Source organism: Epinephelus fuscoguttatus, linkage group LG14 (assembly GCF_011397635.1).
Source record: "Epinephelus fuscoguttatus linkage group LG14, E.fuscoguttatus.final_Chr_v1".
Classification (NCBI taxonomy): domain Eukaryota; kingdom Metazoa; phylum Chordata; class Actinopteri; order Perciformes; family Serranidae; genus Epinephelus; species Epinephelus fuscoguttatus.
The window spans coordinates 12,362,387-12,626,555 of NC_064765.1; the positions used below are offsets into that span (position 1 = coordinate 12,362,387).

The window sequence follows — 264,169 nt, forward strand, 5'->3', positions numbered from 1 at the left end:
GTGAAACCAAAAGTCAATCGAGTAGTTTTAATAATAACGTAGTGTGCTAGTATGTGTAGCATACTATGCTAGTGACATATGTGATGTATGTCACGTGACGTCACTTATGTTAACAACAATTGTAGTAATTTTAAGTCAAACCATTATGGTTTTTTTTAAACCTAACCACATGCTTTTGTTGCCTAAATCTAAGGAAGTAAACCCCGAAAACAGAGTTGTTTTATTCTATTTTTGCTCTAAGTTTAGTTTGAAAAAGCCTCTATGCATTTAACAAGCAGAAAACAGAACATTTCCTGTTAAAATTGAAGTTTATTTTGAAAAGAAACGATGCATGTAACAAGGGTAAATTGACACACCATCCCTGAACATCCAAAACTGATGCAGGAGGGTTACCTAGCGCATCATATTTTGACAGGCCACTGATAAAGTGTAGATATTAAACAAAATTGTACTACACCTGCCAATCATATCACGGAGAAGAAAATGTTCATCTACTCATGGATGAGAGGCTCATGTTTGGGACAGTTTATACCAGCTCACCCCTTTTCCCTTCAGGAGTGGTGGCCTTGTGGGTAACCTGTGAGTGTGTGACGTGTGTTTCATTGTGTATGTGGAGGGAAGCAGCTCTCGGGGTGTCATGGTGAAGATGGAAGGTGGCAAGGAGTGATGACAGTCAGCAGAATTAAGTATCTAGATAAGCACAGGGTGACTTTTAAACCTCATGAGAAGGTCATGTTTGTTGTTTCGAGGTGGAGACTGCAATGAAGCCATTGTTGGTGAACAGCACCCGAACGCCTCATCATCCTTCCTTCTGCTGAGTGGTCCGGACTGTTAGAAGCTAGTTACCAGCTAATAACAAGCCAAGCTAGATTTAAAGTTAATAAGCCAGCGTGTTCCCAACTACGGTTTGGAGTCAGTAAGCTGTCACTGAGAGGTAACATGGTGCAAGATTAATGGTGTCCGCCTCAGCTGAGCTGTAAAGTTAGCTACCTCAGTGGTGCTAGAAGAGCTAGCAGTAGATGCACACTTCCTTCTGTATGGTCATACGATTTGCGGGTGTAGTTGTGTAGAAAGAAAATAGTTCTTAAATTAAAATGGTCACCATAAGGTCCTTGGATGATCCTGAGTAACCGGGTCATGATTTCATGATAGAGACATTGCTGTTTCAAATGTATTTTTTGGTGCTTTGAGCACCACAAGCTGAGTGCCTTCTAGTTCCATTATACTGCAGAGAAGGCAGACATCTTTACGGCTGATATCTCCAACACTCGGCACCTCACACCAAAACAATCTAGACTGATAAATAGCACTACAGGTTAAAGATAAAATATTACATTTTGTTTTTAAGATGGACTGTCCCTTTAATATTAGCATGTTAGCACTGTCAATGTGAGCATGTTGTTTTATGTAAAGCACTTTGAATTGCCTTGTTGCTTAAATGTGCTATAAACCTGGCCTTGCCTTTGTATGTTAGCATCCTGATGTTAGCATTTAGCTCAAAGCAGGCCTCATGGCTGCAGCCTCTTGGTCTGTGTTTTTAATACTTGCTGCCCTGAGTTCAGGTGAGAAAATAAAAATGGTCCATGTCAAGAATATCTGAAAAAAAATCAGTGTGGTCAAAAAGCCAGCTCCTGTAAAGCCGCAGTGGCCTCATGAGGTGAGGCCAACCCTATAAAAATGTCTGGCTCTCAATTGGGCTGAAACAGTGTAACATGTAGTCTGGTAGGACATTTATCACCCTCCATAGCCTGCAGGTTAAAGAGCAAGCAGGCTAGCATATATCTTCAACTCCAAGATGCATCCATGGAGGGAAATAACTCTGTTTGTAGATGTTGTGTTACGTACGCTACTCTGGCAGGTACATCATGATTTTATTGTTGTCTTTTATTTGGTCACATAAAAAAACAGATGAAGTGTAGATTTAAAAAAAAAAAAAAAGAAAAGAAAAGGTCTGTGTCTTGGACCCGTAGGTGGAAACAAGGGAATACAACAACTGATTCAGTGAAGCCAGGCTCCTAGAAATGTCAGTCTTAGCCCCCAGCTGTGGCAGGCGACGTCTGACTGGCACATTAAAGCTGGTTATCATTCGGGATCCGAGAGAGCTTGCTACAAGGTCTGTGTCTGGTGGGTCGGCAAATGACAGGGCTTCTAACGTGGTTTAATAAGCCCTTGTGAGACTAAGTGTAATTTACTGTGGGTCCCAGGCTGAGGATTTTAACAACCGTTACACCATAGGAATATGAAACCACTACTTTCATTTCCTTGTCGTAATTGGTGAGGCCCTTCAAGAGGGCTGTTAAACAGACCTTCCTCAACCATTTCACCAATGAAGCCTGATGAGGAATAACTCTTTAAGGGCTGGTGTGCCGTGTCAATATAATCAATCCTTGTGAATCCAACCAGAAAGGGAATATTTTAGATATGACAATAGACTCATCTGAGATGAGCCAGGCCTGCATGGATTCAATCACCAGCAACTGCCACACAATGCATGCCAGTTAATTTAGGATGCGACTTCATCTTGACTTCGCCTAGAAATGTAACTACACGTCGCTGGGATGCAGACCTCCTGTTTAATTTTGTGCGCTGAAACTATATTCCTCAATGGAAAGAAAGCTTTTATTTACTTTAATTTCACAGATAAGAAACAATAAATTGTGAAGACAATAAAGCCTCCGAAAAAATAGTATTTTAAGTCTTGTGTGTGATTTATCCTGGCTTCATATGGGCAGAAGAAATCCCTGCTTGTCGCTAAGCTACTTTATACAATGCAAAATGCCATAGGCTCATGTTAATAACATTAGCATGTTGTATTTTTTTGGAAAACGTGTTTAGTATAAGACAGTTGTTTTGTCGGTGAATCTTGTTGTAATGGAGCCACATTATGTACTGTTAGCTTTGTTAAATGTTGCTGTTTCCTTGGCTTCATATGAGAAGAGGAAAAGTCTGCTAGTTACTTGGCTAATCTATACAATGTAAAATGCCATAGGCTTGTGCTAAAAACATTAGCATGTTGTATTTGTGGGGAAAATGTGTCCAGATAAAGAAAAATGCTTTGTCTGTGAATCCTGCAAGTTATAACTAGGCCGATTTGTGTACTTGTATTTGAAATGGTCTCTTTTTAGCGGCTCGTGCTAATAACGTTAGCATGTTGTATTTGTTGAAAATGTGTTTAGTATAAGACAATTGTTTTATCGGTGAACCTTGTGAGTTGTAATGGAGCCAAATTTTGTAACGCTACCTTTGTTAAATGTTGCTGTTTCCTTGGCTTAATATGAGTAGAGGAAAAGTTCGCTAGTCGCTAGGCTAATTTATACAATGTAAACTGCCATAGGCTTGTGCTATTAACGTTAGCATGTTGTATTTGCGTCCAGCAAAAGACAAGTGTTTGTCTGTGATGCTGCAAGTTATAATGAAGCTGATTTGTGTACTTGTGTTTGAAATTGTCGCTATTACGCCATGTTTAATGTGTGTTTAATCTGTGTTTTGAATCAATTAAACTTTACAGCACTTCACGGAAACCACGCCGCCCACTAGTGTTTTGAAGGTGTAACTGCAGAGTGAAACAGACACCACCGCACAAGTATAAATACAACAGCATAGGCCATGTGTGTAGGCTACGGCGCAGGGTCTGCCGCACAAGTATAAATCCTGCTATATGATGCAGTGCTACATGGGAATTTGTGCGAAATGGAGGACCATGAACATAAATTGCAGATCGCCTGTAACGCATTTTAATATCAGTCTATCATAATTAAAAAAAATTGGAGATTGAGAACAAACTGATATATGAGTCTGTTAATATTTATCAACATCAGATCTGACAGGATGTGAGTGTTTCTGTGACTTCCTGTAAGGACTGAAGGCTGCTGGAAAATGTCGGGAAACTGACTTGACTGCAGCTTTTTCTCGTCCACTTTCCAGGCGTATGAGCCTAATCTTTCCATGCAAAAAAAAAAAGGATCAATATTTGATTTTTAATGTCCTGTATTGATCGGGCTGGAAGTAAAATGATCCCTGCGACCCTTCAGAATCCTAATCCCTTATTCAAGAAACTGAGAGCTGGAGGAGAATCAGGATATAAGCTCCAAAGCTCCGAAACCCCTTCTTCTTCCTCCGTGTGTAAAGGTCCACTAGGAGCCGGGTGAGATGGCAGTAGGTAGAACGATAGTGACAAAGTGAGTAAGATAAAAGTGGAGCTGCGGACAAAGGGCTTTTGTGCTGTTCTGCAGTGGTAAATCAGTCCTGAAAAGACTGTCAGCAGCTTCCCCTGGACAGCCGCTCTCACTGTCACACACACAGGCAAAGATGTAAGCATCTACACACAGTGGCAAAAATAGACACATGCGCAAAGACAGCTCAGGCCGCATTTTCTGTGGCCTCCTGCAGTCGCACACAAATACACACTTGTTGTGTTGTGCTTTCTGGGCCACCAAGGGGAGAGAGAAAGGGAGTAAGAGAGGGAGAGCTACTGGCTTGCTGAGTGTGAGTCATGGACAGGCTGACTGTCCTCAGGCCTCAGTACACCATCTGCACCCCGCTGCCTGTACGGCCTCATCACACAGCTCAATGCTCCGAAGCACCGCACACACACACATATATGCATACATGGCCAAACAAACACTCAAACATGCATGCAGACAGAAAAATGCCCAAAACTGACACATATCTGAATGGACACATAACCTCACAACATCTGGACCACGTGCACACACACACAGCCCAACTCATCTCTGCATAATCATCCACGATAATCATGCTGTATCAGAATAAACCAAGGGGCACATTTACCAAAATAAACAGCCTTTGCATGCACGTTAACACACAAAATCCAATGCAAGTATACATTTTTTCACAGTTTTTTACACACACACACACACACACACACACACACACACACACACACACACACACAGAGGCCTCAGCCAATGCTTGCTGCATCCCTGCGGGTCATCTGGGACTGACCAACATTCTCACAGAATTCATTACAGAAACCTGACACTAGCCCACAGGAAAGGAGCAAATGTTGCAACTGTGCCGGATCCGTCTGGCTGTGTGTATCCATGCGAGTGTGTGTGTGAATGTGTGAGTGTACAGTATGAATGAGCATGAAAGTACTCATAACCCAAGAATCAATGGAGAAGATCCTTTTCATTAGAGTTGCGGTAAAAGCCGCTCCAGCAATGACCCTCTGTCTATTTTGAGGCACTAAAGTAACACAAGACGAAACCTCAGTTAAGAAGTCTTGGCTTTTTTATTCAATCGGGTTATTAATGTTACACATCACCACAGATAGAAAACATCAGCCCATAAAAGAGGACTGAAATAATAATAGTATTAATAATATTAGGTAATATCAAGTATTTTTTACAGTCAAAATGTCAAAATGGGGGGTGGGGGGGGGCGGGGGAGCAGTACGATAATCACCAGCACTGAAAAATGCAGCACGTCTGTCCGTCAAAGGTGACGGCGCAGACCTGAAGCACAGAAGTCTTTAAAAAAAACAAAAAACAAAAAAAACACGCTCGTACACACACACATGCAGCACAAACCGACGAGCAACATTATTCTACCAGCTCCTCATCAGAGGGAGCTCCACTACAAAATACAACTTGTTCCATTTAAACTCGCCCCTTCCTGGCACAACGTTACGAAAATCAGTTCATGTAGCCTTCAGATGCTTGTGGCGCATGGGTGAAAACCAGCTCTTTCATCTGTGTGTTTGTGAGTCTGGATCTCTCGTTAAAATATGATCAAAGTACGACCTAAAATAAAGCACTTGTCATTGGACGGAATATCTTCTGATAGTTAGAAAAAGACTTGTATGAAATGATAGGTACCAGATAACGACTTTATACAACATGGTATAAATACACACAAGAGGCAGGGGAGAGCAGGAAGAACACGCACTTCCTCTTAACTTGATGTCGCTCTGAAGCCTGCAACCACTGTTACTATTATTAGCAGATAATAACTGGATTAATTCTACGGTTAATTGTTTCACCTATTAAGTCAAGAACTAACCTTTAAGTGGACGACTCTTTCTTGACCTACTGTATGAATCAGCAGTTGACAAAACAATCTCAACTAAAGGTGCGCTTATTCACTTGTTCTGGACCTTTTGACCGCTTTTCACGGTCCTCATCAGCCAGTGTATTTTGCCCATATTTCCATGACAACTGTGGAAAAAACATCTGCTGATGAGGACTCTGTGCTGCCGGTCAGCAAACAAGCAAGTTGACCTTTAGCTGAGACTGTTTTGCCAACATCTTTTTAAGCTTGTGCTGGCCTGTTTTTGTATTGGCTGGCTGTTCACACGGTCATCTAACTTATTTCATGCAAACAGAGGAACAAAAAAAATCTTGGTATCACTTTCTAATAAAGCGTACTTAAATAAGGGAAGCCCTGTGGTAGATAGATGTCTCATAACCCTGGATAAATGGGTGTAGATAATGGGTGGCTGGATAGAGGAATAAAGTCTGGAGCTGTAAACATTGTAAACATTACTTGGGTTTCCTGCAGAGCTCTTCCTGAAAAATTAAACAGCTATATAAAAAGATGCATACTGATGAAAAATATTTACAATCTCTATAAACAGATATCTGCATATGTATGCAGAATCTGTATGCAACAGGGCACAATTTATTTTGGTATTGGAGGTGTTCTGGTTTCAGTTTGTAGTCCAGGTAGAATTGACAAAACATGTTTTAGCAGGCTTTGATGTCATGTAGCTAACAGTCCATGCATATGTGTATCCCACAAGTCACTCTAAGGACGTTTATCTTTCATATTGTCGGACTTTTCTTAATCAATACTCATTGAAATACAGAGGACCATCTCTTTGGAACAACCTTGCTCCATCTCTACAATCATCGACATCATCGTTATTCAAAAACATCTGAAAAGGACTCTAATTTGCAAAGACTCTTAAGGCTTCATATATTCATTTGTAATTTGTTGTTGTTGTAAATTGTATCTTAATATTTTTAATACTAACTGGTTAATTTTTAAGAAAAACGCATGGTGCTTCACTGACTCAGTGAGCTTTAGCTTCTGATTTCAAAGCACCAACTGTTATCCATTTAGAGTTGGTGAAATTTTAATAGTTTGTGATGTAAATGTCTTGGGGCTAACATGCGAAACATAGTGTTAGCCTTGGCTGCTCTGCATTGAGCACCACCTGAGTCCGTTGGAAGCTTGCTAGCTGCGCCACTCATTTCGCGGTTACTAGCTATGTTTCCATCCAAAAGTGATTTGAATCATTGGGAAAAGCGCATTAAAAGAAATACGAATCCTGTGTGTTTCCATTAAATGTACGGACTTTGGTGAAAACTATGAACTCACGAGTTTTCCGCAGAACCGGAAACAAAACAAGTCTCGCATTCTTCTTCTTCTACGTTTTCTGGCGTTTGGTAACCAGCTTGTAAATGCATTACCGCCTTCCCGACCTGGAGTGTGGATATCACCATGGAGAGAGGTGCGCTACGTCAGACTTTATTCAAACATAACTGTTTCCATCCCCCGTTTTGCGAATCAACATTTTTTTGAATCAACCAAAACCCGGCTAAAGCGAACGTATTTTAGTTTGTGCGAATCAGGGGATTTTAATTGGAATTTTGCCGTTTCCATCATGATTTTCCAATGCGATACTTCTAGATGCGCATCTAAATAGGCTGATGGAAACAACATGGTGGCCATCCTCTGGTCTCCCGCCCATGTGCGTGCTTTGTTTTGAGCCACAATGCCCTTTAGCATTGTTAGCACTACTAGCCGTGCTGACACTGCCAACAGTGCTAACAGGGATTGCATAGAAAGGAGTTTTACAGCAAAAAATTCAGCCACTTATTCACCGGTGCGACCTGAGAGGAGACCAAGGGGTAGGCACATTTTTACTGCAGCGCTGTTGGGTCAGGACTGGCGGAAAACTCTGAATTATTTTTGCTAGCTAGCTCCCACCGGAGCCGGGTGATGCACATTGCAATAAACTGAAGGGCAGTAAAATGAACTGACATGCGTAACCTTAAAATATTTGGTTAGCGGTTAACCATTTACATTTCATGACATTAACATTTGGAACCCAGTGGCTATTGTCTGGCTTTTTAATTAGCTTTTATTGTTTTAAGTTATCTGCATTAATGTGTAGATATCTGTTTATAAAGATTAGCTGTAACGTCATCTGGACCTGGACCAACTCCATTCTTGCATCTCAAGTAGCTAATCGGACTGTTAACAATGACCGATGTATGGAAGAGTAAAATCTTGGTCTGAATACACGCTAGCTACGCCACAACCCCTGAAATATTGGCCATTGCCCCCAGAGGCTAAATTGTCATCAGTCCGATAGCCAAAAGGTTCCAAGATTTACATCCTGACAACCCAAAAATTGCTCTTAAGAATGTCTTAATACTGATCTATAAAGAAAAATCGATAAATGATCATTGATAAAGTATTGAACAGTTAGAAAGTGATACCAAAACCTCTGAAATGCTAACAGGTACAGACACTGCTAGCAACACAAGCCCGTAAGCTGCATCCCACCAGCACCTGTTTGAGCCAGTGTGCATGTCGGTGGTGATGCTGCACTCCTGGCTGGGCAGCTTTCCATTAACAGTGCCGTCACCATTGTGATTTGCCAGAGGGCCAAATGCAAAGGGCTGCGGAGGGAAGAGTGCGCTAGCATGGTTTGATAAACAAACGTTAATCTCCTTAGTGCTGCTTCAGGCACTGTGGCAGGTTTTGCACACAGCAAAGACAGACTGGCTGCCGAGCTCGCTGCGCCGCGCGGCCCAACCACCCTCTTCACTTAAGGAACAATTCTCTTTCCATTCCACCGCCTCTCATGTTTACAGCAGTAATCCATTTGGTGACGTCTGTATTGGGGTGCCCAACTGTGCGTGATCCTCCTTATGCCCAGCCCTCCTCCTCCTCCTTCTCACACCCCAACCAGAGGCAGCGCTTCCTAAGCCGGCTCTCTCTGGTGGATACTGACAGATTTGCTTGGCGTCAAACATAAAATTCCCCATTTTGGTTTGTGTATTCAGAGGGGCAAAAAGACTCTCATGCTTTTGTGAGTTGTGGCTAATACTCTTGAACCTGTGGTTGAACTTAACATTACTGCATTCTTTTCTTTGCTCAGAGCTTCTGTGCGCTTTAAAGCACAAGTTTTTCAGCTGGTTACGACGGCAAATTCTCTGTGTAATAGCTGGCAACCTCAAACAGCTGCGCTAGTTTAAGGAGAGCAAGTATTGCCTGTAGTTGTTTTGTTTTCTCAGTCTTATCCCTCCTCTCAAGGGAAACTTGATTTAGCAAATCCCAGACCGTTCATTGTGATATCTCTCTTTCAGCTGCAGCCTCTCCCACTCCTTCGCTGAATGTGCTTTAAAGGAACACGGAGGATGTGCGTGCTGAATCTCGGGTTTTTTAATTCTGCACCCTGCTCTCTCTTTGACTCCCCTTTCTTCTCTTGTCTGTTCTTTTCCCAGTCAGTGTCGCTGAGCCGGCGCTGTGGGCAGTACGTGTGAGCAGGAGAAAACGAGATTCCCCGCTGAGTGCGTGTGAGCTGCCAGACCTCCCCTTGCTCCTCCACCCCTGCTGCTGCCTCTTCCTTTGCAGCGTTCTGACCGAAGCGTCTGCTCTGGTATCAGAGTCTCGAAACCTTTTTGTCATTTTTCTAAAGTCATAAATCTCTATTCACCTGCCACAATCTATTTTGTTTTGCTGTCTCTTTCAGCTGAGTCCTCTGAAGCACAATCACTGACATGACAATGATGTCTTTACTATAACATCCTCTCGTTCTGCATAGCCTTGTAGTAGTGCTCCTGCTCGGCGTGGCTGCGGGCGGAGACAGAGGGCCGACGAGGCAGGGTGGAGGAGCGGGACAGCGCCTGGCTGTGGCTGTCCATCAGCAAGTCGGGATGGGGAGGAGGGGGGAGCATGCTGGAGCAGGATGGGTGAGGAAGTGGAGGCATGGAGGATGAGGGGTGAGGTGGAGGTGGCATAGGGGAAGAGGAGGAATGTGGAGGTGGGGGCATTTGACAGGAGGACGGGTGAGGAGGCGGGGGCATGTGGGAGTGGGACGGGTGAGGAGGTGGGGGCATTTGAGAGGAAGATGGGTGAGGAGGTGGGGGCATGTGTGAGGACACCGGGAGGGGTGGTGGGGACATCTGAGAGGACAGGTGAGGAGGCGGAGGCATGTGGGAGGAGGCAGGTTGAGGGAGGTTTGGAGGCAATGGAGAGGTGCTTGGGTGTGGAGGGGGAGGCAAGGGAGAGGAAGAAGAGTGAGGAGGCGGTGGGGGTAGAGGGGATGACAACAGCTGGGGAGGTGGAGGCAGGGGGGAGGAGGAGGTGGGGAGAGGCGGGGGAGGCAGCTCCTGTCCTCCTTCGGCGCTGCCGCTGGCTGAGGAGGAGCAGAGCGAGTCCGTTTTCACGGGGAGTGTCCGGTAATCCCGGTAGTGACTGACATTGTCCTGTCGCTGCAGCGCCACGCGGTGTTTATCCCCTGCCGTGTCGGCGGCCATCATGTTACCGCTGATGGTGTTCCTCCACTCCCACGGCTTGCCGTTACTGGCCGACACACGCACCACCGGGTGGTGAGGGGCGTGAGCGTCGATTGTAACAATGCTTCCGCTCCCGGCAATGCTCCCTGGGTTGCTCCCGGTGCAGCTGTCTCGATCAGACGGGATCCGGTAGTAGGGCGACTCGGAGCAGTTGGACCCTCCGCCTGAAGAGGAGCCACCTTCTGATGTCTTAGTGGAGGAAGTGACTCCATGACCCTGCTGCTTGGACATGGCTATCACCTGGAGGACAGAAGGAAAGATGCTCAGAAATGAACAATCAAGCAGCAGCTCCAGATCAGCGAGCACGTGGACCTGTTTCTGATTTATCACCTGCTGTTTCCAAAGTGAACTTTCAATATGAATGAAAGCAGCCACTGCAGAAATGAGCTATTTGTATTTAGGAAACAGGTCTGCACAACGATAAAGTTCAGTTTTATTACAGTAAACACTGTAGAGGGTAACAGCAACAAATTCAATATCCCTCACAGACATTTTATTAAGCTTTAACTCCACCTATAATAAGTGTTTGAACCCTTGGGAGAGTATTTCATATTGGAAAGTAATCAGTGAAATTGCCTCTGACCGTGTTGTTCTGTTATGGTTTTACCACCAAAATAAATCATCAGGTGTGTCGCACACACACAGCGTTTGGCAGCTATTAAATCTCCAGACTAAACTATATTTATCAGGACTGGCTGCGTGCCACTGGAAATCAAAGAATGAAAAATTACAGCTCAAAACAACGTAATTATTTTGATTTGCAGGCGTTCAGTTTGTAATTTCTCCCTCACCTGAGTGACTCTCTGCTGGCTGGGCGGCTGGTTGGGCTGCGTGTTGGGGACACGAGGAGTCGACACCGCGATGGGCCCCGTCCCCGGCTCCTTCACCCCTCCTCCCTCGGTGAGCGACAGCCACTTGGCACGCGTCTTGGCGCTCTTCGGAGAAACAGGAGGCGGCCGAGTGGCCTCCTCTGGGATGTGAACGAGCGGGGGCGCCACCACCATCCTGGCTCCGGTTGGCGTGGCGGTGCCCTTGTTGGCTTGCACTGTGGGATAAAGAGATGAAGGCATCTCCTGATCTCCTTCTCCCGCCGCTGCTCCTCCTTCATCTCCTCCATCCCTCCCGTCCATCCCCTCCTCCTCGTCTCGTGAGCTCTGGCTGCGCAGCTCCAGCGAGCGCTGCCTCCACTCTGACACCAGCTGCCGAGACCTCTGGGGGTCAAAGGGCACGTGGAAGGTCATGTGACGCTGCGTGGTGGGGAGCTCATCCGAGGGGGAGATGGGGCTGTTCCCGTTTGCGACTCGGGGTAAGGTGTTGCTGAAGGTTACCATGGTTTCCTTGCCCATGGGACCTCGGGTTGCAAGGAGCTCCACATCAGCGCTTGCGCGTTTAAGGGAAGCCAAGGATGCCTTCTCCCTCCTCACCTTACTGCGAGCCCCAGACCCCAGCCCAGCCCCCAGCTCCTCTCTGCTCTCAGACACCCTGGGAGTCTTCCTGTACAGGGAGTCATGACCCCGCTGGCTCAGCACCCTCAGGCTGTCCTTCTGCTGAGCTGGGGCCAGCCTCTGCAAAGAGGGAGCATCTTCGTCTGATGCTTTGAAGTTTCCCACTGCATACACAGCCTGACACAGGGATACAAGGAGGTGGGGAGGAGAAACAAATGAGGAGATTGAAGCACCCAGCATGTTAAATAAAGGCTGAAGCGTGAAAACGTATTTTCTTTAATCTTTGGGAGGGAAAAAAAATTGATATTCATGTTAGTGGGGAGCAAGTGCATGAATAGGCATTTCTCCCTCTTCCTCCTGTTTAGTGAGGTCAGCATGAATCACTCTCTTCCCCCTCTTTCAGGATTCATCCTTTAATGACAGAAGCAAGCGCTCACCCCCTCTTAAAATGTGAAAGACGATAGAGAAAGAGAGCGTGAGGAGGAGGGAAGCGTGGAGAATGGCAACGACAAGTTTTCTTAAAATGAAGTGTGAAATTGTTCCAGAGAATTCTTATCCGATTATTCATTCTCTCTCTCTTCCCTTCCGTAATAGAAAAGGCTATATATAGAGGCTGCCAAAAAAACTGCGAGGAGCGAGAAGTATGGAAGCCGCACGGAGAGGAGAGGTGATTAAAAAAAAGAGGCATTTGTTAGCACATGCTGCGATAGCGTTAGAATAATACAACGGGACGATTCAGTCACGGCAAAACAACTAAGCCACTTAATTAAGAAAACGAAATCTATTTATGTGTATTCGGTCATTCCCACCATGCCGCATGCTGACTGTTAACTACTCCCTGGGGACAAAACAAATCCCTAAATGCCTACAAACATATGCTGGCACTCATTTCACAAACTAAATCCTGAAATAGGAAATCAATTTTAAGACTATTCCACTTGTTTAAACGTCAGCGAGTCACATTAGTAGAAAAGGTGCAATTATCTTCAAACCAGCCAAATAAATTAGGACCTTTAATACATTTTGCCCACAGATTTCAGTCTGGTGGGTTTTTGTTTTTGCTTCTTTTTGCGTGACTAACCAGGTAGACTCCGATGCCGGCTCCTATGAGGTATCCCACGTAGACGTCTATTGGGTGACTGCGGTGCTGAGTTATCTGTGTCAGCCCGGCGAGGCCCGCCGCCATGCAGAAAGCAAACACCAGCAGCGGCTTCAGCAGCTTGGTCGTGCTGCTGATGCTGGCGTTAAAGTACATCTGTGGACAGAGAGACACGCATCAGTGTGGCATATGGAGAATGAGGTGCAGGTGTCAATAAAAAGCACGACAACACACTGGAGAAAAGGTTTTACCTGAGAAGTGAGAAAATTCACAGTTTTACTTTGTGACGGAAAAATATTGCAGGCCTCATCTTGTATATTTGAAACTTTAGGAAGAAATAATCTCACATTTTGGGAAATTGCTGAGAGTAAAATGGAAGGATTGATACCACTCTCATATATGTCTGTCAAACGAACAGTTTACCCCTTAATAAAAATACGTATTTTCCCTCTTACCTGTCGTATTTATCAGTCTATATTATTTTGATGTGAGTTGCTGACTGCTGGAGATGCTGGAGACGAATATAATGGAACTAGATGGCCTCGGCTTATGGTGCTCAAAGCGCCTCAAAAATACATTTGAAAAACTCAACAGCAATGTGTCTTTCCAGAAATCATGACCCGGTTACTCAAGACAATCCACAGACCTTGTTGTGAGCAGTTTCATGTAGGGACTATTCTCTTTCTACCAAACTACACCCGCCAATCATATCACTGCGCAGAAGGAAGCGTGCATCTACTGCTGCTAACTCACCTAGCACCAGTGAACTAGATAATGTTGCAACCGCAACTGAGAAGGACACCATTAATGCGAACATCCCGCGCTGTCACAAGCCTGTCTTCCATGAGTAGATGCTTATGTCCTTCTGCAGTAACTATTTTTTTCTACCCAATTACAGCCGCCAATCCTATCACTGCACAGAAGGAAGTATGCATCTACTGCTAGCTCACCTAGCACCACTGAGCTAGCTAAAGTTACAGCTCAACCAAGGAGGAGGACGTTAATGTTTACATCTTGCACAAGCACAAGCCTATTTTCCATGAGTAGATGCACACTTCTTTCTGCAGGAATTACTTTCTTTCTACCAAACTACAGCTGCACAGAAGCAAGCAGGCATCTACTCATGGTGGAGAGGCTTGTGCTTGTGTTAGTGCAAGATGTAAACATTAGCTGAGCTGTAACGTTAGCTAGCTCAGTGGTGCTAAAGGAGCTAGCAGTAGATGCACACTTCCTGCTGCAGGATTCACAAGTGTAGTTCAGTAGAAAGAAAACAGTTCTTGCACAAAACTGCTCACAACAAGGTCTGTGGATTATCTTGAGTAACCAGGTCATGATTTCTGGAAAGAGACATTGCTGTTGAGTTTTTTTTTAATGGTTTCTTTTGGCGTTTTGGGCACCACAAGCTGAGTGCCATCTAGTTTCAATATCTTTAAAAGAAGGCAGACATCTCTACGGCCAATATCTCCAACACTCAGCGACTCACACCAAAATAATGCAGATTGATAAATAGCACTACAGATAAGAAGAAAAATACATATTTTTGATTTGGAGGTGAACTGTCCCTTTAAACATGAAGCTACAGCGAGCACCCAGTTAGCTTAGCTTAGTATAAAGACTAGAAGCAGGGGGAAACAGCTAGCTTGGCTCCATTCAAAGGATAAACCCACCTACTAGCATCTGTAAAGCTCACTAATTATTACATTACATCTCAATATTTAATCAGTTAAAAAAAGCATAAAAAAGACAAATTGTTGTATTACACAGTTGCCCGTCCCAGATTATTTTTTGGCCAGGAGCAATGACTTCCTGTTAAACCACCATTTGTCATTTTTACGCTTCAGCTTTTGTGCAGATTTTAAAAAAAAAGAGCTTTTGAGGTCCAAGGTGTCAGGTTTTTTAAATATTTTACCTTTTGACTGAACTATCAGCCTATTTCCTGTGCTTCCACTCTTCTTGCTAAGCTAAGCTAACTGTGTCCTTGCTGTCCTAGCAAAAGAGCAAATAATTGCATTTGCCAAAATGTCTTATTATTCCTGTAGACACAAAAACGTTTATCCAACTGGGTGACATAATTTCACTTATTTCCAATGCAACTATATTGTTTTATGTTCCATGAAAGTTAAGTAAATGACACTACCTCAGCTGTTGTTAGAGGTGTTTTAAGAGTAAAGTGTACGCTGCATATGAGGTAACTGGGTCATTAAGATGAACAGGCCTATTTTTCTGACAGTAAAACAGAACAGGGATGTAAGCAGGAGGGCCACAGGAGGGGAGAGAGAATATATTTATATATTTACATTGAGATTCTGTGCATGCACTCTATATTTGGGTTACATAAAGTGGAGGACAGCTGAGTGACAGAGGAGCAGGCTTTGCAAAAATATCCATTTTAACAAGCTTGTCCATCTTGTCGCGAGCATAAGAAGCCAACTTTTCGTGAAGCAAGACTCTGACAGAAGGCTGACATTCAGTTATTCCCAATGCAATTCAAATTTCAGTCTCTTTCTGTCGAGCTTTTGCATATTTCTAAAAAAAAAAAAAAAAGGTGTGAGGGGAAGGTATGGAAGCAAGTGGGAGTCTTTACTTTGTTGTGAAGGTTTTCTGAGACTGAATATGAGACATACCTGTTTTAATGTGGCAATCAGTGTAGAGGAATCTGACAACAGAATTAATGGGCTGCATCTCAACTTTGCAGAGACATCACGTTGTAACTCTAGCAACCACAACAGCCGCTTTCTTCCTCCTCCTCCTCCTCCTCCTCCTCCTCCTCCTCCTCCTGCCTTTTCTCTCTCATCAGAAATCGGTCTGGTGAGCTTTAATGAGCACACTCTGAGCCCAGCGAGGCAGCAGTGATATGGCCAGTAGCTCGAGTAGCCATTGGTGGAGGAGAGTGTGTTTGTGTGTAGGAGGGTGTTACCTCATGGAAAAATGACATTGCTACTTTGCTGTACAGTTGACATACTGCTGCTGTCAGCACCGGACCACAAAATGGCAGAAAGCTGCTGCACATATGCACCAGGAAGTAACAGCAAACGGAACCTTAAAAGTCCTGTTACGTTTTAATGTAAGATTTGGACAGCTCTTTGGCCTGGGGATACTGTTGAGTCGAATTTGGAAATCTCTCAGCGAGTAAACACCATAATGCAATTGCGAGTTATGTATGAAGTGACAGTGATTTCATTCCAGCTAAAAAATCCTCTGATATGGAGGAGCTAATCTTGTGCTGCCAGCAGCCACGTTCGTTAAGAGTAAGTAGAGGAACATCTGGATACTTATCATGAACACAGATAATTGAGCAGATAAACTGTCAGCTGCATAAACTCATAAAAATGTATGCAAGGATAAAGAAAATGTGGTGCAGTAATATTAATGCATCTGCAAGGATTTAACCAAAATGTGACACAAACTCAGAAAACCCCACACACATTTGCACACAGTTTATGATGCAAATACATCATACTCAATGTACATCAACACAGACGGCAAGTGAGACACAGAGGTGCTTACGGAGATATAGACAGCAGCGAAGCCAGAGAGCGTTGCATGCTGGGATGGAAATGTTTTCCTGAGGGGAGAAAAGGGGAGAGTTAGGTGTGAAAGAGTGAAGGCAGAGAGACAAAGAGAGATTTGTTTTTTTCACCAAAATAAGCCGAGTGGATTCTGAGTGTGTTTACTGCCTCTCGAATAAACCTGTGTAAAGCTGTTTCTGATGTCGGGATTGTATCTGACATTAAAACCCGTGCGGCTGCCCATCTGTGTGTTTGTCAAACGGAGCGTGCGTCCTTGGATGCAAGCATTAATAAACACAAAGCGAGTACCATGGGGCATCAGTGGGAACATTAGGAGAGAGGGAATGAGCTGAGGTCAGAGCTGCTAATTTATAGTTTAGGGAGACTGAATCATAAATGTCATTTAATTAGCCTCACTAATGCATTGTTTATGTAAGTGTCTTTATCCTTGTGTTTACCTTCTCCCACTTGTTCAGGATTAAACCTGTGTGTATGTGTGGGCAGGCTGGGTGAGTGTTCTGCTGTCGTTGTCAGGACCAATTTAAGTTTGAGAACTTATTTTTATATAAGGACTGCTTTAGGGTGAAGACTTGGATTTAGGCTCATGCTACAGTTACCTATAGGTTCGGCCCCTTTTCAAAATTCATACATGTTATCCCTGTGGTCTGAGACACTCTAAAATTAAACTACACAGGAGAGTGTTCATTACCATAATTATTGGCACAACAGTAACGCAGCCAGGGCCTTATCACAGCACACTATGTCAGAAAACTCCACATTTAAGATATTTCAAAGATGGCGGCATACCGACTCACTGGCACAACTGATCTGATACAAACATCTCCAATAACAGTTAACTCCAGAGCACTGTATAGTTTAAAAGTTACAATTTATTGAAATTAGAATTTCCGTTTTGCGGTTTCGCAAACCTGTCAAGTTGCAGTTACAGTTTGCATCCATGTCTGTGAAAACATGGATGTTTCACACACCTTCCTTCCTGGAAGATCTTTACAATCAGTACAGTTTCAAGGTGAACACCCAAGATTAATGTCACTGATTCAGTATCTGACCAAATGTCTCCCCTTCTATCCCTGATTCATGATGTTGAGGAATGGCCCGAAAGGTGTTACTGCAAACTATCATGATGTCACAGCAAAGGTAACCTTTGAGATATAAAATGTCATCATTTTATCCTTTTAGACATTTGTGAGCAATTCTGTCGCAATTTAAGTAGGAATTCTTGAGTTATGGCCAAAAACATGTTTTGTGAGATCACAGTGACCTTGACATTTGAGTAAATTCCTTTAAAGCCTTCTTGAGATACCATGTTAAAGAGACCAAGATGGGTGCAAGGTCACAGTGATCTTGTCCTTTGACAACTAAATTCTTATGAGCTCATCCTTGATTCAAAATGAACGTTTGTGCCAGAATCTGAAAAGAAAGAAAGAAAATCCTTCAAGGTGTTCTTGAGATATTGTGTTTAAGAGAACAAGACAGATGAGGTCACAGTGACCTTGACCTGCAACCTATGACAACCAAAATCAAATTAGTTCATGATTAAGTCCAAGAGGATATTTGTGCCAAGTTTTAAGAAATTACCTTAAGGTGTTCCTGAGATATAGTGTTCATGATAATGGGACGGATGTACAGACGGATGGACAGCAGAGAAACTCGGGGGAATTGTGCATCGCCACTTTATGTTCACTAAACTTGTTCTGCCACTGACGGGCTCACATTGTTATTGTAAGTGTCTGACAATATAATCGAAGAATCGCGACAGAGATGGATCTTTTTATTAAAGGATGAGGTCCTTTGTGTTTCACCGGGAACAGCCTCAAAATCGTGATTGCAAAAGCCACCAGACTCCATTTAAATAAACAAGAATTTTATTACCATAAAACACACTTCATTCAGAGTCCACAAAAACAAAAATACACTAACAAAAGCCATCTTGGCTCTTCCTTCGACTGTTCCAACAACCACCTACTCTGGTTTGGTTGCATTAAACCTTTTATTCACCCAGGTAGATGTGAAAATATACTGGGTCTACACACGCTAAAATTACTGTTTATTTAAATGGAGTCTGGTGGGTTTGGCAATGGCAATTTTGGGGCTGTTTCGGGTCCAACAAAAAGAATCCTACTCTTTACAACAAAGGTCTATCTCTGTAAGGATAATTTCCATAACGTTGTTAGACACTCAGCCTGTCAGTGCCAAAAACAAGCACTTTTAGTAGACATACACTGAGGTTGCGCAATTGCTCCTACTGATTACATGGCAGCTTGTTTTGCTGCTGCCAGCTGCAGCCCTCTCAGTCAATACTGGACCAGTTTCAAAACCTTTTGTTTCCCTTTAACTTACTAACTGACTAAAGTGGAAGTCATAATTTGGTTAGTGTTCCCCTTTAAGTTTATGCTAATTGTTAGGGTTTGGCATTTAGTTGTGATTGTTAAAGCAATAATTTGATACTTTGGGAAACACACTCATTAAAGCGAAGCCAGCAGCCGGTTAGCTTAGCTTAGCACGAGCTTGGGCAAAGAGAAACAGCTGGCCTGGCTTCTTGTCAAGGTGCAGCAACTTGTGTCTGCTGGTTTCCTAGCAACTGGCCTCTAACAAGAGGGGCACATAACCCCTTGTGGAAGGGTTGATTGTCATTTCTCCATATCAGCTGTACGGATTAAGATGACCAACTGCTGGCTTTAGCCACACCTTTAACCCATATCTGGTATCCAAAACGTAAATGTAATCAGAATAATTCCTTTAAGGTTCGGGTTAGCGAGGGAATGCATTATGCCAATAAGGGTCCTCACAAGCACAGAAGTACAAACGTGTGTGTTTGTACTACAAGGATTATCCCTATATCAGCTTTTTCTCGCTGTAATCTTTTCTGTCTGTACGCACTTATTATGCCTGTCTAATACCCATATGCTGTATCTTGTTTGTCCGACCTCTGTCAGTTTGTTACGCTCCGCGCTGCTAAAGAGTTCCTTCAGAAGCTGAACGTAGCCGCAGCACCTGCAGATGAGACGCTACAGCTGAGCTGAGCACAATGAGAATTAGAGAGGGCGTTGTAAGTTTTGTTGTACAAATAAACACTTAACTTTACTAAGCAGCACATATTAATAAGCAAACACTGTATTATTTCAAACATCCAACTGGAACAGTTTCACTCCTTTGCTATTTTTAATCTCCTGTAATCCTCTTCAGATGCAAATGAGTTTTGATGACTCCTCGCCTTAGTTTGCATACACTCTCCTGCAGATAGTGATGAGTAGGACTTTACAGTACGCTGTGCAACTGCTGTGAATCCTGTGTTCTGTAGCGTTTTATGATAAAGCATATATTCGTATGAGCACCGCCTCGATTGCAGGCATATATACAATATATGGTATTATTGTAAATGGCTTTGTGCATCAACTGGAAAGCAAAGGGAACTAACCTTGCTGAATTCTTATTCAGTGGCATTGGAGCAGCCTTCTACATACACTAATATCCTGTAATAAATGCCCTGTATATATATATATGTGTATATATGTGTCTTCTTCATATGTTTTTTTTATTCTCTTGGATGCAGATTTTGAATCAAGGCAGGAGACTTTCTGTGTGTCCATGGATGCTGTTTTTAAAAGATATAACTGACCTTGAGTTACTACTTTAAAAAAAAATCAGATTGTTACAGATTTTATCAGTCTGCTCTGTTTAGCCCTGATCACACAGAAAGACTTTTAGCAGCTGGAGGCGGCCTTTTGTAATTGTTTTCAATGGGAGTTAAGCTTTTTGCTCACCTTTTTTTTGCGCCACAACACAACTGGTGGCTCTGAACTCCTCGAGAGCAGGAAAACGCCCCACTTCATCTTATTTTTCATCATCTTTTTATACCACTGTCCAATCGGATGATTTGAGAGGTGGGCCTTCTGTGGTGGTCATGACAACAAGCTTACAGTTGGTAAACAACGGAGGAGAAACTGGTGGTAGCAGTCGCTGGATACCCATAGCTATACAGCCCGATGTTAGACAGCAGGTTGTCAAACTCATCCTAAAATATGCCTGGAAACGGCCATCATCGAGGGGAAGCTCCTGGACCAACTGGTAGTACTCCCCATGATCCACCGTCTTTTTTAGTGTCTCATGTACCCACACAGATCTCCGTTTCCCTGTGCCCATCAAGCTATTTACTGACAGCCTCTCACCCTCAACCAGAGCTACAGCAAGTACCCTCTGCCTCAACATTTTAGGAACTAGATACTAATTACTATGAAATAAACAAAAAACGGTAGAGTGATTGAATGGGAAGGTTGCTGTAAGAACGCCATTGGGTAAAAAGGTGCATCAGGCATTTTCATTTACTAGTAATGTACAGAGGTATGCATGAATGGAATTAATTCCCTCAACATATCACACAGGAAAACAATAAAGATAGATTTGAAATTCTATTGAAGCAGTGCCTTTTGACTAAAACTTAAATCATCCATAAAACAGACAAAAGCCTAATTAACAAATACCAAAGTTAAGTTTGACTGTGTGGGTGTGAAGGGTCTGTCTTTGTTTGTGGTGCAGGGATATTTAATTAGTGATGGTTTTATATTTTCATGTTTTCCAACTGAGACGACAAGAAAAGGTGACCTATATATAGGGCTGTGCCATATCATAAGGTTCCAATAATACGGGTATAATTTTTAATATCATATGAGCAATTCATGTCATGATACTTGCAATATTTCGACTTGCTGACATTGACGTCATAATGTCACCCATGGCAACAACAAGCATGGCTGAAAGCGTAACTATTACCGACTCAGCGGTGGTTCCAAAAAGAGGAGCAGCTTCAGTAGTGTGGAATAAACTGTGGCGTCCTGAATGTTTTATGAACAGCCCCGGACTTCTCAGACTCTTTAAGTGAGTTACCGCTCAGAGGGAGCTCAGTCAGCGGCTCCTCTGGCAGCAGCACAGCGTCTCTCCCTCTCCTCTCTCGCCGTGCGCACACGGAGTCCATGTCATCAAGTGATTTTGTCGTAAACCTTTGGTAATGTAAACCTACGTGACGCTTGCGGCTCGACATAAAACTCCATATATCTGAATGTGTGATAGTTGTGGTATCATAACAGCCTGTCACAGGATACAGTGTGATGATTAGAGGAGAAATGGCAGAGCATAAAGGTCTAGGTGGGAAATATACCTATATAATATGACTCAAACACTGAACTTAATGCGTGGTAAAAATGTTGGTTTTCCTGGGAACTATTCCTTTTAATGCACATGTAACTGATGTATGGAAATACTTGATCTAACATTACAATAATGGAGCATCATCAGGTAATCAGAGCAAAATTAAGCCCCAAACTGGCGGTTACTTACCAAATGCAATCATTAAAAAGCATAAATCTTAATTATTGTAACAGTCTAGTGCTGTTATTTCAAGTGCTACATGTGAGATGTTTTGTGCACTGTCACAAGTGTAAAGTTGCTGTGGACCTCAGGAAGAATAGCAGCTGCTGCAGCAGCAGATGAGGATCGTGATAAACGAAACTGAAGCTCTCTATCTCTGTCGGCTATCTTACCTCGCTGACATGATGGCATACTGGTCTTTCCCCATGCAGATGTCCCGTGTGATGTAGGCATTATTGTCACATGACACTCCTGGGGCCGTGTAATTGGGCTGGCAGACGGTGAGGAAGAACGGGGCGTGGTAACCGGTCGCTAACTGGATGACATCTGTCACCAAGGCTGTTGCCAGGAGACCGAACACATGAACACCTGAGGGAGAGAAAGAGGCAGGAGACAGAGATAGAAACGATGAGGCGGCTTTGAGTAGATGAACTAAAAGCCCCTGGTGACTTCTTCAGTATGAGCTGCTTGCTGATGAACACCTGCGGGGTGGGGGGGTGGGGGGGATAAAACGACACTAAATTTGCTCCAACAACCCGAAGTGACACCACAAGCCTTCGGTTTGTTACGTTGTGAGAGCTTTTCCGCAGACAGTGAAATTTAGCAAGGTGAATTAATTACTCTTTTCACTTCAAAGCTCAAAGTCTGCCTCAAGATATTTCCCATGGAGCATTATATCATGCCTATTTCTTTTCAAGTCACCCTTCATTTAATGCATGTAATTAGCTTATTTCCCTACTCTAAAAAGTGGAATCAAGTTGGAGGCTCAGCCGGTAACTGGAGCAATTTGTCTGAGCCGAAACTGATTTCCATCTTAACAACAACAGCATTTTGTTCTTAACTACTCTCAGCAGGCAGTTTTTCACAACCTCGACTCTGCTGATAGCCTAACGACCAAATGTGAAATACACATGGAGACGTGTTTCTCTCCCACTGACCTTACTTTGAAGGATTAGTCCTCTGTATTGATAGCCATGTGCTTACATTACCAATAGGCTGCATCAGGAATCACCATTTCCACCAACAGCCATATATCAAAGTATCCTAGGGCAAAAATGTAACCCTTACACTCACTGGCCACTTTATTAGGTACACCTGTTAAACTGCTCTTTAACACAAATAGTTAATCAGCCAATCACGTGGCAGCGAAGAAAGGTGATTTAAGTGACTTTGAACGTGGCATGGTTGTTGGTGCCAGACGGGCTGGTCTGTCAGAAACTGCTGATCTACTGGGATTTACACACACAACTATCTCTAGGGTTTACAGAGGATGGTCCGAAGAAGAGAAAATATCCAGTGAGCGGCAGTTCTCTGGGTGAAAATGTCTTGTTGATGCCAGAGGTCAGAGGAGAATGGCCAGACTGGTTCAAGATGATAGAAAGGCAACAGTAACTCAAATAACCAGTGGTTACAACCAAGGTCTGCAGAAGACCATCTCTGAACCAACAACACGTCCAACCTTGAAGCAGATGGGCTACAGCAGCAGAAGACCACACCAGGTGCCACTCTGGGATGCTATCATGTCAATATGGACCAAAATCTCTGAGGAATATTTCCAGTGCCTTGAATCTATGCCACCAAGAACTGAGGCAGTACTGAAGGTAAACTAAGGCTGCTTTCACACCTGCCCTGTTTGGTTCGGTTCAGTCTAACTCAAATTTGTTTGCCCCCAAAGTGCGGGTGGTTTGGGCAGGTGTGAACACAGCAATCGCAGTCGGGTGCGCACCAAAACAACCGTGCTGAGACCTTCTTGAAGAGGTGGTCTTTGTCCGGTTACAAACAAACTCTGGTGCAGTTTGTTTGTGGTGAGAACATGTTCCAACGTCAATCCGAACCAACTGCAGTCACATGACACATTGTTTGGGTTAAACGTGAGCATGTTACAGTCCTGGAGGATTATTAATGTGCACCTCCTCCTGTACTGCCTTAATATGCACATTCAGCACATCCAATGCATCAAAACATTGTTTTCTAGTTGGAGCCATGCCTCGTTTTCAAACTGTATGGTTTGACTAAAATGAACAATGACAGCAATATAGTCCACGATGAGCAGCGCTAAAATCAACCTGCGTAGTTGTCCCTCCATTGTGACATTAGAAAGTGTCACATTTATCTTGCAAGTGTACTCTTCTTCAACGTCTTGTTTACTTCCTGGATTTTTCCCACATGGAAATTCTGACCAATCAAGAGCAGCTTTCTTGCACAGACATTTGATCTGGTCCGCTTGTAAATGCTGCCGTGAGAACACGAACCAACTCTAGGCAATTATACAACTTAGTAACAAATTTAGTCAGTGACTCGGACCAAAGCAAGACAACTCTAGGTCTGAAAGCACCCTAGAACTCTAGCAATATCTTACACATTGTACCTTTAACTATCATATTTTCGTTATTTTTACAGTGATAGCTCAAAATGAATCAAAAAGAGAAACGAAACACAATCCAGCGCACGACTCTAAAGGAGAAAGATATATGTCTAGACTGAAAAGTACTTAAAAGAATTAACAAAATAGATAAATCTGAACACATTTGAGCCTGAACACAGCTTCTGCAGTGCTGTCACGCTTACACAGCTACTAATGTACTTAAATACACTTCACAAGGATTCACTTCAGTGAGGTGCTTGTCTTGGATCATTTTATATGCTTCTTCATCACCGACAGAAAAAGCATTTATGAGAAAATAATTCTGTTTGACAAACCATGCAGTTAATGAGACCCTCTGAAAGATGGCCCCTGAGGCAAACTGCACCGCAACTCCGGCTCTGTCCATAGCAACTGCCATTTATCCTCCCAAACTTCCTCCGAAAAAGCCCCAGAAGGATTAGCAGTTGGACGTACCGACGAAGCGCACGGTTCTGCGTAGGAAGGAGTTGAAGCTGCAGCCTCCAGCGTTGATGCTGCTCTCCGACTTGGGACACGTCTTCAGTTTGGACTGCAAACAGTACATGAGGCCCTCCCCCAGCATGATCTACAGACAGAGGGAGAGAGGGAGTTAAATGTGGGAGAAAAACTCATTTCTGTGTATTTATTTATGTTGTTTAGAGCACAGCGTGAGGCACTGAGAGAGGAATATAAAAAGGAGCAAAGAAAGAAAAGGAGAGGAAAAAGGATAAGAGCACTATTAAAGTCAAATATCCATTTGTGTGATTGTGATCTACGGTGAGAGCGAGCTACGGAGGGAGAATGGAGGCGAGGTGCTATTGAATAGTGATCACTTCCAATCAGAGTGATAGATGAGTGTTGGGGAGCTCGGCTCGTTTCCATGCTGCTGATGGATTAGCAGTGTGTGTGTATTGATTGGGGGGGGGGGGGGGTTGTGGCATGTTTGATGGTGTGTGTTGGAATGTCAGGTGTGTATTTATCAACGTGTCCATTGATTCTGCATTTCTGAGGGGAGACTGAATTTGTTCTGTGAGTGTTGGAGAAGCCGTACGTTTGCATATATGTGTGTGATGTAGGCATTGGTAAAGATGTGTTTTGGCATGATGTATGTGTGTGGAGCGTACGAACAAACCCCCCAACCCCACGACAAATTAGACTGCGGATCCTCTGAGACAAGATTTTACCCCTCTGACTCCACTATGGGAAGATTTTATTCTTGTACAGCCTCACTAGACCAGATTTTTACATGAACAGTGGATGAAGTGTTGCTCAATGACAAAGCCGCAGGGAATTATTACTCAACAAGCTTTTTGGCTTTAGGTTGTACAGACTGTAATTCTCCTCCTATCAGGCCAGTTTGCAGAAGTGGCATCAGTTTCCGATGAAACAAAGATCTCATAAACCAACTGTGCTCCACCTGCCCAGCACCAACAGGAATATTAGCAACTAGCTTTAAAGAAAGTGTAGTCTGGCTCACCAGACCTTTCTCAAGAAAAGAAAGGTCTGGCTGGGCCGACTCTCGCTTTAAGATTGGAGAAAAAACACCCCAGCTGCTTGTATTTCTTTCAACCAATCACAATCGTTTTGGGCTGTGCCACAGCAACGGTGCGCTTGCAAAAATATTGCCGGGGGTAAACAGGTTTTGGTGTAACACGCCCACAAAAATATCACCTACAGGACGCGAACCATGACAGAAAAATGGCTACATCCCCGCAAGATCAAACACCGTAAAAGTTAGTAAAGGACGTGTTGAAAACTGCAACCGGAGGTGGTAGGGCGGGACTTCAGCGGGTGGCTCGTTCCGCCCAATGAGAGGCTGATCTATGCAGCGAACTTCAGCCCACTCAGACTAAAGAAAGTGGAACATCTGGCAAGCAAAAGATATTTTTCTCAGGAGCTGGTGGCGACCAAAACAGAGCTACAAGGAAAGACTCTGACCTCACATTCACCAAGTCTAAATGAGCTTTATACGCCAGTCAGAGCGGGACCTGACAGTGTCCCACTGGCTAGCTTACCGCCATCGCCCTGTTCACATACAATGGTTATCTGTTATCAGGATGGTGCTGTCGTGGAAGCGTAGCGCCCATCCTCCAGTTTCCCCACAGGTAACATCGTTAGCTCTGTCAGTACGGTTGCAGCTGTTAGCAATGTTCGTTGAGTTAGCACCGTTAGCTATTGGCTGTAGGCTCAGACACCTTCATCTTAAGAACCGTGTGCAGACTATCCCACCCCAGACTCTGAATTATAGATATGCTCTGAATGTCACATACACCTCCTTTAAATGAAGCTCAGCGTAAGTTCAATCAGGAAGACTTTCTTTGCGCTCCCACTGCTTCCTCTAATCAGCTGACTATGAGTGTTCACTCTTCTGGTTATCCAATCACACTTTGCCATGATCTCTCATCTCTCAGCCAATCAGGATGCTACTGCAAAATTTTAAATCTACTCTCTCCTCTGCTGCTGTCAGCTGTCTTTTTAGGTAGAAATGTCGCGCCCTCCTCCATCCCGTTCACCTCCAGCCATCGTATCCAGAGTCCAGGACGAGCCCAACAAAGGCTCATTCCTCTACACATTCAGATCATCAGCACTTCTCCATCTTCCTTTCATCTCATCTTCACCATCTCTACGACCACCAGCGTCTAGACACCAGGTTAGGTAATCGTCAAAAACATTTCCCATTTTTCATTCTTAAGTGCACAAGTTAATATCCTTTTACTATTAAAATGAGTCTCTCCCGATTGAAATAATTCTGTATGCTGCTAAACACTAGAGCAGTCACTAATACTTTTATTTCAAGTGGAAAAAAATCTGGTAACATTACACAATAGTGAAATTAAAAGGCTAGAGAGTCAGAACCAAGATCAGCGAGCTCAGCCTATCTAAGCTCTCTGTTGGATCAAGAAACAGCTTCTTTTTAATAACAATACACATTATCCAGTGCGGACTCACATTTATCAGCAAAACTATCAATACCATACACACTCCTAGTACTCACTCCCAACTCTTCATATACATACACTTGCTCAGTGGCCCTACACGGTCAGTTTCAGCTCTTTATATTCATATTGTCCTGTCAAAATAAACTTTTGTGTTCACAGGAAATGTACAGTTTCCCTTCATTAAATGCATACAGTCTCTTTACAAAGGAAACTTCCAATGTAGATTTACGTATCCTACTTTTTAGGTTTTCTTTGTTAGGTTTAAAAACAAAAGGCCGGAGCTGTTCATTAATCATTCAGGAACCCCAGGTCTAATGAAGCCGCAGTTTAATCCACACTTTTGGAACCATAGCAGAGTCAGTAATAATTTTGCTTTTAGCCATGATTGTTGGTGCCAAGGGTAACAGCACAATAGGAATTATTATACCGGTATTATCGTGAACAAGATGATATGGCAAATCCCTACTTAACATTGACTTTTGGTTTTGCACAGGTCACAAATTGCTGACTCGTGGGTGAAAGTCCTGTATTTGACCCACCAGTCCACCCTGATCACTTCCCTATGCTGACTTTCTCTTTAGACTATATCGGTTGCTCTGAGTGTCTGATAATGATGCAGCCCAGTGCGTCTCATGCAGACACTAAAAGGTGCTTTGGTGCGTTATAATCAGATGCAGAGGGCCACTGAACAAGTGCCAGTATTTGATATGTTAGGAGTGAGAACAGGTTGATAATACAGGCATTTATTCACTATGGTGTGGCTGTGTTCATTTAAACCGGTGGTTGATTTAATGTAATCCTGTTTTGTTTTTAGGAAAAAATATGAATACATAAATCACCATGTAAAAATCCATTGGATCAGCTATGCATTTTTGAGAAAATTTAAGAGAATATTTATCGGCTTTTGAGAGAATTTGGCACACAGTACCATAGGCATCCATGAATTGAACTAAGCTTGTCTAACATTACCATTCACATGCCTTAAAAACTGTAGGCAACAAGGAAAAAGAGCACAATTGCCCCAAAAATGTCAGTGGTGCTTAAACTTCCCTTCAATTTGCGAGAAACTTCCTTTTATCCCCTCCAACAATGTGTGTGTGTGTTTGTGTGTGTGTGTGATGGACTTACAGATGCTGCAGGACCAGCGAAGGCCAAACTCAGCAGCATCAGCAAAGGGATGAGCTCATCACCCGTCTCCACGTAGGGCATGGAGAGGTCACGGTCATGGCAGCGGAAGCCCACCATTGCCGGGGACAACACATCTGTCAGCTCCAGGAAGTACAGGGACACCAAGGAGGAGAGGACGATGGGGAGCTAGACACAGACATGTACGCCCACACACATACACACACATACACACGCCCACCCAACACACGCACAAGGACAAGGACAAAGCAAAGAGTGACTAGCATCCAATATTTGCTTGGAAAGGTGTGATTCATCCAGTGTTTTATCTCAGCTCCTACCACCACAGCTAACACACACACCTTTAAACACACACAAGGGACAAGAAGAAAGCGATGACACCACAATATTTGCCGGTGAAAAACATCACAGTCTGCTTTCAGTAGAGGTCAGATGCATCCAGATGCAATGAACATAAAAGCTCACTGCTGGTATGACTCCATACAGCAGAGCGACTGATTCAGCCGGTGATCGATTCAGTAAATCTAGTGAGTCATGTTGACCAAGCATTGATGTATAAAAGGAGATGATTCATCAATCTATTTACACTTACCTCTACAAAATAAAAGCATGGCAGCAGCGTGATGCTGTCTTTGGGTGGTTTCTTCTTGGCTTTGTTTTTGGGGGACGTCATCTTGGGGTGGGACCAGTCACAGCCTGTTGGGATAACAGATTGCAGAGAGGTGTCAGGGACGAAGCTTCAGAGTGCTTTCATGAATTTCCACCATCAATATTTCTGAAAGCATCAAAAAGCCACTCCAGCTTCCTTCGGTTTGATGAATGAAACATAGGTTCGATAAGTTTTCAAAGGCTGGCGAGAGGTTTCACAGTGCATGAATTACAATGCATTAGTTTGAAAAATGAGACCTCCCATTAGTAAAATGTATTCAGAGCAATGTTGTTGTGGCGTTGTTGGTAATGAGGTGCATTATTAGTCTTTGCACACAGGCACACAAGGTTATTAAGACGCTCTAGATGCCGAAAAGTCAGGGCGAAATCTACAAACAGAAATATTAAATTCCAAGGGAAGCTTTTAACTTCCAAGTGGTTTCCAGACAACAAATTCATCCGCCTCACAAACACATAGACATACACGCATGCCGACATCTCCTGCCATCAATAACCTGTAGGCGATCAGAAGGCCTCAGAGAGAAGCGAGAGCCAAGGGCCCGAATGGAAAACTAAACAGTGTTAAATATTCACAGCTCTCCCTACAGCTCCCCATTTCTGCCCATCCTTCTATCTCTGCATCTGTCTTCTATCCATTTGCCTCCTTCTCCATCACTCAATCTCACCATCTTTACCACGCTGTGTCCCATTTTCCTTTATCACCTTCTCAATCACCCTCCATATATACTTCCCTTTTCCTTCCAGTCTGCTTCATTTTACTAACACTTCTCTTTTCGCCTCTCTTTTTTTCGTCGTCTGGATTGTCTGGTTTCCTACTCCAACATCCACATCTGTCCTGATATCTCAGTTTGCTTTGTTTGGTCAGTACTGATGTGACCCTTTGGCAGCCACAGTTTTGTCCAGTAGGCTGATATTTAGCATTGAGGTCAAGTGTGTGTGTGTGTGTGTGAAGGTGTTATTTTGTGTTTCTGCTGATTGGCTTAAAATAGGGGTGGGGGATGGGAGTGGCCTCCTGCCAAAAGGCACATAGGTTCCAAATGGATTCACAGATTTTGCCAAGATTTTATGAGAACATTGTTTTGAGCCAAATCAGAGCTGATTAACTGTTCATGCTGATTGGTAAAATGGACCAACGCATGGATGCATATGTGTACATGGTTGCAGCTATTGTAAATTCGCACTTGTTAATATATACTGTGTACCAACCAATATGATGAACATGAGGATCTGGTTTTGCTTAAAAGCCTTAGAGGTGTGTCACTCAGGTGTGCAACAACACATTCTCACTCCCAACTCCTAAATGCTGACCGTTGGTCAGTGGCTCTGCACATCCAACCAAGACACTCTAGCTACCCTCGAGCATCAGCTCTGGACACCCAGGGCTGCCCTCTAATAGTCGACCATACGTTAGTTGACCAGAAAGGTTATCAGTCGGCAAGACTTTATTAGTTGCTTAGTAGCAGGAAAAAAAACAAAACAAAAAACATGAAACTCTGTTAGGAGCTGCACCTTGCCAAAATAAATCAAAACCTATATGATTGGACCATGTGGGAATTTAATTTGAAAGGACAGACATAGGAAGAGGCCACGCTCAGCAGTCAGATAGGAGTCACGTTACGAACCAATCATAATCGACAGATATCTTTCCCTTCTTCTGTAAATATTCAGTCTGATAAATACGGAAAAGTTGAGCATGTTACCCCAGGGCCACACCGGATGCGGAAGCGCTGCGAATAGCCTCGAATCGCCGTGAAGCGAAGCCAGTTTGCAATGGATTCAGAGTTTGCAATGACGCCAATTATGTTCCGCCTCGTTAGTTCACCGCACGGACCGTTTAACCTGGCAACAACTGCAGCCGGCTCAAACGTGACTGGTCAATATGACACGGACTGCAAACAGCCTACAACCGGAAACCAGGGCTCTTCCGCTCTTCTTCCGGAGGCAAGATCTCCAGGGTCTGCCTACAGACTGTACAGTCTGTATATAGAGACTACCAAGCAGTTTAAGATGCAGCATGTGTTCGGCCCCTAATTTCCAGGGCTGGTACCTGCGGTTATTCCACAGACTAGTTAATAACACGTCGGGCAGGAAATCCAAAGTGTGGGATCATTTTGAGAAGGTGAAGGACGAACCCAAGGTGATATGTAAACTCATCTTCATTGGTCGACTACAAACATGACGTATCATCTGAAACATGGAAGTAGCTACATGCCCATTAGCCCACAGCGTCATTAACAGGCGGCTCGCTCAGTGTGTGACGTGCACTTGTAGATAAAATATAGGCCTATATTAATGAAGGTTCATTAGTACGGTTTTGTATTTCTCTGTAATGTAGCACAGTGTTAACAATGTTACTGATACTATTCTTTCTCACACCTTCAACTCAAACCATTGTGTTGCCCCGCCCAAAATATATCATTTCATAATTAAATTAATATCGTAAACATGCGGGCGACTAGTCTGGGGCAGCCCTAGTTGTTACTAACATAAAGTAACATCACATGATGATTGTCACTACACACACTAGCACACTATGTTCAAATAATTCAATTGACTTTTGGTCTCACACAGGACACAAACAGTGGACCCCAGGATAAAAGTTCTGAGCTTGTTTGACCCATCCAGCCTGCCTCCCGCCGTATTCAGACTTCCTCCCCCTTTATGGCAGAGTTATTGCCAGGAGTGTCAAAAACTGCCACTGCCCAGTGCTTCTCATACCGCCGCTAAGGGTACCTCTGTGCATCAGTGTCTGATGTCAAGGGTCACCAGCCAATCATCAGTTTTTGACGAGTTGGTCGTGAAACCAGGTTGAATGAAACCTGCTGCACTTTGTGTCACGGACCTGCTGAGCCAACGAAAAATGAATTACACTATCCAGAATGGCTTTCAGTGGAGAGTTTTGTCCTCCCATTATTGTGTAAATGAGGTTTTCTACTCGCAATTTCCTTTTTCTGGCACACAAAATGACAATCTTTAAGGCAGATTGAATTTGAGCACAAAATCAGCTGATCTGAAGCTTCATTCCAAAAATACTTCCCTTCAAGAAACTCAGATTGGCTGAAAGCTGTCTCGGCATCTCTACCTCTTTCTGCCTCTTTCATCTCCTGTCTCTCCGTTTTATTGTCGTTTGCTGGGTGTTTGCTTAGCTTTGCTTATTTCCCTCTCACTGGCACTTTCTTTCACTTCACTTTTTTTTTTGTCTTTTTGCAGTTTGTGTACAAATCCCCGTCTCTGCTTTTTCGACCCTTCTGCACCCTCCCTTCTCTCGCCATCTGTCCTTCTGTCTTAACACCTCTCTCCCTACCTCTCCCCCCCCTCTTTTAATCTCCATCCTCCTTCCTCACTTTCTGTCTCTCTTTCTCTTCAAGATAAGAGGGCCTGACCCTGAGGCGGTGTGAGGCAGAGAATCAAAGACTTCTACAGTCTAATTTCCATGACCGCTAGAAATGAAGAGGAGAGGAAAGGAAAAGAGAGGAGAGGAAAGGAGAATAGGAAAGAACTGGGGACAAGATAAGCGGAGATCAAAGACGTAAAGAAGAGGAACGATAAAAGCAGAGGAGTGTAGCGCCAGTTTGTGTATATGCGTATGTCTGGTGGTGCTGGTGGGGGGACAGGGGGGTTAGTGGGGGGTTGGGGGGGTATGAGGATCAGAGACAGGGAGGATATTGGGATGGATGGATTCCAGTGTAGCTGAAAGCAGCTTAGGGAAGACGCTGGGTCCTGGGTCTCACTCTCACAGCCGCTTGGTCACAGTGACCTACTCCAGTCAGCACTTAAACCTCACCCCAACACACACACATACACACACACACGCACACACACAGAATGAGCCTCTTTACTGAAGAAAGAAGCCCGTTTATCTGTCACACCAGCATTTGTCCTCCGGGGCTCGACATATGTGTGTGAGACTGCAGAATGTGTATGCTGTGTGCTTGTGCTTGCAACATCAAGGCGGCGTTTGCATGTGTGTGTAGTCTAAGCAATGCATATCACGTCTGTGTGTGTGTGTGCATGTGTGTGTGTGACTGAGGTGGGTTGTATAGCCTGCGGTGGACAGAAACAGTCTGTCAGTCTTGTCAGACAGCGAGGAAGATACAAGACTCAGTGACCACCAACACAGAGACGCAGTGGAAGTGTTAGAGTACAGAGTAGTGTGGTTTGGAACAGTTCAGTGTAGTGCAATGACTTTTTTTTATGTCAGATTATTGTTGAGTTACTTTAAGGTTCACAGTGATATCGTACATGTATATATCTACAGTATGTAAGTACGCTTTATGTACAGACAGGTGACCAATTTAAGGAAACCCCAATATCAATGTCTCAGTAAGAAAAAGCTTCAGCGCTTCTTGGCATAAATTCTCCGAGTGTCTGGGAGACTGTTGGAGGGATTAACATCAGTCTTCCAAAAATTAATCCCTAATTTGATGTTTTCATTCATAGCATTCGTTTCGATGTCTCACTATGAGAATCTCACTCATGCTACTCTAAGAACTGGGGTTACACAAGTAACCTAACGCTTTCACGATGGTGTTGGAGAATGCTGTCGAATACGCCAGCCTAGAATCTCCCATTCATGCTGATCTAGTGACAGCTGTATTATAGGGTTATCAAACCATGCCGTGAGCCCTCATCTACCTTTGTTAAGTTTCTCCTCTCACATGTTCTGTTTTTTCTTAATTTGTCACCCATTTATACATTAGAGCACAGCACAGTGGTTCTCAACCTTTCCATGTCAAGGACCCGTAAATTGATACTCATTAGGGGTCTCACTCATGGCTTTTGTTAATACGTACATTTTAAGTATGGATCCTTCACACTGTTCTATAAATGAGACTCCTGGTTATGGACACCCATTTGATAAGATTCTACTTCAGGGACCTCTATCCGAAAGGTTTTGGTTGTCAGATACGATTACAACCTGAATTCTGCAGCTGCTAATTACAGCTGAGGAAATAACCCAGCTGGGCACCTATTTGGTTGGAGGTTGATATTTGGTTGAATTTAGATTGTGACATAGGGTGGCCTGGAACACCAGGAACACCACAGAGGTCAGATGCATCCAGACCCAGAACACGCTGGAGGGACTGAATATCTCGTCTGGCCTGGGTACGCCTCAGGGTCCCAAAGGAGGAGCTGGAAGCGTTGCTGGGGAGAGGGATGTCTGGGATACTTTGCTCAGCCTGCTGCCCGGCTTCGAATATGTGGTTGAAAACGGATGAATAGATGGACTTAAGGTGCGGACACACCAAACCCGACATCAAAGAACTAGCGGCGACGAAAGTCAACTGTGGCGTCGTCTACGTCGCCTCATGTCGCCTCATGTCGCCCTGTGTCAGTTGCATTTGAACACACTACACGGACTACATCCGACGGCCAAGTGGCACATACGTTCTGTGCCTGCATGAGAGAGAGCGGAGTGAGAGAGTGGTACATCAGCCGAGGGGTTTCCTATCTGTGCAGCCAAGCACCGCAGCACCTCCACGGACTCTTACATACAGACGGTCCCGGTGTTTCTTCCACAGGCTCCACTTCACTCAGCTGCCTCACAAACCTGCTGCTTCTTCCCTCTTTAACCTGAATAACAAACTGGGGCTTGGTGCTCTGGTTGGATCCAAAAGGAAAGCCGGGGCTAGCTGGGAGGCTAGCTAGCTCTGGTTTGTTATTCAGGTTAAAGTGGGAAGAAGCAGCGGGTCTGTTGGGCAGCTGAGTGAAGTGGAGCCTGAGGAGGAAGCACAGGTTAGCCCCGGTTTCACTACAGGTAGATTCACTCGCTACAGGGGCGAGGAAATAAAACCTGAACAGCCAATCAGAGTGATCTCTCTCATCGACAAGCTCCGCCGCTGATTCAACATGCTCAATTGGCCGATAAGCTGGAGTACCCCGAGAAAACCCACGCTGACACAGGGGGTTCGAAACCAGGAACCCTCTTGCTGTGAGGTGACAATGCTAACTACTGCACCATTGTGCAATAGTGTCAACCCAATTTTCATTCCAACCAAAATTTAATGTCCGTCTGACGTAAGAGTCCAACGTCTTTCTGACGCCATATTAACGTCCAGTGCCTGCTGAGAGCTGTGGAGGAAGTAAAACCTGTAAATATATTAACCTTTTTTCCATTTTTTCTGGGGATCTCCCAGGAACTCCCTCTTGGACCCCTGGAGGTCCCTGGACCTCTGGTTGAGAACCACTATTATAGCCTATATGTTCTGTATATTATAACTCATTTAAGTGTAGTACGCACTGCATGGCACAGAGCTGAAACTATCAGACAATTAATCAATTAGCTGATTAGCAAATTAATCTGCAGCTATTTTGGGATTACTGTGGCTCAGTTTTCAAGCAAACACATTGTGAGGATTTACTGCTTTACTTTGATTTACATGATAATAAACTTGATATATTTGGGTTTTAGTCGGCTAAACCAACATCTGAGGATGTCACTGGGCTTTAGCAAACTGATCTGCATTTTTCATTATTTGGTGACATTTTTCAAACAACTGAATATACTGATTAATATAGAAAATCACTGGCAGATGAATCAATATAATTGATAGTTGCAGTCTCAGCACGGTGCAATATAACAGTGTTTGAACCTAAGGGGCTATGACATGACTGAAATGACTGGTAAACATGTCAATGGTGTACATTTATGATTTTTAGTGAACGAGGAAGATCCTTCTTTGGCTTAAATGTGTGATGCTGCCTTAAAAATGTGTTTTTGATGTTGCTTTAGGAAAACCATAGATTTTAGTGATCATGCCCAAGACAAAGTGATATTTGACAAGTTTTCATGTTTTCATAACATCACCAGGATTTTGAATTTTGTCAAATTAGAAGGAAAAAAGCACTTGCCATATGAAAATGTAGGTAGGTATGCTTCTGTATAAGCAAAGATTTCTGTATTGTATTTACAATATTACCATATGGTTTAGTATAGCACTGACATGGATCCCTTCTTCCAACAGACCATTAAGCGAACATTAAAATCAGATTGTCTACAGTAAGTCTGCGTTCTTACGATAACCCATGGCTAACAAACATGATAAACTTCAACATGAATTAATGAGGTGACCGTAAAGTATAACAGTACAGTTGATGCACTCATCCATCAACAAAGTTACAGTGCTACTGTAGCTGCACAGCCATGTCCACTGCAGGGCCCTCAGCAGCCTCAGAGACATAAAGGGCCATATGCTCGACTTAATGTGGAGGAGGGTTTACACAACTCAGATTACCTGCCTTTAAATAGGCAAACAGTTCAAGCATCATATTAGGAGGGTATTAATGATATTAATATGAATGCAAAAGCTGTATTAAAGATGAGTATGATGGTTGCATTTCATTTTAATTACTGTTTCCCCTTCTGGTGGTTACAGTTTGATTTTTTGAAGCTACTACATATAAAAGGGGCCACAATAAAGCAACACAATGCCGTATGGGCTATTGATAACATAGCTGTTAGTCCACCACAGGCACAAATCAGCAGATTGCGTATGAGATCATCAATTATGAACGTGAAAACCATGTGCTGATTTCTCCCTGCTCGCCTCTCAGCTCGTGCCAGGAGGAGCGGTAGGGTTGCTGTTGAGAGGGGGGGTGGGATGCATGCATTCAGGGGAGGGAAGAGAGAGAACCGCGATGCTACCGGACAGCCCGAGCCACTCACCTCTGTCCCGGGGGCTCCGTGAATTCACCGAGTCCCGTCGCCCCCTTCCCCCCCGGCGTGGTCGTGCGTGCTGCTCCAGTTTGGCGTGTCTGCACACCGTCCCTTTAATCCATCCTCTCCAGCGGCTCCCAAGTCACCCCGAAATCCACAAGAAAAAAAAAAGAAACCTCCCCTCTGATATTTAGAGAGCGCTCCTCCGGTGTGAGGCTATTCTGGGATGAGTGAAGGAGACTAAGAGAATGAGGCTGGATGGGAGTAAGTGGGGAGACCTACAGAGGAGGAGCAGGGATGGCGAAAGAGAGGAGAGAGGAGAGAGGAGGGCTGCTGATGGTGGAAAAGCCCAATTTGCGGCACTTGCTGGTAACGCGTTCCTCCTTTCTATTTCCTGGCTTTGGAGAAGTGAGAGATTCACGTGCGTCCACGCTGCTTCCTCCCCTCCTTTCAGTTGCACCTGCAAGTTTTCCCACAGAATCTATCACACGGACACATTTGAAATTCCAAAAACAGAAAGCTTATTCTCTATGCAAGGCATCCGTCACACGGTTTTCGGGTACGCAGTCAGCCTCACAGCGCGCACATACACACACAAAGGCATGGGGCTGTGGAGGAGGAGGAGGTGGAGGTGGAGGAGGTGGTGGTGAGGGGGGTACAGGGGGAGGAGAGAGAGTGGTGTGTGCGCTTATGGTGGGGGGAGGAGACAGTCTGGTCCACGCTTCTCTCCTCCTTTCCCTGCTGAATTCCTGTGTCGGGGCGACCGCCGTGAGGCGACCGAGACAAAGGGGTAGATTTTGGGAATGTGTGCGTGCGCGTGTGGAGTAAACGCGGCCGTGCGCATGTGTGCGTAAAAGCGAGGGGGCGGGTTTTTTTTGGAGATAACCTCTCATCTATAAGCAGGAGCCAGTTTTAATTATAATATTGAGGCTGAGCATCAGATACGCCTCGCGCCTCTTGTGTAAACAGCATCACATCAGCTTGTTTGACCCCCTCCATCTCCTTCATCTTCCCACGGATGATGCCTCTGATGCCTTTGTTTACTCCACAAGGGTGTGGCAGGCGTCTGACCACTGTGGTGCATTTGGATTCCCCCCGGAGGTCGTGGCCACGCGCGCACGCACCGTTTTTCAATAGCCACCCTCACATTCACACTGAGCATCACGTTCACAGACACCTCTGCGATTCCCTGACTCATCATGAATGACATTGCGGCAATTAACATCAAAGAGTGCGCTGTGCGTGCACTTTGGTGCGTGTGTTTGTGTGTCTGCTGGAGATGTTCTCTGCAAGAAATCCATATCTCCCTCTCCCACGGTTATCAATTCTTAATGGGGCTTAAAAACTGAGCCTAAGTATCCGTTTAGCACCATCCCTCCACGTTTCTTCCTCTCATGTCAATCATGGGTGTTGTGACACATTCACGGACACTTGCAGGCTGTGTGTTAATATCTGTGCTGGCTAATTTCAGAGGAAGGCGCCTGCTGACCAACCAGCCTCCAATGGTTTTACACTCATTCATGCATTTGCACACAGGGGCACACACACACACACACACACACACACACACACCCCACCCTCACTCTGCCTCTCAATCTCTGTCATTTGGCTCTGTGTGGCTGCTCAGTGCTAGATGAATGAGGGTGGGGGTGCCCCATTTAGTGTTGATCCTGTCTCTGGTTGCCAGGGAGTTTCTCTGGTTCTCATGGGGTACTCCCTCCCCTGCTCCCCTCCTCGTTCCCTGCCCAGAGCCCCCACCCCGACAACATCTCGCACACACCACCACCCCGCCAATAACACCCAAGGGCTGGTCACAGCTGGCAGGAGCTAATAAACTCATCACTCACAGTGCCTGCCTCCTATTTACCTACGAGACAAAGCACTATAAAAAGGGAGGGAGAGACACATGCGAGGTGGAGGTGGAGGTGGATGAACGCTCCTCTACACTTCCCACAGACTACTCATACTCCTCTCAACATGGTGGATGGCAGTGACGGCGCCTCTGAGATGCAGCAATCACCACAATTTTGTTTTACTTTCAACCAGCATTAGTGCATTATCAGCACTCTTTGCCATTAACCCCAGCTGGATGGTAATTGATTGCCGCAGGGATGTGCATTGGGGATTCTTAAGTTTGATTAAAATTCTTCTTGACTGCTGTTCACACATGTGACCCAATTACTTCGCCTGAGCAAAAAAAAAAAATCTTCATTCAGATATGTGTAAACCACATGCAGACACCCACACATGCAGCACATGTGCGTGTTTGCACAGCAGGGGTAGGCGTCCCCGCATGCACATAGAGTAAACGCACACTTCCAGGCTCATGTGCTGCATGAAAGCGTCTATAGGTGGATCTGTGCATGTCGATACACTCAATCGTCCGTCTACGAAAGCCCACACAATCCTGCCATTGGATTCCCATTGATTTCTCGGCACACCCTCTCACCTGACAAAGAGCCCATTGTTTGTTTTATTACAACAAGGAGAATCCAGCCATGTGCGAGCGCGGGGAACATGTGATTGATTGGCTTTATCACCGCGCGATTATCTTCACTTGATACACTCTGGTCGATGCACCGGCGCTAAATCATCAGCATGCTACACCCTTCTCTCTGTCTCTCTCATCCTCTTCAAACATCCCACACGCTGTTCGCTCTCATCTGTACTGAGGAGTTACATTCTGTGGTGTCAGTTTCCATTCTTCCTTCACACCCGGTGTCACCTTTCATATGAGCACTCAATTTCCAACATTAGCTAGTAAATGGTGTTTTAAAAGAATATTAATGTCACAGTGATTATGTGGTTGAGAAAACATTCCACTGGAATATGAAACACAAAGCTAAAGATCAATAGGGATGAAATGTGTAGCGGTGATTTGTTCTGCCATGTTATCTAGGCCAATGCTACATCGGGGGGACTGAAGTGTGACTGACTGGCAAATATACATGAGGGGAGCAAACACACGCTCAGATCATGAATGACTCTGTATCTTTTGGATGGAATGATTGGAAATGAGCACACGTCTCCGTCATGCTGGCAGTAAAACATCCCTAATGTGATTCTCTGCAGGTATCTCCACTCCACACACTGCACTGGTGTGCCTACAGGGACGGGTTCAAGTGCCTCTGTGTGGCTGAAAGCTGTCATTACACGACGAGTTAAACAATACCATTATACCCTCAGGTGGAGCGGTACTTACACCTCCTCCTCCTCAGTGGTCTCGGGAACAAAAGCATGTCTTTGAGATGTCAACAACATGAAGAAACAACAACTGGGATCCCACACTTTACTGAATTACAATGGATATTTTCTAAGATGGAATTCAATAACAGGGTTCCTGAGGGTCCTTGAAGGTGCAGTGTGTAGAGTTTAGTGGGATATATTGGCAGAAATGGAATTAAATATAATAAGTATGTTTTCTTTAGTGTTTAATCGCCTGTAAATAAGAATCACTGTGTTTTTGTTACCTTAGAACGAGCTGTTTATATCTACATAGGGAGCGGGTCCTCGTCTACGGAGATCGCCATGTTTCACCGCAACACATTCTTCACTCCGACCTTGTCACATATCGACATTTGGTCACGGACTTTCCCCGTCCAGATACGACGTGCAGGGTACCCTGGGTGTGTTGGTTGCTGGCGTTCTGGGACGCCGTATCAAGTTCTGCCTGGTACATGCATTGTCTTCTTTCAAGATACACTTCTGTTTCTACAGGAAATTTAACGTTACCTACAGTCGCTTTCAAAATAAATGTACCGTGAATTGACGTTTCCTTCAACAACTTACGCACGTGGTTGGGTTGAGACAACAAAAGCATGTGGTTAGGGTTAGGAAAAAAGAACAGGGTTTTGCTTTGGAATCTTACAGGACACAAACATTGCTCTCTCGGGTGAAAGTCTGTGTTTGTTGGACCAATCCACCACCGCTCCCACTCACCCCACTCGGACTATCGCCACCTTAACTTTCATCCTTGTCCTGCCACGTTTCCCCCTGACCCCACCAGGCAGCCAGTGGTGTAGTGCAGGGTATACTCAGATATACCGGGTATACCCACTTCTTTTTCTATCCAGTTACAGTATACCCACCTATCACCTAAAAAGCTATTGTAATATATAGGAGAGTATGCCCACTTCCTCATCATTAACCTCCCTATCTACCTAGTAGTACACCCACCTCATCAACTACCACTACACCACTGCAGGCACCGTTAAATTATAACGGCAACCGGCCGTGTATCATACTGACATTTCCTTGGTTTCTGACGCCACAAGTCACGCCCAAGTGCCGATTTCGATGAATTCGGAGTGAGACAGGGCTCTTCACCGCCATGTTCCTACAGTAGCCCAGAATGGACAAACCAAACACTGGCTCTAGATAAGGCTGTTCAATTTTTTGCGTTGGCCACCGTAGTTAGCAGCCCCTCCACATCGAGAGCATAGTAAAAACACAGATTTTTTCAATGTGTTTTTACCAGTTTAAATCACGGGGTCTGTTTGTTCAGGTCAAGACCTCTGCGTATATTTGGCTCCAGGTAAAACCCCCCCCTGAACGTCTGGATCTCAAGATTCCAGACAAAAAGGTGAGCACACATTCGCAGGTGCTATGCTTGTGGGTGGCCTCTGACGTGCCAAGTGAAATTGCTTTATTCAGTGTTTTTATCGGTTTAAATCATAGGGTCAATTTGCTTTGGAGAGGAAGAGATCTCTGCGTATAATTCGGCTTACAGTAAAAACCTCTTGAACGTCGTTCAAGTACACATCAGTAGGTGCTAGGCTAGTCTCTATATACAGACTCTACATTCAGTGAATGTAGAGTCTGTAGGCAAACCCCGGAGATCTTGCCTCCGGAAGAAGAGCGGAAGAGCCCTGGTTTCCGGTTGTAGGCTGTTTGTAGTCCATGTGATATTGACCAATCACGTTTGAGCCGGCTGCAGTTGTTGCCAGGTTAAACTCTCCGTGCGGCGAACATAATTGGCGTCACTGCAAACTCTGAATCCATCACAATGGTTCAGCATATTTACTTACATATAAACGGAAGTCGGAAACGGCAATTCGCCTCCTCTGCCCAAATCAAACCGGAATGCCAAAAAATCGGGGGTCTGCCCCCAGAGGCTGTATCGCTGTCTGCCAGAAGTCAGACACTGAATATAGCCAATGTGTTCCAAGAATGGGGCTAGGCAAGCAGGCCAACTAGGACGAGCCAAGCAGCCTAGGAAAGACACTGATGAGTAACGTGAATCTGCTTTTTTCAGTGTTTCTACTGATTTTAATCACCTGGACCATTACTTTTGAAGAGGAAGAGACCTCTGCAGATAAATCAGCTCCTGGTAAAAACCTTCTGAACAATGAACACTGAAGAAATTCTAACTGTAAGAGATTTCAGCTGGTTGCAATCTTCATACCTATATGCCACTAAATCCCCCTAAAATTTACAAATTTAAAAGGCAATGACTTAATTAATCTAATTAATCTAAAATTAAGGCCTTAACGGTTATGAAAATATCTTAAATCAATCTTTCAGTGGTCTTAAAAATGTTAAGAATGGGAAGCAAGATTTTCTGAATTGTTTTTATTCTGATGTTATGCTGTAAAATCTTAAAATTATTGACAATTTGTCTGTCTGCTGGCTAGCTGTCACTGCACCCTGGATGACACGGGGAAGTGCAAATTCTAGGAAAATTGGCTATTCAATCAAGATTTGGAGCATGGCTGAAACCAGCAAGAGGCTTAGTGTATTTTATGCAAAAAGTATTTCAAACTCACAATGGGAAATCAAGACAGTGGAGTCCCACATGCAAATTGAAAATTACAAAATCAAGAAAACTCGCCACAAACATACGTAGTTCCCTTTTCTGTTCAACTCACGTCTCCGTCACGAGACAAAAAAAAAAAGAAGTAATTTTTTATGTTACAATAAACATTTGGGCCAAATCATCCCGAGCTCTAAGTCATTTATGTCAGCTCATGTTTTTTCCTCCAGTTTCAGTTATTGTAAAATCAGTCTGACATGTCACTCCCACTGGCATTAAATCGTCTTAAACTCTCCTTAAGATGAAGGAACCCTGGATAAGTTTGCTAAAGCAACTGATCAAGGGCTTACAGAGATTCAAGTTTTATCTGTTCTCTGACAAGATAAACACTGTCATCATCCACGAGTCGCACGTAGATCAATTGCTTAAGTGCTGCATGGTAACACTTTGTTATAATGGGGGCAGATTTACTCATCGAGACATATCTTAAAACAGCACCTCTTACATTTCACTGTGCAGCAGTGTTTGATTGAATCGTCCTATTTTGTCAAAATGTTCACATCTTCAAATCTTTATACCTAAAATTACAGGAGGTAGTCACAGGTCTGTAAAGTTTCTTTAGCTTTACGGCTGTTACTTATTATTTTCCTCACTAAAAGTAATGCTTCACCTTAATCATGCAACACTGTGTGTGGAGCAGAGACTTTGGCCATTTCCTTGAGCTTGTAAACAACAAATCGCTCATACACCAGTGATTCAGTGCTTATTTTACTAGTGGAGACCCAACTAGCATGGTGCACCCAGTGTTCTTGGAATACTCTAGTAGACATGCTACTGTACGATTACTGTGCAGCTCTTCCTCCTCTCATCCTCACAAGTGCGAAACAGAGCAGGAGCACATTTTCACATTGTTATACTGGATAAGCAATTAGCGTTAACAAGTGTGGGGAGGCATGTCCAAAGGGAAAAACATCTTAAAGGAACAGTCTGGATTTTTTTAAGTGGAGCTGTATCAGGTACCTGTCTAAAGTCAGTGCATTACCTATAGGTAATACCTACAGGCAGTTAGTGGGCCACCAGATTGAAGAGTACAGCAACATAAACAAAGCAATGTATTGCTGTGGACGGGGACAGCTGCAAAACACAAGTTAGCCACCTAAAGAAAATCAGTATTGATTTGAGTGAATACTATGTTTAGCGTACTGTTGTTTTTACTTTACGGAAGCCATTGTCTCTGCTCTCTTCAAAGCCACCAGACTCCTTTGAGGAAAACAGTAATTTTATCTCCCAGAACACAGGAGCTGCTGGTTTACTCCTGACTCGATGGGTTAGTTTCGTGTGTTATTGTGTGACTTCTACATTTTAGAGGGTTAGTTCACCAAAGTCACACAAAAACACAAGCAAACTACCGATTGAGGAAGCGGTTGACCTGCGACTCTTGTGTTCAGTGAGCTAAAATTAGTTATTCTCATAGAGTCTAGTGGCTCTGACGAGAGCATAGATGTGCAACTAAAGCCAATAACAGCGTTTCCATCTGAACGGGCCGTCTGCGGCAAGGTAAAGCGGTGAAAATATTCTAAATCAGTGTTTCCCAACTGGTGGGTCGTGGCCCAAAAGTGGGTCTTGGGTCCATTCTGTGTGGACAGCAGGTCACACGCGAACGTGTCAAGGTTGTAAAAAACACACTTTATTTTGAAGTGCAGCGAATATCCGGCACAGAGCTTTTACTTTGAAGTGCTGTTTCCTGCTGTAGAGTGAATGAATAACAGACAGCTACTTGACAGAGACGGCAAACTAGCTCGATGACATGGCCAAACACAAGTATGACACTGAATATATTAAACTTTTTGGAACTTGAACTAATGACTGAGGACAAATCTGGACCCTGTGCCTGGACCAGTTGGGAACCACTGTTCTAAAAATAGCATACAGCTATACTGATATGATTTTTATTTAGGTGGCTAAAATATGTTTTTGCTGCAGCCCCTGTCCACATTGCTTAGATTCTATGGTAGTTCTGCTGCCTGCTTCTTCAAACTGGGAGCATGCTCCCCAACATCTGCTGTAGGTAATACACTGACTATGGATAAGTAGGTTACTCATATAATCCCACTATCCCTTTAAAATCTACGCTACATTTATTTTTCCTTTAATTGTTTTTTTGTTTAAAGATAATTTTTAGATGTTTTTTGCCTTTATGTAATAGGACAGTTAGCATGAAGCGGGGAGATAAAGCAGGGATAGCGTACAGCAAGGGGCTGTGGGTTGAAGTCGAGCTCGCGGCTGCTGTGGCAAGGTCATGGCCTTTGTACATGGGGCGCCTGCTCTACCAGGTGAGCTAGTGGGCACCCCAGCTACATGATTTCTATGTAAATATGGACAATATTGCAATATCAGATACTGAATAAAATGATCAGAATGCTTAAAAAAATTACACATGAAGGATATGATCTTTTACTGTCTCGTACAGTTTTCCTTAGGACATGAATGTGGACCAAGAAAAAAAATCACATTTTGTATCTGTAAGCTATTGCATGTCATTGTATTGTTGTTTATTCATCTCAGGTTGCAACATTTCCATGTCTTCTTGCTTTTCAATTATGGCTATTGTTTCCTTTATTTTGGAAAAGGTATCCTGTTCCTCTAAGAACACTTGTGCCTCTTTCACACCTGGTTCATCTTACTAATTAAAGGCAGATGCTCTGTTTTGCACTCTTAATGAACTGAGAGGTTGTAATGGCGCATTGAGGCAAACTGCATTTTAATATGTGCAAACAACACATTCTCTATCAGTGCTTTGGAGTCTGAGTGCCATTTGTGGGAGATGTGTGTGTTTCTGTACTCACGTGAAGTGGCCTTGAAAATTTTGGATGAAAGTCTATCTGCAAAAATCATTAAAACGACATTTGGTTTAATGGTCACACACACAAGCAATGACATTAGAGGATTAATGGGTTTTAAATGGGTTTGATGGAGGCCAAATTAGACAAGGTGTCACTGTGTTCACTTACAGTGTTACTATCACAGGTCAAAGCTGTCGTCCCTATGTGCAGTTCACACTGAAAATACGAGATAACGCAAGTAAATAAGTATATAAATGTTTATTTCAAAACATGAGAATGATCATTATGATAAAATTTAATAATATATGCTGATACAATTTTTATAAGGGGTAAATTTAAAAGTATTTGTTTAAATATCCAGTACCACAAGCTCTTTCTCGTTAAAGACCTAAAATATATATTTTTTTCCTCATAGACACCATGGCATGTGAACACAACCACTTCACACCACAGCAAAGTTTGAAACGTTTAAATGTACATCAGTACCATCGTAAAGGTCTGTCTCAGAAACATCAGCGTCTGTGTCTCAGACCCGCGGGCCGCTGAAACTCCCAACACCTGTTTAAAGTGTTAAGAGACTCGCACAAGATTGATTATCACAATACTGTTAGGTGACATCGCATTGTATAGTGCTGGAGTGATTTCATAAAGGCCTTATTTCCCCAGGTCCTCTGCTGTTGCATGCAGCACAAAATGCAGCTTCAATCTGTCACATTTATTTAAGTGGTTTTGTTGGAATAAAACCACAGCCCATAAACTCTCCACTGTCCATAGCCGCGGGAAGCAGGGATGCAGCTCCCTCTGGTGGTTGAGTGAGTAACTGAACGAGAGTCCCAATAAAATCAGCCCCTGAAGAGCCGTCTCTCTGCATCATAAACATGTGGCATGAATTTCACTTTGTTTTAGTCGAAAAGCAAAACAGATAATGCTTTATCAGAGTGGAAATGGTGTAAAAGTGTACATCTCTTTTAATGATTAATAGATTAAAAAACACAGCATGAGGTCCCACTCATCAGAGCTCAGTCAGATCTGCAGGGAGCAAATTGTAATCAGTGTGAATTCATGCGCAATACAGTCAGTGAGCGCAAAATTGTTGCCAGACTCATGATAGTTTGCTTCAGTAATGAATATGGTGAACAATTTCATTCCAAATTGATGGCACTTGTTTACTGGCAAGAGCTGCAAATCCAAGCAGAGATGCAACTGGTTTGAGCTGAGGAGGGCGGATGATTAAAATGTTCGGTTAAATGACTTTGAGATTGTAATTTCGTTCTGTAGTTTTGCATGGCTTCCTATAAACCAGCCCAGGCGCCAGAAGAAAATGTTGGCATTGAATGTGTCTGCAAACCACAGATATGTTACATTTGGATGTTTCATACAAATCATATCAACATTTCTAAAGTGATGTAGTGCTGATTATATGTATATGAGCTGGCTGTGTCATTGGGAGGTGGAGGGGATGGTGGTTGGTGTGACACCTTGGCAAGATGGCTGCGGAGCTGCAGACTGCTGTTCGAGACCAATAAACAACAAAACCAGACGCTTTTAGTGAGATGTGCCATTTCCAGCAGCGACTGTGGCACAAAAACTGGGTGTTTGTAATGAGATGTGCCATTTCCAGCAGTGATTGTGGCACCGAATTTGCATGCTTTTCAGCAAGACATCATGCCAATTCTAGTGGCAACTGTGGCACCAAAATTGGGTGCTTTTTAGCAAGACATTTCTACATTGCCAGCAGCGCTTGTGGCACCAAAACTTGGTGTTTTTAGCAAGACTTCATGACATTTGCAGCTGTGATTGTGGCACCAAAATTGGGCGTTTTTAGCAAGATGTGCCATTTCCAGCAGTGATTGTGGCATGGAATTTGCATGCTTTTCAGCAAGACATCATGCCATTTCCAGCAGCAACTGTGGCACCAAAATTAGGTGCTTTTTAACAAGACATTTCTACATTGCCAGCAGCGCTTGTGGCACCAAAACTTGGTGTTTTTAGCAAGACTTCATGACATTTGCAGCTGTGATTGTGGCACCAAAATTGGGTACTTTTTAGTGAGACATTGCTGCATTTCCAGCAGTGATTGTGGCACCACATTTGCGTGCTTTTCAGCGAGGCATCATGCCATTTACAGTGGCAATTGGGGCACCAATTGTGGTACTTTTTAGTGAGACGTTGCTGCATTAACAGCAGCGATTGTGGCACTAAAACTGGGTGTTCTTAGCGAGACATTGTTGCATTTCCAGCAGCGAATATGGCATCAAATTTGCATGCTTTTCAGCGAGACATCATGCCATTTCCAGCAGCGATTGTGGCACCAAAACGGAGTGTTTTTAGTGAGACATTGCTGCATTTCCAGCAGCAAATATGGCATCAAATTTACGTGCTTTTCAGCGAGACATCATGCCATTTACAGTGGCAACTGTGGCGGCAAAATTGGATGTTTTTAGTGAGACATTGCTGCATTAACAGCAGCGATTGTGGCACTAAAACTGGGCGTTCTTAGCGAGACATTGTTGCATTTCCAGCAGCGAATATGGCATCAAATTTGCATGCTTTTCAGCGAGACATCATGCCATTTCCAGCAGCGATTGTGGCACCAAAACGGAGTGTTTTTAGTGAGACATTGCTGCATTTCCAGCAGCGAATATGGCACTAAAACTCCGTGCTTTTCAGCGAGACGTCATGCCATTTACAGTGGCAATTGGGGCACCAATTATGGTACTTTTTAGTGAGACATTGATGCATTTGCAGCAGTGACTGTGACACCAAAACTGGGTGCTTTTTAGTGAGACTTTGCAGTATTTCCAACAGGGATTGTGTGGGTGTTTTTTTTTTTTTTTGTGAAACATCCAGCATTCCCATCTGTGACTGTGGCTCCACAACCTGGTAATTCAAGCCAAAACATGATCTTTATTTAACCGTAAGTGTTTTTTGTGCCATGTTAACCACAGCACTGTCCAAATGGAAGGTTTCAACACATCAGCTACATAATTATGTAAAATTGTTACATATCCATGTTTGCAGAGACATACAGTGCCAACATTTATTCTAATGATTGGGTTGTATAGAGATGGTGTTGGACTGCTGAATTATTACTAACAGTCTGAAGCAGATGTAGACCACCACCTTTGAAATTATGCCACCCAGACATTAACTGCAGCACTTTGGAAAATGGAAACAGTTTTGAGCACTGACACCCAAATAGCACCCGCATCTCTGACCCGTATTGCTGCAGCTACTCATAGACCCATTAAATGCTAATGTAGTACTACAAGTAATGAAATGGGTCAGCTGTGTTTCCACCCAAAAACTCATTACACAGGAAAGGGCTGTGATTTCAATTAAAGGGGTACTGCAGTGAATTATTATTGCACTTCATAAAGTTGGGGTAAAGTCCTGACTTTTTGTCTCTAGTATGTGTCACACTCCAAAAATGCTGGATACATTTCCCCATAGCATCTTTTTATTACAACCAAGCTTTGAAAAAGTTGGAACACTGTGTAAAACGAAAATAAAGAGAAGATATTTAACTTTATTGTTTTTTTGTAAATACACACTCATTCTGAATTTGACGCCTGCAGCATGTTCCAAAACACCTGGGACAAGGGCAACAAAAGACTGGGAGAGTTGTGAATTGCTCATAAAACACCAGTTTGGAACACTCCACAGGTAAACTGGTTAACTGTTGACAGGTTGTTATCATGATTGGAAATGAAAGGGGCATTCTCGAAAGGCTGAGTTGTCCACAAACAAGGATTATGATTCTGGGGAAAACTGTGTGGACAAATAGTCCAACAACGTTTCTCAATGCAGAGATGCAACGAATTTAGGGATCCCACCATCTACAATCCACACTATCATCAGAGAATCCTCTCACATAAGGGGCAAGGCTGAAAACCAACAGTAAACACCTGTGACCTTCGACCTCCCAGACGGCACTACATTAAAAATCGGCAATGTATAAACGCTATTAGTGCACAAGCTCAGGGACACTTTGGAAACTAGTGTCGCTAAACACAATTTGACGCTACATCTCCAAATGCAAGTTAAGACTCTACCATGCAAAGTGAAAGCACTGACGCAAAGTGGAAATGTGTGCCGTGGTCTGACAACTGCTACTGGAAATCCTGGATGTTGTGTCCTCCAGGCTACAAAGTAAAAGCACCATCCAGATTGTTACTAGCACAAAGTTCAAAAGCTAGCATCTGTGATGGTATGGGGGTGTGTTAGTGCCCGTGGCATCATGGTAACTTGCACATGTGTGAAGGCACCATGAATGCTGAAAGGTACATACAGGTTTTGGAGCAACATATGCTGAGAATAGAGAGTAGAGGAAAAGTCAGCTAGCCACTACGCTAATTTATACAATGTAAAATGCCATAGGCTTGTGCTAAAAACATTAGCATGTTGTATTTGTGAGGAAAATGTGTCCAGATAAAGACAAATGTTTGTCTGTGAATGCTGTGAGTTATAGTGAAGCTGATTTGTGCACTTGTGTTCAAAATTGTCGGTATTAAGCCACATTCAATATATGTTTTGGGTGAGTTTTCACTCAGCTAAACTTTACAGCATTTCACAGAAATCCCGCTGCCGACTAGTGTTTTGGAGGTGTAACTGCAGAGAGACACAGACACACCACCACACAAGTATAAATGCTCACATTTGTGTCGGCTACATGTGTAGGCTCTGCATAGACCTGACACACGAGTATGACTCCATCCTCAAAGTGGGGGCACTAGACTGGCCTGCCTGCAATTGTGACCGCCCTCCCATTGACAAAGAGTGGCGCAGTATTTCGCCCAAAATATGACAACTGAGACATCGCACTGCTGAGCAACTGAAGTCATTTATCAAGTACGAATGTGAAAGAACTTCACTTTCAAAACGTCAACAACTAGTGTCCTCAGTTCCCAAACACTTATTCAGGGTTGTTAAAAGGAAAGGTGATGTAACACAGTCGTAAACATGCCCCTGACCCAACTTTTTTGGAAAGTGTTGCAGGCATCAAATTCAGAATGAGCGTATATTTTTTTGTGTTTGAATATGTCCAAAAAAAAAAAAAAAAATCACTGCACTGCATAGATTTATTAACTTTTACACAGTGTTCCAACTTTTGCAAAACCAGGGTTGCAGATTCGATGTGGAGCAGGGTTGAGCCAACTGAACAGCACATTTATGTTCAAGAACAAAGTTCATAGAAAGTCGTATAAGTTTTTATGTGTCAGCAGGGGTTACTTTCTCAGACCTGAGGCAAATTTCAGAGCCACAGCAGACATTACACTACTGTTTTCACGAGCTGAGCTATACCACTCGTGACTACTGGAGCTGCCCTTTATGAAAGACTGTTTGTGACTCTGTGTTTTTCCCATAACGACACGAGGTAACAGTGAGAACAAAACAATTTAAATGGCACGGTACTGTGAGTTAACTAAACCTCGCAGCCAAAAAATGGCCTGGAGGTGTGTATTTGGGTCTAAATAGCTCGAATCCATTCCACTACAGACAGCATAACAAACCGTTTTCCATTAATGTGCACTTTCCTGCCTTAATATCCCCTTTTTATGCAGAACCCATCAAATCACAGGGGAAAATTACCATCTCAAAGCGTCTGTTTGGGAAGGGCTCAGTTTGCAAAACACCTTTTTTAGTTTTGACACATTTTACGAGGGTGGGATTTTACTATAAAAATATCCTAAAAATGCGTTTTTGACAGCGGTATTAGTGTTGTAGTGTTGATGGCGGGACAATACACACGAGGATAAAAGGCATCAACACACAAAAGGCTTTTTTCTACTTTATGGGATTTTTAGGTGCATTGATTTGGGGCTTAAACACTCTCTCTTCACAGTTTCCTTCCTTTGTCATTCACATTTTAGGGACATTATTATTTAAAATATATAGGTTTTTGCATCTGTATCTCTATATTCGTTTGCTGTTTTGTCACATTGGGCTAAATTTGATTCTTCTGTGCTCTTGGCGCTGATGTCTCTATGTGCTTGTAGGCCTCTTTCACCAGTGTAATGGGCCTCTTTTTCATTCAGGTGATATTTGTGTTTGTCAGACAGCTGTGGCTGATGGTTCCTCACCTGAACCACTTGTGTCCTCAGTTAGCACAGTGATTTTAGCATTGTCAGATTACCCATGTTGCCATGGCTAATCCCAGTTTTCTGATCTGGTTCTTGGAAGTATACTGAGATCTTGCTGAAGTCGTATTGGCTTTCATTCCCACAAGATTACATTGCTTCTTTTATGATTTCATGGATAATGTAGACATTTTACGAGTCCTTGAATCGCAGTTAAAGTTTTTTAGTTGGAATTTTAAGCGAGTGTGGAAACAATTCTGAGTGTGAAAATTATTAGGTTGCAGTAAGTAATGGTGTGAGTTAACATATACTGTCAGTTTTTCAGCAAGCGTCCCCTAAACTTGACCCACTCCAACAATCTTCCCACGGCTATGCAAGCACCAATTTGCTCCTCTACTCATTCCGCAGTCCTACACACCGCGAAGCTTCATCAAGACAATCAAGTCCCACTGCTGCTTACACTTGATTGGTTGGCTTTTGTCCTCTCCAAAGTGTTCAGAGTGCGTGATAGGTTAGCCATCTGTCTGTCCAGGCTAGAAGTGTTCCGCGACTGGACAGTTATGGTTCCAGCACCTGGTTGGACGACTCGACTTCGCTCCAAACTGGTGGAAGTGCGTGATTGGACAGTCCTTTCTCCCGTCGATGTATTAACAGAGCGTAACTGGTTGGCTCTCCCTCTGTCCAAACTGTTAACAGTGTTTAACTGGCTGCTCCTGCCCCCGTGCTCCAGAGTCCCAGGACCGCCTGATTGGTTAGCCCTCCCTGTCTGCTGATTGTTCAGGGTTTGCAGTTGGCTGGTCCTGTCTCTCTCAGGGAGTTTGGGCTGCGTAGAGCTACTTCTGTCTGTGTTAATAGTTTGTATCCTCTGCCTTTCCCTCTCCAGGCTGGTATCCCTGCGTACAAGTCCGCTCCTCTCTCTCTCCAGGCTGCTCTGGATCTCCGCTCTCCTGGCCAGGGCCTCTCTCAGCTGGGTGCGGAAGGTCTCGATCTTCCCCTGCAGGTCCTGGAGCTCCCCCTCCCACAGGCTGGTCTGAGCCGCCCGGCTCCCCAGGGGGGCCAGCATCAAGCCTGAGGAAGCCAGCGCAGAGACAGGGCCCCCGTTAGCATGGAGGCTAATCTGTGGAGGGGAGGCAAGACTCCCCAGGGTGCCCAGCCCCCACCCTCCTAAGCCGAGGCCGGGACGGCCAACCATACCGGGCCTGCCTCGCACCGAGGCGGTGTGTGTGCGCAGGCGGTAGCTGTGAAGGGTCTCCAGGTCAAAGTGCACACGTTTCTCCTTGGGCTCATGGGACGGTGAGGAGTTACAGGTGTCTCCAGCTGTAGTGGAAGCAGGAAGGGATGTGGGAGGGGAGGGGGGAGGAGGGTGATGCTGCTTCCTGTGTAGGGTGCAGTTCTCTGAGATACAAGAGGAGGGGCTAGTGAAAGAGAGGAAGATCACAGCAAAGGGTATACATCCAGTGAGATATACTGTACAGCAGAATGCATGGAAACATTTTCCTAAAAGCAAACACAACATACACCGATCAGCCAAAACATTAATACCACTGGTGGGTGAAGTGAATAACATTGATCACCTTGTTACAGTGCAATGTTCTGCTGAGAAACCTTGGGTCTTGGCATTCATATGGATGATACCTGATGTGCTCCACCCACTGAACAATAGCACTTGTCGATTGCAGTGGCAAAAACTGCTCAGGCATGACCTGAGAAATGGGACAAAGAGCTCAAGGTGTTGACCTGGCCTCGAAATACCCTAGATCCCAGTCTGATCGAACATTTGAGGGATGTGCTGGTACCCCAGAGCTACCCCCCGATCCACGGTGGGTCCTCCTTGGTACAGACTTGGCTCTGACCTGTGAAGGCATGGACACAGGACCTCTGGGGGTGTCCTATAGTGTCTGGCACCAATGCATTGGGTTCAGATCTTTTGGGTCCTGTGGGTTGTGAGGTGGGGTAACAGCATGTCCCACAGATGTTTGATCAGACTGGGATTTGGGGAATTTGGAGGCCAGGTCATGCCTTGAGGTCTCTGTCATGTTCCACAGGTCATTCCTGAGCAGTTTTAGTGGTGTGGCATGGTGCATTGTCCTGCTGGGGGCCAATGCGACTGGGGAGTAGTGCTGTCATAAGAGGGGGTACCTGGTCTGCACTGGTGTTTAGGTGGGTGGAGCACACACATGGATATCAGAACTCAAGGTTTCCCAACAGAACATTGCATTGTAACAAGATGATCAATGTTGCTCACCTCACCTGTCTGTGGTTTTGTTTTGGCTGATCGATGTATACACTTTTTATATCAAGTGCAGACTATATAGCACTATCAGACTTGATGTTAATACCACTTACTTTGAGTTGATAAGAATATCTGTTCTGTCATGTCTGTTTAAGGTCTATCACGAGGCTGTCACTCCAAAAAATCTGCTTTGCTATCAAGTGATACAAGTGCACAATATCTGCAAGTGTGGCTGTTTCAATCTATCTCTAATACAAATTGGCTTGTTGCAACAAAATACTCTTGACATTTTAGGAAATATGCTTATTGGCCGTCTTGCAGAGAGGTAGATGAGAAAGTCGATAACAGCCTGTACACTAAATATTAAGACGTCAGCAGCTGAGAACGGATTAAACAAGCAAGATATAATGTGTTAATTAGAAAGCTTAAGCAGAGCTGGTAGGCAGATTATATTACCTTTCAACAGAGCTAGCTGTTTCCCCCCAGTCTTTATGGTAAGATAAGTTACCCGGCTGGTGGCTGTATATTTACTGTACAAACATGACAACGCAATCTAACTAACTTTCAACAAGAAAGAAACTATTTCTTTAAGAATTTTGGTATATTAGGAGGTTTTTCTTTGAAAGAAGACAGAATGAGGCAGATTTTGTGACATTTGATTCTAGAAAACTCTTAAACAACTTGTTACCAGATATAAATAGTGTAACTTGTTTAAATGTAAAAATTCTTAACAAAGTATTGACACATTTGAACTAGCTTATTCTTAGAAGCGTGTATGTTTGCTCAAAAAATGGGAAGATATGAGCAGACATACTGGTTTTAATCTGCCCGTAGGAAGAATGAACATGCAAGTTTATCCATCCTTGAATTAAAGGTCTAGTGTGTAGGATTTAGTGGCATCTAATGGTGAGGTTGCAGATTGCAACCAACTGAAACTTCTCTCATGTGCCAAACATGTAGGAAAACCACAGTGTCTGCCACAAAAATGTGAATGGCTCTATCTTGATCCAGTGTTTGGTTTGTCCATTCTGGACAACTGTTGAACAACATGGCGGCTCCGTCCAAGAGGACCCTCTTCATTTGTAGATATAAATGTCTCATTCTGAAACCCAGTGCAGACCAATGATTCATGACAAGACAAAACTGTTTTAGAACGTTGCAGAGAAAAGTTGCAGTGGTGTGAACTGGCCATCTGAGCTCGATTTAAGCCGGCTGATAGTGTCACCTGCAACCCAACTGGTCAAATCACTGGTGGCTGGTTTTAGAACATAAAGTATATCACCTGTTTTAGCAGCCAGTCGGCTTGTAGTGAAGTCTGCTGGTCAAATCAAAATAACATTAGAGGGCATGTTCCCTTGCTGCCTCAGGTGCTCTGTCCCCGCCGAGCCCTCTGTTTCACAGTGTGCAGGTGAGGTCATTGCTGCTGTTCGCTGTGTGTGCTTATGCGCACTCACACACACACACACACACACACACACACACACACACACTCATTCTCATTGATTGATTATTTGGTGCTGGTTATTTATATCATTGTGGCGTATTTATCATGAATACAGTCCATGTGATGCTTATTTTGTTTGTTTATTGCTGTTTCATCACGGTAACAAATTTACCTGTAGCCAGTATCTCACTATCACTATCCTCATTCATACTTTAAGAAGCTACAAATTATATTCAGCCACAAAATAAGCCTGAAAAGCTGCAAATCAGAACAGACGTACAGAGAGTTGTTGCATAGAGATGATACACCATCTCATCTAGTTGCATTGGTGTGAACCGGCAGGTTTTTAGAATGTTGCAGAGCGGTGCGTTGCAAGTAGCTTGCTGGTTCAACTCGTCTTGTCGCTAATATTTGGTCTGAACTGGGCTTAAGGTAACGAAAACATGATTTGTATTTTCAGGTGATTAGAAACTAATGAAAACATCGTTATAAATCTTATGTTCTATCTCTGCCAGTTTATTCCTCTAAATCCTACACACTGGACCTTGCTATTTCCCTGTCTACTTTTCTCTCTTCAGATCATGTCATGTAAAATAGCTTCACTCTGACTTACTCACATGTGCTAATCTCACACGAGTTGCGATGCTCATCAAAATGCTTGGATTTTATTGGCTGAGTAGTATTAAATGAGATGATTTAATGCTACTCATGCAACTGGTCTGTGGGTATCCTGGTCACTAAACCAGTGGTACAAATGCTGCATTGGTTAAAATAGAAACACTGTCAAAATTTAATAATTCTCAATCATTTAGCTGTTATGGGTCTGGGTCGGGATAGGACGGCATCTGGGTCCAGACCCAGACCCATGGACAATCGAGAAGGATGGCAGGTTAACAAGCAGGATGCCTGTCAGTCATTATCCCCCCCTATTCCCCTCTGAAATCGCCCACTGATTATCCTGGATGTTTCAAATGAAAGGTGACACCAAAACGTGTGAATGCAGATGAAGTCAGTTAGTGACTCCATTACTTTTGGTCGAGGTCGGTCAGCTCCTTCCCGACATCCTCATACGTGGTGTGGAGGGCTCTGTGGATTTTCTGAAAGAAGAGAAAAAAGACAAAATATAAGAACTGCTGATTCGTACAGCCCCGTCTCCTAGAAATTACGTTCATATTCAACTAATTTGACACAGCAAATGCTGGAAATGGGGAAAATTTAATGCCAAGCAAATTACGTTCTCTATTAAGGTAATGAGGAAGTGTTGCTAATGAACGTACCTCACAAGTTGCAAAAATGTTGATACTTAATGTGTCAGCAAAATGTTCGCTGATTTGTTCCAAAATCATCTTGCAACACACTGACTACAACATTATTTTTTTATTATCCATCCATCTATCCATTTTCAACCGACTATCCGAAGCTGGATCACGGGGGCAGCAGGCCAAGCAAATCACCCCAGACATCCCTCTCCCCAGCAACACTTTCCAGCTCCTCCTGGGGGACCCCAAGGTGTTCCCAGGCCAGACGAGATATGTAATCCCTCCAGCATGTTCTGGGTCTGCCCTGGGGCCTCCTACCAGTGGGACATGCCTAGAACACATCTAACAGGAGGCACCCAGGAGGCATCCTGATCAGATGCCTGAACCACCTCAACTGACCCCTTTCGACGCGATGGAGCAGTGGCTCTACTCCGAGCTCCCTCCGGATGTCTGAGCTCCTCACCTTATCCATGACCTCATACTTTCGGTCACTACCCCGAGGCTCATGACCATAGGTGAGCGCTGCGATATAGATGGACCAGTAAATCGAAAGCTTTGCCTTCCAGCTCAGCTCCCTCTTCACCATTAGGTCCAGCACAGCGCCCGCATCACTGCAGACGCTCTTTCCCTAACCTTAACCAAAGTGCTTCTGTTGCCTAAACCTGATCCAAGGTAGAAGTCCAGACCTGAACCCATGATTCTGGTGTCACAGTCACTTTGTATGTCCGCCATCCAACCCGAACACCTCCCTGCGAATCCAGCGCGACACATAAATGTAGTGTTTTGTTAACTTGAATAAACATTGTCTCTGAACATAATCCAAGCAGTGATTATGTTGTCACCACAGCGTGATCGCGAATGCAATTTAGTGATGGACAAAAGTAATTTCTGGGAGACAGGGTTGGCTTTGTAATGTGAAATTTGTTGTCACTTCATCAGCTCTGAAATAAATCAAGGGGAATAATGACTTGGAATTTCAAAGAGACATTATTCTACCCAGTTGTGCAGAACATCTGTGACAGCCATTCTTCACAAATCCTGCTGTGGTGCTCCTCTGAATAATTTAATTAAGTGATTGTAAATTCAGTGAGAGACAGCGCTTAAAATTTTAACAGAGGTTAAGGTATCAGTTGCTTGAGCTCATTTTGATTTAGGTACCAAAGTGCTTTAGTTAGACTGGAAGAAAAAATCTCCAAACCAGCCTCTTAAGTTGTAAAGTACGACTCTGCTTTAATTCCTCCTGATTTATAAACGTCTTAAGATATCCAAGGGAAAGGGAGACTTTCACTCTGGGTAGGATTATCTTGAGGGACCAACTCAGATGTCATCCTCTCAGATAACGGTGAGGTTTGTGATGAATGCTAAAGGCTGCCCGGGAGTGGTTGCCCTTTTAGAGAGATGCAGCAAACAAATGCGAGCAGTCTTGATATCCATTATTCACTCAAAAATATCGCCACAGGCACCTCATTTGGTAATGGCTAGACTTCCATAAAAAACAAAATATGACCTTTAAATCTCCAATTTGTGGTTCCTTTGGTGTATGTTGTCATAAACACACCAACTCTCTAACAGTGCTTCAGAAAGAAAAAGCTTCTACCGATCTCTTTTATTCCTTTTCTTTGTATCCTCTTCTTCACAAAATAACAGATATGAATTGCAAGTTCAATAAAATATATTTCAAAATTGTTCTGCACAGGGTAGAAATCAATAGACAGAGCAGACAGAGTTTGAACAATAAGATAAATCAGCTGTCTCAGAGGAGGAAAAAGCGAAACAAACAAAGGCACAGATGCATATTGTGTGCTGGTCATGAACCATTTAATAAAGTGCTGCCTATGGGAACGGTTTAATAACTTTTTACTTAATTAACTAATCAATTTCAAATATTGAGGTAACTTTATAGAGCACAATTAAGTAATTAACTAGCTAATCAACAGTTTTTTAGTAGTTAATTAGCAATACATTTACCCAGTGTTGCACTTTAGCTCAGTATAGGTCACGAAACGACTTTTTGAAGGTCTCTGTTTCGTCTTGGACACGACTGTATATTTTACTTGGTTCTGTCTAAGTCTGAGACAAAGAGGACTTGTATTTCAAGGCAGATCAAAACCGCAGCTGCAGGGATATCACTAAATTGCCTATCAAAGAAGGAGTGTTGATGAAAGACAGTTCATTTGATTTTAGCTCCATAGTTGCTCAAAGAAAACAAAGGAAGATTCATGCATAAAATTCACCTCTGCAATGCTTTTTGATTGTCTCATCAAGACATTTCTCATGGTACACTGTACATACTGTAAATACACATCTACCGTAAAACTTCAATTAGTAGCCCAGGCTATTATTTGCTTAAAACACTGGAATCAACAGGCCTATATTTGGGACAGCCCTTTAATTCCTGTCACACAAAACTGTTGCTCGGCAAAGCTGGGAAATACAACCAAATGATTTATTTAAGCCAGTATGAATATTACTTGTTTAAAAATTAGGCTTCAGATAACACACCAATTATGAATCATTCATTTGATCTAGAGAAAGAGTTACAGCACTGAAGGATTACAGCACCAGGCACACCGACACAACTTTATCCTGTTAAAACAAAACTCACAACTTGGATTCATTTTGTATGAAAAACCCTTTTGATTCTTCTGATCTGAGGAGCATTACAGACTAAAGGAATATGAATAACTTACAGGGTAATCGAGGAATGGACACGTAATTTGAGGTAGCAAACAAACAGCTTTTATGCGTCTGAAAAACGCATTAAAAGAAATGAACTGCTATGCAGCCAGACCAGGCGTCTAATTGAGACAGGCGTTTATTTGTCAAAATGTCAAAAAAGGGATAGGAGCTGGGTGTTTAATTGAAGTTTTACAGTATTTCAACACAGGTGCGTAGGAGAGGGACCAACAGGACACACTTTGCAGACAAACTCCTGTACACTGATTTGCAAAAGATATAAATCTATTGCGACTTTTCTGTGACGAGTTTTGCCTGATGAGGGTCTAGTTACCAAAACCTTGAAGTAAATGTATTTCTTTTGCAAGTTAGACAGTGTACAAGACTTTGTCTGCACACATATATATATAGTCTGGAAATAAAAGAGGCGAATGAAGACCAATCGTCATTTGTTTTCTGTGGGTGTTTTCATGGAACTGTGGATCTTGCAGATCAGTTAGAGGAGTGCCTGTGGTTTGCATGTTTCATATTTTATTGTAACTGTGTCATGTAGTGTGGGACTCGCACTGGTTTGATCTTGGGCTGCGTTCAGACTGCAGGCGAATCTGATTCAAATCTGATTCCTTCTCAAATCCGATTTTTGACTGCTGACTGTCCACACTGTTTTTAGCAAGTGTCCAAATCGGATTTGGCTCTGTTCAGACTGGGCCACATTATTGACCAATCTGACAGGTTGCTGTGGCAACAATGTCGGAGCGGAGGCGTCATCTAGCATGTACTGTGTGAAGTCTTAGAAGGAGCTGTTCAGACTCAGACACATCTGTCCAAATGCGATTTGAAACTACCTCCCAAAGGTTGTTTCAATCTGGTTTGCAAAAATCGGATTTCATGTCACTTATGACTGTTCAGACTTCATAAGAGCCATCTGGTTCCAATCTAGATTGGCTAAAAATCAGATTTTGGCTGGCAGTCTGAACAAGGCCTTGGTCTTGTGTCGGTCTCGATAGATTCTGGTCCTGGTCATGACTTGGTATTGGTTTAGGTTGTAGTCTTGACTATAACATGGCGGCTAGAGATCAGTGGTCCGATCCCCAGCTCCTCCAGCCCCCATGTCGAAGTATCCTGGAGCAAAATACTGAACCCCAAATTGCTCCCGATGGCAGTGCCATCTGTTTGAGTGTAGTGTGCAGGGTACCTTGTACAGTAGCCTTGTTCACCAGTGTGTAAATGTGTGTGTGAATGGGTAAATGTGACTGGTAGTGTAAAAAGCGCTTCGAGTGGTCGGAAGACTAAAGAGCCGCTGTGCAGGTCCATCCATTTACCATTTAACACTGCATTCATCTTCAAGTTGTTTGTACTAGTGCTCCTCTTGACTGTTATTATAAGTGTCCAACAGTAGAGGGCGTAGGGTACCTGCAAGATAAGAGTTAACTCCAGGGTGTAAGGAGGTCTCACTGACAGCAGTGTGCTGGTGTGTGTGAGTCAGTGTGACTGCTCTCATATGTGTGCTCACACACATGTGAGTAATGTGATGATTAGTTTTCTTTTTTTTTGCCTGTGACTGTGTGTGAGAGTGTGTGCGTGTACCCGTGCAGTGGGCTCTTACTCACCTGGCTGGTGTGCAGCCAGTACTGCAGCGTTTGCGTGCGTCGCAGGCGAGGGATAACCAGGTGATAGAAGGTGTGTTCACCTGCCAAGGTCAGCAAGGCTCCACCCACCCCCATGCACAGCAGCACAAACAGGCCTGAAAAATGCTGGATCCCCATCTGTAGAGTCTGAGGGGGCGATGGCGGAAAGTGAAAGGGAGAGACAGGGAGGGAGGGGTTGGGGGAGTGACACAGATTAGTAAAGACTTAAGCCGACACAGAGCAAAATACAGAGATTGATGATTTGTATTTACATAATTACAATTTAGGCCACTTTTTGTGAATAAGCAATTGATATTCTGCTGTTGTGTATCTAGTTTGTCTGCGTAAGCCCGTAAGAATAGAAATAAAGAGGAGAGGGCAACAGCGTAAAAGACATGTTTGGAAAGAATAGGACGCGGTGAAAAGGAAAAGAATAAAGAGCTGAGGGGGAAGCAAAACTGAGAGTAATAGAAAGCAACAGCAGTTAGAAGGGAGACGGTATGAAGACACAACAGTTAATTGAAGAGCAGTTTGTTCCCATTTGGTTCGCCCACATTCCCCCTGACATAACGCCTATCTCTTATGAAGCTTTCATGGGCCCGGAGGAAGTGGAAGAGACAGTGGCGAGCTTTTCGAATACTCTCTAATCACGTCGCCCTCGCCCGGCTCATTCCTGCGTCGCCTCCGATGGCAATTAGCCCCATGCTGACTCGACAAATTCATCAGCGACAACACCGACCTCCTTTTGCTCCCAATCCAGAGGGCGAGATCACACTATCACCCACATTGTTTGAGAGTAGCCCACTCTCTAGGCTTCGGCTGGGATGAATAGTAATAACTTCCTGATGCAGGGTGAAGTTGGGGTTTTCATTTCACTGGAGAAACCTATGACTGTGTAATTGCGTTTGTTGCTATAATATGATTCAACTTTGAAGTGGGATTTAAAAGGGATGGCCAAAGGGAGTTGAATAGCTTCTCTATTCACAAACAAGAGATATAGATACAGACAGTGCGCTCTGTCTAGAGATCCCCAGCTCTTTAAAAAAGAGAGAAAAGAAAAGCGGGAGGGGCGAGAACTGAGAGTTCTCTGCTGTAGCACATATAAGACACAAATAAGTATCGACACTCAGACAGTACGTGCCTGTAACTCTGGTTAAGGTCAGTAAATAGGCCTGAGTTTATGTGATTGTATGTCTTTGTCTCTGTGTATACGTTTGTCTACGTGTGCCCGTCAGCGTATGTGTGCTTAGCTGGCAGGCAATCCTGTCTGCGTCCCAAAGAGAGACTCATTTATAGGAGTACAGCGGAGTACAGAGGCTTTGCTTTACACACTGTACACGTACACAATACATGAACACACTCTCCCGCCACTGACTTACCTCAGTGACTGCAAAGACTCGCTTCCCGCAGGGCACCACCTTATACCATTTGTCATGTAGCATGTCCATGAAGCCGTCAGACTTGTAGCGACTCACGAACTCTGACACATTGCGGGTTAGAGGAGAGCCCTGGGGCAGGCCTATACCGTAGCCTGAAAGAGGACGGACAGAAACACACACACAGGTGTAAATACATATGCTGCTTGTAACAGAATCTGAAAGCCATGCCTGAGGAAAAGACTAGAAACTAGGATCTGACTTGGTGTTGATGCGGAGGAAACCACAGTCAGCCAGTTGTGGTTAGCCAAAGGGCAGATGCCCTCTAGAAAAATTTATTTTATTTAAAACATTATGGGTTTACAGGCTTCAGTTAGAATTAGAATCAACACTGTGTCCACCTGCTACAGTGCATATGCAGTGCAAATACTCTGTCCTGGTATTTTCCTGCTGTAGCCTATTTGTTTAGAGGGAAACAAAGCACAAAACCACTAAAGCTGATGGAGGTTTCCCTGGTGGCACACACTACATAGTGTAGTGGATCAAATCCTGGTATTGAGCTGTCTCTTCCTCCGTTTATCTCTTCCATACTTGCAGCTTGAGAAGCTTCTCAGGACAAAAAAGGAGACGTCTCTAATGCCAGGATGAGACTAGAGGACAAATGTTAGCCTGCCGTCTTTTATGATCTGCGAGACTGATTTGGTATCAGGCCAGTGCGGTCTTTATTAAGTGGATCAGGTATTGGCCAGATGTGACCCATCCATATTAAGTACACTTCCTTTGTCACTGTCATAAAAATTCAGTGTTCCCGCTATCAGCTACATTTATTTAGTCACAACAGGCTGCCACCTTCGCAGCAATCCCTGGCCTCATGTACCCTTCTTAAAAAATGAGTCCATGCAGGGAGGTTTCCAAATCTTTAAAGCTGTTAAATAGAGAGCACTGGTATCTGATCGCTACCTTGAGTTGAGGAATTGGAATTGGTTATCGGGAGAAAAGGATGGATTAGAGCACGCCTCTGCTAGGGGTAGATTCCTGGGATCAGTGTCAACATCTGAGGCATCGGAAGCATCACGGAGCACGTGGTAGACGCTGTCACACTACAAATCTTGTGAGGCATCCTACTCTTAGGGTGCTCTCACACCTGCCCTGTTTGGTTCGGTTCAATCAAACTCAAGTTTCTTTGCCCCCTAAGTTTGGTTCATTTGGGCAGGTGTGAACACAGCAATCACACTCAGGTGTGCACCAAAACAACCGGACCTTCTTGAAGAGGTGATCTCAGTCCGGTTACAAACGAACTCTGGTGCGGTTCGTTTGTGGTGAGAACATGTTCCAACCTCAATCTGAACTAACTGCAGTCACATGACAGTGTTTGGGTTAAACATGAGCATGTTACAGTCCTGGAGGATTATTAATGTGCACCTCCTCCTGTACTGCCTTAATATGCACATTCAGCACATCCAATGCATCAAAACATTGTTTTCTAGTTGGAGCCGCGCCTCGTTTTCAAACTGTATGGTTTGACTAAAATGAACAATGACAGCAATATAGTCCACGATGAGCAGCGCTAAAATCAACCTGCGTAGTTGTCCCTCCATTGTGACATTAGAAAGTGTCACATTTATCTTGCAAGTGTACTCTTCTTCAACGTTTGCTTTACTTCCTGGATTTTTCCCACATGGAAATTCTGACTAATCAAGAGCAGCTTTCTCACACAAGGCATTTGATCTGGTCCGCTTGTAAATGCTGCCGTGAGAACACGAACCAACTCTAGACAATTATACAACTTTATAACAAAATTAGTTCCTGATTTGGACCAAAGCAAGACAACTCTAGGTCTGAAAGCAGCCTTAGGCCCAATCCCATTTCATATTTGTACCCCTACCCCTTGTTTTTGAGTGTCAACATGCTGCTCTGAATGGAGTTACAAGGGGTAGTGGTTGAAAACCTCCCCTACGAAATGGGACAACCCTTCAAGACCCTGATACGTCATCGGTATACTGGCGTGTATGTAAACAGATGTGAGTGTTGCCAATGGAAATATGCTACCCTCTGCACTGATTTCTCTTGCGTGGGCTGCAGACAGCCTTTTGCAGTTGTCAGGACATGATCCATCGCCATCAACTGAACGAACAAGCAATCAATTTAAAAAGAACAGTGCTTCATCACCAGGTCACTCACGGTGTTCTGGAGACTAAAATTAGCAACCATGCTCTTGCAACTTCGCTGCTGGACTTCAGTTAAATTTAAGGCGTCATATGCCATCGAAGGTGGGGAATATGACAGAAATATGTCAGAATGCGGGACTGTAATACACAAATCGGCAATAACAATGCAACAGCAGCTAACGTTAGCTAGCTCCCAAGACAATGGCATACTGGCGATTTCTTTGTGCTGCCTGGGAAAGGACCATAATACATTGAAAAAACATTAAACTAAGATAATACAAGGGTTATCATTATTTTTAAATCTTCATTAATGAAGAAAATACATTTGATTTCACATAACACTGGGTTTGGAGTGTGCCTCTGAAAAGCCCACTTTTTGAGGGCCCTTACACTTCACCCCACCCCTCTATCCCAACAAAAATCAGGACACCCTTCCGCTAGATGTGAAAACACATAACAGAAGGGTAAGGGCGAGCAGCGTACTAGGATTGGGATTTATTGCAGCTATAAGCACTATTTTTCAATCCATTTGAGATAACAGAATGCCTAAACATCTGCCCATCATTTGGGGAAAACATGTTCGTTGCCAAGAAAGAAAAATCATCCTGTAGAGTCTACATCTTATTGTATCTAATTGTTCTCCAACTGTTTTTATCATTCTGAAATAATAACACAACAAAAGTTGAGGATAACTAATTTTCACTCCTGCCACCTAAAAAGATCCAAAACTCTAAGACTAACTCAATTATACTGAATTTCTTTAGGGAATGACATGGATTTGGGGCTTTTAAAGAAATGTTGGGGCAGGGGTGGCACGGTAGTGCAGTGGCTGGCATTGTCGCCTCACAGCAAGAGGCTCTGAATCATAAAATGATTTCTGGCTAAATTGAAAGGGCAAAATCAGTTGCTCATCATTAAGCACATCCATCAGGTTCTCCCAGTCGCCCGTTCTTCCTGGGATGCCTTAATTTTTCTCATTAATCTCCATAAACTCACCCATGTTGCGGTTAAGATGGAGTCAGAGGTACTTCACTGCGTTTACTTTGGTTACTAAGGTTCTTTGTGCAGCAGTTTAACAAACTTTAATCAATTCCTAAAGTATAAGAACAAAATAAGGCAACAAAATTAATCCTTGAGTAAACATTTTAAGGAGAGGACTTGGGGATGTTTTGTGCGACCAAGTTTTTGACAAGGAAACCGTAACTCAGACTGAAAGGAAAATCTTAACTTAAGGTGCTTTGGGCAACCAGCCCCTGATATTTAGGCATTCTTTTACCTCAAATAGATGCGTATAGCTGCCATGAATTGGAAAAAAAATGTTCACTTCTAGGGGTAGGGTGTTCTTCCTGTGTCAGCGTGGCTTTTCTCCAGGTACTCCAGCTTCCTCCCACAGTCCAAAAACATGCAGGTTAACTGGTGACTCTAAATTGTCCGTAGGTGTGAGTGTGAGTGTGAATGGTTGTCTGTCTCTATGTGTCAGCCCTGTGATAGTCTGGTGACCTGTACAGGGTGTACCTAGGACCCTACAATACCAGAGTGATGACACTTCCATTGACTCCTGTGGTATGCTGAAGTTAAGCCTCACGCGCCCTCTAGTGGGGCATGAGGACATTACCTCTGACGCGCACTTGCTTGTAAGTTGATGAAAACGGTGGTGTTGTGGTCATATTAAGTCATGCTTATAATTTGTTTATTTCAAAATGTAGAGAGTAACATTATGGTAGACAACTGTTTTTTTTTTTTTTAACGGATGCTCCTATTATGGAAGATTATGGTAGATTATGCTTTTAGGTTTGCTTGACTTTGGAAACGCACAAGAATTCCTGGTTGGCAGCAATGTAGTCTGAGTGGGTGGAAGTTGCTACATAGATCAGCCTCTCATTGGGCGGAACGAAGTCCCGCGGAAGTCCCGCCCTACCACCTCCGGTTGTGTAGCAGTTTTCAACCGTTTTCAACACGTCCTTTACGAACTTTTGCGGTGTTTGATGCCATGCCGTGTTCGCGTCCTGTAGGCGATATTTTTGTGGGTGTGTTACACCAAAACCTGTTTCCCCCCGGCAATATTTTTGCAAGCGCACCATTGCTGTGGCACCGCCCGGAACGATTGTGATTGGTTGAAAGAAATACAAGCAGCTGGGGCGTTTTTTTCTCCAATCTTAAAGTGAGAGACGGCCCAGCCAGACCTTTCTTTTCTTGAGAAAGGTCTGGCGAGCGAGACTAGCAGCAATGCAGCAATACTGAAGTTCAGTCAGTCCGCCACTAGAGGGCACATGACCAACTTTCCGCTTGACCAATGTGTGTCGCTACTCTGATATTGTAGGGTCCTGGGTGTACCCTGCCTCTCGCCCAGTGTCAGCTGGGATAGGCTCCAGCCCCCCTGCGACCCTTAACAGGATAAGTGGCTACGGAAAAAGAATGAATGAATGGGACAGGAGCCCCAAAAGCCATCGCCCATTCTGCTCCTGGACTAGCGCTGTCCTACAATATGACCCATTTAACAAGATAAAATGACAAACTGTTGTGCCCAATGCTCACTCCCATTCCCAGTATCCCACACCCATTAGACTTTCTGGCTGACATCAAGTCGTCTGATCTGGGGCTTGTAGTGGGATCAAGCCTGTCTCAATGCCCTCCAGACTCTTCTCAGAGAAAAGGGTGCAAAGACGCTCATATTTTCCTTGACTGTACCTCTTATAGGCAGCTATGTTCCCTTGGGTTCTGCTCTCACATGGTTGTGGTCACCCTGAGGTGATTTATTAGTGTGTATAAATCACTTCAGTGTAAATGAAAACATGATGCGGGAGGAGCTGGTTCAGCATCACCATGTGTGTTATGAGAGGTGAGTCAAAATTCGGGCGAAGCAATCTATTTTTTATGTTATGTAACATTGTAATTTCTAGGAGATTGTTTCCTTAAATTTGTCTTTTCACACCTGTACACAATACCCCGCTCCTTTGTCGCCCGCAATTAAAGTTATTAGTCTCCTTTTTTTTTCTTTTGCTGTATGCTTGATTATTTTTTAATTTGTTACTTGACTACATTTTCATTAGTGTTTTCAGACAGGCTCCCCTGAAGCTTGCCTGGAGAATATTAAGAGGTGTATGACATTTCATATCACTTCAGCCATTAGACTATAACACATCTGCTTTCCCAGGCAGTTTTATGACATAACTTTAAAAGAAAATACACACAAATCCCAACATGTAAATAGAGAATACCATCCTCCAACACACGTCCACAATCCGTAAAAATCACCCACGCAGCATGAAAAATAATTGGACCTCTTACCTCTCACCTACCCTGACCTCCTCACCACAACCGTCAGTTGCACAACACTTATCGTAGTCTATGACGCAGAGCATCCGCTTCACGCTCACTTCACATTCATCCCCTCGGGTTACAGATACAAGACTCAGTTTTGCACAAAGGCCAAACAAAGGCCAGTTTCACTCCATTTGCAGGGGAACTTAATAACATGCTGACATTACAGCTCCTTTGTTTTTTTTCGGTTCCTCTCTGAAAGATGTTCCTTTGTAACAACCTTTGAATTGTACAGGAGTTGTAATGTTAATACCCTGACTTCAAAGGGCGAGTCCATTATTATTATGGTCTTTTTTTGAAGTTTTCAGTAGTTTTTCTCATGTATTAGAATCTGAGCTTTCAAATTTTAAGTTTTAGTGTCAAAATGCTATTGTCAAGGTTATGAAAACTACATTTCTATTAATTCACAGACAGGTAAAAATGAACTAAATGTGATGGGGCAGCAGGTGAGAACAAATACACTCACAGGTGCCTGATCTGACAAGTGTATCACGCAGCAGACGTTTGTCAAAACATCATTCCAGAGCTGAGGATGTGGCTGACTGATCGTAACAGGGCAGTTACTTTGGATATGTTGACAGATGGTTACCGCAAAGTCAGTTATCCTTCTGTCTCTTTGCATGACACCAACAAGTAGGAGCGACTGAACGAGCGCTCTGCACATCTGAACGGGACGGTTCATTATGCAAAATGGCGTAATGGCAAAACAGTGTGTTTAATCATGAGACTTATATTAACAGGGCGGGCATGGTGGGATGGGTCCAGATTTAAAATGGAGATAATCACAAGTAACAGGTCAGTTTTCATACTGAGCTTTGCAGGTTTGTAAAACTTTAAGTGTACAGGACTGGTTGCTACATATAGCCTCCAGCCTGCCGAGCGGGCCTCTGTGTGACTGAGGCAAGAATTGACCTTTTGCTAAGCCATGCCCCTTGTGAAGGAGCCCACACTGTAACTAACTGCACTCCCTGAAGAAATATCATCATATTTTTGGAAAAATGAAACAGTGATTCCAGAGAGAAGCAGACAGAGGGGTCTACAGTGTGTGTTTGAAGGATATATCCAGGATGTCAAACTGACTCAGCAGCAACAACAGGTTAAAAAGACAAAGATAGTTAGGAGCTAAAGCCGAACTATAGGCTACAGATCACAGTGTAAAAGTGAACTACCACATCACTGCTGATCACCACACAAGACAATAAATATAAAGGGAAACTTTGCTGATGTTGAACCAGCTGTGTGGCATCGCAGTGTGTGCAGATGAACCGTGTTTGGCTTTGCCCATGTGCTGCTTCCAACACCTGGACCTCGGCTTGTGTGTTATAAATCTTCCTCTAACTCAATAACCAGCACAGAAGCTAAACAATGTACTGCTGTGGACCTCACATTAGTTCGGATCCAAAAGTCACACAACGATGCAAACAAACAAACCAATCAAAGCAGCGGTAGACCAGTGTAAACAAGGGACAGTTTTTGTCAAAGGTATATGTTGGTTGAACAGCTTCAGTTCCCCATGGAAAAGTTCTGTCTGACAGCAAAGTAAAGTGATGAAAGTATTACACAGAGTATGGATCAGTACCTCGGGGCACCCTGTAGCTCACTTGATAGAGCATACGCCCCAGGTATGAAAGGCTGAGTCCTTACTGCAGCGGCCTCCCCCCTTTCTTTTCTATCTTAGACTGTCCTATCAAATAAAAGCAAGACAGCAAAACGATACCTCATACTGGGGTTGAGTGGACGTTTCCTTTTGAGAAAAAAAAAAATGGAGAAGAACGCAGATGTACCCGCCCTTTAATGACACATTGACAGCAGTTAAGTTTAAATCTACACAGATAACAAGCACTGTTATGTACTGTGTGGTGTTGTGAGACCTTCTTCCAACCACTGGCACATGCAAGTGACAGCTGCAGTTATTGATTACTTTGTACAGCGATGTTTACATGCAATAAAATATTATGTGCAATTAGAGTTCAAACCTGCCGCTGTCGCAGATATGGATTTAATAGCAAAGATATTTTAATTATGCAGTCGGTAATGCAAATCATTGTTATAGTACATTAAATATTAATCTGTGCTTGATTTGTCGAAATTGTTTCACCATTGATTGGTATTGCCTTCGACTTCCTTATTTCCCTCCTGTTAAAGGTAAAAACGTAGACTAATGAGAGCAGACACCGCAATGAAATTATATAACTACAATATTTTTAATTAAGTAAAAGATTTAAGCACTTTTTTTTGGTTTAATTTCAAAAGCAGCACATTCATGTATCATTATAACTTGAAAGCTGCAGAGAAATATTTCTCTGCCCTTCCCAGACTCGGAGACGACGGCATCTGTTTTGCATTACAGTCCACATTTCCGCAGGTACAAAATGAGAGAAATCTGTCCCTCAGCTTAGAATCAAAAGACGCTCTCGGAGATTTATTGCTATACAAGACCTCCTGGGGTTGTTTGTTTCATTTCATCTGTACTGCAGTGAAAGACAGTCATGCCAACAGCGTTTTTTTTTTTTTTTTTTTGGAGTGTGTGTGTGATTGTCGCAGATTTGGCAGCTGTTTTCGAGAGAGTTTATGTGTGTGTGCGTGGGCTGTCAAGGTGTGTGCGGACAGAAACGGAGAATATCTAAGGTTCACGTAACTGTCACACTCTGCTTCCTACATAACAAAGACTGTCTAAGCTTCACCCTCCTTTACCATCCCTTCTCCTCATTTTCTCCTTCTCTTCCCCCTTTCCCTGTCCGAGGTCATTTCTCTCCCACCATTGCTGCCAGCCTCTTTCTCCGTTAGTCCCCTCCTTATCTCTGTCATCCCTTCAATTTCGTTCAATTTCTGCTTCACTCCATTCTTCTCTTTATCTTTCAGCTCCTCTCCCGCGTCCCCTGCTTTGTCTCCGTATGTCTCCCTCCTCATTCTTTTTTTTCCTCTCCAGCAGACAGACAGTATTTTTCTGTCATCAGCCTATCTCCATCTGCATTTCTTTCGAGCACTCAGTCAAATAGTGAAATACAAGTGGGCAGCCACTTGTCATTTGTTTTGATTCTTTCCCCCAGACATTCGCACATTCCACCAGTCCCTAAGCTGTCACTCACGTCCCACACACACCTACTCGCTCGCTCGCAGACACGCCCGTGCACACCGACTTTTATTCCAAAACACTTTATATAGCCTTGTAAAAATTTTACAACCCTGTTTTGAAATACAGATCAAAAGTGGAACTGTTTTCGCAAGCACACAACTTATGATCTTTCATAACTTTAAAATTATTATCTTTGTGTTGCTGCTTCCTTTATGGCATCTCTGCTTCAAAGCGTCGCTGTCTTTTGTGTTTTGTGGTGTACTTCTGAGAGATTATTTCATAATCAGACACTGCCAAGTATTATCAAGTCTTTTCCTTGTACTTCTGTTAATTACTTTATTAATGTAGCCTTCCTTTGGTCTTCTGTTATTGCTGCTAGAAATGTAAAACATGGACTTCCTGTGTGCCAAAGGATTTTCCCCTAATTTCTTTAACGTTTAGTTCAAATGTCGAAGATGTTAAAGCTGTAATGATTAAATAAGTGACAGAGCAGTTTGATTTACTATGAGTTAGGGTTGGAGGATATAACCAAAATCTGTATTGTAAATTTATATCATATCAAGATGAATTATCAGATGACTACAGTGTAATAACACCTATTCTTTCTGATGTGTTTGTCCTGTTTATGGACAATATGAACAGTTAAAGCTTAAATACACCCTTCTACTGCAGCTCTCCCCTCTCAATCCTATGCCCCTCCAATGAGATGAGCACAGGTATATGCACATGCTTCATCAGACCACAAATGAGACAACTATTAGCTAACTACGACCTCATAATGCCTCCGCCTTGCTTCCCGCCGCTCTTCGCCTGGAAGAGTCGCGCAAACCCCCCAGTGTTGGGTGACTCCGCAGGCTGCGTTAAGGCAGCAACAGAAAGTTAGCTGATCCGAAAGGGTTTAGACTCTTTAGCCCTGTTCCATCGAGCAGTATGGTACAGTTCAGTTCGGTACACTTTTTTTCTGTTTCCACTGTGAAAAGTTGTGGATGGTACCAATGGACCGTCCCCATTTTTGGTCCCCCGTCTGTTGGGGTACCTAGCACACAGATCTGGCACTAAATGGTGGAGCTGTGAACACTGCAGTCTGTTGATTGGTCGATAGAGGACGGTCACTCTGCTCAGGGCTGAGCTGTGGCTGGTTTTGAGGCTCATGTAACCACTGTTCATACTGTAGAGAGTTTTATTAGTAAACTGTAACTGTAAAATGAAAGGATGTTTTGCTGCCTCTCGCAGCAGCTTGAGTCGGAGAAACAATAACTTAATTCACTGGGTCGACTGCCAGTGACTTTTAAGGTGGAACTTTAACTTGTGTTACTCAATGTATGAGTTGACGACGTGGATCCATCAACACACCTTAAATTTCACTGTGACAACCCTGACCATTACTTACCATTAGTTTTTATATGACAGACAATTTAGTAATGAGTGGATCTTCAAGCGTTTAAAAATATATATTAACTTAGACCGGATTATGTGAACTGCATACGTCCCAATCCTCACACTTGTGGAGCCTTGTTCCTGTGGTCTCCAGCAACACTAAACTCCCGAACTTGCCTGAGAAGGACTAAATGCACAAACCTGCTATTTTTAAATATCCCATGGAGAGAGACTCTTACTGCAGCCTTGTTTTATTTTGTTCTGAAAATGTCAATGTGCAGTCTTGTTCTGTGGACGATAAACGAGGTGCAGACTGATAAAAGAGGAAATACAGTTAGTGCTGGATGGAGCAACGAGTGACAACAACCCCACATGAAAGAGTACTGTTTGCGGTGCAAATGTTAAACGGAACTAGGTACCCTGTCTGAAGGGTTACTTTTGGTTCCAAAGGTACCATACCAAAATTGTTTTGTGGAAACGGAGCTGGGGTTTGCAATGGCTGGAGTGGCGTGGAGTGAAGTGGAGGACAGGCTGTGATTCAAGGCTCTAATGTTAGCTAATATCAGCTACAAAAATGTGAACTTGAAGCCACAGCTGTGAGCCTTCGGCTTTGCAGAGGTCTGGACTATTAGCAACATCTTTTCTCTAGCTCTGAAACGCTTTGCCAATATTGACAAGTGTTACTGCACTTGTGATAAGTCCGTCTTCCTCTTGCTTTGCAGGCAGCTACTACCAGTGCTGGAATCACAACTTTCCCTGCAGGATTCTCCACCTTTGAATAAGGCTTAAACCAAAGGGACACACATCTGTGTTTGAAGAACACCCATTAAGAGCCCTCTCTCTGAAATGACCTGTGACTGGCTAAGTCTCAAGTCACACACTAGATTTCCTAAAGCCTGAAAACAAGACAAGAGGAGGTGCGGAAGTTTCCTCTCAGTCCACTTGAATTAACAATATGCTGAAAGTTTATTATGTATGGAGCCCCTAAAGTCCCAAAAGGTGATATTATTTTATCTTGTGTGCTCAAGTTAATTATCTTGTGTGCACAAGATAAGTAACTTGTTTCCACAAGGTAATTAACCTATGCACAGAAAGTAAAAAATATCCACTTTCCAGACTTCTGGGCCTCTGTAATTATGGGGTCTTGCCAAGTGACACCAAAATAAAACACCTACTACAGTGTTACAGATACTGAACTGCTGGCTGATTGGTGGGTTGGACCTCTGCTTGGAAGAAACTGGTTGTTGTAGCCATCAGTGGCTGTCAGTTTATACAGCAGACATTTACTAAAAATTGGAATGGGAGTAATTTTTGGTTGGTAAGAGATTCATAATGTCTAATTCAATTCATTTAATATAAAACCAAACCCAAGGCAGGGCTGCAGACTGCGACCATTTAGTCACATTTTGCAAATATTTTTGGAGACAGTGCAACTAAATTTTATGACTGAGAGCACCAGTCTGACTTGCAAATATGCCCTCTGTTTATTTTTTTTAAAATCATCATTGCACATCATGTGAAAACACCAGGAGGGATTAGGAACTGGTTTGTGTCTGCTGCTCAATGAGCAACATTACTACATCTGTTCTACTCGCCAAAACTTTGCTCTGCTCTGCCCATGTCTGTGCCCAACTTTGGCTGCGGCTGGTTTCACCCTGAAGATGTGAGTGACAGCTAGCTTGACTGCAGTCTTTTTCTTAGTCAGCCAAGCTGGATCAAATCCTGTCCATGTGTGCTTCTCAGGCGTCCAGAGGCAGCGTCTGAGGTGTCTGCATCAAGCTAGCTGTCACTCACATCTCCGTGGTGAAACCAGTATCACTAAAGTTGGAGTGCCCCCGTATTGACCATGTGACTATGTTTGCTTTTCAAAATAAGGTGTTAACAAAGAGTATACATACAATGCAATGTTCTACTGGGGGACCTTTGGTCCTGGCATTCATGTGGATGCCCCTTAACGCACTCCACTCACCTACTCATTGTTATAGACCAAGTACCCCCACTCATTGCAACAGTACCCCTGATGACAGTAGCTCCCCAGCAAGGCAGTGCACCACGTTACACTGCAAAAACTGCTCAGGAATGGCCTAAGAAACGTGACAAAGAGCTCAAGGCATCAACCTAGCTTTCAAATTCCCAAGATCCCAATCTGATCAAGCATCTGTGGGACAAACCGGTACCCCAGAGATCCTTTCTCCAGACCTCCACAGGCCAGAGTCAAGTCCGATCTACAGTGGAGCCTCTGACCTGTCGAGGCCTGGACAGAGGACCTCTGGGGGTGTCCTGTGTTGTCTGGTACCAAGACCTTGTCAACATATCCTTCAAGTCCTGTGGGCTGTAAGGTAAGGTACAGGCATGCCCAATAGATGTTCGATCGGATTGGAATCTGGGGAATTTGGAGTCCAGGTTGATGCCTTGAGCTCTGTCACGTCCCCCGTGCCATTCCTGAGCAGTTTTTGTGGTGTGGCATGGTGCATTGTCCTGCTGGGGGGTGCATTTCCATCAGGGAGTGCTGTCGCCATGAGGGGGTGTATTTGTCTGTAGTGTTTGGGTGGGTGGTGTATGTCAAGTGGCATCTACATGAATACGAGGACTCAAGGTTCCTCAAAAGAACATTGTGCTGTAACAAAATGATCAATGTTATTCACATCACCAGCTGGTGGTTTTAATGTTTTGGCTGATCGGTGTATACAAAATACATACATGGAAAAAGATCAATTTGATTTTATTTACATAAAGTATAAAACATGTCTAGAGCCCTGCAAGGTGACATCTTTATATTGCTTGTTGTTCCACCAACAATCCAAAACCAAAAGATATAGTTTAGTATTTCTTAAGACACAGAAAGGGAAGCTGGATTAATTGCTTATCAGAATAGTTTTTGCTGATCGACAGCTCTACATAATCTGCCTGACTTCAGCCAGTGCAATCTCTAAGGCCTGTTTTTTAAATGAAGACACTTCTTACTTGGAATTCAACTCTTCTACCCGCACTTCCACACACTCACACACTCGTAAGCAGATAAAGCCGTCCGTACGTCACCCCTGCCAGACGTGAGCTACCCGACCAACAATACCCAGGCAACAAACTTTTCTGCCAGCCTCATTTTGATCTTCAGACGCGCTCTGTCCTGCTCCACTGAGCTCGTGTAGACCACTTATGCACACAGGGACACACACACATACAAACAAGCGGCGAGCGGCTGCGTGTTCGGTGGCAATATTATTAATGGGGTGTGTCTAGGCTGTCGTAAACATCTCCCAACAGCACTCAGCGAAAGCAGACGCACAGCACAGCGACACCCCCACATCTCTCTCCACTTAAGTAGCCTGAAGATTTCAGCAGCAGCACCTCGCCTGCAGCGTCTCCACAGTCCCAATTCCTCGGTCTCTCTCTCTGTATCTCCTGACCACAAACCGCTCTATAAATCCTGCCTGCAACCTCACATGGACCAAATAACACTTCCTCTCTCTCTCTCTTTTTTTTTTACCCCTTCATCCTTTCTCTCTCCCTGTCCTCTCCTCCCCCCCTCCCTCACTCCATCTGCTTGGGGTGAAGGTTTGTCTTGATTAGGGGACTCTGTTGGCTGGCTCTTTTATCACTTGCTGTGCAGAAAGGCGCAAACTGGCAGTGGGCAAATGAAAGCCCTCTATCTCCTTCTTGTGCTCAACTCCCACCTCGCTCACACCCCCTCGCTGGCCCTCCCTTTCTTTTTACCTCTGTTGTTCTTTCTTATATTTACTTTTTCCATCTTGTGTTCTGTCTCCTCTTATTTCCCCCTCATCTCCTCTCCTCCTCCTCCTCCTCTTGTGTTTTTCCCCTCTCACACATTTCCTGTCTGGGCCATTTCCTGCTCTTTCTTCCTCGTACTGTTCAGACTTATTGAGTTATTCACTCCCATCTCATTCTTCCTCACACAGGCTGTAGAGGTGAATAGCTACCACAGGCAGCTTAGATTCCTCGTCCGCCTTTTCATGTAGACAATGAATCAAGCAGTCATCAAACTGACCCACTCTACATACCAATGAGACCTGCCTTCTCATCCTCGCAATCATGACTAATGTGATGCCGATGTCTCTTGGCTCATTTTGTCTTATGTGGTGAAGAAAGCAGCAGATAATCTCCAGCGAGCACAGGTTGTACAGTGAGTAGGGAGTGTGGGAGTGGGGTCTTGCTGAGGCTATACTTTGATTGACAGAGAAATGGTATCAAAGTTAGTGTTTGGTCCCGTGTGGCCCTCTTACGAGTATCTATTTACTGTCTCCGTATCTGTCTCAGAGGTGGGAAGAGAAAGCTGAAAATACACACGGATGTGCACACATATATATATGCGCATAAATGTATGTCAGAGCCAGGGAGAAGCGCACACACTAATTCTTTACCTTGTAGTGACTAAGCAGAGTCTGGGTTAGAGGTTAAATGCTTTATATATCCAATAAATGTGTTCTGCAAGCGAGAATTTCACTTCAAAGTCACCTTGAGAAGGCGTATATGTGCAGATGACATGTGACTAGAATACAATAAAACTTGCTGCAATGGCTGGAAGCTTTATTTACCTCAATGAAAAGGAGCACCGGATTTTTATTAGAGCTGAGACATAATTTCTTTAGACAGGTCGTCAGCAGGCTTTATTTGTAAAAATGATAGGATTTACTCTTGTTTTGCATACACGTACCCCTTAAGGGAAATGCTTTTTCTACTACAACTGCTACCACTGTCATTACAGCCGCCACTAGTCATAATGATGTACGTCTGACTGTGATAGTTGTGCAAAGCAATTAATTACTTTGGCAAAACATGATTTATTACTGGTAATTCATCATTAGCTATTGAACACAATGGCCATTAATCTTGTAACCAAAGTATCCATACCTCAGAACAGAATGAAATAAAACCTTATTGACTGACTGGTTCATTGACGAACAAAGCAATGCTGCAGCGATGCAAGCTGCAGTCATGTTTGCCTTGTACGTTAAGGATTTCATGTCAGTGCTTGCAGGATATTGTAAGTGAAACCAGGATATTTAGGTCAGCATGTTCCATGTCATGCTGCACATATACACTGATCAGCCAAAACATTGAAACCACTGACGGATGTAGTGAATAATACTGATTATCTCGTTACAATGCATTGTTCTGCTGGGAAATCTTTGGTCCTGGCATTCATGTGGATGCCACTTGAAGCACTTCAGACATCCATGCCTCACCACAAAAACTACTCAGAAATGGCACGAGGAATGTAACAAAGAGTGCAAGGCATCAACCTGGCCTCCAAAGTCCCCAGATCCCAATCTGATCGAGCATCCGTGGGACATGCCAGCACCCCACCTCACAACCCACAGGTCTCAAAGGACCCACTGCCAGTCCCCCGGTACCAGACTCCACAGGACATCCCCCGAGGTCTTGTGTCCATGCCTTGACATGTCAGAGCAGAATCTGATCCAAAATGGCCCCACAGTGGATCGGGGGTACCTCTGGGGTTACAACGCGCCCCATGAATGCTTGATCAGATTGGGATCTGGGGAATTTGGAGGCCAGGGCGATGCAGTGAGCTCTCACGAGAGTTCTTCTGGCCATTTCTGCACAGTTTTTGCAGTGTGGCATGGCGCATTGTTCTGCTTGGGGGGTCATTGTCATCAAGAAGCACCGTGGCCATTAGAGGGTATACGAGGGCCATAACAGTGTTTGGGTGGGAGCTATGCATCAAGTGGTATCCACATGAATGCCAGGACCCAAGGTTTCCCTGCAGAACATTGTATTGAAACAAGAATGTAACATCAACACATCAAATTATTTTACATTATCTTACATTATTTCCCATTTAAATGGATGTGGTATTGGTGCTTTGGTGTAATTTTAAAAAGTTTAAAATAAATTCTTGAATCATTTTGTTAAATATTTTATGAGTAATAGTTGGTTGTCAATTGTTATTTGACATTAGTAAATAAAAACAAACATTTATGTCGTGATAAGAGTGATGACACACGTTATAGAGGCTGTTGTGCAAAGATAGAAATACAGGTATGCCTTGAGATTTTGGCTTGCCCTTTGGTGTGCCTTGGGCACAAAACGTTTTAAAACCACTGAAGTAGAAAACAAAAGAGTAATGTTTACCATTTCATTTTTGAAATAAAAAAAAAATACAGTCATATATCTAACCCAGACATATCGCAAAGTGTAGAAACAGAATGAGAAAGAGCTACCAATGCACAGAACCATAAAAACTGGCAATAACAGTGACCAATCATACGCTCTCTCTCTCTCTACCAGTACACACACACACATACATTCCTGTATTTCTATCTTTGTGAGGACTGTCACTGACACAATGCATTCCCTAGCCCCTTACCCTACCCTTAACCCTCACAACTAAATGCCTAATCCTAACCCTAATCGCTCCCCTAAACAGACTGTGATCAAAATAAAATGCAAAGACAGGGATTTTATTCCTCTGTTTGAAAACATGCAGCTGCACAACAGTGCTGTAAAGTTGTCTTTATCTGGACACACTCTCCCCACAAATACAACACGCTAACGTTTTTAGCACAAGCCTATGGCATTCTAAATTGTATTAATTAGCCTAGCAGCTAACGTACTTTTTGTCTACTCATATGAAGCCAGGGACAGCAGCAACATTTAACAAAGGTAACGTTACAAAATTTGGCTCCATTACAACTCACAAGGTTCACCGACAAAACAACTGTCTTATACTAAACACGTTTTCCACACAAATACAACATGCTAACGTTATTAGCACAAGCCTATGGCATTTTACACTGTATAAATTAGCCTAGCAATTAGCAAAGATTTCCTCTGCTCATATGTAGCCAGGATAAATCACACACAAGATTTAAAATGCTATTTTTGTGGAGGCTTTATTGTCTTCACAATTTATTGTTTCTTATCTGTGAAATTAAAGTAAATAAAAGCTTTGTTTCCACTGAGGGAAATGGTTTCAGCTTACAGAAACAGACAGGAGGTCTGCGTCATTGGCTCTAAAAAGTAGTGCTGGAGAACTTGTGAGTGAATGATTGGGGCTGAGAGTGTGAGAGAGGAGAGATGCACACTACGTCCTAACTCAGCATGACCCTATATCGATATAGACAGTGTTGCCTAAATTTATATCTCGCTTGAAAATATATTGATATATCATACAGACATTATATCGCCCAGCCCTAGTTTCACTATGTAGTATGTATACATACACACACAGCTCATTACGTTGTCCATCAAGGTCAAGGCAATGTGTTTAGAAAAATACATTTTTTTAAACTACTGAACCACAGCCCAGGTGTTTTGAAAAGCTACTACGTGTGGTCGGAACCATGTCACATGAGAATGTGTGTGTAACTCAACAAGGATGAGAAGGCAGCAGAACATATGTCAAACCCGCATATCAGACTTATGTATGCAGGGCCATCCTTTAGTTACTTCTGAGCTGAATGTAGCCCGCAGCCGCTAACTGAATAGGCCTGGGCTAGGCTATAAATAATGTAGGACGAATGTACACTTTTCAAGTAGTTTAAGTTTGGATGGTACACAAGACGTGTAGGTGTAGAACAGTGCTTCCCAGAGAGGGGTACCCATAGAGGTACAATGAAGAACTGCAGGGGGTATATGGGGTTTTTAAAAAATGTTACTTTAAAAAACATCAGTCATGCATTATTCCTAAAATAACTGTAGTAAAAGTTAAATTAAAAAAAATAAATTTAAGCTCCATTAACCAAATTCTGTATTCAGTATTCCTATTTTCAATGTGACCGCCAGCTTTAAGTTTGTCTGTTCACTGTGTGTTTCCATCAAAACTGTTTTGCGCTGGTCAGAGGATACTTGGCTGAAAAAACTATTTCAGAGCGGTTACATTATTTAAAAGAGTTTGAGAACCCCTGGTGTAGAAGTAGGAGAATGAGAACGAGGAAAACAGTGGAAAATTCTCGTTTAAACATGAAAACATGACAGCAGTGTAAAATATTTCCAGGCTCTATTCTGTGGCGTTTCTTTTTTCCCTCTGCCTGCCATGGTTCATATGGTGATTTTTTCAGATAGAAGCAGCAGCAATGAGTTTACTTTGGAAAAACGTCCTCCCTCTGAAAGTCAAAATGGAAAACAATTTCCCTCAAGAATACACACACACATTGAGCACACCAGGATGCAACCATCAGCACTCTCACACACTTACACCTGCATGAGCCAGCTCGTTCCACCAGTCTCACCATGTAGTCATAAAAAAAAAAAACTTGATTCATGTGAACTTGAATATGATAACTCCCTTCGTGGATCATTAGCTGGTTTTTGACTGGCAGCTCATTTGTCTATATGCTTCATGACTGTGCTGCAGTTAATGGGACCTGTAAGCGTCGAGTCCAGAGCTTCCTGACTGGACACTGTAGTTAATAATAGATGGCGGAGTACTTTCATCCTGCAGCGTTATAAGTTCACCCAGTGAATCACTGTCTTATTCTGTCAGTCATGTAGCTAACAGTATTTGATCTCCTTTGTGTGCATACTATAGGTTTCTTTACACACAGTATGTGGTTGTATATACTGTATGTTTGTCTGTGTTAATGTTCGTCTGTGTTGCATGAATGTTGCATGAAAGAGGGCGCTCTTATACAGTACGTCATGTGTGCACAGGCACAGTATATCTACATGTATGTGAGTGCAAGTGTGTATGTGTGTGAGCTGCTTTTTGTTAATGTGCATGTCTGTGTTAAATGCCTTGTGGGGACCCACCTGCCATCTGGGGACAAACAGCAGGTCCCCACAAGGTCAGTTATTTTAGGATTAGTGTCCCAGAGTTAAGGGGATACATTGGTAGACATGGAATATAATATTTATAACCATGTTTTTATTAGTTTCTAATCATCTGAAACTAAGAGTCTAGGGAGTTCAGGGCCGATGTCAATACCAATGCTTGAAATAACAATTTGGCCAATAGCGAATACTGATGTTTTTTAATTATTATTTTTCTATTTTTTATTTTTTAGTTTTGTTGGGGTTTTTTCAACTCTTTGTGGTATGGAAACAAAAATATTTATTATAAAAAGTAACTGAACTGTGTCCTTCACTACACTCCCTTCCAATAAGCACAAATTTAATCACACACCTTTGTGACACATGTTTTAAAATAACCTTCTTTAACTGCATTATTATAAATATTATTTTTTTTGTACGATTATCTTACTATATAATGACGAAAACTCTGTCTGTCTGTGTGTCTGTTCCACGTTTTTCTCCTCACTGACTTGGTCAATCCATGTGAAATTTGGCACAGTGGTAGAGGGTCATGGGAGGATGCGAATGAAGCAATATTACATCAATTGGCCAAAGGGGGGCGCTATAGCAACCGATTGAAATTGCAAACTTTGAATGGGCATATCTCATGCCCTGTATGTCGTAGAGACATGAAACTTTGCACAGAGATGCCTCTCCTCATGAGGAACAAATTTGCCTCAAGAACCCATAACTTCCGGTTATATAGACTTTCCGCCATTTTGAATTTTTTGACAAACACTTCAAATCGATCTCTTCCTAGGAAGTTTGAGCGATCTGCATGAAACTGGGTGAACACAATCTAGGGACCAATATCTAAAGTTCCCTCTTGGCAAAAGTTTGAAAACTTACTAAAACTGAGCTTCTATAAGGCAATGAATATTGCGGAGGGCGTGGCTCATCACATAAAGGTGTATAACATCTCAAGGGTTTCACCCATCACCACGCAATTTTGTAGGCATATGACCACACATAATCTGAGGGGACCCCTCCATTATTGACCCCATCAAACAAAATGGGGGCGCTAGAGAGCTAATTTCTTATCTAGGCCTAACCGTCATATCGATTTTTACTAAACTTGGTAGATATGTAGAACAGGACGCCTCAAGGTGACTGGAGAAATTTAACTCTAATTGGCAACTGGGTGGCGCTATAACAACAGAGAAATGCTTAAAAATGGCTAAAATGCAACAGATCACTGTGGCTGAATGTTGTTGTTGTTTTTTTTTATTTTATTTTATTTTTATTTTTGGCACGACTAAGTCATGGTATGGTATGCTGTACATAATCACGGAAACTGTCAGTGTGTCGTTCTGTCCACGTTTTTCTACTCACTGACGTGGTCAATCTATGTGAAACTGCACATAGGCATTGAAGATTGGCATAGGTAGAAGGTGACAAAGCTATCAATGGGTATGGACTAGTTATTATAATTACTATTTTAGTATTGTTTATTACTATTATTTGTTTTTATATAATGCCATAAATTCTAACTTTGGGAGGCTTGTATATGTTTTGTGTAACTTCTTAAATGTTTAAAATCAGTAAATGTGTTTACAAAATGACCTTTTCGAGGAATTTAAAAAAAACCTGCTTTAAAAGCCTTTTAAGTTTCTGTAATATATCATAATTTCCTCTCTCATATCTATTTTATATTGCTGTAAAATAATCAACAAGTTTCTCCTTCAAACAGCTGTATTTAATCAAGTTTCTTGCCCAAAACTACATTTCACAAGATAAAATTGTACACATTATGAGATCGCCATAATTTACCCTATCCCAATACTCATTTTTACTTTAAAACACTTGAACGCATCATAATGTAACTCTATGCAACCTCCATCAGCAGTTAGTTCTGGCCACCAGCTGCTACCAGCCGGGGTTTCAACGGTATGAGATTTTCGTAGAATGATAACCATCTAAGAAAGTATTGCAGTTTCACGGTATCAGGGTATTACTGAATTTATTTTACTATCAGTTTGAATTACCCTTAAAGGAATGAAAACAGAAGGGTTAGTGGTGGTTGAACCAACATTTAATTGCTGTAATTGAAACTTTAAACCATTTTGTTAATGGAGGTATGTGTGAAAAGACTCCCCTTAGAAAATAACTAAACTAAAGGGCAGATTCAACATACAGCATGCAATTTTTTTTTCCAGTGTCATAATAATATCGGCTGATACCAAAGTGCGGCCGACAAATCAGTACATCCCTCTAAGAATCATTGTTTTTGATACCTTAGAATGAGCTGTTTATATCTACATACAGAACAGGCCCCATCCATTCAACTCTGCCATGTTGTTGTACAGTAGCCCAGAACGGATAAATTTTTAGATAGGGTCATTCACGTTTTCATGTCGGCCACTGTAGTTCTTCTTTACACTTGGTACATGGGAGAAGTTTCAGTTGGCTGCAATCTGCAACCTCACCACTAGATGCCACTAAATCCTACACACTAGACCCTTAAGAATCAATTCTGAGAGTAAGGAATTCAGCTATTATTAGGTTAAGGTTTGTATAAAGGTTGAGGTAAAGTAAACTTGATTTGTATGGCACATTTTAAGAGTCTGGGAAAGTGCTTTACAAAGAGGAAAAAGAAAAAGAGGGAATAAAGAGTCTATAAAAACAAGAGCATGAAATGTAAAAACCACAAAAACTAATGTTATAAGATCAAGAAAATGCCAAAGAAACCGAGTCAGTTTGAAAATGCCACCAGGGAATGAGAGAATGCCTCTAGGTCAACACGATGTCCTTACAAAACTCACAAGTGTGCCTTTGTGTGTGTGAGCCTGTGCCTACCTTCAATGGCGAACGGCTTCCCCACAGTGAGCAGCTTGCACTCTGCGTCGATGGACACCTCAAAGTCCAGCAGGGCTTTGTCCATGATGAACGCATCCAGGGTAGGAGGATCTGTCCTTCACCACCAACACACAAACACAGATGACAGGAGTGAGAGGGAAGCATTAATTGAAGACCTGCGGATCAGATTCACTCCCCAAACTTTGCTCGCACTCCTGGGACCCGTGCAGAAACCCCGTATTTGGGTCTGTCATCCTGTTGTGTCATTTATACAGAGAGGATGAGATTAACTGCATTCTAATACACTGTGTAAACACATACATCATTACCTAAACCAACAGCCTCTGTGGCGGACAGATAAGGCATTATACACCCTGCTGAAGACTCTCCTGCTCCGGCAATATCGATCCAATTGACCCTAATTGACCCCTAATTATAGACCGTTCCTCTGTGTGCAGCCTGAGCCGCTGACGGGAGATAAGTTTCAGGATAGCAAACGAAACCCACTGCATTTGAATAATGTACCTGCACACACACACATTGATAGAGAAGAAGAATACACATTTCCTGATGCACAAACCCACAAACCACATTCGCATGCACCTAATTTGAATGGCAGACGGATAAACAAGCATAAATGCATGTATTGGAGGAAATCATGCACCCACACATAGACAGCCTAATGGAAAAGAAGAAAAAAAATAGAGCAGACTGATCAAATTACCTGAAACTTCTTGTTATTCAGGATGTTTGCCGCTAAACAAAAGGTTGACTTTACAAAGTCTTTGCTGTGCTGGCAAAGCAGAAACGTCTATTTTTCTCTGTCTAGGCCTGTCAAACAGGAGGCACAGGGAGAAGAGAGAGGAGACACTTCTTTCGGGACTAAAGAGGGTCGGAAGTTATCCGATGCCGGGCCTCAGGATAAGAGTGAAATGTGCGTGAGCGTGTACGGCATGAAAGTGTGTAGGTATAAGTTGAAAGCATGTGTGGAGGTATGTGCTTGCACTGAGCCTATACATCTGTGTTCATGTGCAGTTGCATGTGTAGCCCGGAGCGATCTGTCTCTCCAGGAGAAGAAGGCTTTTGAGAGGTTTTTTTTTCTCCTCCTCTAAGATTTGAGTGCAGTATTGGGGTCAGTAGTTCTGCCAACACAGTATTTTACAGCCTCACTCCGGCTCTCTGCACTGCTGTGACTTCCACTTCTGCTTCGCCTCGCACGCAAACAAACGCCGCCTTCATCTTCCCTGTTCTCATCCTCTTTCTCTGAACAAGCGCTTTGTATCTTCCCACTTGTATCACAAAGTCAGCACATGCAGTATCTCAGCATCTCTGCTGGTGCTCTATGGAGCAGGCATTGTGTCGGAGAAGCGTGTGTGGTTATAGCTGGGAGTGTGTTTACTGTGTGGTACAGAGTGTCTGTGTATCTGTAGTTGGGTAAGCCAGGATAAAAACATTTTTGTCTTTGCAGCATGCCTGAATTTCAGTAATGGAATTATTACATTTAATCAAGTGCTGCACTGAAGTACATATCTGAGGTACTCTTGTGTACTGGAGCATTATACATTCCATGGTACTTCATATTCCTCCTCCTCCTCTCTGTTTTAGAGGGAAACATTGTAGTTTGTACTCCTCTACATTAAGTTAACAGCTTTGGTTATTTGTTTCGTTACAGTTTAAGATCTTAAAAGTATATAAAATAATTCAAATTAGCTCCACTTCAACCAAGTACACTAAAATCTCACTTACACTAATGCAGCAGCAAATGTATCACAATAACATCATTTAGTTTGCATTCTGAGTACTTTTACTCATGATACTTTAAAGGAACACCCCTAAATGACCATTTGTATATTAGCTACTATCCCCGAGTTATGTTGAATTCAGAAAGAAAACTTTGCTTTTCTCACAGCCTCTGGTGAACGAAGAATCCAAAAAAATTCATAGTCATAGGCAGCCGTCTTTACCAACAGCCGAACTGTAATATCAAAACATCTGTTTACAAACTCCTGCACACAGTGCCGACCGGTGGCATAGGCAGTATAAGTGAACGCTGAGGGCGCCGTAGTCCATAGGGGGCGCCACAAATGGGGGAAGAAAAAAAAATCTAAATGTTAATTCTTTACTATCTTTTTATCAGTACTATTACTGCTGTTATTTTGGATTATTACATAAGGCCATAACTACACGACAAAGCCTACTACATAATAAAGAGGCCTTTTTTTCTGGGTTCCTGCCGCCCCCAACCCCCCCACCCCGCCCCCCCGCCCAGCTCACACTTAGCCCGCTCTCTGGGGGAGATGGGCGAGTTATCTGATGTCATGTAAACCCCTAAACATGCTGTACCATTATCATTTCAAAACGACCTATGCTCTCTGGTGCCCACTCAACAATCACTACACTACTGAGAGGAGCGGATGTGGAAAGAAAGAACATGCCAAAAAACAGAACAAATCTGTGTGCAACACCAGAAGGACAGCTAGTGAAGTTAGTTGTTAGCTGTTAGCAGCTAGTTATCGTAATGTCTTATCAGGTGGTAGCCACAACCAACAGCTTGTGGAGGTTGCATTGATTTACTGTGTGAAGCATTCAAGCTCTATTCAGTAAAAAGGAGCATTGGGTGAAGGTAAATTATAACATTCTCATGATGTGTTCAATGGAATCTTGTAAAATGGCGCTTTTGGTGAGAAACTTGAAAAATCCAGCTGTTTGAAGGAGAAATTTTTTGATGTTTTCACAGCACCATAAAATAGAAATTAGAGGAGAATTATGATGTATCATATAAAGTAAAAATGCTTTTTGCTTATTTTTTAAAGATGTTTTTCATGTGAAAGAAGGTTATGTTAAAGGTTGTTTCATAAATGTGTATTATTGAATTTGTGCTCACTCAAAGGTTGTGTAATGAAGGACTGAACGACTTTAAAACTGTTCATTTATTTTATTATCGTGCAGATTTTTTTTTTGGTTTTCTGGCACAAAAAAAGGATAAATAACAACAAAAAACAAAACAAACACCATTATAAAAAAACGAAAAAATCATTATCGGCTATTTGGAAAATTGTTATTTTAAACACTGATATCTGTATCGGCCCAGAATTCAAAAATCAGTGCATCCCTAGTTCAATTAAAAAGTTAATTTGTGCATTTTATTATCATTTTACAATATCATATTTTATTTTTTATTCCTCTAAACAAGTTAATTTGTAATTTAAAGTTAAGTTTGCCTAGGGCACCAAATGTGCCCTCACACAACTCGTGTAGTATAATCCAAGTCTCATTTATCCAGTTGTATCTCCAGTGCTTCCTGAACATATGCATTCTCATTAAAACATGACTATTCAAAAGACTTCCACATAAACAATGCAGATGCACTCCTCCTCCGTGCCTGGGACTATTTATAAGATCTTGTTTTAAATCAAATTTTAGCAATTTTGCATGTGTTTGGGAAGTGCTGAGCGCCTGGCTGGGTAAATGAGACTTGGATTATACTGCACAAGTTGTGTGAGAGTTTGTAAACAGCTGCTTTAATATGGTTTCACAGATGTTGATCGTGGTCCCCTATGACTTTAATTCATCAAGAGTTCTCGTCAGTTTTTGGATTCTTCGTTCACAGTGGAGGCATGCTGCAAAATCAAAGTTTTCTCCACAAATTGAACACAACACGGACTGAGCAACTGATATACAAATAATCATTTGGGGGCTTCTTTGGAGTACAGTCTGCAATAATATGTGCTTTTACTTAAATTATATTGTGACTGCACAACGTGTACTTGTTTTTATAGTGCAGTTAGTGGTAAAGGATCTGATTTAATTGAATTAATGTATTCTGTGTGTCCACGTAAGAGTTCAAATGACCCCAGTGTGTGTTTAATTCATGTTATTAAAGCTCGTAATTAAAGTTATTAGATCAGACGGGAATAAAACACGATGTTTTAATTTCAATTAAAAGAAAAGGGTAGAAATTAAACTAAAACAACTGGCTCATACTAAATCTCCTCTCCCAGCCTATGAGGTATGCTGCTTTCCTTCCTCTGCAAAGACCACAGCACTATAAATAGAGCCATGAGATGCCACATCAGTGACATGGACACCAGTACCCTGGGTATGATTCGGCTGTCAGAGTATTCTGGTCATGTGTTTACATGTGTGAATATTATATCCTGGTTGCAGATTTTGAGAAACACAAATATGCTGGCTGTTCTAATTTAATAGGAACAAGGACACTGTGGTAAGGTTTGTGTGCACTCCTCCTCAACTCAAGATACGCAGTGGTTACTAATTCAAAAAGAATATATAACAAAGGATGTAATGATAATCCACACGCGCAAATGAGATTGAAAGTCTGACACCAGTAATGTGAAGGATAAATGTGTCCTGTCTTCCATTACTGATGATCAGATGGAGAGGATAAATCCAACAAACCATGAAAGGCAGCAGAGTTCACGCAGACAGAAACCAAAATGGGTTCATCCTCAACCGCTGAGGTTATTCAGTACTTTGAGAAATGACAGATCTTTTTAGATGTGGAGGTACAAACATGCGTTCATTGGCACATACAAGTCAAGTATCGAGGGAGCTGAATAAACAGGTTACATGTTACAAGAAATCATCATAGAACCGCTCAAAGAAATTAAGGGAACACCTAAACCACACATCAGATCTTGATGAACTAATAATTCAAGCTGAAAATCTTTACTGATGCACATTGTATAATTTGTTGAGAACAAACCACACTCATCAACCCACTGAGGGCTGGATTCAAAGTCACACCGAAAATCAAAGTAAAAATTTGAATCACAGGCTGATCCAACTTGAGTGAATTTTATCACAGCAACTCATAATATGACTCTGGGCATGCTCCTGATGAGCTGGCAGATGGTATCCTGGGGGATCTCCTCCCAGACCTAGATCAGGGCATCAGTGAGCTCATGGACAGTCTGTGGCAGTAGTTGATGGCGTCGGACGCACCAATACATCACGTCCCATAGGTGCTCAGTTGATTTTAGGTCAGGGGAACGAGAGGGCCAGTCAATGGCATCAATGCCTTCATCATCCAGGAACTGCCTACACACTCTGGCCACATGAGCACCAGGAGGAACCCGGGACCCACTACACCAGTGTGGTCTGACAGTCTGGCAGCTCTGATGATTTCATCCCAGTACCTAACAAGAGGCAGGCTATGGCTATGACATGGAGCTCTGTGTGACTCTCCAATGATATGCCTCCCCAGACCTGACAGTGTGGTCAGAAACATGCACACCAGTAGCCTGCTGGAGGTCATTGTGTAGGGCTCTGGCAGTGCTCCTCCTGTTCCTCCTCACACAAAGGAGCAGATACCGGTCCTGCTGCTGGGTTGATGCCCTTCTACGGCCCTGTCCAGCTCTCCTCGTGTATTGGCCGGTCTCCTAGTATCTCATCCATGCTCTTGACACTGTGCTGGGTGATACAGCAAACTTTCTTGTGCCATCCTGGAGGAGCTGGACTACCTGTGCAACCTGACTGGGCTGCAGGTACCGCTTCATGCTACCAGTAGTGACAAGGACACAAAACTAGAGAAGAATCAGTCAGGAAGGATAAGGAGAGAGCAACTGTCTGTGGCCACCACATGTAAAACCATTCCCATTTGGGGTTGTCTTGTTTTTGCCTCTCCATTGCACCTGTGTTCACTTTGATTTGCACCAAAGCAGCTGAAACTGATTCACAATCACTTGTGCTTCCTGAATGGACAAATTGAAAACCCTGGAGTTTAAGTGACTTGGTGTTAAACTATAAGTTCATCAACATGACCTTCTTGATCTCTCAGGTCATCTGGTAGCAGTCACCTCACCATTTCAAGAGTAACAACTAAACATGAGGAAGCAGCATTTAGTCAGCATGCTGCAAAGAGCTGTCGAGAAAACTTCCAAAAGATATAAGACTCTCCTCAACTTAGACTACCTTTAAATCCAGGTTAAAACTCTTATTTCCTCCCCTGCCTTTGAATGAACCATAACCACTCTCTATCATCCCGAACTACTTTCCATTTATTTCTGCAGAAATTCTTTCAGAATTGTTCCTATTCCTTAAATTGTGTTGTATTCAGTGTTTTAATGCATTATGTAAAGTACTTTAACTGCTTTTGTGAATAATCGTGTTATATAAATAAACTTGCCTTGCCTCGCCGCTTTCATCTTCTCACAATCCCCTTCTGACACCCGATTCATCCATTCATCCTCGGCCCTCGTTTCATCAATTTGTCCCTGGCCCTCATTCATCTCCACATTCAGCACTTTTAATTAACTAAAATATTTTCCCTCTAACGGGTAAGACTCTTTTTTTAATGTAATTTATGTAATTCATAGGCTTTCACCTCACTTTTACCTCGTGCTGAAACGTAGCATCTCTGGATAGGGGAAAAGCTCACACTGATGCAGGGTGTAAATATTTGCAGCTCACAAAGTGATGAGTACTTGATGGTATCTCTGTCAGATGCGAAAGCAAACAGCGTGTTCACTATAATAAGAAAACATCCACCGACGGGTTCGACACAACATCACTGCAGACGGCGGGAGATCAAAGGGAAAATCAACCCTAAAACACAAATTACGTTGATGTTAGATAGAAATGTCAGAAGGTGCCAACATTAAAAACAGCCTCGATTTGAATTGATGTCGTCGGGTGACACATTTTGGAGTTGGTACACTGACACTTGATTTGCAGGCTTTTAGAAGTTTTGATTAAAATATCGGATCTAAATCTTATTGAAGGGCGTTCAACTGTTGAATCAGACTGTCTCAGACTGACATTCACTGTCTATACATGACCTCCAGGTGACATCATGAACTGTTTTACAGTCCCTCTCCAGTTCTATCCATCCATTTTAGTCCGCTTATCCAGGGCCGGGTCGCGGGGACAGCAGGCCCTGGATAAGCGCCCCAGACATCCCTCTCCCCAGCAACACTTTCCAGCTCCTCCTGGGGGACCCTCAAGGTGTTCCCAGGCCAGATGAGATATGTAATCCCTCCAGCATGTTCTGGGTCTGCCCCGGGGCCTCCTACCAGTGGGATGTGCCCGTAACTCCTCTAACAGGAGGCGCCCAGGAGGCATCCTGATCAGACGCCCGAACCACCTCAACTGACCCCTTTCAACGCGAAGAAGCAGCGGCTCTACTCCGAGCTCCCTCTGGATGTCCGAGCTCCTCACTCTATCTCTCAGGCTGAGCCCAACCACCCTTCTGAGGACATTCATTTTGGCTGCTTGTATCCGCGATCTCATTCTTTCGGTCACTACCCAGAGCTCATGACCATAGGTGAGGGTTGGGACGTAGATGGACCAGTAACTCGAAAGCTTCGCCTTTCAGCTCAGTTCCCTCTTCGCCATGACAGACCAGTGCAGCGCTCGCATCACTGGAGAAGTTGCACCAAACCGTCCATCCATCTCACGCTCCATTCTAGACATGTTTTAAAAAATGTAAAAATGCTTATACTGATACTATATTTTAACATGGTTTTCCCACACACTGTGAAAAGAGTCTGGAAGCAGATTAATGCTGCATTCATACTGCGAGCAACAATGCAACAGTGTGACCAGGTACACTGCTGGTGGATTTGAGTAGGGCAAAGGCCTCAGTGACCCCTGTTTCCATCCCGGGGGTCAGTGTGGATATTGTGGAGGACTACAAGTATCTTCAATTCAATTTTCAATTTTATTTATAAAGCCCAATATCACAATTTGCCTCACAGGGCTTTACAGCATACGACATCCCTCTGTCCTTTGGACCCTCACAGCCTTGCACACTTATAACAAACCAGACTGGACTAAGAACACTGAAGCCCTCTACAACAAAGGCCAGAGTCACCTCTATTCTCTGAGGAGGCTGAGGTCCTTAAACATCTGCCGGACAATGCTGAGGATGTCTTATGAGTCTGTGGTGGCCAGTGCGATCCTGTTTGCTGTTGTGTGCTGGGGCAGCAGTTTGAGGGTAGCAGACACCAACAGACTCAATAAACTGATTCGCAAGGCCAGTAACATGGTGGGGGTGGAGCTGGACTCTCTGGTTGCAGTGTCAGAGAGGAGGATGGGGTCTAAGTTACATCTTATCTTGGACAATGTTTCCCACCCACTCTTTGACATGCTGGTCAAACAGGAGCATATTCAGTGACAGACTCATTCCCCCAAGTTGCACCACTGAGCATGACAGGAAGTCATTGCTGCCTGTGCCAATAGAAATGCATTTGGACTTGTTTTCACCTACTGCATTTATAATTCATAATTATCTATTGGGTGCAATAACTGCCACAATATTATTGTGGTAGTTGAGGTATTTAGTATCGACTCTATTCTCACCAATACCTCTTGAATGTATATATTTATTCAACATACAATGCAGATAACTGCACATATTTCTTATGTTTACTCTTATTTTATTTTTGTTTTATTTTATTGATGTATATATTGTAGTTAAAAGTTTCACACAGCCTCAGTTCAGTGATGATATATATATTATTTTTAATATCTTAAGTACCAGTGTTAAACACTGTGGCATAATGCACATTTAATTTTTATTTTTAATGCGCATTTTTATTCCAATTTTTTTTATTGCTATATTTACATACTTCTATTTCATACTCTTATTCTTACTTTTTATAATTCTCTATTCTTTACATCGGAGTGACTGTAACCAATCACAATGTCCTCCTTGGGGATCAATAAGGTTTTTCTGATTCTGATTCTGATTATTGACTAGTGTTACTCAAGCCCTGGTTAAGATACGTTTAGTTTTCTATTGGGTATTGATACTTGTTCTTGATGTAAACAAGATTTGGATGTGTATTTTTTAGAGAATGCAAGTTAACAATAAGAATTTAAGCATTTACTCTCAAGAACATATTTAATGGAATTTCTGGGGTATGTTGAAGATTGTCACCAAGCTGATTTTACTTTTACCGCTTTATTCCTCCATTTCTATTTATAATGTTGACAGTTAACTTATTGTAATGTCTTCCCACCGCACGTGGGTAATGTGACTGATTGCAATCTCACAGCCACTCCTTCTTAAGACGGCTTCTCTTTATTACAAAACTGTTTGCCTGATGAAGGTCTAGTCACTGAAATGTTGCAGCATTAAAATGGTTATTTTTGCAGGTTAGGCAGTGTGCTGGAGTCTTTTCTACAAGTTTTATTCTTCTCATCTCTCCTACGCACCTGTTTGAAAACAGATGTGCGAGGTATTCCTTCATTTTAACTTACATAGATCGTCATGGGCTTGTGTCTGCTACAAAGCACCTTGACTGAACGTCATCAAAAGGTTTGTACTTCTCTATCTCTAATCTATGCTTTTGATCAGTGTCTGAACCCCATTTTAACATCACCTTTCACTGCCACATTGTGTCGCTGTGTGCAACACACAATACCACAGCTAGAAACAAAAAGCAATGATTGCTTAACATTTCACTGCATCATTCGAGAGCTGAGAAAAAGCTGAGGCCAGCTTAACTTTAATTTGCATCGCATCATGCCTATCTGCAGCGACAAGTGACGAGCATCAGTTTGTAACGTCATGTTACTGACTTCCGCTGAAAATGACTTGTAGCCTGTTGCTGTATCGCTCATAGTGTGAACACTGTAAGTCTTTCTCCCTCATTGAGAAATATGCTTGCAGTAGGTGTTGCTCTCTGCAGCGATGCTACTGCTAAGTTGACCAGTGAAAGAGCAATGTGCATTAAAATGGCTAGCGTTAGCACTAGAGGAAACCGCTAAGAGATTCAGCCATACATGTTTGAACCTCAGTCTGACTCAGAATCAAAGAGTCTGTTGTGCAACAAAATCATTGACCAGCTGACGTATCAGAATGTCAAGTGTAGCTAGTGTATTTTGTTAGCTTGTAGGCTAACAGGAAGTGGCTGGCACTGCATTCCTGTTATGGAAACACACAATATTATCTGCTACAATGGGGTTTTTGGTAGATAGTGTAAGGAAGCTTCAGGGTCCAATTTACATGCAAAACACTCTACCCTGTTTGCTGTCAAAACTTTGAATATGCTAATGCTAACTCTGCTCTCTGCACTGACAAGGCCGCTCTGTGCAGGACGTTTCAGGTTTCTTAGCCTGTATTTGATAAGCGTTTCCCATATTAGAAAGCAATTGGCTTTTGTATTAGTGACATACTTGCCCAAAGTACATTTGACTCTCAGATTTTGGGGAAGTGCACATTGTCCCCTTGAGTAGAGGGATGTAAAAACACCTCTTTTGTGACAAACTTTGCAAAGCTACAAGCCTGCACAGTCAAGGTCAGGCATTTCAGGGGACGTAAACATAGGAAAATCACAGTTTTTAAGTATTTCCTGCAGGATATTAGAGAAGCAACACATGAATTCTATTTTGAGGAGATGATTTTCCGATGTTTACAGTAGGTTCTGTATTAAAATAGCCTCAGATGGCTGTAAATCTGCCACGTTTGCTCTTGTTGTCAGGAGTCAGACTTGTTATGCACGGTGCGCATGGAAAATAAGTGCACAGAATACAGACAACCGCAGATAACAAATGTAAACGTGACTGGATTGTTTAGGTCTGGATTGCATTTTAATGAGGCTTTTTTTTGTTTTTTTTTAAACAAATGTACACTGTGTGCATGTCTTACTTCAACATATGTACGCCTTCTGGGGTGGTGGGCTGATTAAAGCGTCTCATGTAGTCATGCATCTCCGGGAAGCTCTTCTTCATGTAATCCTCAGCGCTGCTCTCCCTCACCGTCCCAAAACGGAAGCCCAGGGATGGATGGTGCAGCTGTGGAGGTGACACAGGAAGACATGAGTGTGGCGATGGTGGTGGAGGTGATAAAGGAGGGAGGGGGGGTATCATGATGGGGTGCATATCAAATTCACTGTAGCCCTGAACTCCCCACAGGGTTTAGGGATATGGAAAGTGATAATCCTTCACAAATAATTCCACTCTATACTCATTAGCCTGTCCTTGTGTAAGCTTAGTTTGTGTGTACATGTGGGCATGTGGGTCTGTATATGTGTATGGGGCGCTGACATGCATGCAGTTTCAACTTTGTGTCCTTGCATGCAGTCTGACCTTCTCGTCGTGAATTCCCGAGACCTGCTCGAAGGTCTTCTCCCCAACCATGACTGCGGCTAAGTTTGCAGTGTAGCTCGACAGCACCAGTAAGCAGAAGATGGCCCAGAGGTTCATCAGGAAGCGCCCGGTCCAGCATTTAGGAGTCTGCAGAGCGGAGACGCATGCCAAGAGAGATTGTTTGCTTTCGTCTAATTAATAAAATAATTAACAGATCAAAAAGAGAAGAAAAAATAGCAGATCTAAAAATACCTCAGCACAAAACTGGAAAATGTCAGGATGTCTGGACAGAAATGAAACAGACTGACAACAAACAACATGGAGGAAACTGAGATAAGAAAAATTCTACAGGGGTTGTACACGGATTAAAAATACAAATGCGTGTGGAGAGGTGCTTTCAGGCTGCACATAAATGTAGAGCCCCACGAGACTCTCAACCTGCCCTCCTCTCATTCTCACCCTCCTTAAAAATCACAATTTAACCCAGAGTAAGGGTAATCAAGTTAATCAAAACAGACCAGAAGAGGAGCTAATGCAGAGGAGGAAAAAAATAATCTAACAAGTGTGACTGTTTCTGAGGCACATCAGAAATATCTTTCCATGAAATTGCCTGCCTAGGGGTATGAATCCACCTGAACACTGTGATCATTTATTTATTCCTCCAATTAAAATCCACTTAACTGAAAAAAGAGATGAATTTCTAGTGTTTTAAAAGGCTTGGGATTAATGAGGCATTAATTATACAAACAAGGTTGTAACCCATTATTACGGAGGTGTTCGGTATGTTTTCAACTCTTTGCATAATTAGATGGTGAATTGGAAGGAGAGAAAGGGAGGATGTCGTGCACACTGTGAACACAGATTCCTCAGGAAGAAATGTGGACCAGGCTAGACGAAAACAGGCTTTTAATTTCGGGCCCGTAACGGGCAATTTTACATCTGAAATGGCAACTGTTGCTGGCAGATTTCATCAGTGGTAGCTAGCTAGCTAATGAAGCTTATGTTAGTCCCATGAGTTGGTTGAAGACACTGACTATGACTGGCGCTTTTTTCAGCAGTGTAGTGGATTGTAGAGCTAGTTTTCAGTATAAAGAAAAAAATGTAAGATCAGACTGTCAGACTGTCTAACACAACCCCCACACTATTCACACAGTATGCTTTAACGATAACGTTACAAGAGAAAAGGCTTTAAGGATACGGGCTAACTAGTATGTTTGGCAAAGATAAATTGAGTATAGCGTAAGTTCAGGCAGGAACACGATGTCAAGCTCAGCTCACATCCCAGCTACATCACCTGATCTCAAACACCTCAAGCAGTTGATTGATGGAAGGGAGTCAGCTGATAGATCACATGATTCCTTTCTATGCAACCAATTGGCAAATCTCACTCAGGGTGCCCTATTTAAACTGCTCTGGCCTGCCTACTGTTGCTGCTTCCTCTGCAAGCCACTTTGCAACCCGCCTCCACCCCTGCTCCTCCTTTTCATGCTGTGTCTGACTTATCAATGTCAAACTGTTTGTCACTGATGCTGCTCTGTTCTGTTCCCAGGGGATCCTGCCTCAGGCTTTCCATGTAGGCGCATGGAAGGGCAGGGAGGTGTGCTCTCTCTGCCTTAAGGCTTTCTGCGTAGGCCTAGGAAAAGCAGAGAGGTCCCAGAACAGAGCCATACTGCCAAATATAATACTGCAAATAGAAATAAAGTTCACTTTGACTAAAGTGGTCCTGACTGAACACTATTTCAGGTAACATTGGCTAGGGTTGTTGAGGTCCTAAAGGGGTAGCCAAAATCTTGGCTTGTGTTGCTCACAGCACCAAAAAAAAAAACAGTTGAAAAACTTGACAGCAATGTCTCCCTCCAGAATCAATACCCTATTACTCAAGATATTCCACAGACCTTTCTGTGAGCTGTTTAAATAGACGGTTAAGAGTTTTTTTGTTTTTTTTTAAATGGCAGTTTCTGGTTCTGCATCAGTTGTTTTCATTCAACAGACATTTATGTCAATCATGGTTCCTCTTGTGCTGGGAGAGTACGTACTCTTAAATAGGAGCTTAAAATGTCACGCAAAATGGCATTCTAACAGCTATGATCGTTCTTACTTTTTGTAATGAGGACACAACGTAAAGCAGGGTTTTAGAACTATGAAAAAGTTCCATTCATCCATTTTCATCCGCTTATCCAGGGACCGGGTCGTGGGGGCAGCAGGCCAAGCAAATGATCCATGATCTTCCAGCTCCTCCTGGGGGACCCCAAGGCGTTCCCAGACTGGATGAAATATGTAATCCCTCCAGCATGTTCTGGGTCTGCCCCGGAGCCTCCTACCAGTGGGACGTGCCTGGAACGTCTCTAACAGGAGGTGCCAAGGAGGCATCCTGATGAGATGCCCGGACCACCACTGACCCCTTTGGACGTGGAGTAGCCATGGCTCAACTCCCAACTCCCTCCGGATGTCTGTGCTCCATGAAAAAGTTCCTCTGGTCTGGGCTGAGCTGTAACACTAGCTAGCTAAGTGATACTAGATGAGCTAGCAGTAGGTGGATACTTCCTTCTGCGTGGTGATGTGGTCGGCAAATGGAGTCCAGAAGACAGAAAATAGTTCCTACACATAACTATTCACAACAAATGCTTATCTTGAGAAATCGTGTCATGATTTCTATAAAGAGACATTGCTGTTGAGACTTCAAATGTATGTTTTTGCTGTTTTGAGCACCACAAGCCGAGTACCATCTAGTTCCATTACACTGGGGAGAAGGCAGACATCTCTACGGCTGACTTCTCCAACACTCAGCAGCTCACACCAAAACAATCTAAATTGAAAAATAGCATGTAAGAGGAAAAATATCTTTGATTCTGGGGTAAACTGACCTTTAAAACCAAATCCAATACAAAGAAGAACGGAGCTGCTACATTACCCTCTGCTAGTATCCAAGACTAGCTTCCACACAGTGGACACATGCTATGCAGTGAACGTGAACAGATTGTTTTAACCTATCTTGTAATCCCACAAACTAATGTAGTTAGTTAATGATGTGCTCCTTGGCCTTGGAAGTAATGCTTGGTTACAGCCGTACAATAGGTAGTAAGCTAACAGCCACACATAATAGCGATTGCAGCATTTTTATAGCATTTTTGTGTCTTTGTTTTGAAAAGAACAAAAAGTGCTTTTCCATTCATTTATTTGTTTCAAATTCTTTTAAAATGGTCCAAATCGAATTAAGTCCGGACACTGCCATGAAGGTGACTCCAGGGAAACAAGCTATTATTAGCAATTTAGCAATCGATTTACTTGCCCACTGCCCTCCCCACAGCCTAAATAAACATGACTCTTTGGCTCTGACCCAGCACACGGAGGTTCAGAGTGTTGCTCAAGGGCATTTTAACAGGTCACACAGCTGCTAATAGACAAAACCTGTTAATTGACACATTGCCAGTTGCCAGGATCAAACCTGTGACCTTTCAATTATGGGAAGGTCTCTCTAATCACTTGGCCTCTGTTACACCCGAGTCATTTGCACTGGTTCCTTTAGGGACAACTGAAGAAATATTCTAATGGCGTGCATACTCACTAAGAGGAGTTACAGGAATAATTTAAGCAAATGGTGTTCCAGGTATTTATCAGAATGTGCTGCATGAAAATTTGAAGCGCAAGCATAAGTTATCATAATGATGGATTCTGGCACAGTGTGCTGCTGTTTAAAAAACAAAGAATGCAGGGGAGAGTTTTTCATCGGCGTCGTGGCTGAGTGTGTGCGGCGGTGTGACTGTGGGTATGACACCATCAGTCAAATCTGACAGGTTTCTGAAGAATGCCGTTACTGCAAAGGTACGTTTAATCTCTTTGCGTGTTTATACAAAAAAAATGACATGAAAATAAGAGCAGTTTTTCTAATCTTTGAAAGGCGATACATTGTTTTTCTTCTTGCTGCATATATTTTTAAATGGACAGATTTGCCTAAGTCTTAGAGTTTGACTTCCATCTGTCTTCGCTGATGACTTGCTTCACATTTCTCTCTCACACTGGCTCTCCAACTGTGCCCACCCAGCTGCCCTTTCCCCTTTACATCATCCTCTGTCCGCCCACCTCCATGTCACCCTCATTCTGATGCTGCTCTCTACATGGCCACTTACCCTTCTAACCCCGTCTCCCCATGTCTCTGTCAATGTTCTTATTACCTTCTTTTTGAAGCCCATTTCCTCATTTGCACTCTCACCTCGCCACTCCCCCACTGGCCCTCCTCCCCCCCGCCATCTTGTTTTCAACTTTGTGTCTCACTACTTCGGGGAGTTAACCTCTACTCGCTCCCGCTTTTTCCACCTTCATCCATCGCCATCATCCTCACCATAACTCCTTCAATCTCTGTCGGCCCACTTACCCTTTCCCCTCTCCCTTGCTGTATGTGCATTATCCTCCCTGTACCTCTCCACTTCATCACTGCCTACCTTCTTAACCTCTCCCCTATCAATCTTTTCCCCCTTCCTGGCCATTGCGATCATCTTTCTTCTTTTTTCCTCTCTAACTTCCTTTTTCGACTTGCCCTCACTGTTTGTGTACTCTTATTAATAACACAAATCCCCTCCCCCCCTTTTCTTGGCAATTTCTATTCCCCGCCCCACCCTGCGTGATGCCTATTTATCACACAGAGGAGAGCTGCTTTTACCTTGGTGGCGACAGTACGTCCAAACAGTATGGCGTAGCAGAGATTGAGGGCAGAGGAGTAGGAGAACACGCGCAGCCTGTTCCTGCCATGGGGCGTCATGCCGAAGGGGCTGTTCCACTCGTACAAGGTGAGGAAGAGCGCGGTGAGGTGCAACGTGACAAAAATACCCACCCACATGGACCAGTGGAGAGGCCACATGAAGGCTCCAATGGGTGCTGCAGTGTCCCGGCTCCGAACCTGGTAGGTCAGAATGACAAAACTGAAAAAACTGGCTTGCTGCAGTCACACTGTAAGAATCACATGTACTGTTTTTTTGTGCTGAATTGTGGTTAGAATTCATCCTACAGCTTGTAAGATCATGTCCTACTAGTCCAGTCAATCTGACTCAAAGAAAAGGCCCAACCTAGGAGAAATTGCATTACTAATGTTTCATAGTTTTTATTGATCTTAATACCCTCCTGCATCATATATTAAAAGTATACCTTCATGGATTTGGTGGAACATTCTTTTTTCGAGGTCAAAAGCAAACTTTCAACATTCTACAGTTATATAGTCTGTGTGAAATCATGTTAATATTACATTAAGTGACCACCACAAACAGAAACATGTTCGGCGTGCTGATAATCCTAATATATCATACCTGGACGGAGACAAAAAGTAAACAGGACGGTGCTGTCTGCTGCTGTTTTAAAGTGCGTGCAAGCCGCATCAGTTCAGTGAGGTAGCCGTTAGGAGCTGCTTATGCAGGCAGTGTGTCCCAGGTGTTACTTAATTGCGATGTGCCGAGGCACGTTTTGCAAATTGACCTATTTCCATAACTGATGATATCGATTACGTCGATGAATCGCCCCAGCCTTATAATGGATAAAAGTAAAGGATCATAGAGATTATCAATCTGTACCAAGAGGGCAATGATACTGATCCATGAATAACTGAGAATGCAAAGTTGACTTACAGCAAAACAGCTACCCACCCTCACAACTAACATGCCAACAACGTGTGCAATGTTTTACAGCTTCAGAGTGTACCATCAGGTTCAGGAATGGATGGGAAACTTACTACCACTGGAGGAATAGGGCTAGAGGATCCAAGGCTCATGCCTTATTCCCATCCATTCTGACCAGGACCCTGTTCCTTGTTGGAATTTGTGCACTGCAATTGCAGTTCAGGTTGTGGAGCTATGTGCTGCAAATTTTGTCAAGAACTTGATTGCTCCCTACAGCCTTTTCAGAATGTAGATGTGTTTGTTCAAATAGGGCAGCACGACGTCTGGATGAGGACAGGAAGTGAAGAGTACATGTAGGCCTAGAGCCGAGACATGTTTCAAGCTTGGTCTCATTTAGGGTCTCAGTCCGAGTGCTGATATGCTACATGGTTTTCATGGAAAACAAATTTGTATGTGCATAAAATTTAATAATATTCTTTAATACCTAATTTTACTGATTTTTTTGGATACAAAAAGGTAATTTGGGGTATAGGTAGCCCCTAAGTGCTCATATCCATTGAAAACAGGTTATATCTGATGGTTATATGTGTAAGAACATCCCAGAAAACTAATGTTTGGACATAAATTGTATGAAAATATCCCATTCAGAAGGAGACATATGCACTTCTTTGTGTGATATAATAACGTTGAATACTGAGCCCTGAATTGACCTTAATCCAAGTATATAGTGGTATACTTTTAATATGTTATTTCGATGTCCCAAAAGGTCACAAAAAAAACCTTGAAAGACTACTATTGCAATTTTTTCCTGAGTCAAACCACAGATTGACTGGACTAAACAGGCATCCAGAGAGGTGCCCCCCCCCCCCCCCCGGGGGTGCCTGTCTAGGGTGCCATATGTGCTAGGTCCAGCACTGATCATGCCAGACTTCTCTCCAGGGCATAATTACCTTTTTAAAAAATTGCATACATTGTTTTTATTTTGTGCTATTCATCATTTTGAAAGGGCAAGAAATCAGTTTTTCAAATGGAACCATATTGTCAAATCACATTATGTGCTGCAGTTTCTCAGCCACGGAGGGAGATGTTAACAAATCAAAGAATACTGTAACTGCAGCATGTTGGAGGACAGCTTCTCAAATTGCCTCTCAGACTCATTATACACTCTTAAACTGCCTTTCATTTTGAACCTTAATAATTGTCCACTGAAAACTCAGCAAACTAATTATTCACAACTAATGATCCTGCGTTCCTCACCAGAAGACTGAGTGAGTGGGACATAAGGCTGAAATTAAGTAGCTGCGGACCATATCGTCAAATCATACAGAAAAAGTGCCAGCCAGAGAGATGGAGGGAGAGATTGACAAATCAAAGAAACACAGAAGACTGCGACGCTGCCACTGACTCACGATGCAGTAGATTTCCAGGACATGCACCGTGTCTTCTCCAATCATTAAAATACAAACTCAAAACTCCAACAAACTAATGATGACTTCAAGCAATTTGTACCAGAATGCCCAGGCTGGTGGAGTAGAAGGGCGAGGTGAAATCGATGACTCTGCTCCGGGCAGAGTTGATGGAGAAGGAGGTGACAGCCATGTCAGCGGTTCCACTCAGCAGGTCCCCGACCAGCCCTGTCCACCGTCCCGTCCCACTCAATGCTCCGTACTTCCCGTCTCCAACAATATAGAGGTCAAATGTGAAACCCATGTCCTCTGCCAGCTTCTCCAGCAGGTCAATGCAGTATCCGTAGCAGCACTTCCTCAGGTCCTCCGGTAGTTCTGACAGAAAAGAAATGATAATAACTTGAAATGTATCTATCCCAGGGACAGGGGCTGCACTTCTGGGACTTTGTCCTCAACTGTCGGGTACGAATCATGGAAAATGTTTATGGATCCTCACAAGACAGTTGTGCATATGTGTATTAAATATCCCCTGCACCTAGGCTAGGAATACATTCAGGCTCAATCCCAAAACAACCCTTGCCCCTACGACTTTGTCCTTACCCCTTTGTTTTGCACGTTAACGTCTGAGGGTAGGGTGTCCCAGTTCTTGTTAGAATAGAGGGGTGAGGCAAAGTGTAAAGGATTTATGTGTAACCGGTGGACTCCAGTGTTGTCTGTGTTGTGTTGATATGAAGAGGCCCAGACCGTGCATATCTTTGGAGGCGATCTCCGTTTATTCCTGACAGCTCTGACAGCAAGAGATAAAAACAACATCCTCCGTCAATTACGACCATATAACTCGAGCCCCTCTCTCATGGAGTACAACAGCAAAAGGGGAGAGATAAGGCAGGAGACACCCCTTTATAGGTGGGGTACCCCCAAAGGTGAACGTAGGGGTACAGAAAGTGAGTATCAAAGGTTCCACATATTGACTATAGAGGCCTAAGTGTGTCAGGAAATAACTCCAAAGTGGAAAAATCGACAAGATGGTTACACAAGCAACCAGATAAAACCAAAAATGTATTTTATTTTCTTTTTTTCTAATCTTTTTTTTTTTTAATTTAAGGTTTAATAATTACAATAAGCACTGCATTATCTCAGTTTAATATTGTTTCAATGTGTCATTTACTTTTTAACAAATTGCAGTGGTATGCTAGCTGACTACCTATTGTTATGTTGCAAGCCCTGATTTGTGCATGACAGTCCTGCGTTTTGACATATTCCCTGTTGTATTCCTCTCCTTTGATGACATATGACATCCGAAATTTAACTTAAATCCAGCAGCAAAGTTGTTACACTTGCTAGCGCTCCTCTAACGTCAGTGCAGACTGGCAGGGGGGGGGAGTACGGGTTGCTAATGTTAGCCTACACCAGTGGTTCCAAAGTGGTAGGTCCTGGTCCAAAAGTGGGTCCCTGGACGACTCTGAATGGACCCCAAGTGACTTGCGAAGGCACGGAGCTTTTATTTTGAAGATCTGTTCCCTGGTGATTAACAGACAGCTACATGACAGAGAGAGCAAACTAGCTCAAAGACATGGCCAAATGCAAGTATAACACTGAATACATTGAACTATGCAGACCTTGAAGAAATGACTAAGGAGAAATCTGGACCCCGTGGCTGGACCAGAAAGGAATCACTGGCCTACAGAGCACCACTAGTGGCCCGGTAGTGAGGCAGTGTTCGCTTTTTATTTGATAACTTGTTTGATTGATTGATAGTGTGAAATTTAAGTTGCGAACAAATCACAAGCGTCCATGCTTTACTAACTCCATCAGATAAATGGCAAATGGCATTGTGATAATGCCATTATTGCCATATCATCTGTCTATAAAAACACCATTGACGACTGCTGATGATGGTTCAGGGTCCTGAAGGGTTGTCCCATTTCTTAGCAAAAGATTTGAACCACTACCCCTTGTAACCCCGTCCTGAAGGGCAAAAGGGCATTTGAAAACAATGGGTAGGGGTACAAATAGGGATTGGGATTGGGCCCTAGTCACACTTAACCTTGGGGTAGAAAAATGTAACAATTGTTGACCTGGGTATAGAGAAAAAAGAAGAGTTGGCAGGATGGACAGGCAATTTTTGTCTTTTCTGTCATTTTGATTCTTTTGGCAAAGCTTTTTTATTGCAGACTCAGTCAATCAAAATTCAGCAGTATGCCAATCGCTCTTGAAACTTGGCACAAAGGTCTCCACTTGTTCTGCCCAAGCACCAGAATATGAGATTTTGTGAATTCTTATGTCATCCTCAATACAAATTTCAATTAGCTGTCCTTCATTTGCCATCTGCTGATTCAAGTCAGACAAAGTTAAAATGCCTTACATTTTCCTGCTATACAATAGGCTGCTTGTATTTGTGGCCAACAGTCTCCGAAGTCCGATACCTGGTATTTCTTTGACTCGGCAGTCTTGATCTCTCATTGATTTAATGCCTTTAGACCTCTTCATTCATGACACGGAGCTGTAGCTGTAGAGCTAAGCCCTTCACATTGCACCTGGTATATTTTTGAACTGGACTGACCAGCCATGATCCTTTATTGATTTTACTTCTAAATATTCACTTAAATCTTGAGGAGTAGCAGTAGAGAAGTGGCCGGCGATACAGCTATGAGATCTGAGCTAAGAGATCTAACAGTTTACACAAGAGAAGCTTTCATAAATTAGAACTGATGCCTCCCACGAGTTAAAAGGTTTCTCGACAGGTATTGCAGGAGTTCTTCAGCATAGAAGTGCTTCACCACGAAGTATTTTGAGGACAAATGCCAATGTAAAACTTGCAAAACTTACCAATGCCCTCCCAGTCTGTAACTGTAGTGTTAGGGTTGTGCAGCTGGTTGAAGAGGCTCTGGATTAAGTCGGATCGGTTGGTTTTGGGGTCCAGACAGAGCTGACCAGCAGGACACAATCCATCTTCATCCACCTCCCGTGTGAAGACAAACGGGTGTTCCACCAGCGTCACCACCCTCAGGCGGTGTCCCTCAACGGATACTCCAGGTCTCCAGCGTTCTCCAGCATTACTGTCGCCCTGGCCGTCCCCTCCTCTCACCCCAGCTCCAAGACCTTGTCCCTGGCTACTCCCGAACCCTCCCACCAGTCCCAGGATGCCTCCTTCTAGCTCCAGTCTGCCTCGGGTCCACTGGCCTACAGTCACCCAGGCGGGCTGCCCGAGAGCGCCCCTCTTCAGGCTCCATACGTGGAACAGCTGGGAGGAGAGGACCCGAGAGAGGCCAGCATCCACCTGGATCAAGCCTGTTGCCCCGGTGAAGGAGGTGTTGGAGAGAAACCTCGAAGGACACAGAGAGACAAATGGACGATAAGTGAGAGACAAGAAAGAACAATCCTGGGTGACTGCAGTTTAGAAATACAGCCCGCAGTGATACACAACACTAAACTAGCCAGATGTAAAAAATAAATAAAAAACTTGGGGGGAAAGCAAGGAAAAAGTTACAAACGATGGTGCAGACGGGCATGGTCTGGTTGGGGAGCTTTAGCAAGTCTAGTCTCAGATGGGTAATTGCATCTCCCCGAAAGTCATAATTAAAAGTTAATGCAGTGCAGTGAGGGTCTCCTCCTATCTGCCAGTCCATACAGACAGTCATTGCCATTCGTCTCACTTGCCTGGCGGCCCCGCATTGGTCTTCACGGCGGAATAAATTAGGAAGAGCAATCCCCGTTTGCACATAAATCTGCCCTGGCCTCTTGAACCATACTGGGATTGTTAGCTCACGTCTTAGCATTTGATCATGAGGACGTCTTCAGGTGATGTCTCAATGTGAGGGATACAAGCACTGTTTGATCATGTCTTGATTAGTGGGGGATTGTCAGGAGGTCATTGTATATGGTAGGGGTGGTTGTTTAAATGTTAAAGTATGCAGGGATCACTGCATTCAGTGTGGGTGCTGAACCGTGCAGTGACTGTTGATTACATCTGGGTCAAGGCGAGAAATGGCAAGTTTTCCTTCCTGTTAATGGAAAAAGATGGTAAAGCCGTAACCTCTTTCTCAGTGCAGAAAATAGCTTTTGCTCTTTGTTTTATTCTTTCTTTCCTGTATCTCCCTTTCTCATCTTCCGAGTTACATGTTGAATAGATGAGTGCAGAATTGAGCAGGAGAACTTTCTCCATTAAATATGGGATATGAGAAGGAAAATGAAAAAGATTAAATTGATCATGAGGGTCATTAAACTCACCTCTAAGCCCAGGCTGGACTAAAGCCCGTCTGCACCACACACAGAAAGAACGAAACGTGAATGTATGTGAGATTTTGTGTATTCTGCTTGTGTTTCTCTTCATTACCCTTTTTCGTCACATTGGGATTTACATCAACGGCACAATATCAATTTATAAACCCATTCCACGCACCATAATTCTAAAGAGCTGATTAAAAATGCCTCTGATTTGAAAGTCATTCTCATCTCATTCCACGTTAACTTATGTTTCCTCATCAGCAGCCCCCTCTGTCTCTGTGACCATAAAGCGGAAGTGCTAGCCTTGCCTTGAGCTGAAATCACTCATGGTAATAGCGCGGCTGAATCATCATATCCCATAGACAGCAGATTCATCAAGCCAGCCCACTCCAGACTCATATACTATACTGTAATGGCTGCGGCTGGCCACAAAAAAATTAACCATAGGCTTCACTTTACATCTCCTATCTGAGCAGGGAAGTGCAAAGCCCCCCTTCCCCGCAGTTTGTGACATTTTTGGATTCCTGCCCAGAGATGAGAGTGTGAGATGGGAGTGTGTGTGAGATAGTACGGAGATAAGAGCTAGGGTGTGAAAAGTACAGCACGCTTTTAAGCACCGCCGCCTTTTAGCTACGGCTTCTGTTGTGTTGCACCGGGCCAGAGGCTGCATTTAAAGAATGACTGTGGATGTCAAAGCCGGGTTGATAAGTCAGCCAAGTGGTGTCAGAGAGGGATGGTTTCCCCTCACTAACACCTGGCCCCGGTTTACACACTCCGAAAGTAAATGTCAGCAGAGTGGCCGGTAAATGATGACTCTATAAGAGAGTCCCAGGCATGTGTCTCACTCCCTTATCGCTCCATCTCTTTTACTTTGTGGGAAAGTTTACTCCCTCTGTCTTTGTCCGTCTGTCTGGGACGATACGAGGCTTGCTTGTTTCAATGCTTTTAATCTCTTCAGGGGAGATGGAATCAGCGTGGCAGCTGTGTCGAGTGAGATGGCACTGACTGGCAGATCTCACTCTGATAACCACAACCCTCCATCTATTTCCCTGCCTCCTCTATGCTGTTTTCTCTTCCCGCACATCCTTTCCCACACAAGGTTCTTCTTCCTTTTCTTTGACTTTATTCCTATTTTCCTTCAGCTGCTTCCTACTTCCCCTGTCTTTCATCTTTCTTTTTGTCTTCGACTACTCTCTCCTCTCTCTGTAATGTATTTTTGGGAATACGCACCAAGGGATCTTTTGATTCTGGACATTCGGAAGAACAACATCAAAAATAGCTGGTTTCTCATATGGCTTTATCCTCATTGGTCCGCCGCTTTGAATCAGAAACAGTACCATTGTGTTCTCGCTGTCGTCCTCCCTCACACCTTCCTCTCTTTCTTATATCTCCAGACGCACTCTCTCCCTCCCTGCCTCCTCGCTCTGTCCCTAGGGCATTGAGCTGTTAATTGCCTTTTCCATGTGGAAGTCTCTTACTTCCTTCAGCTTTGTTAGGGCTCTCCGGAGCAATGGCATGTCTGGCAGTTGCAGGGGAGGGATAAGAATCGGGAGGTACACTGGAGGGCATGGAGTCTAACTGGACCGGTATGAATAGTGCGATAGAGCGACCTGTTTTATCAGTCTCTCGCAGGCCAGAAACAAAGGTCACTGACACTGTATTGGGGAGGACTTTATTATAAATAGTCTATTCTGATAGTCTAGACTGTGTCCTAATTGGTCCTCCACAGAATTGACTTTCTCTAGTGTCCTGATGAAGTTTGAGCCACTTTGAAAGTATTACGTATTGTTTCCTTTATTGTTCAAAGTACGACAAGACTATGAGTGTACAGCCAAACAGTGACAATGTTAAAGCAATACTGTCCTTATATGAGGACATCACATTTTGAGTTTACTTGACCTTATACTTTATTCAACTTAACTTAGACCTGTTGTCCTCGTTCGTGAATATTTTTTTATGCCATCTAGTGGCAGTAAGAGCACAATACATTAATCTATGTTAAAACAAGATGCCATCTCTGCTAAGTCAGCCTGCAGCCAATCCCGACACAAAAGTGGACAAGGTCCAAAACCTGATCACATTTTATTGTTGAAACTTGTTTATTAATGATTAATAATGTTTGTAGATTGATATGGCAACAAATTTGAGCAATTTTAGCAACAGTAACAAGCTAAGATGCTGTCAATTAGGAAGTACTCATTTGGAGATGTTGGGACTTAATTATTGTTGACAATGTTTAGTTATTTTATACTTATCAGGTCCTACTGATCCCAAATAGCTAGATGAAATAAAAAAGTTTGAGTCTAAGGAGAGTATAAATTACTCACCATGTGTTACGGTGAATTTGTTTTTCTTGCATGCCTTCATGGTGAACGGTGAATCCAAAAAAGGTGAACATTCCTCATGAACTTAAGTAAATGGGGACAAACTGTCACACAACTCCTGCAGTATACTTTAGGTCCAATTTATCCAGTTGTTTTCTCGGTACTTCCCAAACACATGCATATTTGCTAAAAAATTTCACACATGTCAATACAAACAGTCTGCTGCATGGGCGAGTAGCAAGCCTGGGTACATGTGTGCATTTGTAGCTCATATGCACACACATGCTTGAGTTCACTTGGGTTGCGCTACACGTAGGCTGAAGTGTTTTAAATCAGAATGTTTTAGTGAAAATGCAAAATGTTTGGGATGTACTGAGCACACGACTGGATAAATGAGACTTGGATTATACTGCACAAGTTGTGCGAGAGTTTGTAAACGGATGTTTTGATTTAGTTTTGCTGTTGTTAAATGTGGTCCTGGTTTACTTCAATCCATAAACAATGTTTGCCTTTTTTGGATTCTCCATTCACTGAGGAGGCACGCAGTGAGTAATTGATGTATGCTGGTGGAGTAGTCTTTTACCATGTTTAGCAGGTATAACATTATGGCTGTGTATTGGCAGGAATCCGGTGATTCGATTCTTATCACAATACAGGGGTTATGATTCAATACATGGTGATATATTGTGATATTGTAAGCAAGGCGATATATTTATCTATTTTTAAATCTAATTTTAGGAAAACTTTCAGTGCTAGTGGTGTGCCCCTTATGACTCTGCCTGTTTCATAGGCCTGTGTTCTTTGTGTTTATGCAGACAATATGGCCGAAGATAGATTAAAACACTGATGGAGTTTGACATAACACAAAATGAAACACTCCCACAAACCTTTGCATGTAAACTATTAATTAAAAATGGATGCAGTGTTTTGGAGAATCAATACAGTATCACAAAACATTACATTATGATACTCAAGTATATCAATATTTTCTTACACCCTTGGGTAACAATAACAGGTTACGATTCAATATAGTACAATATATTGTGAATACAGTGTTTTTAAGAATCAATACAGTATCACAAAACTGTGATACTTAAGTGTATTGTAATCCTCTTAGATTAGCATGTTAGCATGCTAACATTTGCTAATCAGCCCTAAACACAAAGTGCAATTAAGGCTGGTGAGAGTGTCATTAATCTGCAGGTATTTGGTCATTAATTGAAGTATTGGACAAGTTGAAATTTTGACCTGATGATGGTGCTGCATGGAAAGTAAAGGCATCAGCAGAGCTAATGCAATTCAATCAGAGTGGTTCATGAATACCAAATTTTATGGCAGTCTAACCAGTAGTTGTAATGACTTCCCACATAATCAGTCAGTACATTACCAAATAGTAGGCCTCATTATTTGCGTACCATGAATGTCTGTACACAATTTCGAATCAATCTATCTAATAGTTAATTCAATATTTCAGTCTGGAACACAGTGTTGGACCAACTGCCAGACAGACATTGCAATCCATATTGCTGCGCTGCAAGCGTGGCTAAAATTGAGCAATTTAATCACATTAAACTCCATCAACTTGTTTTAACTTTAATAATGAATGTCCAATAATATTGCTTTGTAACCCAACTCCCACTCCACTTGTTTTAGCCTCTGGCCCTCCATGCCAAATTGTTTTGGCATCCCAGTGCTCAAGTTAACTGCAGAAGGAGGGAACGCTGTGAGAATCCAGCTTGTGATTATGTGGGTGGTGTTGATGATCACTCTCGGCTGGCAGGCACCGTGTGTGTTCAATATTTGCTGTGGGGCCCGGCTCAAACCACAAATCCTTCTCTCACCACAACCACATGACCACAGAAGTTGGATACACGCTGTTTTATCCAAAGCACCGTTGTAAAATATCCATGTCAGCCAGCAGAGCAGAGATACTTAACTTTGGAGTGAGTTTATGGCACCCGGCTCCGCCACTTAAGAGGAGTTGCAATGGATGCCAGTGTGAGGTTTTTTCTTCTTCTTTCTGTCTACAAATGTTGGGGATTCATTTTTTTTTCTGCTTTAAGTGAAAACATTTATGGTTTAATATGTATTTCAGCGTGTTTTTTTAATGCGTGCGTGTATGCGTTATCACAGACCGCACCTTGACAGAACCCTTGAAAGCTGTCAGAGGCCCTTTTAAAAGCTGCGGGGATTGAAGCAGCAGCAACGGCGGAGACGAACAGACAAAACTCTGCGGTGTCAGTCTGCGAATCTGTATGCCATAAAGACCTCCTCCCTACCCCGAGTATGACAGCGCTATTCAGAAGGAGCCACCCCCGTGGTGCAGAGGACAGACAAGGGCAACAACCGGAGCGTATAGTACCACAAGTAGAGCCAGCAACTCCTCATAAAAATGCCAAAGTGTCACTCAGAAAGATAACGAGCTCGCAGACATTAAGTGGTATGACCCGGGGAATTTAATTGCAGCTTGTCAGAATCTTCCATATATCATTTGGTGATTTAAATGGGTATACTTTTGGGACCTAGCTTAAGCATTCTTCAGTGACCAGGAGGCATTAAGGAGAAACTGGTTGGCCAGTTGGCTGCAGGGTTTAAAGAGAGTATTTGTGGTCCAATCCTGAGCAGACCGCTGCTTCTCCCATGTTGCCCTAAAGCTATATATGTAATTTTTGGAAGAGGAATAAGTTTCTCAGTCGTCCACTCTGCTGAAGTTTTCTTGAGCAAGTCTCTACCAGCTGCAGGGCACAGCTCTGGAAGTGACCTTTTGACCTTTAGCAAAGTGCCACAAAACTAAAATTATTCTCTGTGATTTCGTCTTTAGGAGCGAATTCACCTAAATTACGCAAATACATTTAAAAAGTATGTGCTATTAAAGAAAAAGCTTATACTAAAAGTGTTGACAGGTCTGTGGATTATCCAAGGGTAATGTAGATTTTCAGTATTGTGGGTAAGGATGCACAATCTGCTATTGATGTCAGATATCAGGCTGATACTGATCCTAATAGCTGGATCAGATTTTGGTGACAGTGGAACCAATCTAATCAATTCCATTCCATATTTATGTCTGATTATAACATAATATTTTAATCCCCTAGTGACTCAGTGCCATATAAAATATTTTATTTTCTATTCCATCAGTTCGGATTTGATTGGGTATGTTTGCTCAAAAGATGCTTGACTCTCAGTTTTGTCTCGTAGTGGCGTTTCATATCGCTGCTTTTAATAATCACCTTGGTCTCAGAACATATGATGAGACACACTGGTTTTGAACTGTCCGTGGGAAGGAGGAACATAGAAGAGTCTGTCAAGTCTTGATTAAAAGCTCTGTTTTCACTGTCTACTTTTCTCTCTTTAGAGCACACCATGTGAAATTACTTCTCTCTGACTCGTTTCTCTGACTATTTTCTCTTGTCGTGTGTGTACCTCACTCACTTGTATCTTAATGCTTATCAGAATGCACAGATTTGTTTGGCTGAGAAGCATGGCATAAAATAATTTAATTGTCTCTGGGGCTGCCCCCTAATAGCTGATCAGACGTTACTCAACCAGAAAGGTCATTAGTTGGCAAAATTTCACTGGTCGCTTAGTCACAGAATAAACAAAAAACAAAAACTCTATTAGGAGCAGCACCTTGTCAAAATAAACCAAAACCTATCTGACTGGGCCATGTGAGGATTTAATTTGAAAGGACAGACACAGGAAGTGTCCACGCTCAGCAGTCAGACAGGAGTCAGGTTAATTTCCAGGGCTGGTACCTGCAGTTATTCCACAGGCTAGTTAATAACATGTCGGGCAGGAAATCCAAAGTGTGGGATCATTTTGAGAAGGTGAAGGACGAACCCAAGGTGATATGTAAACTCATCTTCATTGGTCGACTACAAACATGACGTATCATCTGAAACATGGAAGTAGCTCCATGCCCATTAGCCCACAGCGTCATTAACAGGTGGCTCGCTCAGTGTGTGACTTGCACTTGTAGATAAAATATAGGCCTATATTAATGAAGGTTCATTAGTACGGTTTTGTATTTCTCTGTAATGTAGCACAGTGTTAACAATGTTACTGATACTATTCTTTCTCACACCTTCAACTCAAACCATTGTGTTGCCCCGCCCAAATTATATCATTTAATAATTACATTAATATCGTAAACATGCGGGCGACTAGTCGACTGATGGCCCTAAATGATGACTATTGGTCGACTAGGAAGATTCTTAGTCAGGGGCAGCCTTAATTGTCTCTGAGTTTCCCTGAGCTCTCTTTCACAGTTCTGGATGTGATAATGGCGAGTGACCGCACTGTGACCGCATTGTCAAAACTTACACGGCAAGTGGGTAGACCTTTAACCTCAGCACTTACCCATGTTACAAATCATGATATGGAGTAACACACAAAGTCATGCAGTAAAATAGGGAGTGTTTAAAGCTGTGGTAGGCAGTTTTGTAGAAAAGGCCAGTCTGAAAATACACCCTCCTCCTGCAGCTCTGCCCTCTCTATCCTAAACCTCTCCCTCCAGATGAGCACAGACATATGCATGCACTCCATACAGAAACCCAGTGTGACACAGAAGTCGAATACATGTCCAAACACTGGCCATGCAGCTGCTGTGAGTGGTCATAGAAGCATTCATGTGTGTTCTTCCCATACATCCATGTTCTTTCCACATCACACTCCACTGTGCAGGAGCACATCACTTCCCATACAGTGTCGGAGCGGTCTGCTGAAAAACTACAGAAGGCTGCCGTAGCTGTTCCGCTGCTGCGGTTGCTGCCCCAGTCACCAGCCAGTAGAGCCCAACTGCCAGACACTTTATGATGGGGACAGCTTGTCTACATTTTGAGTCCTGCTGTGACAGCCTTGTAGATGCCGACAGAGATATTGGAATGTACCCCCTGTGCCTCCTAAAGTTTTGGAGGAGCTCTTACTCCACAAAACCCTCCATATTGTGGCCCCACCATGCCACAGACTATTAGCAACATTTTTTCTCCATCTCTGAAACACTTTCCTGATATTGACATGTTTTATTGAGTCTCTTTTAGACTCTCTTTTTGATATATCCATCTTCTTTTTTGTGGTTGCTTTGCAGGCAGTTGCTGCAAATTTTCCTGCCATTGAACGAGGCTTTCATTATCTGGAATATGCAAATGCATCTGCATTTGTAGAACAGCCAATAGGAATGCCCTCTCTCTGAAATGATCTGGGACTGGCCAAAAGGCAGATATATAGTTGTGCAGTTCTATGCAGATCTTACGCCGTCACCTACGCCACTGTGAGCATTCATACTTGTGCGGTGGTGTGTCTGTGTCGCTCTGCAGTTACACCTCCAAAACACTAGTTGGCGGTGGAGTTTCTGTGAAGTGCTGTTGAGTTTAGTTGATTCAAAACACAGATTAAACACACATTAAACATGGCTTATTAGAGACAATGTCAAGCATAAGTACACAAATCAGCTTCACTGTAAGTCGCAGCATTCACAGACAAAGCACTTGTCTTTATCTGGACACATTTCCCCCACAAATACAACATGCTAACGTTATTAGCACAAGCCTATGGCATTTTACATTGTATAAATTAGCTTTGCGGCTAGCAGACGTTTCTTCTACTCATATGAAACCAGGGGAAACAGCAACATTTAACAAAGGTAACGTTACAAAATTCAGCTCCATTACAACTGACAAGGTTTACTGACAGAACAACTGTCTTATACTAAACACGTTTTCCAAACAAATATAACATGCTAACGTTATTAGCACAAGCCTATGGCATTTTACACTGTATAAATTAGCCTAGCAACTAGTGGAGATTTCCTCTGCTCATATGAAGCCAGGATAAATCACACACAAAACTTAAAATACTATTTTTGTGGAGGCTCTATTGTCTTCACAATTTATTGTTTCTTATCTGTGAAATTAAAGTAAATAAAAGCTTTGTTTCCAATGAGGGAAATGGTTTCAGCTTACAAAAATAGACAGAGGTCTGCGTTGCCACAACGTGTAGTTACATTTCTGGAGAGGTATGCGTCAGGCTATGGTGTAGGGTACGGCGTAGGGTACGGTGTAGGGTACGGCGTAGGGTATGGCATCGATTCAACCAAGAAGTATAAATCCTGCTTAAGTCTCCCATCATGGGATAGATTTTCTAAAGCCTGGAAACAGAGCCAAGAAGTGTTTTCTCAGACCACTTGTATTATAGTAGTGAAAGGTTATGATGGGAATTTTGTCCATTGATGCCAACATAAAACTGCCTCCCACAGCTTTAAATCACACATTGGAGTGAGCAATGGCTAACATCATCAGGTGGAACCCAAAATTGACGTCTCCTGGAGAACACTAATGCAGGTGACACTGTCATGTGAGAAAAATGAATACAATGTAACTTTCTCCTTTATGTATATGTACATATGCATTTTTTTCCTAGCAAAAATTAATTTTAATTGCACATTAAACCAAAATTATATGTATTTCTAGACACCACCAGCTGTAAACAAGATGATGTTCGTTTCTTTAAAATTAGGATGAACTGACCGTTTTCATTAATGTCTATATATAATATGTGTGAGTGTGAATGGTTGTCTGTCTCTATGTGTCAGCCCTCTGACAGTCAGGCAACCTGTACAGGGTGTACCCTGCCTCTCGCCCAATGTTAGCTGGGACAGGCTCCAGCCCCCCGCGACCCCCAACAGGATAAGTGGTTACAGAAAATGAATGAGTGAATGAATAATATACAGTGCATGTGTGGACTTACCTGGCTAGGTATTGTCCCGAAGAGGGCAGCTCATGTCTGTTTGGTTTGTCGAAACAATTCACCATGTTCTGAATCAGCGCAAGGTCCGGCCTTACCATGGTCGCCGCAGCAACCGCGCGGCCAATCAACTGCAAAGCATCCCGGATGTAGAAGCTGATTGGCTTGCGGCCCACCTCCCCGTAGGCTAACAGTCCAAGAGGTCCTCCTAGAGTGTGGAGCGAATCTGGAGACAAGGGATATCCCATGATCCACTGCAGTGCTGGTAGAGTCGGAGCGAGGCGCTGAGCGGCCCGCAGGACAGAAGAGAGACACTCGGGGTCAGAGCCCAGGAGGAGAACAGAGGAGATGGGAGAGGGGGAGCGCAGGAAACGGGTGGAGAGGATCTTTAAAGCCTCCTCCTCTCTCTGATCCTCCTTCTTCTCCTCGCTGGCCTCCCCCCTTCTATCTCCGCCGCCGCCGGAGATGATGGTCAGGTTGATAATGTCCCACAAATGCCAGTTAGAACCGCTGTGCGCCTGCAGGTGAGACAGCAACCCATCACCCCCTTCCTCCCAGCCGGGGCAGATCACAGCTGCTCCTCCCCAGCTGCCTTCCCCACGGCTCCCTCTGTCCCTGTCCCCTTCTCTACCCTGCAGGACCGCCAGCAGCAGGCTGCCCAGGGTCGATGGAGGCACACGGGCCGACATCTGCAGGTGGAATCGGTTCTAGCAGAGAGGACAGGAAGGAGGAGGTGGAGGAGTGGAAGGAGGGAAAAAAGAGAGCGCAAAGAAAGTTCGGGGGGGAACATAAAAGTGAAATGATGGAGGAGCGAACAGAAAAGGGAGAGACAGAAGGGAGAAGAGAAAACAAGAACAAAACAGATTAATAGATATAGCCAAACCCCAACACCTCCGGGCTGAACGACATAAAATCACATTAAACGCAGCTTTTATGAGCGCCAGAGCACTGCAAAACAATCCCTGTTGCTGCGGTAATTCACCACAACACTGATCAGAAACAATCAGTCACATTTGTTCATTATCTCTCACTCTGAATGGGGAGAGCCGCGCTGAAACAAACAAGGAGTCAATGATTCGCATCTAATCTGCAACATCACAGTTGGCTTGGCAAGACAACAGTAGCATCCACAGTTCATCCAGAAGCCCACATTTCCAAACCCCTCTGAAAACACTGGCTTGTTTCATACTGTTCCAAAATGGATAACACTGTTGTCCTTGAATGCAGCTCACAGATGGACCTTCCCCCTCCTTCCTTTGGGGCTTCTATCCATTTTTCATCCTATCAGCGCTCCAGGCAAGGTTGAGGGGGGAGACCGCTTTTTTTATAGAGAGCCCATAGAGAGCCAATAGCTTAACATGACTTAAGATTTGCACTTCCTCTTTGAACTGAGATGATAGGTATGCGCTACACACAACGCTCATAAACACCATCTTACACAAACGCATACTTTATTCTCAGCATCTTTATAACATATGCAGGGGTGCAGGTGCTCTTTAAAACATGCAGAGCTTCATTAAATCTGCTCATATGCTGGAAATCACACAGGTGGATACAGTGTGCATACAGAAACTTCTGGAATACACACACACACACACACACGTGCGCGTCTGAAGATGAGATATCTAAACCCAGCCCACACCCCGAGGCATTCATTCAAATGGAAATATCCCACCCGGGAGTACAAAGTAAACACAGGGACCCTCTGCTGAAAGTCCTTGAGTCCCTTAAGAGAGTAGAAGAAAAAAAACCCATTTGACTGAAGTCTGGAAAGACATGGATGAATTAATGCAGTGTATGTATTTATCCTCCTGAGAGAGGCTAGGAGTGTGTGTGTGGGGGGGGACAAGTGAAAATAGGCCTCTTCGTTTGAACTCAGTGGGGGGCCACAAAGGTAGCAGTGGCAGTTTGGGTGGGGGTTGTTGGTGAGATGGTGACAGGTGGCACAGAGGAACAGAGATAGGAAGAAAGGTGCCTGCTACAGGTGTGAGCATTATTCAACATATTACTGTTCGGAAATGAAGCTAACATCATGCATATTTTGTCAAAGGACCCCGAGAGCCCGAAATGTGACGACAGAAGATCAAAACAGAGCCTCAAGGCAGATGGAGGAATTAGCATGTACAACTATATCTGCTCTTATTCCAAGTTGCTCTGGGTAAGATCCATCTATGCCATCTAGTCTTTAAATATTAATGTATGGCTAAATGTTAATGTTATTTTTGCTGAATAAAGTATGCATAAAAAAGGGAAAAGCCACAAAAATGAAACATTGTCTTAACAGCAGATGAGTGCACATTATGTAGAAAAGGCTGTAAATCACGCTCCCAGTGAATTCAGCTTGTTAGAAAACCAGAGACGGAATCTTACAAAATGTATCATTGTCAAATTAATTGTAATAATGATCATCTGCGGTACATCCCACAGCTGTGTCAGCTGTTTCTTACCAGCGTTACTTTATTATTTCTCTTGCACTGACAATTATGGCTAACTTGCTTGACTTTTAGAGAGATTCTTTTACAATTTCATTTACATTTGAGGCGTTTAGCCGGTGCTCTTATCCAGAGCGACTCACAATGAGCACAGCGGTAGAATTACTTCAAGAGTGGGGACGTGAGAGTAATAATAAGAGCGGGCCGAATAGAAGTTGTATTTGTAGTTGCTGCTGTTAGGAGAGAAAGCAAATTAGAGTGGATGGAGGAGGCAGATGTGGAGAGCTGTGTGATGTGATTCTGAGGAGATAAGATGATATGAGGCTTTTCGTAAAGGCATGAGTTCCAGCTCATAAGATGGGGAAGCACTGTGCTGTTTTGACTGGAGGAGGAAGGATTTATTCAGAAATTCGGGGGGCAATCAAACGTGACAAGCACCAAAGTGGACCCAATGAAAGTTTAAAAAAAAACCACATAACTGGAGTTATTGCCTATTACAACTGCAGTCTCTCCTCGACTGCTTTTGAATGTTTTGGCACAATTAATTCCAGTGATATATTAGAGCAATAACTCCCAAGAGAGCATTTCTGCTGTGCTTATAGGTACAAATGTGATGTACAGTACTTTCTTAAAAAGTCTAGTTTAAAATAATGTATATTAAAGGGAAATGTTGGTATTTTTCAGCTTGGATCCTATTTTATCCTGTTTATGTGTCTATGTGACTAATGGGGACAACAACATTTGAAACTGGTCCAGTGCTGAGCAAAAGCGCTGCAGCCGGCAGCTGTGGAAGAGGCTGCATTGTAATCTTTGGGGCAACAGTACACCGTCAATGTCTGTCCAATAAAAGTGCTTGTTTTTGCCACTGACAGGCTCAGATTGTCAGAAATAAAACCTTTCTCTTTTACTTTTGTTTGATTGGTTTGTTTTGTACTGTCTTCTTGCAAGAACTACACTCACAAAGCATTAGAATGAGACTTCAGTGAGACTTGATTAGACACATAAGAAACAGACTAAATTGGGCAAATGGTAAAGAAAAACATTTATGTCTTTGTCAGACACTTAGAGTATAATAACAATCTGAGCCTGTCAGTTTCTTTGCCTCACAGTTTTGTTTTGTGTCTGTATTTCGGTGAAGTTTACAGTGTATGGCCCTCGTGTTCAACACAAAGGAATGCATCTCTTTACGAATGGATAGAAACACCACCACAGAAATGGCAGAAAGGTTAAGTGTTTTTTGCCACCCAATATGCTCATTTCACACCGCCACCATGTTGGATTACAAAAAAAAAAAAAAACGGTCGGAGGATAGCCCCGCCCCCCACTGAAAATACTAGTGCAGGAGGGGAAGAAAGATGGTGTGGAGTAAAAATTTGGAGCTAATTCCACCCTTTTCGATGAATGATGTTGAAAACTGGGCCGAAGAGGGATCCAGAAAACCTAGAGCTCTCTTGCTGAAAGGCTACAGCAATTGGATTGATGGCTACATAGGTAACGTTTGTTTGGGTTGTGTCAGGTCGTGTTGGTGATAACGTTATCAGGCTAGCTAAAACTCTTGGCTAACTAGTCTGTCTTTAGAGTAGCCAATGTAGCTATGTTTCCATCCAAAAGTGATTCGAATCATTGGGAAATGCGCATTAAAAGAAATGCCAATCCTGTGTGTTTCCATTAAATGTACGGACTTTGGTGAAAACTACGAACTCACGCGAGTTTTCTGCAGAACCGGAAACAAAACAAGTCTCGCATTCTTCTACTTCTACGTTTTCTGGCGTTTGGCAACCAGCTTGTAAATGCATTACCGCCTTCCTGACCTGGAGTGTAGATATCACCATGGAGAGAGGTGCGCTACGTCAGACTTAATTCGAACATAACTGTCTCCATCCCCCGTTTTGCGAATCAACATTCTTTCGAATCAACCAAAACCCGGCTAAAGCGAGCGTATTTTAGTTTGTGCGAATCAGGGGATTTTAATTTGAATTTTGGCATTTCCATCATAATTTTCCGATGTGATACTTCTAGATGCGCATCTAAACAGGCTGATGGAAACATGGCTACTGACATTGAAGGTAGGTAACGTTTGTTTGGGTTGTGTCAGGTCGTGTTGGTGATAACGTTATCAGGCTAGCTAAAACTCATGGCTAACTAGTCTGTCTTTAAAGTTGCCAATGTGATGTGTGTGTCAGCTTTCGATCCCAAAACAGGGCACTTATAATTATTTCTGAGTAGTTTCTAAGTCTGCCCATTTTTTTTTTAAATCCAACAACGCGGCGGCGTGAAATCAGTCTATCTTGTGGAATATGCACATGAAGCAGCACAGTGACGCTAACCTCCTGTGGCACAGTGGATACAGTCTGTCTGATATCTGCCACAAAAGTTTTCCGACACACTTGAGGTAAATTTCGGACCAAAAAAAAAGTGAAAGGACGAGTTTCTTAAACACATTGAAGATCACAGAGGTTTTCATAAGAATTAATGGATTTCGATTTGATACGTACACAGTGGAAATGAGGCCTTAATGAACATACTTTGACAGTGTGCTGTTGCCCTCATGATTAGCTACATTGCAGCCCATTTCAGAAACGTGGCTACAGCTCAGTTCTTTAGCCTACTATGAAACTATTACAAACATTTCTGAGTAAACACAAACCTGCACTCTGAATTTATCAACCCTTTGTGTGGTTCCAACCTGTGTAAGGTTTAGTATGAGGCTAATATTAGAAGCTGCTGTTGGACAGAGAGTGAGCCTACACCTGTTTGCCTACTTGTCTTTTCTTGAGATCTGCTAGGCTGCTGTGTTCAGACACACAACAACACTGAATGAAAAAATGCAGCCACCTCATTCATTTAAATGAGGCCAGTGATGCAGCAGGGGTGCCAACACACAGGGATCTGGCAAAAAAGCAGTGGTCTGTCAGAAAAGTTGAACTTGGCTCAACTTTTGCCCGAAAGCATATATTTCCTGATAGGTAGAACTACAAGAAAACTGGAATAAGACATCTTGTCTGAATACTAGAATTGTACTGCTAGGCAACAGCTTGGGTCCACGTTCACTTCCTGTCAGCTGATGTCACTTGCTGGTTCACGAGAGGAGTACATATGTACACCCTGCTCTTGTGGTATTCATGTCCATATATGTGGAAAATTTCTGAAAGTTTATAAGTTACGACATGTTTGCTGATGTTTTCAGAAACAGCAGAGGCCATGGAAGGTCATTTTCCAATAAATATGAAGTTAATATATTGTGATTTCAGTCACATACAGTTTTTCATAGTAATTTTTAAACTCTATGAGAAAAATGTTAATATTTTGACTTTGCATTTCCTCCCTGAGGTTATCCACTCACTAGCCTCTATGGCTTCTAGATGCTGACAGCAGCATCAATGGTGCCACTGTAGTGTCTCCCACAGTATCACAATATGTGTGGCGGTAGCTGTTTGTGTGTATTTGTGTATCAGTTTGTGACCCCTCTCTAAATTCAGAGGTATTTGCGGAGAGCAGCACAGGCAGAAATCTTCTTTTTGTTTTCAGCAGCTATTCGTGGTGTTCTGAGTCACGGTGCGGATAATTGGTGAGTAGATCTGATCAGAGCCGATCAGATCAGATCAATGGATGAGAGAAACAGCTGTAGGGGTGGGCGATATGGCCCTAAAATAATATCACAATATTTCAGGGTATTTTTACGATAAAGATATCTGTCACAATATAGTCTCTATATACAGACTCTACATTCAGTGAATGTAGAGTCTGTAGGCAAACCCCGGAGATCTTGCCTCCAGAAGAAGAGCGGAAGAGCCCTGGTTTCCGGTTGTAGGCTGTTTGTAGTCCGTGTGATATTGACAAATCACGTTTGAGCCGGCTGCAGTTGTTGCCAGGTTAAACGGTCTGTGCGGTGAACTAACAAGGCGTAACATAATTGGCGTCACTGCAAACTCTGAATCCATGGCAATGGTTCAGCATATTTATTTATATATAAACACAAGTCGGAAAGGGAAATTCGCCTCCTTCGCCCAGATCAAACCGGAAAGCCAAAAAATCGGGGGTCTGCCCCCAGAGGCTGTATCGCCATCTGCCGGAAGTCAGACACCGAATACAGCCAATGGGTTCCGAGAATGGCTAACAGCCTGTCAGTCAAAATGGCCACACCCTGAATTATGCAGAACTTTAAGCCTTAATAACATTTAAACGGCACTGTTATAAAAAATTCTCCCCCGTACAGTTGTCACCAATGATGAAACAAGCCATAGAGACTAAAAACGTTTTTGTAACAGGCTGTAAACATATTTATATTAGCTGTAAAGTTGGGCATTTTAACATGGGAGTCTATGGTTTTGCTCTGTTTTGCAGCCAGCCCCCAGTGGCCAGTCGATGAACTGCAGTTTTTGGCACTTCCGCATTGGCTTCACTCGTCAGCCCTGGAGGTTGCTGCTTGGGAAAACCCTACATTGCCTGGCAGCAGCGTTCTCACGACTCAACCATCACGAGTCGTGATATGCCAGGCATATTGTGTGCACGACTTTGGGCTCCCGTGTTCCATTTGAAGGCAGCAGTTCACACACACTGCGAAACCTTTCAACAGGAAATACAAAGGGACCTATTTATAATGTTTATGTTGTCAAGTTTGGGACAGTCCATAGCCGTCTGCTCAGTGGGACACTGTTTGAGCTTGCTGGTGACTCCAACTCATGTGAGTCCCAAACGACTTACTGCCAGCCAGCCTCTATTTCTGTCCTTTAGTCATGACTCTTCCCTTCTAGACACACACACACACACACACACACACACACACACACACCTTAGGCTCTGCATGAGCACTAATAAAGCGCTGTTTGTTGCTCATTCTCCACAACAGGCTGAAATGATCTCTAATCAAACAACGACTGAAATCCTACATGTAGCATCTTAAAGTATTTCACTGTAACAAGAACAATGAATTCCCTGCCAGTCATCACTCCAGCTTAATCCAGCACGTCCTCAAAATAAGATGGCAGCATCAGTGTTTATCCCTGTGACACACCAGATTTAATGTATGTGTGTAATGTATGTCTGCATACCCGCGCAAAAGCTTACGACAGATCTTCAAGTCCGCCGAGGCTGCCTGCACGAATCTGTGTTTGTTTTTGACATGCTGTGCTGCTGCCTTGGGTCGGGGCCAGCTCTGCTGTTGCAGTTATCGGACATTTAAATTTAAAATGTCATTTTTTAAGCAGACCTCGGGGAACCTGAGTTCGAGTTTTGCTCTCCTGAGGAATGCAGGCAGTATTTTTTTGTTATGATGTCACAGTCTAGACGAGATAAAAGGTGGCGGTGCTGTCTGGAACTGCAAAGTTTGCAGACTATTGTCGGTTTCTTTTGAAACACAGAGGCATGTATGATTTTTCGGATTTTTTTTTTTCCAGTTTTCAGGCACCAGCTTGACACAAACAGGCTTGACTCTGTCAGCCAAAGAGCTGTCTGAGTCCAGGTCAATCCAGACCCAGGTTGATCCTTTACACAGATCTTTTTCCAGCTTGGTTTGAAATATAATGGATGTTTTTCCGAGCAATGACACATTTTCATCCTGTAAGGCCCTCCAGTGTGTGCATTTTTGTCTGTATGCTCTTATCTTTTTTTCTCTGCTCAGGTAAAAGCTCCATCCACAAGAACAAGCTTATAAAGACTCTAACTAAGGATGCAGGATAAGCACAGCTAAAAGGATTGTCAGCAATATTCCAGTAGAGAATATGAAATCCATACGTCTTCTCGCACATCTGCAAATTAGGAGCCATGAACTGCACCTCTGCCTCTGCTAAACAAAGTGCTGTTTGATGCGCAGGCCCGGAGATTTCCAGGTCTTCGAATAAACCGCATGTGAGCAAATACATGCACCGAAACCCCTGCACACTGACAGCAGACAGGCACACGTACAGCAGGCACCAGTGCAAGCGCACACAAGTACAGTACAAACACGCCATGGTGTGAATACTCAAGCATAAACCCAGAGGGATCTTTGGGCAATGTGGAGTAAGCAAACCGACAGGAGTGCGTTGAATCAGAACAGGAGGGAGCAGCTCGCTGTTACTAAGCTCATTCCTTATTTAGGCCTCCATAAGAAAAGCATCAACACTTGGAAGGTGTGCAACCGTATTGCACAATGCCAAGAAGAAGCAGAAAAAAAGATTTCCTTGTACAGAGAACAAAGAAGAGGGCGCAGAAGAAACAACAGCACTCGCAGTTTCAGAGCTTATTAGAAGCAAGTTGGAGCAAAAAGCAAAGAGGTGGGACTTGTGGGTGTATGTTGGAGGGTTTTGGCGGTTGAGGGGAGCTAAAGAGGCCTAAGATGTAAGCTGAAGCTCCTTCCTCCACAGCTTCAGGCGAGGGAGCTCTTTAACTCGCTGCAGCTTGACTCATTCCGAAAGCTCGCCGTAGTCCTGGTCGGGCTTAACGCTCGCATCAAGCAAAGTTGTCCTCGCTGTTACATCCAACAGCGCGCACCTCTGCCTGAGCCCTCTGAATGGCTGCTTAGCTTCCTATTCTGTCCAGAAACAAAGCTCATGGTCAGGGCAACACTCCAAACAAGAACACTTCACTGAACACATTAATATTTCACCAGGTGAGTTGGCTGTGTTGGGGAGGATGGAGGGAGAGATAGGAAGGGAGGCAGACAGAGGGAGAGCGGCGTGTGAATGTGAATATATGTTTGAGATGAAAGATGGGAGAGAAATTGATATGTGGTTTAATATCCGTATTTGTGAAAGGAGCCAAAAGGTGATGGTTTGCATCTGAATGTGTGTGTGTGCTGCTGAAAGGAGTGGGAGAGACAGTGATGGTAGTGTCTTGAGGAAGACGGAGGAAGATTTTCTCAGCAGGGTGCGAGTCTTATATTTCAAACACCTGAGATGAAAACTGAGCCTATCGTAACCTGAATGTCAGACTCAAATGTCACAGCCGATGTGGGCGCACGTACACGCGTGAAATAATCTTAATCCAGCCTGAGCGATTTGATTTAACCCGCAGTGCAGAACTGGCTGCTGTCAGAGGAGTAAGACAGGAGGAAGTAGCATCACACGCTCACATTAGCTCATGCATAATGAATAAAGAAACTGTTGAATGTGTGCAATTTTTTCACTTTCTTCCCTCGCAGTCCAAATAAACAGCCGTGATTGAATAAGGCCAGTCGGAGTTGTTTGCATAGTTAATGAGGCAAAACTGAGCAGCGCTCTTTAGTTGACCAGACGGCGGCTAACGGAGCTGTTCACTGGGCTGTTGTGTAATTGTATGCAAATAGCATTGTTTAATTTCCACCTAATTTCCTTACGTCTCCTGGCGCAAAGTGTAATATGGGTGACTTTAATCTTACTCCGCCATGCTGCCGGGTAGTGGAGCTAAGCTTTGTTGGGTGGGGGGGGATCTGCCGCTGTTAGACACATGTGCATGCACACACCCAACTGCTATAAAGACACAGGCCCCTGCTGAAAATTACATTTACGTGCTTACACATGCATGAAAGTATACCACACACCCGCGCATGCACGCAAAACACGACTGTGGAGCAATCAGCCACTTAACACAGCAAATGACTATGGTTATCTAAGCATAACAGCCTGTTGGCTCAGAGAAACAGAGTGATAAGCAGTAAGATACACACTATTAGGCGCCACCACAGGACCGGCCACAGATTGAAAGAGAGGCTAAATCTTGTTTCACAGTTAACAGTAGATGGTGATGGAGCCGTGTCTCTCCGATTGTCGCTGCTAAATTACATATGCAAATACCTTGACTCGGTCCAATTCCGCCCACCATCTCCCATACAGTGATTGAGCGGGAAAAAAGCACACAGGGGGGATGTGGCCCATGGGGGAGCGCGATGAAACAGCAGGCGAAATGTGTAAAGCACACTTCGAATTAAGTTTGATTAGAGGGAAATGGCCGCTTGTCGCTGAGGCCGCTCGTAGCTGTGACAATTTGGTGACTGCTGGAGGTGTGAGTGTGTTGAGTCCATTAAACATAAGGACCTTGTTAGTTTCCCTGGTGGTGTGGCTGGGTCGGGCGGGGGGGGGGTTATACAGTAACATCGTAAAAACACCATTGTAGTCCTGAGCGATTGTGGGAAAAGCTATAAAAGTCTTGACGGGCCATGTCTCCTCTTTTCCTCCAGGCTCAGATTTTATGTGGATCATTCCGAATGGGAGAAGAGGCTGAGAGAAAATGGGATTCGCTCGTTTTGTACATCGGCGTCAACCCAACCGTAACGAGGTGGATGCGTTTTGTGTAGTGGTGTGAGTAAAAACGTGCATTTGTGTACACAAAATATTCCTGAGATGAGTGTATTTGTGCGCTGCATGTTTGTAAATGTGAATGCCTGTGATTTACAAACCATTTGATGGAATATTGTTCCCAGCATGGCTTCAAATTAATTTGAATGATCAAGACACAGAGCACACACAGCATTCTCCTGCCTGGAGCACTGCAAGCTACTGTAGAACAGAGCGAACCAGACTCCTGCACACACACACACACACACATGCATGCATGTGCGCACACAATTCTACAACACACAGACTGACTGATCACATACTCAAACCCAGCCAAGTGCTTTGGGCTTTGTACATTAAGCATGAAGACTTTTTTTTTTTTTTTTGTGCCACACGATTTCAAGTCGCACAGTTTAATCAAATGGCGATCCAGAGGGAATTAATAAAAATGCAAGCGCGTATCAAAGCATGCAAATGCCTCCCTGCGACTCTGTAGTGCGGAGTAAACGGGAGTAATCCAGTGCAGAGTGTTCACTTTCATTATCAGTTGACTTGTGATTTAATGAGCCTCCACGGGCTCGCGAATGTCCTGATGTCATCAATAATAATCTGATAGAGGAAACAGCAGGGGGGGACTGAATGTGCTGTTCTGGACTGGTTAGTCAGGTCTCTAGTCAGCCAATGTTAGTGCTGAGTGCACTGCTAGCATCGGTGAAGGCTGTCATCTCAGCACGCTGCATCGGCGCCTCTTTTGTCAGGAGCTCCTTTGATCCCCTCAGTTGCAGAGATACAGGCCCACAGCAGGAATATGCTGAATGGATTCATGTATCATCCTTCCCCCCTACAAACAGCCTCTGGCCCCCTCACTATTTATGATTATAATAGCTGCCGTTATTTATTAAAGAGAGCGATTGTTGTCCTTGCTCTATAGACAATGTTGTTTTCTCTGCCGGAGAGAATAATATTTGTCCTTTTGGTGTGGCCCTGTGTATGATATGAGGCGGCGTACTGAGTGTGATGGTGATTGATTCCTGTGTTGAGCAGTGGAGAGAGGTACAGCGGAAGGCTAATCTGAGTTATGATTGCCGCTGTAATCGCATTTTCTCCCCTGACTCATCCATCCGCTCTACAGTAGCGCATACATGCCGTATTCTGATTACACCGCACATCTGTCAATAACGAACACACCACGACGGAGTGGCGACGTGGGCCCGCTCCTTCTCGAAAACACCTTCCGCTGGTTTTCCATCACCACGGTTTTCTAGCTCATAACTCTCCCTTTCCACGCAACCCAGTTTTATCTTCCTCTCTCGCTAACCTGCTGGAGGTGGCGTCAAGCGTTTGCTGTAATCATGCCATCACGTTGGGGGTAAAATAAGCTGTTTTGGGCGTTCCGGGCCCGACGTAGAGGCTGTCAGGGTAGAAAATGGCCTCGTGCTGGGTTGTAATTCGACCAGCAGGCATCTGGTCCAATGAGATGGCAGCATTATTTAGTTACCGTGAGAATGATACCGACAGTTCCCTAAGTACAGATGCAGTGGCGTGATGTCATTAAGAGTCAGCCCACGGGGAGTATAGCCGCAAACAGAAAAAACTTCAGGGGGGGACACATTTATTCACAACACCCCAGCGGAAAAGGCACGCCATGCCAGTAATGAGGTGTCTAGAGCTTTGGGCACCGAGTGCGTGTGTGATATTTCTTCGTCTTGGAGTGTGTGTGCATTTTTTTGTGCGTGTTTGTTTTTGCGAGCGCGTCTGCTCGGATGTGTGACCGAAACAAGTCCCCTAATGGAAAAGATCCCTTTGCTCCGCTCGTGTTGAATACCGAATCTCAGACTTCCCAGGAGTGAAATAATACACCTCGAGAGATGGAAGTCATTTAGGGGCAGTGTGTTTGTGCGAAGAGTGTGTGGGTGTGAGATGGGGGTATGTGTGGGTTCCAGGATGGATGGGCTCGCTGTGAGTAAATGACCTGCCTTGATTCAGCCTATCAGCTGAGCTCTCCACCCAGACTCCCTGATATCCCCTTTCATCCATCTCTATAAGAGAGAGATGACGGAGAGATGGAGAGGCAGACGGAGAGAGACTGAAGAGATGAATATGCACAGCGGAGAGTGAACGATTTCAAGTGCAAGAGCGAGCACAAAGGGGCTAATTAGAGACGAGGGAAAAAATTTGGGAGCAAGAGCGACACAGACAGAAGAAGTGAACAAAAAGACTATTAGAGTCCAATCTGAATCTGGGGTAATATGTATGACAAACAGCACCCTGTTCACGCCAGAAGTGCCGCTCTAATGTGACTATGAGTTCCAGTCGATTGAGGGGCCATTTGGGGTGAGTTGATTTGGGGCACAGATGAACATGTTTGGCTTCAGTCCACCTCTGCTGAGGAAATGAGCAGAATATGTAGAAATCAAGAGTTTCTCTGCAAATTTGAGCATCAAGCATTTGAAAGAGAATGACGCTTACTATGAAAATGATTCCAGGCATCAATGCGAGGCGCATTTTAGATCCATGAAACATGAGTCATCCGAATACCTTTTAGCAAATTGTTTTGTTTACTAGATGAATATATAGCATTTTGCAGGAAATGAAATCCAGCAGTAAAATGTCCTTGTGGTGTGCTGTTGCTGCATCAACCCAACCCGCCGTCCTCCTCTGCACTCCACCCACCCTCAGGGGAATCGCTTTGAGAGTTCTGATTTGTTCTCGGCGTCAACTTTAGTTTTCGGTAAGAGGCTCGAGAAAATAGCTCAGAGAAAGTAATTTTAAAGGACATGAGTCCTATATTAGAAAAGCGGAGACAAGGACATGGATACAGATGCCCATAGAAACGGATGCAAGCAGTGTGGCTGCAGTGAGATACAAAGGAAGGAACCTTAAAAGAAAATAGTTTCCACTTGGGTCTTAGTTTTGTTGTTTTGTCCATCACTCCTGTCAATAACACAATTTAAAAACCCGATATCACAATACAGATTAGGGAACACAGCAACATGCCATTTGAAAATCTGGGAACCCACTGGCTATACATCTGACATCGATTAAGCCTCTGGTGGCAAAAGCCAATATTTCGGGGTTCTGGACACCAGTGGATATTTGGATAACGGACAGTGTTGGGTGTAACGGATTACAAAGTAACGCCTAACACGTTACTGTGATGCCACTACTTTTGGCAGTAACTAGACATGTAACTCATTACTCTTTCAAATAAAGTGCCCAGTTCAGACCAGAGTAAAGTTGCAGCGGTGTGAACTGGCCGGTCTGCGCTCGACTCATGCTGGCTGATGGTGTCACCTGCAACTCAGCTGGTCAAATCGCTGGCGGCTGGTTTTAGAACTTAGAGCACCTGTTTTTACATCTAATCACCTTGTAGTGAAGTCTACTGATCAAGTCAAAATGAGTGCAGATGGCGATGCGCTTGCTGCAGCAGGTGCTCCATCCCTACCGAGCCCTCTGTTTCTGTCCTCACAGTGTGCCAGTGTCAGATGGTTGGTCACTGCTGCTGCTCACTGTATGTGCTTATGCCCTGCCCACACACATATTCTCATTGACTGATTAATTGGCACTGGTTATTCATATTATCGTAGGGTATTTGTCATGAATTCAGTCCATCTGATGCTCGTTTTGTTTATAATTTTGGGCTGTTTCATCATTACTACAAATGCAGCTGTAGCCAGTATCTCACTGTCACTATCCTCATTTATATTTTAAGAAGCTACAAATTATATTCAGCCACAAAATAAGCCTGAAAAGCTGCAAATCAGAACAGAAGTACAGAGAGTTGTTGCATAGAGATGATACACCATCTCATCTAGTTGCATTGGTGTGATCCGTCAGGTTTTTAGAACGTTGCAGAAAGGCACATTACAAGTAGAGGCCTGTTTCAATGGGTCTTGTCGTAAATCTTTGGTCTGAACTGGGCTTTAGGCAACAATGCGATATTTACTGATATCACAGAGTCTACCACGACATGATTTTGATTGAATTCACTTCCTAGGACTTTGATTGATACGAGACAACATCGGTAAATATCTTCATGTCTTTTTCTTGGATGCTTATCTGCCTGTCACTAGGCCACTTTCACTTTTTGAAGGTTTTGGATGGAAGTTGTGACACAGATGTGCCATGGGAATTTCAAAATAAAGGTGTTTCTTAAATCTGCCAATATACATCAATTTTTTGCATCGATAATATTGGGTCATTGATCATTTAATCTGTATGTCAATCCAGATCGATGTATTATTACACCCCTACTTGTTACTTGTTTCTGTTGTCTTGATCACAGCAGACAAATGCAGCCTTTTTCTGGGTATGATCTAACATCATGCAACCGCTAATGAGGGGCTCAGGTGAGCAGCGTAACTTAACATTACCCAGAAAGCCGCGGGACCTGTCAGTCAACCACTGTATCATTAGATCGTACGGCGGCACAACAAATGGCATGAATCACTTCATCAATCAATCAGTGTTAGACTGTCACTGCACACAATGGCCAACAGTTTAGGCAAATAGAGCTTGTTGTCTGCGAGTATGGACATTAATTTTTCCCGCCTCAAGATCAAGGACAAAAATATGCTTAATGAGTTGTAGTTTATGTACAGGATTTGAATTATCGTTAAGGTTACAAAGGACAAACCTCAGTGTATTTATGTTTTTGTAAATAACTTTAATTATTTTAATTTCATTAGGCCTGTCCTGATAAGAAATTACTGTCAGATATCTGAGAAACAGTTGTTTCATTTTTCTCTGCCAAGAACATTAAAAACTGTCTGTAATGCTTGATTTGAAGCCCTGTCAAGGCTACATTAAATAGGCCCATCAAAATATATCATGTTTTATTGTTCCACCACTTACTCTTCATCATAGTGATAATGGGTACAATCATAGATACGATTTGACAGTTGTCTTGTTCCACTCTGTTTCACAGCAACACCAAAATAATTAAGTTATACGTATGTGTCTTAATAAGAGAATTAAAGAAGATATTTCAAAGGCATGCAAAAGTTCCCTGGTATACGTTTATATGCAGTGATTGGTAAAATACTTCAATTACTTCTGTGAGAAGGAAACTGTAACTAACTAATTTTCAGTAACTTGCACAACACTGACAATGGATAACAAATATCTGGGCCATGTTTTCCTCCTCCATGTGCTGGTCATTCTTTACTAATCTTATCAGACAATAGCTGATGGGTTCCAAGGTTGCTGTACGACCAATACTTTATGCCTCTTCTGTTCTCCACATGGACTGTTTACCTGCAGTGCAACCAAAGCCCACTCTCACAGGACTGTCGATACTACTCACACCACAAACGACTAATGAAAATTAGAACGCTTCTGATGACAAAATCTCGTCCCATTGAATACAGATTCTGCATCCATATCGGGCATGTCACGGTACCAGAAATGTAGTGGTCGATACCAGTGCCGCTTAAATTCCATGATTCTCAATATCCAATTTGATATCCTAGTAAACAACAACAACAAAAACAAAAAATCCCACAAATCAAGAACAGCAGGTATATTAATTTGGATTGTAGCAAGTAAGGTCAGCAGGTGTAAGGCACTACCCAGTCATAGGAACTTGAAGTATAATATCTATGAAGGCCTAGTAATAAATATCAATAAAAATGTTAACTATACACTTTCTCAAGAAGCTGCAGAGTTGTACTTTGGACAGCTTTGTGCAGAGGGTTCCACCGTGTTCCACTGAGCAAGCAGCTGAGTTTACAGACAGCAGACACATCATTTGATCTGTCACAACTGTTAAAGTGCACACTGCAGACAAACATTTGTTGCTCATTTTTCATTTCAGAGGCTTTTATTTTCTTTTTCATATATTACTATTGCCCTTAAATAAATCAGAAAAGTAATCCAATGAAAACACGCAGTATTTCTAATCTGATTACTCAATTAATCGCCAAAATAATCGATAGAATACTTGATTACTAAAAGGGTCGATAGCTGCAGCTCTAGATGGTAGGCATTCTTCCTCTTCCTTTGGCAGCAGCATTACTTGTAGGTGTAGGTGTATAGGCTCCCCTTTCAAGTCTGGAATACCATAGATTCCAATGTTACTGGTGGAAAAACAAGTACTGGTATCAGCAGTATCAGTTCTCATGACATCCCTAATTCATATGCAGATCTGTTCATAGAGATTGGGTGAACATAATCTAAACCAACAGTTTAAGTTGTTTTGTTAGGAGAGGGAGAGATGCTGGCTGCTGGAAGGTGATATGGCCTTAAAATAGAGTTCATGCTGAGTGGTATTTTTACTCACTAACTATATTCTTGACAATATGACAAGCTATTTAAAAAATAACAAAATAAGTGATACACAGTAGTTTTACATGTCAACCTAACGTTCCGCCTTCACATATCCAGTAAAAACTAAACAAAAATGATCTCTCATTTCTTTAGTTTGTGAACAACAGTAACTCAAAGTGAGATTCAGATTCTGTATACAATATTAATAGTTCAAGAAAAATCACATCTACCACAAATAACACATTTAAACAGATCCCAAAAAATGTCCCCTGGGATCTATCTTACTACTGTATATAATGACGAAAACTCTGTCTGTCTGTCTGTGTGTCTGTTCCACGTTTTTCTCCTCACTGACTTGGTCAATCCATGTGAAATTTGGCACAGTGGTAGAGGGTCATGGGAGGATGCGAATGAAGCAATATTACATCAGTTGGCCAAAGGGGGGCGCTATAACAACCTAATTAATAACTTTGAATGGGCATTATCTCATGCTGCTGCAGAGACATGAAATTCAGAGATAGATGAGGAACATTTTTCCTCAAGAACCCATAACTTGTAATGTCTATAGATTTTCCGCCATTTTATTTTTCCCGGGATCGATTTGCTAGGAAGTTTGATGTTCTGCTTACAGAAACTGGGTGAACATAATCTAGGGACCAATATCTAAAGTTTAAGAGGAGAGGGAGAGATGCTGTGCTGCTGCCGGAGGAGCCGCTGAATGAGTTCCCTCTGAGTGGTAACTCACTAAAAGAATCTGAGAAGTCCGGGGCTGTTCGTAAAACATTCAGGACGCCACAGTTTATTCCACACTACTGAAGCTGCTCCTCTTCTTGGAACCACCGCGGAGTTGGTAATAATTTCGCTTTCAGCCATGCTTGTTGTTGCCGTGGGTAACAGTGTGACATCAATATGTCAATAAGTTAAAATATCGCAAGTATCATGACATGAATTTTTCATATGTTAAAAGTTATACTGGTATTGCCATGAACATGATGATATGGCACACCCCCACCTGTATGATCAACCCAGTTTGCATTAAACCAGAATTTCACTTTGAGACTCCACTGACTCTCCCATCCAAACACAAACAGCCCCACATAAATTTTGTGCATCTGGGCCTGTCATTAGCTCAGTCTGCCAATAAACCGTGCTAATGTTGTTCTAATTAATAACTTTCAAGAGGGGATTACTCGCAGTAGCTGCTGCAGCACTAATTCAAGATAGATGTAGACATTTTTCCTACAACAGCTACCATTGTAATGTCTATATTTAAACCTTTATTTATCCCGGGATGATTTGCTGAGCACGCATGTTCTCTTACAGCAACACACTCGCTGCCACTTTCACATTCACACACAGTCAAATCGAGAGAGCTGCACAGCACTAGCACATCCTTTTAACCTTGACGGGACAAAGTGCCTTGCTCAAGGACAGTCCAGTGGACATTAGTAAGGGTCGGGAAGGTGTGCATTTACTCGCATTCATTCACACCAACATATTGTGGGATTCAAACCGGTGACCTTGACAGCCAGCTGTTTGCCCCGTAAGCTGCTACATTATGATTATGCACGCCTCACACTATGTTTTTCATCAGAGCCCAAACTACAAAACATAAACAACAGCAGCGCAGCTGTCAAATGCAGATTTCAAAATGCAGTAAATGTCTCTCAGGAGGAAAATATTTTGTCCTGTTTCCCTTCCTTGGATAATAGTAAACAGTCATATTTTTGCAGGTTGCTTGATTATTCATCCGAACAGAGGGAGGAGTACAGTTCACTCACGGCTTATGCTGATCTCAGGGTCAAACCTCCATAGAAGAACGTTCAACCTGCATGCAGAGCGCTATTGTAAGCCTTGTGATGTTGTTAAGAAACAAACACTTTCTGTAGCTGTAATAAAATAGCCAAAATGCCCCAGTGGTTACAGATACTATCAGATAACCGAAGTGCAAAATTTCAGTCGTTTGCAGCCACAGTTTTATGTGCATTTATCCTCCTCCCCATCAAGAGCGAAGCAGTAAATCCCTGCCTGCTCATTTACAGTTTTTCCAGCAAGTCACACCAGATTTGTGCACCATCTAAATGCATGAAAGGTGAATGGATCTGATGTGTTCAACAGGATAATACGCTGTCACTCTGCTCACTTAAGGAACCCATTAAATAAACAAGGACTTTTTTCCCAGGCCTAAAGTGGTGTACTTAACATACTCTGGGGGAATGATACAGATTTAAAAAAAATATCATGTGTAATATTACAAGAACTCTGCACTTAACATAGCCCCTGAGCCCTTTTTTCCTTGTAAATATGCCATTAGTCATTTTGATGACTCACCCTCCATACAGAGGTCTAATTACATGCAGCACCCTCTCCCTTCAGATGTAACCTTTAAGCAACCTTAAAGAGGAGTGTGCGTGGGTTTTGACAAAAAACATACTATTGTTTCATTTCTATTCACAACCCCGACATCAGACACGCATTCACATAAAGCTGCGGGTGAAAGCATGTGAGAATATTTCCATACAGTCTCATTTACATTTAACCCAGTTCACTGGCAGTTTCATAACTGACGCAGGGAGGGTTCACAGACAGAGCAGGTTAACCCATTTTAGTGCCTCTGGGCAAAATTTAGCGGTGGGCTCACGCTGATCCACAGGTACACAATGCATGGCAGAGAGATTGTGTTCTCAGCAAATGCCCCCAAACTAAACATGTTTACATTTAAGTGACAAGCCCTCCATCGTGGCCGCAGAGGGAGGAGGTTGGGTTGATTAGATGGGTCAACAAAACCTCCGACTTTGGCACAGAGGACCGCTGTTTGCTTCTCTCCTCCTACAGAAAGTCAACACTGTTTTTTGGGGGGTTTTTTTTTGCCATGACTATAATTGTTCCCCAGCATTAACCATGAAGCTCTTACTGGAGCCATGTTGACAAATTAGGGTAGGTGATATGGAGAAAATGAAATATCACAACTTTTTTGACCAAATATGTCAATATCGATATTGCGACAACATTGTAGGGTTGGATGTTGGTGCTTCACAAAATATTTACACAAGAAGATTTTTGATAGTCATCAGTTATGTGTATACAACGGACCGAATGCAATGATTGGCCGAGCGCCCTGTCTGTCTTCCCCACGTGGAGGCCTCCAACTGACGTAACCTCGCGTAACTCGGGCCAACATCGGCTCTGCTTTCAAGCGATGGCGAAGACTGATGCAGCTTCATCCTGACCTAAAAAGGGACGAGATGGTTGCCGAGTTTCTGATGGACAGGTATTTTTGGTTTCAATTCAATCAATCAATTTTATTTATCAAGGCCAATATCACAAATCACAATTTACCTCAGAGGGCTTTACAGCATGCGGCATCCCTCTGTCCTTTGTACCCTCACAGCGGATAAGGAAAAACTCCCCCCAGAAAAGCCTTTAACGGGGGAAAAAATGGTAGAAACGCAGTAGTTGTAGAAAACGTGGTAGAAAACGAATTTGCCTCAAATGTAACAGGCTACAATGTTATGAAAACACAACATCCAGTTGCTAATGGCTAACGTTCGCTTACTGTAGCTTAGCCTTGGAAAACATTAACGTTATCTTCCTTGTGCGTTTCCACTTAATAGTAACATTAATGCTAGTATCTAACATTAGCACTGTAACCTTATTCTAAACTCATCAGTCATCACTGACTCCGGTTAAGTTTTAAAACTCCGGGGTGCGTTTGACTGTCTTGGTTGTAACGTTACACTCACTCTCCTCTTCCGTGTATCTAACGTTACCTTGCCAATGCCTACGTCTATCATAGACGTAATGAGGACGTAATGGAGGAGGGGGGAGTAGGCCTTTGGAGGGAGGCGAAAGTTGTGGATGTTCAGATTTTTTTTTTCTGTCTCAATTAGAAGCCTGGTCTGGTATAAAATCAGGTTGTTGACTACCCACTGGAGCGGACATTAGTTAGCTGCTTAGATCACAGATATAAATGTTTGAACTTTTGTCAGTATGGAGATGCTACATGTCTTTAGCTCGGTTAGATTCTCCAAGATTCTATCGCTCAGTTCATTTCACTAAAACCATGAGCACCAGAGAATACAGTAATTTACACAACAGTTAGTTCCGACCGAGTAATTTGATTGGACAAGAGGCATTCCATGAGTGCTGATATAGAGTATAACATCACTGGGACATGTAACAGTAAAATCACTCCGCTCACAGGTGTTATAAATATAAATATAACCGTGAATTAACCAACTGTCACAACGCAACGTTTCATCAGCCAAACTGGACGTTACACAGCTGCAGATCAATGTAAATACAAAGTAGCTTGTGAGTTCCTGGCGTGTGTGCTGCGTTGCCTGGCAACAGACCGGGGGGACTGTTTTACATAACATACTTAAATAATTTATTTCATCACCTTTTGTTAACATTTCCTTAGGGGTGATCACACAGAAATGAGACGCTAGAAATGCCGACGCTTCAAAGACACTTGAAACACTGGACGTGCTTATTCAATGCATGCTAGCTACTGGCGTCTGACGCTCAAAAAGTTGAAAATAGTTTAACTTTTCAGCATCTACATGCATCTAAAAACGTGCATCTAAAAAGACGCCGGAAAAAACACCCGTCTAAAAAGATGCTTGAACGCCGGTCAGATGCGCCGGATCATATGAAAACAATGGTTTTACTGGCGTCGCGGTTCTAGCGTTTCATCTCTGTGTGATCGCTCCCTTACTCAGCACTAAGCTGTTGTTGAACTGTTGTATAAAAGCAATATCACACTTGAGGTTGTGATGTTGTACTGTATATTGTCGCCTGCCATATACATATATATATATATTTAGAAAAATCTGAAGGTATAGGTTTATCTATAAAAGGAAGGTGTCTGTTTAACTTCACTCAATGACTTATGGAGAAGGGGTTGGATTTGATGAGTTTATACTTCCTGTCACTCCTTTCCACATGTGTAAATCAGACCAACTATACACTGACAACTGCTTTTTATCATGCGTTTCATAATTTGAAAGTATTACTTTCTTTATGTGTGTCTGCTTGTTTGTAGATCATGTCTAAATGTCTAATAAACACTGACAAATGAGCAACTCAGACCACCCTAGAAAACAACTAGTGTGCCTGGTGTGCTGCATGTCAGGTAATTTATCTGAGCCCAAATGTATTCAGGAATATCCATGTGAGTATAACATCAACTTAATTCATAAAAGTATTAAAAACAGATTTTCATATGGAGCCCTTCAATAAAAAAAAAGGGCCTCAAGACTGATAAAAAATTCAGGAGCTGCTTTACGAGCTTTATCATTTAAGTTTATAATGCTGATTAGTCGTACAAATTCGCCATCAGTGAAATTGCCACAAACTATGTAATCTCTGAACAGTTACCTGGGGCATGAGGAGACCCCGGAGGTTTTAGCCAATAAGCATATTTTCTGATTGGATTCTTGTACAGGGAGAGTCCAGTTGCCTTTTGCTGTTTCTTTTTTTACTTAGATATGGTTTTGGAAGGCTGCACCGCGTTGGATGCATTAGAGTCGAGAAAACAGAGGAGAATGTTCTGGCAGAATTTGCATCATTCGAAGCCAAAAGGACTTAAGACCCCCCATTTGTGTACAAATGTAATCACTATACCATTGTTGGGACTTTGGCCTCTTCCCTTTGGGCTGCAGGAAAAAAAAATCAGTAAGTCAGTAATCTGGCTCTCTGTTACCTCGGCTTCAGTATTAATTGCTGCATCAAATAAATGGGGCAAATCTCTGCACTAGGTCCTAATCACTTATCTGCCATTAGTGCTTCTAGCCGGGGGGTATAATTGCAGCAGTTCATAGTTGTGGAAAATGACTTGGTGTTATCATCAACAAAGGCGCAAGGGTGGCCCACTTAGAGCGATGCAACTATTGTCAGCTCCGAGGAAATGCTGGGATTAGACGGCAACTGGTGCCGCATGTTGAACGTACACATGCCGTGTGTGAAACAGTGTTCCAGCGTGTCCGTGTTTGCTTATGTGTATGAAAGGGCGTCAACACTGCATGTGTACGCTAAAAGGCAACAGACATATCCAGAAACAAAGTCAGCCAGCGATAAGACCCAGACTCGCCTCGGAGCCAGAGACCTACAGTAGTCCCTCTCTTGACAGAACCCGGTGATAACCACGGCTCTGCGGCTCAAAGCTGAAGAGCAGGCAAAAGAAAAGAGGGGGGAAAAAAGAGAAAGCTATAATCTTTCTGTAAATGCCAGCTCAGAGTTTAACACTCCACAAAGTCACCTCCAATTTAGATTCATAAAAAAGATTGCATGCGTCAGATCTTCCTAAGTAGTGGGACTTTTAGGAGCCAAACTTAATTTCCTTAGTTGGCAAACACCTCCAGAATGTGTGATCTTTCAATTAGGCGGGAGCAGATGTGAGGCTGTATGATTTGTGTGTGTGTATGTGTGTGTGTGGTGTGCGCAGGTCAGCAAAGTTACTGTGGTCCGCGGTGACATTTGACCCGCTTATGTTCTAGCTGAATGAGAGCCATATTCAGTGATCTGTGAATGTCCTCCCTGCCTCTGCAGCTGCATTTTTCAGTCTCAATTAAAATGAAGAGCCACATTCCACACATTGATTGATGTTGATTGAAACATGTAAAGGGCATCAAAGAGCAATGAGGACTTGCTTGTCAGCCCCATACACACACACACACCCATACACACACACACACACACACACACACACACACACACACACACACACACACACACACACACCGTGCTATGTAAATCGTCTCCTCTGTGTGTATATACATCTGTCAGCTTGTGTGCGTGCCCGAGTGTGCGTCCCCTTCCGCTCAGCATGCCTGAGGAAGAGCACATAATTTACAAAATATCACAGATAATCGTGTCGAGATTAACGATCTCATTTTGATTAATGCTTAATGTTTAATTAACTCAACTTTAGGTCTCCGGCTTGTCGGAGGTTCCCCTGCATAGCAAATAGGCTCCTCGCTCAGCGTCAGGTGCGGCTTGGGCGCGAGTGTGCATGCCGGTGTGGAAGTGGGACAGATAAATTTTAATATTAATCTCCAGGGATGATATTTGTGGGCTAACAGACGCTATGAATAATTAATTTTACCCACAGAAAATGAAGAATAACACAATAATAAATATAAATAGCAGATATGTGTTTGTACGTGTGAGTGTGTGTGTGTGCACAACTCATCTTAAAAACATGCGCTACGTCTCTGCTGCCCATATTATACACGTGTGTGTGTGTGTGTGTGTGGCAGGCACTCAAACGCTGTCTACTATGATGCATGTACAATAAACGTGTGAGCACTTCTGAGTGCTTAGCCACATGCCAAAGCACAGGAGATTATGCCAACACTGTGTATAGTATGCATGAGCATGTGTGAGCACATATTATGTCGGCGATTATACGCTCCTCTTTCTATCTAAGACATTTCTTTGAAGCTTAGGTTGGTGTACAAGACAAAGTAACCATGAAATTGACACCCAATCCTGTTGGCCGGACCACTTCCACATCCAAATGAACCACTTAAACAGTCCCCGGCACAGAATGTGAGCCCTCCTGGTAATAATTCATCAATAAAAAATCCCAGCTTTTCAATATTAGATTCCGTAGCCAGCCAGGATATGAAAGCCTACAGTGTCTAGGACATTTCTTTTTCTCCTCCTGTCTCTCAGCCCCCTCCCCCTCCTGCTTCCTTCTCCCGGCTGGCAAACCCTGTGCCGGTCTGATAACGTGATTTCACGCAAAAGTGAAATCCTCCTCGTGTCTGATGTGCGCATCTCTCACTCAATCCCCAACCGCCCCCAACATCCCTCTTCCGTCACCCCCTCCGCTACCCCAACTGACATTTGTAGGGCGGCTGCTCAAAGAGAAAAGGTGCTTTGTGGCAGCGGCAGGTCGCTCTGCGTGTGTGTGTGTGTGTGTGTGTATGAGGGAGGGTGGGGAAGAAATCAATGTCTTTGGCAGGTGTGTCCCTGTATTTAAGGAAGACAGAGAGGAGGGAATGTCATTGGCAGGTACGCATGTGTCTCAGAGGTAAATGGGAGCTTTGAAGGGTAGTGTAGCATTTGGGAGTACGTTTAATATCAGATTAGGCATCTGACAGACGAGGAAGGCAGAGGGAGTGTGTGTGTGGAAAACTACACCCTTAAGAGAGACAGAGAGTGAATGATTTTTTGAAAGATAGCCAAGAGATAAAATGACATTTACGGATCAGAACTTCACACGTCTTCCATTCTTGAACATCAGGCAGCCTGTCCTTTCCTTGGGACCGATCTGTCACCTCAGCTGGGGCCCCTGAGCTTAGGAAAAAAAAACACGCAGATGGAAATGGTGTGCTCTCAAGTAGTACCTGATTTTTTTTTTTTTTTTTTTTGACTTACAGAGAAGCAGGAGTATGTTTTGTTCCCGCAAAAGAGCCATTTCAGAAAAGTTTCTTTCTTTTCAACTGTAAATTTTTCCAGGGAATATCAGCCAACCATGCACAAGCTTTGTCACATTCACCCTGCTTCGCATTCAGAGTTTGGCACCTTCACACAAGTCCTCTTCCATCCTCTACCACTTTGCTTAAAAAGCACCTTATACTGTACTTTCCCCACATTTTCCCAGCAGCGACCATAACATCCACACCTGCTTCTCCGACCTCCAGGCTACTACACCCACTTCTTTACGGAGGCATGAGCAAATCGATCCACATAGGAGTTTTATGGTACTAGCACTGATAGGGGACCCTTTCAGAGAGGGTGAAAGGTTTTGAATGAAATATGAGGACTCTGGAATCGGCACCGCTGCTTCATTTTCTGTTTGGGAACAAAATGTGGAGTTACGGGAGAGCTGCAGAGAGCACAATCCACCTTCTTCTGCCTGAGAGCTGGGGTGACCAACTTGCTTGTTACCCGTACAGTACCAACAGTGTGCATGACGCTACACGTGAGAATGAAGAATCCACAGAGGAAGAAAAAGCAGAACACACCCACAGCCCTTGGCTGCACCTACAAAAGCCCCTCTTCTGGCTGATCTGCAGCCATTTTGGACGCATTTTAAATGGATCAAGACTGCGGCATGTTAACAGTCTCACCCCTTAAATTTTTTAGTACAACTCTATGATACAATCAGAAGCAAAGTTTTGCAACAGTTTGCTGGTTGGACGTGCTGCATAACAACAGCCCTGGCCATGGATCTCATGATGTCCTTGTGAACAAAGGTGTGGATTACTGACATCTTAGTTTGAGTCATATTCTGTACTTAATACACATCTTAATCTAACAGTTTGATTTCTTTTCCTCAAGTCCCTTGTTTGCCCATTTTTGTGATTGGACTACTTTCACAAACCTTTAGGAATGAAAGATGGATTCTCTCTACAATTAGCCACATTAAAAATGACATTATGATGTAGTAGAACGCAATTTTCAAATTGCAAATGTCAAATAAACTAGTAAGAAACACTTGGCTCCGAGCGCTTCACACGCACACACGCTGCCCTACACTGTATGTGACATGTGTAAATCAGAGTATATGAAGAACTAGAATTCCTGTATGCCTCTTCTGTTTGACATTTGTACGAGATCTTGACACAATTAGCATATTGATTCTTGAGCTATGGCCAAAGACATGTCTTGTGTGGTCACAGTGACCTTGACCTTTGACCACCAAGATCTAATCACTTCATTTGCAAGAATGGGACGGACAGATGAACGGATGGACAACCTGAAAACACATCGGCGCCAGCCACAGCCATCTCTGGCGCCAAGGAATGAAAAAATGCAATGTGCAAGCTTTGATGCTCACAGTGAAAATGGCCCTTGCCGGGTATAAGTGCAGTGCGCATGTTTACATGTACGTCGTCTCATTGTCTGCAGTAAAACGTGTGTGCTTGAGCGAACAAGAGAAAGAGTGCAATAATGTGGATGAGCTGAGAGCAGACAGGTGCTGGTGATTGGAGCAGGAAGTCTGTGTGCTTTCTGACCGCGGTCTGGAAGCTGATGCAGGCATGGTTAATCACATGTAATCACAAGCCTTAGTCAGTTTACACTTTCGTTGGTGTGATATGGGACTATAACTGAATGAAAATCCACACCTGGCCTGTTCTGCAGCCCTTTGTTGTTCTTTTTTTCAGACTTTATTTAAGCCATGATGGCTGTTACATGTTTACAATATTGAATGATGACAAGCAATGCAGAAGATAATAATACATAAGGAACTTTTTAAAAAAATGCATACTGAATCACAATATTCATGTAAAAAAAATCACAATAAGATTATGTTCCCATATTGTTCAGCCCTAGTCAACAGCCATGCCAGCATCTCTGTAGACACTCTGGTGCTATGAGCTACATAATAACATCTGCATGCTAACATGCTCACAGTGACAATGCTAACATGGTAATGCTTAGCAGGAATGTTTCCGTTGCACAATCACAGTTTGGCCTTGTTAGGGGCTGCGCACATGCCATGTTTTTTGTGCCCTCAAATTCAGTGTTTTCAATGTGGACGCACAGCAGGCGCACTCAAATGCCAGAGCAATGCCGCTGCAGCACGCACATGATCCTTAGTGCCCATTTTTCAGGGTGCAAGGGCTGCGCCGTGAGATATAGTTCAACTATTGGAAGGCATGAGCGAGCACCACATGCCAGCCAACAGATATATATGCTAACATTTGCGAACTAGCACTGAATAAGAAGTCCATCTGAGACTGATGGGAGTGTCATTAGTTTTGCAGGTATTTAGCTAAATAAAACCAAACTTCAGATTTGATTATGGCACTAGAAGAAAATTCAGGGAATCACATCCTGAGGGCAGCATCAATGTTTGTACCAAATTTAACAGCAGTCCAACCAATACATGTGAAGATATTTCACTTGAAAACACAAATGTCAACCTGATGGTTGTTTTACGGGTAATATCAGGGGATCGCCCAAGTCATTCAGATTCATTCTCTGGTGAACATGTATGTCTGTACAAAATTTGATGGCAATACATTTAATATGTTGAGATATTTCAGTCTGCACCAAAGCAGTCATGGGCAGACAGATGGACATTGCCATCCCAAGCTGCTAGCTTGACTAAAAACAAGTTAATAACAATATAACATGCATGTGAGTGAATGACGCGGACCATCAATCACTTGGTCATTTTATTACCAGCTAAAAGCAAAAAGTCTGCTTAAATTTACTGGAGTTTTGAGCCCTTCTCCAAGGTACTTATAAAAATGAAATCATGCGGTAGAGAAAGAGAGAGAGAAGTGTTTTTCATTCATGCCAAACACAACTGCAGATAACGATATCATTCATCAATCCCCCAATCATGATAGAGAATTTCTGCCTAAGTGAACGTCTGGCGGTCGGGTTTTACAAGCCAGTGAGAAGGTGGCAGCCGACTAAAAATAGCCCTGCAGCAGGGTCTCATAAATGGGAAGGAGAAACAGTAAAGGGGAACGGCAAGGAAAACACGCGCACGGCCAAGTGGTGATTTCATTTCCCTACCTGTCATAGCGCGGCTAAATAACTCTGGTCAGGGTATTACAAGCGCCGGGCTCGGTGGCTCTGAACAGCAATCCCATGCAGGTTGGAAATGAGAAGGAGGAAAAGAGGGGGGAAGGCAAGCGATAAGAGGGAGAGAGGGGGTGAGAGAAACAAAAATGGAGAGTAAGGGGGGGAGATTGATAGACCAATGAGTCGAGGCGGAGAAGGGGAGAAAAAGAGGCAGAAGAAAAGGCAGAGGGAAATGGACAGGAAGAGAAGAGGGATGGAGAGACAGAGAGAGCAGAAGACAAGTCTTAATGAGAAAAAGAAGGATGGAAATGGGGCAAGGGACAAGGGATCTGAATGGCTGAAGGAACAGGAGGCAGTCCTGCTGTGCGGGCTCTCAGATGAACACACACATACACACACGTACACAGAGTGCATCCCAGTGAGGTAGACTCTGGCAGATGGAATTACACACTCCTATAACTCTGTAACTGTTCTGGAACACACACAAAGGTGACAGTTGACTTTCTAAAGCAAGAGTTCTCCGGGCAAGGTTACTTCCTCAGCAAGTTTACACTCTCTGTTTGTCTCTGTCTCTATTTCTACCCCTCACACACACACACACACACACACACACACACACACACACACACACACACACAAATTGCCAACAGTGGACTGTCACTGCACCCCAACCAAGTGTGGACATCTGTTTCTGATCATTTTGAAAAAACAAAAATAGAATAAAAAAAATTTGCTTTTGGGGTCTTTTCCCATAATATTATTGCAAGAGAGAATTGACCCTTCGCTAAGTCTTGCCCCTGGACACAGACTGGCCAATCATAATGCAGCATCAGGCCGGCTCAGACCAGGGTCTGACAACAACACAGCTGTGCTCCATTGACTCTAATGCAGTAGTTGCAGATTTCCTTCATTTTCAGGCTGGTTTTGTGGATTTGGAGCTAAATGTTGTGTCTGGGGCACGTTGTGTATTAATGATACTCGTTACCTGGAGAGGTTGGAAAAAGATAAACGTTTCTTCCCTGTTCCAAAACCAAAATCAGACCCTGAAAAGTGTAGGGTTAGCTAGCTAGCTACTGAAGATATAGCCTACTGAATGTATACACATGCTGCTTTTGCTTTGTAATGATTATAACAATGAAAAGATGAACCCTCCTGTACAGGAACCAGTGAAGGGAAGCAGGGAAACTTTGCTGATATTCAACCAGCTGTGTGTCATCACAGTGTGTGCAGATGGGCACAAGTTCACAAGTGAGCAAAAGTTTCCCTTTATATTCATTGTCTTGTGTGGCGATCAGCAGTGATGTGGTGGTTCACTTTTACACTGTGATCTGTAGCCTATAGTTCGGCTTTAGCTTCTAACTATCTTTGTCTTTTTAACCTGTTGTTGCTGCTGAGTCAGTTTGACATCCTGGATATATCCTTCAAACACACACTGTAGACCCCTCTGTCTGCTTCTCTCTGGAGTCACTGTTTCATTTTTCCAAAAATATGATCATATCTCTTCAGGGAGTGCAGCTAGTCGCAGTGTGCGCTCCATGCTTACTCTGGCAGCTTGTCGGACCACATCACAAAGGGGCGGGGCTTAGCGAAAGGTCAGTTATTTAAAGAAATCGCCAAGAGGGTACTTGCATCTTTAAATGGTGATCTATCACAGAGTGGACCTCTGTATACTGCAGTGGAACTGTCTACACCCATTCTCTCACCTAATGAGTGTTTGCTTAACGCAACATTTTCTTTGATTCCTCCAAAAATGGATGATTTAACTTTAATTCAAACATTTCTCTGTAATAAAAATATTACGAATAATCATTGCTACTGTAATAGAGAAATAAATAATGTTTTCACACATGCACACACCTACATTACCAACAGTGGACTGTCGCTGCAGCCCCAAACAAATGTGGCCATCTGTTTCTGGCCATTTTGAAAAAACAAAAATAGCAAAGAAAATGTATTTTTGGGGTCTTCTCCCATATTTTTATCGCAACTGTTCTGTTTTTTAATTATTTATAGAGTTGCCAAGAGGGGAACTGCATCCTTTAATGACAGTCTATTAAAGAGGGGACCTCCATATGCTGCAGTGGAACTGTCTACACCCATTCTTTGCTGCTCCAATGAGTGTTTGTTTACCACAACAACTTTCTTTGTTTCCTCCAAAAATGGATGACTTAACTATAATTCAAACATTTCTCTGTGATAAAAATATTACAAATAATCATTGCTACTGTAATTGAGCATGAATAATGTTTTCAAACACATACACACACACACACACGCATACCTACATTACCAACAGTGGACTGTCACAGCACCCCAACCAAATGTGGACATCTGTTTCTGGTTATTTTGAAAAAACAAAAATAGCAAAGAAAATGTATTTTTGGGGTCTTTTCCCATATTTTTATCGCAACTGTTCCGTTTTTTAATTATTTATAGCGTTGCCAAGAGGAGAACTGCATCCTTTAATGACAATCTATTAAAGAGGGGACCTCCGTATGCTGCAGTGGAACTGTCTACACCCATTCTTTCACCTAATGAGCGTTTGTTTACCTCAACAACTATCTTTGATTATCCCAAAAATGGATGATTGAACTTTAATTCAAACATTTCTCTGTAACAAAAATATTACGAAAATGATCATTGCCACTTTGAGGCTAAATAATTTCTTCACACACACACACACACACACACACACACACACACACACACACACACACACAGAAAGAAAGACGGAAACAGAGAGAAACAGAAATACTCTTTTAGTGATTCCAATCTGCACCATATTGCACAGTGTGTGACAAACTGCAGTGGTCTCCTGCCAAGGGAAAGATAGAGACTGTGTGAGAGTGGAGGAAAGAGAGAGGTGGAGGTGGAGAATAAAAGGTGTGGGAGGGGATACAGAGAGAAACTGCACAGCGAGAGACAATGACCAAGAGAAAAAAAAAGAGAGGAAATGTTTTTGTATTTGTGCCAAAGCGGAGCAGGGACAGGACAGTGTTTGCTAATAAATGACGACATTAGAGTGACAGTCATTAAAATCTGAGCACACAATGGGCAGCGCAGGTATTATACTTAAAAGGTATCCCATCCTTCCAGCCAGGATAAGAGTGCATGATCTGAGCATATTTAGGCTTCAAGGACACTTGATTGAAGTCATAAAAATGAAAGATGACTTGTTGGAACGGAGTCACTGCGGAATCTCTCCCTCAACTTCTCATCCCCCTCCCTTCCTCCACTCTCTCCCTGCCTCCATCCTTCTCTTCTCTCCCTTCCTCTCCCTCTCTCCTCTGCGGACGCTTTATCCTGCCAAAACAGTGCCTCCGTCCCTAACCCACAGAGGTAGAGGCAGGGATAATTGAAAAAGTTCTCACGCTGGGAGTTAAGTAAACCAGATAAGGAGAAGTTGGATGTTAGCAGCACAACAAATATACAGGAAGAATCAGCGTGGTTGGTCGGTGAGCGTTCGCAGGCGGAGGGAAACGGAGGAAGGGAGACGGTTAAAAGATCAAAAAAAGGGCAGTAAATGGAGAGTTTGTGTGTGGTAACAGGGTAAGGGCGGGAGAGAAGGAAGAGAGAATGAAAGCTTTATCTTATCGGCTTTAGCCATCGCTACTGTCCACTGGCTCAGAGCATAATACCCACTTATGCAAATACATCCACATCTCCATCCCCTGATACTGAGGAAGCTCTAACAACATTTTAACCAAGTGTGTTTTCATGTGTTAATGTTTCTACGTCTCTGCACGCTGAGCCCGATGCACCTCCCGGGTCCATGTGTAGCTGTGCGTGCAGGGAAGCGCTGTGCCAGAAAAGACGCCAGCACCCCCACCTCCTCTCTGTGCCCATCCCTGTAGCCATCCATCCACGCCTTGCTCCTCTTCATCCCTCATTCCCTCTCCCTGCCTCCACGCTTCCCTCCCTGCAGACATCCTGCTCTCTTGTCCCCTTCTTTTTTCCTTCCATCTTTCTTCCCTCCCTCTTCCCTCTCCAAACCTCTCTGCCCTCCTCCTCCTCTCCCCTTCCCTCCTTCTGTCACTGCCTTTGTCTTTCACGGCAACCTCAAATGGCTTCAGATCAATCAAAGGCACTCAACAGAGTTTGTTAGCGAGCCACTGTTGTGGGAGAATGAAGCCATGCGCCCAGGGGTCTGTCGGCCTCATAATTAAATAGCTGGAGGACTGAATGCTTTCCTCCCGAGGACCTCCTGCACTCTCCGCTGACAATCTACCTCCAAGCGATTTGTGCCGCTGCAAAACTAATCACTTAGGCTTGTGCAATCTCAGGCATGCTATAGAGAGACAACCAGCAATATTATTAGGTTTTGGAAAATATCCACTGTTAATAAATGCTCTCGGAGAAGCGGCTGATGCTGATTTGAAAGCAGGGTTAACCCACTGGTTTCCGGGAGAACGGAGGTAGGTATGCTGATGAAGTCCACAGTCGATGGCATGGACAGCTCCAGGTCCGGGACCTGTCAATCACAAACTGAATTACGTAAAGCGGGAAAATAAGTTGTGTGTGCCGCGATCAATATCTCATCCTTTAAGTGCAAGCCAGGAATTACAACTGACCAGCGCTCCTCATAGTGTACAGTTTGACCTGTATATGGATAAGAGCATGCTGTTTGTTGATATACAACAAGACCTGGTCCTGAATCCAGGCCTGAATCAGATCATTAAATGTCAATGTTTGTGTATCCCTTAAAGAGCATAGTTGTAAAGTTGTAAATATAGTTAGAAATAACTTCAGGCTCCACTTAAAACTTTTACATTATCAATGGATCAAATTACTTTGCGCAACATATCCTCACACATCTTACAAAAATGCACATACAACAGTTTGTATGATATCTAATGAATTAAGCCCCATTTCCACTGAACACTTTTGGTATGGTACCTTTGGGACCAAAAGTAACCCTTCAGATATGGTACCTAGGCCCTGGCATTTCCACCACAAACAGTACTCTTTCATGTGGTTGTTGTCACTCACTGCTCCGTCCATCACTCACTGTATTTCTTCCTCTATCAATCTGCACCTTGTTGATCATCCACAGAGCGATGTTACATGCCAACATTTTTGTAACAAAATAAAACAGGCTGCAATGAGAGTCTCTCTCAATGTGATATTTTAAAAAGCAGGTTTGTGCATTTAGTCCTTCTCAGGCAAGCTCAGGGGTTTAGTGTTGCCAGAGCCCACAGGAACAATGTTCTGCAACGCTTTTTTTTTTTCTCCAAGTGAGGATTGGGAAAAATGCAGTTCATATAATCAAGTCGAAATCAATATATATTTTGAAATGTTTGAAGATCCACTCATTCAAGAATGACAATAAAAACTAAAGTATGGTCAAAGTCAGAGCAACATAACAAGTTAACGTTCCACCTTAAAAGTCACCGGCAGTCGGCCCAGTGAATTATTTTTCTCAGACTCCAGCTGCTGTGAGAGGCAGCAAAACATCCTTTCATTTTATAGTTACAGTTTACTAATAAAACTCTCCACAGTATGAACAGTGGTTACATGAGCCTCAAAACCAGCCACAACTCAGCCCTGAGCAGAGTGACCGTCCTCTATCGACCAATCAACAGACTGCAGTGTTCACAGCTCCACCTTTTAGTACCAGATCTGTGTGCTAGGTACCCCAACAGAGGGGGGACCAAAAAGGGGGACGGTATGGAACGGATCAACTGGTACCATCCACAACTTTTCACAGTGGAAATGGAAAAAAGCATACCAAACTGAACTGTGCTATACTATACTGCTCGGTGGAAACGGGGCTTTAGTGCCCCATGAATAAATACACACTACTGACGTGCTTAACATTTAGTTACATACTTAACATAAGGTTGTGTAGGTCAGGTGTAGGCAAGTAAAGTTACACAGGTTAGGTTTGAGAAAAGAAACATGGTTGGATGTCACGTTACATACTTAACGTTAAGGTCATGAAAAGTAGGTATAGTTTAACAGAAAGTTCAGTTAACATAAAGTAGGTATACAAACGAACTCTGCATGAGGACAGCCTGCCTTGTGAAAGATGTCACTCATAGTGACAACCCCACAGAGAATTATCACTGCTTACGTCTGAAGTATTTCAAAGCTCTACAGAGCTTTTAAACATCTTTAATTCATGGTGTTGGTTTTCCAGGCAACACTGAAAACAGTCTGATGGTTTCAGTAAGACAGGCCTGTGGCTGCTTAGAGCCACATATTAGTCTCAGGAGTAGGTGGAGACCAAAACAAACCAAAAAGAGGGGTAAATATTGGACATTCATTTGTCAGGTGGCCAGAAACATGGCTCCAAATGAATGCTGATACTGCTCTGTGCCTGCAAGATGTGTAAATAGGCAAATGTTGGCAAACACGTTAACCCTAACAACTGTATCAGATGAGGATATGTCAACATTGTGTTTTCAGCTTGTCGTGCTGCCCGGATGGCCAAAAATCAATTAATGCAGCCATAAAAACTAAATATCAAACATTCAAAGCGCTCAGGTTTCGCCAGATGTTGATACAAAATGTTTTACGCTCACTGCTCGATAAATCAAAGGCTCTCCCTGAGTTGGAACCAGATCCAACGCAACCTTTCTGCACAACAGATGGAAGACAGGACCGGAATATACAGACTTCTAAACACACACAGACCACACAAAGCATTTTTCACATCCAACATTATGACAAAAGGCACACAAGCCCACAAACAGTAACATTGGCAGAGCCCCGCCGCTGCTGGGAAGGCCTTGGCAGTGGACCTGTAGCCCAGCACTGCTCTAGTCATGATGGTGTGATTGAGACTGACAAAGAATGGACAGAGGACTGGAATGGACGAACCGGGCACGTCCCGATCTATCAGGCATCCTCTAACCAGAGCAGACAAGGCTGCCAATGAATGCTGCAACTGTAATACAGTGCCATTTTGAAAATTAGCACTATTAAACAAAGCCTGGGAGTGACTGCCACTGGAATGTCCAAAACAATGATTGCTTTGCTGAGTCATAAGCTTTGCTTTGTCTCTGCCAAAAAGCAAACAAACCAATAAAAAAAATTTAAAAAATCACTCTATAACTGGATAGCCATGCACACTAGTGACCGGATGAGAGGAAGTCCCCAGTCTCCCTGTTGACTTACATGTAAAACCCAACTATTTATTCAGCTGCAGCAAAAATGTGACAAAAATTCAAGGCATGAAATAGCATTTTTAACACTTAATCTCCCATGGAAATTGTATCCTAATGTTTTTCATTGCCAGCTAGAGAGTTGAGGGATGAGCATTCAGCATTTATGCTAGCTCATTCCCAAGTGATAAATGTATAATGCGTTACGTAACCTTGGCACAACAACACTGTTTCCTAGTGATTTAGTATTTTTGGCAACTTCAAGCCTGCAACTGATTTATATTTATTGATAGCTAATGATATTCCAGCACGGTGGCCTGGTGGCCTTTTTTGGACATGGACAGAGGTGTGAATTTTATTCCCTTGTGCAGGACATTTCTTCACATCCACAAAGTGCAAAGATGCATCGGTAGAAGGCTGGGGAAAAAAACTTTAGTTTTATACTCTCTTCACAAAGTTCAGCATTGAAAAGGCTGGGAAAATATTTTTAGACACAGTGCTGAATGCCTTTTCTTGATGTAGACAGCCGGGTGAAGAAAGCCACGTGGGTGAGACTAACAGTGCAGCCCTTTCTTTCCATGGCTCTAATGTCTGGTACATTATCACCACCTATACATATTCATAAAATAGAAGAAAATAAGTCACTTAAGCCCTGATATGATTAAAAAAGTTTCCTCGTTATATTTTCAGAGAAGCTGCTCAAAACATTAGAACAATACAAAATTTGAAATAGCGTCACTGTAAATTATCTACTGTAATGTCTAGGTTTGAGCCCAAACTGAATATCAGATAAGGTCCGTTTTACAAATGCAAGTATCATCAGATTGAAAGTTGTCAATATCAGTACTCATGATGAAGGAAAATCATCATTTGGAAAGTCAAAAGTTCAATTCTGAGGCTCTTCTAAATGGTAAATTGATTGCACTTGTATAGCACTTCTCTCGACTTCCAACCACTCAAAGCGCTTTTACACCACGTCACATTCACCCATTCACACACACTGTCACACACTGGTGGCCAAGGCTACCATGCATGGTGCCATCTGCTACTCAGAAACCATTTACACACACTCACCAATGGAACAGCCATCGGGAGCTATTGGGGGTTCAATATCTTGCCTTAGGATATTTTGCCATTCAGACTGGAGGAGCCAGGGATCGACCCAACGATCATCCAATTCGTGGACGACCTGTTCTACCTCTATGCCAAAGCTGCCTGTTCTGTTAATAGTTTTCTAATTAATAATAAATACAGCAACTTTTGATAAATCTACATCAGTTTCAAGCTTGACATAAAAACATCTAGTTAGACCACACCCACATTCGATTTACACTCTTGCTGTTTGGAGTATGGATACAGTATACCGTATATGTGTGGATAAAGAAGGACAAGTACACCAAATGTTGGAGTTAGGACTGGGCTGATGTGAATATTTTCACACCGGTTTGATGTAAGACCAACCACTGGACTGGTATACCGAATTTTACCACTAGGTGTCACACTTGAGCCAGCAGCTGCTCCTAAGTGGAACATAATGACACCTTCTCCCAACAGTAAGCGAGTGTCTGGCTATCACGGCACATCATGTACCATCAAAGCTCTCTGTCCCCCACTGGATACATTTACCAGAAACTTCAGCTCCCTGGCGACCTCCCTCCAGCCAGCTAGCTTTAGGTTTTTGTAGTCAAAAGTGATGTAGATAATTCCTCATTTCAACTTCGTTCATCATCCATTGCGGCGCTTTCACAGCAAACAACAGGTTTAAATAGAAACAGGGTGTTGGACAAACTTTCGTATCAAAATGGCACACTGGCCATCACTTATGGCGGGTTAGGAGACCTTTTTCATCAGCTTCAAATTCAGATGTTGCAACATTGGCATAGTTCTCTTGTCACCTCAAAACACACTAAACCTCCTGGTGACAATCCCACTTCTACTGAAATTCAATCTCCTTCATGTTGCAGGTGCATTAAAGGTGTTGCAGATTACAAATATCTCGGCATCTGGCTAGATGCCCTTTCATTTAAAACAGACATGCTTAGGCTCACAAAGAAGGTGAGAATTGAATTGGGTGCACTGTACAGATTCAGGGCATGCTTCTCTTTGGACAATAGAAGGACAATTATTCAATCAACTATAATGTCAGTGAAATTATGGTGATATTTTGTATATACATGCAGCTCAATCCACACTGAAATCACTTGATACAGTCGACCACAGTTCTCTTCTTCATATCACTGGGGATGGTTTTAGATCTCACCACTGTGCTGTATCAGAATGTGGGATGGTTGTCTTTCTCACTGACAGAAGGGAAAAACATTGTCTCCTTTTTGTTTATAAGGCAGTGCTTGCTTCTGCCTCACTTCTCTTTTAAAAATCAAATCCATCTCTCAGCACACACTCACATGAATTTTTATCCCTTGAAACTCCTCAGATCAGTGCAGAGCTCGGTAAATTAGCTTCTTGTTTCTTCGCACCAAATAGATGAAACAAGTTGCAAGAAATATTTAAATTGGACAGGTATGTGTCATTGGGTGGTTAGCACTGTCGCCTCACAGCAAGAGGGTTCCTGGTTCAATCCCAGGAGGGAGCCCTTCTGTGCGGAGTTTGCATGTTCTCCCCGTGTCAGCATGGAGGGTACTCCAGTTTCCTCCCACAGTCCAAAGACATGCAGGTTAACGGGTGACTCCAAATTGTCCATAGGTGTGAATGTGAGTGTGAATGGTTGTCTGTCTCTATGTGTCAGCCCTGTGATAGTCTGGGGACCTGTCCAGGGTGTACCCCGCTTCTCACCCAATGTCAGCTGGAGCAGGCTTATTGCGATTACTAGAGATGTACCGATACCACTTTTTCCTTCCAGATACCGATTCCGATCCCTGAACCTTAGCTATCTGCCGATACCGAGTACCGATCCGATACCAGCGCATAAAATAAAAATGGATGGGATATGAATTGTTGTATGTCTCAACTCCTAAAACTCTATGTAAAATATTAAGAAATGAATACATAATAGTAGAATGAATGCCATAAAACTTTTTTTTCGATTATTATTATCCAGTGTTGACACAGATCAAGACACAGGTTAAAGTGCAGCCACACAATTTGGTAAAAAAGACATTTTAAAGGCTACAGTAGAATGCTTTTTAAACTCCGCTCCGTTTCCGTTTCGTTTGCCTGTAGCGTGCATATGCGTAATGACGTGAGGCATTAGATGGTATCAGATTGGTCATAGGCTGTACTCGCCGATACCCGATACCGCATTTTAGGCAGTATCGGAGGCATTTCCGATACTGGTATCGGTATCATCAACTCTAGCAAAACAGCTTAATGCTCAGCCAATTTTCCTTGATTAAACAATGGTTTGATTGATTGATTGATTGATTGAAACATAACATTATGCTTATCACATTGTCATATCACTTATTGGCAACTAACACAATACAAGTTGGATATAGTGCTGTGATGCTGTCGGCACAGGTTGCTGATGTAATCTACTTTTTAATTTGCTGGAAAAAGTCATAAAAAAAAATCCTAGTTCAGCCAGTTTGTATAAAATAAAACTGGTTTAAGATCTTTCACCGGACCAGACTGGCAAAACCAGAAATCAACTCAACTCTAGGTGCACAGGTGCAAGCAATTTTAGTTATATCCACCAGTGTATGTACAGAGAAAGAAGTAATTGAAGCCCTGATATGATACTTCACTTTTCAAGTTAGATTTTAATCCAGTCTTCTGTGGCCTGTCAACAAAAATTGAGATATCTCTTCCCCAGTCCAATTTTATACCTGACAACTCTCTTTCAGCAGTCCTCACCGGCGAGCAGCATGAAAAAGATATCTCTGTCCAACCATCCTGCCCGGCTGTCCTGCCTGAAAAGGACCTTTCAACCAAACCATTCCACCTGAATGCCTCAAGGCCAGTGCACTCTACCCGTGTGCCATGACTGGAAACAGCTACAACTCAGCCTGACATCAAACCTGGCATAACCCTCATGTTAGTCCACTCAGCTGCTCATAAACAGAAAAATAAACAAACATTGCCAACTGCCTGTTTTATACCATAAAAAATTCTATGCTTCTCTGCTCCCTTTTTCCTCAATTAAAAAAGCTCCACTACTGTTTTCTTCGCCCGAGGTAGTTCAGAACTTATTGATTCTGCTCAATTCTGTAGCTTCCTGCTGCAACAGCGTCTTTACAACACCAGAAGCATTCGTGTTTCTCATACTATATTGTATCAACCACACAAGAACTCAACCAAGAACTTATGTCTTGTAGCTCAATACAGCCGAGACTGTTTGGCATGCAGCCACAGAGTATTATACTCTCCTTTCAGACAAAAAGTGATTTGTTTCCACTTCATACTATTTGTCATAGATGTCTTCTTCTTTCCAAATAGTCCAGATCATGGTCGCGGAATAAATCTACAAAAGTGTTATAAATAATTGTAATTTTACGGCGTTCTTCGGTTCTCCTATTAAAAAAAAAGCGGAGTGAATCGGGGATAGATGCAAGATATATGCATGCTACTGACCTGAATTAGAGTGAAATATTGCTCCGCTCTCTTGCGTGACTTGGCATGAGATAAGTGCGACAGGGAAGCTGCTTTAGCGCTATCTGGAGGACGGTCTGTCCTCTGTGCGAAGGGCAATGAGGAAAGAAAATTGATCACATCCCGTTTCTCTTCCCTCTATCACACTTTTCCACCCTTTATTTCTCTGTCACTTCTTTGCTTTTTGTGTCACCACACCCTTAAGCTCACATTTATTGTCTCCTTGCCTAATTCACCCATCCATTCCCTTCACCCCTCCAAATCTCTTTCTCCCTGCCACCCCGTGTCTCGCGGTGACTCTCCGTCGCTTGCACAGTGTCTGCGTGTCTCCTTCAAACCCATAAACAGTGTTTATGTGTTAGTTGTTGTGCATATGAATATCAGGTCGTCTTGATGTTTCCCCTGCACCAGCAGTCAGCCCGGGATATCACTCAAGGATTTATCAGTCGTTCCGCTCTGCTCTGCTTTATGGAGGCAGCTCGAACACAGAGGTCAATACGGAAAGAGTGGGAGAGGGAGAGAGACAAAGAGAGTGGGAGAAAGGAAGAGAGACAGAACCGGAACAAGACTTCCCAACAAATGACAACTTCGTGTGTGTATGATGGATGCTCCCGGATACTATCTGACTGAGCGTGTGTATCCATGCATGTGTGGGGTAGAGCTGACTGTCATGTCAGAGTGTGTAAGTGTGTGTTTGGCTGTGTTTTGCATACAGGTCCAAGTGTGTGTGTGTGTGTGTGTGTGTGTGTGTGTATGTGTGTGTGTGTGTGTGTGTGTGTGTGTGATTGCATCTACAGCAATATCTCTATGTAGAACATGGCAGTTACAGGAGATCACAGGTGTGTTACAGGAGGAGTGTGCAGTGTGCATTTATCAGCGTAGGAAAGTGTGGGAAGTTCTGTAACCGCTTACCGTCACAGGGAGGGCTGGAGCCTATCCCAGCTGACATTGGGCAAGAGGCGGGGTACACCCTGGACAGGTCCCCAGACCATCACAGGGCTGACACATAGAGACAGACAACCATTCACACTCACATTCACACCTACGGACAATTTAGAGTCACCAATTAACCTGCATGTCTTTGGACTGTTGGAGGAAGCTGGAGTACCCGAACATTCACACCTGCAATCAATTTAGTCACCAATTAGTGACACAGAGAGAACATGCAAACTCCACACAAAAGGGGCTCCCCAAACCTGGAGTTCGAACCCCCCCACCCTGGAATCGAACTGGGAACCCTCTTGCCGAACCCTCTTGCTGTGAGGCGACAATGCTAACCACTGCACCACGTGTCGCCCGAAAGTATAACTCACTAAAACTACAAATTACAGCAAAATTGCGCTCCTTGTAAAACTTGTCTGAGAATCATCACGTTTTTAAGTTTTCTTCAGTATCAAAGTAATCCAGTGACAGCTGTCTTTGCATCTATAGGTTTACTGCAAACAGGAAGTGCTAATGGCTAATTGGGCATACTTTTCATAGTGTCATTTTACCACAGTGTAAACAAATACAGATTACAGAAACAGGATATTAGTTGTAGCCCACAGTTTAACTGACTCCATGGCAACATAATTCCTACTGTTACATGTCCCAATGCACCATTGGAACCGTAAAACCAAATATTTGAGCACCATTATCTCCCAAATCAAAGTGAGACAAGGGATAATAGGAGTGTCAGACGCTTCTTCACCTACTCTGGGAGTCTCCCATGATTCAGAGCAACAGGATAAAAGGTTCATGAACGTATAAAAACATTACACAGACTTATTTCAAGTTCTGCCTGAGGCTGTATGTTTTTAGTGACCCACAAATGACATCCCACTGTGGAGCCAGGCACTTTATTCACACCAATATAAAGGTGGGAAAGCAAATTATAATGAGAAACTGGCGGAAACCAGGTGAGCCCTCTGTTAAAGAATGGTTCACAGAGTTGGCAAAAGTTGCATCATATGAACAAATCTCTTTCAGTTCTAAGGATGGGACGGAGAAATATGTGGCGAAGTGGAGAAGCTACTTGGAGTACAGTGCTGGTGTGGATGTATCTTGAAATGAATCATACACTTTTTGAGTGTCTCAGAGAAAACCTGGTGCTTGTATATCAGAGAAGATTGTGGTGCATATTTATGTAGAATTACTTATGCATTGTTATTTATACATCATTTTATTATTATTTTATTTAGTTATTGTGTTTTTTTCCCTCTTGTGTAAGGGAATATATTTGATTTATTAACAGTCAGTGACACTGTTTAGGTTAGAAAAAAAGCAAAAAAGTTAAATAAATTTGTTCATGATAAAAAATAATAGGAGTGTCAAAAACCATTAGTAATAAAGGGACAGTTCACCCCAAAGTCAAAAATTCGTATTTTTCCTCTTACCTGTAGTGTCATTTATCAGTCTAGATTGTTTTGATGTGAGTTGCAGAGTGCTGGAGATATCAGCCGTAAAGATGCCCTCTCTCGAATATAACTTTACTAGATGGCACTCAGCTTGTGGTGCTAAGAAGAGAAAAATAAATTTGAAAGACTCAACAGCAATGTCTCTTTCCAGAAATCATGTATGGTTTCCACAGATAATCTATAGACCTTGTTGTGTCATGTAGGAACTATTTTCTTTCTACTGAACTACACCCACCAACCGTATCATTGTGCAGAGGGAAGTGTGCATCTACTGCTAGCTCACCTAGCACCACTTAGCTAGCTGATAGGGGTGTAAATCACCAGTTATTATATTGATTCTTATTACCTTCAGCATGTTTACATTGCATAAATTAGCCTAGCAGCTAGCAGACTTTTTCCCCCTCTACTTACTGTATAGCTTAACAGATTAAATGTATTGTTATTATTTTTCTTACTCACTGTTGGTTTAAGTCACTGCATCTCCCGACAGATCAGCTCGGTACGTTTTTTCAGCGAACATTGTTGAAAATGAGCGGCTAATAGTGCTGTAGTGAGGAGCAGGGGCGGCTGGCCAATAGAGGGCGATAGGGCGCCGCCCCTCCTTGAGCCACAAAAGAAAAGAAAGATGATGATAATAAATGTATGATTATCATCATCATTATTGTCATATATACACACAATATATTAATTATTCTGATCATTTTCACTTGAAACAACTCGTCCTGCCTCTGAATATCCAATCAGATGCAGTGTGAAGTCACGTTCCGGCCCTTTGGGGCGATATCAGCCTGGCTGGAAATCGCCCCGACTCACTCTCATAGACTTCCATATAAAATGCTTTTTTTTTCTAAATGCAGGCACTCCAATGCAATCTCTGTGGGTTCCAGGAGGGCTTGCCCCAACGTGTTTTCGTCATACGTAAACCACCAAGTATCATTCATGTGCTCCTCGGATGGTCCGATTTCCCATGACTGGAAGTCGTTCTTACTTCACTGTGTGTTCATGAGCGTTTAGGTGGTAATGTGGAGACATCATGGACATTACAAAGAAGATGTGTTGTATTTTATCACTCAAAATGTTTAAAATACACGTTGTCAACCGTTTCCACTGAAATATTGCTTTATGGTCGGAAACTCATTTTTCCAATTATTCCGACATCACATGAGGCAGCGCCACTGCGCAGCGGTCACATCCAAGATCAACATGGCTAACGTTTCCAGCAGATCCAAGAGGCTTTTTAACCAAATAGGTTATACAGTAATGACGCATAGTGCATCCAAATTCACACCCATTCTTATGGATATTCTCCGCGACCATTAGCGAGAAGCCACAAATCACGTGAAACAGTGGAACCGGAGCGCAGGACGGGGCTTTCCAGTGATGACACACATCATTGTGCTGTCATCCCATCATGCTATAAATCCAGATCAAGTGTCTACAAGATAAAAACCTGACGAATTTCTTCACAATCCATTATACAGATCTTGTTGTCAGTCTCTTCATATAGTGAGGAATATCGTATCTTACCACGTCTTAGGCTTGCGTGTGTTTCTCCCTGTCTATTCACATTTGTAGTCCGGCTTTCAACATGCAAATATCTCCATATTGTCCAGCTGACACTCCATCAAACTTTGTATGACAAGACCAGCCACTTCACCTTTGCGCACCCAGACAACAGTAGCCTAATTAGCCTTAGTAGCCTAGTCACCATATACATTGAGGGGGACATGTTCCCCAATGCCCAAAATGCCTCCCAATATATAACTGAAATTGAAAAACAAAACAAAAAAAAAACTGTTCAGGTCAAAGAGCAGTGATACTATGTGATGTGCATTGTATTAAGTTGTAGTGTATGCCTGCATTTAATCAGAACACAAAATGAATTTCCACTTAGCTATAATAAAACGTTTTCTGATTAAGACTGACAGTGACTCAGTGAATACCTTAGTCAGTTTTATTTGATTAATGGTAAAACAGGTCTCTGTTTACATTCAAAGGTATTTATGTGGGCAAACTGATGAAAAGTACTCTGTTGATGACCACAGTGGATTGTTCATTCATTGTAGAGCCAAATTAATTCAAATTTACCCATTGAACAAGTCACCACAGCCATCATCACAACAATTGCCCCCCCTGAGAAATTTGGCAGGAGCCGCCACTGGTGAGGAGTCAGCTGAGTGAGATGCCCATCCAGGCAGGAATGCCGTGTTTTATGTATTTTCTCCGAAATTGAAAATATTTCCACACCGCTGATTTAGTCCCGAGAAAATTATGCTATCCTCATCATCTGTCTCTTGGCTGCTTACCATCTGCCTGCCACTGTTTGACAGTAACACAGATTGTCATAATAAAAAAAAGTTTCCCAAAGATGACGATATAGATTGATGTTTTCATTTTGTGATGATGATATTGCATCATTAATCATTAATCGTTACACCCCTACAAGCTAATGTTAAGAGTTCAGGCAAGAAGGACGCCATTAATGTTTGAAGTCGTTGAGGAGTAGATGCACACTTCCTTTTGCACGGTAATACAGTTGGCAGGGGTAGCTCAGCAGAAAGAAAACACATCCTTCGTCAAACTGCTCACAACAAGGTCTGTGGAATGAGGAATGATTTCTGGAAAGACACTGCTGTTGAGTTTTTCAAATATATTTTTTCAGCACCACAAGCCGAGTGCCATCTAGTTCCATTATATTCAAGAGGAGGCAGACATCTCTACAGCCGATATCTCCAACACCAAAACAATCCAGACTGATAAACAGCACTACAGATAAGAAGAAAAATACATATTTTTGCTTTTGGGCTGAACTGTCCCTTTAACTTTTTTTCCTGCTGCACTATCACTATATATCTTTTATACTACAGTAAACAGAGGGTGTTTGTCTGCAGGGGGCCCACAGTGTCAGACTCTGAAAACCCCCTGCTGTATTACTGATCGGAGGCTACACAATATGACGATCATCAGTCAGCAGCACAGTACGGAAGTTGACAGCGTCTCCTAGCAGAGCTCAAGGCTAAGTCACTGTTTCAACAAATAAATCAAAAATGGTTTCATCTTCTTTTTTAAAAAAGGGAAGCTACACTAGCCGGCCTATGGTTATGCTTTTTGATACGAAAAGTGAGGACTTCAAAGAAGTCTCCGACCCATGGACATCAGAGGACACCTGGTTTCTCCACTTTCTTGGTTTTGGAATTCATGCCATCAGTCTATTCCACTTTTACGCCACCTAAAAACTCCCTGGTTGCCTGGTCTATATGTTTAGGATCATTGTCCCAGCATTTCAACAGGATGCCGATCATTTAATCTCGAATCCAACGGGCTGGATTGGAGCCAAATGGGCGAAATGGCTGCATTTCTACACATGTAACTCATGTAAACGATGTAACGATGCACAGTCGTGTGCAAGCGCCTCTGGTGCACTGGTGTGTGGCTCCGTACAGACAGCCTTTCCTCTGTGGGCAGGTGGTGTTGAAGCCCATCCAGATGGGCTCTAAATCATCCCTGTTTTCTTGCCAACTCCCAACATAAATATCCCAGAAGGAACACAGAAGTTACCTTGGGGTCTACCATCTTTCAATCCCCCTGTCTGCGCTTCACCCGCCTCTCAAATAACTTCATCTCTGACAGCTTGTCGCACTGTCACATCTTCTTTGTCACCTCCTGGTCCCCCTTTTTCCCTTCCTTTATCTCTTACTAGCTTGCTCACTTTACTTTGGCTGTCTATTTCTCAGTTTTTTAATCTTTCCCCTTCTCAACTTGTCTGGATCACTCAGTTTGTCTGTCACAGCCTGTTTGCCTCTGCAGCTCTTTCTCTTTGCTTACTCTTTATCCTTTATTACTCTCATTTTGTCTTCCCCCCCTTTCCGGACATTTACCCCACTTTCTCGCCGTCACCCTGCGGGTGTTTGGCTAACCTGTCGCTTTGGCACTTGTTCAAGCGTGTCTCACAGCCATCTGTCAGCATCTGTTTAATCTCACATCAGCACATGTCTCTCTCACCTCCTCTCACCTGTCTCGCGCTCTTGTCTGCCGCTCCCGTCTGCTCGTCTTTCACCTGTGACCTATGGGAGCTTCTATAGGGTCCCGTGTATATGTGTATGTGTGTTGTCTGCCAGTCTGCCCTTATCACTGCAGCCCACCTGGCCTAGATTTCTGCTGTTCTGCCTCAGTTGCCACCTACTTTAACACAATGACACATTTTCATGTGTGTACACACACACACACACACACACACACACACACACCAACAAACAACAGCTGCACAGTCGACAGCATTAGTTCTACGGTAGTGAAAGCTGGAAGTAACTTTAGGAGGATGTGCAAAGTTTGAAAGTATGTCAACACGTGTATTTTCATCTTGGTGTGTTTTGAATAAGTTTGCATGAGTACAGTGTGTGCAAGCATCACACAGAATGTGTGTGTGTGGGTGCGTGTGCATTCACTTATCAGTGTGGGCGTGCACATGTAGGTGTGAGGGTGTTTTTCAATCACAGATAGCTCCAAGTTATCACTCACTAATCCTCTAATGAACCGGCACAGTTTAGATAAAACTGCCTCCATCAAACTCCTCAATGGAAGAGGAAGCACAAGGCCCCGGCCTCCCGTCATCCCTCCTCGCATTCCCTCAATACCCTCATCCCCTCCCAGCCTCCGTCATCCCGTCTTCCATTCCTGCAGCCTTCGATCTATCCCTTCCTCTGCTCATCCCTTCTTCACTCACACCATATTTGTAACTTCCTCCCTTCTTATTTTATCACCACTTCACACATTAATTCAACTTCAATTTTCAGCTTTATTTGTCCCCAAATGGCGATAGCTTTGCCGCATACAGCGCAACATAAAACAAACATGAAATAACATTATTCAGAGCAACAGAGACTAGGCAGCACTGCGTCAGTGAAGCATAATCATCAGAACAGCAATAAGAACAACACTTGATGACTCTCCCATCTTCACCTACATGAAATTACGACCAGCGTAGCATTACAATCAAGATCAGAATGCATCAACAGAATCATCCAGAGGCAACGACATAATCAGAGGTCAGCATAAACATAAAGTACGACCGGCATAACATTACAATCAGAATACCAGGGATGTCTCGGCTCTCCAAATCTACAATTTGATTCAACTTGTTTTTTTCCGACACTGAAGGTTGGATGTAAAATACAAGGGAGTCAGGCGGAGATTGGCCCCTTTCAATAGAACATGATTTGTGAGGGTTTGGGGGGGTCTTTAAAATATTGATAATATGCTACTTTCGTCATGTTTTTCCATTATTTTTTTGTATTTTCATCATCATGACTCGTGTAAAAGCAGGCTATTACTGATGTGTGCTGTTTTGCTCGATATCTTAATTGTACTACAACCTTTTGTGCTCATCTGTATGTGATGGATAACTAACTGTTGTGAGGATTTGATCCCTTGTTGGCTTACTCTGTTTTTGATTTAATGCTCATGCATTTGTGTGTTTGGGTGTTTTGCCATGTGATCTATCTTTGTCTTCTCTGTGCAAATAATCTATAACAATAATAACTATTTATATAGCACCTTTCATACAAGAAATGCAGCACAATGTACTTTACAATAAGGGCAGTAAAAGCACTGAGTGCTTCACAATAAAACAGACAGAATGACCTTAAAACAGAACTGATTAATAAAATCACAGAGTTGTAAAACTGTAAATCATAAAATCAAGTAAGATTTTAAAGAGTTACAGCAGCGTGAAGCATAAAAAGAAACAGTGTCAGACCTGTATCAGGAAAGTCACAGTTAGCTAACGGGAAATTTTGGTTTATTTCAACCTGTCTCCTATCGTCCTAAATTTGTTTCAAGTGACTAGTGACATAGAAATAATAGTTAGCATGTTAGCTGTTAGCCTAGATACAGCCGGGGCGCATTAGTAGTGTCAGACCTGTTAAAACGTAAGTGAACGGGCATACTTCAAGTGCAAAGTTAGTCCACTAAACAAGCTTTTTTCCCCACAAAGACCACCTCATATCGTTAGGATAAATGTCTGAGAACATATAGAAAATGACATGTAAACGTGTTGTCTTACCTTACCAGTGTGCTGCCATGTTTGTTTACCATTTAGCTCTGCTTTCCAAAGCGCAGCTGAAATATATCTCACGAGCTCTAGATAAAGCCCAGCTGGATACTAACGTTACTCCAGGTGGAGGTGTCTCGTCCTCGGTCACATCCAGACCTTGAAAATAAGGCTGCAACCGGTCCCATTCCTTGCAACAGAGGCATTCCTCTTCTGTGGGCACTGGGGTACAGCATTCACAGGAACACCACCAGTCTCCAGAGCTACGCAGCCTTGTGGCAGCCATTCTTCCTCTCTCGTCCTCTACCTATTGCGCCTCTCTCTCTCCTCCTCCGTTCTTCAATTTCACAAAGCTCTTCGTCAGTGTATTCTGGCTCAAATAAATAAGGGCGGCCATCAAACTCTGCAAAATCAAATTCCTCCTTTACAAAGTCGAAGTCTGGCAAAAAGTCAGCCATTATTCTATAAATCTTTCAGAAAATAAATGAATGAACTTTTCAGGCTACTGTCCGGTTCTGCCTTCCAGCTGTTGCTGCTTGTTCTCGCGAGATTTCAGGCACGGTATGAGATCGCTGCTTGTTCTTGAGATATTTCGGCCGCGCTTTGGAAAGCAGAGCTAAATGGTAAACAAACATGGCAGCACACCGGTAAGGTAAGACAACACGTTTACATGTCGTTTTCTATATGTTCTCTGACATTTATCCTAACGATATGAGGCGGTCTTTGTGGAAAAAAAGCTTGTTTAGTGGACTAACTTTGCACTTGAAGGTTGCCCGTTCACTTACGTTTTAACAGGTCTGACGCTACAGTTGTATCTAGGCTAACGGCTAACATTCATTCATTCATTCATTCATCTTCTAACCGCTTCATCCTCTTGAGGGTCGCGGGGGGGCTGGAGCCTATCCCAGCTACATCAGGCGAGAGGCAGGGTACACCCTGGACAGGTCGCCAGACTATCGCAGGGCTGACACATAGAGACAAACAACCATTCACGCTCACATTCACACCTACGGACAATTTAGAGTTACCAATTAACCTAGTCCCCAGTCTGCATGTCTTTGGACTGTGGGAGGAAGCCGGAGTGCCCGGAGAGAACCCACCCTGACATGGGGAGAACATGCAAACTCCGCACAGAAGGGCACCCACGCCCGGGATCGAACCGGCAACCCTCTTGCTGTGAGGGACTGGCGAGAGTGCTAACCACCACACCACCGTGCCGCCCCCCTAACGGCTAACATACTAACTATTATTTTTATGTCACTAGTCACTTGAAACAAATTTAGGACAATAGGAGACAGGTTGAAATAAACCGAAATTTCCCTTTAAAGGCTAAAATGAACAGATACATTTTTAGCTTTCTTCTAAAAATATTCAGCGAGCAAGCTTCCCTGATATCTATAGGTAGTGTGTTCCATAGCTTTGGGGTGTAACTGACAAAGGCTGCATACCTGATCTTCTTCCGGCTGTTAATAGGAACCTCCAATAAACCAGCAGCGGATGATCGCAGTGTTCTTGGAGGCAAATAGTTAACAAAAAAGAGTTAGCAATGTAGCTCAGTCCCAGCAAGGCAGAGGATCTTAAAATCAATTCTAAATGTAACAGGAAGTCAGTGCAGAGCAGGTAAGACTGGCCAGATGTGCTCTTTCCTTTTGGTTCTGGTTAAAAGCCGAGCTGCTGAGTTTTGAATCAGCTGAAGTCTCTCAGTGGTGTTTTTTGGGAGACCAGTAATAGAATCGTCATCATCCTATCAATAAGGAGAGTGTACTGTGCCCTGCTTTAGTTAGCCTTCTATAGATTGCTGTAGGGTGTGCCATATCATCGTGTCGCGATAATACCTGTATAATTTTTAATATCATGAAAAATTCATATGATACTTGCAATATTTCGACATGTTGACATATTGGCATCACACTGTTACCCACGGCAACAACAAGCATTGCTGAAAGTAAATTATTTCAGACTCCGCAGTGGTTCCAAAAAGAGGAGCAGCTTCAGTAGTGTGGAATAAACTGTGGTGTCCTGAATGTTTTATTAACAGCCCCGGACTTCTCAGACTCTTTTAGGGACTTACCACTCAGAGGGAACTCAGTCAGCGGCTCCTCTGACAGCAGCACAGCGTCTCTCCCTCTCCTGCTTCATGCACATACATGGGATTCGGTGGCGTCAAGTGATTCGTCATAAACCTTTGGTCATGTAAACCTATGCAATGCTCAGGGCTCGACAAAAAACTACATATATGTGAATGTGCAACAGTTGTGGTATTATAACAGGCTGTCACAGGTTACAGCGTGATGATTAGAGGAGAAATGGCAGAGCATAAAGGTCTGGGTGAAATCCCCTGTTGATTTATATATATATATATATATATATAGATCCCAGGGGACATGTTTTGTATTTGGGAGCTGTTTAAATGTGTAATTTGTGGTAGATTTTATTTAGTTGAACTATTAATATTGTATACAGAATCTGAATCTCACTCTGAGTTACTGTTGTTGTTCACAAACTAAAGATTGAGAGATCATTTTTGTTTAGTTTTTACTGAATATCGGAAGGCAAACTGTAAAATTATATCACTTATTTTGCTGCAATACTATTTTCTTACATTGATAGTGACTTTTTATTTAATTAATGTGTCATATCGTCAAGAATATCGTTATCGCAAAAATACCCTGAAATATCGTGATATTATTGTAGGGCCACATCGGTGTTTTGCAACTTGATCTATCCGTGCCGTCTTTGTGCAAATTAACTACAGAATATGGTACATCATTTTTAGAGCGTATACTCTATGTATGTCCAGCTTTAGTTGGCCCTCTACAGCCTGCTGCAGTTTGATACCTGTGTGGAGGTTTGATGTGGTCATTAACTAATCATTAAAGCCTATATCAGATGTGCTGACATAAAGCAATCACACCTACATCCTTGCAGCTATGAATACTTCTTTGTAACAAGAGACACAGTCTGTCTTCTCTTTGAGGCATCACACACACCCACACACACACACACACACACACACACACACACACACACACACACAGACACCCTGGCCATACGCAAAAGCTATGGTATAGTTCGCACACTGCTGAAGGTTATGCCATTGTTAGACTATTGAGTCTTGATTCGTACCCTGACAACTGTCATTTACATTGTCAAATTCATCACAAGATGAAATACATTGTCAATTGGGGAACAAAAAAGCCTGTTTTTGGCTTTGATGATTGAATTCAAAACCTTTCCAGTTTTTGCGTAAGAACCAAAATCACAACACCTCTTCAATATATGTAATCAAAATCATCCAGAGGCAACAACATAATCAGATATCAACATGAACACTGCCTTATAACAAGGCTAAGAAACGCCTAATGGACAAGCTACCTCCTCATCCCTGAGTTTAGGAGGCTTTGGGGATGAGTGAGTGTTTGTATCTGTTTGCCTTGACTGAGGCGAATCTGAAACAGGTGCCAGAGGGCAGGGATCGAAACTTGTGATGAAAGGGGAGGGCGCCATCAGACAGGATGGAATTTGCCCTGATCACTGCCTGACTGTTATACAGAACAGACAGACCTCTCTGCAGGACACCTGTAATTTTGCTGCTGGTATTCAGTAAATTGTCCCGTTATTCTTTCTCTCCTTTGTTCTGAGCTGATCAATTTCTTTCTTTATTTAGCTCTCCTTCCCGACTATCAGATGTTCTCTTTCACATTCCTGACATCCTCTACCTCTTTCCTTCACCGATTCTTTGCTTTACTTCTCCCCGTCTCCCTCAGTGCCTCATTCTCTCATTTCCTATCACCTAATTCCTTCATTTCCACCTTGATTCTGCCGTTCAAGTACTTGTAGTAGTTTCGTCCTTGATCCCGTCTCACTATGTCTGAGCTCGAGTGCAACCAAAGATGTGTCAAGTGTGACGAAACATTTTCATTGGTCCTACCAGTGGGCCTGACATGTATTACATTGATGCACATAATGCAGAACCAAAGTTCACAAGTGCAAGTACAAGTTTCAGCCGTTAGCAACATATGCTCAGCACAACAAGCAGATTGGTATGTGAGTCTGTCACACTATACCAAGTGCAAATGAAATGCCAGAGCTGGAAGATCCACCGTAGGGTTCCTAGTCTACTACAATAGAAACAGGGAGGGAGCTGTGAATGGAAGCACAGCCTTAAGACACAAAGGCAGGACAGAATTTTTAAAAAATTATTGAAGCAATCGGCATTTACATTTCCATATAGCCAAGGTGGAACTAATTTAAACACTCCTCCTAATGTACAAGTTTTACTCTTTATTAAGAGGTGTATTTTGTATTTTCAATTTCATAGCGTAAAGTATGCTTTTTGGTTTTGTAGCCTGATGTGACCTGTCGCCTTTTGTTAAAATGTTTGTTCAGTGTCTAATACGGAAGTTGTTGGAAATAAAAACAGTTTACTAAAGTTGCCAGTGGGCAAAATGCTCTCACTCCTCAGCAAGGACTGCACGGTCCTCAGCAAGAGGATTTTATCCATTTAGAAATTAATACAAAGAATCATCTCCTTTTAAAAGATAATTTTTTTTAGACCTTTCTGCTTTGTAATGATAGTGACAGAGAGTCAGGACTTGACCCTCAGCCGCTGCTGAAAGGACTCAGCCTTGATGGTACATGTTCTTCCAGGTGAATTATGGAGGTGCCATGAGAATCATATCCTAACCGTGACTCCTAAACTGGAGCATGATCCTGAACTGTGACTTCTCTGTATCCTTATACCCCTAGTAAAGACATCAGCAATGTGTATGGGAGCTGACAAAAACGATAATACTTCAAATGTATTATTGTGGTTTCAAAAGTCACTGTGAAAAAATTTGGGTGCACCTGAATGAAAACGTGCACCCATGTAACCATTGTTAGAAGTTAGTCAGGAGACCTGCATGCGCTAAACAGCTTGATTCCTCCAGTGACTTCCCTAACCCTGACCCTATTTTTCCACTCTATTAGTCTTAGTCTTATCTGTTAGTGTACCACATGGTTGTGTTCTGCACTTATTCACACCTTTTATCCATAATTAGGGGACCCATGGCCGCCCATGTCTCCCCTCACCTTGAATAACCGTGGGCAGTGAGTGTTATCATTTCTAGATGTGTCTCTCTAATTATATGTGTTGTTAGGAACGAATGGGAGACAATTACCTTTTAAATAACTACTAACTTATGGTGTGTTTTTACAGAGTGTTTTTGTATTGTGTTTATACTGCTTTTACGATGTAGGTTTATGATTTTTAGCACTGATAAAACCCCTTTTCAGGGTTTTATGGCATTCTAAGAAGTGGCCTTATGAGTGGGCATTTCAAATAACCTTTAGCACTATAGCAAATCTCTTTACAATAGCACTTAACAAACTTTCAGTGTCTCCCACTTTTAATGTATGAGCTGTTATTCCTTGTGTGTCTTGCAATAATAATATAAGTTTTAAGTTTAAATGTTACCTGCCCGGGGGGCCCAAGGGTCGGGGGACTAGTGCAGCCAGGACTGGGATTAAACTTCGATCTCCCACAGCCGAAGTGCTCATTTGCACGGTAAGCCAACACAGTTCTTACCATAACCCAACATCACCACCCAATATCACCACCACCATAACCACAGATTCAAGTCACCCCATCAAACAGCCACAACCCACTACAAAATAAAACTGGACATGCCTCTTCCTCAGTCCTCAGGTCTGGTGGTCTACCCTTTACTTGGGTCTGAACCCTGGTCCTCCAAGGAGGAGCAAAACTTTTTAACCCGCTAACTCCAACCTAACCCTAACTCTCCTCCTATTTTTCCGCACCCTTAGTTCCCCCTGTCCCCTACTTCTATCAGTGCCATCTACTCTACATTATCCCCCCCCACTCATTTTGACGGTAAGCCACCAAAACTCTACCATAGCCCAACATCATCCATTATCACCCCCACCATAACTACAGATTCAACCAGGACCCCGCCCCCTTAGTCACCCCATCAAACAGCCACCACCCACTCAAAAATTAATTGGACATGCCTCTACCTCTGTCCCCAGGACCTGTGGTCTACCTTTTGCTTGGGCATCAAACCCTGGTCCTCCGAAGAGGATCAAAACTTTTCCACATTGCCATTCCGCTCCTTCCATGTCACAAACCAAATCAGCAGGCCACTGCACCCTAACTGAAACCCAAACCCTAACCCAATCCTCCTGTTTTTCTGCTCCATTAGTTCCCCCTGTCTTCCTTGTCCCTTACTTCTATCGTTCCCTACTACTGTATATTATTCCCCCCACTCATTTGAATGGTAAGCCACCAAAACTCTGCCATAACCCAATATCACCATCCATTATCACCCCCACCATAAACACAGATTCGACTAGGACCCCGCCCCCTCAGTCACCCCATCAAATAGCCATCACCCACTCAAGAATAAAGTTGGACATGCCTCTATCTCTGTCCTCAGGACCGATGGTCTACCTTGGGAATTGAACCATAGTCCTCTGAAGAAGAGTAAAACTTTTCCACATTGCCATTCCACTCCTTCCATATCACAAACCAAATCAGCAGGCCACTGCACCCGAATTGAAACCCAAACCCTAACCCAGCCTACTTATCTATTTATCTCATAAATCTCATCGGCAGTCCCTACGTTATTTCTCCAGAGACCCTTGGGGACGGGAGCATCGTCAAGAAATAACAAACTTCCCGTTGCCCCACACGTGCAGTGGCCCAGTACCCTCAGATTTCATCCAAAATTCTCAATTATTGTAATGTTCACAGGGCTCTCCCAACCCCTATCGGGACTCATAACGGGATATTTGTTAAGTATTCCCCATACCACCAGTTCCCAAGAGCCCCTGCCCCTCGGAGTGCTCTTTTCAGAGTGCTGTGTTTTAACCCTAAATCTCACCCCCCTCTTATTTTTCTGCTCCCTTAGTTCCCCCTGTCTTCCTTGTCCCTTACATCTATCGTTCCCTACTACTGTATACTATTCCCCCTTTCTTTCTCTATCCCCCTACCCCATTCTGCAACACTTTTGATCTTGCCTTTACTCAATACCTCACACCCAACTGCTGGATTCCTTGCTTTCTTTTCTTGATCTCTCTTCCCCTAACACCCTTTCCCTCCTTTCCTCCCTGATCCCTCCTTTTAGTATTCCCTACCAACTGATTCCTTCTTTCTTCCTTCATCCCTCATTCCTTGATCCTTACATACCACCCCCCAATCCCTCTATTAACTATCTATAATGACAACCACATCTCCGTCTCTCCCTGATTCGTGCAGCCCCTCCTTTCCATTCCGCCTCTATCCATCACGGGTCTGCTGCTTCTTATTCTCTCTCTTTTTTTTTTAAAAGTTATTTGGAGGAATATCGCACTGGTGTGGAGCTACTGGAAACATTTGTTTCACCGGGGGCAAAAACACAAGCCAAACACAAGCCAAACATTAGGACAGAGACTCAAATGCCATACTGAGCAGCTCAAACAGGCCCACAGTCCTTTTGGTAACACACACTCCGCTGTTTCTGCTCTGCTCAATTAATCTGGCTCAGTCAAGACTGCGCTGAACTGTCATCATAACACTAATAAAGAAAAAGCTCTGAGCTGTTTGCATTAAGTGGCCTGCTTGTCTCAAAACTGTCAGTTCGCCTGCGGCTCTGGCTCGGCACAAGTTTTGTCCCACTCGTTTATTCCACTGTGGTCGGGGCACAAATCCCCTCATCATCTCAAAGAAAACACTAAAGGCAGCATGGCCTTGTAAAGCCTCATTAGGCTTAATAACCTTTAGTGAGCACAGAGCCGACACTGTATGTGTGCGTGAATCACATATATGCAGGTATACATTTGTGTGTGGCTCGTGCATGTGCCTCCCTGCATACGTGCGTGCATGAATGTGTGTGTGCGAACATGTGTGTGCAGTGTGCGTGTCCTCTGAGAGCAGGGCTAGCTCAGAGCCACAATGCGTCTTATTCAGCAGGGTCCCTGGATTAAAATGTAATTTCATTCAAAGTCGCAAATTGGGTTTTTTACTGTACTAATCTTCATTTTACTAAGCAGAATGAGGTATGTCATTAAAAAAAAAAAAAAGAAGTGACTTAATGAAAGAATGCAGGATGGATAGATTGCAGAGGGAAAAGTAGTTCCCCACCAGAACGATAAAGGTTATTCCGAATCATAAACAGTGAAAAAAAAAAAACATGAATAATACATTACATGAGTGTATTTGAGTGTGTGTGTTGCAGCAATTGTGTTTTAAGGAAAGCGCTAATGACAATGACATCAGCACTGGCGGTTTAGGCTTTCACTAATGCTGTGATTCAGAGGGACTTAAATTGCAGCTGCACAATAAGCTTAATTACAAATAATTTCAGATCAAATTATCAACATTACTAATGGCACAATAACAAGAGCAAGGGGTCGAAGCAACAGGATCCAAACAAATAAGGTACTTACAATGTGCTTACTTACGATTAACAAAACAAGACAGGTAGAGACAGTCGAGCACCAGGTATTTTCATAGTGATAGGACCGGTAAAAGTCTTGGGGTGGCACCAAAACCAGAAACCACAACTGAATTTCAGGAATTCAATTATCCTGTGTAAGTAACTGAGCTAATTGATAACTGAGTCAATATGGAGGGTTAAGGAATCACGTTATGTATCTATACATTTAAGCAATTCATTGTCCTTCAAAAAGGCCAGCATTCCTTTTCCTTAAAATGTCAAATATCCAGCTTTAAAGTGAAGGAGTACATTGGTTGCACAGATTTTGCTCTGCTGCACTGATCGGGTCGAACTTCCGGCAGTTGCCACCTGCCCGGCCAATCCAATAGCATGCACCACAGAAGCAGAAAGAAGTCAAGATGGAAGAGCTGATAATGTTGCTGATTTAATACCCAGAGTTACGGTGCTAGAAACCAGAGGAAAAACTGAGCGTGGGATAACATTTCCACCAAATGTGACGACTAATAAATTGTCTACATTTTTAGGAATCATTGGTCATCATTTCTTCTTATAGTATGCAGCTAAAAGCTAACTTGCACTACATATGATCAAGGCCTGGTTAAAGAAAAACAAGACAGGTAGAGGCAGTGGTGACCCCAGATTTTTTTTTGTAGGGGTGGCCAGATGGGGACAGTGAAAATCTTGGGGTGGCACACCAAAACAAGAAACTGACTGAATTTCAGGAATTCACTTATGCTGTTGAAGTATATAGTCGAATTGATAACTGAGTCACTATTGAGAGTTAAGAATCACATGTTAAGTACCTATACATGTTAGGTGATCCATTGCTCTTCAAATAGGCTGGTTGTCCTTTTCCTTAAAAGGACAAATATCCCACTTTAATTTGAAGGAGCACATTGATTTTTGGGAGTTTTGAGAGCAGTTTGGGAGAGACTCATGGGTACCCATAGAACCCATTTTCAATCGGATATCTTGGGGTGGGAGTTTAAGGGACCCCTTTGAAAAAGGTCAATGCCAGGTGTTCCCTCGCCAAAATTTAGCCCAAATTTGGAGCATTTTATAGCCCCCTTCATGGCAAGCTATACTGACATCATTTGGACCAATGGACACCATAAGGGACTTTTCACATGGGAACTCACCACCTCCAGTCATTTTAATGAGAGGAAGACAGCAGAGGGAAAGCAACACTGTGGTTGCTGTCCACATACATTTGCACAGATTTTGCTTTACCGCACAAACTGAGTTGAACTTCTGGCAGTTGCCACCTGCCTAGCTGATCCAATAGCAGGCATCACTTGAGCAGATAAAAGACAGAGCAGCCGATAATGTTGGTGACTGAACACCTAGAATTACGGCACTAGAAACTTATAAGGACAACCAGAAGAAACACTGGGCCTGGGATAACATTTCCGCTAGGGCTGCCACCAACTAAAAATTTTCCTAGTCGACCAATAGTCGTCATTTAGGGCTATTATTCAACTAGTCGCCCACATTTTTTTTTTTTTTAAATTTAATATACTTTATTAATCTCCAAGGGGAAATTACATTTTTCACTCTGTTTGTCAATTACACTCAGGTCCGAACACACACATGGACAAACTGGACCTATACATGCACTAAATGGAGAGATGTCAGAGTGGGCTGCCCATGACAGGCGCTCCGAACGGCTGGGGGGTTCGGTGCCTTGCTCAGGGGCACCTCGGCAGTGCCCAGGAGGTGAACTGGCACCTCTCCAGCTACCAGTCCACGCTCCATATTTTGATTACGATATCAATTTTATAATTAAATGATATATTTTGGGCGGGGCAACACAATGGTTTGAGTTGAAGGTGTGAGAAAGAATAGTATCAGTAACATTGTTAACACTGTGCTACATTACAGAGAAATACAAAACCGTACAAACCTCAGTGAGTTTACATATCACCTTGGGTTCATCCCTCACCTTCTCAAAATGATCCCACACTTTGGATTTCCTGCCCGACATGTTATTAACTAGCCTGTGGAATAACTGCAGGTACCAGCCCTGGAAATTAACCTGACTCCTGTCTGACTGCTGAGCGTGGACACTTCCTGTGTCTGTCCTTTCAAATTAAATTCCCACATGGTCCAGTCATACAGGTTTTTAATTATTTTTGACAAGGCGTAGCTCCTAATTGAGTTTTTTTTTTTCTCCTTTTTTTTCTGCAACTAAGCGACCAATGAATTTCCACCTGACCTTTTGTAGACAATCAGGGGGCAGCCCTAATTTCAACCAAACTTAACGACTGGTAAATTGTTTGAATATGTAGAATACATCCTTGGTATTTTCAGTGATGTCCGTTGTCTTTTTATAGTACGCAGCTAGAAGCTCACTTGCACTTCTGCCAATGTTCAATGAAGCACCTGCCTGTCACCGTAGCCATTGACCACAGTGAATGGAGCCACATTTAAAAACGCTTTGCTTTTTGGGGGATCACTCTTGCAGGTAGGCGGCTGTCAAGACATTTACCGTGTGGTGGTGTGAAAGCAGCTTAAGGTTGTCCAGCTTAAATAGTGCATTGAAAAACAGCCTCCTAAAAACAGTAACCTTGGCTTTTTTGCCCGAAGCAGGATTTATACTTGTGCACCAGTTCTATGCAGAGCCTACGCCGTAGCCTACACATGTGGCCCATGCCATTGTGAGGATTTATACGTGTGCAGTGGTGTGTCTGTGTCACTCTGAAGTTACACCTCCAAAACACTATTTGGCAGTGGGGTTTCTATGAAGTGCTGTAAAGTTTAGGTGATTCAAAACACACATTAAACACACTTTAAACATGGCGTAATAGAGACAATTTCAAAAACAAGTACACATATCGGCTTCACTATAACTTGCAGCATTCACAGACAAGCACTTGTCTTTATCTGGACACATTTTCCCCCACTAAGACAACATGCTAACGTTATTAGCACAAGCCTATGGCATTTTACATTGTACAAATTAGCCTGGCAGCTAGCAGACTTTTCCTCTACCCATATGAAGCCTGGAACAACAGCAACATTTAACAAAGGTAATGTTACAAAATTCAGCTTCATTACAACTCACACGGTTCACTGACAAAACAACTGTCTTATACTAAACATGTTTTCCAAACAAATATAACATGCTAACATTATTAGCACAAGCCTATGGCATTTTACATTGTATAAATTAGCCTAGCAAATAGCAGAGATTTCCTCTGCTCATATGAAGCCAGGATAAATCACACACAAGACTTAAAATGCTATTTCTGTGGAGGCTTTATTGTCTTCACAATTTATCTGTGAAATTACAGTAAATAAAAGCTTTGTTTCCACTGAGGGAAATGGTTTCAGCTTACAAAAACAGACAGGAGGTCTGCATCTCCACGATGTGTAGTTTCATTTCTGTGGAGGTCCATGTCAGGATATGGCATAGGCTCTGTGTCGACGCAGAAGTATAAAACCCTAACCTCCTAATGGCCCCCCTGGCCCTCCCTTAGGAGCACCACTGGGTAGAGGGTAGACTCTGTGAAATATGAATAAAATGCTCCTCTCTTTTGTGGCAAATATGATAATACAACATTTAATGTGGAAATAATGGAGCCAACTGTACAACAGAGAGGAAGAAAAATATGAATGGCACTGAGAATCAGACTCTGTGAAATACAGTCCTGTACATTGTGCTTTATGGATGAATATGCAGCCAAAAGGTGTAGCTGGGAGTGAAGTGACAGTAACCGAGCTGCAGGAACACAGCTTCCACTGAGAAGAATGACAAATAATGAATTCACACCATACCACCCCTCGCACATAATCACATTCAGGAATCAGCAAAACCATTTCCTTCAGCTCCCCCTGCTAATACATTTCCGGAATAGAAATCATGATCCACAAAATAATTTCTGTGATATTATCAGCGAACCTAGAATTGTTTGGTAAGACGGCGCTTTAAAAAGGCTGGCCGCGTTAGAAATGGACTGAGATTGCATAGATGTTCTTTTTCAATTAAATGTGTTGGCAAATGGGCAAACAAATTACTTTATTCCATAATGACTGCGCTACTATTACCAACACTGCCTGACATGCCAGTGGAATACCAATTCTAAAACCCAGATCACTCATTTTTTAGGTTAATTAAGGTTATTTCTGAATTTCTTAACTTAAACATCAAATATCCTCGATTTCATTTCTTACTCTGGTTCTATGAGACGCTGCTGATGAACAAATCACCTGCCCAAATGCCCATAATGGCCCTGATGGGAATTAGAAGCCCATTTCCTTTTTTGCCTCCCCCCCCTTTTCCTCTGTCCCTCTTTCTTTTCTCCTCCCATCCTCCCTGCCACAGATGAACGGCAGAGATTTACAGTTAGGGGTCACACACTGGTTCTAATTAGCTTAAGTAGGTTGGGAGGAATAAGCACTTCCTTGCTGAGATGCATCACCGAGTCCCACAGCTCTGTCTGACTAAGCAGAGAGGGGCGAACACAGACGGACAACCGACCTCTGTCTCCGTCTGCCTCCCCTGTCCCTCTGTCTCTCCGTCTGTGTCCTTTCCTGCCTCCACAGCTGCTGAAATTTCCCCACTATTGCAACACAGGAGTATTTTGACAATAGCAAACTTGTTATAATTAAAAGGAACTCACTCATAGAATGATGACAGCCCTTCAGCGGTATCTTTGGGTGACAGAAAGGTAGTCTGGGAAACATACCATCACAACCTTCAAGAAATGTCACACACGCTGAACGACGCCCCCATCGCGGCGGTGCCAAGCTTATTTCTTTGTTATTGTGCTCAGATAGAAAGTGAAATACAGCAAAAATTAGCTGACAGTAAAGAAAAGCAACAGTACAGAGGCAAAGGCTAATTAATTCTTCAATGAGTGTTTCCTCTCGTGTTCTTTGACCTTGAGGAAGTCTATGTAGCTCGCGATGGAAACACGCTCAACAAGTCACCTTTTTATTTTTTCTGGCATTTTAAAATTTGTGTAGAAATTTACTTGACAGCCGGAGGGAAGCATAAAAGCATCTCCCGCTGCATGTGCAAGTGTCTCTCTGTGTCTATCTACCTCTCTCTCTGATGTCCAGAGGACGGATCTGTTCACCAGAAAAACATGGGCTCAATTCCCAACACCCTGCAGAAAAATATCCATAGTTTCAAAAAAAAAAACTCCGGGGAGAAGAGTCTCCTTCCAGACACACAAAAAAAAAAAATATATAGAAGAAGAACCCTCCTCTATTTGGATCAATCTGTGACGGATCCGGCAATTTTTTTGGCAGAGGCGTTTGTTTTGTCTCTGCATTTCTCCAGCCCTCCTTCCTCCTCTCAGGAGTACTCCTCCCCCACTGATGCTCGGATGTAAATAGCATTTTTAATTAGAATTATATCTTCTGTTTGTGTATTTTGCTATCAGAAGAGAAACCAGTGTACTGTTCCTCCTGTTTATACAGGGTAACAATTTGCCTCCCTGTTGACCCAATCCACTCGTCACTGCCCTCTCTGTGTGTGTTTAAGGAGCCGTCCCACCTCCTACCAGCCCCCCTTTCTTCTGTTTCTCACACTGCTCCTCGTCTATAGAGGAGCACCCTGGAGTATTAGAGAATGAGGATGCATAACAGTCCTTCACCGGCCAAAAACAGACTGGTTAAAGCTACAGCTGGTAACTTTGATGGAAATAACATTGTGTTAGTTTTGCTGAAACTGTCAGAAGTACATGAGACAGATAGTCTGTGAAAACAATCATGTCCCTCCTCCTCCTCCTTCTTACTGCTTGTAATGGCATTCGCTAGAATCGACCGCAGCACACCAAAACAGCCAATCTGAGCTGAGGAGTGTGTAACGCAGCTGTCAGTCGTGTCCATCACTGTTCATAAACTGCAGTGCAGATCAAATACAGATCAATATTCTGTTACTGCTTTGCCTATTTCTCACCTCAAATGTTCTCAGAAACATATTTTAGTGTACTGTTTAGCTGTCAAATGAGAAAGTTTGCAACCCAGCCACCATGTTGGATACAGTCTACCGAAGCACTGTCCACTGGTTGGATCAAACTTTCTCATTTTACAGCTAAACAGTACACTAAAATATGTTTCTCATTTTGTTTCTCACTCTTCATTTGAGGTGAGAAACAATTCAGTAACCAACACATTCTCACTCCAACCTCATCACCTGATTGTTTGGTCATGGACTTTCCATGTCCGCATACAACATGAAAGGTACCCTGGGTGTGTTGGTTGTTGACGTTCTGGGACGCCATGTCAAGTTCTGCCTGTTACATACAGTCTCTTTCAAAATAAACGCACTATGTCAGTCCAATTGATGTTTCTTTTCCTTCAACGACTATCGGACCTAGTTATGTTTAGGAAAAAAGAACTGGGTTTGGCTTTATAATCTTAGGAGAACCAAACACCACTCTTTCGGGTGAAAGTTGGTGTTTGTTGGACTGATCCACAACCCCTCCCGCTTGCCCCACTTGGACTTTCGCCACCTTAACTTTCATTCTTGTCCCACTGCATTTCTTCTTGACGCCACCCGGGGACCAACTGCACATCATGCCGACATTAACAGGATAGTGCCCCCAAAAATGAAAATTCAGCCATTATCTACTCACTCTCATGCTGAGGGAGGCTCAGGTGCAGTGGGTAACAGCACAACTCCACCTAATGGAGGCTGACGGCGCCCCAGATTCAAACGTCCAAAAACACATAACTGAAACCACAAAATATCTCCATACTGCTCGTCCGTAGTGATCCAAGTGTCCTGAAGCCCCAACATAAAAAGTTGTTTGAAAAAACGTCATGAACCGCATGAGCGCGGTGCACAGAGAGGCAGTTAGAGCTACAGGCTACAAATGATGTTCAAATGACTTTTTTCCAAACAACTTTTTATGTCGGGGCTTCAGGACATTTGGATCACTACGGACGAGCAGTATGGAGATATTTTGTGGTTTCCATTATGTGTTTTTGGATGTTTGAATCTGGGGCGCCATCAGCCTGCATTAGGTGGAGTTGTGCTGCTACCCACTCCCCCTCAGATCTCCACAAGGGATGTGAGGACTCTAAAACTTCACCTGAGCCTTCCTCGGCATATGGGTGAGTAGATAATGGCTGAATTTTCATTTTTGGGTGCACTATCCCTTTAAAGGACAGCTTTTTTTTTGTCTGTGTCTGACGCTGCAAGTCCCTGCCCAAGCACCAGCTTTTGAGGATTCTGGAGTGAGACACAGCTGCAGTAACTGAATCTTGATTTATATTTGATCAGCGCTGCCTAGTTTGACAGTTTGACCACTGTTCACAAGCAGTGATTGACATGATTGATAGCTGTATTAGAGACTCCTCGCCTCTGATTGGTTGTTTTCCTTCACATGCATTAACTCTGTTGAAGGTGCTACAAGGCAGTAGAGTAAGCAGAGGAATATGATTTTTTTTCACAGGTTATCTGTCTCATTCAGCTCTGTGTGAATATGAAGACAGTTTCAGCAGTTATTTTTTATAAAGTTACAAACTCCAGCTTTTAAGGCTGCAACTAATGATTTTTGTCACTTTCAACAAAGCAGTTGGGAGATAATTGGATTTTTATTTTTTGATTGACTAAATTGTTAACTGAGTAAAGTCAACACAAGAAGATGCTTTCAAATTGCTTGAAAATCAAAAGAATATTGATGATATAATTGGAGAAAAGCTGCAAATCCTTAAATATGAGAAGACGGAAACACACAAAATTTGCCATTTTGCTTCAAGGGAACTACGCCCATTTTAAACATCCATACTTTTATTTCTGTGGTCCGAGACAGTCCACAAATATTAGTTAACCTCAATACTTGTCTCCCAAATCCAAATGCTAGAGTGCTAAACTCAAATCTGTGATGTAATAGAGTACAAAGTCAGGAGCTGCTCTATAGACAGTGAATTGTGAAAGATGTTCTACATGACTCTGAGAGCACCCAGGGAAATGTTCTGAGTGTATGGGTACATTTTCTGTTTCGTAACTGAGAACTTTCCAAAAGAATAAAGTCAGTTTGGATATTAAAAAGAAAAGACTGGGCATGTGCTAAAAATCTCACAGTTTAAGGGCTGCAACCAACAATTTCTGTTGCCTCTGACAAAGCAAATGGGTGATAATTTGACTTTTTGATTGATTGAGTTGTTGATGGACTAAAATGTCAGAAACAAGTGAAAAACATTCCTCACAAGGAGATGCCTCTAAATTGCTTGAAAACAGAAGAACATCAATGATATAAAACGGAGAAAAGCTGCAATTTCTTCAATATGAGACGATGGAATCAAAGTTTTCCATTTTTGCTTGATAAAACACAATTGATATTTTCTTTTTGATTTATTTTCCTATCGATTAATCAGTCAGGCAACTGTTTCAACACTACACTGTTTACCCAAGCAACAACAAACACTGTTACAGCAACAGAACAGGTGCATTCTTAATATTTAATACTATGAAAAAGTAGAGCTGGGTGTTGTTAAAAATATTATGATACCAGTAGCATCAGTGGCCTTGAAGTCATAGGCGCAGATTTCAGTGTGAACACAGGTGAACATGTTCATTTGCCCTCCAATATAAAAACATGAAGTAGCAGAGGACTTTTTCTTCGACAAAATTAGACATTTACACCATAAATTGATCCAGGAAAGGCTCAAACTGGTGTATAAATCATTTTAAAAATGAATTTGATGCTCAAAATTTTCTGGTAGAGGACCCCAAATCTCCATTTCATGTGCCGCCCCTAAAATGAAACCTACCCCGTTCCTTAAAGTAATACCTTTAAAAGTACTTCATTCAATACCCATCATGCAAATCCAAGTATTCAGCTGCGTAAATGCCACAGTCACTCCTACCCATCCAAATAAATTTCACACATTCTGACAGCATAATTTTTTGATAAATAACTTAAAATATTTATCAAATAATTGTACTAACTCCTTCACATACACTGCACCTGACTTCACCACACTACAGACTGTATGGTTGTAGCTAGCCTTGCGTCACCAGGCTCTTCACCTAAGGTAAAGAGCCTGGTTTCCATTCACTCTGAATTTTGTCTGGATTCTGGTTCTGGTCTAGAGAGTGGATACTGAATTCACCAAATTCACCAAAGTTAAAGTGTTCACCAAAGTAAAACCTTAAATTCTGGCGCACCATCGATTTGGGGTGATGAGGGGTGTAAGAAAATCGATTAACTCAGTGGCTTGGGCCTTTCTTGTAAATTATATTCTTTAAATTAAAAAGTTTCACCGCATTTTTATTAGCTTGGTGCTTTTATTTTGACGGAAAGACGCATCCATTGAATTCTGGATCCTGTGTCTCTCGCCCTGGTTCCGGTTCCTTACCAAAACAGCCACTAAATGGCCCCAGACTAGGCTGCAGCTGCTGCGGTAGTGGGCCAATCACACACTGCGTTTTTATTTATGTATTTATTTAACTGTTGTTTAACCAGGAAGTCCCACTGAGATTGGAAATCTCTTTTACAAAAGACCTGGCCAAGGTAGCAGCCAATCAAAACATATTTAAAATGCAACAAATGCAACATATAATACAAAGATCCACAATAAAACAACGACTATCCAAACACAGTGACCTCTCAAGAAAAACAAGCACGTCTCTGTCACCACACTCTTTATGATGCCCTTAAATTTAGATCTTTTTCAAGATTGTTCCATGTCCAAGGTGCAGAGTAGGAGAATACAGTTTTCCCCAGATCTGATAAAACCCAGGGTATATTAAAAAGCAACCACTTGAAGGGGCGCAGCTGGTAACCGAAGCTGACACACAGGGGTGCGGAGGTAGGCCGGAAATTTGCCCATTTAATGGAAGAACGTTGGTGGTGATTGGCTGCGAGCAAAACCATGCAAGTTAATTTCTCTCTGGATCTGGGTACAAAAAGGATCAGATGCAGGTAATGTTTAACTGGAGACGTTTCGATAATACTTAGCGGGTTATTTTGGTGGAAACCTTAAAGGTATCGAGCACCAATATGCAGCCCTGAGCAAGTCTTTGCGAGTGCCGTATCCCTGGTAAATGGACTCATAGTTGTTGCCTTTCACTCACCCATTCACACACACTCACACACTGATGGCAGCAGGCTACCTTGCAATCACCAGGAGCAATTTGGGGTTCAGTATCTTGTGTGAGGATGCTTTAACATGTGGACAGGAGGAGCCGGGGATCAGTGGGAAACCTGCTCTACCTCCCGCACCTACTGTTCATTTATTCATCTTAAAATATTATATTTCTGGCTCTACATGACTGATTCCTCTGCACTTCATTCCTCCTTGGTCACTGTACTCAATACTGTGACATCTTTAACCGTTTTTAATTTCCAGTTTCCGTCCTCGGTCTTTCATTTGCCTGCTACTCCTCATTGCAGCTGCCCTGTTTTTCCTCTACGGCTTACAAACAAACAGATGTTGCTGCTGCCAGACACCTAGAACACGTCACCTCCTATGAACCAACATCGCCCGACACTGGGGGGGGGAGAGAGAAATCATGAATTTAATATAAGGCCGAAGCACTTTTCTGTAGCATCAACAGCAAAGCTATAATAAAAGGAAATAAGAGGCAACCATTTATGTGAAAACGCTGCTTGGAATTATTGCTAAAAATACTGAAGCAGAGAGACACAGAGAGACTGAGAGTGATGGTTGTCTCTCTTTTGCCCACTGAGTGCTTGGCACAGTTCTGGAGAACTGAAAGGCCTCCCACAGCTCAAAAAAAGAGCCCTCTCCTCCTTCCCGGCCCACCCCCTTCCCTCTCTTTCTCCCCTCGTCTCTCCCTCTGCTCTCCCCTGCTTATCTCCTTGCACTGCCGACACATTCGTCAAGTGGTGTGACTTCTCATTCATGCAAGCTTTATTGAAATCGAATAAGCAATCCATTGTTGACAAAGAGACGCGACAGGACAAAGATTTCAGACTTAAACTATAGATCTTTCCCCCTCCACTCCTCCCTCGCTCGCTCCTCTCTGTCTCCCTAATGCCGCCTCTTAGTTCAGCCTGCGTGTGTGTGTGTGTCAGTTGAACCTGTGTGAAAGTTTAAGTCCTCTTTTTGTGCCTGTGTGTGTGTGTGTGTGTGTGTGTGTCAGTTGCCCCTGTGTAAGTGTGTGTGTGTGACAGAGGGATGCAGTTGGCTTCTCAGTTGGATAGAGGCGGATATGACTGGAGCTGGATTGACTGACTGGCAAGCAGCTCGACTGCTGCTGGGAATACTAACATGACACACACACACACACACACACACACACACATTGCCTACCTGCAAATTTGCACACGCACATTTCGCAACACATAAACATACATGTGTGACCACACGCTCAAATAGCACAACAGCAGGCACCACACCTCTCCACAGCAGCCCATCTATCAGTATCTCAACTGTTTGAATGATTCGCTCTGAAAGGTGCCAAAACACAGCCGTCTTCAATCATACATGCACACACACATTTACTCTCACAGTCTGTTAACACACACACACACACATACACACACACAAGAAGAGAGCTTAAAGAGAGGAGGAGGGGGAAAAAAGCACTTTAAAGCTCTGCTGCTGGAGGGCTGGAGGGTTCAGTCCAATACTGAGGCAGAGCTACCAGATATTAAACATGCATGTGAAGGGCCTGCAGGTGCACCAGCAAAAGCTCAGCGGAGATCAATCTGAGCATCAGACTTTGCTGGGGGAAGACATTTAGTCGGGCAACTTAAGAGCCGGAGACACTAAACGCTCCTTAAATCGTCTTTTCCAATTATCCATATTATATTTGCTTACTATTACCGTTCCTAATTGTATTACGTTGAGCTTGCTTAAGAATAATTGCTCCTATTATCCCTGGTACAATTACCTTTCCTTATAGTGTTGCTTTGCCTTTAGCCAGAGTTAAAAATCTGGCTGGTGAGATGAGTTTTGCACGAGCTCAGACACCAAAATCCCTGCCAGGGGCAATCTGTGAGTGTCAACTCTCTGATAAAGGTCCAAATGAAAATATGTTTGGCCACAGGTTGCTGGTTATTGAAGAGCAAGCTGCAGAACGCATAAAACAATGATATCAAGCGACATAAGCTTTTTCTACAGGTGCACACACACATTATCCACCCATACCTTTGTCACAAGAGGCTCTGTGTCCTCCAGGATGGAGATGAAGGGGATCTCCAGGAAAGACGAGAGGAACTCCACCTGGATCAGCTCCTCCCTGGAGCGGGGGAAAGCGAGCACGGCGGACACCCCCCTGACCACCAGGTCCTGGCAGGCGCTACGGGACAACGACTCCGGGTCCCCTCCCGCGGGCGATCGAGCCACCATCTCCAGGCTCAGGTTGTAGGGCAGCAGGGGAGGTGTTTGGGAGGCTGTGGTGGAGGAGTCAGCCCCACCGCTCTGGTGCCGGAGGCTAGCCAGGGCGCGGTTGAGCGCGTTTTGTATCCGTGCCGGCTGGCGGGTCGGCAAGAGCGCGCCGAGGCGCACGGTGTGTCCGATCCGGGCGAGAATGTGGCAAGGCTGCGGGTGCGGGAAGCACGGCTCCGGGGAGGTGAGGACGGTTAGTAAGAGCAGCAGCAGGAGCGGTCGGGCGGAGAGGAAGAGGAGATGGGGTCTCCCGGGGGCGAGGCAGTAGGTCCAGAGTCCAGAGAGAGACACCATGCTGCAGCTCCGACACACAACACAGGAGGACTGGGCTCTGCTCGGCGGGAGATGGCATAGCTCCCTCTTTCTCCCGGCTCCACCGCTTTCCTCGGACTTGATGGTTTTCTTTTCTTTTCACCCTCCTTTTCTCTTTGTTGATGCGCGCTGTCGACGGTGATTTGTCGGCGTTTTGACGTCTCGGCTCTCACCTCTTCAAAGTTTTTATGTCAACAGTAAAAGACGCGCTGGTGGAGGAGAGGAGAGATGAGCGCTCACAGCTTAGAGCGGTCGCCCCGCTTCTGTCAGTCTCTGCTGGAGGAAGGCACACCAGCTGTGAAGTGTGTGTGTGCGTGTGTGTGTGTGTCTCGGAGAGTGTGTGTGTCCATGCCTCTGCCGGCCAATAATCTAACCTCTCACGGAGCCTGCCTCTTGTTGAATTTTAATGAAAATTCGTCGGGTAACATTTCCTTCCGCTTCTTCGGGTCCCGGAGAGAATTTGCTCTGAGTGTTTTCATTCAGAATTGAAACTACAAGTAGCCAACGATGTTTCCCAGTAATTATTTTATGAATCTTATCATAAGATAGACAACCCAATTCAGAAATTAGCTCGCTCCTGTTGGACTCTTGTATTTCTGCATTTTTAGTGGAGGATAAACTCACTTAAATCTCAAAATCCTTCCTGTGCCCTGGGCAGAATACTTTCTAAAACACACACATTTAAAGCATAAGCAGTATTAAACTGCTGTAAGGTTCAGAAAGATTGATTTTCCCCAAAAAGTGGATGGTGTAATAAATGGTGTCCATTTGTTTTGTGCCGTAATAGGCCACTTTTAAGCACCTCTGCAGCTCTGACCACAATGTCCCTGCCAGGTTGGCCAACACAAAGCTAATAGCTTGCTGAAATCTCAATTTTCCTCTGAGATTTATTCCCACTTCCTTCCCAGCCGTCCAAGTAGAACATTATCCGTTGTGTAACCACATCTTTTCAGCACCACGGACAGTGCCAACGCCATAAAAGAGATCTACTGTGCATGCTAATTTGGCTTCATGCAAGGGACAGCACTCAGTCCTTCCTTCATTCATTCTGCACTCAACTTCTCCTTCCCCTGATCTAATTTGCCATCGTTAGAGCAGAACATTCAGTCAATCTTTATGTCCGGCAGAAATCTGGGCAGCGGTGTGTGGCTCCTGGGGTCCCCGCATTCTCTTTTTCTGATAATTCCTTGTTTGTCAGACACCACTGATGCTTTAAATGTCTATCTCTTCCTGTTTTTCTGCCTCTGCTCTATTTTCTTTCTTCGCTCTCTGCGGCTTTGGCATGGGGTGCAGCTGCAGGGCCCTTTCAGTGTGAGGTCTGACATGAAAAGATTTCTCTCAAGGTATCACTGCCTCTCTCTCTCCCTGCCTCACACACATACACGCGCCTTCCCCGGGATCAACAAGTCATTTCACAGCCTGCTGGGTGACCTGGTGTGATACCTGCACGCTTTACTGACAAATCTGATCCAGTTGGGCACAAAGTGTTTTCTTACCTTTCCCTCCGTCTGCTCATGCTCCACTTGCTCCATATAGAAAAAGAGATGAAACCCAACACTGTGGGCTTTGTTCTACTGCAGAAACCAGCAACATTAAACTTGCATGCTCCTCACACACTCTCCCTCAGGTACCTGTTGAAGCTGGGCAGGAACAAGTACAAACTAAGTGTTTCCAAATGTATTCCTCGCGGTTTATGTTGTAAAATGTGAAGATTATTGGGTCAAGTCAAGTTCATCGCAAGGTGCCTTACATAAAATGTGTCTGAATGTACCAGGTTGCTGGAGCTATTTTCTACATCCAAGATATGGAATCCATAAAGACCAGAAAATACCCATAATCACATGCTAACAGAGCACTTTCTCTTTATACCATATAATCACATGCAGTCACACTATGTTATTATGCAGGCCTATAATATCATCTGATGTCACATCCATTTGACCTGTGCTCAAATTTCTAGTTCCTAAACATCTGACTAAACACTCACCAGCCTCTTTATTAGGGACACCTTGCTAGTACCAGGTTGGACCCCTTTTGCCTTCAGAACTGCCTTAAGTCTTGGTGTCATAGATTCAACAAGGTGCTGGAAACATTCCTCAGAGATTTTTGTCGATATTGACATGATAGCATCACACAGTTGCTGCAGATTTGTCGGCTGCACATCCATGATGTGAATCTCACGTTCCACCACATCCCAAAGGTGCTCTATTGGATGGAGATCTGGTGACTGTGGAGGCCACTGGAGTACAGTGAACTCATTGTCATGCTCAAGAAACCAGTTTGAGATGATTTGAGCGTTGTGACATGGTGCGTTATCCTGCTGGAAGTAGCCATCAGAAGATGGGTACACTGTGGTCATAAAGGGATGGACACGGTCAGCAACAATACTCAGGTAGGCTGTGGTGTTTAAACCATGCTCAGGTGGTACTAAGGGGCCCAAAGTATGCCAAGAAAATATCCCCCACACCATTACACCACCACCAGCCTGAACCATTGATACAAGGCAGGATGGATCCCTGACGCCAAATTCTGACCCTACCATCTGAATGTGGCAGCAGAAATCCAGACTCATCAGACCAGGCAACGTTTTTCCAATCTTCTATTGTCCAGTTTTGGTGAGCCTGTGTGAACTGTAGCCTCAGTTTCCTGTTGTTAGCTGACAGGAGTGGCACCTGGTGTGGTCTTCTGCTGCTGTAGCCCATCTGCTTCAAGGTTGGACGTGTTGTTGGTTCAGAGATGGTCTTCTGCAGACCTTGGTTGTAACCAGTGGTTATTTGAGTTACTGTTTCCTTTCTATCATCTTGAACCAGTCTGGCCATTCTCCTCTGACCTCTGGCATCAACAAGGCATTTTCACCGAGAGAACTGCCGCTCACTGGATCTTCTTCAGACCGTCCTCTGTAAACCCTAGAGATGGTTGTGTGTGAAAATCCCAGTAGATCAGCAGTTTCTGACAGACCAGCCTGTCTGGCACCAACAACCATGCCACGTTCAAAGTCACTTAAATCACCTTTCTTCCCCATTCTGATGCTCGGTTTGAACTTCAGCAGGTCGTCTTGACCATGTCTACATGCCTAAATGTATTGAGTTGCTGTCATGTGATTCACTGATTAGCTATTTGTGTTAACACGCAGTTGAATAGGTGTACTCAATAAAGTGGACAAAGAGTGCATGTCGGTAGCATACAATGGATGATATCACTTAAAGGTCAAGTATGTAGGATTCAGGGGGATATGAGCAGTTTATATCTACATTCTGAGCAGGTCTTCTCCCACAGAGTCTGCCATGTTGTTCTGAAGTTTCTTTTTCACCAACAGCAAAGCCTTGTGTTTGGACTGAACTGCCTCTCTGAGGTCAGGGAAAAGGTGAAGACTTCTACCATTAAAGTGGAGCTCTCTTTCTCATGTGCCAGCAGAAGCGCCTTCATTTTATCCTGGTGATTCAGGAATTTCATTACAATGGGTCATGGTTGCTTTGCTGAGTCAGTCCACCTATTACACATAGTGATACGATGGCTCCTCTCAAAGCAAAGTGGCTCTGGAAAGTTCTCCTTCCTGAGTAGATTAGGAATCAGATGTCACAGGAAAGCCATCGTATTGACTGCTTCGGATCCCTCCAGAACTCCAACAATCAGCAGATTTAATTTCCAAGAAGTCCACCTTTGATTATAGTGAAGACATGTTTTTTCCCAATATGTTTATGCATTTTATGCATCTGCCACGTCATCTTCGGCTTTATATATATATTCATAGAGGCGTCAAGTTGATTAACTTCCTTGTCTGTTCCTTGGATATTTGAAAGGACTTCTTTTTTGCTGTCTTCAATCACATGGAGTATTGTGTCCAGTGTTTGCATGCCATTGTTTCACATGCGACAGGACACTACCACCAGTGTCAGCGTTTCAAAAACAAACTCTTGAGGCCTTTCAAGATTTAATGTTAGGTGCAGTTTTGAATCTTTTGATTCATGTATCAGACTTCCTTTTCAAAAACACATTCTGATGTCATTAAAGTCCAGTATTATTAAGAACAACAGGTCCTAGCGCAGACACAGGTACAACACATATGTTTGTTGCCTATGTGTTGTACCTACCCTTTAAGTTAATTTTGAAAAGAGACTGTGTGCACTTTATGAGCGGAAACTGTACATTTCCTGGGAAAATGGAAGTTTATTGTGAAATGATACAATGCATGTAACAAGTGAAGTTGACACGTCATCTCTGAGTGTGCAAAACTAACACTAGAGGGGCACTTAGAGTGTCATAGACTTATGTTAGGGCCATCTTGCCGAATTAAGAGTTAGAGCGTGCCACTGATATGCTGACAGCAAAATGTCCACCAGAGCGGTTGCCCATGAATTCAATGTTCATTTCACTACCATAAAATGTCTCCAAAGTCATTTACGAGAATTTGGCAGTACATCCAATCAGCCTTATAACCAAAGACAATGTGTAACCATGCCAGCTCAGGATGCTCATCAATGTGGCCGGTCTTTGACAGTCTTGCAGGTTAAGAAACTGGATGTGGAGGTACTGGGCTGGTTCACTAGAATGGTTGGATGTACTGCCAAATTCAGACATTAAAGGCTGCTTATGGTATTGTTCAGTGGATAATGTTCTTAAGGGAGGCATTTTCCCCCAGTTGCCACTAAAATGTACATATCACTCTAAAAATAATAAGATCTCTTGATTAAAGAAAAGAATACAATATAGAAAAAGTAGTCCAATTCAAATTCACCATGAGAGTGAAAAGAGAATGTGTCGAAACAACAAGACTATAAACAAATGAGCTAATGTATTGCAGCTACAAACTGTAAAAGATTTTGTAAATTCCAACTAGGAGACTGAGGAACCATTCAGAAAAATACAGCTTATTCTGATAAATATAAAAATGTTTAAAAAGATAACAACATGACAACCCCATGTAGTTTGGGGCAAATGCACTGATGGCAAATTAGTCACAGACCTCTCTAAGGTGAGACACTTCAGGTGAAAACATAGTTTTTCACACATTGGTCAATTATGAGATTTTGGGTGACTTTGCCTCCATAACACATTTTCTTTCACACTAGTGGAAAAAAAACATCCAAAATAGACATTTAGGTGTTTATTTTACTTCACATATCTGTTTTGGAAATGTAGGGGAAAAAGCATATATTTAATTAGATAATGGTTCATGTGTATATTTACACAAACAATTTCAGAAAACTTATAATACAAAAAATAATTGTCCTAATGTGCAGTAACCAACTGGAGGAGTTTCATGGTGATATTCATTTGTTAAAAGTTTTACCCTATTCACCCAGAGTATCTCCCCTTAAAATGGAGAGTTGGTGCTGGAACTGAAATATTGTTTGTCATTTTGTTTGTTTGATGCCTGAACACTAAATACCACTAAAGGAGCCTATCTTAATGAACTCGGCCTTTTAAAAAACGTTTATTCTACTCTGTAAATGAGAAATCAATAAAAGCAATGCTCTTGATTAGATGGCATTCATTATGTAAATTATAAAATCTATAAACATCTAAATTCAAAATTACTCCCGGAGGCAAGATGCCCCTTTACAGTGACTTATTTTACCCCAAGGAGTGAGGAGGTTTATGCATGACAACGCTGTACACACTGCAATCACACTCAAACACCTCATATTAACACAACATTTCTGTTTCACTCCCATTTTACACGGGTTGGAATAAAAGATCTTATACTTTCTGTACATGCACAGACACTAGGTGCTCTCAAATTGTGTTCACAAATTTGTGTTAATGAGCACTTAGCCTCCATAATCCAGCCGCCCGACAGGTGTGGCAGATCAGGATAGTGTTCAAACAGCATGATTATTACACAGGTGTGCCTTGGGATAGTCACAGTAAAAGGCCTCTCTAAAATGTGTTGTGTTTCATAACACAACACATTGCCTCAGATATTGAGGGGTTTGGCAACCTGGTCTCACTCCCAACTCAAACACGAACAGTTGGTCAATGATTCTCCATATCAGATACCAATACAACGAGGCACCCTTTAACGGCAAGGTGATGCTCTGAGCAACAGCTTAAGTATAAACAGCAAGAACGTCAACATATGAGAGTGGATGAATCAAACAAATCCTGGACTTTCACCCTAGAGACCGTTGCTTGTGTCACGTGTGAAACCAAAAGTCAATAGCGTGCTAGCATGTTTAGCATTCTATACTAGTTACATATGGCCTGTGATGCATGTGATGTATGTCACGTGACATTACATAAGAAATAAACATATGTTTTTTAAGCCAAACCATGATGTTTTTTCTAGCAATGCACCAACTGTGAAATTCTAGGGTTTCTGACGGTTAGGATAACAATTTGCTCGATACTGATGGCTTTTTGTTGATTGTGTTGGTTACTTTGTTTTTGGTGTTATTTATCCCTCCTTTTGTGCCACAGAAACAGAGAAATCTTCATTATAAAAAAAATAACTGAACTGTTTTAAAAAGTCATTCAGGCCTTCACTTTACTACCTTTGAATGAGCACAAATTTACAATACACAATTAAACAACCTTTATTATATCCTTCTTTCATATAAAAATCATCATTTTAAAAAATGCTTCAAAAGCTTAATAACCTGTCTGATAACTATTTTATGTTGCTGTGAAAACAACACAGTTTTCCTTCAAACAACTGTATTTAATCACAAAAAAAATTACATTTTACAAGACTACATTTGAACACATCCTGAGGACATTATAATTAACCTTCGACCTTGCTCATTATTACTGATTACAGCTCCAATGCATTAAAATAAAGTGTTAGTTCTGGCCACCAGACTGCTTAAAACTACTGTTAACTAGCTCTCCTCCTGCCGTTTTCAACATGAATTTGTTGTTCGCAATGTAGCATTTATCACAGGAAAGAACTGGGTGCATTCCCTGATATGTTTGTAGTGAGTTTACTGCATCCTTTTAATCCCAAGACATCCCTGGGAAGATCTCCGTTTGTCCCAAACACGTTTTCTATTGTCCCCAGGACAATGGAACACTGTTCGTCATCAAGACCTGCTTTTTTTAGCCAGCACAAAATTGGTGTGACACAACAGAAAAACATCGACCACTGCCATCTGTTAATGTCATCTTCTTTGCTAATAGGCCAATGGAATTCAACAAGGCGATTATCGTCCAATACTGATGTTTGGCCAACGAACTGGTACATCCCAATTTATACTAAACCAAGACACTATGCATGTAACTAGCATAAATTGACACGCCATGCCTGAGTGTCCAAAACTGACGCTTAACGCATATCTAGTGTCATAGTTTGATATGTAGGGTTATGACTGAGGGTTGGTTCTGGGGGAGCGTGCCACTGTCTTGCTGACCACACGAATGTCCACCAGAGCAGCTGCCCATGAACTGAATGTTCATTTCACTACCATAAACCATCTCCAAAGTCCTTTCCAAGAATTTGGCAGTACATCCAATCAGCCTTATAACCAAAGACAATGTGTAACCATGCCAGCACCAGACCTTCACATCTGCCTTCTTCACCTGCAAGACTGTCTGACACCAGCCACCAAACAACTGGTTTACACAATCAAAGAATTTCTGCACAGACGGTCAGAAACTGTCTCAGAGACACTCATCTAAAAGCCCTGACACACCAAGCCAACAGACAGACGGTTGGCCGTCAGTCAAAGTCGGGCCGTCGGTGAGTGTCTGTCGCCATAGTTTTTGCGGTGTGTCCTGCACCGTCGGCACTTTGGCGTCAGCAGCTTTTCGGCCGATTGAGCATGTTGAATCGGCGGCAGAGCTTGTCAGTGAGAGAGATCACTCTGATTGGCTGTTCAGGTTTTATTTCCTTGCCCCTGTAGTGAGGGAATCTGCCTGTAGTGAAACTGGGGCTAACCTGTGCTTCCTTCTCAGGCTCCACTTCACTCAGCTGCCAGACCTGCTGCTCCTTCCCACTTTAACCTGAATAGCCGCAGCATGACTGTAGAGAAGCACAGCCAGTTAGCCTCCGCTAACCTCCCAGCTAGTCCCGGCTCTCCGTTTGGATTCAACTGGAGCACCGAGACCCGGTTTGTTATTCAGGTTAAAGAGGGAAGAAGCAGCGGGTTTATCTGGCAGCTGAGTGAAGTGAAGCCTGCGGAGAAAACACCGGGACCGTCTGGATGTAATAGTCTGTGGAGGTGCTGCGGTTCTCGGTTGCACAGATAGGAAACCCCTCGGCTGACAGGATGTACCACTCTCTCACTCCGCTACTTTGTTTATCTCATGCATTCCTCGGACTTCCGGTTTCCCTTTTTGCGTTATTTCCTCTCACACAGGTGCAGAATGTATGTACCACTTGGCCGTCGGATGTAGTCTTTGTAGTGTGTTCAAATGCAACTGACACAGGGCGACGTGAGGTGACGTAGACGACGCAACAGTTGGCTTTCGTCGCCGCTAGTTCTTTGATGTCGGTTTGGTGTGTCAGCACCTTAAGAGGCTGGTCACTGACAATCTTGCAGGTAAAGGAACTGGATGTGGATGTGCTGGGCTGGCTCACTAGAATGGTTGGATGTACTGCCAAATTCAGACATTAGAGGCATCTTATGGTATTGTTTAGTGTAGAAAATTCTCTTTAGGGGAGCATTTTCCCCCAGTTGCCACTAAAATGTACATAACACTCTAAAAATAAATTAAAGAGGGTAAGACTTACAGTATAGAAAAAGTATTCCAAATAAAATCCACCCTGGGAGTGAAAAGAATTAAGTATGAAATGAATGATATGCATTGTTAAGTATAGACACTAAAAACTCCAGAGGCTGGTTAGTGGCTGCATGATGAATTGAAGCACTGGGAGCACTGGGAATAGATATTTTTCAGCAGTAGGCATAAACAGAACAGAGAAAAAAGGTAGACGCAGATGTAATTTTATTTTTGGGCAAGGTGACTTGTTTCCACTTGTTGCTCTCTTGCATGGATATCAAGCCGTGTTCGAGAATAGAATGATTGCACAATTACACTGCAGCAGCACAATACACTCCAGGAGGAGAGTGCTTATTAAGGGTCTCAGGTGTGAGCGCAAACCTCCTCCTCTGGCACCCAATCACTGCACAGGGAGAGAGATGCCTGGGACACGTCCTTAGTTTGTCCCCAAAGGTTCTATACAGGTGTCCCACATGCACACTTAATCTGTATTACTGTTTCCTATTAATAGTTTTACCCCCATGGGTGTATTTGTTTTGATTATGTACATTGTTAGGGATTAATATGGAGAATAGGATTAAGCAGGCATCAGAAACCCAATTAAAGTAGCCCTTCATCTTTGCGAGTGAGGGCCACATCTCTGTTACACAGGGTGCAATCCCTCCTCCTGTTCACTCATCACCTCCTGCCCTCTGTTTCTTCCACACCTCCCTCTCCCTGCCCTCCGTCTTTGCATTTTAAATGTGCACACACATCCTCTCCCCATTTGTTCCCTTTTTTCCGTTTATCTCCCCAGCTCCACCCATTCGGTCCTGCCTTCACCTTCATCCCCTTTTTCCTCTGATCTTTCTCTCCCGCTCCCCTCACTCTGCCTTTTAATATTTTGTGTCTCTTTGAGGTAGACAGCAAATGTGCTATTTGCCCCCAAAAATACATCCCACACCATTAAACCACATCAGTGATTAATTCCTGAGCCGAAACGGCAATTACACTAGTAGAAGACTGCTGGAGAACATTGTGGTTCAGCTGAGGGGTGAGCCAACAACAACTGCCAATTTGAGTAAGGGTGAGTGCTCCTCTGTGAGGGGGAATAGTCTGTGTCTATGCGTGTGTGCGTCTCATTGTGAGTGTGTGTGCATGCGTGTGTGCAAATGTAATCCTAAATAATCTGGCAGTACGAACCTAGGTAGCACAGAGGCTGTTGAAATGCCAGGGAGCTGTGAGTTAGTATTCCTGGCACAGTGCTAAAGGCACTAATATCACCTTTTAGCACAATGCTCTCTAACAAGGGGCAAGACAGAGAGGAGAGGGATGGAGAGGAAGGAGGGGAAGAAAAGAAGAAAGAAAGACAATCAAGGGAAGCAAAGCTGGAAAGGGTTGCAGGGAGCGGGAATAAGGTGCATGAGTGAGGAGAAGTGGGAATGTTTACGGAGGATTTGGCGTTGGCCTGCGTTGTGTCTTCAGAATTGAAACAAATTAACGACGTGAGTTCATTCCTCGCAGTTCCTTTCACCCTCTGCTCCCCTGATGTACAAAGACACTAGTCTATGGAGAGAGACTTATCTGGAAGCAACAGCAGCACCCTCAGTGTGTATGTGTGTCTTTGTGTGTGTGTGTACCATACATGTGTCTGTGGCAAAGTGCACGCATTGTGAGGGCTTCAGTGTGTGTGTGTGTATGTGTGTGTACCATACATGTGTCTGTGACAAAGTGCACGCATTGTGAGGGCTTCAGTGTGTGTGTGTGTGTGTGTGTGTGTGTTTGTGTGCATGTTCCCTTTTCTGCCAAGATTTCCTTGTTTTGTTTTCTAGCCACTGCTCGTGTAGCACTCAGGTGGTTACAGGTTTCCTTATTGTGGATTTTTGAAGGCTGTTTAAGACACTCACTCACATTTATGGTGTTATAAGATCTTTTATAGAGGTTAAATCATTTTACAGTGTTCTACTGTGAAGGCAGTTTAAAGTATTCTGTACTAGTTTATGTTATTTTACATCAAGGGATGGCAGTCACAGTCTATTGGTTGCTTGGTTCACCTCTTTGGTTAAAGACTGAAGTCTTTTGTTTATAACTCATGTTTCATGTGAGAGAGCTGAAGATCCAAGTGAAAGAGGAAAGATGTGATGAAGTGCAGTATGGTTATTTTAAACCATTTCTTAATTGAATTTACACAACAATAACTGTATCATGATATATACTGGTAATGTGATGTTAAATTACAAATCCTGTGGTAGAAGATTTTGGCCATATTACACACTGCTACGTAGCTTTAAGTCTTAACATTTACATGTCACATGGAGCAAAATGCAAAGACTTACATTCATTCCTATGAGACTGACACTACTTTCACCAAGTCTTCTTTTTTTTTCCCAATAATGTCCTTACAAGGAAGGTGGGTCCCCATAATGTAAGAGTGTGAACATGTATGTGTCCCCACAATGTGGCAATTTATCACTTGGTATTGCCTGTGCAATTTAATTCATGTAGGAGTTGACACCAAATCCAGATTATACAACAAGTAGTTTAAACCAAGCAATCTCATTGGTCAACAAGACACTTCAGCCCCATTTCCACAAACCAGTATGGTGCAGTTCAGTTCGGTACGCTTTTTTTTAGTTTCCACTGTGAAAAGTTGTGGATGGTACCAATGGAACCGTTCCGTACTGTCCCCATTTTTGGTCCCCCCTCTGTTGGGGTACCTAGCACACAGATCTGGTACTAAAAGGTGGAGCTGTGAACACTGCCGTCTGTTGATTGGTCAATAGAGGACGGTCACTCTGCTCAGGGCTGAGTTGTGGCTGGTTTTGAGGCTCATGTAACCACTGTTCATACTGTGGAGAGTTTTATTTGTAGACTGTAACTATAAAATTAAAGGATGTTGCTGCCTCTCACAGCAGCTGGAGTATTTGAAAAAAAATTCACTGGGCTAAGTGCTGGCAACTTTTTTTTTGTTTTTTTTAAGAGTTTTTTTTTAGGGCTTTTTTTTTGCCTTTAATGGACAGGACAGTTAAGTGTGAAAGGGGGAGAGAGAGAGGGGATGACATGCAGCAAAGGGCCATAGGCCGGACTCGAATCCAGGCTGCTGGGGCAACAGCCTTGTACATGGGGCGCCTGCTCTACCACTAAACCACCGACGCCCCAGTGCTGGCAGCTTTTAAGATGGAACATTAACTTGTGATATTATTTAAGCAATATCACACGAGAGGGAGTGATGTTGTACTGTGATATCATCACGGCTGTGATTCAGTCGTAGGCACGAGGTCGCAGGCTCCAACGGGGTCACCGTTGCTATGTAACGCAGACATGGTGCGCCAGGCACTTACTCTTTATACACATTTATCTGCACGTTTCCATTAATTGTGCAGCCGGTGAAATAAGTTTCTGGGGACTGCATGGTGGACTGTCGCTTCACAGACCACAGCCGACTCTGCCTTCTGATCTGACAGTATGTTGCTTTTCTCCAAGTCATTGAGCTCCACTGATGAAACACTGACAAACCTGGATGTGTGCTCAGATGGATTCAGCTTCTCCTCTCTCTCATCTTCCTCTTATGACCATTCATAGTTCAATTCAAAACTTATTTTAGGAAATAAATCCATATTTTTGGCTGTTTGACAGTGGATGAATTAATGAGCCTACAACGCAACTGCTGACCTAACTGACACTAACCGTCAGTTTTGATTTGATTGTTGATTGCAATCAGCTGTGAGGCGGAGTGATACATACACAGTGAAATAACCGTGATGTTGTACTCCAATATCATCACGGTTTTACTGTCTCTCGACCAATCAGATTGCAGGGCCGGAACTAACTGTTGTATAATATAGATATATTCATGAGTTGACGACCTGAATCAATCAACGCACCTTGAATTTCAATGTGACAACTTTGACCATTACTTTAGTTTCTATATGACTTTTAGTAATGAGTGGATCCTAAAGCGTTCATGTATATAAATTTCGACCGGGTTTTGTGAACTGCATATATTCTAATCCTTAATCAGAGAAAAAAAAAAGTGTCCCAGAGCATTGTTCCTGAGGGCTCAGGCAACACCAAACCCCTGAGCTTGCCTTAGAATGACTACATGCACAAAACTGCTATTTTTAAATATCCCATGGCGAGAGACTCTCACTGCAGCCTGTTCTGTTTTGTTCTGAAGATGTCAGCATGCAGCCTCGTTCTGTGGACGATAAACGAGACGCACACTCTGTCACCGGTAATGAGGAAATACAGTGAGTAACGACAACCCTGCCCACATTTAAGAGTTCTATTTGTGGTGAAAACGCTAAACGGACCTAGGGTCTAGGTACCATGTCTGAAAGGTTAGTTTTGGTTCCACAGGTACCATACCCAAAGTGTTTGGTGGAAATGGGGCTTTAGAATGTGCTCAAATCAGCACAACAGCACACCTGGCTCATCACTTAAAATAGTACTCCGCCATTTCCATGGCAACGTTGTAACTGCCAGAGCAAACACCAGAAGGCTAACAACTGCAACAAAAGGCATGGCTTTGTTGTTAATTTTGATCTATACAGCGGACTTAGTTTGATGAATGGTTGGAAGAAGATGAGGCTGCTGTTGCTGTTGCTTTGCTACACACACATGCTCTACCTGCTTTCATGCAATGTAATATTACTTAAATCACAATTTTGAGATGTAAGGAAAACACGCTGTCACAACTTAAACTGTTTTTAGGTCGAACCAGTTTAATTTATAGAGACCAAATGCACAATTTTGCTCCAGAGCACTTTACAATCTGTGCAACATACAACACCTTCAATCCTCAAACCCCTAAGTGTTTCTGATGTAGCAGTTGTCTTTTATTAATTGTTAGAAAACAAAATATGATGCAGATCAAGTGTCGGGTGTCGGGTAGCTGCCATGTATATGCCAACTGAATTAGCCTAATTTGCTGTTGTCATGACACTGGCAGGAAAGGAAGGCTTTTGAAAACAGCCGAGTCACGGGACACTCAAACTCTCCTCTGACGACCACAACAAAGAAATGCTCTTAAGTGGTAAATTATTTCACACAAAAAGCTCTAAACAATTGAATATGAGGATGAAATATTCAGAGTAGAGTATGCTGATGTTGCATTTTAGTGTTTATATTTATGTATTTTTAAAATACAGCGTCAATGTTTTATGTGTCACTTGATAATTGTGTGACATTAAGTCACAGGATGTATGTTTGCACTGACCGGTGTGCTTTCTGATCAGCTGTGTCTCCACTCTTTTCCCTTGTTGCCGGGGAGAGCTGAGGCTGATCAGCAAATCGAGTTAACTCGGTGTCCTTAAAAAGACCTTGGACCCTCAGACACAAAACAAAAAACACTGATGTAGCTCTACACAAAGAGCTGCTCCACAAAGAAATGGCAGAAATACTCTACAGAAGGTTCATGAACGCCACACATGTATGGCTCTAACCCTAAGCCAGCCTGATAAACTGTCATCCTCACTCGCGCCAATTTTTCATCAGCAAAGCATCATCAACAACACGTCTCATTAGCGTCTCACCTCAAGTACAAAAAAAAATTCATCTTGAACACTCCTGTGACCACACAAGTGGCTCCGATTTCATGATTGAATTCACAAACCCATTAAAACCCAAACTGTCAAGGTAAGTTTTGGGAGGAATACATTGCTGTTGTTGCGTGAATAGAGGGAAGAGAAAGAAGGCGAGATGAGTAATGGTGTGGTAGTAGTAGATTCAGTCAAGGACCATCTGTGGTGGAGCGCTGCACTGATTAGCCCAAATAGTCTCCAAACGTGCTGTAAGCAAAACCAGCTCCCAGAAAAACATGCGAGCACGTATCCCGTCTCAGCGAGCCAGAGTGTGTCAAACCATGTACGTGTGTGTGTGTGTGTGTGTGTTTAAACAGAGTAAAGCACACTAACACAACTCGGCGTCTGTGTTTGCAAGAGAAAAGAAGGCGGATAGAAAGTTTTTATGCATACAAATGTGTGTTCGTTCAACCCACTCCCTGTGAGACATTGTGGGTTTGTGCAGGTGATTGAGGCGAAGCGTTAATCAGGACCTCTGGCAATGTTTCACTGAATATATGTTTATAAAAGAGGGGATGTATGGTAAATACCCGAGGGAAAATCTACTTACATAGCATGCTTAGACATGACTGATTAATATGTGCATATTATGCTTTTCTGTACATAAATAACATTCTCTGATTGTGACCATAAACGCACTTGTTGTTTTCACGACTCTGTACTGTAAATTAAACTGATCCTGTTGTGTAAAAACAGCCGTCTCCGACCACAGGATTAAAAAGACCTCGTTTGCCTGCAGGTTTGTTTCCTCCAAGGGTCTCAATTGACATTCAGAGAGGAGGGACTTGGGCCTAATTAGGTTGGCTCACACATTCTGAGATTCAACCAATCAATGGCCCGCTAATGGGCTGTCAGTCACACGACAAGGCCTGGGACAGGTCAGGGTCGCTAGAGGAATGCCTTAATTTCTCAGCAGAATGGGACAAAATGGGCCAGATAGGAGTCCGGCCAATGGGGGCAATTATAGAAAATGATGAGGTCCAATAGTAGGACACGGCGTATAATGAGCAGCAGGAAGGTGGAGGGGGTTATGTGAGCCCTTTAATCATTTAAACTTTTCCAAGGTGGAAGTTTGGGCTGGCCTGCAGCTCTTTTGCTGTGTTTCTTCCTCTTTATGTCCCCATTTGGTCTTTGATTATCTCATCGCGTTGGGAATATGGCTTCAGATTCATTACGAGCATGTGCTCATCATCGGCAACAATGAAAAGACGCGCATGTATCGAATGACACCTGCAGATTTTCCTCTGTCTTTTATCTCAGCCGAGGCATGCACGCAACACCTGTCGCTGGTGTAAAACAAAAGACGGAAAGCCGACAGATGCTGTTTGTGGTGGGCCTGTTCCTGAACAGCTTGCTGTGGTTTGTTCTGTAATTTTCACAGAAGAAACAGATTATGCAGGCCAGAAAAACGGATGGAAATGCACAAGTATAAGCCATGTATAAAATGGCTGTGTAATCTGCTGAGAAAGCTACATGTCATTTGGCTCAATGGGGAAAAAAAAAGAAACAACTAAGCTTCTTGTCAAAGAGGAGACAAGTTTTGTGTCATCGGTATTATGACACAGAGATTGTTTGGGGCACAAAACTGACATCAAGGCTGTTGACATTTATTGTATTCCTCCTTACTTTGTCACAAACTCGATTTTATTGGCTACTGGAAATTCCCATGGCGACTCCAGTCTTTGACAATCGCACACCACTGTGTTATGAAAAGACTAGCTCTGTTAGAATTAAATGTTTTATTTAATCGTGACATTGCTGTTGGGGATTGTATGACAGCTGCTGAATAAATTACTCACACGCTAATGCAACAATTACAAGACAAACGCTGCTGTGACAATAGTGATTTCATGTCTTTTATTCCTACAATCAAAGAAAGAATATTGAGCTAAGTAAGACTTTAAAGCTGCTATAATCAATCCTTCTATATTAACAATGGATCAAATGACTATATGTAATGTGAAAAGGGTTGCCCATAATGATGAACCAATAGAGGATTATCACCCAAATATGTTACCTTTAGCTCTACAGAGCATTTTAGCCTTGTTTAGCTTATTATCTTGGCATCTGCAGCTGCAACTTTAAAGGGACAGTTCACCTCAAAATCACAAATACACACTTTTACTCCTACCTGTAGTGCTGTTTATCAGTCTAGATTGTTTTAGTGTGAGTTGCCGATTGTTGAAGATATCAGCTGTAGATGTGTCTGCCTTCTCCCAAATATAATGGAGCTAGGTGGCACTTGGCCACTCAGCAGCAATGTCTCTTTCCAAAAAAATGATGACCCGGTTACTCAAAACAATCCACAAAACTTGTTGTAAGCAGTTTGTAGGGACTACTTTCTTTCGACCAAGCTACACCTGCCAACTATATCACTGTGCAGAAGGAAGCGTGCATCTACTCATGGACCTGGACCTTCACCTGTATAGTGCCTTTCTAGTCTTCCGACCACTCAAAGCGCTTTTTACACTACAAGTCACATTCACCCATTCATACACTGGTGGAACACTCACATACCGATGGAGCACCCATCGGGGTTCAGTATCTGGGTCAAGGATCAAGCCGCTGATCTTCCGATTAGTGGACGGCCCGCTCTACCTTCTGAGCCACAGAGCACTTAATGGACAACTGCTTGTAACCATAGCAGCAGGAGATGTAAACATTAATGGCATCGTCCTTGGTTGAGCTGTAACTCAATGTGAGCTAGCAGTAGATGCTAGATGCTGTTGTGACATTCCCTTTAAATTTTCTAATTTAGGCTCACTGCTTTCATAAACCTTGTCTCCAGTTGCAGCTGTTTTCAGTGAAAAACTTCTAAATTGCCTGTATGCTACCTGCCCAGCACCAAACAACAAATAGCAACAAGCAATTCGCTGTTAGTGTTGGTTGCTAGCAAGTAGCTGTCAAACATAGGCTATTGGAGCATTCACCAGCTAAAGAGCCATCTTCACTCTCAGGAACTGGGGGAGACCAAAACCGAGCTAAAATAAGACTAAATATCGGACTTTACTCGTTCAGGTGGTCAGCAGCAGAACTCCAAATGCTAATGTTGCTCCATGTCTGTTGGATATGTAAATATTCAACAGTTTGCATTGATGTTTGGCATAACTTTTTAAGGTGTTGCCGATGTTGCCACAGTTGCCACTGTCTCAAAGTGACTGAAAAAGAAATTACTTAGCTCATTTAAAAGCACATGTCCCGTGCACAGTGCTGTCAGCCCTTATAACTTGGTGCAGGTGATGGCAAGAAACATCAGACTGACGCCACACACAAGAGGGTTGAATTGCTTCTTTTAATTTAGTCTTCATTTGAAATGTTTCTAACAATGTGTTTCACACATCAACTTCATTAAACCTGATAAAGCCATGGGCTAAACACGTTGTTTGTAGCATCTCAAATGCAAACTAAATTAAAAGAACGAATGCTTTAAAATGTTGATTGGAAGCCGTTTCACACTGAGCATGGATTTTCGTACAAAAAAAATGAGCACTGAAATTTATTCAAACACCTTTCTTCCACCTACAGGATGAAAAATATTTGGACAGACTTCAAATTTAGCCAATTTCCAAATGTTTGACCAATTAAGTCCTTTGTTTGAACTTGTGTCAGACCTTCAGGGCACGGCTAGCTTGGCGCTAACATGGGGTAACTGCTTTAATTTGGTTTTTCAACTCAAACACTGCGACGACTACCTCAACAACCAAATAAAGGACAATATATGGCTTAGTACATTACATTAGAATCCAATTTGGGGTCCATTTAGTTTATGTATTGAGTAGGTATCGTTAGTCCCTTTGACATTCTCTGCCTGGATACGTTTTAATGTGTGCATTACATACTTATTGGGAACATAGAACAGAGCTTAGATCGGGCCAAAAAATTCAGCCCGACCCGGCCCGAGCCCGTGCACGTTATGTCCGGGACCGGCCCGGCCCGTCCAATTAACTGCAATTGTGGGCCCAAGCCCGATTTAAACCCGACATTTTTCAATAAGTTGTTATAATTAAAGCTAAGGACACACCGAGCGCATTAGTGCCACAGAAGTCCTGCGAGTGTACTCGCAGGCGCTTGACTGTCCACAGAGGCAGTGCATTTCTCCTGTGCTCTCCGCGCTGGTTAAACATCGACTCCACTCGTCTGTTCCCATCAGTACTCGTTTTTTCACTTCAACAGGTCATTTTAAACATGAGTAAGTCCATATTTTCATCGTTTTTTTATAATGTAATAAGGTAATGACAATTTGTCATTGCATGTCCATGTATTGAGCATGTTGGGTAAACACTGAATGAATAAGGCATATTTTTTGGAGGCACGGAAAGCCACTGTCCCTCCCACTTATCTCTACCACCCCCCCCCTCTCTCTCTTTCTGTATGTATGAATTGCAACCCCCAATCTGTAGCCATTTCTCTCTCTCATATCTGACACACACTCTCTCTCACATATCTGACTGGGCCTGGCCTGGGCCCGTCAGAGGGGTGGGGGGTCCCGGCCCGACCCGGCTTGGGCCCGCGGGCCGGGTCAGGCCAGGCTCGGGCTCGGGCAGAGAATCTAAGCTCAAACATAGAACACAGCAACATGGATCATTTGCGCCAGACCCGGTGTGCATAGTGGTCATGCCTGTATTTCTGCACTACATTTTCTCATTGCACCAGTAAGAAACAGCTTTAAGTCAACACCTTGAGAGCAGCTATAAAGACATTTCAGAAAATAGACTCATTATCTAAAAATAAAAACCATATGCAGGGAAACTGTGGGCACCTTAAGTGTGTCATTGGGTCAGATTGACAGAAAACTTATTCTACAACACATAACTGGAAGAGGCTGAAGCTTAATTAAAGCCTTCAGAGTTTCATGAGATGGCAGATGGCAGAATGAATGAAAAGCTTAAGAATCACTTCCAACATATTTATCCTCTTAAGTAAAACATTAAAAAAAAAAAAAAAGTGTGCATGGAGCGATGCTAGGGAGGAGGAGGAGTGACAAGTCGCAACGCCGCTTTACCGCAGTAAGTAATGAGGTTTGTGGGAAATGTGATGTTAATTTGGAGAAGCACAAGCAGCACTACAGTAACAAGACGAGCAGCATGAGATGGAGTCTATACCAATCCTCTCAACCATGGTTTCATTTGTGCGGGGTAATTACAGCAGGGCTTCGGAATTAATTTCACAATGATATACGATGTTTAACATCTGTTGCTGGGTTCTTCATGCAGAGTGTGTAAAACACATAAGATGAGGTCTGTAAATGTTGTTCTATGTTGTTTTATTGAGCACTCATCAATTATATCCTGTAAATGTTTCAAAGCTCTTCTTTCATGAGAGTCCACTTGGTCTAAAGTTCCTTAAGTTTAGCCTTTCAAAAAAAAGATTGGCTGACTTGAATTCTTGCCTTATATTTCTCAAGAAGCCTAATTTCTTCATTTCACCATCACGCTCTTCATTTCATCATCACATTCAAGCCTTTGATCCTCAATATTTGCCCATTTCCATACAATCTTCGTAGATTGATTGGGCCTGTTAAAGTTAAGCTTTAAGACTGTTTCAGTGGAGAACATGTATCTTTAAGATCTGAACAAATAAAGAGCAAATTGTCCTTGATCAACCTGATATGTGTAAACTAATGGCGTGTGTGTGTGTGTGTGTTTTTGTCATTTCATGCCTGAGGGAAGTGTGGGTTAATTACTTTTTTTTGTTAATTTACAGGGTAAAAAGATTAGCTCTACCTTGAAACTGTTTTTCAGCTGCAATTTTCTTAGCTGCAGAGAAATAAATGTACCCAATACTTGCTCTGCTAGACAGAGAATCCCTTGGAACAGCAGTAATGATGCAGCCACATTTAACATTCCTGGATCAGTTTCTTCACGCTGTGCCGTCGGAAGAAAAAAAAATAAAAATCAGGCTGCAGCAGACTGTCATGGTGAGAAAGATGTACATGTTGAGATCCACAGGTTAATGTCTCCCTGGCTAACGGTGAGCGGTGATAATACGTAAGAGCCATGCCCATTACTCCTATTGTCGTAGAGGAGGCTGCACTGTGCTGAGCTGGCAGTGCTAGGTGCAGGGGATTACATTAATATAGGCCACTATGCCTCTCCCCAAGCATTCACAGCACTTTGCAAATGTGAAGAGCGGGAGACAGGAAGCGGCGGAAGAGGAGGAGGAGGAGGAGGGGGGCTGAAGCTCACCTCAGAGCAAGAGCACAGGCCAGCTGGGTAATAATGAGAGGTCCTGTATGAGGCTAATATGAGCTAATCTGTGTCTTCTATGATCTATTCCAATCTAATCAGCCTCTTTCCTGTGTAGGCCATTTGTCATTGCATTAACATGGGACCTGCTAATGAAGTTGACGACAGACAGGCTGCCTTCCTGGCCCAGGACTTGTCCAGTGTAATTAGGTCTTCACAGAACCCCATCCACGCTGTCCACCTCGTACTACTCCTCCTCTACACCCTTGTCCAGACCTCTGACTTGTCCACAGTCATATGTTGTAGGGTTAAACAAAAGGGAAAAAAGCTGTCACTGGCCAGTAACAGTAGCCTTACATATGTCACTGTAAAGTCAACGATCTTTGGCTATTTAATTTGTTAAAGAGTAGTTTAACATCCTCTGTAGATCTTGTTATTCCTGCCCTCCAGAGATTTACCTTATCACTTTGCTGCAGTGATGTACGGGTGTACTCCAGGCAGAGCTGCAATGATTAGCTGTTTCATCAATTAGTCAACTGACAGAAAATTAATCAACCGTTTTGATAACTGAATGATCGTTTCGGTAATGCCAAACATTACCTTGTTCCATGCTCCTTAAATGGAAGAATCTGATGTTTTTCTTGATGTACAAGAACATTTCTAGGTTTTTAGACTGCATGTTGAATAAAACATACCATTTAAAGAGGGTTAAAGAGTTACTTCCCACAGCAAGGGGCTTCAAGTATCTTGGGGTATTGTTCACGAGTAAGGGTAGAATGGAGTGTGAGATGGATTGGTGTTTTAGCCGAAATGAGTTTCTTCAGAAGGCTGGCTGGGCTCAGACTCAGAGATAGGGTGAGGAGCTTGGATATCCAGAGAGACCTAGGAGCAGAGCCGCTGCTCCTTCACACTGAAAGGGGTCAGTTGAGGTAGTTCAGGCATCTGATCAGGATGCCTCCTGGGCGCCTCCTGTTAGAGGAGTTTCGGGCATGTCCCACTGGTAGGAGGCCTCGGGGCAGACCCAGAACACTCTGGATGGATTACATATCCCGGCCTGGGGACGCGTCATGGTCCCCCAGGAGGAGCTGGAAAGCATTTGTGGGGGGAGGGGCATCTGGAATACTTCGCTCAGCCTGCTGCTCCTGCGATCCAGCTTCGAATAAGCAGTTGAAAATGGATTTGGGCTTTGAGAAATTACACAGGGCATGTTAGGCAATTAAGAAAATAATGGGCAGATTAATCAAAAATGAAAATTATTATTAGTTGCAACCCTGACTGCAGGACCCACAGACAACACTTCTTGGGTGAGGCTAAAAGTGCAACAATAGACTTTATAAAAGAAATGAATGTAACCACAGTGACAAATCCCCATTGGTTTGTGGACTACCATTTTGAAGCCTTCTTGGCTTTTCGGAGCCAGAAGTGACCATATTTAAATGGGAGGGTGGATCAGGCTGACGCAGTGTCAATGAAGCATTGTTACACCTCTATCCTGACTGAACGGCCACCATGGCCTAAAGCATAACCTGCCTTATCATCAAGAAGAAGATAGCAACTGAGAGCCTAACTCATAAGGAAAATGTTCACTGAGGTCATGAATCAAGTGAGAAATAGGGTCATTTTATCATAGACTTGTACGCAATCCAATTTCTTTTTGAAACCAGTGGAGTCGCCCCCTGTTTGCCATTAGAAAGAATGCAGGCTTAAGGCACATGTACAGACTTCACTTTTCAGACCCCCAGGTTAATACAGAGCACATTTCTGACCACATCCAAAACCAATATAAACACAGCAGATGTTGAAATGTTATCACCTTATAGCGTAGAATCAGTAAAGGCATTAGCATACAGGTTCCTGCTTAAACATTCAGCTGACATGGAGCAACATTAGCATTAGTTTAGTATCATCTTCGGCCACCCAATAAATGTAAGTCCAATAATAGGCCCGTTTCCACTGGAAGTTCCTGGTACTATTTGGGGGGCAGGAACTTTACAGGAACGTCCTCTCGCTCAGCCCTCTCAACCACCGTGTCTCCACTGAGAGAGCGGAGTAGGAGGAAGGTTCCTGTAAAGTTACCAGGCTCTGTATATGACGTAAGCATTTTGACTGGGGCGACGTAGGGGCATAGGGACGTCGCTAGCTGTTAGCGGTGTCTGTAATAACACCGGTCACGGTCCGTGAAAAAATTTTTTTTCCAGCGGATGTCTTAGTTACAACATGATTGAGCTAACTGGAGTAGTTTCATGTCATATCCGACAAAGGGAGGCTTTTAACAGATGACGTCCTGATGTTAGCTTTGCTGCTGCTGTTAGCTGTCCCTGTCAGCTCTAGACATTTCTAGACATCGTGATTTCCCAAAACTGAATAAATACCACACATAGCAACACAAAACTGCTTTGCTAGCTCAATCATGTTGTAACTAAGATATCCGCTGGAAAAAATTTTTTTCACAGACCTTTTATTGAGTTATTACAGACACCGCTAACAGCTAATGGTTAGCCCAGCTTATCTACGATAACCATGTTGTTATTTACAAAACGTCACATCCCGCCTTAAGTATAACCAATCAGCACCAAGTAATCCCCAAGCCCCAGCCAGGAGTTTCTCGGGGCCGTTCTGAGTACCTACTCCGAGGCAGGGACTTGTTTAGCCCCTGTAAAAGTTCCAGAACTCTGTCCTTAGGGGGTGGTTCCTGCCGTGGAGACACGCACCAATGGCCCCAGCCCCGTAAATTACCCCGAAGTTCCTGCAGTGGAAACGGGCCTAATAACTCTCCTTTGTTCTAGTAACTACTGAGAAAAACATCCGGCTCTTCAAGCGCTAAATGTGCTGCTGTGTTCACCAGCTAGCTGCTAACTTTGTCTGTCTGCTGTTTGGTGCTGGGCTGGTTTTGTTTAAATGAAGCTCTAAGGAAAGTTCAGTCAGGAAGACAATACTTTCATGCTCAGGCTGTAAGTTTTCTTTCTCAGCCTGCCATTCACTCCTTGCACACATGCTCACTCACTATCTCTAGTTGTCATCGTCCAGTCATCAGCCGATTCACATCCAACCATTACCACAGCAACACACCTTCTCTGTCAGAGAATGATCTTCCTGCTCCTTATTTTAAATATGGTTCTTTCTCTGCTGTAGTAGTACGTGCCCTCCACCTCCCCATCACCACCTAGTCTTTATGGATTCATCAGCCTCATCAGCCTCAGAGTCATCAGCCACCTCCACCACCAGTGTCTGGACTCCATGGGGGGGATTTATCTCGCTGCTGCTCAGATGTCCTTCGATCACAAAATATCTCCCTCTGGTGTCCAAGCGCCAAAGACTTCTGTTAAATCTTAATCAGCACAAATCCTCTGTTAATCTGTACACTCATATTTTGTATTAAATATCATCTTTACTTCATTCCTCTGTCTCTCCTGATTGAACTGAACACAGCTGTCTGGTGCAGCTGGAAGTGGGTTAATGAGAGCCAGAAAAAGTGACAAGACGGTGAAGTTTAGGGCCGTAAAATCAAAATAATGAACTGAAAGACGCTACAATGCTCCGTAGAGCTGAGGAGAAGTGTAGCTATGGCTGTGTTTTACTTTCAACTTTATTATATAGAATTTATTGCTGCCCGGGCAGGAACCATGTTGACAGGAGCAGCTACATCACAATTTGATCCTGAGACGTAATATAGTGTCATTCATGTACAGTTCACCATGAGTCTGACAAAACCTGATTGCGGGGTCGATTTGTCTTGCTTAGTCACTGCCTCACTCAGTCTTTTCTTCTTCCCTTGCAACTTTCTTCCCCTCCTGTCTTCTCCCTTCTTTTATTCACTCACTCAGACTCAGTCAGTCCATCTTTATCCTTAATCCTTTCCTTCCTTGTCTCTCATTATTCCCCTCTCCCTACGTCCTTTCTTCCTCTCCTCACAGACTGATTATCTGCTCCTGCATCCTTACATCCTTTTTTCTCTTCCACTCACCACTTGCTCGCATGTGCTGCTTAATCATCCCTTTGCTCCCTCCCTGTTTTCTTTCTCCATCTGTTCTACTTTCACTCGCTTCCTTCATCCATCCTTGTCACTTTGTCTTCAGCTTCCTTTTGTACTCATCTGCCTCAAACACTGTTGCCAGCTCCTTACTCCTCTCTTCCTCTTATCCCTCTGTGATACTCTCCTGCTCTTGCTGGCTCTAATGACACAGTCTTTTACTCACTTTTCTGCTTTTTTCTTTTCCTTCCTTCTTCCGTGCACGCCCTCCCCTCCTCCTTCCCCGTGCCTCACATCTATTATTCCCCCCTCTCCCCCTATCTTTCTGTACATTCCCCCTCTCTCCTCATATATTTCTCAATGTCTCTCCCCTTCTTTCCATTCACTCTGAGCGATGGCTCTATTGATTCTCTCTGTGATGATATTGCCCAAGGACAACCACAGGGCAGAAAACCTCTTTAACTTAGCCGAGTGTCTGTTTAGAAAGCGTGTATGTGTGTGTATATGTGTGCGTGTGTGTGTGCAACCAGGGGCTGGTTTAACTTTTAGGAGTCATCGCTAATCACATGTCAGAGAACAGCCCCTGGCTTGTGTGTGTATATACGTGTGTGTATTTCTCCATGTGTGTGTGGATTTTAAGCCCAGCTGAGTGTCCGCGGGCATCAGTGTGCTCATGTGAAGCCAGCAGGTTTCTGCGTGTGTGTTTTCACGCCGGTTGAGAAGAAGTTAAAAGAAGCTAAAAGTTTCATCCTCCGGCTTTGCCAATCTCGTGTTGGGGTGTGGCCACCAGCCTCCAACTGGCTCCATGGCCAGACATCAGAAGCTATCAGTCTGTGTTTGTGATAATTCCCCCCCTTCTCTTCGAGCTCTTGGAAAGCCGTCTGTACTGTTGGCTCGCACAACAGGTGGACGACTGCCGTCATCGATGCAGATGCTTCTAAAGTAGCCAGATTGCTAGCGCGGGCTTCCTGCAATCTGCATCACACACACGCACAGATACACACTGAGGCATGATCCACACACACACGTGCAGATCAGAAAAGATAACAGGAGGGGGAATAAACAATAAAAAAAAGCAGACGCTGCAAACTTCTTTTTTGCTCCCTTAGTGTACATTTATTTAAGTTCCCTGACATTTTGAGCTGCACAGCAGATATTTATTCAATTCACTGAGAATGAGCCTGCAGTGGTGGCTATTGTAGAAATTCCGCCTTGCGTGCAGCTATCCCGCATTAGTGCTGCAGGATAGCTACAAGGAAGCAATTTGTTTTGGTTACAGTATTCCCTCCGTAAGTACAGCAGTGGTGCGGAAAGCATCTAAAATATGTCTTTCCCACTTCATCTGTATTCATCCCCACGGGGCTGCATTTAATTCAGTTATGTAATGTTGAGCTGTAAAGGTAACTGACCATAAACCTCTAAACTCATTGGAAACATTCAGCAAATAAGCTGAATAAGCTAGAAAGAATTCCTATCATTTCACACTACAAATTAAGAACATAAAATGTAAAAGAAATAATAATAAATGCAGCACAATTTAATACACAGAAAGAAATAAGTATTCACAACGCATGATCAGCCGTGCCTGTTCAGTATCCAATTACCTTGGAAGATTTGTTATGAGGTTTCACTTGTGATCTCGCTGCTCACTGATAAGCTTTCACAACACGTGAACCACTTGTTTATGAAGAGAAGCTCATTCCTCCTTTAATACATCAGCCTTAATTGTACCAGGGAATACTGCTGCCGGGCTCACATCAGTTTTCAGGGTTAGTCCTCGGGGGTTAAAATGTTGACCACAGAGGGAAATAAGATAGATCACAATTAATTCTGAGCAACTTCTTGGAGAAAAATTCAATCATTTTTCTACTGACAGACGATTGTGAAGTAAACACAATATAATTCAGTCACTAACTAAATTTTCCTGAGGCCACCGATACCACACACACTAATCTACTTTGTATTTATCCCTCATTCAAGATGAATCATGGTTGGGGTTTTTGTAACTCCATTAACAATACAGCATGACCTCTTCCTATACTCTACACCTGAGGTGCTGACACAGGGCAGTGCTCATAATATATATTGTAGGGGACACATCACCCCTAATATTAAATATACTCCACTGTCCCTCTAGTATATTGATAAAAAATTTAAATTTACGAAAGTACTGTGCTGCAGCGGGCAACTCTGCACTGCCGTCCAAAATAATCATTAGCTAATGTAATCATAATGATATATAACCCAGAGAAATTGCCATTATTATTGCCACTGGTTGTAGCATTAGGGTGTACACTGCAGTGCTGCATTCGGTGTGTCCCCAGCAGAAGCCGTTGCTTGACTGCTGTGGGTGGGTACAATAAATGTCAAACACTGTACTGTCTCTGTTTTATTACTTTTAAATGTATTAAAAATGGAAAACTAGAATGTGATATGAGCGTTAAAGTGTCAGTGCTGACTAAAAGCAAACTAGAGCTGAACCAACTCTTTGCTAAATGTGCTCAAACTTTTAAGGGGTAGTAGTGTATTGTAGTATGTGTGTAGTGGAATGTCTATTGTAGCAGATGTATTGTGGTATTTGTATTTTATTGTGCTGGCCATGTTTATAGTGAACTGTGGTTTAATGTTGTTTAAAACTGTACATTTTTAATAACATTTTAGATCTACATGTAAAAGCCCAACTAGGGACAAGAGTTGAAAATTAGCAATAGCTATAAACTCTCTGTTGCAACACATCAGTCTCATACTCTGTATTGGAACTATGTTAAATTGCGTTGTCCCTTAAAAGGATAGTTCACCCAAAAATGAAAATTCAGCCATTATCTACTCACCCATATGCCGAGGGAGGCTCAGGTGAAGTTTTAGAGTCCTCACAACAGTTGCGGAGATCCAAGGGGAGAGTGGGTAGCAGCACAACTCCACCTAATGCAGGCTGACGGCGCCCCAGATTAAAATGTCCAAAAACACATAATTGAAACCACAAATATCACCTGAGTCTCCCTCGGCATATGGTTGAGTAGATAATGGCTGAATTTTCATTTTTGGGTGCACTATCCCTTTAACCTGGAAATCCAGATGCCCCGCCCCTAGCAAATTCGAATTTGCACTGCATGTGAATCTGTCCCCGATGAGCAAAGCCCGTTGAATCACAAATCGGACAAATCAGATCAGTCTATCTGACAGACGCAGGCTCTGGATGGGTGTAACATGATGAGGACAGCGCTGCGCCATAGGAAAAAGGACCGCGTCTATTCAGTTTAGCTTTGGCAGAAACTCTAAACCAACTACACTTATCTTTTTCCTTGAGAGAGGAACAGAAGACTGCCCTAGAAGCCTTCGCTTCCAGGAAGGACTTTTTTGCCGTTTTGCCAACGGGATACGACAAAAGCATAATATATCAGTTAGCCTCACTGTTCGCCAAACAAATGAGGCTTAGTGCAATGAATATGTCACCTTGTTTTTTGCTCTGATTGGCCATCGTGCTATCCAATTGCATGCAGCGGCATTTGAAATGCCTCAGTTAGTGGCACCCCTTGGGTAGGAAGGGTGTATCGGTGAGGGCCAAACTCTTTCTAGATTTGAGTCTGGATTTCCAGGCTAATTGTCCTATCAAATGAAATAAATTTTAAGAAGAGAAGATGTGATGACCCAAGTTACATGACTTGGACTTGAGTCAGGCACAAGTCACAAATTTGATTGATTTAGACTTTACAAAATCAAAAAGGACTTGTCACTCCACTTGGACTTTAACGCCAATGATTCATGACTTCAGTTGGACTTGAGCCTTTTGACTTGACATACTTGACACCTTTCCCCCAAAGCCCAAAGATGTCACAATTATGTTATTAAAAAAGAATGCCACAAATCAATTCATTCTCTTCATGTCCCAAATCAACGTTAACGCTATTCATTCCCAAAAAAAACGACACTTCATTCCCCAGATCCACTTTGTTTCAACCGATCCAAAAGCATCCAAGCAAGTTGCAGGACGGAACCGTGAAGATCTAATGTTCAAAAACTACTAAGTGGTGATCAAAATGCAAATTGCAGTATGCAAAACGTGTGAAGCAACAACTTCCAACAAATGTTTTTAAAACCATTCAGGTCCCCCATGTCTTCCAATGGACATAACTTTACTAGGATGTCTAGATCTATGATTACAGTCATCTGACTCCACCCAAGTGCACAGACCTGTTTCATGGGATATCTATAATCAATCCAATGTGTTCCACGTCATCTAAAGCCCAGTTCAGACCAAAGACTAATGGCGAGACAAAACTAAAGCACGTCACCTGTTTCTACAGCCAAATGGCTTGTAGTGAAGTCAGCTGGTCAAGTCAAAATGACAGCAGACACTTGCTGCGGCAGGTGCTCCATCCCCACTGAGCCCTCTGTTTCCATCCTCACACGTGCCAGAGTTGGACGTTGGTTCATTGCTGCTGCTCGCTGTGTGTGCTTATGCCCCCTCACACACACACATTCTCACTGACTTACTAATTGGTGCTTGTTATTTATATTATTGTGGCATATTTGTTATGAATACAGCCCATCTGATGCTCGTTTTGTTTTTTTGTTTTTTTCACTACAAAAACAACTGTAGCCAGTATCTCACTATCACTATCCTCACTCATATTTTAAGAAGCTACAAATTATATTCAGCCACAAAATAAGCCTGAAAAGCTGTAAATCAGAACAGAAGTACAGAGAGTTGTTGCATAGAGATGATACACTGACGCATCTAGTTGCATTGGTGTGAATCAGCAGGTTTCTAGAACATTGAAGAACAGCGCATTGCGAGTAGTTGCGTGTTTCAACTCATCTTGTCAGGAACAGTTGGTCTGAACTGCGCTTAAAATGGACTGCAGGAGAGCTAGGCCACCTTTTTTAACAAGTATGGCTGACTGTAAGGCAAGGAGGAATTGCAAAGCGCGTTTCAGTCTATTAATCATATTGTTGAAGTACATAATTTGTGTTTAGACTGTCTTTAAAGTAAGCATGAGGTGTTATCTTATACGAGTTTAAAAATGAAAGATTTGTAGCTTTTACTCTGGACTTTTTTGTAAAAAAAAAATATGTCCATTGGAATGGACGGGGAATCTGAATGTCACCAGAAAATGAACAGAGGAAATACTGTTCTGTGATTTTCTAATGAAACAATCAGCTTATAGTGCATATTATTGATTATGCACACACAATATTAATCCCAGGAGGTTGTCATTATACGGTTTTCTGGAAATACTTCACAAATTAAGGATATTTTGAGTCATGATGATGAACACTATGCAACATATATATGTAAGGTGTTTTAAAGCATCACTTTATTAATTTCATATGAGTTAACCCTTGTCTCGTCTCGTGTTGTCTTGGTCAAAAGGTATGCTAAGACCTTTTATTGGAATTTTCCCTATCTGGTGATTTCTATGTTTCAGAATCTTCATCAAACACATAATCAAACACATAATCTAGTTTCCTAATGAAAAACAAAGCTTATTATGCGAGCACTTAAAGTATAAATTCCCCGTAACAGTATTTTTGTTCGTGTTTGCAACGTAACTGGGCTCTGAATGGGTTAACAAATAAATCCAAAGTTATTCAGCATTTAAGATTTTTGTAAATACAATATATTTTTACATTAAATGTGGTAAAGAGAACATCATGACTTGTTTTGGACTCAGAACTCAACTTTCAGGACCTGTCAGTCTTGACTTGAGACTTGAGTGCAAAGCCTTACTTGTGACATACTAAACAATGTCTTGGTCCTGACTGTGTCAATCATGTTGCACCGCATGTATAATTCATGTAGACAGCAGTAACTTTCATTTACAGCTGTGGTGGCTGATAAATAATATAGATTATATGCTGGTAGGACACAAGTTTCCAGACTTTGATTTTTACTCCTGAGGGGAACCCCAGACCTCTGTGGCAGATCTCTCCCACATAGTGTTGACTCCATGGCTATGGCCTTGTGCTGACATCTTCGTACTTGTATGACAAATGGAAAAATTTCACAAGAAACACATGAAAGAAGCGTGTGCACCAGGTGGGATGGGATGCTTATGATTACATGTGATACAGTGGGATGTTACAGCATGAACATCCGCTTGTATGCCGTTGCTTAAAGCTAGAACGTGCATGACCCAAGCCATGTTTAATTTGTAACACCTCCTGAGATATGGTGTACAATAATTGCTCTGAACCGCAGGCGGTTTAGCTATTTTTCCAGGATAAGATAACATAGCGCAAGGTCTAATGGAGTTCCCGCGGAGAGCACAGAGAGGGAATGAGAACGTGTGTGATGGAGGGAAAACCCTCAATCTTTACTTTGCTCATGCTGTGGCTGCCGTGCGCCCACACACAGAGCCCACATGCACTCCCGCTCATCCTCATATGTTCACTAACACGCTAACTTCCACGCATGCATGCATGGCTGTGCACACATATACACTCTCTTTTTTCTACTCAGCCAATAATACAAAGTGAGAGCATGCATAAATTCCTGTCAGTGGTAGCAGCTTGTCTCGTGAAGGTCAGAGCACTGTTTCTCAGTGAGCCTGCCGTTTGACAGATCCCCACTTCCTCCGTCTACATCTGTGCACAGCCCGCTTCTTCCTACTCTGACTTCTCGCTCATCCTTCCTCCTCCATATTTTCATTTCCTCGCTTCTGGTTTTCATTCAGCTCTCCTTGCTGCTTCCCTTTCATTCATTCATCTCCCCTATTTCATCCTCCTCCCTGCCTTTAAGTTCTCCATCTTCTCCCTCTGTGCTATTCTTCCTTCTTTTCTGGTGTCTTTGAACTGAAAGTCCCTTTGCGTTTTTCTACTTATTCTCCTTTTTTTTTTTTGGCTCTGTGACTCCCTTCTCTGTCTCCTCTCTTCTTCTTTTTTTTCTAAAGCCGCTCTTTGATCTGTGCCCAACTTCTACTCACTGTCTCGCCCCTCCCCTTGTAGATAGGGTCTGTGATTTTCTGTCTGTCTCGTCTTCTGTCACGTTCTCACTCTATGTCACAATCCTTATATTTGCAGCCAGTGGACAGAAGACGGGGGAGAAAGTGAAAGTTTACCTTTAATGATGAAAAGGAGAAGCACACAAACATGTTTGAGCAGCAAATTCAAACGCTCTCCTCCCACTAATCCTGTCGTATCGCCGCTGCCGTCCCCCCTCTCTCTTTGCACTTATATCCCAGTATTTGCTAGTGTATGCATGTGTGTGTGATCTGAGGATGCTCTGTGTGTGTCTATCAGACGCGGAGCTAATTGAGGTCATTGGTGGTGCACATGCTGAAGCAGAGAGACGGCAAAAAAAAAAAAAAGCCAACAGCTTTGAACCTTCTCTCTGCTCAGCACACTGCCAAAAAATCTCCCCCAGTCTCACTCTCATCATACACTAATAACACACACTAACACACACGCGCGGGATGGCACACACGTTTAATTTGTGACCAAACAGAAGCTTTTAATCCCTGGATTTTGGTGAGGCTGTGCATATGTGTTTACAGTGTGTGTGTGTGAGGCCGTCTTTGTAAATGAATATGAGGGCTGGTGAGGTGCTCCTGTGAGGTATGGTCGAGAAATGAAAATAAATCAGAGAATGCTACATCCTCTTTTAACCTGGGGATGTTTCTGTCCTTCTGCTAGTGTCAATAACCACACACACACACACACGCACACATACACACACACACACATCCAATAAAAGCTCTCTACCCCACAGTGCTCGAGGGGCAGCTGATGGGGACTGATAACTCACTGAGACGAAGGAATAAACCAAACTGTCAGTTTTCATTTGAAGACCACTGCTTCCATTCAACCCAAAGAAGTTCAGAAATCACCGGGGATGATCCTACACACCGCGTCATGTTGGAAAACACACATCAAGAGCTTTGCTACACGTAGACACCAAAAAACTGAAAGGGATTTCGGGTCTTTGTGCTGGAGCTACAGAAAATTTAAGTCAAATGTTAAAGCAGTGGAATGAGAAGAAAGCACGACATGCCTGGATTGAGCCGACACCCCTGGGTGCTGGTCCCATGTTACCCCATTAACTTGTTTACCTCTCTTAAGTTTACAGCCTGCCTTCCAAATGCTCATCCAAGAGACACATCCGGAAGAAGTTAATGTTTTCTTTTCCCCTCAGCACTTGTTGAAACAGAAACTCAAGCAGAATGAGTATCGAGGCAGTCGAGTCAATGTCTTCATCCTGTTTTTTCTAAATTACATCTATTCATCTGCTCTCTATCTTACTATTAAAATTATACACTCAGCAGCCAGGTTTATTAGGTACACCTGTTCAACTGCAAATACCTGATAATCTAATCACGTGGCAGCAACTCAATGCATTCAGGCACGTAGACATGGTCGAGACGACCTGCTGAAGTTCAAACTGAGCATCAGAATGGAGAAGAAAGGTGATTTAAGTGACTTTGAACGTGGCATGGTTGTTGGTGCCAGACGGGCTGGTCTGTCAGAAACTGCTGATCTACTGGGATTTTCACACACAACCATCTCTAGGGTTTACAGAGGATGGTCCGAAGAAGAGAAAATATCCAGTGAGCGGCAGTTCTCTGGGTGAAAATGCTTTGTTGATGCCAGAGGTCAGAGGAGAATGGCCAGACTGGTTCAAGATGATAGAAAGGCAACAGTAACTCAAATAACCACTGGTTACAACCAAGGTGTGCAGAAGACCATCTCTGAACCAACAACACGTCCAACCTTGAAGCAGATGGGCTACAGCAGCAGAAGACCACACCAGGTGCCACTCCTGTCAGCTAACAACAGGAAACTGAGGCTACAGTTCACACAGGCTCACCAAAACTGGACAATAGAAGATTGGAAAAGCGTTGCCTGGTCTGATGAGTCTGGATTTCTGCTGCCACATTCAGATGGTAGGGTCAGAATTTGGCTTCATGGATCCATCCTGCCTTGTATCAACGGTTCAGGCTGGTGGTGGTGGTGTAATGGTGTGGGGGATATTTTCTTGGCACACTTTGGGCCCCTTAGTACCAACTGAGCATGGTTTAAACACCACAGCCTACCTGAGTATTGTTGCTGACCGTGTCCATCCCTTTATGACCACAGTGTACCCATCTTCTGATGGCTACTTCCAGCAGGATAACGCACCATGTCACAAAGCTCAAATCATCTCAAACTGGTTTCTTGAACATGACAATGAGTTCACTGTACTCCAGTGGCCTCCACAGTCACCAGATCTCAATCCAATAGAGCACCTTTGGGATGTGGTGGAACGTGAGATTCACATCATGGATGTGCAGCCGATAAATCTGCAGCAACTGTGTGATATCATGATGTCAATATGGACAAAAATCTCTGAGGAATGTTTCAAGCTCTTTGTTGAATCTATGCCAGCAAGAGTTAAGGCAGTTCTGAAGGCAAAAGGAGTCCAACCTGGTACTAGCAAGGTGTCCCTAATGTAGTGACCATAGTGTATTGAAAATTCAAAGTACATGATTTGTCTGGACACGATTCTCGATATGGAGTTGGCTGAAGTGGTGGATAGCAGCTAACGGTGCCAAGTCCATAAGCAGTGCTCAACAATGGCAACAGTGCTGACAGAGCTAACAGTGTTAACCGTGGGGGGGGGGGGGGGGGTAGGAGGGCGAGTGCTACGCTTCTGAGATGCTGCCATCCTGATATAAGTGGTAACTGCCATATGAGCACAGTGAAAAGCGGCAGCGATGAGCGAGGCTGTGGGACACACACATGCACTAACATGCACATGCAGCTGGACAGGCTTACCACAAGAAAGAACAGAGAAATTGAGGTGAAAAGGTAAAATTGTTTAAGTATGTCTCAGTTTATTTTATGGATTCTTTAAATATTTAATACTTTTTTTTATTGTATTCTCCTGCTTGTTTTGTTTCTTTGTAGGGCTTTCAGGGCTCAAAACTAAGTTGTAAAAGTGATTGCAAGGCTGGCATCAGCTTTTGGTCGCTGAAACCAAATATGGCTGCAAAAATTTGTATGTAAGACACAGTTTTAAGTCAGTTTAACAATGAAAGCATAAATTAAAGCTTTATTATCATAACTGCACAAAATTCTTAGTGTAGTTTGTGTTTTATCTGATTATAATATTTTTCTGATCTTCCCTATGTGTTCAGGCTCATCTGGTTCTTTGTCACTTGAATCAATTTGCACATTTGATTGTGATGTTGATGGAGTCGAACAGTCAAACAACTTCATTTGCTTTGCCATTGTCTCTAAAACAGATGCCTGTGTGCAAGGGAGTAAACACACTGATACACAGGCAGCATTGTCTGGCTCTGCTCCTGATAACAGCAGCAATATTTCAATATCAGTAATGCAACTGGTGGGGTGCATGTTGCTGTTTGATAGGGCCAAGAATTGGTTGCCAGTGGCAACCTGGCAACCACTACTGTTGAGCCCTGACCTTTACTGTAAACCTTGCACAACCTGTTTTGGCAATAGTGTGTATTTACAGTAGTGGAGTTGGGACGAGCTGCTGGTTCTAGGAGATTTTCCCCCTCTGTTAATTCCCATTTCAGAAATTTAGATGATTTTAATATTCAGAAACATAAAGGAACTCAGAAATTTCAACGCTACTGTAGGTTTATGTTAACGCCATCACTTTGAGTTCTGTTTTTTTTAACATCATGCTTGACAGATAATGCTAAATAACTGATACTCTAAATACAATCCCCACATTTTTTAGCCTCTGTTCCTCTTTAAAAGACAAAATTCAGGCAGAATCGAAGCCTTTTTTGCTGTAACTGGAACAAAACACTTCAGCTGTTGAATTCCTCCAAACTTCACCCACACTCCCAAACTGAAATGATACATCATACATCAAGTTTCTGAAAAATAATCAATATCTTCCACTTGCCATTAGCGAGGAAGAACTGTGACTGGATGTTTCTTGCTGAAATACTCCCTGGGAGCTGCAGCTGACTTCTCTTCTTTACGTATTTATGACACAAGCTTGTACCGAGATTTGTTTGGGAGGCTTTTTGCCTTTTTAGACAAGACAGATTAAGTGTGAGAAGGGAGTGAAAGAGGGGGATGTCATGCAGCAAAGGGCCTTGGGCTGGAGTCGAACCTCCAGTTGCTGTGGCAAGGACATTGCCTTTGAGCATGGGGCGCCCACTCTACCCACTGAGCAACTGGGAGCCCCACCTTTGACATTATAAACTATGTGTGAACAGAGACAAGAGTTATAAATCCAACCATCTCCAACTGAAAAATCTCCATGACAACTAAAAAACTCCATTCTCTAAGGCGACTGAAAGCTTTGGGAACATTTTCAGTAAGTGGATCATGTGCTAAGATTTTTTTGTCAACAGACACCATCTATTTTCAAACCCACATTTTAATATTTTGTGCTGATAATTGAACTGAAACACTGTTACTTGCATCCAAGACGTTGAAGTGCTCTGGACTCTACTACAGTTCTACCGATAAAGAATATAGCATCCGGACATTCTTTTTAAAACAGATACATCAGTTTGACAAGCTCCATTCATGATGCATCTCCTTCGGGCACTGCTGCATCATTTCTTATGTATAGGACAATTTAGATCATCGATTAGCAGTCTGCAGAGGCAGGAAAAAAGCACACGGAGCACGGGGTCACAGGGGATGAAACAGCCAAGGGCTCAGAGGAGAAATGATATTGTAAACCGCTGTCACCGCCGCCACGAGGTGCCACCACGCACAATGATAACCATTCATCACACAAGCCGAGCATTAATTATAACCATTCATAATTAAGCTCTAAACTGACAAGTAATGAATATTGATCTCACAGGGGGGAACCAGTCAACTCTCTCCACACATGACCAGCACAAATGCATCACGCTTACTTCCAAAATCGATACCATGACTCATTTTAGCTATGATCTAGTGTCTACCTATAAGTCAAGGTCAGGATTTTAAACAGGTGGAAGATTGTGTTGTCAGTGGTGTGATATTCTTCATATCATTACCATGGCTTTGACATGCTACAAGGGGTATCAATGAAGCCATAATCAATTTCCAGGCACCAGGCCAGCTGGAAGATGTTTATGATGTATTTTTACTATCATGCAGAGGGACAGAATAATGGCCTGCTGGGTGTGTTTCTTTCACACAGTAAACAGAGCCCTTTATTGATCCACTGGTGTGAACTCACTCAGTCAGACAGTCAGGAAAACACTGATCTCCATGGATAAAAGTTACGCCTAATGAGAAGCGTGATCTCACCCCGATGAATCCCATTTGGAAATCCCACTTGTTTGAAAAATTGTTTGCCATCTGTATAGAACCGAGGGGCATTAAGATAAATGTGTCGAGGTGCATAATATAAGCGATCAGGAGATTGAGTTGTATGCACTGAAAAGTCCCTCGTATTTCATTCATGAGACTCTCTCCGTGCTGGACCCCAGTCGCAGCTGGAGTTAAAGGGAATCAATAATCCTGCCATGGAAATTCTTACATCAAAGACAGAAATTTCTCCAACTGTAAAGAATATAAAGTAGATATCTGGCTGACGTGTACTTTAACTATTTTGCAGCAATCCAATTAATTCCTCCAGTTCAGTGGTTACGGCCACTTTGAGACCTGCTTCATTAACCACAGGCATAAATTCCCACTATTAAACCCTCATATCTAATGATGCTCGTTGCTCCATAAAGCTGTGTGTTGCTTAACGCTGCTGTGTTTTGTGCACCTAGGATGCTCCACTCTATGGAATTTATGTCCAGTGTTACCTTGCAGGGTGCAGTAGAGGGAAGATTTAGTTTATGCTCAGCCAAGACAGGAGTTAGTTCAGGACTCGTAATGCCTGTGATAATAATCCTTCCAGAATAATGACACTTGAGTCTCTTGAGGATGATTTTGCACAGTAAATAATCTGAAGCAAAAACAAGGAGCAAGATTTATGAGCGTGCCGTGAACAACTTTTACACGAGATCTGATTGTCCTGAAATACCATAAAAGGGAAACTCTAAATCATCTAAAAGCTGTATAATTTCCTTATGGCCATTGCTGCTTCTCTCTCTCCTGCGGTCGCTGCTTGCTCTCCATTAGATTATGAAGAGCTCTCCTCTCTTCTCCTCTCCTCCGAGCACAAAACAGAACAAAATGTTCTACCTCACTACAGTTGGACATTTTGAGAAATATGCTTATTTGCTTTCTTGCAGAGAGTGGGATTACTCTCGTTCCTGTTCGGTAAATGTAGCTGTGCCGGTTAGCTTGGCTTAGCACAAAGGTCAGAAACAGTGGGAAAAAACTTGGAAGGCTCTATCCAAACGTAACCTGCTCTTCTAAAGCTCATTTAACACATTATATCTAATTAGTTAAATCCTTGCAAAAGAAAAGTGTTAAAACAACATTTTGCAGTTTGACAGGGGGTTATGTGCCGGAGTATTTCTTGGTGCAACTCCCTAAAAGCCATAGACTGTATAAAAACAGAGTGCATAGCCACTGTGGCGTCACCCAAATTCAGCATTTTGGCCATCACCATCTTAGATTTTTGGAGCCAGAGGTGACCATCATTGGACAAGAGGGTGGAGCTGTGAAGGAGTGAGGGGTGCATCTGACTCATAGACTGTGGCAAAACCTGGCAGAGAGCCTGTCCCTCAAAGCAGCCCTGCATAAATTAACGCCTTAACAAAACATAAACGAGTGAGTTATATAAAAGTTCACCCCCTGTACAGTTGTCATGAGGAGGGAAATTAGCTATGGACACCAAAACCTTTCTTTGTGCCAGGTTGTAAACATTTAACAGTTATTTCTGCTACAAGGTTGGGCATTTTAACATGGGTGTCTGTAGACAATTTTACTGTTAGTAAACAGTATTATGTTTTTTGGTGGGCAGGGCTTAGCTGGAGGCAAGACATTAGTTACCGCTAGTTAACAAGTTCTAATGGCTTGTTTTAGACAATGGAGGAAGATGATGAAAGTGGTGCATTCAGAAATATTCATTCCGAGTGCCGGAGCGCATTCTGATACAAACTGTGCTGTCGGAGTGTACCGTTTGGTCATCCAGAGCACTGCACTCTCAGAGTGGCAGAGCGTAATCTAGGCACTCAGTTTGGGGAGACAGAGCAGCAGAGTGCCGAGCGGATTGAATGTGTGATTAACTAATTGCTCAGTTTCTTCAACCAACAGGACTCTCAGTTTAGTGTAGAGCGTAAGACTGAATTTCCGAACACACCATGTCAGGTTACTCGCTCTCCACGTGACTTGCTCTCAGCATGACTTTAATAAGTACACACTGACCAACAGGACCAGACTGGCCAACATGTATGCTCTCACTCAGTGGATGGATGATGTCACAGGAAGCTTTGTGGTTGATTACTATGTCAATCTTACAAAGGAGGACGACACTGGACGACCTCCAGTTTGTTGTGCTATCAGGGCTAACGCTGCACTAAAAAGTTAGCATTACAGAGAAATCCAATATTCCTCTTTATTCCTTCCCAACTGACCTATGGCTAAGCCCAGTGTTGCCAACTTAGCGACTTTGTCACTATATTTAGCAACTTTTCAGACCCCTCTAGCGACTCTTTTTCAAAAAAGCGACTGGCGACAAATCTAGTGACTTTTTCTGATGTTATTGAATACTTCTGGAGAGTCTGTTGTGAGAGCACATATCATTCTTATTCTTCTCAACGAGCAGTGGATGCTGCCGTGGGCCCCTCTTCCGCCCCAAAGCACTCACAGGCAGCCCAGTCCTCCCTCCCAGCTGCAGTCAGAGCAGGAGATGTTAACCCCTCCACATCCAGACTGCAAGTGAATCGCGCATTCACGGAACCGCCGCTGGCTGATCCCGACCTGGTTTACAGTCAGGGTGGGATGTAAATGTAAAATTTTCTTTGTCTAATAGAAATCACTGAAAGAAGGTTCATTTGTAGTTCTAAAAATATGCAGGGTGTTTTTTTACTCAGTTTTTGTCTCTCCCACGACGTTATTCCTCTCTCCTACAGCAGCCATGCATATGGACAATTTTGCAATTGTCCATATGCATGGACGATGACGTCATTTAGCGACTTCTAGCGACTTTTAGGACAGCCAATAGCTACTTTTCTTAGTGAGGAGTTGGCAACAGTGGCTAAGCCACACCCCCCTCCACTCACTCCGGACAAACTATAAACATTCAGCGACCAGGCGCTAAAGGGAAGGGAGGGATTGGAGGGATATATTCATCATTTTATTGTTGAGAAGGTCAATGAAAAGCTTAAATTACAAGCCAAAATTTACACGTCCCAGTGTAAGTGTGATAAACCGCATCTCGTTGCCGTCACCATCAAAGTCAACAAGACAGAGGATCAGAATTGTTCCACTGAAGTTAAGGTTTTTGGCTCAGAATATGAGAAAAGGATAACGGCCTTTTTACTATCTTTACCAAGAGTGTCTCTCCGTTAGTTTGGTGCTCCAGTATTTACACTGAATCATTCAGCGTAACGTTTGCCAACCTTTGTTATCTCTGCCATTACAGATAAATTAATGAAGCTAAGCTCCAGAAGTTAACGTTAGCTTAACTAGAGCCCTTTGGACAACAGCTAACAATGATGTACGATCACCAGCAAACAAGGTGACATGATGAACAACATAGCTAGGAGCTAACGTTAGGCTAACTTTAGCTAACGTTAGGCTAACTTTAGCTAACGTCAGCTAGAGATGTTAAAAATAACTTTACATTTCTTTCCAGCAAAGTGACAATATGTTGCTTAAAACACAATGTTGATTTACTTTAAAACAGATGTAGACATCATTGTTAATCTTATTCACGTTGAGTTGATGTTGTGGTCTAACGTTACCACACAACTTTATCCAAAGGAGACACTTTTCTTGGTTGAGATGTGGTTTAAAGGGTAAAAAATACACCTCGTCACCCAGCCTCTCAGGATACCTTGTGTCGGAGTTGCATGTACCCCATGCACACCGTTTGACCATTTTTAAACTTCAAATCTCAGAAAAAGCTCATAAAACTGGACAAAACTGACTTTCTGTAATGCATTTCAATGGACGTCCAGGCAGAGAATGTCCGAGTGTATGGGAATGGCTATATGCACTGTGATTGGCTCATCGGGTCTGAGGGCGGGGCTTAGCCATAGGTCAGTTCCTGATGAGGTGGACATGATAACCCTTAATGCACATGACATTTTTTATCCCTACGACAGGAAATACCTTTTCCCTAACCTGATGAAGTGTGCACTGCACATGTGAGCAATTCTGATGATCGCCTCCGTCCGGTCCTTTCCGACACTTTAAGACTCCTATGTACCCTACACCCCTGTGGTGGCAAGTCGTGTGTGGCCACGTCATTATGATATCGCCCTTAAAGGGTCTATGGGGATTGACTCGGTTTTGGGCCAGCCTCAAGTGGTCATCTGAGGAACTGCAGTTTTTGGCACTCCTGTGTTGGCCTCATTTAGCCCTGGAGGTTACCGCTTGCTAAAAACCAAAGGGCAGTGCCTTTTGTTCTGTATCACACTGAGTGCTGTGTGCCTGATGCCCATTCTTGTCACCTTGTAACCTTAAAAGCTGTCCATCAACCTTACCTTTTGTTAACCCCAGGACTGAACTGAGGCCTCACACCTTATTGTAACTTCAAACAGAGATGATTTTTAATTTTTTGGGGGGGATCATCAGTTTACAAAGATGCATTTAGATTTTTGCTCCTATACTGCTGGCACAGCTGCAACTACAACCAGACTTCCTGTAGCAGACTGTAATATCTTGCCTTCAAACCTAAATATTTCAGGGTTTTTGTTCTGCATTCTTACAAAGCCGCATGCAGGTTATCATAAAAAATGAACATGAACTCGCTGAGACGGTCACAGAGCTCGCCAAAGTGTCCTGAAAAACCACACACACCCAGGTGTAATACCAAGTTCTTAGGGAGGCCCATTTCTTGGCCACGACCAGTAACTTCCTGGAGTAAAACCAGCCAAAACCTGGGTTTAAATTATTTAAGTTATGATCAATACAAATCAGCTTCTATATCCTTTTGCTACTCTGATCAGCCTTGTGCTGTTTTCTAAATACTTATTTGTACAGTGCACAATTCTTAAAACAGGACACCACATTACGAGCAACTTCATTTGTCTTTCGTTTCAGTAAGAATAATTGCTCAGACTTGTGCTTTATAATATTTACGAGTCAAGTAAAGCACTGTGCAAGAGTACAATTCAGCAGGATGAAAGTAAAGCAGCACAGAGTAGAGCCCAGTTTGTGTCTGTGTCCCTTTAAAGAGACATTTAGAGTACTTACAGCCCCCATCACAGGCTGGTTATGCTGTTTGGTAAACATCTCAGCCCTTCCTTCATTTTTCCTTTTAAAGTTGTTTCTTTATATTAATCATCAGAATGGGATTGAAACTTAAAACTAAGTCAGTCAGTCAGAAAAAATATCCTTGATGATTATCTCTTAATGATGATTTTGATCCACATATTGAGTGCAAAAAAGTAGATGTTATGTAACCGAAGGGGGGTAATGAGACCTAGTGCAGCCATTTGATTCGCTATGAGTTTGAGGAAGCTACTCCATTGCTGGAGACACATCGCTGGCACTAATGGCTAGTTTTACTGTACAAACAGTTCCTCCTCACATAATGTTATTGATGCAGCATCAAGACCGCCAACTGTGTCTCTGCCCTTTTCTAACTAACTTTTATGGTTCACTTTTCCCCAGACTTCTCTAAAACTAAACTAAATCAAATTTGGTGTCTCCAAGCAATAAAAGGTATAAAAGTGCTGCATTTAGTCCTGATTGCCACAGTGCAAGGCCCATGGATGGATTACTGAGCAGGCTTACCGGGCACAGGTACAAGAGCCCAAGGTGTTGTGGCACCCCCGGGCCTTCACCTGCAAAATGTTAATGTTAAGACATACTGACCAGGAGGAGACTCAAAATGGCCCCAAAGAGACACAAAATAACTGGAAGAATGGGAAAAACAACCACGAATTGACTACAAAGAGACGCAACATGACCAAAAACGACACAAATTACCCCACAGAGACAAAAAACAACCACTAAGAGACACAAAACCACAAAAGGATCAACAGAGTGATGCAAACAACAAAAACACAGCAAAGCCAACACACGACGTTGTGTATCTTGCTTCTCTCTACGAGAGGTGGTGGGGCCTTTTGCATATCTGTGCCCAGGGGTCAAATGTTTCATAAGGTGCCCACAGCAGGGCCGTAACCATGGAGTCAACTTCTGGGGGACCAATTCTAATAGGGGGTCTGGGAGATGGCGTATTGACATTAATGTTTCCTTTTTTAACGCATGTCCTGACTGAAGTGAATTGTTATTATAGGTATGGTAGCACAATAATAAGTATCCCATGAACAGCTGATGCGAATATTAACAGACGCTAAAGCTAGCCAGTGGAGTATGCTCAGAATGTACGACCTGCTAGCTAACTTATGCACCTAATGTATGCTAGCCAGCTAATATTCCGACAGGAATTTACGTTCTGACAGGAATTGCGAGAAGATAGCCTGTCGTGTAATTATCATTTTAATAACACTTTACAAAAACTATAACAATTGACAGTGATATAGCCAACCTAACGCTCATATTATATTCTAGTTTTCCTAATGTCCATTTACCTATTTTTTAATATATATTATAATTACTGCTAAGGTTGACCCGCATGCTTCAAGGCTTCGATTGTTGCCATGATAATCGATGTACAAATCAGTACTCAAATGCTCTTTTTTTCTGTATCATTACCCCCCAAAAATTCCAAATAGCAAATAATTCAAGAAATAGTAATCCAACATGATTCATTACTCATTATTACTCATTGTCATTTTCAGACAAGGGCATTTTAAGTTAGTGAGAGGCCTAGTTTTGTGGCTACAACAGTTTGACCACCCGTGAAAGAATTATAGATATGCTAGCATGATGATGTCGGTGTCTGGAACAGTTTAAAATTGTACAAAGACAACCCCAAAAATGGCAAATACGTCAAAGGAAACAGTATTCTTTTTTTTTTAGTTATTATGACCAAGGTTACTGCGACCTGAGTGCTAACAAAGTGGCTAAATGTCCCTTTATATTAGGTGCATCAATCAAAAACAAATGTTAAAACAATGTCCTCTCATCTTTCATTATCCCCCCTCGCCCTCATTATTCAATAAATTGATCCTTCGCTAAGTCCTGCCCCCATATGCGGACAGGTCATAACGTAGCATCGACCTGGCACAGACCAGGGTCTGACAACAACACAGCTGTGCTCCATTGACTCTAAAGCAGTCGTTTCAGATTTCCTTCATTTTCAGGCAGGTTTTGTGGATTTGGAGCTAAATGTTGCGCCTGGGGCACGTTGTGTATTAATGATACTCGTTACCTGGAGAGGTTGGAAAAAGATATACGTTTCTTCCCTGTTCCAAAACCAAAATCAAACCCTGAAAAGTGTAGGGTTAGCTAGCTAGCTACTGAAGATATAGCCTACTGAATGTATACACATGCTGCTTTTGCTTTTTAATGATTATAACAGTGAAACAACGACCGACCCTGCTGTACAGGAACCAGTGAAGGGAAGCAGGGAAACTTTGCTCATATTCAACCAGCTCTGTGTCATCGCAGTGTGTGCAGATGAACGTTGTTTGACTTTCCCTGGAGATCCCTGCCCGTCCAGCAGCGGAGGTCCAGGTGCTGGCAGCGGCACGGGGTGAAGCCAAACACTGTTCATCTGCACACACTGCAATGCCACACAGCTGGTTCAATATCAGCAAAGTTTCCCTTTATATTCATTGTCTTGTGTGGTGATCAGCAGTGATGTGGTGGTTCACTTTTACACTGTGATCTGTAGCCTATAGTTCGGCTTTAGCTTCTAACTATCTTTGTCTTTATAACCTGTTGTTGCTGCTGAGTCAGTTTGACATCCTGGATATATCCTTCAAACACACACTGTAGACCCCTCTGTCTGCTTCTCTCTGGAATCACTGTTTCATTTTTCCAAAAATATGATGATATTTCTTCAGGAAGTGCAGTTAGTTACAGTGTGCGCTCCATGCTTTCTCTGACAGCTTGTCGGTCCATCACAAAGGGGCGGGGCTTAGCAAAAGGTCAATTGCAGGTATTTCTCATTGAAGCTTTGATGCTCGAAAACTGGTATTCGGGACAGCCCTAATTGCTGCCTTGTCAAAATGTGCGCAGGCTGATCTGCACAACTTATTTTGACTGTTTTCAACACTGCGTTCACATTTTTCATGTCATCTACATCATCTTGGTAGACGTCTGATTATTTGTATCAGGCAGGGACACATGGAGGAAGACTAAAGAAAGAAACAGAGTAGACTGAACTTCTAAGAACAGTACAGTAGAGCATTAATGTCAAATAGATTAGAATACAGGAGAACTGATTATGCTATAATAACATAAGGAAACTCAGAGTAAGCAGAATTAAAAGTTGCGTACAGCTAAGCAGGGTCTAAAGTGCAGAATTCAATTACAGTAATATGGAAGAACGCACACAGCAGTACATTTCAGTAACTTCAACAGCAGTAATAACATTTACCTGTATGACCATATCTCAGTGCAGGTGCAGGTACAGTATATATAGGATTGGCCCTCTGACTGTGGTCAGGGAAGGATTTCTTATACAGAGCAGAGATAAAGCAGATCCCCGACTGAATACCTCTGCATATACGCACCACATCAGCACTGCTGGCAAAACGCACAATGCTTATGCATATGCTGGAATAAAAATCGACACACACACATGCACGCAAACAAACATGCAATGGTACCGTATCGTATTGAAATGCGAGGATGCACACGTCTGTATGTGGACACACACCCACACATACACACACAGGCCAATACAGGCTAAGCAGCTGATGACCCTCGGCTAGCTCCTCTTATCAGTCTAAGCCGGTCCTGGCTTAAGGATAAGCAAAAGGAAACCACTGGAACTGACACTTTGGGTAGATTTAGGAGGAAACTGTAACGTGGAATTTCTGCAACCATATATGATTAACTCTGCTTTTCCACAATGCATGGTACAGTTGCCTCGTAAACACATAGTGTTAAACATTCGTGATTCGAGGTCTGAGGATTGGCTGTGCTGTGTGCAGGGTTTATGATATTCAAATATATTGTAAATTGCACCCGCAGGGCTATGGAGAGCATTTTCCCCCTCACAATGACACTTTTTATTACAACCCGCTGAAAAGGAAGCAGTCAAGAGCTTCTTTCGCCCCTGAGGTTTTAAATCTTACATTCGTGTATTAAGTTTGCCAAAGACAGATCAGTCAGTGGATTGAATCAGAGGAGCAAAAAACTGTCCTCGAATTTCTCAGCCACTTAAATCCCACATAGGCAGAACTCGCCAAAGCATCGCAGTCATTTTCAGCAGCCAGTGGTGAACTCGCAAATCCTTTTTTCTTCTGCCTCCCGCAGCTTAGGGCTGCAGAGCGAGCGGGAGTGGTGGCGGGCTACGAGTCTTTGAGGTATTCAAACACCCACATACATGACTGGACGGATGAAACGGCCTCCGGGGTGGTCCGCTCGCAGGTAGGGCTGCGTGTGTTCGTGTATGTCTTCCTGTGCGTGCATATGTATGTATTGAACATGTGTGCACGCCTGCGGTTGCATGTGTATAGACATCCATTCGAGTCTGTGAGACTCCAGCACCATTTCCTGGTGCCTGGCTCGGCGCTGATAAGGACGCGATCCTCTCAAGACTTAAACGCATTGCAAATTGAAGAGACAATTAGTGCTCTGTTGTTTTACAATCAATAAAGTTGCTGCAGCACAGTTAAAACAGAGAACACTATTGAATTAGTATGATGATAGGTCACTTGTTGTCACTGTGGCCACTTAAACAAGTGCTTTTGGAACAGGTTTGCCAAGTAACAATTGAAGTGTTTTTTTGTTTTACTGAATCGTGTATTCCGCTGCCACTGAGTAATTTATGGGCTTCAAACTGGCAGCTTGAGGCTTGATTTATCCACTGCTAGCTTAAATATCCAACATTAATCTCCTGTGTTGGACAGTCCCCCAGTCTCATTAATTGTCAGCAAAGGCCACCTCTCCACACACTCCTATACCAGAGGAGCACTGAGCATCACCCGAGCCACTCTGTGGTTCTGAAAAAAACAACAGGGCCCATTTGTCATCGGAGTTGCACTGTATCAGATACCAATCCATCTCCCCTTTCCTAAAACACCGGCTTGTTCTCTCAATTTCCTCAGCTCCTGCGAGAGCTCTTCCTTCTTTCTCCTTCCACATCCGTCCTTTGCTCCCTTCCACCTTTTCCTGCCGCCGCCTCCCAACGATTCCCCAGGCCAAGATCAAACTGCGAATTACAAAAGTCCTTGAGAAATCCCTGATTCAGACGATTCGGTGTCAGCTCCGCGGCCCTCCCGTGTCCCCCTCGTGATCCCCGCCTGTCCATCTATTACTCCACTTTAGACAACCCCCCCCTTCTGCTCCTTTTCTTCCTCCTCACCCACTCTTGTGATACTAAATCACCTCCAACAGTTATCTCAGCCCGCAGGAGGGAAGGGGGGGAGAGGAAAGAATTTCAATAAAAACTAAAAAATTATGTCAGCTGCACACTGGGGACAGTTACACCGATTTTAAATTCTTCAGGGTTCCACATTTTTGCTCTTGGTCCTACACCATAAAAAAATAACTGATACTTTGTTAGACAATGATCCATTCAACTCAGCAGCCACCTTATTCAGTCACATAAGAGGTAGGTAAAAAAATAAATTTAAGTTACATCAAGGGAGTAATTGATAATCACACAATTTCACAGATCTAAATTCTAAGTAAGACAGCATTGAAAGGTGAGTAATTACACTTTCTACGGGCATGGAAGAGCACTGATATGCTGCATGAATGAGTCACATCTGAGACACAGGTACAAGCAATCAAGATTCTGCAGCACCTCAAACGTTTTTGACAAGCACGTTAATTGATAAAGACAGCAGGAATTAATGTTAATGTTTCTGGCTGGACTGCAGCATGCAAGGCCAACCTATCAATGCCAAAGTCTCAGTGAGTGAGTGATGTAGTTACACCTCTGGTCAGAGTAAGTGATGACGTGAGTGCTGTTGTTTCTCCATTGGCTGTTGCTCTTTTGAAATGACCAGGTGCCGACAGGCTGACAGAGCCGTGGGCGCTCACAGTCCCGTTTTACTGTATGCCTTATTTTCTGTAACCAATGTAGCATGGTGATAGCATGTTGGAATTAGCAAGAAAGCTACACTATAAGCTGCCTCATCCACCGCTCTTGTTAAAGCGCGTAGCACACTGCTAACATCAGATAAGTGGCAACTTTGTTTGGCACATTTTCTATAACAGCTGTAACGTTAGCATAAGAGCCATGGTTGTATTAGGAAAACTGGGTACAGCCCCATTCACTCCTGTGAGAGTTGCTCAGTGGCGCATGAAGCCAAAATGGTTCAACCACTGCCTATAAAATTACCCAGATGATCTGTACTGCTTGTGCATTGCGTGGCCCCTAGAGCAGATGCAGAAGGGACTTATGGCAGCCGAGCATCTTACTCTGGGCAACAGTAGCTCAGTCCATAGGGACTTGGGTTGGGAACCGGAGGGTCGTCTGTTCAAGTCCCCGTCCGAGCCAAAATATATGGAGCATGGACTGGTAGCTGGAGAGGTGCCAGTTCACCTCCTGGGCACTGCTAAGGTTCCCTTGAGCAACGCACCGAACCCCCCCCCCACCGCTTGGAGCGCCTGTCATGGGCAGCCCCACTATGACCTATGACATCTCTCCGCTTAGTGCATGTATAGGTCCAGTTTGTGCATGTATGTGTGTTCGGATCTGTGTGTTAATGACAGAGTGAAAAAAATTTAATTTCCCCTCAGGGATTAATAAAGTATAATTTTTAGTTTTTTTTTAAAATCACTGGCCGAACAGCTAACTTCCGGTTTTGTGCTAAGCTAATTTGAATGGGGATTAAAAGGCTCTTCTAGACTTTCAAAATGTTATCAGACTGAATGGATCAAATTCTGATAATGAAATTAGGGCCCGTCCCAACACCCCCAGTGTTAGCTGGTTAGCTAGCTAGCTAGATAGCAGAAGTCCCCTGTCGTATCATTTTGTCGTCTGTCATTCATCAAACGAAGCATGATGAATACACCCAACGCGATCGGTAGGATGAACTCAACTGGAGACTCCATTGTAGATGCCGGTTGGAAATGTAGATGGCTCACAGCTTCCTGTTTAAAATAGTTACGTACGCATGAACGTAACCGACGCGGTGACGTAGTGAGTGATGTCCCAGTTCCTAGGGAAAGATTTCAACCCCTACCCCTCCTTGCTTCATTTCGAGGGCCAAGGGGTAGTGGACAAGGGGGGGTATTGGGATCGGGCCTTAATCATTTTGCGGGGGTTGTAACACTCTCAAAAGATTTACAGACCTCTCTTTCCTAATGTAAGTCAATGGAAAAAAAGCCCTTTTGGGCTATAGGGCATCATGTGATGGACCCCGGAACTTGCAGTACCACTGTTTGGCCACTACAAAAACTGGCTTCAAAGCCTGCCGCACTTCCTGGGGGCCTGATAAGAGCGTGGCGGAATTAGCAAGCTAGCCAGCTAACTAGCTTAACGTGGTTGAAGTGGCAGTTTGAATGGAAGAAAGAGAGGAGATGTGTGATATTTCAGGCTTGCAGTACTCCCATAATAAACAACTGAAGAAATTGCAGAATGGTGCTGCTATCAATAGCTCCATCTGGGAATCTTTTAAATGTAAATGTGCCATTCACAGGGCCAAGCAATGTCGTCTCATCTGCTTCTGTCATGTGACAAAGCCACTGTGGCCTTCAATGATGCACCGGGTCAAAGGGCATCACAGATCGCGATTGATCCAAATTAACGCCTTATTTTAACAGCCCTAGTTTTAACATTCAGTCCTCTGACTGCTGACTTTGTGTGTTGGCTCTGCCCTCTGTGGCACCAGGAATATGAGAGCTGTTTCAATCAGGTGCATTAAACTTACAGCCACATTAACTGTGAGATGTGCTGCCCAGTATTATGAGAAGAAGAATTTAAATTGTATTTCTGAATTACCTTAATTTTCAAATATACTATCTTAGTTTCACATGCATGAAATGGTGCAAAAAGTTCACTTTAAATGTGCTGCATAAGTGAATTATTTTAACAGGGCATAGTTACTGTAGGATTTACAGTTTTGGGTCGGGCCAAGGATCTTGTGTCGGGTTGCTGAACTAACTGGTCATATGTGCAGGTGGTGAGGCGGTGCAGTATTGCATGTCATTGTGCCAGACTGAGACCCCTGCATGACGCTGTGCTAGATTTACGAGCCTGACGTGACATTTTCCTCACCCTGAGCAATCAGGCGATCCTTATTGTTGAGCTCTGACGACATCAGTGGTGATCAGTTTTTTAAAATGCAGCTGCTGGTGCTCAGTGTGCTAGTTGGTGTATTTCAGGATTAAACTTTGCAGGACATAAAAAATTATATAATAGACACTCTGATGTCTCATCCAAGAACACATCCAGCATCTATATCTAATGACTCTTGAGCCGGCAGTGAACTGGCTGCGCTCGGTCCGCATGATCAATAACAGAGACAAAAGATGAAGCGAGGAAGGAAGGTGGCAGCTGAGTAAAGTGCAGCGAAAGAGAGAAAATGAAGAATCAGAACCAATACTCTTTCCATTCCTGCCTTGACCCACTGGGTTTTCACTCATTCCTCTTCCTCTCTGCAGCAGTTTGACGGACAGGCCTCCGCAATTATATGAAAGTGTAGTGAAATGTGTCACCTGTCTCTCCTAGTGGACCGATGTCAACCCCCGCTCCCATATGAGACGCTGTTTGCGTGACAAACGGCCCTGGGGCGTGCCAGCCAGAGCAAGATGAGGGGCAGAGGGAGGGACACGGGCCATTTTGATATTAAGATGATGGAGACGCTGCTCTGGTTTTCCACTGAACGGCCCGGAGCCAGATTGCTTCTTTAGAGAAATGAATTAAGCTCAATGTCCCTCCACGGGAGACAGGAAGTTAACAGAACTGAACAGAATGAGAACAAAACACACACATACACACACACACGTGCTGCTGCACAGAAATGATTGATGAGATGCGAGATCAGGATTTCCTTTGGCTGAATTACTCAAGCCTGTCCTGAAATTACAGTATAGCAGTTCCTTGCTGCATTGTTTGGGTATTCGCCTTTGAGCCTGGTCTATTTCACATAAGACCTGGCTGGCAACTGTGTGTGTGTCGATGTGTGTGTGTGTGTGTGTGTGTGTGTGTGTGTTTCTAATCTCTATTTATCCAGGGAAGGTTTGCTCAGCACTTAGGCTCTTTTTTCCAGTAACACTCTGCTTCACATTTCTATTGCTAGTTAAAAACATTTTAGGTACTTTCAAGAACAATTAAGAGTACTGTAGGCTGCTGAAGAGTTTCAATGAAGCCGTTTGGGGAATACACACCTGATAAATACTTCAGGACATTCTAATAGTAGTTGTTATGGGAGAAGAGAGCATCTACTTTTTCATTTTTGCCACCTGGGTATCCCAGCCTGTCTTGCAATCTCAGGCAGCGACGTTCCAAATCTGAATACATTCAGGATGTGACATTATGCAATTGCTGCAGTCACTTCGGGACAGGCCTGATGGGAGCATGTTTTATTGGCTGGAACTGGGTGCCAAAGCCAGTCTGATCTTAAGGCGTGTGGTGGAAAAAGTCATTAGGATTAAAGGCCCAATCAGATGCTAATCAGTTGATCTTGGGGGACAAAATGGGGTCTTGTTTGCCTGTTACAGTCGGGGCTGCACAAATAAGACAGGCAGGAGGAGGAAAACTCATCCACACATGCTCGTACTGTACACACACACACACACACAACCGCATTCACACAAACAGCATAAGAGGGCAGGTGTACTAGATGCCCCGCCATGCCTGACTGACTGGCTGACTGGCAAGGTCACACAGATTTTGGATGAGCATGCTGGGCATCACTGAACCCACCACTGACAGGGGGAAGAGGAGGATGCACGTGCGCGCTTGCAAACACGCACACAAGCCTGTGGGGATCTCTCTCCCTCAACCGCACACACATAGTCACACATACACAGCCACTGCTAGGCACAAACCAGCACACGCACACAAATGCACAAGGGCAAAGAAGCCTCCATGATTAAATTGGTTTATTTAAGAGGGGAAAAGCAGGGTTGGCAGTCAGGGAGCAAAGGCAGATAGGGGGTAAATACATTTAAATGCATTTGTATGGTTAAGCATACATATGGAAAGGGGTGGAGGTGGAGGGAAACCAATATATGCAAGTTTTTAAGCATAGAAGCCGGATAAAAGAGGCACACCAACATATAGAATACCACCATGAGAAAGCATCGATAAGAAGATGGGCTGTGAAATAAATATCTGCGAGTAATTTTACACCAGCAGCTGCACGTATAGATTCAGAAATGTATTTTTACTGTACGAGTGCATGCTACAGACCCAAGCGTATTACAGTCGCATGTACAAACGAGCCGACACACACAAACACACAGCAACAGTGAGAGACAAGCTGGTGGTTAAGACTAGAGCGGCTCCCGACTGCCTCTTTGACAGGCAGCTAAACCGCATTAGCAGAAACAATGGAGCACTCAATCTCTCCCACGTTCCCTGGAGAGTCCCAGAGAGGGGTAGCGGGGTGAGAGGAAGGAGATTTAGCCTAATATACGTGGGGAGGCTGGGGCTTTGGCATGACCCGGTTTCCAACGCGGCTGTCTGTCAGCTGGTAATTGAGGAATAGCAAGGTATAGGCCGGTGCCTGAGTCAGTGGATAAGTAATGATCTTCTTGGGTCATTGACCCCCGTCCATTATAGTTAATCTAATCTGAAAAATAAATAATGAAATTCACCTATGAGGCGATCCTGCAGCGGATCGGCACTCGTGCCAATGTGTCAGCACTCATTCGGAGAGGTGTCTTAAGAGGCAGCAAAAGCCAGTTGATTCCCACAGACCAGGCACAGCTGTTCTAAGTGCCTGAATGACCAAGAAATCTGTCTGTCAGCCTTCCTGTCTGTCTTCAGAGTGGAATAATTGATTTTTTTGCCACTTGGGGGCTGGAGAATAAACTGTAAACAAAACACTGACACATTATGGTCTAACAAAATTGTTATGGTGACGGTCTCAGCAAACAGTTGCCTATTTACACATCCAGTAATGTCAGCACACATTTGGCTTACGCATGCAACTGATATAAGTCTAATAGAGTGCTGCAGGGATAAGGTTTTTTGTAGGCGACGTGGAAATTAGCGTAGACAACCTTTTTCCCCTTTAAAGGTGGTGGTTTGTGGGCAACCTGTGAGTGCGTGATGTGTGCTCTGTATGTGGAGGGAAACAGGTCTCGCGGGGTGTCATGGTGGAGACGGAAGGCAGAAAATAGCGATGATAGTCAGCAGAATTAAGTGTCTAGATAAACTCAGGGCTGCTGTTAAACCTCATGAGAAAGCCATGTTTGTTGTTTTGTGACGAAGACTGCAGTAAAGCCATTGTTGGTGAACAATACAATACAATACAATACGCCGACCTCATCACATATCAACGTTTGGTCATGGGCTTTCCATGTCCGCATACAATGTGCAAGGTACTCTGGGTGGGTTAGTTGTTGACATTCTGGGACGCCATGTCAAGTTCTGCCTGTTACATGCATTGTCGTCTTTCAAGATACACTTCTGTTTTCACAGGAAACTTATCTTGTACATACAGTCTCTTTCAAAATAAATACACTACTAGGGCTGTACCCAAATATTCGGATATTCGAATATTTGTTTCTATGGGTAGGTATTCGTTATGAAAATTTGGTATTCGATATTCGTTTTTTTTTGTTTTGTTTTGTTTTTTAATTTTTTTTTAACATATTTTTTTGGTGCTAAATGTAGTCTTTTTGTTGTTGGTAAATGTAGGTTATGAATAAAAATCAAAACTTTTAAATTGCATTGTTAAAAATGTGAAAATATAGCATATCCTAACAACGGAGCTTGTGTGCATGGCACGCTTGAGCGCATCCATCTGAGGCTGTGGATCAATGCCAAGTTTTACCACTTCATCACTATTCCCTCTAACTTGTAGCTGTTTTTTCGTTATCTTTTAAATTTATTATGAATTATGGAACCATTTTTGTCAACGTTTGTTTCCACCGTTTTGTACAATAAATTATTGTTTAAACGCATAAGCACCTTCGGATGTCATGACAGTAATAGCCAATAATGTCAAAATATCATTTACAGACCGATTTAACAGACGATCACTGCTGCCCGACCCGCAGGTCCATTTGCGGGTCCCGCGAGTTACAGATTGTCCCACGCATCACTACTCAGCTCAGTCTATAAATGCTGTACACAACAGAAGACATTAAATTCTATTCAGGCCGGCAGAACCAGCAGCGCATCGGCTCTACAGTACACGGCACTGCTGATTAACCATTTTATTGCAGTGTCTGCCAGCAACCAATTACTTGCAGAGGCTTCCTACAACTTGTTTCAATGGTTCCGATTTAATCAGAAGACAAATTAAACAGGATGACTAGCCAATGTGAAAATCAAAAGAAAGCATAGAATAATGTACTGAAGGATACTGTTGTGCCATCACATTTTTTTGTGGTTTGAGAGCAAAGATCCGGTCGCCGCTGTGCAAAACTCCGCAATACAATTAGGTCCGAAAAAACCCCGGTCGGTTTCTGATGCCAAAAGTCACTGCCCAAGCAATGGATTTCGACGACTTCGGAGTGAGACCGGGCTCTGGTGAATGGCACCCGAACATCTCGCCATCCTTCCTTCTGCCGAGTGGTCATCCAATGTTTCCACTGGATTTTTGATTTATTGCAGAAAATAAACTTTGCAGCAAAACAAAAGTTTGATACCCAAACCTTTTGTTTAGCAAAATAAACTTCACAACACTACTTTTAAGATTTTTTGAAGTGTAAATGCAATCGCCAGGTGTAAGCTAACACTGGACTATAAACATACCACACCACAGTCGCATGACTTAACATCGCCACCACAACAAGGCTATAAACCAGCGTTCTGAGTGATGACTTTCTGTAGTCTCATTTAGCCACATGCTAGTACCTGTGTTTTTTTAAGATGCCAAAAAGATTCACAAGTGGGTTATTTACAGCGCACTTTATGCCATAGAACCAACCAACATGAAAATCTCTTAAGCTTGTGTTTACCACAGGCTTTATTTCAGGCACCGAATAAAAAAACCCATTAAAAAAAACATCAACTTCAAGATGAGGAATCAGGAGTGCAGAAATGCAACTCATGATTATATTAAAAACCATTATAGAGCTGGCTAACATTAGCCCATGTCATGAACTGCCCCTGCCTGCTGCCTGGAACACAACACACCCAGCCCTGATGCAAGTCCCTATGGATGGTGGGCCCACAAGGTGGTGGTTCCATGTTATTCCTTCAGGCTGAGTCTGACTGGGCCCCACTGCCCAAGGCCTGTGCACCAGACGCTCACTGGCAAGGTCCCCCCAGTGTCCCTATACTGGGCAAGGTACTCTTTCCCCGAATGTGCCATTTCATTGAAGTCTTCTTGAACTGCTCTTAGTCTGGCCCTCCTGCTTTGCCTTGGGAGACCTTGCCAGGAGCTATGAGCCCCAGACAACACAGCTCCCAGGATCATGGGGACACACAAACCCTCCTCCACATTCAGGTGCCAATTCTTGGAGGGGCGCAAACCCCTCCACCACGTTGCTGGGGAGACTACTACTTTGCTCAGCCTGCTGCCCCCGTGATCCAGCTTCGGATAAGCAGTTGAAAATGGATGGGTGGAAGGATGTTTAGTTATTGATAATCAAGTACATGCAGCCTACAATATTACCTGCTCACAGTTAGCTATCTTGGACCCAACAGGGGCCTGAGATGAGATATATGCAGCTGACATACAGAGCCGCGATCAGTTTGTAGACCAATATCAAGGAAAACGAATATGCACAGTTAGTTAAAAAACGTCAGTCAATATCACGTGAAGCACGTTTCAGTCAGAAGTGAAACAACAAAGATATGATGGGTTATAGTGTGATTTACTGTGCCAGCCCCATTGACTCCAACTGAACTGGCACCAAAGTCTGGCTCCAATGCAAAATTTGAACACTGTCACTGATGTCATCTCCTTTCCTTCTTTTATAGTCTCCTTGTTTTTAGGATTCATCCCTGCACCACTCTATAGTCATTTTCCCTTTAGCTCTGCTTTGGTCTCCACCAGCTACAGAGGGAAATATCTGACTTTCTAGCCTCTTAATTCTGTACAAGTCTGTCTGCAGTGGCTTTATCTTGCTGCGACTGAGAATGAAACTGATGAAAGCAGAGAGAAAGAACCAAACAGTGGAGTTGCGGGCCATAAAACTCAAGCAATGAGCTGAGAGATGCTGAAACACTTCATAGAGCTGATGGGAACTGAAGAGCTGAATAATAATTCTTTGTAAGTTCATCAGCTTTCACATTGCATAATCACTTGACCCATTGTTAATATGAATATATTAATTAGAGCAGCTTTAAAGAGTTCAAACTTTAAAGGAGATAGTCCTATGCTTATTTGCGTTCTGAGATGAGAGGTCCATGCATTAACTACGAAGCCGGAGTCTGTGTTAAGCCTTGCTGAGCATACAGAATAGAGGAGGAGGGAGCAGCAAACCTGGCTCTGCCCGAAGTGCCCTCTAAAACTGACACATGTAAGTGTCTCATTTGTTTAACCTCCAGATAGACAATAAAAAGATAATATGAGGTTGTGTAAGTTATGTGCTGGAACTATTTCTTGGCAAACAACAGATGTGAGCCGTGAGTGCACAGCCTCACAGAGTGTAGATTTCACAGTAAAGTTGCAAAGTATGATGGTCATCATGTTACACAGACAAACAAACTCTCCCTAAAATCATTTTTTACAATTCTTTGTTCGTGGGACTGAAACAAACAAGATGGACTGTCTAAATAAGCGTTTAAGTGAAGGGCTGGGCGACAATATCAATATTGTGACGATTCTGTAGTGTTTCACACAATATTTACACAACGAGAATGTGGATAAATAAATCAATAATGTGGATATCTAGCCTTTAGAACCAGGAAAAGACAAAACATAGTATGATATTACGATATCCAGAATCTAAGACAGTATCTAGTCTCATCACAATATCAATAAAATATCGATATCTTGCCTATCCATAGTGTCTCATTTGTTTAATCTCTAGACAGACAACAGAGGGATAATTTTAGGTTTGGCAGAAGTTATGTGCTTGAACTGTTTTTTGACAAACAACAGATATGAGCTGTGACTGTACATCTTCATAAAGTTTACTTTTCGTGGTAAAGTTGCCAAGCTTGGTATCATCATGTTACACAGACATACAAACTGTTCCTAAAATCATTTTTTACATTTCTATGTAAATATGACTGAAACAAATAAGATGCATTGCCTAAATAAGCATTAAAGTGGGGCTGGGAAATCAAATAACACAATATACGATACGATACGATACGATACGATACGATACGATACAATATGATATGGTGCTCTACGATATTGTAGGGGTAAACATTGATGCTTTCACAAAACATTTACACAATGAAACTGTTGATAAAAACATCAATAATGTAAGTATGTATATTAAAACCAAGAAAAAACAAAACTTACATAATAATACAATAAACACAATACAGTACGATGCATATGAAAAGATACAATATTGTAGGGGTGACCGTTGCAGCTTTCACGAAATATTTACACAATGAGATTGTTGATAAATGATTACCAATAATGTGGATATACAGCCTTTACACCCAGGAAATGACAAAACATTAAGATATTATGTCCAGAAGACAATATCTAGTTTCACATCACACTATCAATAAAATATTGATATACTACCCAGCCCTAGTACTGTATCTCATTTGTTAAATTTCCAGATTGACAACAGAAGGATAATTTGAGGTTTTAGGAGAAGGTATGTGCTGGAACTATTTTTTGACAAACAACAGATGCGAGCCTTCAGCTGAGGACCCTAATAATACAATGTACGACATACACGATACAATACGATACTGTAGGGGTGACTATTGCTGCTTTCACAGAATACTTACATAACGCTGATAAATAATCATCAGTAATGTGGTTATCTAGCTTTTAAAAGCAGAAATTGACAAAACGTATGCATAAACGTATCGTATTACGATATCCAGAATCCAAGACAATATCCAGTCTCACATCACAATATCAATAAAATATCGATATATTGCCCAGCCCTAATATCTCATTTGTTGAATCTCCAGATAGAAAATTGAAGAGGAATCTGAGGTTTTGGGAGACATTATGTGCTAATTATTTTTTGACAAACAACAGATGTGAGCTGTGACTGTACTACTTCATAAGGTCTAGTTTCCATGGTAAAGTTGCCAAGTTTGGTATCATCATGTTACACAGACATACAAACTGTCCCTAAAATCATTTTTTACATTTCTACATACATACTGAAACACACAAGATGCACTATGTAAATAAGCATTACAGGAGGACTGGGCTTGACAAAAAGAAATCAAATAATACAATATACGATATACACGATACGATACGATACGATACGATACGGTGCTGTATGGGTGACCATTGCTGCTTTCACAAAATATTCACACAATGAGATTGTTGATAAATGATCATCAATAATGTGGATATATAGGCTTTAAAACCAGGAAAAGACAAATCGTTAAAATATTTGTTATCAAGAATCTAAGCTGATATATAGTTCATCACAATATCAATTAAAAAAAAAAAATCACCCAGCCCTAGTATCTCATTTGTTTAATCTCCAGATTGACAACAGGAGGGTAATTTGAGGTTTTGGGAGAAGTTCTGTGCTGGAACTATTTTTTGACAAACAACAGATGAGAGCCATGACTGCACAGCTTCACAAAGTTTGCTTTTCATGGTAAAGTTGCCAAGCTTGGTATCATCATGCTTGTACAGAGACTACAATTGAAACTTGTGCTCACCGTATCTGGCAGCCCACGCTACAGCCCGAGACACAAATGAACAAACTCTCCCTAAAACCACAGATTGTTTGCCGTTTCTACACTTCTATTTATGTATGGCTCCAACCTACAAGATGCATTGTCTAAATAAGCATTGGAATTAAGGGTTTTCACTTGCAACAGAGTCGGGCTCGCCAGTATGACATTCCCGCTCCATATTTAACACACAGACATGAGGTGGATACCGATGCTTCGACATCACTCTGAGAAAAGATAGATGGATTCCCCAATATATTTAACTATCCACACATAGTCCCCGTCGTCCTCACATGGCCCGACTCCAGTCCAGTGCTGCAGAGCCTCTCATCAAGATGATATACAAGTCATGACGCACCTCCCTCTCTCTCTGTCTCACTGCCCAACACATTCCCATCTCCTATATTAGGTAATGCACAGCCCACCATGTTAAGAGCAATAGATTATTCTATTCGCGGTGACAACAGAGGAGAAAGGGGGAGGGAAGGAGGATTATAAAGAGCAGAATGATGAGGAGGCTAATTTAAGCAGGTTGGAAATGCTGGAGAGGGAGAGAGGGAGAGGGAAGGCTTAATGGAAATAAGTTTACGTGGTAAGGTGCCAACTGTCAGAGAGATTTAAAGCATGTTTATGGAAAAACTGTGCTTTAGTACATGTATTTTGGAAAACAAAATACCCCTTTCCTAATCCACTCTCCTCACCCCTGCTCCCAACGTAAATCTCTCCCCAGCACTAATGAACTATTATGACAAATACTGAGGGTATATTTACTGTGTTGACAGAGGCTACGCTCCTCAGTCCCACAGGGCCAGAGTGAGTTATGCATCACCTTCTTTTCCACTCTTCTCCCCCTGCCTGTGTCTGCCTTCCTGCTTCTACTTGTAACTCCCCGTCTCTCACTTAGCCATATGGGGAATGACACATGTATCTCTCATCTTCTCCCACAGAGCGACGGGGCTGTGCGACTGTTGTGTTCGGCGCGGTATATAGTTAGCAGTGCCTGTGGTGATGTATTGAGTGTAATGGCCAACAGCGTTTGTTGAGATTAATTGATACTAATGGCTAACACAGTTAGCGGTGAGTGATGGCTGCTACACTGCAGACACACTGGAGGATTAGACACAAATCAAGTTGCGACTCGGCTTCCACTGCAGCAACACGCTCTGTCTGCTCTGTCATCTACAGAGAAACAAAAGAGATGGGTGTGTGTGTGTGTGTGTGTGTGTGTGTGTGTGTGTGTGTGGGGCCATAAAGCAGCACTTTAGGCCACCAGTCAGCTGTGAGCTTCACTGGCGGCTTTTGTTCCAAATTGTGACGTCCAACCTAAATGCTTCAAATGATCACTGACATTCAAGTAAAGTTAACTCCTGGGTATCACTCTGGCTTCGATTAATAAGCCGAGCTGCACTCGCTCTTTGGAAAGTAAAAGTTTCCTCCTCTAAGAAATGAAGACATCATGCAGAAGTTGTCATGCAAAAATCAACCAGAAAATGCCTAACACGTGGGAAACAGGTGCCAGGCAGCTCAGATAGCAATATTATGACAGGATGTGATGTCAACGATGCATATGCATATTGCAGCAGAGAAGAAGATGTAAGTGTAATCCATCTTAATCGTGTCTGTGCAAAATCCCGACAAGGGATGCGTGTTAACACCAGGCGTAGAGCTAGGGATATAAAATCATTTTCACCAACAAGCAACTTAAATTTGGTGGAAGCTCCAAGCTAAGAGAGGATTTCATTTATACTCGCTTAGACTTTAACTTTAATGTGTGACAATGCCTCACATTCAAATACAGAAGTGTCAGCAAAAAAATCCGTGCCAAAATTCCCACAGTGCACAGAATTCAGTCTTACTCGACAAAATGTTACCTGAACTTAGTGAGAAACTCTTTCTTTGTGAACTACATGCTGTTAAAGCTGCAGTAGGCAGTTTAGTTTTGGTGTCACTGGGTAAAAATTCCATAAAAACTCTGAGCTTGAAATTCCAGTGGACTGAGAGAAACAAAAATTCTGGACCTCCTCTTGGCTCTTGGTTTTAGGGCATTAGAAACTCTAATCCATGACAGGATCAGACAATCACAGGTCAGTCCAGAAACAGGCCATTCCCGTGCTGTTATACAAATGCAGACGTACATGTCTCTTTCGGTGAAAGCCCGATTTAATGTTGCTATTCCGGCACTGGCAACCCAAAAAAGGAAGCCTGACTGTTTAATAAAAGAGGGTGTGACACAGCTTCAAATTCACGTTTATGTTGCTAATGTTAGCTAACCTTAGAGCAGTGGTTTTCAAACTTTGTGTGTCCAAGGCACACCAAAGGGCAAGCCAAAATCTCAAGGCACACCTGTGCACAACAGCTTTTTTAATCTGTGTTATCACTCTTATTACGACATAAGACAATAAAAATAAGGTAGCTTTCATTATACTGTCTACTGAAAGTTTCCTTTTTCTTTTCTTTCAGTGGTAGGTCGTCTTCGCTGGTGCTTTGTTGTAATTTGCTTTGTACAATAAAGCAAGATTGTCCCACTCACAGCATTCTCCTTTTAAATGTTATCATCCCTCACACTGCCTGCCAATCAGGGCGTCTGATGTGTCACACACTTATAATTCCCAGACGTGAACAGCGACAAATAGGTTCCCCATAAAGGTTTTTAAATTAAGTTAAATTATACTTTTTAAGCTAGTTTGCCTCTTTATTAGGAAATGGGTGTGCACAACATACTGATACAGTCAATTAAAAATTCATTCATAACTATTTGTATAGGCCCAGTTGAATATTGCAGTAATAATGTGTGGTTATCACAAAGGCCCACAGCACACCTGGATTGGCATCATGGCACACCAGTGTGTGGCAGCACACCATTTTAGAACCACAGTCATAGAGCTTCAAGTCACTTTATGTCCTCCATTTCAGTCCCCCCGCAGCTACAGATGGGCAGCAGCTCTGGAGACAGACCTCCAGTCAGCTGCCGCAGCAACCTGACTTCAGCCAGCATGAACCCCAGCTCAGCTTCGACTCCCTGCCGAATCAGCAAACTTTCCGTTGCTGCCATTACACAGGTTGGACATAGCACCGTTGCTGGCCACCAGCCCACTGTGACACCTGATCATGGGGCTTTGCATTGGCCGAATCTGAGTCGCTACAGCCGCCGACTGAAGGTCTGTCTCCCAAGCTGTGGCCTGCTCTGCTAACCAGAGCTAAAGGCTCACGGCTGCAGCCTCAAGTTCACGATTATATTGCCAACTAGGGCTGCAACTAACGATTATTTTCACTGTCGAATAATCTGCCGATAATTTCTTCGATTAGAAAGATCTGTCTCCCAAGCTGCGGCCTGGTCTCCTAACCAGGAAAGCAGTCCGCAGCGTTGGAGCAATGAGAAGGGACGGTGGGGTAGCTAGCCAATTCTTGTCTCAAGGATGGAACACGGAGGGTCTAAGCAACAGTGCTGCGCACAACTGTGCAGTGAATTAAGATTAAATAACTCAGTGTATGGGAAACATTAGGTTACTGTATGAAGTACATGCATATGCCTGTGGTCATCTGGTGGGAGGGGCTTAGGACAGATCAGGGAGAGCAGCAGGCAAGGGTGTATTTTCATATTCTGTTTTTTTGTGTGTGTTCGCCAGGTTTCTGCCTGTGCCAGCTGAAAATGCCCGCCAGACACACAAAATGCCCGACATCTGTGAAAACAATCAGAACCTGCAAGTTAAATTGATTGTCTTGTTTCAAATTATGAGAAACACTAATAGCAATAGCAGGTACACGTTTCTGAGAAGTGTTTTTCTAAATGAGACACCAAGTATTTAAGACAAAAAAACTACCCTACCTGCATCATAATATTTCCACAGACCAGATGGTGTTATGTTTATTTAGAGAGTTATGTGATGAATATATTGTTTTTTCTCAACAGATCAACTGTGCAGCGTTTTGACAGAAACCTCATCAGTTCCAGTCACGTCACTGTTGCACTGTAGCATAAACTGATCCTCCTCTCCTCGGCGTCTGCCTCCTGTTAATCACAGAATGTGACTTGACAACTATTTGAAAAAGTACCCATCATTCCCCCAGGCCCGGGATGACTCATCCAGTATGGCTGCCACTCCATCACAGAGGGCTGGCCTAAAAAGGTTCCCTTCTTCCTCCAATCACTTTATCATTGCTGCTCTCCACCTCCCTGCTCATAAGTCATTCTCTTCGACTGCACCCCCACCTCTGAACCGGACCGCTGGTCTCGCTTTGCCGAGACAAAGAGTGTATCATTGCTCCTCATCTCTTTCAATTGCCTGACTGACAGCTCTGACAGCATGAAGGGTAGAAGAGGAGTTACTCTGCTGTGCTTCCTCCCCGCTCCTGCGCCACAAGGTTTTAAACTTTTTCTGCTGTGTTCAGATGCCCTACACACTCCACCCACACACACATACATACTCTGTCTACAAGCACCGCCGCCCCCTCTTTCCCTCCCCAGGAGGGCTAAAATCCCATCATCCCTCTATGTCAGCGTTCTGCTGTGTTCAGATGCCCTACACACTCCACCCACACACACATACATACTCTGTCTACAAGCACCGCCGCCCCCTCTTTCCCTCCCCAGGAGGGCTAAAATCCCATCATCCCTCTATGTCAGCGTCGCTGTTGCAATCCTCACTCCATTAGCATAATATTCCCATTCCCTTGCCGCCTCACTCCTCCTGTATCAGACAAACTGCTCTGGGAATCATAGTGGGAAATGCCCTGCTCATGCTCAGTCTGCGTCTTGTGACTTTTCTTGCAACTGGTCTCACTTCCCTACCCTCATGCGCACACATTCATCCACTCACCTTCCCGCTTTTAACGTCTTCATCAAGTCTATTTTTCTGTCTATCTGAGCAGACAACTCTATTAGAGGTGGGGAAAGAGAGATATATGAAGGAGATACAGAGTAATGCTGGGAGAGATGAAGTGTAACACTGTCTGCTTACATGGCTGACTGGCTCAAACCACTTACCCCAATGATCTATAATGTGTTTGTGTGTCACATCTAAGGTAAAAGCTGTAAGATACACACACATACAGGAACCATCTCCACCACAGTTGTGATAAAAACTTGTCTGATCTTTTCGCCTGCATTTCTGTTTATTTTTTATTACTATTTGACACTCAACACACCCCGCGTGCCTACATGAATAAACAGTAAACACAACCCTCGGTGAAAGCGCGGCAATAACCACAAAAAGACAGATAATGATCATCCATGCTGGAGTGTCAGCTGGGGCTGGTGTAAGGGCTACAGGGCCGACCAGAGCCGTGTCAGGGGCTCGTACATCGCGTGTTAGTGCTTTCTAATTGCCTAAACTCCAGTAAGTGCCTGCAGCTCTCCATCTACGCGGCGGACTTAAATAAAACTCATCTTCTGTCCAAAGAAAAAAGAAAAAAACTAAAAAGAAAAAGGCATGAATTATGATTTTTGAGACAACTAGTCTCTTTTAGAACATAATAAAGCTACAGTGAACTCAATACCTCCTGCAACGAATCCACATTAAAAGGCATAATTGGTAATCTTCAGTGGAGGGCTTTGACTGTGAGGCAGCTGCGGGGAATATTAAGCATGTACTAACAAGGTACATGTCCCATTATTACAAAACTGCTGGCTGCAACTTTTGTTTTTCCAGCAGCTTTTTATCGTCCCGCTGGTGCATTGTAGTCTTTTGCCTTGCTAAGTTTTTTCCGACTCTGTGCAGCTGGTTGAATAAAATATCTATATATGTATGCAGCCCACGTTAGGTTTTCATAGGTAAGCTAAGGCAATACTGTTGGGATACGCTACTGAAGTGAGAAATTGCAGACACTCCAAGCAAATTGCGATGACCTAAAATCTCTGATAGACACATCCAGATGAATATATCAGTTTTAGATTCTTATCCAGATTTGTTTTTGTAAACACAACGCACCTGGAAATACCAGATTACATGCATTTACCTGTCAAAACTGTGTCACTTTAACCAGGCAATGTACACCAAGTACCTCATGACGAGGCAAACAATAGGACACCGGAGCAACGGGCACAACATGAGAGGAAGAAGTGGGCCAAACATGCCATTACAGTCTGTGACCTTGTGGAACCATCCGGAGCATCTCAGTCTGTCTCTGTCTTCCTCTTAGACTGATTGCTATGCTGCTGCCACATCACTGGACTGATGTGAGTGATGGAGGACTTACTTAACTCCATTCAGCAAGGACAGGAAGGAAGGAAACACTATGTCCTACAACACCTGAATGTCAACTGTGGACCACTGCTGTGCTATGTCGCCCTCTGTTGGTGACAACAGCAGCAGGAACACAAGCCTGTGCATACAACAGTTGAGCAATTAGGAATAAACAACCGTCCTTCCAAGGAAAGAGGAGGAAACTCAGACGATTACACAAAAATGACCGGCGATAAACAAGCTGTGGACACCGCAGCGGGTGCAACAAGCATCATTAAGCAATATCAATTAATTAACTTGACACTTTAACAGCAGAATAAAGCATCACCAGGGCGGCCAGCACAGAGATATCGCCCAAACACAGAATAAACTTCACAGCAGCTACAGACACAAACACACACGTTAAAGCCACAGTTGGTGTGTTTTATAGAAAATAACTGTTGGGCATGTTTGCTGAGACGGGAACTTTATCCTGACAGTAGTACATGAGACAAAGTCATGTTCCTCCTCGTCCTGTTGCTCCAAGAATCCACCGCAGCTGAGCAAAAAACAACCAATCAGAGCCAAGGAGGCTCTAACGCAACCTGCATCTGACATGTACTATGTTTTGGGACAAGCTGTGCGTTCCAATACCCACACTACCATACTATATAGTATGCCAGAAAAAGACTTAGTATGTGCCAATACATAGTGTGTCAAATGCAGTATGCCAAAAATACCAGGATGTTCTACTATGTCCGGTCCAATTTTGCAGCATGCAAGCCAGCGTGCTTCTCTGGCTATTCTGACCCACAATCCTCTGTGCAGCAGACGATACGTCATGTCCACTGAGCCACAAATAGATGACAGCTAATTGACAGCTGTCAGAAGTCATAATGACGTCTGACAGCACATTCAAGTAACTGACAACCAGTCGAATAGTAATAATAGGCATATTAATTCAGTGAACAAAATAATCATTAATATTACAACAAACACTAAAAAGGACATAACTATAAAAATAACTGACAGAGAACTGCAGATGTAATTTCACTGTCGCAAATTTAATACGTCCGAATCTACAATGTATGCAGTTATAACTTTAAAGTTAAACTACGTACATCGTAAAGTAACAACAGCAGAGCTCTCTGGGTTGATCTCCGTCTCTCGGAAAGTGGCATTTTTCTTTTATCTCCAAGGTAACAGATATAAAAATCAGTCCCGACTGTGTGCATACTGCATGCAACGTATAGGCTACTTTCTAAGGGCAGCTGCACTACCTGCTATAAGTGAAAAGGAAAAGTATGTGATTTGGAACGACCCAGACTGTCAATATGAATCAAGGCCCTTTTTATGTGTTGCCTATTTCTCACCTCAAATGTTTTCGGAAACATTAGACCACTGTTAAAATCATAGATTTGAATAATAACAACATACTGGATGCCAAGATGGCTCCTGATTATTCCAGTGGAACTGCTTGCCTGGCATATACACCAAAAAGTTTCCTAGCCACTGGGTTTACTTCCGCAGTATGCAGCTTGTCAATACATGATGTTAGTCGTGCGTGTATGAAGAGGTCCACCATCTTGAACAGCTACTTAAGGCTACTACGCCACTAGGATGTGATTTGGAACACACCCTAAATCTTTTTCTATACTTCATAGTATGGCAGTAAGGGGATTGGGATGCACAGTGTGACTGGGTGAGAGACTCCTCAGCTCTGATTCGTTTGTTTCATCCTTGCAAAGGCCATTAGGAGCACTGGGAGGAGCCGGAAGAAAATGTTTGTTTGTTTTTGCAGACTGTCAGTCCCATGCACTACTGCCAGGATATAGAGACAGTTTCATCACACATCACAGTGACTTATTTATATCAAAGTCACCCACTGTAGCTTTAAGACAAACAGAGCGCATGTACAGTTTATGTGTGCTGTACTCACTGGTCTTGGTGCCCCTGTGCTCCTTTAAATTCCCAAACATGTTGATTGAATGAGGCTTTGAGGTCACATCAGGGATTACTGTCCCAAACACACCTCACTGCAGGCAGAAGTTCACCTGGAGGATCCATTAATCGTTTAACAGCGTGCACCTGTGCACGCAACTTCTGGGTGTGTTTGATTTGATGCACCGAGGCTGCCCGCCGGTGAATTAGTGATAAAACCTAGATGCTACCCTTTTTCATACTGAGATACATTAATGCCAGTCCTAACCACAGCCCATAATGACCTCTTCCTTGGTAGTTTTAATAGTAAGGCTGTCCATTTTTATACTGTTCTCAAAATGCCAGCCCAAGCCCAGGTGTGACTCCGCCCCCCACACCTGCCAATAATCGGCGAGTGATGGTGCACATTTCGAGTGAGTCAGCTGAGCTCACTCACCTGTTACCTTTCTGTTTGTTCTTCCATCTGTAAAGGAGTTAAAATTTGGTCAACTGCAATGCTTTAGATTTAAAATAAATGAATGACTTTATTTCGAACCAAAAATTAAAAGAAAAACAATTTTAGTGTCTGAAAAGGAGTATGGAGAAATAAACATTATATGTCTCTACCCCGTTTCTTACCTTTCTTATTTTAACTTTAAATTGTTCTTTTTAACCATCCAATTAAATAAATAAGTAATACATAATAAATATAATAACATAATAAATATGCACTCTTCTAGCACAACCTTTCCTCGTCTTTTTATCTGCCAAAAAATAATTAAGTACATCTTATTATTGAAAAAAAATCTGAAAAAAGTACAAGCACAGAGAAATACCACCCTTTTCACAGTAACATGAGTAAATTTAAAGTACTGTCACCACCACTCCATCCAAAAAATGTATGACTGTCTCATAATACATGTGTGTCTGACACTTATAGTAATAATTACAAAGTGTCCAGTAGATGGCAGCAGATTTCTTGCCAGTTTTCTCCCAGCATCCCATCACTCACCGCACACTGCACACACTGTATGATACAATTGGGATGCAAGGAAGGAGGGAGTGCGCACCACCTTTTGGGAGAGACAATAAAAGTGGGGTGTGTTGTTTTCTGCCTTTTTTAAATCCTGTCCGTAACCTTGTATCTGATTGGTTGTCACTTTGAGAGTATTTTTTTTCCCCTTGCTGAACTTTCCCATATAAAACCTGTGATGATGTGAAAGCGTCAGTCTTTTGAAGTGCGCGACGCAGAGCAGTTGGATTTACTGAAGTGCGGAGTGAACTTTAACACTGGATTAACTTTGACTCTGGAGTGTAACTTGTAAAATTAGAGTTGGTTTATTTTGTTAATCACTCTCAGATTAGTTTCTAAGTGTTTCTGTCTCCGGGGACAAGTGGTTTTTACGCACAGTTTGCGCCATGGCGAACTCGTGTCTCCAACTCGGCGGCTTTCTCATCAGCTGCCTCGGCTGGCTGGGCATCGTGATCGCGACAGCCTCCAATGACTGGGTGATTATGTGTAAATACGGGTTGAACACCTGCAAGAAGATGGACGAGCTGGGGGCCAAGGGACCCTGGGCAGACTGTGTCATCTCCACGGGACTGTACCACTGCGTCTCCCTGACGCAGATCCTGGAACTGCCAGGTAGATACTGCTCTGTGTACATCCGTGCTACAACACTCTGGTTAAATTTATGTACATATATTTAGATTTATTTATTCCATTGTTCACAGTTTTTTCCTCATATAATCCTTTTTCAGAAAAAAAGACACCCAGAAATTTTCTTTTTTCATCAGTTATATACTTTAATATGTGTTTCCATAGCCTACATCCAGACGACTCGTGCCCTGATGATCACAGGTTCGATCCTGGGTCTCCCAGCAGTGGGGATGATCCTCATGTCCATGCCCTGCATCAGCCTCGGCAATGAGCCCCAGAGCTCCAAGAACAAACGCACCATCCTGGGAGGAGTGCTCATACTCATAGTCGGTAAGAGACTTCATTCACACAATGGTGATTTAACCTCCAGAGACCCTGCGTCCTCATTTGAGGACATCACATTTGGGGTTTTACTTTGGGTGTACTTCATTCGACTTAACTTAGACCTGTCGTCCTCATTCGTGGACACTTTTTGGTCCCATCTAGTGGGGCGCTGAGAAGACGATCAAACTTGACAATCCAGAGGAAGTAAAAGTCGTAACAAGCTTTCTGTTGCTGTAGAAACAAGATGGCAGCCATCTCTGCCAAGTCAGACTGCAGCCAGTCCTGAAACAAAAGGGGATAAGGTCCAAAACCTGATCACATTTTATGGTTTAAACTTGTTTATTTATGATTAATACTGTTTGTAGTTTGATATGGAATACAAATGTGCCTAATTTTAGCAACAGCAACGAGCTAAGATGCTGTTAATTAGGAAGTACTCGTTTGACGATATTCAGACTTTATTATCGTTGGCAATATTTTGTTTTTTAAACTGATCCCAAGTAGCTAGGAGATATACTGTAAATCAGAGCAGGTGATTATTTTGCGCTCTACACACACACACACCAAGATCACTTCCATCCCTGCGACCTCCGTTAACCCCACCTCAAATGCTTACAAGCTGTGGAGAGCAGAGGATGTTGCATATGACCGTCTTCCTCCCGAGGGTGCACCCAGATGCACACACACGCATTATATGTTCCTGTTCCATTCAACCCTTCGCCCCCCTCCCCTCCCCTCCAGACCCCATCACATTCCTCTCCTCCACCTACTCTCATCCACACCCTGCCTTTGTCCTCGGCCACATGGAAACTCACTCCCTGAATTGTCCACTTTACTGTGCTTATAAATATTTGACTGGTGCTGCAGCATTTTCCGACGCCCGCGTCCCTCAAATTAAATTCTAACACCTGCGTCCATCGTTGTGTTGGACTTTTCCACCGCCCACATTTTCCAAAACAAAACTCTTCCCAACACATGCCGTGTGTCCCACACTCACAAACATCACCAGTACATCCATATGAAAAAGTTAAAGCCCTGATTTTGCTAATAGATTTTCCTGTTTTTGTCACTGGGAGCACTCTCACATCAGGGAGGATTTGTTGGTGTGTTTGCGCGCTTGTTGCACAGCAGAATAAAAATCCACTCACCATATTGCCTCAGACTGCCTCCATACTGGCAGCGGAATCGTCCCAGCAGCAATTAGCTGAAGCCCAACTTTAATTATGTTTGTCAACTGTGTCCTCTGAAGCATCAGTTGGGAAGCTTTCAGCTCACACATTATTTGTGGATTTGCTTATTGCCCTTTCTAGTGCAGTATATTCAAGTCATATTGCCAGTAAAAGGATTTAATGCAGTTGTTCTGTGTCAGCCTCGGGTGCGCACTGGCACAAATCCAACGTATACCAAATGTGTCCCTGTCAGCTGTATGGGGATTTCAATATTTGTCTAAGTCTTAGATCGGGCCTCTTTTCTGTAGTTCAAGGCAAAGCTTATATAACACCATTAAGTCTCGCTGCTAACTAATATTATCGCACACATTCTTTCCTCCGGTCTGTCGTAGCCCTGCCTCCTGTCTGAGGAATACATGATAACAAAACTGTGACAGTTCCACAGTGTGCTCATCTATCCAGGCCTTGGTTCTGCTTATTCTGAATTTGTGCTTTCAGCTGCACCATTTTTCATCCCAAATTTAATTACATTTTACTGTTATTTGGTCTTTTTGGCACTCTCAGTATGATTGGCATTTATGTGTATATGTAAGATTTATGTGCACCATTTTGCATCCCTAGTTTTTATTATGGAATTCAACCTTCAGAGATGATGCTAGATATGTGTGTACGTACAATATTCAGGAGTATTATTTGCAATTTGCGTGTGTAGGTTTCTTTCTTTTCTACCATTTGCATTCCCTGTTTTATTATGCAATTTGATATTTACAGCTAGCCCTATGTTGGTACAAGGTGTATTTATCAAATCAAGCAGCACCATTTTGTGTTTCCGGCTTAGTTTACTTTAAGTCTGTTGTTTTTTTTATAGGTTATATTGCTTACATTTGCACCATTTTGCATCTCTAGTTTATTATTCAATTTACCCTTCAGGGTAGCACTCTGGTGAGGCAAGATGTATGTGTGTATGCGTTGTACTCAGCAGCATAATTTTGCATTCCTAATTCCTAAAGTTTTCATATACAGGATTTTAATACAGCTTGTGTGTAGGTTGCTTTAATCTGTACCATTTGCATTCCCTTTTCATTATGTAATTTGTCATTTAAAGCCTGTATGATGGTGCGAGGTATATTTATCAAACTCAGTAGCACCATTTTGTATTCCCAGTTTAATTTACTTTGGGTCTGTCTGTCTTATATAACTAGTATTGCTTTTATTTGTATCATTTTGCACCCCCAATTTTATTTATGTAGTCTATTATTAAAGGTTAGACCTGTGTGATGGTGTGAGGTGTTTGTGTGTATTCATTAAATTCAGCAGCACCATTTAGTATTCCCAACTCAGTCTACTTTGGGTCTGTTGGTCTTATATAGCTTGTATTTGTGCCATTATGTATCCCAATTATAACGATGGTCATTCAAGCCTAATGCTGTGTGGTAATACAAAATGTTTGTATGAACTTATTTTAGTCAGCAGCACCATTTTGTATTCCCAATTTAGTTCAGGTCTGTCTGTCTTAAAAAGCTTGTTCTGCTTTCATTTGCACCATTTTGTATCCCCATTATAATTATGTAACTTGTCATTCAAACCTAACGCTGTGTGGTAATTCAATACATATGTTTGTAGTTCATTGTAGTCAGCAGCACAATTTGGCATCCCCAATTTAATTACACTTTGATTCAGACTGTTTTATGTGTGAATATGTTGCTTTCTGGGGCACCATTTTAGATTCCCAATGTAACTGTATCTCTGTTTCTCCTCAGCGATGTGCGGCATGGTGTCTACAGTCTGGTTTCCCATCGGCGCTCACCAGGAGCAGGGCCTCATGTCATTCGGCTTCTCCCTCTATACCGGATGGGTGGGCACCATCTTCTCCCTGCTGGGCGGCTGCATTCTCACCTGCTGCTCCTCAGAGTCCTCCTCCTCATCTCGCTCCTACCAGGACAACAATCGTTTCTACTACTCCAAACAGGGAGGCGGCAACCCGCCAGCAGCAGCCTCCACCAATCACGCCAAGAGCGCCCACGTCTGAGAGAGGGGAGAGTGTGGAGCGGATGTATAGGGGACTGTAGTTTGTATATAGAGACATACACACTAGCACACACGTACAGGAGAAGGAGACACATAAACACACTCATTCATGTTTAAGAGTAACACACAGTTCCTTGAATGAGCACACATTCATAAAACATACATAAAAGAGATGTTCACACACCCAAACACACAAAGACTGTTTTTGTTGGAGCTCTTTTTTAACTGATGGATGTTTTTGGATCACAGAGCTCGTCCTCCAGCCTCCGTATGCTGGGTGTGGTGTGGACTCTCCCTGCTGTTACATAATTGTACGAGCCCCTGCACAGCAGCCCGAGGTCCCAATCACTCCGAGCCTTGTGGACTGAGATATTGTTCCTCTATATTACGTCTATTTTTCTATTTCTACGTCTTTTTTGATAAATCTATTTTTTAAATCATACGATATGATCTGTTGCTTCGATGTGAGCAGGTTATGACAGTATTATGTTTCAGAATATGTTCATTAACGTTGTTTATCCACATTGATTTTTCTATGACAGTATTGTAAAAACCCTCTGGTGCGTTTGCCTCTTGAATGATGGACTTGATTAAATATGCAGCACTGTGTTTTCCCAGCCACTGCAGCATGATGGGAACATAAATTTCACAGCAGAGCAGTGTTACAGTCTCTATCGGAGCCTTGGTGTGTGCACTGACTTGGCAAAAATAACTTATTAGAGACTACAAAGCCCTAATTTCTCTCCCTCATCTGATATCAATATGTCATAATCCAAACCTTACACATTTTTATGGGACTAACTTGCTTCTATTTTATTATGAGTGACAAAAAGCAGCTTATCCTCTTTCTACATTTCCATTACACATCTCAGTCAAACTTCTCCATATAGCACAGCTCTGTAGCGTAGTGTATGTTTCTGCGAGCGTGCACACAAAGACAGTATTATGTACATTAGCTTCTCTCTGAGGAATGTGATGACTTGAATATTCGATAACTCAAAGTGTTCAGAGCACAGATGGAAATTCCCAACTCAGCGCGCAGACGCAGTATTAGCTGGTTATTTATTGTTTCACTGATGTGCTGTTGTTTGATTTTCTATAATAAAGACAAAATAATTGAAAGTGGCTCCATCTTGAGTCTGTCGCCGTAAGATGTTCTCACCATTGACATCACTTACTTCCTGTAGCTGGGTGTTAAAGGGACGGTTCAACCTCAAAATCAAAAATACATATTTTATCTCTTATCTGTAGTGCTATCTATCAGTCTAGATTGTTTTGGTGAGAGATGCCAGATGGTTGAGATTTCGGCCGTAGAGATGTCTACCTTCTCTTGAATATAATGGGACTAAATGGCACTCAGCTTGTGGTGCTCAAAGCGCTAGAAAAATACATTTGAAAAACTCAACAGCAATGTCTCTTTCCAGAAATCATGACCCGGTTACGCAAGATAATCCACAGACCTTTATATGAGCAGTTTCATGTAGGAACTATTTTCTTTACACCAAACCACACTGTTCCACACTGCGCAGAAGGACGCTTGTACCTGCTGCTAGCTCACCTAGCACCTCTGAGCTAGCTATTGTTACAACTCATTTTGAGAGGGATGCCATTAATGTTTACATTTTGCGATGTCATGAGCACAAGCCTCTTGCCCTTGTGTCGATGCACACTGTTACGTTAGCTAGCTCAGTGGTGCTAGGTTAGTTAGCAGTGGATGTACACTTCCCTTTATGCAGTGGTGCAGTTGGCAGCTGGAAAGAAAGTAGTTCCTGCAGAAGGAAGAGTGCATCTACTTACAGACGAGACTCCCGTGCTTGTGACAGTGCGGGATGTAAACATTAATGGCATCCCTCTTGACTGAGTGTTAACGTTAGCTAGCTCAGTGGTGCTAGGTGAGCTAGCAGTAGATGCACGCTTCCCTCTATGCAGTGATACAGTTGGTAGCTGTAGTTCGGTAGAAAGAAAGTGGTTCTTGCAGAAGGAAGTGTGCATCTACTTGCAGACGAGAGGCTCGTGCTTGTGAGTGTGAGATGTAAACATTAATGGCGTCCTTCCCGACTGAGCTGTAACGTTAGCTAGCTCAGTGGTGCTAGGTGAGCCAGCAGTAGATGCAAGCTTCCTTCTGTACAATGATACAGCTGACAGCTGTAGTTTGGTAGACAGAAAATAGCTCTTTCAGAAGGAAGTGTGCATCTACTTACAGACGAGAAGTGTTTGTGACAGTGTTGGGATGTACGCATTAATGGCATCCCTCTCAAATGAGTTGTAACGTTAGCTCAGTGGTGCTAGGTGAGCCAGCAGTAGATGCACACTTCCTTCTGCGCAATGACATAGCTGGCAGGTGTAGTTCGGTAGAAAGAAAATAGTGCCTACATGAAACTGCTCACGTAAAGATCTGAGGTATCATTTACAAAACAATTTGTAATTCATGTTAAAAATGTATGTACGGACGAAAGTTTGGCACGACCCTGTACCAAATTATTGGGCGCAGGATATTATTTTATTTTATTTTGTTTTATTTTAATTCTGTTTTTGCGAGCCGAACCATTTAAAATATCTAGTTCCCCGATGGACATAATTGAGTGATGGACCGAGTCCCATAAATCTCCGCTTTCACTTTGTGCAGCGCATTCTCGCATTTTGACAACATGGCAAGTGAGCCTGACAAACCTGAAGACCCACCCGCAAACCTTAAGTCCTCCGTTTGGGAACACTTTGGTTTCAGGGTAAAATAAGAAGATGGAAATAAACAAGTTGACAAGACAAAAGCAGTGTGCTGACACTGCAGAGCGGTCGGGTATGTACTTGGAAACACGTCTAACATGCTAACACATCTAAAGCGACACCACCCCGAGTTTGAACGTTAACCGGCACGACTAGAAAAAGCAATCTGGTGCAAACTACGATATCGTCGTCGTTTAAAACAGAAAGAGCGTTTCCCTGACCATCGCGCTAAAGAAATAATCAACGCCATTGTTGTTGAGTAAAATTGTTTAAGCTGCACTTTAGATATAAGCATGTTTTGTTAAGCTAAGCTAAGTAAAGTCCTAGTAAAACTGAATCTGAGCAGGCTTTAAAGCTGACCAGCTGCACTATACTTTTTATTTTAATTGAGTAAAACTGTTAAAGCAGAAATGTATATTTATATTTTTCATTCAAAAAATGTGTTAAAAAAACAGCAGGATTTTATTTTTCACTTTTATATTTCTATTTTCATTCAAACAATGTGAAAAAGCAGGATTTTATATATATTTGTTTCATTCAAATGTTGTGTAAAAAGAGTTAACTGCTGTGGTGGTATGTTTTAATAAGGTTACCAATAAGTAAAAGATATTTAATAGTTGTCTATTTTTTTCATTACTGTACCAAAAAAAAAAACATGACTTGTGTACTGAGGTACGTACCAAACCGAGATTTTTGTGTACCATTACACCCCTAATAATCAGGCTTCCACCTCATCATTTGCGTCCCCAATTTCCTGTCTCCAAAATGTTCGTAAGAATGGGTCAAAGTTTCTCCCATTACATCTGTTTTTATAGGTCGCAACTTTTGCATGGCAAGTGGCGTACTTACGCCTCTCTCAGGCCTTGTTTTGTGCGTATGTAACATCTATAAATGAGACTTTTAGCACCACGAGCTGAGCGCCATCTAGTTCCATTATATTTGAGAGAACACAGACATCTCTACAGCCGATATCTGCAACACTCAGCAACTCCCAACAAAAAAATCTGGATTGATAAGTAGCAATACAGGTAAGACGCAAAATGTGTAGTTTTGATTTTGGGGTGTACTGTCCCTTTAAGTTTTATTTTTGTCACAAGCAATACAGCAGACAGGAGGTTGATGTTGTGTGTGATGTGTGTGTGATAGAGTAATCAGCCTGGAGCAAGCTGGCTATGATACTGTTTGTTGCAGACTGGAGATGTTGAATGACAATCGTGAATGTGTGTGTGTGTGTGTGTGTGTGTGTGTGTGTGTGTGTGTCTATTTATGTGGACATAAACATGAATTGTTATTATTACATCATATCTGTAATGAGACTCAATGACCTTGAGTTAGGTCAGCACAGAAGAGCCTGTCTCTGAGACACTGAAAGCCACACAATGTGCCAGCCCTCCCCTGACGACCACACATACACACACACACACACACACACACACACACACACACACACACACACACACACACACACACAAAATGCCACAAAGAAGGATAACTGTGTCCAGTGTGTGGCTGACTGTGTGCTTTTCTGTCCTCATCAAGGTCACTGAGTCACATCACAGATATTACACGATACTTTGGAAACAATATGTGCTATCATGTTGTCCTCAGCTTATCTTCGAACACATGCACACACACGCACACACACAACCATCTGTCCTCGTTTCTACACATCATCCCGTCACTGTACTGTATTTCCTGGCACGCCTGTGTGTGCAGGTGTGTGCGATCATGTCGGTGTGTGTATTCCCTGAAATGTGATGCTGTTCCAGGCACAGAGCCATCCAGTCCACAGGAGGCCAGTGGGAGGATAGTGGGCAACCAAGCTGTCCTGTATTACCAAGAGAGACTGGTAGTGTTATGATATGCTAAAGCGCTGCTATCTTAAGTTTTGTATCTACCAAGAAAACTTTATTGTTGACTCAAAGGAAGTTTAAACAGAGGATGAGATTCTGCTCTAGGATATTATCATCCACCGCCGCCGCCATTACTCTGTGATATCCATCCTCTCCAGCAATTATATTTTGATTGTTTTACTTCTCTGTATCCACCGTCCATCACCCTGGCTTGTCTATTTTCCACTTCACTTGATGTTTCCGATTAACTTTCCAGAATACCTTTCAGCAGCACCCAGAGAGCGCCCGTGACCTTTTTCCCTTCCGCTGTGTGTTTCTGTGTAGGAGGTGAGAACAGAAATCGCAGCAATAATGTCGGAGCAATACAGAGAGTTTTTACAGTGGACAGCGGGTTAGAGTCGAGCCCTCGGATCAAAACACAACGTGTCTCGCTGCTGAGCTGTGTTTGGGTTTATTGAAGCTACGCTGCTGGCGGACAAATGGGTTTTTCTGCCTCTATGGGTTTCACACAGTTTGATTGTAGGTCAATGCTGCGTTGTGAGGACTCAATAGAAACCGCTTGTCTTTGGTTCAGAGTGAAGGACATTAAAACTTGAATTTTCATGTATCTTGCAGTGATGTCATACCATCTGCAGGACAACTGACCTACAGGCTCTGATTTGACCAGGTAAAGGTACGGTGCATCGTCTACATACGCCAGAGGGGGGCACAACAAGGTTAAAGGTGCCCTGTGGAGTTTTTGTGATAGTCTGTTTATGTTTAAAGGTTAAAAAGCTGCATTGTTTATATCCATGTTTACTAGCTTGCAGTCATCTTCACTGCCTTTGCTGCCACATTAGTTTTTCTAGCCGCCCACCTAGTGGTAAGACACTTTTGGCTAGATTTCACTCTCTGTGCATTTTACTGCGTGAAATGCACCAGAATCAACAAATTGTGGACCTACATTCACAAATATCGATCCATAGCTTTAATAGTGATCAAAAACTCAACAGGGAATCTTTAATCTGCATGACTTCCCAAAATTGGTAATGCCAGAAGCTTGATGGCATAGTGACTACTCCCAGGGCTATTCCACAAACCATGGACGCTCCAAGCTTAGCTAGCCTGCGTGTTAGCAGCCAACGCAGAGATGCCAAAAACTTTAGTTCCTTGAATGGTCATTCAAGGAGAAGCGAGTCAATCCCTGTAGACACTCGTGTTAAAATTCCAAACTTTACAGTGCAAATAAACACGTTCACAGCCTGGTACAAAAACAATTTTGGTCTCCACATAAGATTCTCCCATTCATGACAACTGTTAGGGGGGTGAATTTGTATATAACTCAGCTGTTTAAATGGAAATGAGTTAGCATATTACCATTAGCATACATGACTTCAACGGGACTACAACAAACTACAACGGGTCACGTGCCGGTGACGTCATAGGTGATAGAAACATGGGATTTTGACTGGCGGCAGAGCTCTTCACACACATAAAGTGTAAATAAAAACAAATCAGTTGAGTCTTTCCCCTTCGGATGAAATGGCCAGTCAGGCTACATGCTACGGAGAGAGTTTAAGAGGTCCTGATCACCTTCGGTACGACGAGAAAGTGAAAATTATACGAGGTGTGTGTCCTTTTCAGCTGCCAGCCTTCCTTAACTTCTTGGCTTTGAACATCTCATGTTATTGATGAGATCAACTGACTTTAGCTAACTAACATGAGTCATCTAACCTGTGATGAAGTGCCTGCCACAGATGTAACGTTAGGTGTAGTGACTGGCTGGATCCCACAGCTTTCCGTCTTTACCCTGCCGTTTGATGGCTGTGAGCCACAGATTTCTTCTTTCCCCATTCTTCACTCTATCTGGGAGCAAAGAAAATCAGCACTAGCAACTCCTAGCCACGACTAGCGTCTCTCCCAGGTCGAGTTCAAAAGTTTCACCCAAAAGGGGGCGTGGCCGTTGTTATAGCAGTGAGTGACGTTGCATTGAAGTCATGTATTCCCTCATCTTAATGGTCACTTCTGGCTCCAAAAGTCCGAAATGGTGACATCCGAAATGCTAAACTCGAGGCCTCAAAATGAGAGTCCACAAACCAGTGGTTGATGTCACAGTGGCTACATTAATTATTTTTATAGAGTCTATGGTTACTGCCACACATTGATTAGTGCAGATGTGTAGCTGGCTGGAATGTGTATTGCAACACATGCACTACAATCACCAAATCGGGGACCCACAAATAAAAACATGGACCCATACCATTACTGATGGTCAGAAACTCCACAGGGAACATTTAATCTGCACGTCTTTCCAAAATTGGTGGTGCTAGAAGCTTGGTGGTGAAATGACTGCTCACCGGGCAACTTCTCAAACTATGGATGTGCCAAGCTTACCGCTAACAAGCTAGCCAGCTGGAAACATGCTTTGGCTGGTCAGTAATAATATCTCTCCAAGCTAGCTGGCTCAGGAAGCTAGCTAGCTTGGGCACCAACCAAACACAGCTAATGGGCTAATGATAGCTTCTCCTGTTTTGTACTGTCCAAGTCTCCATTTCCTTCAAAGTCAGTCCAGTCAAAATAGTCTGCTGTTAGTCAAATGCATGAATTAGCGTGTCAGAATTCACTCTAGTTGACAAAATTGACTACTTTGCCCCAGCAAGCCGATCTGCTAACTGTAGCACTTCTGTTTTAAACACTGGTGTGACTGGGTCTGAAGAGCTTGCGCTGGATATTTGGACACCATTTAGCTCATCAGCGCAAAATGGACATGAAACCATTTTGCTTTTAAGTGTTCCTTCCATACCTGGTTCAATATGGAATATATTGTGCATTCACACTTACAGCCAGGCGTAGTAACACAGCACGACTGTGTATAATTGCGCACATCCTTCTCAGATGTCTAAAATGTGACTGAATCTAACGTACAGTTTTCATTATGATAGTCAGAGCAGGAAACTTTCAAAAAACGAGCAAGCCTCTGTTTGGTATTTGCAATAAGTAGCTTTCATTGTTGCATGGAAGCAATATCAACAACTCAGCAAAAAACAGTGCACCCAGGAGCAAAATAACCACACATATGGAAGAAACCATTAAAAAAAAACAACATAAAAAACATCTACATCATACAGCTTTGTGCCAAAATATACAGAAGAATAAAGGAATATCTAGTTGTTTGCGAGAGAAGCCAATCTCAACAAGTCTGACACACACTGACTGGACACTCGGGCCACAGCGAACACAGAGCACAGGAAGAACATGGCACGCCTTCTCCGAGACAAAATAAACAAATAGTAGCTGACTTTAAAAGCAATAGTGGCAATAATTGACTATGCTTGTAGTTTACCCTTTATAGATTCGTATTAAAATAGTTTCTGCATGTTTTCTGTAGTACTCCTAAACCTTCGCGTGGTCCTATTGACGTCTACAGCAACCATTTCGAAATCCTTCAAAG

The 264,169-nt window shown here is 43.0% G+C and overlaps 3 protein-coding genes across 4 annotated transcripts; 1 reads left to right on the forward strand and 2 right to left on the reverse strand.

Annotated features, from left to right (window-relative positions):
* Positions 1-5,396: 5,396 nt before the first annotated feature.
* Positions 5,397-37,433, reverse strand: LOC125901453 (phospholipid phosphatase-related protein type 3-like). The gene is made up of 9 exons (XM_049597191.1): positions 36,798-37,433; positions 29,055-29,158; positions 28,445-28,630; positions 24,834-24,963; positions 22,168-22,363; positions 16,608-16,665; positions 13,083-13,256; positions 11,348-12,178; positions 5,397-10,796 (listed from the first exon to the last, which is right to left on the reverse strand). The coding sequence occupies exons 2-9, from the start codon at positions 29,133-29,135 to the stop codon at positions 9,777-9,779; spliced, it is 2,676 nt and encodes an 891-aa protein (XP_049453148.1). The 5' UTR covers positions 29,136-29,158; positions 36,798-37,433; the 3' UTR covers positions 5,397-9,776.
* A 12,911-nt stretch (positions 37,434-50,344) lies between these two features.
* grin3ba (glutamate receptor, ionotropic, N-methyl-D-aspartate 3Ba) lies at positions 50,345-184,699 on the reverse strand. Of its 2 annotated transcripts, none has more exons than XM_049597178.1 (12): positions 183,987-184,699; positions 114,949-115,652; positions 104,483-104,979; positions 101,757-102,028; positions 99,302-99,538; positions 94,645-94,791; positions 94,205-94,350; positions 83,590-83,705; positions 62,083-62,234; positions 60,686-60,850; positions 56,170-56,237; positions 50,345-52,878 (listed from the first exon to the last, which is right to left on the reverse strand). In XM_049597178.1, the coding sequence occupies exons 1-12, from the start codon at positions 184,518-184,520 to the stop codon at positions 51,903-51,905; spliced, it is 4,014 nt and encodes a 1,337-aa protein (XP_049453135.1). In that variant the 5' UTR covers positions 184,521-184,699; the 3' UTR covers positions 50,345-51,902. The 2 variants fall into 2 exon arrangements, with proteins under 2 accessions (XP_049453135.1, XP_049453137.1); XM_049597180.1 differs by having other exon boundaries at positions 52,685-52,858.
* A 67,351-nt stretch (positions 184,700-252,050) lies between these two features.
* Positions 252,051-257,283, forward strand: cldn11a (claudin 11a). Its single transcript, XM_049597211.1, has 3 exons — positions 252,051-252,626; positions 252,807-252,971; positions 255,895-257,283. The coding sequence occupies exons 1-3, from the start codon at positions 252,401-252,403 to the stop codon at positions 256,161-256,163; spliced, it is 660 nt and encodes a 219-aa protein (XP_049453168.1). The 5' UTR covers positions 252,051-252,400; the 3' UTR covers positions 256,164-257,283.
* Positions 257,284-264,169: the final 6,886 nt, after the last annotated feature.

What these genes read in the sequence shown, in the direction of transcription:
- LOC125901453 (XM_049597191.1), bottom strand. Translation starts at nt 29,135, where the DNA reads ATGACGTCCCCCAAAAACAAAGCCAAGAAGAAACCACCCAAAGACAGC. An exon ending in CATGCTTTTATTTTGTAGAG is followed by an intron (nt 28,631 to 29,054) that starts GTAAGTGTAAAT and finishes GTCTGTGTCTAG; the next exon opens with CTCCCCATCGTCCTCTCCTC. An exon ending in GCCAGCAGAGAGTCACTCAG is followed by an intron (nt 10,797 to 11,347) that starts GTGAGGGAGAAA and finishes TCTGTCCTCCAG; the next exon opens with GTGATAGCCATGTCCAAGCA.
- grin3ba (XM_049597178.1), bottom strand. Translation starts at nt 184,520, where the DNA reads ATGGTGTCTCTCTCTGGACTCTGGACCTACTGCCTCGCCCCCGGGAGA. An exon ending in GAGTCTTTGCAGTCACTGAG is followed by an intron (nt 60,851 to 62,082) that starts GTAAGTCAGTGG and finishes TCGCCCCCTCAG; the next exon opens with ACTCTACAGATGGGGATCCA. An exon ending in ACTGGCTGCACACCAGCCAG is followed by an intron (nt 56,238 to 60,685) that starts GTGAGTAAGAGC and finishes CTCTTCTTTCAG; the next exon opens with AAAATCCACAGAGCCCTCCA.
- cldn11a (XM_049597211.1), top strand. Translation starts at nt 252,401, where the DNA reads ATGGCGAACTCGTGTCTCCAACTCGGCGGCTTTCTCATCAGCTGCCTC. An exon ending in GCAGATCCTGGAACTGCCAG is followed by an intron (nt 252,627 to 252,806) that starts GTAGATACTGCT and finishes GTGTTTCCATAG; the next exon opens with CCTACATCCAGACGACTCGT. An exon ending in AGTGCTCATACTCATAGTCG is followed by an intron (nt 252,972 to 255,894) that starts GTAAGAGACTTC and finishes GTTTCTCCTCAG; the next exon opens with CGATGTGCGGCATGGTGTCT.